Source organism: Melanaphis sacchari, unplaced genomic scaffold, assembly GCF_002803265.2.
Source record: "Melanaphis sacchari strain LSU unplaced genomic scaffold, SCAv2.0 Contig20_pilon_pilon, whole genome shotgun sequence".
NCBI lineage: Eukaryota > Metazoa > Arthropoda > Insecta > Hemiptera > Aphididae > Melanaphis > Melanaphis sacchari.
The window spans coordinates 6226320-6436347 of NW_020271042.1; the positions used below are offsets into that span (position 1 = coordinate 6226320).

Below are 210028 nucleotides of genomic sequence, written 5' to 3' on the forward strand. Positions count from 1 at the left end.
TTGTGTGAGACCAAGTCTCTACAAGTTTGTGTTCAACAATTTTGTACTCAAAACGCAGTTTTTAAATCGTTACCTATGTTGAGTATATTTTTTCCTGTGGGGCTACCTTAAATCGTTGGTATATACTGATCATCCAAAGACCCTTTTTCATCTCAAAAACAATATTCGTGCTGCTATCGCCGACATAAGCACAGATATGCTGGAAAAAGTGGACAACAATTTCAAATTCCGACTATCTCAGTGCATTGATGAGAACGGTGGCCACCTTCGAGATGTCGTTTTTAAAACCAAATAAAATAAAACTTTAAATGTACTTCTATACACAGAAAAAATAATTAAATCAATATTGCCAATACTTTTTGTGTTATGATTTTTTAAAATAAGGAAGTAACCACACCCCACCCTGTACTTATTTTTTCCCAACTCGAGCATTGCGTAGAATCCCTACACGGTAGGCAGTATTGCAGTAACCAAGGTTTGTAGATATTATAATCACTATCCTTGGGTTGCGACAAAATGTATAAATAGTATTTAAATAATTTATAAACGTTGAGGCATTAACTATACCTGTCATACTTAACTCACAAGATCTACCTGAAAAGAATGCACTTATTAGGTAGAAATTGAACTCGAGATCCAAAAGAGTTGGTAACTAGCATGGGCCGTGGAGAGTAACTACTGGTCATACTTTAATTTGCAAGATCACTAGACATTCATTAAGTTAAGACATTACCTGTCGTTTACAGTACACCCAAGTATAATCACAAAAATAATTATTAAAGTTTATCAAGATATTTAAAAAAAAAAATTTAAGGCACGTTAAATTAGAACCTTGTGTTCAGGTATAAAACACGGAAAATCGCAAACCTTTTGAGGCTATATTCGTAATTTCAAAACTAACGATTTCTTCGAATTAATTTTTCATTCTCATTGAATATAAATACTTGAAAAAAAATACAAATGATAACTAAACTAAATTGGTTTCTCTATTTATTATGTCTCAAACGATTTCTTATATACTGGCCTTCAAATATCCATAATAAAAGAAGTATCAAAAATACAATACCATACATACTAGTATGCTACCATTTAAATATATATATAAAAAAAAAATCAAAAATCTATTCAATCACATTTACAGAAAATCTTGCAAGAAGATTTAAGCGCTTGTGGCCAAAAGCTGATATTCTCAATTAACATAGTAAAAGTATATAGTCACTGACGTTACTGTATATAATCTATATTTACATATTATATTCATAAAATACACACTAGCCAGAAGTGTTTTCAATGGATGATTTCTACTTTTTTCAACAATGTACCAATAATATATGTCAAAGTATTATTCGTATAGCACAATAGCACTCATGAGTCATACTTATTTATTTATTAAACCAAAAATGTCTAGATTATACGATTTAAGAATAAAAATATTATTTTATTTTCTAAGTTGAATAATTATTTTTTTTTTCTAACTATTAATGCAATCATGTAAAAAGTTTGTATAATAAATACGTAAACACTAATAATATATTAAAAAAATATAAATAGTTTTACAAATTGCCAATAAAATAATAGCACATTATTTTGCATAGTCTACGAACATTGTAGATTTCATTGTTTTAAGACAGACCTGACTAAATTACACGATAAATTACCTACTTATTTATAACAATTATAACAAAATATTGAAATAGGATATTATTATAACAATAGTACAATAGAATCTATTACCTGATATTGTTGTAATTTTGAACATTAAGGTGTTTAATATACATTATCTATTTATAGATAAAAAGGAGTTAATTTGTTAGGTAATTGTTGAGATTTTATTATTTGGGTCTTAAATGATTAGTTTATAATTTTTACGTAGTTATTCGGAAATTCGAAGTAGACTTGACATGCTGTCATGGAGTAAAAACGTATGTACTATGTACCTGTACGATCTCCATGACGTCGTTGTATGACTAAAATTAAATCAATACTTTGGATGTGCGCCGCGGCCCACAGTTTTTAGTACGTATCATACTATTTTATGATGTTTTTGTTTTTACCGCCCCCCGACTTCTGAACTCGTAATATTATGGTACGCCATTAATAATGACTGAGTCGTGTAAATGGCTACTAACGGTGGCGAGGAAGGAAGTCTTTTTGATTTGGACACTGTGCGGTCATTACATAAGACAGTAATTGCTCTGAGAACGGCTCTTGAACGATCGAAAGCGGAACTCGAATTAGTAAGAAAATCTTGTAGCGCCATGGATGATAAAAAGGTACCCATAGATATTTCGATAGTTTTATTGATTATCCAGTTAAATGCAATTTAATCCAATTTATTTTATGAGTTATATTGTATACATAAATATATCTATTATATATCTCCATAAAATACTCATGTGTCTAGTTAATTATTTGAATAGATATGACATTGAACATTTGAACATTTCTGTGTTTTACAATGTTAGGTACCTATTTTTTTATAGTGTTTTATTTATCTATATTATGTATTGAAACTTATTAATTTATTAATTAGTATTTTAATATTTTTTTTTTTTTAAACCCAATAGCCAGAGTTCAACTAATTGTTCTTATAAGTCTTACTTATTATGGTGATGCAATAAAAAAAAATATTAAAAATGTAATCATATTTTCTTAATATATTTAGATTGCATGTCAAAACTCAGAAGAAACCGATGAAATTGAGTTAATATTTACAACAGATGACACAATGAATGTGTCACCTAATGAAGATCTTGTGTCTATAGATAATGTTTTGGAAACTGATATATCAAAATGTGGAGCAAATTCCAAAGAAATGACAAATTCTAAATATCTTAGTCCCTTACGGCCTATTTTAAAGGACATTACTCTAAAAACACAGGAAGTTGAAGCACAAACAGATATCACTGCTTTGCCTCTACAATGGCGTTCCGAAGGATTTCTTATTAATCAAGCCAAGACTACATCACCCAACACAACATTACCATCTAAATTTATTGTACCAGTTGACAAGAATACACGCAAACAATGTTTGCGTGTATCTAAGAAAACTACTGAATCAAGAAGGGTCATGTTGTCAGACATTAATTTTACAAGTATGGTGCCAGAGTTGTCAAGGAGTGTTGATCATTTGTGTCGGCAACCAGGACCTCTCACTCGTGAACCATCAAGATCAAAGTACCATGTATATTATTAGCTCAATTTTAAGATTAATAATTATTTATTTTTGTATAGATTTCCACGGAGTCCTGGTTATTTTTCTGTTGGTTCATCATCTTCACGATATGATTTTGGTTCAGTATTTTCAGTGCATTCATCATGTTACCGATGTCAAGTAAGACCATCAGTTATGTCATTGGAAGCACGGCATAATGCATCATGGTCATCAGTACCATCTTCACCTACTAAATGCCGTCGATCAGCAAGTGTTCCATGTGAACCATGTGCATCATTACAAGATATGAAGTACTCATCTACTGCTACATTAAAAGCAGAAGATGAAGTGCCAAAGAAAATCAAAAACAAAGTATCATTTAAAGGTTAGATTATTTTTCACCAAATTATATGAAAAAACTAATAACAAAAATAATTTAGAATCAGGGAAATTGCGTTTATCAATGCCAGATTTAAGAAAATCAGAAGGAGAGTCAACTGATTCACTTATAGAAGAATCTGAATGTGTTGTTCGTAATGCTATAGATTGTCTTATCACTGGATGCCCCACAAATATCAAGGAATGCAAAAAGCATAGACGTTATTCTGAACCATATCATAATAACCTAGGTTAGAAATAAATTTATTATTTATTTATTTTTTAGAATTCAAGCAAATATAATTATACAATTATTTTTATTTAATATTAATAATATTATAAAAAAAAGAAGGAATTATTTTCAATTTTAAAAACTATTCTATATTAATTTATTAATATAACGAAAATTTGAATAAAATGAAAAATTCATTTAATTATGTGATCAAGATAAGATCTATATGTACTTACACATTTTTATAATTAATTTGTTAAACAGTCATTTTTTACTTACAAATGCTTTCATTCTATCACATTCCACATTTGCTAATAATATCACAAACTATATGAAAATAATACAACTTAAAAAGTATATTAAGTAAGCAAATCTTCAAAATAAACTGTAAAATAAAATATTTTTATACATACATGATCTTAAATAATTAATGTAAATAACTATATAAATATTAAAACTTAAGAGAATTTTCTGTCATAGATTCCAATGAACAATGCTAAGTATGTTACCGCATGTTTCATTTAATTAAAATGAAAGTGTATTTTCAAATGGTCTGTGATAAATATTAATTTACTTATTATTGATAATTATCAGTACGTGTTTAGTCATTCATTCATTGTGTGTATGACAATAATATTGTAATATTAATAATCAAATGGAATTATTATAATTATTTAATCCAAAAAAGTCAGTTTTAGAATTATTATTAAAACATAACCATAAAATATTGAAACTAATGCTATAAATGGCATGGTGATCCACAGATCTATTTAAAAAATAAACAATTGGCCACTCGTGAATACTTCTTGGTACATTGAATGATGACTAAAAACAGTACTTAATATGTAAAATAAATAAATGGAAAAGTAAATATGTATAATTTTAGATTGTTCAATGAAAGTGTATGGAAAGCCATATTTACCAAAGTCCATTTATGATCTTCAATTGAACACCTATGTTAAAGTTATTACAAACTTTGGTAAAGTAGTTGGTGGACGACTACGATATATAGGTCATGTAGCATCGATGAAAGAGCCATTAATTGGAGTACAATTTGATCATAAGATTGGTGACTGTGATGGATCTTTAAATGGGATCAGATATTTTGAATGGTAAGTTAAATAAATACAGTTTTATTGTAATAAGTTGATATATTTTAATGTTTTCAGTGGAATCAATAATGGACAATTTGTTCCATTTCAAAAGATTGTTATGGCTTGGAGAGATATTTAAACATATAACTTATACAGAATATTCATAGTAAAATGTTATTTTTATGTATAACAGTATTATTCAGATAAATCTTGTTGTGAATTTACTATAATCAAAACATATTTATATTATTATTAGATAAATTTATTGTAAACATTAATTAATTACTATTATAACATTTTGTTTGAAATTTAAAATACTTTATTAACACAAATACAAATAAAGTTCAGATGATAAAGACAAATAATATTTGCTAAAATTGTTTTTATCCGTATAATATATTTTGCATTGCTAAAAAATCAAAATGTATTACATTCTATATTCTAACATTATTACCTTAATTTGCTTGCATAAAGGATTTGGAATACATTAATGCAAGCCTAATATAATTTTTCACTTAAGCTCGGCTTTCATAATATTTTGATTCTTTTTGTTTTCTAACAGCTTGTATGCATTTAGCCATAGTGGGTGAAGATCTACTAATAGAATTGGTCATATAGAAATCTTCTAAAGCTATCTGTTTAACCTTTAATGGGGTACTAGCAGTCTGGGAAGATAAATCCTATGATAACAAAAAATATTAGATTAATAAAACAATTACAATGAACTATTCACTAACTTACTTTAGATAAATCTGAAGCTTGACCCAAAAAATTTGCTTCTTCTAAGTCTCCATATCTAGTCATGCTTGGACAAACATCAGTTAAACGGTCACGTACTTCATTTAAAGTGTCATAGGGAAGTTTTACACCCACAAACTAATGATCAAATTCAATATATAAATAAATAAACAATTAAATATTATAAGATCTTACTTCAGAAATTGCTCTGATAATTTTCCAATCTGAGCGTGCCATTCCTGGTGGCTGTACAGCCATTAATGTTTGTTGTGCACGACCTTCAGTGTTTACATAGGTTGCCTGTTTTTCTGTATACGCAGCACCTGGAAGTACAATATCGGCAATAGCTGCACCAGCATCTCCGTGATGTCCTAAATGAAAGTTAAATTTTTCAAAAAAATATTAATAAAACTATTATCTTGAAATAAATAGTATATTTCTATAAAAATAATAAAATACAATTCTACATCACAAGATTACCAAATTTATTGAGCAAGAACTATTCAATATTATTCCTTTTTAGTAGAATTTACAAAAAAATTTTTAAAATATATTGTCATGAGACTATATTAATTAAAATTAAAAAAATAATAAGTGATAATCTATTTTAAAAACAATTACATCATTACAAAAATATAAAGAGGTTAACTTAAAGCCATCCAATTTCCTAGATCAAAATATACATAATAATTAGTTGTTTTGCTACCCCAGTAATATAAATTACACACACAGCCATATAAATATATATATATATGTAATTTGAATTAATAACTTCACCACTTAATTACATATTACTTAGCAATAGATAATATCCTATACGTATATTTTTTTTTGATTTAGTTTTATGTTAATCACACTAATCACAGACATTATACTAAAAGACGGAGCATCCTAACAAGGCATTGGTGGGTGTTGCAGTTTTTGTAGTCATTTAGTCATTGAATTTGAATTAAAAATATATTTTACGATAGTACTTTAAATATAGAGGAGCCATTGAAATTATAATGTCTATGTACACTGCATAGTATAATTCAAATTATAAAATTGAAAAATTCTAGTGCGTAAACTGTTTAAATTGTATAACAAGAGTAGCACACTCACATTAGACAGATAGAACTAGTTGTGCTCCATTTAGTAATATAATTTCTATGTTCTTTCATATATATGGGATGGCTATTTATAATTTTATCACAAGTAATTATGTTACTAAATTAAAAATATATTTACCTTGATATATAACAGTGGTTCCGGAAGGCTTGCACTTTGTTATTGATTCATTATCAGCTCCTAATAAATAAAGTACTTTGGCAGCAGGTAAATTATGATTAGGCTTAAAACCCAAATCTAATGCAGCTACTTGTCCAGCAACTTGTTGCAATACATTAAGAATTTTCCATCCCTTTTCAGCCTAATTTTTTTTTTCTATTAGTAATAATCATAAAATATTGAATATATAAATTACATTTTTCGTTAGTTCTTGAGACAGTTGCTGTGCTTGGGCCAAAAGTATAGCACCATCTTTCTGTTCAAATTGCTGAGCTCCTAAAATTATGACTGGTCGCTTAGCTTTAGATAGCTTAGCAAAGAATGCGTGCCTTTTTTCAGCTAAATCCTTGAGTATTGCAGGAGATTCACCTAAATACTAATTAAAAAATTAATTAATTATAAAATATAAAATAATAATAAAAACAAACTAACTTCATAATCATAGGATAGGTCAACTTTAGGTCCTAATAATGCTATTTCCAGGTCATTATGTACATAAGATTTACGAATACGTGTATTTAACAAAGGAGCTTCATATCGTGGGTTGGTTCCAATTAATAACACTAGATCAGCTTGTTCTAATCCTATAAATAAATTTAAAAGTAGTTTTTTAATCAGCTTACACAAAAATAGTACATACCAGAAATGCTGCTATTTAATATATATGAAGTTCGAAGGTCTATACCAGAACCAGTTGTTGGGAATGGTTCTTCCGTGTATAATTCTTCACTTCCTAATCTGTTGAGCAAATCTTTTAATGCTATCATAGATTCAGCATCTGATAAACCACCACTTACACCCACAATCTAAAATAACAAGAATAAATCAAAATAAATAATAAATATAGAATAAATCAAGTCTTCAGTATTACATTTCCATTAGCATTAATTAATGCTCTTGATGTTGCTACTAATGCATCTTCCCATTCAACTGGCACTAAATTTCCTTTATTGTCTTTAACCAGCGGGGTGATCAATCGTTGGCGTTTAAGTCCATCATACGAGAAACGTGATTTATCTGATAACCATTCTTCATTGATATCCTAAAATGAAATAATTATATTAGTTAATGGAAATAATACTGGAGTCCTATTAAATTACTTCATTTAGACGTGGTAAAATTCTCATAACATCACCAGCTCTAGTGGAAACAACAATATTGCTTCCTAGTGCATCCAAAACATCGATACTATCAGTTTTTCTAGTCTCCCAAGGACGTGCAGAAAATGAATATGGTTTACTAGTTAATGCTCCAACTGGGCATAAATCTATTACATTACCACTAAGTTCGGACAAAAACATTTTCTCTATATAAGTTCCAACCTAAAAAATAAAAATTAAGTAAAACAAATAAATAAATGATTTAATATGATGGATATTAAATCTAATCCATACAGCATACAAGTAATGTAATAAAATATCTGAAGACAGTATACCTGCATATCTGAACCTCGCCCTGTTGTTCCTAGATCATCCACACCAGCTACTTCTGAAGCAAAGCGTATACATCTTGTACAGTGTATACAACGTGTCATTATAGTTTTAACAAGTGGTCCAATATCTTTATCTTCAACAGCCCTATATATTATAAGTAATTAATATTTATTTAGACACATACTAGTTGCGGACAAATTATTCAGGTCAATATTATAACATAACAATTGCGGACACGAGTTTAGTTGTCATAATACTAATTACATACAGAAATTTTTTTAATAAAAATCACATGAGTTGCTTTTCACCACTTTTTTTAGGACTCAGGGGAAATTTTTTTTGAAACAGCTTGTATAAATGATACTCTACTGATTTCACCACTTAAATAATGCAATATTTGTTTGCTGATAAATGCCTCCTTTTTGACAGTTTTATTTTGTTCGTTTTAAATTTCGTACAGTAGTAAGGTGCAATTAGTTTTCGTATAGCAGAAAATAGCAAATATCAATATTAAACGGTAATTTCCCAACGTCCACGATCATTATAACAAAAATAATAATTGGACATTTATCTGCAATTAGTATCTTATAATTGCTACCTTTTTAGATTTTGTCCGCAACTCACACGGTTTTTGTAACTTAATATGCAATTCGGAAATACCAATTTATTTGTTATAATCTTAAAAATAATAAAATACCTTTTGCCACTAAAATCTATATCAACAAAACGGGATCTATCACTACCGAATGCCATACTCTGATCTTGTAAATCACATTCACCTCCCTGATCACAAATAGGACAATCTAGGGGATGATTCATTAACAAAAATTCCATAACACCTTCACGAGCTTTGCGAGTTAATTCAGAGTTTGTTTTAATTTTCCATCCATTCATCACTGGCATGGCACATGCAGCAACTGGCTAAATTAAATAATAACAAGATTAGTTATTATTTATCTAAACATATAATATAATAGTTGTGAACATACGAACATACCTTAGGCGACCTTTCAACTTCAACTAAACACATTCTACAGTTACCAGCAACAGCTAAACGTTCATGATAACAGAAGCGTGGGATTTCTACACCGGCAAGTGCAGCAGCCTAAATATTCAAATTCGTTAAATATTTCTTAATAATAGCAATAATGTATTAGATTATATTACTTGTAATACTGTTGTTCCAGGATCTACAAGAACTTTTTTATCATCTATGAATACTTCAAGTTTAGATGGCGCAGCCGGAGTATTAGAATTTGGTCGAAATTGACCTGATGTAACCGCCAAACGAATACAAGGTACAGTACGCTGAAGCGTTGACCGAAACATGTTAATAATTTTTATCTAATTATTAGTTTTTTTTTTTTTTTTTATTTAATTAGTTTTCAATTTTACTTTACATAAATGAAATACACTTTTGCACTAATAATATGTGTATTAACTATTAACTATATCAGTGAACCGATGAAGAAATAAAATAGCTTGATGGAAATCAAACCAAGTTCAAATGATAATAATCATATGATATTTTGATACCATAAATATAATACCAGGCTGTAGGCAGAACCACAGAATTATCATTGATAATATAGGCGTAATATGTGTGTGTGTACTGCATTGACATAATATTATGTCAATGGTGTACTGTGTAACATAGCGATAAACAATAAACCTTTAACCTTTATTCCTATGGTCAATGGCTTATGCTTAAAAATTTATAATACAACCTATATTCTAAATCTACAGCAAAAGCCTCCAACCTTTTTTTACAGAGTGCTAGTGCCCAGTGGTGTATTGGTAAATAAATTTATGGGTATACGCATTTAAAAGTAGTTGAATAGGTATAACTTAAAAATTGTTTTCGCTTCGCTCGAAATATCTTAACACTTATAATAAGTGTTTGAATAGTATTTAATAAGCTTTATCTTTTACTACAAACGCTTACTCTTTACGTCATATATACGTATAAAAACGCAGGCAATTGGGTACCGCTCTGCTGTACATTAGGGGATGGGGTGTACCTCTGACTAGGGTACCTAGGTTAAATTTGAATGCAATGATAGGTATTATTGTATACGAAAAACGATTCTAAACGGAGATGATTTTTCAGTCTAGGATATATTATATTTAAATATTGTCATACATTCTATTTTGAAACAAATATTTTATTTTTCAATTAGGACGCATTTGCAAGTCATGGTTAATCAATTAATTATTAATTTTTATGAATTATACCTACAAAATAGTTTGCAAATATTCATGGTTTTGACGAATTTTTGTCAATATTTGAACTTCAAATGCTAATAAAAAAAAATTGTGCCTATGTATTCTTAAAATTTTTTGATCAATATAAGAATAACTTATGAGGAACTTTGTATTAAATGTTCAAGTATTTTGATTGGGCCAAAAAAAATTTATCGACACTTCAAAAAAAAAATTTCAGATGTCTATAAATAGCTCAAAAAAGTCAAAATATTTTGAAAATTAAATCAAGTAAAGAAAATGTCAATCTAAATAATTGGTAAAATTTTCAAGTATCTGCAACTTATACTTTTTGAATATTAACAAATATTTAAAATCGTTGAGGATAAATTGTTATCGTTACACTATTTCGTAAACATTTAAAATTCAAACGCACTTAACATTTTTTCTATAATGATGCTTCGAGTTTTTACTATAGCTACTTGAAGGAAAACTTAGGGAAAACATATTGTAGTATTTTTAATCCTTAGTTATAAACACAAACATTTTATGATTTTTCAACTTCAAAATTACTTACAAATTTTCGCGTTTTCGATAGATTTCGTAAATATTTGAACAATAAACGTTTAAACAAAAAAATTGTGACTTACGATTTTTAATTTTTAATAGCTGCAATAAGAACAACTCATAAGGAACCTTGTATTAAATTTTCAATATTTTTTAGTCATCCAACATTTTTTTATCGACACTTCAAAAAAAAATTCTCATAAAAATCGATAATTTCAGTGGTATATAAATAATTCAAAAAAAGTCAATATTTTTTGAAAATTAAACTGTATATAGATAACACTAACATAAACATTTGGTGAAAATTTCAAGTATTTACAGTGATTAGTTTTTGAATTACAATTATATAAAAAAATTGATTTGGTCGAAAACTGGTTTTGCGTAAAAATTCTCGTTTTTCCGTCATTTTTTTGTTTTTCTCAATTTTTTTGAAAACTGTTGGAAAATGTTTACTTTTTACCTCTATAATGCACCAAGGATATTCACTTTGCCATCGGAAACCTACTCCGAAGTTTGAAATTAAAGCATTATTTCGACTACTTATGCTGTACAGAAAAAAAAAAAAAAAACACACATCATTGTAAAATCAATACATTCATCACTCCGTTCAGAATCTAAAATTCAAAGGCTATAAAAATGTGTATTTTTGTATCTTTATGTCATAACAACCAACTAAAAAACAGAATTCAAGTTGTCAGGTTCTATGCAGAAATATTGAGTGTTCTCAATTAATGTTTATGTACTGTATAGTATATTATATTATTATACATTTATATTTATACTATAGAATAGAGTAAAAAAAGGTAATGGTTTCTGTTCTGCTGTATATTAAGTATTGATTGGGGTCACTTTAATAGATAATACCATGCATATTATGTTTAACTTGAATACAATCATAAACATATATCATTATATATGAATAACAATTCTGAGTGAGAATAGTCTGTCAAGAACCAAACTATTTTTCACAATATTTTTTTTGATGTATAATTAAAGCCATTTAAGTTATTTATATTATTATTAGTATTATAGTAAGAATGGTAGGATTATTTAATTTAATAATTTTATTTGAAAATAAGTAATTATTATATTATTAGTTGGTACACTAGAGAGCTAGAGACTATGCCGACTATGGTCTGTGTTAACCGAATAAATGATATTACATACTTACACCTGATTCAAACTTAGTTCAATTTTTATATTTATTACCTGGTGTAGTAATGTTTAAAACTTAAAAAGAAAAAAAGATTTAAGTTGAATTTTACTTTTAAATTTTAACACAATAACTATTATCTAAGTACAATACTATTAATTGTGTATTAGTGTAATGATCGTAAACCAACCACTAGATGACAAAATAACATAATGTAAAGAACAAATTTCATCTCTTTAAAATTCTCTTAGTGTTGAATATATTTATTTTTGTAAAGATTTATGCCTTGTCTATTACATTAACTTAAAGATTATTTCATAATTTTTTTATTTTTTTTTTTTCTAAACATATATAACATTGCTATGGTTTTGATAAATAAAGTTCAGTATATATCAAGCTGCTGACCTATTTTCAAATCTATTAACAACTGATATTTTTGTAGTACATTGTTTTTAAATATCGACAACCTTTAGTAAGATTATGCCAATAAAATAATGAAACACCACTTTTTTCAAATAAAGAAAATGTTACCATATATAAAAAGTAATAATATAAATATTTTGTGATAATTTTAAGTTTTGAATTATAACAAAATAATTAAACAAATTAGTTGAAAACTGGTTTTGTGTAAAATTTTCTGTTACATTGCTTATAATATTTTCATTTAAAAAAGTTACAACTGTTCATACAATTTTCTTTATCTTGAACTAATACCAATATTTTTTAATTACTCAGATGAAGATATCTATATAGTATATAACATAAAAAAAAAAATCAATATATGATTAAGTAGATTATTAATATGGAAATAATTAGACAGTAAATAATAGCTTAATTTAATTTATAATTTGTAGCAAAATTATAACAATAATGAATACAACTTGTATTTCTATAAATTATAGGTAGCTTAAAATAATAAATAAGTAATTCATTAATAATAAATATAATAATAATATAATAATATAGAAACAAATAATTTATAGATATAAATACAGTTCTTAGTAAAAGATAAAAAACTTATAACTAAATTTAATTTGAAATGAGATTTTCTATAAAAAAGTTATGACTTATGACAATCTGAAATATTAAAAGGTTAAGTTTATTATAGGTAATGATAAATAATTTAACTTTGAATGTCTCTATTAAAAACACAAAATCCCAATTTATGACCACTTAATTAATGTAAAATGTCTGCATTAAGTATTTATAAAGTAAGTATCTATATTATACACCTTATGAATGGTTATTATTTTTATAATTTTTATGAGAACATAGAATTATGAAGTTGGGCAATGTTATTTTCTCTTGTTTGTCGATTTTTTAACTCTTGCTTATACAATTCGTACATTTCGTTATCAGTCTTTAATTCAAACTTACATAATGGACAAAAATTACTCTAAAAAATAAATTAAATATTTTAAAAATGTATAATTACTAAAAAATAAAACAATTATTTTTTTACTTTTTCCAGCCATGTTTTGAGACAGTTTTCGTGAAAATTATGATTGCATGGCATATTTAATGCTTTTTCATTCAGTTGATACTGACATAAACAGATTCGACATTGTTCATCTAATAGATAACACAATTATTTTCAGTAAATTATATTTTTCTAAAAAAAAAAAATTTTACCTATTAGTTCCTCAAATGAAGGAGCACTAAGTTTTACTATTTCTGATTTAGATGCAGGAGGTGTGTTTTGAAAAGTGATTATGTCACCGTATCGTGCTGGATCGTGATCGAAAAGCATTCTAAACGTTTCTCTTGTTAACCGCTCTGAACGAGCAGCAGGCATTTCATCTTCATCAACGTGAAGTTCGTCAAAATAGCTAGCCATAACTAAATTTTTAAAATATTAATAATACTAATATTATCTATGAATAAATACCTATCAATTAAACTCAATGACTTACCTTGAATTATGGAAGAAATTTCTTACTTATATGATACACTATAATTATATTAAAATGACAAAGATGAATAAAACTATTATATAAATAGGTTGTAGTAAAAAGAGATACGCAGTAAGGAATTATTATTTCAGTTAAAATAAATCATAAGTCATGATTTGCTAATTAATAATTTATTAACTTCTTGGTTATTTGAGTTATTTCCCGAATAATTTATGGAAATTATTATTTCTTATCAATATGAAAACATATGTTTATTTATCAGTTTCAAGTTTGTTCTTGTCATCTGAAACGTGATGTTCTGAAATCTGAATATTTTTTAAGTATTAAGGTCAGTATTCTATAAATTTATAAGGTTTAGCATTCTTTAGATAATTATTTAAACCAGTTTATACAAATGAAAATGTGGATTATTTAGACTTAAGATTGAGAATAATTGATTATAATCATAATTATTCTAGGTATTTAAAATTATATAAGTCATTTTTTTTTTTTAATTGTTTCTTAATTTATTAAAAAATGTCTGAAAATCAGCCAAAAGAAGAAAATACACAAAATGCATTATCCGAATTGTTAGATGATGCTCTCAAAGATTTTGAAAATACTAATGAATCAAAAGCATTAGACGATGCATCAAAAATACCTGAAGTTACTAATTTTAGTGCAAGTGATAACTTTTTAAAAGAGAGTCTTGAAGAAACAATGAAATCATTTATGAATAGTGATCAAGCAGAATTAGCGGCTGGCCTACAAGAACTAATCTTAGGAGATGAAGGATCTGAATTACAAACAGTTATTCAAGAATCATTAAAAAGCTTAGCAGAAGCAAAACAAAATCTACCTGAGGGAAGTGATATGACTTCGATATTTGCAAATATGGGTATTCAAGAAGATATCAGTTTAGATGAAGATATGCTTCCAATGTTAATGCAATTTATGCAGCCATTGTTGAGCAAAGATGTGCTTTATCCATCTATTAAAGATCTGTGTGATAAATATCCAAAATGGCTTGAGGATCATGAATCAACATCTGATAAAGAAGAATTCGAAAGGCAAGTTATTAAAATTGATTATACTTAAATACATACTTATTAATAAGATTATAATATGTTATATAAATCTTATTTAACATTTTAGGTATACACAAATGTTTAATTGTATTAAAGAAGTCCGAGATCATTTAGAAAATCAACAAGATACAGATGATGATATCACAAAGACTAGGAAGTTTAAAGAACTCATGGAGTTGTTAAAAAAAATGCAAGAATGTGGTCAGCCACCAGAGGAATTAATGAGAGATGTAGCTGATGGCAATCCAATTCCTGATAATGTTGGCCAATGCACTCTTATGTAGCAAATGTTTATTTTGAAATATTATTTTTATTGAGTCTTGTTTATTTATTTATTATCAGTTTGATAAATGAAGACTGAATAAATATAGGGTATAGGTGAAAGGGTAGCAGATTTCACCAATGTGAAAGGTAAACTTCCAAAGATACATACATCATATTGACATTTTCTAAATTTGTTAACCTCTCAAATTCATAGATATTTTTATTAATTATTTAAATTTTCAACTTATTAAATATTATTGCAAAAAAATTATTTCATTTTTGGTATTCAAAACAAAAATTTTTGTTTTTTGTTTTTTACTCATATTAATAAAAGTATAAAATAATATCTAAAATTTTAAAAGTATAACATAGTCCCAGTTTAATAATTAGGTATGTCATATTTTAATTTAAGTTACTGTTTAAGATGAACATAATGGCCAATAAATTTTAAGGAAATAATCTATTATATCTAACAATATTTCTTAAAATATTTTTTTTTTTTTAATTTGGACTGGGAAAAATTAATTTAATTAAATAAATAGTATTTGAATGGAATAAATCAAAATGTTTTGATTAGATTTTACGTCGTAATCTTTATGACAAAATATATTACTTTCAATTCTATAATATAATGATCATTGATGTTATATGTATGTTTAAAATTAATTTTCTGACAGGGTTTTTTTTACTTTGTTAAAATGTATACCTATTTCATTAAATAATATTGTATCATTATTTAGATTTGCAAACATTGTATACTTTGATATTTTTAAAAATAAAATATGGAGCATACTGCTTAAATTATTGCATAGACATTGTGATTATTTATTATATTCGTGTAATAAAATCAAAATTTTAATTAGTAATAAATAATTAAGTTTTATTATTGTGTTATTACCTACCTATAATGTATTCATGTACAGTGGCTTCAATTAAAAAGTAATAAGTAATATTTTAGCTAGTTGATCTTAAATTGGAAAAGGAATTTTCCAGGAAAATATAGGATATTATAATTTACACAATTTTGGGCAATTTTCAAAATTAATTTCTTTTTGATGTGTAAAATGTACAATTAAAGTAACTGTATTTTTATTTTATTTTTTTAAAGTAAATACTATAAATAATGATTTTAAATAAATTTATGCAAATAAAACATACTTATACTATCTATATTTTACAACTTCTCTCAATAGGTTAAATAAAGTATTTATTATTTTCATAATATCATACAGTAAATTAATGAACTATAAATAAAATGATTACAATCTAACAACGAGCTTGTTTAATAAGTCATTGCGATCTGTAGTAAATAGGCATATAAAATAAATAGAAATTTATTTTCTTGTATCCTGAATTCCTGACATTGAACATTAAATGCCTCAAGTCTAGTACTCTGGCTATGATAAATTTAAAAAGTTTACTTTATCATGCGTAAATCTAAAATAGTCACAAATATAGATAATAATTTATTTACCATATCTTATATTTTATTATCCATGTCCGTGAAAATAGTTTTCGAATTTTTATGATATCTTATCTCTGCAGCTCCACCCCCGTGTATGATAGCAATTAAAACTGAAATGTAAACAAAATCAAAACAATTGATTTTGTAAAAAATTAATAAAATGACTAGTCATAGACTTATTTTTCTGTTCGTCTGAAAAAACAACATTTAATCTGTTGATCTGGTTAAAAATTTAAAATATGAGCGGAAGAAGAATCCAATTCTGTCCTATTACACCAATACAATAACAGATATGTGGACTCCAACCAAAACAAACAAATATGGAGTTGGTGAGTTTTATTTTGGATTTGAAATTATTTAAAATGTATAAGTACTAGCTTACATTTAATTTTAGTGATATACAACTGGCATGGAGATAATCCATATGGTTTACATCTTGAAATTGGGGATACTGTTCAGATCCTTGAACAATGCTGTGGTAAGTATAATCATAATTGTGTACAATTAATATATTTTAAAGCCATTTTGTGTGTTATACAGGTTGGTACAGGGGATTTGTTACTAAAAATCGATCTGTTAAGGTAAGACATTTATGATGATATATCAAGTCTTATTAATATCATATAAGTACTCTTTTTAATACTTGTCATATTTTTATTTCATTAGGGTATATTTCCATCTACATACATCCATTTAAAACCCTGCCGTATTGAAAATGAGGGGTATGACAAATTTCTACATTAGTTATATTTTTATAAATATTTATTTCAATTTGAAATTTCAGAAGTTTTGAAACAGCTATCCCATTGGAAGATATGGTTGTTCGAGAAGTATCATTGGTTTTACGTGATTGGAGTTGTATTTGGAAGTCATTATATGTGGTATGTCAAAAATTTATTTGCATTTTCATGAATTAAAAACAAGATGTACTAAAATATATTTAATAGTAAAATCTACCTTTTACATATAGATAGTAATTAGGAATAGGAAAAATAGATCCTAACATAATCACATATACATAATAATAATTAAACAGTTTATTATGTGATTATGTTTAACTAGTTCTTTTTCTGTAATTTATCAATTTTAAACAAATATTTTTAATTTACTATGATAGTGCAATTATGTAATCTAATTATAGCCAGTCTATATTCTTAAACTTTTGATATTAAAATACAACAATAATATTATGATTTAAGGTAATTTGTTTTCAATTAATACATAATATATAGTAGTTAATTTAAATTAATTACATGTAAAAATATTTATTTGTAGGAACGGGAAACATATAAATTTATTACATTACGAAAAGTAATGCGAGAGTTACTTGAATGGAGAAAACAATTATTAACAGGAACATTAACTCAAGATCAAACAAGAGAATTGAAATTAAAGACTACTGCAAAAATTGATTGGGGAAACAGGTAAATAGGAAAATATTGCATGTAAATTGCTTTCTTCTATTATTCTTAAAAACAGGGGTCAGAGAAACCAAGCTAAAGTTACTGACATTGTTACTAAAATGAAAAAAAATTATTGTTTGAAAAAAACGAAGTAAATTTGTTTAGAAAATTAAGTATTTGTACTAATTTATATGTTTTTTCATTGCATTATGAAATGTTTATGCTGGGTTTCATAATTCATTAAACATTTAATTCAAATTATAATGACCTAACAATCGCTTAAAAATTATTTTGTGGCCTAGCCATCAATTGGTTCATTGAATTAATTACTTTTTGCCAACATGGCATAAAATAATTAATTAGTAACAATATCAGTTATTTTCTTCACTTGAATAGTTCAATTCAAAGCAATTGTCTATAATTTTCTAATCATGAGGTAATAATGATTCCATCAACATTACTAAAAATTTGCATAAATAGTAGATTTTATATATTGTTATTTATTTATTGATTGAGTAAGTTATCTTTTTCTTTAATAATATGTTTTAGCATTGCTAAATACCATGATATACCATGTAAAAAGTATTATGAAGTGGTTTAAACTTAATTTTTTTAAATGAGAACCATTCTTTTCTTTGTAAATTGTTAAGCTTTTTATAAATGTTGATGTATAAGTCAACAATTGAATAAATAGTTTCTGATTTATTAATGATAGATAGATGTAATATTCAATCTAGCAATTAACACGTTACATCTCAAATTTACATTCAGAATTTAAAATTGGAGTGAATTGACTTATTGTAAAATTTAAATAAAACAACAATATCTATATCTGGCTATATATATTTTTAATTTAATTTTTTAAAAATATGTTTAAGCTTAAAATTTCTTTTAAGTAACAAAATCATATTTATCAGCAAACAAACTTCAGTAAAAATACAGATAATGTTGTTATATTCATATTTTATTAGGTTTGAAAACTTAAACATTAAAAGTAAATGTAAGCTATTGGATATAAATTTGTTATGCTTATATGGTGTTAGATGAAGATAACATATATATGTGCAGACTCTTCCTAATGATATAAAAGAAAGTTTATTTAAAATAATAAGTGTTTTTTTTTATATTGATTAAAAGTTATAATTTCTATAGAAATTACAAATTTATCTTTTTAATATCAGTTAATCATGAAGTAATCAGGCCAACTAACTAGGTCTATACTAACTAAAGAATTTAATACTTCAAGGTAATATAATTAATTATTGTGTTATAATTTACATATCATTTCTAAAATATTCTAAAAGTATATTTTTTTTATTATTATTTGAAAATAGCTACTGTTGGAAAATTTAGTTTTCCAATGAAATTAAATCTTAGATACACTACTGGTTGCTTTAGTTATAAATAGCCTTGTTTCTATTGATTATGTTTACATTTGAATGGCTTTTGAAATTTGCAATTTTATTTACTTTAGTTTTCGATGGTTTGTTTAGTAATGATCGTTTAATGATTTAAAACAATTTAATAGACAAGGGTCTTTTAAATATTTAAACTAAAGATTTTTTTTAGGATCTATATCACTTAATATGTCACATAAATAAATAAATAAATACAATATTATTTAATTTTATTTATTTATTATTTAATTTTATTTATTTATTAATAAATAAATCTGTATTACTTCTTGATTCATAAGTAGCTATGTATGAATAATATTTCTTATTGAAATAACAATAATTATTACTTTAATAATTCAATAATTAAATAAGTAAGGTTCAAAACAAGTGTCTCGCCCACCTTCACCTTCCTTTATAATAATAATCATCAAAGATTTTAAAAGTACTTATGTAGCATCTATGATTTATCAAAATATAATTTATTTTAAATACAATACTAATTTTAATAATAATATTAAATTATGAACTAAAATGTATTATTTTAGTTTATTATACCTATTTAAAATATAATACATATTTAATTGATTTATAATCATATCGCGTTCATTAAATTATTTAAATATTATGAGGACATCATTATTTCTGATAGTTAAACATGTACAAATTATAGAAAACCCAGCTTTTTAAATTTCTCATTTTACACTTAAGCTATTCAAATTAGTAAACATCAATAACAATATTTTACAAAGTTTATTAAGAAAGTATTGTCTTGTGTCTATTCTCTTGGTATAAATGTGTACAAGTATTAAATCATTGATTATAAATCTCTAATTTCTCAATTCAGTATTTATAATAAATTATTGTAATTTAAAACTATTTATAACTAAACATATGATTACAATTCATAAACACTAACTTTTTATTAGTACTTACAAATTTATACTTCTTCAGTAATTTGTGTAAAATATATTATGCTTATTTAATTTGAACAGTTTGATAACAAAATGAGACATAACTTGAAGACCTATATTTGATTGAAGTTTATTGAACAAAATAAATACATTGCATGTTTACTACAAAAAATGAACATACTCGCATTCATATATTATTTTAATTAAACACAGTACCATTCAAATTAAAAAAAGTAAATGTATTCATTGTAATTATTTAAAAACATTTGTCATTTATAACTATCATAACACATTACATATTCCTAGAAGCTAATTGATATATGAGCTTAAGGCTTAGTTGGACAGTATTTCAGTATCTAGTTAAAAATTTATAAGATATTTTTATCAATAACTTTACTAGTTAAAAATAACCAAGTTATTGACTTAATTACAAATAATTTTAACTTAACTTAATTTTAATCAAAGTTAATTTATAAAGGTTTTTTAAGAATTTTCATAACATTTATAAATAATCATTTTAATATGAAAATCGAGAACTATTACATAATTGCCTTAAATATATATTATCGCTGTACCATAAATTGTTCATGTAGTGGTTTAATATAATTGGTTAACTGTTAAGCTAGAGAAGAGTGTCTATTGAGAAAAACAAAAACTTTATTAGTAAAATCAATTAAATAGATAGTGTAATTTATTAATTGTAGATTATTTATTTAATAAATAACATTTTATTATAAAAATAAAATGCCTAGGTGTGTGCTGATTGTTAGTTTTACTAAAACTGTTTTCCAGTTAGTACATAATATAAGGGTTTAAATTTTATTTAAAAAAAATAACTGTAAAATTTAACTGGACTTATTTAATGTTTTCCTAAATAATGTGTAACCTAATTTAGTTTCTCAAAATCATTTACATTTTAAATAAACTTTAGTTTTACTCAATTTATTTTAAGATGGTTTAACTTAAATAAGTTTAAAAAAATATGATTAACTTACCCTGCTTTGAAAATTATAGTTTAATAGATTTTACAAAAACGTATATTACATAGTTTATTTATTTAGGCTCATCCCATCAGTTAACTTTTGTAATAATTTTTGTATATTTTAATTATTTGTTTATTAACTGTTCAGCAGTATAGTAGGTTAGTATTGGAGAAAATTAAGAGTTTCTAATTTTATCTATTCTACCCTCGTATTTATCATATTCAAAGGAATTTTAAAAATATTCTTACAAATTTAATTAAAATTAAAATGTATTAGAACTATGATTGTCATAACATTTTATAATAACAAAAATGTATTCAAAAATCACTAAAACACTTCATTTTTTTTTTTTTTTTGTTCTATACTTCTAATTGATAAAAATAATTATAATTAACAATTCATTGATTAACACAAAAGATTTTTTCTTAGTACTCAATTTTCTATAAATTATATAATATTTAAAATGTATAATAGTTAATAGACTTCTTATGTTATGCTAATCTGCTTTTATTTTTTGTTAATATATGAACATTTTAAAATTAATATCCTTTTCTTATATTTAAAATAAAATTTAGAACTATAATATAATAGAAAATAGTGATTGGATATGTAATCTTGAAATATAACTAATCTAACAGTAGTTTTTAATGTTTCTTTATTTACAAAAGTCAGTGGTTGTTTAGTCATCGAGTGCTCACCAATTCTATTAGTCCAGGATAATATATTTTTAAACTATAAATGGTCATGTGCTGGTCTTATAAATAATTGTTAGTAGTTATTATTATTATTTTAACTTTATATTAGAAAATAATAGGTTTACAAGTATTTTTTGTTATTATATTATTTATTACAATGGATGTACTTTCATAATACTTCATCAAGCAGCAAAAATCTATTATTAATATACTCAAATAATATAATGTATTTTTTTTAAAAGTATTATTTTAAGACTCGGTTAACATTATTAAAATTGTTTGCGTATATAAACACATATCTTGTGTGTACCACCTATGTTAATAACTTTATATTGTCTTGACAAACTTACTATTTAATATTAAAAAAAAAGGTTAAATTTATAATTATTAATTTTTTGTGATTCAAGTTTAGTTAAAGTAGTATAAAATACTAAATAATTTAACTTACAAAAAGGATTTAATATAAATGAAAATATAATAGTATTATATTAAAATAATAATACATATTTAATTCTTAGTGTAATATTATAACATTATAAATAAAATTGATTAATGCATACAATTATTAAATAATACAGTTTATATATAATTTATAGTTGTCAAAATCATTTATTTAATATTTAAAATTATTATTGAATACATTATTAATCCTTTAAACTTAATAATTAAAATCAAATCATCAATACCAATATAAGGAGACTTTTTATACAGTATTTTGTTAAATAAATCAACTAAATTAATTTCAAAATTTACAGTTCACACAATATCTTATCACAATTAATTACAATTTTAATAGAAGTTTAACTTCAAATTTAAAATCAAAATAACTTATTAAATATAATTAAAATAATTGTTTACACTAATTAGCGCCAAGATGCATAATATGACTGCTAGTCAATCATTTTAATATAAAAGAACATGAAACATTTATTTATAGGTAGGAATAGTTTGGTTACCAATTGTTTAACATAGAAGATGTAAAAAACTGTATCAAAATAAAATATGTAGTTGAAAAAATTTAGTCTTAGAATTAATTATTGATTGCTAACCTATAATTTGAGTAACACATCAATTTATTTAATGTTCAAAAAGGTGTAAATGGAATGCTTTCTAAGTAATGAACACAGAATGAGATTAAAAATGTTCGACTTCAAGTGTTTTTCTCATTAGATAAAAAACTATAGACAATGATTTATTTTTTGTTATTTATCAAGTCTAAGCTTCAGTTTCTTTGTGAAGTCTCAATTTATCCAAAGGATACATCGGTGATAGTTCTAGGGTTGAAGGAGCAGTTGGTAAATTATTTCCCAAATGTAATCGTGAACTGAGATCATCTAATACTTCGGTAAACTGTCCCATATTCATATTTTGGCCCAAAAGATGTAATAACAAGAAATCTCCAACCTGAAATATGATTAGTTTTAATACTTTGTAAAATATGAAATGTTAAAATTAATAAAAAAATCCCACTATTTTAATAATTAAAAAGCTTACCTGTGTTTTTCTAATAAGTGCTGATACTGATTGTGGTGTACCAAATTTAAAACGACGTAGTAAAATTGTTTCTCTAATTGAGGGTAATGTTACAACAGCAATACTGTAAGCTAACGCCATTCCAGATATGACTGCTAATATAATGAACCAAAACCACAAAAATATGTAGATTTTTTCATTCAAGATATTTAATGCCAATACACAGAGTGCATCATGTGTTTGCATTGATCCGGATGGACCATATTTGTGAAATGTGCATTTTGTTACTCTTGGGAAAACAGCTACCATTGGGTCCATTCGGTTTTCTTGATCCATTTGACTGAGTTCTAAAACTTTAGTACCGTATGAGAAAAATTCTCCTCCTAAGAAACTGTCTATAAGGAACATGTTTCCAATTACATTCAAAAAATTGAATACCTAAAATGTACATCAAACATTAAATTAAATATCAAATCAAGACTTTAATCAAATATTTACTTCACATAAGAAATATCCTGAAGCATAAACATTATGCATATGTAAAGTATCAATAAGGTATTGAACTAATTGTTTTTGACGACTTAGTCTGTCATCATTTTGTCCAATGGAAGCACCACGGACACCATCAGTGATCATGCGAATTTTGCCTTCTTCCCAATTTTTCCATAACCAGTGGGGCACATAGAACAGAATGCCTTGGAAAAACAGCATGAATGGCACCCATTGATAATAAGCATGATAGCGTACTTGATCTTGGCCATCAATATAATCTGATACACCAGGGTGAGCAACATGTGTACCAAGACCTTTACCAATTTTATCTGGCAATGTAAACGTATGAGTAATCCAACAAAATGTGTTAATGACATGTTCTGGGATAGCACCATCAGTTATACAAGATATAGGATCACCTAAAAATTAAAATTTCGATATGAATCATCAGATTAGTTCTAAAATTTGGTTGTTTTGACCTTGATAATAAATGTAACAGTTGTAGTTCAGAATTAGAAGCAACACGTGAAGTTTACAAAACAAAAAAAAATATTTCCTAGATGCATACTAATCTATTATGCTACTTAACAACAGCATTTTTTTTGAAGGAGACAAAGAGAATTTAAATCTTGGTCCTACCAGGGTCCCCTACACAATTGTGTCACTTTGTAATGTTAATTTGTTTTTATGATTAATAATATACTCTTCGAATAGCCTATTCACTTGCTTATTATTTATATAGGTCCAGGGTCAATTGAAAGGAATTGCCTCCTTTATTACAAACAATAATAAAGCAACGTTCACTGTTGTGAGTTGCTGTTCTACAAATAAGTTTTCATTTTATTATTCGCATTGGGGAAAAAAAAAAATAATAATAGTAAAATCACACACTCACCGATAAGATTATTAGCTGTAACCAATATACAGCATCCAAAGAGTATTGCCGTGGTGAGCCTGTAATGCGCTCTGAACACTGCGTTATCGATGTTGGCCTTGTCCACCACATAACGCACCTTAATGAAGCCGGCCACAGCCGACAGCATTGGGAATATGGCCATATCGTCGTCCTTTATGCGCTATTACTCAACGATCGGATCTAAATCGAGGGACATGCACAACAATTAGTTTTTACTCAACGATGATTTCTGGAGTATTAAGATGGTTGTTCAACGTCTGAACGTCGTATAAATCGCGCAAAAAACTAAAAACAAAACCGGGGTCAGCTTAAACAGGGGGCAGGGGGTGTGTACAAAAATAACAACGAAAATCTACACAGTCTTCAGGCATGCCACCGGACATCGGCGGAGGTATGCCGTGTGCCTGTATAGATATATTACAGACACGCAGTAACAGGTATCTGTTGTCTGATGTCAACAGCCTCCCGTGCTGTGCTGTGCCACTTGCCACGGTCTCCCCCCACCTCACACTCAATCACGTAGTGCTGCTCCTCGAATGCACTGGAGTTCTTAGACGGTTGCCCGTTGTCTATTATTATGCTCAAAACTGGTTTTTCGACCCGATCGCACGCACACATAATAATATCACATAGGTACGCGCACGCATACCCGTAATAATAATTCCGACGTGTTCATAAAATATATTATTGTTGTGTTAATATAATGTATATAAAAATATATATATATATATATATATATGTATGTCTTCGGGTGAAATAAATCGTATGCTGTATGACCGTAAAGGTACGCCGCCGAGTGACTCATGTAGTTATGTAGTATGTACCCATTACAATATATGCATCGACCATTCTTTGAATTTTCTCGTTCACCTATTGGGTATGCACTGCGCACATCATACCAACAATTACGCGTGACTCGAACAGCAATATTTTGTTGCACAATGTTTTATTAGTTGTAATAATGATTCATTTTAGTAGCGCGTCCCCCGACGATTTCGTTTCAGAGGCGGCAGATGTTTGAGATATCGCCAGTCGTGTATTATATCAAGTCTACAATATCGAAATATATGATGTAGGAATTATACATCTTATTGGTATAATATTCTAATAAAACCAAATTCTTTTTCGCTTTAAAACGATCCTCCAAAATTCTAACATAACTCCTACTCTATTCGTTTGTTTTATGTAAGAGCGTGAGAACAACGACGATGATGCGTACGCATATCTAATTATTTACCTATCGCTGAAATACACGCGTGTTACCTACATAATAATAGTAATAATAATATGTACACATAAAACATGATTATCATTAAGTAGGTACTTGTATAATAATGTGAAAACAAAAAGCACGTTTACACACTGTGATAGCAAACAATGGGGGAAGCGGAGACGCGCCAGACGTCATTCACTACACGTCAGGTGTTCGCGGTGATGGCGTAGGTCGAAACAATTACGAAGCAGCAACAAGTTGTAGCGCAAAAGTTTGTCGTACGAGATTAATACAATATCAATTATTTAAGTAATAACGTTGGATCAAGTGGTGAATAAAATCTCAAAACTGCTCAAGAACGCCGTAATAGTAATTGTTATAAAAATATGTTATTATACAATATTGAACATTAAACGTATAGACGACGATAATAATATTGTTATTAAAGCGCTATACGACGGGGAAAAAAAATTAAATTAAAATCGTGTGAAACTAACCAGTTTGTCAGCAATGTTTGGGCGAAATATCGTATGTCACCGCCGATCTGGAATCGTGATAATATTTTTATTGTCGTCGTCGTTGTCGTTAGTTCGCGTGTATCACGTATCGGATGGCGATAGTCCGCACCCAATCGATGCAGTCGCCGTAACTAGCGGTTCGTCGTTCGTCGACTGTATCAAACCGGTGAACAAACGCGCGCCGCGGCGCACGGGTTGGTCGCCGCCGCTGGAACGCAGAGCGCTCGGAACCGGTATCCGCTGCGCGCCGCCTGATGATGTGTGTTCACCACCGCGTTACACGACAAGCTGTTGTTTGGCGGTACCATAGAGTGCAGGGACGCGTGTGTGGAGGGGATTCACGAGACGGATTTCCAATCGCGAGACTGCGCTTCGATGATTAAAATATTAAATGAGTGATTATAGTTATTACCATAGATTTACAGCCGAAATCCGTCCCGAGATTTCTGGTAATAATATCGCCGCGTTCGAATTCTCAGTACGGAAACGCGCCGTCTGTCAAGCCCGGTAGGTGGCGGACGTAACGCGTACCCGCGCCGGTTTCTGATGAACGAGTTGCGTTTTACACTCTTTTTTTCGTTTTATCTGGTTACCAATAACATAAGGATTTGCAAGCACGCCGTTGCATTTCCTCGCGGTGACTATCAGGCAAATCGAAAATCTACACTAATTTTAAATTATTTCTAATGTTGCTCAAATTTGTCATATCATGGTCTTTGAACATACACAGCAGCAAGATTGGTAGGCGCGTGCGATGTACCTACTGCCGTTATAAAAAATAGAAAGTTTTGACGCGGTGAGAATTCGTTTAGGAATAATATACATAATGTTATATAAAGAAAACAACGGATTTCCGTGCACAATAATAAATTGTATTGTTCTCACTGTGGGAACTGAGAATAAAGAATATTTTGTTTTATTATGATACAGCGGAGAGTAATAAAATGTTTATACATCGTCGCTATTCTTTTATGGGTTTACTTAAAAATAGTCGAAGTTTAGTAGAAATAGGGCTTGCTAAATGCTTATTATTCTAGATCGTTATTTTGCTGTGTATCCTTGAGATATTGATGTAAGACAATTACAAAAGTATTTTCATCGTTTAGCTACAGGAATTGTTATTATTTAAAAAACTGGTTTCAACAATGCCTCCGTTGCTCTGTTCAAAATTTAAAATGTCTACACAAGCTGATACTTAATTATGTAATACGCAAACATAAATCGAATATTGAAAAATGTGTTTTATAATATTATTCCTAGGTTTTTAAGAATATTTTAATTTCATAAATTACATTTAAGTACATAGTTTTTCATTTTTATTTGTGATTACCACTCAGGCGCAAATTAAGTTTTAATCTATTGGGAAGCCTACGAATTTGTTTTGCAAACCCGCGGGGGCTAATCCACTTTACTCTTTCACATTTAAATTATATTCTAAAAAACAAGCATATTTTATTATTTTCACCATGTAATGTATTATTGAATGATTAATACAAATCAATTTTTTTCAATCTATAATCATAATAATACCAGTATTATTAAAAATAATATAAAACGTCTAACTTTGATACGGAGTATTAATTATTGGTGCTATTATTCACTTATTTTTAAAATTTCGGCGATAAATTATATTTTATAAAAATCAACAATGTAATATGGACGTACAAATTTTGTCTGAAAATTTTTTATATAAATGGTTAATAATAAGAGGCTAAGACTCTAAATTTATTGTATTAACAATAATTAAAATATCTAAAATGCACTACCTATATGTACATTACATTTTCAAAAAAAATATCTACTAAATATTAACAGTAAAAAGAAGGGTTCTCATTTGAAATAGAAAAGTTTTTATCACCACAGGACTCTCCTTATAAAACATAAAATAATTCAAGAATTTAAAAATATGGCTTTTGAGTTTTGAGTACATACATTTAAAAATTTCAAAAATCAGAATCTGGATAAATGTATTATTAAATTAAAAAAACGGAAGTGAATATGCTTGTTCAGTCCCTCTATTCATGTAAATGTTAAAAAAAATATTATGATATTTATTAGGTTAAATTAAAAAAATCTATTAAAAAAAATATTACCATACATATTATTGACATTTTATCTATATAATTGACTGTTGGGCCCCAATCTCTCTAGTTTTCATCTATGAATTATCATACAGAAAATACTGTAGTTATCAATTAATATATTTTTATGCCATAAATATTATTTTCCAATACATCAATCATCTTGGTTGGCGGTTGCAGCCCTTTGCCCCCTTGAATAATAATTTAATCAAGTCCAAGAAATGTTAAGATAAATATCATATATGGCAGTGTTTCCCAATATTTTTGTAATGGCGACCCATAAATTTACTGCTTATTGATTACGCAATGCACCTACATCAATACTAAAAAAAAAAATTTTGTATTGTTCTGAACTGCCTGATGGAACTGGTTGACTGGTATCATGATCGGATGTGGTTTTACAAACAATACATGGCAACTGGCGACCTATAACTAAAATATTTCGCGACCCATAGATTGAGAGACACTGATATAGTGTTGTATAGTGTTAAAATTTTTATGAAATTAGAACAATCAATATAGGTACCTCTAGGTTTATGGCTTATCAATGTTTTTAATTTTTTATGATATGCAATACCTATAATATTTTTATTTTAAGCATCATTCAATAGGCATAGTTTAAAAAAACAAATCACCAAAATCTTCTTCTACAATTATAAAAATATACAATATACAAATAATATCTTATTGTTAATAATTAATCACTTCATCAGCAATACGCATCTTTTATTCATTGAAGTTAGACTTTACATGGTAATTGGTAAAGTATGTTCTTTGTAAATTTTATTGTTTTTGTCAAATTTATCGAGTATCTTAGGTCGACTTTTGTTGTTTTAAATAATATTTAATAATATCTGATAAGTGCCAAATATTTACCTGTCTGCAACGTGGACTTTATTATCAAATATCTCTATAGATATTTAATAAACAACCGTGAATTCTTTAATTTTACGTGCGTTTTGACGGAAACTGAATATTTTTATTTTATATTACACATCTTAACAACGAACTTTTTTATTTAGACATTTTACACCAGTATCGGTAGTATTATAACATTTATAACTATATATAGTTGGTTTAAGAGACGGAGTGACTCGATAATTCTTACCGAGCAAACAGATATTTACTGGCCATTTTTTTCAAATTTAATTTGAAATTGAATGAATAAATGAAATAAAATTACATTTATTAATGTTTAACGAATCTGAAAATGAATTGACTTTATAGAATAACTTATTGCATTATCTGCAAAAGGTAATAATTTTACAGAAATATTGAATAACTGAAGTAAATCATTAATAAAAGGTTTTAAGCAAAGGTCCTAAGTAGAAACCTTGTGGATTTTTTTTATATTACTTGAAAATCCTTAAAAATATGAAACGAAAGTTTAACTGCCTTAATATTGTAAGATGACATAATTACGTAAGAATTCGAGTAATTGCATATTTACTATTTGTAGTTTAGACCATAAACTAAAATATTTTAATTCGTGATTCACATCATAAATTTGTTTTCATTATTTCTATAGTCAACTAAAAATTAACAAAATATAATTATTTTCATCACACCAGGACCGGGTAACTTCTTATATAAGCAGGCCTGGCCACCGGACATTGTCCCATTTGCCCGGCGGGGCAATCCGACCCTAGTTGCTCGTGAATTTTTTCATAAGTACCAATTTAAATTTTGATACATTGAAAATTATTAGGTCATTACCCATTTATTTAGAGTTAATTTTGACTTGTAGAGCTCTTTAAAATTGTTGTGATTTACTTCAACAGTACAAAATAACTTTCAAATTAATTAGTCTTAGAGGTGTCAACTATACACTCCTACATGAATGTGAAGTTCATATTGTTTATAACGATAATTAACGATATTTTGATTTGGACATTTGCTCAATAACGTTAATATCTTATTTATAACAATAATTACCTATGTATATTGATTAATAACGTTAATGACCGATGAAATACGTTATTTTTCGTCCAATGTCATTTATCGTAATATACACAATGTATATAATATATTTTATTTATTATACTATAAACCAGGGGTGTCCAACCTTTTGTGAAGTCTGGGCCACATCATATGGGTAGAAGTTGTTGTGGGCCGCATAGTTTTTAATAATAATAGTTTATACATACAGTGTTTAATTTTTATTTGTTGATAAATGATATGAGATCTATGCCGTGGACATATCTCCAATAATAAAATATTTTATCAAAATCGGCTCGAGTTGATCCACTAATCACTCGTATAATTAATGTGTGCCAGTGCTATTATGCTAAGATAAAAGTATTAAACACTATTAAAGTTTATTTGATGTTTAATATTATGTAGTTTTATATTCTTATGATACATTTGTTCTTGTAATATTAATATATTATATACAATGTGAGGGCCGCATCAATATCGACCATGGGCCGCATGTGGCCCGCAGGCCGCGGGTTGGACACCCTTGCTATAAACACTAAACAGCTTAAACTATTATAATTAGTTCTTATTATCTAAACCTATTACTTATATTTTAAACAATTCTTTTCTTAAAAGAATTTTTAAATTTGTACATACATTTTATGTAAAAAAAAAGTAATGTGTTAAATTCTCAATGGAATAATTAATTACCAGGAGCAGATTAATGCATAACTGATCAACGATAGTTACAAGTATCAAGAACCTTATTAAAAAAAATTATATTTTTATCTTTTTAAATTTGAATCAATGACCAACCAAATTTAAAAATCTATAACTTGGATAATTACTAATTTTTCATTTTTACCCATAACTATAATAATATAAATAAATGTATAATTATTGTTTATTAGGTACCTTACAAATAATAATTTATTATAGCATCAATTAATTAAAATTGGTATAGTAAATTTAATAAATAATAATAATTTAAATACAGTTTATAATACTGTTTTAGTCATTTTAGATATGTTTGATAAAAATGTGCAGTCCTTTTAGATTCTGAGCAGAGCTATGAATATATTAATTTTACAATAATGTGGGTTTTTTATTTATTTATTTATTGTGTCTATCATCATTTTTTAGCCTTTGGGGTAGTAAAAATACTACGTTTTTCAACTTAGTGGATAGTTTTGAATCTAAATAATATTTGGGGTATGGGTAGGAGAAGTTAAAAGTAAAGTACGATTACTTTTCATAATATACCGGGAAAAAATAGAAAAAAAAAAATTAAGCAAAAACGGGAATTTTTACGCTAAGCCAGTTTTTGCCAAAATTAATTTCTATACTTAGTAATAACTCAAAAACAAAAAATATTAGAAGTATTCGTATTATCATTTTCTATACATAATATAATTTTCAAAATATGTTGACTTTTTGAGCTATTTATTAACGATTGAAATTTCCGATATTTTTTTAGTTTTGTTTTTTAATTGTCATTACAAAATTGTACATTCTGTCAACAAGTTTTAAGCTAATTTAATACAAGATTCTTCATAAGTTTTTATTAACAGAAAAAAAAAATTTGAACGTAAATCCTCAAAAAAATTTATAAGTGTTTAAAATTATAATTTTAACGATTGATGACATTATTGCAAAAATTATTTGGTATTAAAATTCCATAAAGTATTAAAAACACAATAATATTTTCAAAATGTTTAGATTAATTTTTGGATATTATTTATTTATTTTTATGGTGTAGTTTTAATCAACTTACTGTAATATTAATAATAAAATAAATTATTTTAATATCAAAAAACATAATATCATGAAATGTACCTATTTACTATTTAGTGATATATGAACCATCTATATACCATCTCTGCTAAGAATAATTGTTTATATGTAATGATATGTCATTGAATTTAAATTTAGTAATTTTATTCGTAACATATCCATTATAGTGACTCATTAAACATCTACTAAATAGTAGAGCGGTACCTAATTGTCCACCTTTTTTAAATTTAAATTATCCTAAGGTATAGAATGTAGATATATATTTTTGTTAAAGATTTCAAGATGATATATATATATATGTGTGTGTGTTAAGGTATAATAGGTATCTTAAATTATCTTTCAAATTGTTTTATACTCAATAATTTTTATTTAGAAAAATTATATTAAAAATCATCAGTATTTTAGACTTACTTGTTTTAATTTGTACTAAAGAAAAATGATCAATTATTTAAATTTGAAATTTGAAAGTATCTATTTTGAGAACGACTCTGATTATAAAATAACTTTTTATTTTGTTAGTATTAAATAATATTATATTAGTGTGTTGCTTTCATTAATATATATCAAGGGCAAATTCAATTACATATATTGTACTTCTATTTTAAATATATACACATACAAGTATATACTATTTACTAATGGTGTCTACTGTATAATATTAAAATATTAAATAGGCCATATAAGATAATGACTATTGATAATTGTTGCACTAAAAAATTGTGATTTTACTGTTTGTATACCTAATATTATAAAAACTAATATATTTATTATATTATACTTAATAATTATGTTAACTTTTTATTCCTATATAGCCGTTGGGCATTATATTATTAAAATATGTTGTATTTCGTATTAATTTTAACGATTCAATTTACATAATATACTGGCTGTTGGTATTTCGTGTGTGTTCTAATTAAACAGTCGTTGAACTTGTTTTAAATCTTTCGTATTGGCTACTAGGATCGTTAATAATGCTGTAGTAAACTGATCTTATATTCATTATTGGTAGCTCCTGTGGTTTCAATATATTAATATGTTCGTTTATCATTATTCATTATTAATATGTCAACTTACTACATCGATGTCATTGAACATTATCATTTTATTTAAAACCTATTTAATGCATATTTTGTGGTCAAAATATTATAAATCTTCTTTTTTTTGTTTTTTAATTTTAGTTATTTGTTAATCTAAAAAAAAAACAATATTGTATGATCACAATTAACAGCATTAGAAGCTAACAATAATAGTAACAAATCATCAAATTTTAAAATGGTTATTTTAATTAGGTATTTAATTAGTTATTATTTTTTTCATTTTTTCTTATTTATTTTTATTGTTATTTAAAACATGCTATTATTTTAATTATTATTATTCATATTATACATGAAGATTAACTAAATAGTATATAATAGGTACAATGAATGTATTAATATTTAATAAATTTGTAAAATTGTTCTTTAGAAATATTTCTTATGATATAAAATTCTTTTATTTTTTTAAATTAATTTATTGTCTTTTAAGGCATTTTTTGTATGACAGAAATTTTTGATATTACAATGTTTATTAGCATTATAATTGATTGAATAATTTATCCTTTTTACATGTAACTATGTTGGCAAGTTGACTAGGCTTGTGCACCAGTTAAAAAAAAAATTTTAATGAACGCAAATTATTAACAGTCTTATTTATTACTTCATTAGGTATAAGTGTTAAAGTGTATAACAATTAACAATGGGAACATTTTATATTGTTATATTGTTTATTTTGGTAATCGGTTGCTTAATAATGTTTGATAATGTGTTAATATTTGATACACATGCTAGGTATAATATAGGTTGTTAAATGCATTTTAAGTCATGATATATATTAAATTAATGACTATAAACAATTGAGATTGTTTTCTATACTATAAATTTTATCTTTTTTTATTAATTGTTAAATTCAGTTAAGCGTACCTATATAATTTGAAAAAATCTAGGAAATTATATATATTGTAATAATAACCAAAGGTAAATCTATATTATTTATTTTAACTATAAATAAATACTCGTATTAGTATTAGATATATATTTAATTTTGATAAATTTGTGATATATTCATTAGATTAATTTAGCTTATTAATGTGGTAATATGTATTTAGTTATTAACTTTAAAAGTATATCACTTATTATTTTATTTCTTTAAATGAGTATATTATACTATACCTACATATCTAGTTGAAAATCCTTGTCAGCGAGACACGAGTGCACACCTATTATGGAAATATAAAATATTTTAGAATAAATTTTTTTATATGTCTATGATATTTACCAATATAATATCTAGACATATAGTTTATTACTTAATAAGACTTATACGATTACTATAATATATTATGTATATCTCAGTAACCGTATGACTGTACTTTATACCATAGATGGCCAACTTGCGGCTCGCGAGCCACATGTGACTCTCGTCATTGTCAGATGCGTCTTATTTACAAAATCAAAATTTACTTGATGTTATTATGAATTTTAATTTTTTAGGTTATAGCTTATATAAAATTATATAAAATTTGTCAATAAACATTTTGGGTCTTGGTATCATTGTATTTATCTATGTGACCCGCGAACCTATTCATTTTGGCCACCCCTGGTATATATAATAATTAGGGTCCGGAATTATATGCACTAAAAATTTATTAAATAAATGTATGCATTTATGTGTACTAATTATTATCATTCAATTATGCACTTTAAGTATGCAAAAATATACGAAAATATGCAAAAAAAAATGCATTAAAAAAATTTTTAAATGTCTTTTATTTTCATTAAGTATAAATAAATAAAATCGAATGAAAGTTATGCACACACAGATTACGACGAATATATGATTCACTATAATTTACTCAATAACAGATTACTACTTGTCCCGATAGGTGTCAAATAAGATAAGAAAACGATTTTGTCAAATTATACAGACTATGAATGTAACTACAAATACGTTATTTTAATTAAAATAAGCAAAATATTATATATTTGCATTTAAAACCCGTATATATGCAATGAAAAAATCGTAAAATATAGAAATATACGGTACATATTAAAAAATAATAAAACATGCAAAAATATGCAAAATAAAACTTTATATTTAGGATCTATTGACTTCAAATCAAACTTGTAGCTTACCTAGCAATTTTTTTGACTATTCGGAAAAAAAAAAGCAAATTCATATAAATCCCTAATAATAATTAATAAGTATTATTGATTTTACTGTTAATTTTCTATCTTTTTTTTATTTCCGAACATTTATATTTTTAAGTTTAGCAAAATAAAAATCTCATATTTTGTTCTAAAAACGAATTTTAATAACTAAACTTGAGTCTTGAATGTTTATACAATTACAGTGAAACCTCTATTAATGGACACCTTTCAATAGTGGACCTTTTCTAATTATGGTTTTATTATTCGAAATATTATGACAAATTGTTCGATTATGTATTCGGTCATCATTTGTGTGTTGCACATCGTGTAAATACATACCTACATTAAAGTTTTTATACCCACTTTTTTACTACATACATACATACATACATATATATATATATAATATTTTAATATATACCAATTTTAATGTATATATATGTATGACAAATTCTCTATAGTTTATAGCAGGGGTGTCCAACCCGCGACCCATGGTAGATATTGATGCGGTCCTCACTTCATTTTAAAAACTATATATTAGACATATAAAACAACATATAAAACTAATAAAAAACAAAATAACAAAACAATAATTAACAACATAATAAATTGTTATGTTTTTTATAACTAACAACATATAAAACTTATATTAAACATCAAATAAACTTTAATAGTGTTTAATACTTTTATCTTAGCATAATAGCACGGGCACACATTAATTATACGAGTGATTAGTGGATCAACTCGAGCCGATTTTGATAAAATATTTTATTATTGGAGATATGTCCACGGTATAGATCTCATGTCATTTATTAACAAATAAAAATAAAACACTGTATGTATAAACTATTATTATTAAAAACTATGCGGCCCACAACAACTTCTACCCATATGATGTGACCCAGACTTCACAAAAAGTCTCCTTATATAGTGGACATTTAGTAATTTCTCACAAATGTTCACTATGTTGATGTTTTCTCAATAGTAGACAAAAACTTCCTATAGTGAACATTTTTTAATTTTCCATGGCTGTCCACTATATAGAGGTTTCACCGTATATTAATTTCAACAGATAACTCTAGTATGATAAATTCAAATCGATTTTATCAATTATTACTTTGGTTTCATTTAACCATATAGCGACACTACAATACCACTACAGTAGTGATCAGATTAGGCTATCACACTAAATATGCTAGAATAAGTTTTACAAAAATTTGAATATCATTTTGTGTGGTGGTAAAGTGATACCTAGTTATCTTCCAATCTTCGGTGTCGGTTGGAGCCGCCCTAACATTAAAATAATAATTGTTTTTTGTTATAATTAAGTTTGTTTTTGTGTATATGAAGATTTTAAACTTCCTCTCACTATTTAAAATTCAGTTAAATTTTCTCATTTGGCACGTAAAACATAATTATAGTCATTTTTATAATATATCTTAATATCATAAAAAAAAAATGTTCAAATATTTAAGATCAGTTCATTTTTTGTATAACACTGTATTATATTATGAAATTGGTTCTGTACTTCTGTGTATTTTATAATAGGTACAAGTGTACAACTATTTCACATCATATACGTAACAATAAATATTAATAAGTATTATTTAAACTTATTCAATGTAATGGAGAATGATGATATACAAATACTAGCGTTCAAATTTATTTTTATGATATTTCTTATTTTATACTTATACTACCTATTCATACAGTTCTACATAAATAAGTTGGCATTGGTTCAAAAGTAAATAATAATAATATATGATATACATATAATTTTTTTTTTATTATAATAGCATTAATAATTAAATATAAATAATATAACAAATGCAACTTTTTCGCTAAAAGTTAATTCAATTTACCATAATATTAATAAATAATAATAAAATTAATTACTTTAACATAAATATACTTATCATAAAATACACTTATAAAATATACGCTCAGAATCCTTTTACGTATGCTGCGATTTATCATTAAATTCAAATTTAACACGTATAGGTACATTATGATAACTTAATTAATAACAAGATTTACTTTATACTTATTGTATAGAATAGTGGTGACACAAAGTGACGATTTTCGAGGTTTACCAATTTCTTCTAAAGTCCTACATAGGATATAGTTTTCAAATTTTTTACATTATAAAATTATAAATAGGGTCCAAAACTTAATGGTATAAAAATGTATAAAATGACATAAAAACATTTAACTTTACTGTAAAAATATTAAAATAAATTGATAATGATTAAAGCATGAATTTTTATGCACTAAAAAGTATCAAAATATGCAAGAAAATTTTTTTTTATTTATTTAAAATTCACTAGTTAAACAATTTATAATAATTAATTATACTTAAATGCTTAATAAAAAATGTTCGCTTTAATATGTGCAATACATTTCGAATTTTGTAAAAATGTGCAAAAATATGCAAACAAAATTTCACTGTTAGATTGAAATTATTATGAATTGTGAAGATAACTAAAATCTAAAAAATTGAAAAAGAAAAAATATGCAATTGCATAAAAATTCGTGCTCTAATAATGATAAACATCTCATAAATTATCAAATAAAATTATATATTAAATACTTCAATTGATTTTTTTTATGTTTGAAAAAAATTATAATAGGTATATACCTAATTTTTAGTAAATGTATTCTTTTGTTGTAAATATAAATATAAATATATATTGATAAAAATTTGTTGAAGCCTATTCGACATATCATGTTACTTTTTTCGAAAATTTAATTTAATAATTTAATAATATGTTACAATACAGTTTAACTTTTAATAAGAAAAAAATACAAATAGGTATATGTAAGAAATATAAAAATGAATAAAATAAACTAAAAATGTAAAATAAAAATTGTTCCATTAGATTTTATATTTATTTAATAAAATTTCTGTAAAATGAGAAGTACATCAGAGTAAAAGAAAAAAATGAAAAAATGATCAAGTCCCAGCTAGGCCTTATAGTTATAAATAATAACTACAAATAACATAATTTTCTAATTACTTGCGAATTAATACAATATATTTTATTTTTATTACAAAAGTGGGTTTGTGTCTAAGTAAATATGGTGCATATCATATATTATTTACATATGATTATATATTAAAAATATTACTCAATTAGAAGTGATTGTTTTTTTTATTTTTTTAACTATTTAATCTTAAATCATTTATTTTCTTCGAGTTTATTCAATAACTAGTATCTAATATTTAATTTAGCTGTTAACTATAATTATTCATCAATTATAGAAGAAATATTATAAGATGAGAAAAAAGAACAATTATTTGCGTAATCTTAATAATTAATGTGATTTTCACATATACTCTTTAGTATTTTAGTATACACATTGATTGTCAACATAAACGGATGACGATGCTGTATAGAATATGTGTGATTAGTAATAAGTATAAATAACGTATATAATATATTAATAGTTAAGTTAAAATACATTTATAGGTACCTACCGTACCTTGTGTTAAGTTTTGAGTGAATAATTGAAATAACTGTCATACAGCAAATGGTACAATAAGTACGGGTTAAAATTAAATCACAGTGGTATGTAACTTAATTACGAAGTGTAAGAAACACATAGTTATGACTTATGAGTATGTAATCCCAAATCTCATACTTATATTTATTAATATAATATAGAATAATAATAATAATATAATTTTAGATTTACGCCAATATAAATGAATTTATTCGAAATGTGATAAAAATATTTCAAATTTATTTACTTTAAAAATTTAGAAGTTAAATAATGTATGTTAGTATTACGAGTATAAAGCTTCGAAATATTAAATAAAATAACCAAATAATTTACTATTACTATTATTATTATTATTATATCTTTTAAACTTTAGTAGTAACTGTCAATTAACAAATATTTTATTACTTATACATTAAAAAAACAAAACAATTTAATATTAACAAATATCATATTGTGGAATATGCAGACCTCTGCTTTTATAAAAACAATTAAACAATTACTTTTACTTAGTATCTTAATAGTACAAACGTATAGTTTTAAAATCAATTTTTTTTTCTTTTTTAGAAAACTGGGATTGGATCTAGTTCCTAGGTGTGGTGCCGAAATGGTTGATCCAGCAACAATGAGTGCCGTCGAGCTTTACAAAGTTGTATGTATATTTAATAATTCAATAATTAGGTGTCTCAATGTCTGTATTTAATTATTTGTAGACTTTAATTTTATTTTTATGAATTTTAGCATGTTCAAAGTTCGGAAAACATCCAAGGTGTATCGGTTAGTATTTCATTATACTTTCAAGTATTATTATAGAATTATATTAAATCAATAAAAAATGCATTTTTTACAATTTTAGGCTCGAGGGACGTTAAGAAGACCTAAAGATACATCTAAAATCCAAACACGTCATATGTTTATGTGTATGAGAGACTTTGGTTACCATATTGGGGAAGAAACCGAAGTCTACTTTTCACTTTATGATGCCAAAAACTTTAAATTTATCAGGCAAGTTTTATAATTGTTATTTATAACTTATTAATATAACAATATGATAATTTATTGGTACGTGTTTTATAATCGTTTTATATTGATCATATTATTTTTAAAAATTTCCAGTGAACGATTTTTAGTAAAAATTTCCAAAGAAGGCTTTTCTAATTACATTGAAAAATTACACAATAATTGTACGATTTTTACGGTAAGTTATGAATGTAAATGCAATCGATAAATTATTTATTGATTTATTTGTTATAATAATATATTAAATATGTATACCATCCGATTATATTTCATTTGTATATAGGAACTTGGGTTGCAAGATTTATCGCGTGATCTTTACATCGTAGCTCATGTAATGCGTATCGGAAAAATGGTGTACTCAGAGTCGTCCAAAAAAGTGTCTCTGTCATCGTCATCGTCGTCATCGTCTGCGCAGACACCGGTATCCTATTTCAAACGTCCGCTGGGAGTTGCTGTCCTGAACATTGGCGAAATGCTGATCTCGAACAACAGCGGCAGCAGTGAGGAGCGAGAGTTTACGTTTCGCGTATTCCAGACGGATGAAAAAGACTTCTGTCAGCTGCACGACACACTGATCCGGAAACAGAACAACAAGTACAGCCCGCTATCCAGCCACCCCAACTACGGTATCGTCATATCACTGCGGATATTGGATGGCGATCTGCGGCAGGTACGAGAGGAAAATCCGCTGGCGTTCAAAAACGTGTCGACCACAAAGAAAATGGGTTTTCCGGACGTGATAATGCCAGGGCACGTAAGGAACGACTTGTACTTGACCTTAGAGAGAGGCGAGTTCGAAAAGGGCGGAAAGTCGACTGGCAAAAACATCGAAGTATCTGTTGTCGTCCTCGACTTCGAGGGCAATGTGGTCCCGGATTGCATATGGGGGGCATCGGGAACGGATTCGTCCACCGAATACCGTTCGATGATCGTTTATCATCATAACGCTCCGTGCTGGATGGAGACCATTCGGTTGGCCGTGCCCATTGAAAAGTACAACATCGCGCACATACGTTTCGAGTATAGGCACTGTTCTAGTGAGTCATGCTCGTTTTAATTATTCATATATCGTTTGAATATAACCATTTTATGGTCACGATTTATACGTACTGATCTATTATTGCTCATGCACAAAAAAATTATTATCCCGCCAACAAGCGGAAACCGCTGATAACGTGATCAATAAATAAATATTTTAGTAGGTTATTACTTATTACTATACTTGTAATACTTTGTATTGAATTAAAATTTAAAAATAAAATATAATGTAGGTATTGTAGATCTATATATTATACTAGGAAATATCTAATAAAATGTTATGTATATATTATAATAAATATTAGGAAAACAATTTCAAATATATATATTATAATATAAATTTTAACAGATATATCCAAGTATATAGACCTCCAATATAAAGTTATTATATTTTTTAATATTATTAAGTATAATATTATATTATATTTTATTTTTATTTAAAAATAAATGTATAATTACTTTAACTAGTATGTACTATAATAAGTAAGTAGGTAATTGATTATAGTGATTGATGATGAATCAGTTTAAGCATTACACATCAATGATTTAAAATTAATTAATTTTATTAGATTCACTTTTAAAACATTATTATTAATCACTATTCAAGTATTCAAGTTAATAATGCATCGAAAAGTAATAAGAATTATAGTTCTACTTTGAAAAAAAAATAATTGTAATGCTAATTTTATTGTACGATAATAATATATTTTATTATCGTACTAATCGTAGGTAGATGCTTCATAATTATACATAAGTGCAATCATTGTCCTTTATTAATTTTGACTAGCTTTGCTTTTATTAATATTCTTAATTTATTATTATTAAACATTACTGACCAGTATAATATTAAATAGGTATTGCAAAATTCAATGAATGTTTATTTATTAAAATTATAGATAGATATAATGTTTACAAACTTAGAAAGTTTTTTCCCCAACGTACCTATGTATTAAAGCTTTACAGAGTATTAAGGTATCAATAAACAAAGTCGATTTGGCATTTGCGTTTCTAGCTCGCGATAAAGCGGATAACAAGAAATTGTTCGGCATATCGTTCGCGCGGCTGATGGAACCCGAAGAAGCTACGCTGCAAGATGGCGTACACGAACTGTTCGTCTACCGCTGCGACGAGCGCACTAAACTTCATCCCGTCGACTACTTAGGCTTGGCTGCTAGCGTACACGAATCGTCTACTTGGACCAATTCGCCGGAACCGGGTTCTGTGTTCTCGTGCAGCCATAAAGAAATAGTGACGATTCGCACGATGCTGTGTTCTACAAAATTGACGCAAAACGGTACCTAACCATTTGAATTATTATAACACGGACGTCAAACCTTATATTATTGATGACAGCTTATTATTTCGTCTCGTCTCGTTAAAACTATGTTAGATAAATTCGAGACTGCACGTTTCAAATTCATGTTGGCTGTTGCTTGCTCAATTATATAGAGGCTGGTTTTGTTGTAGTCTAAACGTTTTAACATTTTGTTCAAATAAATCTGTTTAAAAGACAACGTGGTATTTTATTGGATATTATTTTTTTTTATAAATAAAATTTAGGTACCTACTACAATTTTTATGTTTTCAGTTGATTTGTTGTCATTATTGCAATGGAAAGAACACCCTCATCGAATTCAAGAAGCATTGACGCGAGCTTTACGCCTAGACGGAGAAGAACTTGTAAAGTTCTTGCAAGATATATTGGACGCTCTCTTCTCAATGTTTTCAACAGATGATGGCAATTCAACCATCCACTCTGGACTTGTATTCCATGTCCTAGTTAGCATTTTTAGTTTACTCTATGACAGCAAGTTTGAACATTTTAAACCAGTGATGAACGCTTACATCAAAGAACATTTTGCTGCAGCTTTAGTATACAAGTAATCGCCTTATTATATATACAATAAATACCACAGATAAAATATTATAATATGTCTGTAACTAATACAGTTTTTTGACAAAAATTATTTCATTGATAAAAATATAAAATTGAAAATAAAATTATATTATATATCTAATAAATGTTTGTCTATTTTATGTTAGAGGATTATTAAGCAGTGTCCAACATTGTGCTGAGTTAGTTATGTCAACAGACCGTCAAGAGCCGATACAAAAATGTTTCCGCTCATTAGAATATATTTTCAAATTTGTTATTCAGTCTCGTCTATTATTTTCTCGTGCAACTGGTGGTCAGTTTGAAGATAGTTTCCGTTATGATGTACATCGTGTGTTTGCTTCTTTGGATAAAATGTTGTGTTCGTCTTTTGAAATGATTTTACCTACGCAGGTAAAAAAAAAAATAACATTATTTATATTATTCAAATTAGTTTATAGTGTGTTTAAAATTATTATGTTCTTCTTAGATTGCATTATTACAAAGTGCAAGTGCTGTGTTTGACCAATTAGTTCAAGTGTTACCAGTCATTGAGGTAGCCAAACTTGGAGTATCCATGTTAGATTGCTTGCCATCTCGTGATTTACCTTCACCATTAACCCAAGCTAAATTAGGCGCTATTAAAGATTTAGTAGCTGGAAAGGTGTTTAAAGATGATGGTAATACATGAAATACTTAAAATATCTTTTAAATTAATATTAATTAAATACATATTTTTGTTTTGTGTCTTTAAGCATATAAATAAGATATTTTACTTATTTAAGATATTTGAATCAATAAACTTTTGGTATATTATATTTTTGTTTTTGTGTTTATATAGAAGCAAGAAATTTGTTATTGATAACAATATGTAAACATCTAAGACACCATATTAGTACTAGAGAAGAAATTCAACTTTGTACAGATATCTTAGGAGAAATTTTAACATTTCTATTCCATTTAAATCGTTTACATGACAGTAGCAAGGTTAACATATGTTTTCGTCGTGATTTAGAAATATTAAGTCTTAGTACATTAGATATGTTAATTGAAACATGTCTTATTGTAATTGATAGAATGGTCTCCGTTTTGGTAAGTTACATTTAGTTTTTATTACAAATAAATATTAAATACTAAAAAAAATATTTAATACTATGAAATTCTATATTTTCAGGCCAATATGGTTGCATGCTTAATTTCTTTGTTACAACTTCTTGACGATTATCATTATAAACGTCTTTGGGAAGAATTGGGCGATCGTAAACCATTAAAAGATTTTCTATTAAGAGCGTTTTTATTATTTAGACATTTAATTAAACACGATGTATTTCCAACTGATTGGATGGTTATGAAAATGACTACTAACAATGTAATTCTAGCAGCACTACAACAATTAGCAAAACCACTAGTATTTTGCTTCTTAGAGACATGGCCACATTTTGATTATCAAGTTTGGTCCACTTATTTTAAATTAGCTGTTGCATTTCTTACTCAACCAGCTCTTCAATTGGAAACATTTACTATTGTAAAACGAACAAAGATTATTGAGAAGTATGGTGATATGAGAGTACTAATGGGATATCAAATATTGTCTGTATGGTCTAAACTTGGTAAAAAAAAAAAATGTTTGTTTTTAAAAAAAACTTCATTAAACTAAATTATAATTTAATAGGCGATCACAAGATAAACTTTATACCATCCATGGTGGGACCATTTCTAAAAGTAACTTTGGTACCAGAAGCTGAATTGCGTAAGGCAACACTTCATATATTTTTTGATATGATGGAATGTGAACAAAGAGCTCGGGGAAATTTTAAAGAAGTTGAATCAGAACTAATTGACAAACTGGATTATTTGATTAGTGAAAACAAAGGCGATGATGAGTATCGACAACTATTCAATACTATGTAAGTTTTTTATGGTTTTAAAAATGTAATTCAAGTCAATTAATTGATATTGATAATTGTTTTGTATACGCTGCACATAGGGAAAACTTAAGTATAGTGTAAGTCCAATAAAATTTGAGAAAAATAAAAAATTGACCTGAATTTTTGGTATGATTTTATAGATTATTAGAGAGAGTACATCAAGAAGAACAGGATGGTAGTTGGCAAGAAACGGGTTCAGTATTCATTCATTCTGTTACACGTTTATTAGAACGACTATTAGATTATAGGAGTGTAATGCGTGGTGATGATAATCGTGACAAACGCATGTCATGCACAGTGAATTTGTTGAATTTCTACAAAAATGAATTTGATAGAAAAGAAATGTATCTAAGATATATTTACAAACTTCATGATTTGCACGTTTCTGCTGATAATTTTACTGAGGCTGGATTTACACTAAAACTTTATGCTGATCAACTAACTTGGACAGATGGACCAGTACTACAAGGTGATCCAGCAACTTCGATTTGTCAATGGCAAAGAAAAGAACAGCTATATCATGAAATCATACAATATTTCGATAAAGGAAAAGTAAGTATAGAAACTTCAAAAGTTAAACTATTTTATTTTATGTAATTATTGTTACAGTGTTGGGAAAAAGGATTACCTTTATTAAAAGAGTTATCAGATTTCTATGAAAAACGACTATTTGATTATACTAGATTAAGTGCAGTATTGAAAACACAGGCCAAATTCTGTGACAATATTTTGACTCAATTACGACCTGAACCAGAATATTTTAAAGTTGGATTTTATGGACAAGGATTTCCACTTTTTGTTCGGGTACATTATTAGTTTATTTATTAATACTTAAGTATCTTGAACAGTGCAACACACACCTTCACCTTCTCTGCCTAATTTTGAAATCCAAACTTAGTTTAAAAAACAAAATCCTTATATATAAAGCCATATTAGCCCCTGTTTGGACGTATGGTATCCAAATATGGAGACAAGCCAAACCGTTTTAACATCTGCCCACTAGAAGCTTTTCAGTCAATAAGTCTACAAGTAATTACTGGATGTCCATGGTATGTCACAAATCTAAACCTACACAACGATCTATATATTCTAACACCAAAAAAATTAGCCCATCAATACTATAAAACTTTTCACAACAAACTAATAAACAATAAAAATCCTCTTATTTCCCAAATTTCCTCTCTAACTATATCAGGAAATCATATCAGACAATTAAAAAGAAAATGACCTAGAGACTCCTTAAACCAATAAATAAATATATACAAATATAAAAATGTATGTAAATATTCAAATTCAGAGGTGCTACTAATGAGTATTTTCCTCAAAAATGTCCTCATGTTATGTAAATATTCTTCTAATTAAAAAATTTATTTATTGTACTTAATTAAGTATAGATTGTAAATAAGCTTTTCAATAAAAAAAAAAAAAAAAAGTATCTTGAATATTTTAATAATAGTTATAAATTATTTTTTTTTGCAGAATAAAGTTTTTGTTTATCGAGGTTTAGAATATGAACGGATGGAAGCTTTTACCCAACGACTGCAAACTGAATTTCCAACTGCTCAACTTTTAACAAAAAATAGTCCACCATCACAGACAATTTTACTGTCTGATACTCAATGTATATTATATTTATTATTAATTATTTATGAAGTTCTAACTTTAAAATCACATTTCAGATATCCAGATTTGTAATGTAAAACCATTTCCAGACATTGGTCCACCTTCTTCTGACAAACCTTTAGCTATGATTCCTGAAAAAGTTGGACGTTTTTATGAAGTAAATGATGTGTGCACTTTTCAATTGGATAGACCTATGCACAAAGGTCTGGTAGATCGAGATAATGAATTCAAAAGTCTTTGGCTGGAACGTACTATTTTGATTATTAGTGAACGTCTGCCTGGTATACTTAGATGGTTTGAAGTTATAAGTACAACAACCGAGGAAGTACCCCCAATTAAATTTGCTTGTGAAACTATAGATTCTGTTAACAAAAATTTAAAACTTATAATTAATCAGTATACAAATGAGCCTAAAAGAAACATTAATCCATTAAGTATGAGACTTCAAGGAACAATTGATGCAAATGTTATGGGTGGTATATCAAAATACCAGTCAGCATTCTTTTCTCAAGACTTTGTTCAAAATAATCCTCAATATTACTCACACGTTTTACATTTAAGCTCATCTATAAATCATCAAGTAGGATAAGAGATTTTATCAAAAATTGAATGTATAATATTATGCTTTATATATTATTATTTTTAGATTGAAATAGTAGAAAATGGACTGTTAATTCATGGTCAACTGGCACCACCTGAAGTACAGCCTCTTCATCATCGTTTGGTTGAGCGTATGGTACAATTAAAACAGAATTTGAGAGCCCCGCCTCCACCAGAAAGTATAATCAAGTATGAATAACAGATTACTTTATATAAAAATAATTAAATAAGGATATAACAAATTAATTTTATAATTATTTTAGCACCCCATTACCACCAATACCATGTGTTCCAATTGATAATAGTTTTCATTTTCGTTCTACTGAAGAATATACAAATACCGTTACTTATTTTGATGAGCGACGCGATGAATATGAAGATATATATAGCAAGACATTTGATCTACCAGATGCATGTGCTCCAATAGTTCCACATCGAGAAAATCGGATTAAATCTGAGGGATCCTTACCAAATAATAAGATTTTGTAAATAACTCAAAATATTATCATATTTTTATTCATAAAATGATTGTTAATTGTTATAATAATTTAGAGCTGATCCAAAATCAAATACTTCTTGGAAACCAGGAAGTCCTAATTTGCAAAGACATTCTGTAGATAGCAATATGAGAAATTCATGGTCACTTGAAGATAGTTCTCCACCACCATTACCTCCAAGAGGTATTATTCATATAAAATGTTTAATTATTTATTTATTCATTTATTCATTTTTAGCGCCAGAAAGAAGAACCAGTGATGCTCCTCCATTACCACGAAGATTACCTTTGCGCCGTGTAAGTAACATTTCTAATGCAATTGTTGTTCAAAATATTTACCATTTTACTTTTTGATATTATTTTCTTAGGATTCTGAAATTACCGATTTGGATACACCAGTATTACGTGATTCAGGCTATTCAGAATCTTTACATTCGGCATCATATGAAGAATTTGTGTTACCTTCAATTGATAAAGATAAACCGCCACCTCCATTGCCACCTAAGAATATACAATCTCAATCAAATTCTGAGCCAAATGGTATAAGCCAAATGTAGTAGACTCTTGAGACTTGATCATTGATGACTCAAAATTCTTGATATTTCGAATTCTTAAAATTCCTCTTTAAATAACAATAATACTTAATGTTTAAATGATCTTTTTAATTTAAAAATTACTAAAATAAGTTTCCAACAACTCAAATTTTCTTATTCAAATTTAGTACATACACATTTCAAGTATTTTAAGCAATGAGAAAACTAATTCATATTACTTACTAAAAAAAAATACTTTATCATTACAAATATTTTTTGGTTATGTCTTGATTTATAAAATCCATCATAACATATAAATGTATAAATGTAAATTTGAATTTTTTATATAACTATTTATGTATTTAAAAATAAATATATACTCATATACTTTTTTAAGATTTAAATAACCCAAATTTTTAATAATTAGAATTTTTTTATTGCCCTGTAAATTTTTTGAGTTTTTGATGATCGACTATAACTAAACACTTTAAACAATATATTTTGTTTAATACATTTTTCTTTTAGAACTTCCAATTTTGGAAAATTACTCTGTGCCTGGAACAATGAGACGCTTGGAATCCAGCCCCTAGTCAAATATAAGACTCATAATATAGAACTGGTGCCATTATATGCATAAATTTAACTATTAGATAATATGAATTAAGTTATTCTTAAATTATTTTTATACTACATTATTGTATTATAGAGTGTGTTTGTGATGTTTTAATTTTATCATATATTTTTTAACAATACTCTTTATGACTTAAGTTAAAATTTAGAATGTAATTTTATCAGTGTTTTTTGTGTGTGTATGAGCATCACTACTTATTCCTATTGATCCTATCCAATTAGCTATTTTCATACATTTAATGATTACATTTATGGTATTCTATATAGCAGTGTTTTTCAACCTAGGGGTCGCGACCAGCTTAGCAGTTGCCAACTTATTAATTAAGGTCACTAATGTACAATTTAAAATTTAAATACAAAAATTTTAAAGTTCAAATAATAAAATAAAGTAATGAAAAAATAAAATCAATAAATATAAAACACTATATCGTGTACAGTACTATTACAGTAATTAATAATAATCTATGTGAGTATATAAAAAAATATAATATATGTAGGGGGTCGCCACACTAAAAAGGTTGAGAAACGCTGCTATATAGTATATATCAGATAACAATCTGAAGAAAACAAAATTTTTCATCTGTTTCGACAGTATTCCACATATGTATGTTTTTCTTCATTTTTGAATATTAATTTTCATTTCTCTTGTTTAATTTTACTATATACAGTAGTTTTATTAACTATAAACAATTTAAAGTTTAAGTTCTTCTAATGTAATTGGCAAAAATATTTTTATATTATACAAAAGATTAAGAAAAATTTGTGCCAACATGTGTTTTCAGTGTCAAACTTAACATATTAAAATGTATATTCAGTAGTTCTAATTTTATGTTGTTAGCATAAATATTAGTATGAACTGGCCATATGTCAAACTTTAAGGTTAAAAATTAAGAGCATTATTTATGGCCTCTTGTTAGTTTTCATTATATATTAATTTTTAAGTAAATTATGAATAAACTATATTTATAAAAAAGGCTCAAAAGTTGCTTAAAAATCTTAAAAAAAAACTAACAACACAAAATTAGATCTGCTCTTATCAAATTTGGTTTATTGTATAATTTGTAAGACGAAGACAACACATGTAAGGGCGGTGTCCTCTTAATACGATATTTTTTAAAATAATATTTGTGTAAAAAGTGTTAATTTATAATATTTTTGTTTTTTCATCTCATTATAGTATTGTACATTTGTACTATTTGTCTTTTAGCCCATATTAACATATTATTATAAAGAACAATATAGTTTAATAATTACTCTTATCGTATGACTGACGTTACCAAATGTGTATACTATGTGTGGGACTGGCTTTTAATTCAAACATTAATGTTTTAGTTCTCCTGCTCAATATTTTATTTTGTGTGTTAATTTTATATTATTATTATTATTATTATACATTCCAGTCTTCCATGACTATATTAATTATATTATAATTTATTTGTATTAACTACATTATTATAATTTATATCCTCATAATCCAATTTTATGATGCTCATTATTTATTTACCATGAAAAAATAGATTAGAAATTATTATATAAAAATAAATAATCAATGTACCTTATAAACGAGTTTTATTTTATTTTTTATTATGAAAAAAATATTTACAATCTACCTATGCCACAAAGCATAATAAGCAAATTTGAAGATGAGGAGTAAGACCATCCGATGATAAAACCCAATGTTAATTTTTTTTTAAAATTAAATTATAATAGTTAGTTAACCATCTGTCATTTAGTAAATCTCAACACCATTTTCTTTTAGTACGGCTTGGGAGGTTTCTAGGAAGCGAATTGGATGCAAGTTCAGCAATTAAAGGATTAGAATGAAATTGTAGTTTAGAGTGAAATTTTTTTATATTTTATGGCTATTTGATTTACTGTTTCTATTTTAAAGTAATTTTGAAGTATGAAGTTTGATACTTATCATGCTGCAGAATAGATAATTTGGAGAGTGATGAATTAGAAGGCTTGGAGGATAGGTAGTAAGGATGGTTTTGCACATCCCCAGATTTGGATTTCTTAAGCCCTAATAAGGCCTTAATAGGGATTTGTAGATGGTAATTTTTGTATGGAGAGCTATATAGTTTTGATTTTGAAATTGATTGAAGTAAGTGAAGTCGACTATTAAGAATTTTCTTTTAAGATTTATTATGATGACTCCTAGTCAATCTTTTGTCAAGTATGATACAATGAGATATTTTACTCCTAAGGATATTGGGATTGGAATTCCTTAAAAACGATGTAGAAGAGGTATATAAATTGATTTATTTAGATTAATCTTAATTGTCTAATTGGATGACCACTCAGACTATTGAATCTTCTAAATGTGTTTCTAGAAAATGTACTGTTTCTACAGGATCATTGCCAGGTGAATGAATTCAATGTCATCTGCAAAGGTGGCCATAATAGTATCTGAAGTTTTAGAAATGTCAGTCGTATATACATTAAATAAATCGAGGATAAAGGTCGTTATCTTGGAGAACTCCAGCTTTGATTGGATAGTTAGACTATAGAGTTACCATACCAGCTTATATAAGTACGGTTTTCTAAATATGAACGAGTTCAAGTTATTAATTTGTATAGTGCAGGTAAAAGAATTTAAATTTAAACAGTAGACCCTCATGAGTTTTATTTTAATAACTTAAAAATTTTTTAAAAAAAAATGTGGTCATGTGCTGTGTGCAAAACAGCAGTGCCCATGACCGTATGTGTGTGTAATTCCATCCTTGTCTAGGGGAGTGCTAACCGTCTCTCCTTTTATACAACACAAATCTCATATGTAGTTTTCTGTTATATATACTAACAATTATGTTAGGAGCATAACACGTGAGAGCTAGTCAAGAATAAGCTTTTCAGATCACTCTATGTAATAAATGTGTTCCTGATGCAATGTTTCATTTAACGTCTAGATAGCGTTGTATGTATCAAAAACGTATAAAAGTTTTAGCTAAGACGAGCGCAATCATTTTGCTAATACCAAAATTGGCTAAACTATAATTTTATTAGTAATAAATAACGAATTTATTTACTTTTTATTTGATTATTATTTCCGTTCGATTCGTAAAGTGGAACATACCTAACCTATGTTTTATTCAATACGTAAAGGAGACATTTCGGTTGAAGGCGTGTTACGACGTATGAGTAGGAGGTAGGTATTATTTTATAGTATTAGTATAATCATAGACTAAATAATCAATATTATAATAAACGTATAAAGGCATACAATGACTGAAATTTGTCACACGATTAAATCAATATACTATTATACCAATTATAAAATAATAAGAATTAGAATATTGAATACCTATTTATACTTCAATAAGTGTTCAAAAATTAAATTAGTCTACAGACATGCAATTTACATATAAGTTTGAATAAGATGTAATTTATAATAAATATAAATTAGAGATTTATTTTAAATGTATAGATAATTTTTTAATTTTATTTGAAAACTTAAAAAAGTTTATTATAAATTTAATCTATTTAACTTGTTCATTTATAGTAAATTATTTGTTTTGAGTGGTTTTATTTCAAAAGATATATAAACTCGTGTAACATATTAGGTAGGCAATTATGTGCTAAAACGCATTTTCTATTTAAAATTATTTTACAATCTATGTAGTGTATCTACATAATTTGTATACTAATTTTTATCTTTTTCTTGCAAATTAATTTACTTTTTATTTTGTTGTACTTTTTCTCAGAATAGATTATTCAATGTGTGGTCAGCATTTCGTGCATAGAAATTATAATTATATTTATGGACTATGAGCACATATCATTGGATATTTTATTTAGATTGATTTAAAACATAGTAGCTTGGTCAAGTGTATACAGAATACATACTTGATTACCAAAGTTTTATTTAGATTATTTAGAATGAGCGTACCACACAGCCTACAATAAGTAATAAGCATAGATTTATTTTTTAACATCATTATGGCATTATATAATATATTTTTACAACTGATATTGGTATCAATTATTAGAAATAAATAATAACGAATGCATACCTAACATTTTATAATAAAGGATGATAAATATATGTTAACATGAAAGATGAAACAATAACATTATGAATACTTACTTTTGATACTAAAATGTAGTTGTTAACCAAATAAAAATAAATCACATTATTTAGTATTTTACTTTATCATCCTTATCCCTATTAAGATTTTCAATTTTTTTTTTCAAAAAGTATTTTTTCACTTGCATTGCTTTTCTACTATTGCATGTTGATGATTTTGCTCGCATTTTTAAGATAATAATTATTATTACATATAAATCATTAATAAAAAAAAAATAATTCTTTAAATTAACTCTAGAAATAAATACTACAAAAATAAAATTGGATTTATCATTAATTATTTGTAAAATATTAGTAATTATTACTCATTAGGGCCTTAAAGTTCATCATGCATTTGCATGTTTTTACTGAACACACCAAAACATTTCTAGATCACTGATCAACTAAAAATTTGAATTATATCTTTACAAATCCAAGTACAAAATTTTATTCAATGTATAATTGCATATTTCGAGTTTTTTTTTTTATTAGTTTGCATATTTTTAAATATTTAATTGTTAACTGTATATTAGAGTCAAACATTATATTATAGTTATCAAAATAAATTACTTCTTAAAGATCTATCAATAGATAAAATTTGAAATTTATTTATTATTGTGTTTGACAATGTGGCCTCATCAAACTGTAAAGTATTTAATTTTAAATTGTAATGTTTAAAAAAAGAATAGATATTTTTTTGAAAATGTAAATCGTTTTATAATTTTTTATTTCAATATTTAGATTTAATTTTAAATGTATAATAAAATAATATTTTTAATTACAAATTAACGAAATTTTTGTATTAAAAGGTAGATTTTTTTACTTATAATTATAAATTTAAAAAACAATTTATGGGTATAATATGACAGTGCATATATTAGTAAAAAAGTCACCACTGCCCAGTAAAATATACCATATAAATACATAAACGTGTAACATGTTTATAATTTAAATAATATGCTATAATACGCATTTTATTCAAAATATTATGCAAAATAAAATAATCATTATTTACTTCAACATAACATGATTTATATCCCAACATGATATAATCTATAGTTTTATTAATTTTAATATACAATAGACTACTGGACTTCTAACTAAAAACAATTGAATGTAATGGAGTTGTAATGCTGAGTAAAACCCATAAAATAAATTATGTATATTAATTAGTTAAATCAATTCTATACATTGATCATCATTCATCAGTCAAGACAATATAGTAAACTTTTTTTCATTTTAAATTTTTACATAACTTTATTCGTGGTTAAAATAAATAACAAATTGGATAATATTTAATTATTTTTAATTAGTCGAGATATTAGTTTGAAATTAACATCAAGTTATAGTTGTAAACTTTTTTTAAACAATGTTCCATGTACCCTAGAATAATTTTTTCCAAATTTAAAAATTGACTAACTTGCTGGCAATGTACAATGTTGGGTTAATACATTTGCCAGAAAAAATAAGTAAATAAATATACTCATAAATTGGTCTAAAAAAAAAAAAATATACAATAATATATAGTAATAATAATAATAATAATAATCAAAATATTTTATAGTTTTATACATATAAATGTTTCTATACACTTCTATAATGACAATTAATCGTAATAATTATAAATCAATAGTCCTACATAATTGTACACATACACTTATACAAATGATAAAATTTTCAATATAATATACTCAAAAAAATAGAATGTACAAATCAATGAACACTTAATTTAATAATAATCTATTATTCCCGTATCATTGGGAAACATATATTTTCGCAGTGATTAGCATCAGTCTGTTTTGGCCATTTTGGCTCGCAGTTTAGCATGAACTTGTAAAAATTCTGGTTTATCTTCATCTTTTTCTTTTGTATCAGTTTTTTCCATTTGCTACAAATCAAAATGAAACATAATATTAGTGTCACCAAATATTTCCAGCTTAAAATACTTATTTAAAATGTTTGAATATTGAATTCTTGTTTTGAAAGTAATTCATATAACTTATATGATTAATATTGCTTAATGCTTTACATTTTACTGACTTATCTTCATTTAATAAATGCTCATAAACAAATATTAAATATAATTTGTTTTGGAGGCTGGAATATATTTACATGGTAGACGATGTACATATAGTATCATTAAAGAGGAGGTTAAAGTATTGAACTTTCTAGATGGAAAAACCCTGAAATACCTCAAGAAAAGATTATATATTTATATCCGCTATGATCAACACTATTAGCTAATATTTCAACTTTCAGGTTATATTAAATTAAATCCACTGAATTTTTTTTATGGCAAGTTATTCGTTATAAACAAAAAAAATAGTTTTAATAGTTTTAAAGGGATAAAAGAGACTTACTGAATACGATCCAAAATTACGAAATTTTAGGATACCTTTTAATAACATTTTCACGAGAGAAAATCTTAATCAATACAAACTGCCGGTAAATCATAGTACGATTTGCGGTTAAGCCTCGATGTTTAGTGGTGTATATCGAATTTCTAAAGCAGTGTGACCCGGGTCAAATCATTATTATTATTTTTAAGAGTCTCGTGGTTTGGTGTATCTAATAGCTTAAAAAGTATGTCTATGCATCCATTTATGTATATTATTTACTCCTCCCTCCCAAGAAATTTTTCTACGGGTCCATTTATTTGTTCAATAATATTCATGTAATATAAAATAACAGAGCTATTCGGCTGTGTAACCGATGATTTTTCTATATCAAAAATTCTGAAAAATCTTTACATCAATAATAAGAAATAAGAATGCATCTTTTATTTTCACTATTTTTTATGCGGTTCGGCACCGATGAACGCAAAAATGACACCATCAATTTTCTATTGCCAACCTAAAATACTAACGAAAAGTTTTATGTTTATACTTAAAATATTTGTTTATCGAACATCGAAACATATATTTTATAATTGGGTTCAGGTATGTAACTGGTAATAAATATTTCATATGTATATATAATATATATTATACATAGATAATAGATCCTAAATATAATATACATAATCAGACCTACTTGTAGTCGGTATGTTGGTTCTAAATTTTAATACTCAAATACCGATATGTTTCAACTTATCATCAATGTATTAAAACGTACTTAAATTAAAATTATAACGTATTATATAGGTACACATTAATGTACGTGTTTTTGAAGTGTTGAATGGTACTTAAAAGTGAAGTGATTAAGCTTATGAGTTTTTTTATAGTTTGTGTATACAAATTAAGTAATAGCACACCCATAGAGACGTAATTAGAAAGGAATTTAGAATACTAAAATAAGCTCAAACTTCTAATAAAATTCAGTCATTGTTATTATAATTATATATTTGAAATATAAGTGATAAGTTTATTTGCTATTATTGAACAGTTAAGGTTTTAAATGTTACATATTGAATTATTGCATTCGTCGTGTGAAGAATTATATGAAGTATTTTTATATTTTTATGTCGTTTTAAAAATCACTATATATATAGTTTATATTGGTTATATTATATTTTTACACATTATATTATATTAAGTTATGTAAAAGGTTTCGTTTGTTGAAAATAAAATAAAATATTAAAATACCGTTTCAATTTTTTTTGCCCGTTCTTCTATCATTCGTTCGAATGGTGTGCGGCAAGAGTTTTTTTGTTGTTCAATCTCCTTTTGACTTTGTGTTCGCTTGTGTTTTTCTAGTGCCTTTTGCAGTTCTGATTTTTGTCCCAGAACATTTTTTCCGCTAAAATGTCAACAAATCTTATAAAAAAAATCAAAATATTTTAAACACCTAAAATATATACATTTTTTGGTTGAATAGGAGTTCTCGATGAAGGTTTTGATGGTCAGCGGAGGTCAGGCATGGGTTGGCCGGCTTCCGTGGTAGGATTAGTCCATCCTGGTGCATGTCTCTTGTGCAATCAGTCGCCATTGTCATATCTGAATAAAACAACACACAGTTATGGTTATAATTAATAACAGATAAAACACAGCAAAATGTGTTTTTATATTATTATATAATATAACTGTCACAATAGTTATTAATTATAAAAAAATACACACACTTTTAGTATGAAAAATAAATTCTACCGAACGTATGCAGAACAAATTTATAGTATTTACTATTTAGATAAATAAAACCGTTAAAGCTCTACGTTATTATAAAGTATCAAGTAAATATTGATTTATGACAAATAAAAACATTATTCGTTAGGTAACCTCATTATAAAAAATTTAGCTTTTAATATATTCACTGTATAAATGTATAAATCATACTTAATAGATCATCTTATACTATCTTTGAGGATACATTTTAAAAATTGAATATATTTGTATATTTTATACTGCAAATTACAATTTTGAGATGATAATATGGGTACTTAATATGATGTGATATAAAAAATTATAAAAATTATTGTTGTAATTTATTAGTATAAGTACGTCTATTTGATATACTTATCACTCATTTTTTTTTCAAATGTACAGAAATTAATTTTTTATCTTTTGTTAAGTTTTAGAAAATGAGATGAATAATGTGTTTTGTAAACAACGATATTCTAGTTATTATTTTTTTCAGAACATATGGACAGTAAAAAAATACTTTACTCTTGAAAATTATGAAATCAACAATAGGCTTATTAAATATATATTATGTTAAACAGTTAAATGGTAATTATCATAATTTCATTTAAAATTTTTAATAATACATAATTTTTACATAAGTATTTTAATAATATACGCAATTAGTCTACAATGAACTCACAATAACTTAAATGGATTTAATAAATCATTAAAACTAACACATTTTGTAAAATATGTTGGTTTATTTAACAATTAATCTACGTGTCAAAGATGTGATTTATGATATTTCTATAGCACATTAACCTAGTTTCTTTTGTCCTAAAATATATACTCATAAAATCAATAATTTTTCTGTGTCTGCTCAGAAGATAAAAGGTAGATTCTAACCAAAGTATATTTTAAATATTTAATCTTACATCAAAGACCATATGGAGTTAAATAATTTCCCTAACGCAAACCAGGTATCTAAACAATTTTTATAAACATAAAACTTATTGATATAGAACGATAATTTAAAATATAGCGTTATTATAATAAAATCCAGTATTGTGTCGATTAATGATTTGATTAGAGTATATTGCGGTTGTAGGAGTAAAAAAAACACTCCGTGCTTAACATTTGCTAACGCTTGCTACTTCATATTCTCGTGTCCTTCGTTCTTATTTTTTGAATTTATTATTTTGAGATCTGCTATAGTTCACGAATGATAAGAACTCTATTTTAAGTTGGCTCTTGTATAAAAGCTAACAATAGCAGTACGCGACCTTTTATGTAAAATGATTATTTGCCAGATTCATAACAGGCAAAATCGACACGTTTCTTGGTTTATAAAGGAGTTCGAAATCATAAAAAGGGCAAGAACAATAACTTAAATAATAAAAATAAAAATAAATTTAAAACGAACACATGTAAATTTTTTGTATGAGAATTAACTGACATAGGGACGAATTGAAAATAGAATTTATCAGTAATATACGTTTATATTTTCAATTAGTTATATTTAAAAACAAACTTAAATAATTATTTAGTAACTGTAGTTAATAAATTCAATTAAACTCAAATTATTATTTTTATAGCTAAATATAATTTATCAACCCTAAAATGTAACGATTTATAGAGTTTAGACGTTATTATGTCATAATTCATAAATTAAGAATATTTTGTAGTTATATATATATAGGAACTCATTACTCATCAATCATTAGTAATTATTAAAAAATAAGTGAGACGTAATTTATATAATTGTAATATAATATTATATATAAGACCATTAAACAATATGAGATTTATCAAAATATGACGCTGGTTATGTTAATATATTTCAGTGTCATAGCCACAAAGTAATAAGGAGGTAGCAATCCTCCTAAAAATGTCACTAAAATTTAAAAATGCTTTCAGTGTTCTGTGAACATATTACGTTAGACTAACTATATGTATTAAAATTGTAATTTGTATGGACATTTCTGAAAAAATTGAAAATATGGTTATAACATCAGCATATCAAACTTATGAGGGATTCTAGTAAGCCTTTTTTATACAAGAAATAATCAGCCTCCCTTAAAAAAAGCAAAATCGATAATTACGGTCACTGATATATTTGATATGCATTAAACATTATATATATATATATTTAATGTATCTATTAATATTATTTATTTAATTTATACACTTGAATACTTCTTAGATAGACCTTAGAGATATCTTTTTATCAATTATAATAGGTAATACGTAGTTTTTAATTAATGATAAAGTTTAGAAGGCATAAAATAAATTATTAAACGTAAATGATAAGTCTATACTTTTTTGTGTGAACAATTAAAATCAAACTTGACCAAACTTAACAAGTTACATGTGAACAAAAGTTTAACATTGGTTGAATGTATACGGTATAGTAAATACTATAGTCATTATAGTATAGTGTATAATATTACCCACTTGTTGCTCATTTAAAAATAACACATTTCCAAGTGTTGTGAGTTGTTAATTTTAATAATTTGTAAAAATTATTTATATATACAAGATATAAAGTATAATGATCCATACAAGTTTCAATTGTTTTTTATAATGGAATAGTTAATAAAATACATTCTACATTATGCTATGTTGAAGGGAGACATATTTTTTTTATATTCAAAAGGCTTATATTGAAGTAAAGAGAGAGGCTTGAAAGGAAAAAGATAAATAAAATTTCACAGAGAACCCTAGATCTACAGAAATAAAAATAATAAAATCGATTTAATTAAATTAAATGCAATCTATTTTATTAAAACAAAAATGTCAATCTGTATTCAATATTATAAAATAATTATAGCGAATGTGTAGTACACGAATAATACAGGATCAGAACACAGTGTAAATGAGGGAATCGACCAGTAACACAACTTTAAATACACGAGGATAAGTCCGCGGAATTGAGATTTTTTATGAAGTACTTAATATTGAGATTTTAATTGAAACGAATTGAAATTGACTAAAGTTTAGTATATTAATCAATTGTTTTAGTGCAAATAACAATACGGCTTAATTGAAAATTATATTAGGTATAATTTTTATTTCTTATAAAATATAAAATCTTTTAACTTTAATTTTCGATTTAAAAATGTTTTGCTACATCCTAATCATTAATTAGTAATCAAAATCACAATACGCACCAAATATTACAAGTATCTCTATTTATCAAAAGAATAGATATTTTACCAAATATGTACCATATTATATTAATTAACAAAGAACGTTTTTAAATGGTATTTAAGTCGTTTGTTGATAAAATAATTAAATATGTGACGGTATGACACATTTTTTCTTTCTGTAGTCACTAAAAGATTTAAGACTTAAGTGGCACAAACATATTTATGTTGTTCTGAAAATTTATTGTTAGAAAAATAATAATATAGGTTGATACCGTCATCGGCTTCAACGTGCACTACTTGTTGCTGTTTGATCGATCTATACATGTACTTAAGACTGTCACTTTAGGAAATGATGAAAATATTTTGCAGCATTTTTATCAGGATAGCATATAATGTACAAAATACGTACTATTATTTCATATAATCATATAAACTTCTGAGTGTATAAGAATTACCTATATGTTTATTATGTATTTATGTGTATATATCTATATTCTATACTAATGTTATTATGCGTGTGTGTGTGTGTGTGTGTATAAATAAAATAGGATACAAATACTAAACAACATTCAAGATTTTCGGTTTTCTAGGCTAAGATGTAAGGTTTGAAATTTATATAGACAGTCGCGACACGAAAAAATAATAACGGTTTAAACTATGCGGCCACTCCTCTTTCAAGAATAAAAATATAAAATAAGCACTTCTGCAATACGAGTGGAAATTATAATAGGGTATTACAGTTAACAGTTATTTAAGTCATTAAAGTAATTATTAAAAGATGTTATATACATAATATAATCAATAATAATTATTGATTATTTCTTTTTAAAATTCGGTAATTTTAATTTTTACCTCATATTAAGCGTAGATATATATTAGTATAATGCTAATAACATACATTTTATATTGTTAGTATTAATTAACCCTATGCCCCAATTATAATTTTTTTTCAGTCTAACATTTACACTTCTTAAATGTAAGTATATTTTAATTATTAATTATTAATTTCAAATATGTTTAAATTTGATATCTCAAATAAAATTCTAACCTTTGTATTTATAAAATACGACAGCCGTATCAGCATCTATTATTATCTTTTCAAATCTAACCTTTATAATAAAAGTGTATAAATACATTCATAATATGAATGAGTATATAAATAACGATGAAATAAATTGTATAAACATACAAAATATAATATGTAATCAAAGAATAAATCATAACATATCATTCCTTATAATTAAAAAATAATAATAATACTGTAATCACTTAGATGAATTGTACCTGTACAAGTAAATAAGTTTTACTGTACTCGATCTGTTCGAAGAAAATTGAACTTTAAAGGGTATTTTTCCGGATCATAATATGTCCGATGAAATATTGATAAGGTGGTACATGAATACAAGGTAGCTGTAAAACTGTGCATATAGTACGAAAAGTTGGAAAAAATAGCAATTTTATTGTTATTATGTTATTAATTATTGTTATTATTTTTAATATTATTATTTGATAGTGGATAATAAAACTATACCTATAAATGGAATTGTCGACAACAATTTATCGGAATTCATTCTACCAGACTCAAAAGTCAAGATACACGAAAAAATTATCAATTCCGTTATGCATATTTACAATTAATATACTTTTTGAATATACATAAATTTCACTCATGTGTTTCTGGCCAAAAAAAAAAAAAACTTTTACGCCGATATGAGAGAGTAGTGAACACACCACACAAAATAATACAATATTGCAGATTTAATATAAAATATATTATCGTAAAAAACTAGTCTTCTGCAAAAGGGAATACGCGTAATAACCGCCACTATAAGTTGACATCCCCTGGCCTTGGAACGACCTATGACGATGGGTCAAAACGCGCGAGGTCAAGAAACTCGTTCTTCTGAAATCCAATTAATACATGGGTAACTACTAACTACGTGTTAGTATATACCTTTCGAACGCAAAATACCATACAGGAAGTTTTCTCACGAATACACTGTACGCTCGTCAACCCAATCGATCGGATCATTCGTCTCGGTTATTGTTTTAAACGCGTACGTGCGATTCTCACGTGTTGATATTCTATTTGCAATGGCACTACACATTAATAATACGCCACAATCGCTACTTACTGCGATACGCAACGCAACACTACACCACACCGGGCGGCGCGGCGGAATCTTTTATTTTTTTATGAAATAAACGTTTGTTCGATTGCGTACGCTGTCGGGTACAATATGATTATAGTGGCACGGGCACAAGTCGGTCACGATCGTCCGAGTGACCTACAATCGCCGTCCTAGTGTCAAAGATAACGTGTTTACATTATTGTATATATTGTAGATTTTTCATTGTTCGGCACGTCCATTCTATATGTATATGGTATAACGTGCCTATAATGTAAATTATATATATATATGCATATCGAAATAAATCGGCGCAACAAATAGATTCCGTTTATGATTTACCGATGAATTACACAGAGAACCGGAAACTAAATCGATTGGCACACTGTATAACATATTATAATATTATAACGATCCCATTCATCTATTAAATTGTATTAATGAACAAAAAGAAACTACTCATTGTATATCAGCAAAAAAAAATGTACTAGAAACTGAAACGCATTCATTCACCCCGGCGAGCAAACGGAGTAGACTTTATGCATAACTCACGTTTCAACGTTTGTATATAAAAAAGTCGATTGGAAAGTCTTTCACTTAGATCACGATTATTTTATATAACGAACTATTAACATTTAAACAAATAAACATGATTGAGATTTTTTGTGAAGGTTTTTATTGTTTTAGTCTTTTATATTAACATTTAAGAAATGACATGTGTCATTAAATATATTTTAGACATTATTTGTAAACCAAGAAGGAAAAATAAATTATTATCAAATGAATCATAGAACAACAATAATTATTATACTTTAATTTTAATGTATTTTTAAAATAACCCTCGACTTTAGTTGCTAATTAATTTAGACTTACATACTCGTTTTATAGGTATTATTTATATTTATTTATACAATTATAAATTTAAAAAAAAATGTTAAAAAGTTTGTTAAATACGACAATAAAAGCGGTGTTAAAAGTTATTATTTTAGTATTATATTATTACTATATTATATCACTATAAATTAGAAGTATATAATATTATATTATGAAAAAATAATTTATAACGAAATCGACGCGACTTATCGTAATACGTACTACTTGTAAAAACAAAACTATAAACATACTCCGAGATAAAATTGTAACTATATAAAAAATAAGTAATTATGTCATATTATTAGCGCTAGTTTAATATGATGGTGTCATAAATCATAATTTATTTATTAAAAAATATCAAAGTTGGCTACTGTCATGAATTAAAGTTTATACAAAAGTTCAGTAATTAAACTATATTGTTAAATTTAAATTTGTGTTTACAATAAGTGTGTGAACACTTAAATATAAATATAATTTACTTTGAGATTAATCAGATTACATTTTTAACTACTACACACTGTATATGTAGATAACTATCAATAATTATTATTCTAAATTCCAGACATTTTTTTAAATATTATAACTAAAATAAATAGGGTATGATAATATAAACATTATTCATAGCTATAACGAAAATGAATTGAATAGTTTTAATAAATATATACTATAAAGTATAAAATATAGACGTAGGACGTTTATGAAAATATATATATAATCTTTATGCGAATGTAACCAAATACACTATACGTATACAGTGTAGTATAAAGTAATTAGGCGGTTAATAACAAAACATTGCAGGAGTTAGCAAGTAATACCTATAATGAATTATTTCGATAGGTTATAAGTTTATAACACAGTAGAATAATAAAATATTTTTTATTTATTGATTCAATAACCTGTTGCGGTTCTTGTATTCAATATACAAAAAGAAATATATTTTATTTGTACTATTTATTTATTTTTCAATCACTTATAATTATAAAATAAATTTGTAATTAATTGTCGCAATTTTATATTCGTCAAAATAGTATATGAATTAGAGGAGTGTAATACAATTTCATAATCTATTTATCCTACCGCAATATTTTACATGCTTATTTATCACAATTTTCTTTTGAAAATAAATTCATATTAAGTGATATTAGACAAAACATAAATAAAAAATAAAAGATAGTAATTATATGACAGTCAGATTCCGAACGAAAATGTTCGATATAAGTATATAACCAAATCAAATGAATCCATTTTTCCATCTCCCTCTCAAAATTATTTAGACATTATAAATTATACTATATAACACTGTATTTAAGCCAATAATTTACATTAAGATTTCTTTAGTTAGGATTTAAAAAAATTTAAATTGCAATTTTGGATTTTGAACGAAGTGATAAATGTATTTAAGTTTTGAATATTTTAAGTCAGATAGCTTGAACAATTGTTATCATAAGTTATTCTCACAGCAAGAAAAAAAAACCAAAAATACATAATCACAATATTTATTGTTTTATAAGCGTTTGAAAAAAAAAAAATAATTCATCAAAAGTAAAAAAATTGACAAATAATTTTGTTCTTAAAAAATAATAAAATTTTTGAACAAACTTTATTAATCTCGTTCGATCAGGATCGATTTTTGTATAAATAAATCTTCATTGAATTTAAATTCATCACATTCATTAGTAACTAATCATTGAGTAATAAAGCGAAATCGAAAACTACTTAACAGCAAACCGATTTTTCAAATTTTTTTCTATTGAGCTATAATAATTTTACTTAGACAATTTATTTATAACAATAGTCGTTGTTTACTTACTATTTAATTGATTGAGTTGATGTTTTTGCCCATCGAGACTCTTGTTATCTGTCTGAAAAAAAAATATCCATTAAAAACTCACTTAGTTTAGATTAAAACATACCCAATATGGATTAATTGAATTCATAAAATTTTAAGCGTTTCTAAAATTTTTTTATATATTTAATTTTATAAGTTAACTAAAATTAATTAATAAAAGTTTTGATTTAATATAATAATTTAGTTTGATATTTCAGTAGCAACCATCTATATAATACAAGATATTATGAAAATAAACATAACCTATTTTTATTTTTAAATGAGATATTTGTTGATCTCTGTGGTTTTGGATAGGTAATAAATGATAAAGTTATTTATTATCTATAAAATGTTAATACTCATTAATTAATAGGGTAATAAGTTTACCATACAGTAAATATAATATGTTAAATTCAAGCTACACCTCTATTAGCTTATTTCGGTGTTTCACATTATAAATATTTAATATATTTTACGTAAACAGTTTTTATTTTTATGAAAATAGTGAATATAAATTTTATACTTTTACAAGCTATAAATTATAAATAATATTTAACAATAACGTAACCATAGTGTAGATATGTGGTGACCGTTCTACAACACCTTCTGTATTTTAATATTTTCCTTAGTTTTAGTAATTATAACTTGAAATGAAAATTTTTTAATTTTTTTTATCATCATTATAAAACATATATTTTAAAGTTGTCAAGATAAATTATTTGGAATAATTTTTTTATGACAAATCTAAGAATTTTCGAAAGAATATGACGTTTATATCCTTTTTAGATATTAGTTAACTATAATGGTTATTGTTTTACTAATTACTAATTAGTAACTGCCACGAATGTATTGATAATAGTTGATTTTTGAAATCATAAAAAGAATATAACCAAGAAACGTGGTGTATAATTTTATTTAGATAAATACAAATTTTAAAGTAATAACTAATAAGTATTTTTTTTTTTATTTTATCAAATAATATAGTCTGTAAGTTACTTTAAACGATAGCATTTAAATTTAAGTTTATAAGCATCATGGTAAAAATAAATATGTATGGTTAAATTGTCTACTGAATAAAATCAGGGGATTAATTATTATTTATTTTTTCGTGGAGATGGGATTTATTTCAAGGAATATAATCAAGAATCAGGATTCAAGAAAGGTGTCGTTTACGAATGGTTGGAAATATTTTAGTGTGCGTTTTAATGATATTTTAAAGAACAGAAATGGAAAGTTCCAGTCAAGGGGTATTATATTTATTAATATAGTTTAGTCATAAACTCTCATAATTTTTAACTTATAAAACGTAGTGTTCAATACCTTTGCAACTCAAGTCCTTTAAAATATAATAGAATACATTTTATGTATTTAAATATTTCTACTGTTACTGAAATCTGTTAGATTTCAAGTGTGACCAATGTCATAACATTGGCAATCAGTATTACTTCATACAAATGTATATAATTATATTAATTATATAAACGATATCGACGTCTGTACATGTTTATATATTTGTATTATAATCTCTTAAATGTACCTACTGCAGATAATTGCTTTCCAAGAAAAAAAGCAATTATTATGATATTTAATTTTTTATTGGTATTTGACTAATTATTCATAACAATAAAAAACCGTAAATTAAATAACATAAATCTATAAATTGTGTATTAATTTGGAATTTTATCATTATAATGTTTTTAATGAGATAATTTTGTTATCTTGTCAGTTCTTATGAGAATATAACTCATAAATTAATAAAATAAATGTACATTATTTTATATGGAATCGTCATTTATTTACTTACAGGCTTGTCTATAAAATAAAGTAATAAATAAATAATAAAATATTCAATTTAGCCGTTTTAAATAATTTTATAGCTCATAATAAAAAGGTTTTGTAAAAATTGTTTAATTAGAAGAGTATAATAATTAATATTATCAATTTAGTAAACAAATAGCAAATATTAATCATGAAAATAAGTTTATATTTTTTGAAGATGATTTTTATTTTGTTAATAAATGGCTAATTTTTTTTCATAAATATAAAAAATAAATTCTGAAAAGCCATTGCTTCCTAATAAATTGTCATCTCTAAGTATTAATTATATGCTTACATTATTCATAAACATATGTATACGATTTTCCAAATGTTATAAGCAATAATAATAAACAGAAAATTCTTAATAGATACATTTGGTAAGATTATTGTAACAGGTGATTAAAACACGTATCTAAATGAGTATATGATGTGTTATTAAAATAAGACTTGTGCGTTAATACACATTATAGCTATTTAGGTAATAAAATAATAATACATATTATAATTCTATACTGGCAAATGGCTTTATTAAATTTAATGTTTTATTGTAGATATTAAATTGTGTGATACCTAGTGATTAAGTAATTTTAAAGATATAAAATAATAGTTGAATTTAAAAATAAAAATTTGAAAGTTGTCAGTTAAACATTATTTGATAGTACCTACCGGTCCATCTGGGTTTTAACGCGGAACCATTCAGGCAGGGCAAATGATTAAATTATAAATAATGAATAAAAAAAAAGAAAAAATAGAAGAGGGGCAAACTCCATGTATGCAAGACTTAACATTTTTTATTGTCTAAAACCCGTTTCATTACAGATCACAGTTTTTTATACGTATCTAGTTCTAAACAAAATCACACGTGATGAAGGGGGAAAAAACCATAACATCCGTTGCCTGTAGTGATAAGTTTAATAACAAAAGTAAAAGTAATGCAGTAGGGGAGAAAAACCGGATATTAAAATTGTAATAATAATATAATAGATATATTCGTGCATATGCAGCGAAATATTTACTACTCACGAAGATTAGATAACAATCGTTTATACATAATATAATCACTTACAATCTCACAATGTTCTTCTAAACATGTAACTATATTATTTATCCTTAAAAAAATAGTTAGATGACACTAATTTTTTTCTTGTCCGTTAAACAATATTATATAATACAGCTGATATACCAAGTATACAACCACAATTATTATTTGGTGTAGAATACGATTGCGGTACGGTAACTATAAGCAATACCTTTTCCATAACACAATTCTATACGTTTAATTAACTATATTTTTTTTGCGATGTTTCATGTAGCCAAATTTTACAAATTATATAATATTGTAATGTACAAAATTAATTTATACAATAAAAAAATACTTAACAGCACAGAAAGCTTCCATTAAATACTTAATAGTCAATTTATAATAATGTTCACACATCAACTCATAGTATTAGGTAGTATAAAATTTATTAATGGAGGAGATCCATATGTTGAAAGAATAGTAAAAATGTGTTCAATTTCATTATGTATAAAAATTAGTTCTATCCGATTGATAACACAATCAAAAATGTTTATGATGAAGTTAAACAGTTTTGCTTACCATTCATTATAGATACATAATATTTAACTTAGGTATTTGAAAAAAAATAATAAATAATTTTGAAGGTGATATTAAATATTATGTATACTTCAATACTTGTCAAAATAATATTAATAAAAATAATTTCGAATTTTTAGATACAATATACATTTATAGATTCAACGAAGTGACAAATATAATAAACTAATAACATTAAATCTTTAATGAATACAAATTAAAGTTTATATTTTTTATAGTTAATAATTGAGATTTCTAAAATCAAAATTATAAAGTATCTACTATACAGTTTAGACTATAGAGTGTAGACACCTACTTAATTAAATTTTAAAAACACGTTTTATCAGATACTTTTTCTCGTATACTTATGTATTTATTTATTTTTTTTTTGTGTCAATATCTAAAATTAAATTAAAATGATTACAGCAAAAATAGAAACTAATATTTTTAACATCGGTATTTAAAATATATGCATACCTATAATATTAATATTTTACATTAAAAATACCTAAATAAAAACAAAATACTCCAACACAAAAATCATTATTAATGGTTTTACAGAATATGAACAATATAGCTTTATAGAATGACAAATTCACCATAAAAATGCAAAAAACTTACCTTTACTGTAAACCTAATACGTTGTAATTATAAATAAAATATTAATTTATAATGCTTAATGAAAGAAAATTAATTTAATAATAAAATAAATAAATTTAAATTGAATTTTTAGTGTTTACAAGAATGATAATTTAGTTCGTACGTGGGATACCGCGTGAGCTACTCTCCTAGGCAAATACGTTTTAAAATGTGTTTCCTATAATTATTATTACGATGCAATTTTAAGTTTTCCAAGGTTGCTCTGCATTATCGAAGTCACACCCACATGTTTTCAACATAAGTAAACATCACTTGAACAGTATAAAGCCAACAAGCTATTGCAATATAATATATTATGATACATAATTATTGTTCTAGAGACAAGCAGATAAAATGCATTAATATCCGAAAGATTAAAAAACTTATCCAACAATCACTGCGACATAATACCATTCTCCCTAAATATTATACAACAAATAACATTAATAATTTGAATCATACACGTGCTGAAACGATAAAATATTTTCATACACTTTACTTCTAGGGTGATAATAATGATTATCGTCGGTCAATTAAAAAAAGGTTAATATGGTGTAAGAAGTCTATATTATTATACATCGTATAGAGTAAAGGGCACATAATTGTCTGCAATAATTTAGTGTAGGTAGTAGGTACTGTCGTAGGAACGTAAAAAATACTTAAGGAACAAATAATTTTCTAAAAGGTCGAAAATGAAAAGGTTGATACCTGTTTTTACATATTGTAATATTTAAAAATGTGTTATTAAAATTTTTAACAACAAGAAATGGGTAGGCACACTTGTTATTTTTTATAAAGCAGTAAAGAAAGACCCATTTAGAGATACCTATTTTATTTCCACTAACCTTGTCACCATGAACCGCCAACGTTGTAAAAACAATTAACACCCATTAGTCGTTTTGATTATAAACAATTAAATAATATACATTTTAAAATATTCTAATAAACAATAATATACGTGTGGGTAGAGGTACACGACATCATGACAAACAATAATACTCACGTTTGAGATAAAAAAAAATCTTTGAAATAATTACTCTACAACAGAACTATGGATGTATAGAATTCAAGGAATTTAGATTATAAATAAATGTATTTTAAGACACTACAGAATGATTATTTTCATGGCATAACACCACTACATAAGGACATGGGGTTTTTCTAATCACTCGTTTCTGCGCGGTATAGGTTTGAAGATCTAACAGACGGATAAGGTATTGTATTAACTATTTATTCGTCTATGTGCTATATCATAATCTACAAGACATTAAATCGGTTGTCGTAACAGTTTTTGAAATATTTTTAACGTCTCATAGTAACAATATTAGGTGCTAGATAACATATTTGATGCATGATAAGTCTTAAAAATATATCATGAAATCAATTTAGTATATAGACGTATTATATATTTTATAATGTTTACTCACGAATAGTTGTGATTTACACCTGCTCCCCAAACTGTAGCGAGCGGTGTATGTCGTGGAATTCTGTTATTAAACGAGTGTAAACCGGTTTGTGCACACTGGTCCGTGGATAATAACAACAATAACAACAATAATATTACGTCGGTGGTTGGTTCGGGTGGTTGGTTATATTCGCCGCAGTTTTCTCCTGGCCTAAGGGGTAGGTGAGTACCGGCGGCGTTAGGATATTATTAAACGACCAGAACGTCGATACAGCAAAGGTCTTGGGTGACTAAATAGCTCAATGCGTACCGTCAACGGATGCAACACACTTAGAAGGAAGTGTACGAGAATATCGACGACTGAGACGCTGAATGGAGAACGGGAGAGCAAGCAGGACGGCGGTACACGACCGAACGATTCGAAACTTGAACGATCACTGTGCCATCTGCCGACCGTTTGCGGGAAACTGCGACGATATCCGTGCGTTGTTGTTGAGCGTTCGGCACCGGCGGGAGACCATCCGGTGGGGGCGACCTTGAAAGGGACTGCGAGTGGTGTGCCCAGTAAACGCGGTACCGCCCGCCCACGCTTTCGTTTGTATACGAAATTATATTAATATATGTGTCAGTCATCCCTTTTCGCCAAATTCTCACACCGTTCGGCACTCACCGACGGCTTTAACCTTGACAGTACCGAGCGTGCATTCGATCAAGCTGTGCGGACGACAGCGGCGGCGAGTCAAGATTACGTTAATTTGAGACGAAAATAATACCTACTGTGCATGCGAACTTTATAATTGAAACACTAAGTGCTATATCACTACTCACTTCTACCCACAGGGTAAAATTACTGTTGGATTATTATTATTAAAATTTAAAGATGAATGATGGAGATGATAAACCGTTTATTTAATATAGGTATTCCATAACGTCACATTGTCACTAAGGATAATATACATTTTATTTTTTTTCCATAATTTTTATATTATACTCTTTTACTGTAATTACTATTTTAGAACAGACTTTAAAGTCATTTTCGTTCCTCAACAAAAATGCAAACTTATTTGAATCCGTTTCGTTTGTACCTAAAGGGACGGTTTTTGAATCATAAAAGAATTTTATACAAATTCAATGAATTTCAAACCCATATTTTTACATATACATTATGATTAATCTTCACACAAGTGAAGTATTAATGACTGGTATATCTAACGTATACCTGTAACAAGTCGTGAAGACAATTTTTAACCGATTTATTGATATTGATAATTGTAATAATTCGAAATATATGTAAATTGATAGATGTTATTTAGTAATATGTTAATAGACATTGACATATTAGAAGTGTTACATTTAAATTCAATAATAATTATTTATACCTATCTTAAAACAAATTGCAATTTCTACTCAGTAATTTTTTGAATGAATGAATACGTAGAAACATTATTTGAAAATAAATCGTAACGATTTAATATTAATAGGACGCCCACACTATAGTTGCATATCTTATAAACTACAATATAGCAAATTTGTTTTAAACAATTCTGATTTTGTACAATAACCTTTAATAATTATGTTAAAATTTACCTATATAAATATAATAAAACTGAAGGGTAAAAATATTATCTGTGATTTTACAATGTATTAATTTGTAAGCAAGTAATGCATACGTGAAATATTACAATTAAAAAATTAAAATATCGTATGAACCCAATTAAAACACAAATAATGTTAGAAATTTTAAGTTTTACTATAGGTTAATTTTCACACTATTATTAAAAGTTACTACACAAAATTAGAATTTCTGAAAACAAATTTGTTATAATGTACCTTTATTAGACGGAATCAAAATAATATATTTGGCCTATTTGGGTGTGGCATTTTTTGAAACATTTATGTTCAACCATAAAACAATCAGAAAATTAACGTGATTATGATGAATTGTTTAAAAAATTGAACTTCGAACTTATAAACAATAAATGCATATGATATTTATTTAATGCTTTATGAACTTTTAATTGTATTACATTTCCTAAAGCTTTTTACTTAAGAAATTAAATTTCATCAATATAAATCAAATTATAAAATAAAAAAATTCGAATGACATAATAATTATCTTAATAAATAAACAATTTAAAAAATTTAAATGTGTAATGATAATATTAAGTCTACAGTTATTTTCAAAAAAAAAGTAGGTGAGTGAGTAACACTTTATATGGTATCTACATAAGGTGTCAGGTGTACGAAAAACAATTCTGAGTGAAAGTGTCAATCAGTCTGTATCATCAAGTAATAATGTTTTTTTGATTATTTTACTTTAAACACTATAATAGTAGGTTAACATAATTTTGTCCAAAAATATTGTAATTACTATATTATCAATATTAAATTATTCTGAAAATCTAAAAATAGATTCATATAGAATACCTATTAATATAAAATATTTTAAAATAAACCAAAAATGTTATTTCGTATAGTGAAATTCATAATAATATAAAATATATAAAAGTTTAAGTTCTCGTATTAAATTACAAAAAAATAATTGACATTACGTAATACGTTATTTATTTTTTAAATAAGTAAGTTGTAATTTAAAAATAATTGACATAATATATTTTTTAGATTTTATGCGGTTCCAATTTGAAATACTTATGAGAAATGTTATATTAAATTTTTAAAAATTAGATACAACATGAAAAGTTGTCATGCATTTTAATGGACTTTGTCAAAACTCTAACTACAAATTTATATATAAAAAAAAATTATGCCTTTGTATTTTTAATATTTTTGTACAGATTTAAGAATATATTTTGTGAATCTTGTATTTAATTTTCAAGCAATTCTACTTAAGAAATCTTACTTGACATTAAAAAAAAAAAAAACTAAAAAATGTTTTTTACACATCATACATTTTAAAAATCGTCAAAACATTTCGATAATTTTAAAGAAATTAGAAAATAATAATATAAATATTTGATGATCATTTCAAATTTCTACGGTTATTTGTTTTCGAGTTACATCAAAATATGAAAATTTAATTTACGTAAAAATTTCTTTTCCCTTTAATTTTTTGTCTGTTTATCCCTACTATAAAAAACAAGTACTAGACTGTCTAGACTAACCTTTTTAAAGAAACTACTATCATTTTTGAAAATCGAAGCATTTTATATCGACAACTTATAGTATATTCAATTACAAAAAAAAAAAACACCCCATAATAAAATCAATACATTCATTGATCTGCTATCATAGTTATTACATACACATTTTGTATAATTTCATAAAAAATTTTTTAGTTTTTAAAATTACTGAAAATATTATACTTTTTCTCCAATTAAAATAAGAGATAAAATTTGCTATTAGATGCTATTCTTTGAAAGTTAAAAATAAATTAATTTTTACTTTGAAATTAGACTCATAAGAAAAACACACATAATTGTATAACAATTAATAATTATAGGAGTGTTTTTATTTAGAATTTTTAAATATAATTTATGGATACATTAGTTTAAGGCAAAACGTTTATGATTAGTACTTAGTATACTTAATAGACATAATTGCACTAATTTTTACATAACACATAGTTTATAAAATATAATTAATAAAGATAATAAAAAAGAAGTTTTATAGAATATACATTATAAACGATATAAATCATAATATTTAAATTCAAATTCAAATATTGATAGAAGTTATCAAACATTGATATTAATAAATATTTAATTGAGACTATACGAATGTAATTTATTAATAATTATTTTAAAGTTTAACTTAAATTTGATTTAAAATTTATGAGTTATTCTGATTATGATCATTGTACATTTTAAATTTAAAAAAATATTTTGTACTATATAAATAATAAAAAATATATGTATAACCCTTCAGTGACAAAGTGTCAAATATGCTAAATAATGCTAAATACATACTTAACTGAAAAATTTATATTATTTTGATAATCACTTTAAAAACACCTTATTAAAAATGAAACATTACACTAAAAACTAAGTTTATAGCAATAAACTTATTAATTGTAAATAGTATTAGTATATTTGCAGTTGCAATAGAGATCCCAATGAATAATAACAATAGTAAAAAGGCAATTATTAATCGAAGTGAAGTCATCAAGAAAATTATATTCATTTTCTTTTAATATTAAAATAGTTTGATTATCATTTCCGCCAAAACTATTTTCTTTATAAATTAATGTTTGATATAGCTTTTAAATTAAAAGTTTTAATTATACATAAATAGAGTAAAACATAATTGTGAATCATTACAATCTCATTTTAATAAATAATTTTATAAATCACATACAAAAAAGAATTCATATTTATATAAAAAAATGTATTTCAAGCCATTTTAAAAATAATATTCTTTACATAATATCATACAAAGCTTGATTTTAATATTATATTATTGAATTTTTCAATTAAATGCTGCATAAAAATAATTATGCCACTACATAATTAAACCTAAGTCCAAGATTATATTATTTGACAAAGGAAATACAAGATAACTAATACTTTTTAAATATAAAACCAATTATACAAACATTATACTTGAAAGCATTAAAATTATTTTAAACAAGATCATTTTGGTATGACATTTATAATGTATTTGGTGTTTGTCATGTTTTTTATGCCTTTGTCTGAACTAAACCACCAGTACACGACTATAAAAATAATCTAATAATAAAATACCTGTAATTCAAGTCGTTCAAGGGTTTCGTTTTAGCTTATACATTTTACATTTAGTTAATTTATAATTTAATTTAAATTTTACTCAGTATATTTTAGATTCTGAGTGGAACGACGAATGTATTGATTTTACAATGATGTGTGTCATTCGTTTATGTGTTTGCATTAAATACTTTTTATACAACAGAAAAATATTTAGATTTTCAACTGAGAGTGGTTTCTACTTTCTAGTAGAAAACTGAATTTAGTTTGTACTTAAAAAGTAAAAAATTCCCATTAATATTTAAAATAATAGGTACGCAAGTAAGTACCATGCTGCTTTATATTAGGTGTCGATTGTGTTACTACTGTCACTATTATGAGTGTGTTAAATTTGAATTCAATAATATATCATTGTATATAAAAAACATTTTGAGCGAAGATGGCCCTATCAGCCTTATCACTAAGTATATTTTATGATATGTTTTTAATATAGATATTAAAGTCAATAATTATTATAGTATTAGTATATAGAAAATTGATATCATTTTTCCTAAAAATATTGCATTTACTGTATTATTGGTATTTAATTAGTATAATAATGCTATATATAAATGCATACTTAATTATATTAAATTAATATAATTCAAAATATAATAAGATCTTTCAACAAATATTATAATTGAAATTGAGCAATGTAAAAGTTGTAAATTTAAAACTCAAAATTTCCCATACTGGAATAGTAAGAAAATACTCGAGCAATATACATTCTGTACAAAACACTTTGGTCAGTATAATTTGAATCTAATTAATATCAACAAAGAAACATACAAATTGTTAATAATACATATCACAGTATTAAATTGAAATAATTTTACTAATTGAAAAATATTGAGGTATGGACTATCGGACTATCTATTCTATATTTTAGTACTAACAAAATTAAGAGTTTTTCAATAGTAATTTACCTTCTTAAAATTAATATTTCACTAAGAAATCTAAAAACTATAATATTTTCGATACATAAAAGTAGTTTGGGATTTCCCGTATTTTAAAAATAATCAATAAAACGAACAAAAATGTTAAGAAATTTTTGATAAAAAAAATTTTGTTTTTTTATGTAATTCCATTACAAATAATCATAGATTGGTATTTGAAACTTTCATCAAATATTTATGTAAACATATTCTGCACATCATAGTATAATTCAGTGGTTCTTAACCTTTTTATTATGGCGATGATACAATAAAAAAAAATTAAATTGTTCAATATAATAAAATAAACCATAAAACCATTAACTTTTCCTGTCCTGTTTATCAATTATACTAGAACGTTACATTTTGTTAAAAATGATTCGTTCTACCAAAATTATAATCAATTTTGAATGCCTGTAAAGAGAATGTTCGAGTTATTGCTGAATGCCAATATCATAAATATGTCTATAATTTAAAAAAAATATTTAGTTTAAATAAATATAACTAAAACTATGTCAATATACCATACGATAACCAACAATAACCAATAACCATGAAATATTTAAAATATTTGTAGTTATTGGGTAATTACTTAACTAAATTAATAACGAATAATAATAATTTTAAGTCGGCACCTATACGGTATTCGCGTGTATAGTTTGCATACAACATAGGTATAAGAATAAAGTTTAATATATTTATATTCTATATAATATGTACTGTAAATTGGGTATACGTGTGTCCGAGACATTAGTTGTTAGAGTATATTCTAAATATACAGTACCTATATATAGTATATACATATACTAACTGTTAATATAATAATATACAGTTTTAAAAAAGTGCGCAGGTACATTATACATATGTATAAATAATTTTATACTATATTCGTATCATTATAATAATTCATTGTATACAATATGGTTATGAAATTTCAACCATGTTACAGACCTCAGTACTATATATTACGTTCAGACGTAAAGCCTATACAGAGCAGGGTTTGGGGCCATTACCTCCTTCGAAATATCGTATAAAATCATTGTTTACTTATATAATAACGATACTATAACTTTAGTAGGTAGTCTTAAATAGATTTTATTTATAAGCTCAATTGATACATGCGAACGATATTTTGACCGTGTACTATATAATATACTATAGGTACTATATTATAGTCTATAGCAGTAAACAAGAATGGTAGTACATTCCTAGACCCTAGTTTATTACTGTTGATAGTTGTATTATTTGTATTACAATTGTAAATTACCCTAAATAATTATAAATAAACACTATTTATTATTTGAGAAAATGAGGGATAAGTTAAAATATATTCACCCTTCGCCTCTTTAATTGCCATAATTAAACTTAAAATAATTATAATTGGACATTTTTAAATATAAAATAAATCTACAAATATCAAATACTTATACAGACGTTTTAAATTTATTCATATGATTTAAATGTTTGAATGAATTTTAAAAATTGTAGATTGTAGTCATTCATAGTTCATTAGTATACTCCATATAATTTGTACGATTATTATAGGTTTTTGGTTCTCGGTATAAACTACATCGATAATACTCATCGATATTATTAGATAAGTTACAACTGAATTACAGAATTGATCTTCTGATGGGTTACTAAGTAATGTAACTGCATATACTCTTAAAAGAGGTGGGTGTAAATAGTTAATGTCACATCAAAATTTTAAATAAATACTAAAATAATTAATTTTTGTTGACTTATTTATATGAATGGAAATTTTGTTGAGAGTAGCAAGAACATTTTTTTACTTATAAAAAATAAATGGATGGGTGGTAATACTTTTGTTAATTGCATATGTTCTTAAAATAGGTACTACGTACAATACTTTATTGTGTATTTATATATAAATATAATTATGTAAATACAAACAATTATTAATAGTTATAGATACATAATTTAAAAAAAAATAGAATGTATGTATAGAATTTTTAGAAACAATATTGACTTGTACAATATGTATAAATAAACAAGTTAAAGAATATCTTTGTTGTATATCTAAATACCTAGTAAGTATAAGATTTATTCTATGAAAAAATGGGTAATACCATTGAGTATATTATATAGTACTATATATACTCAATGGTAATACCTATAATGTTCAAACTTAAGTGATTGTAACGCGTAACGCGGTATATCAAAAAAAATTCTAAGCATCTAACAACTGTACCTACTTATATTTCACATAAACATTTTCCTTGTTTTACATACGCACACATTCATTATGTTTATGAAATATGTACAGTTATCAGTTAAATATTATAATTAGTTATCAATTAGATATAACATAATATCTTTCCAGATAATATTTATCGAATTTTACGAAAAAAAAATTAAAAGTTTTAAAAAGTTTGAAATGTTTGAACATCGAAAAACCAGCGTATTTATTATATACGCCTGAAAATCAAACTACAAGATTACAATAGTCAATAGTACATTATAATAAATATAATGTATTATAATATATATATATAACATATTATATTACATTATAATATATATAACCATAATAATATATCTGCTTTCGTTTAAATATGATTAAAATTAATAGCGTATAACTGCATGTGAAACATTAAATAATCTACGGATATTGTTGAGGGGGATATTATTATTATATAATATCATTATATCAAACTGGAGTGATCTATACAAGAGTGAGAGGGTAAGAATGATGGCACCCCGGGACTTTGCAAGGATGATTATGACACTTCCCTTATACGATATACAGTACTTTATATTATTATTATTACAGTATGTATTATTAGAATATTCCAAATTTCACAGAAATTAAAATTTTTCTATAGGTACATACATTTAAATTAAAAAAAAAAAAAAAATTAATCAATTTTTATTATACTCTTTATGTAAAGCATAATATTGTATTAATTGTAGACAGACTGTAAGTCATAGATGTATAAAAAAAAATTATTAATATATTATATTATTATGATGGCATCCTTAAGAAATTCTAGTCGTGCCACTGCAGTCGCCAAAAATATATTATTATGAAATGAAGGCGCGGCTTACCTTGCAGGGAGGCGTGAGAAAAGTGCCGCTCAAGCTGGTAACTGGCGCTCGTTGTCCGGTCTCGGTCAGACAGCCGTCTGATTTGGAGTCTGGACACGAGGACGCCGGGGCTGCTTGGCGATCGGTCGCGGGTCCATCACCGCGATGACACCTCTTCTGTTGCAGGTCAGGCACGGATGCGGTCTTCTCCAATTGCTGTAGTTGAACAACGGCCCGATATGCATTCGGGGACGACGGCGTTGACCTGCAGGCCATCGCAGCGGGCGGTACGAGCCCGTCTAGAGCGGCCAACCGGTCACACATCGCGCGCGCAACCGGCAGCCGCAGCAATGAGTCACGAGCGAACGAGTAAGTCAGTAAGCGACAAGCGGGGGACAGGCACACAGCCACGGAGCACAGCGGCGATCCCTGCGCGCCACCGACAACTTTGACAGTGTGACCACGATCGTTACACGATATAGGTATACATGTTTAATCGCATCGTTACAATATAATAACGCACGAGTAAACACGATAATTTACCCTATCCCCCGCCACGACGGCACATTTTCGACGTTTTTCCGACTGAAATTGGTAGTACGCGAGTACTAAAACTGTTTTTAGATAGGTACTCAGCAAACTGAAATCGTATTAAACACGAATCACTGCCCATCCGGTTAGTTGGGTGGTTCTGTCGATCTATTGGTAGTAGGTCACACTGCGGTCCACGGCTCCTCCCTCGATTCGATCCCGCGCCTGTTTGACGACGACCAGACGTAACGACTAACGAGTCGTTTTCAACCCCCTTATTGCGTGAGGTCGACCCTTATATTGTACAGCTGGTTATGCATGCGAGGTTTCGCAATATACACGTGATTTATTCTCTGTAGAGAGCAACTTTATGATGATGTGCTAATATATAAGGTTCACTGTAGGCTGTATCGCCAAAATAACTTACTATACCCAACTAAATTATTATAGGGAAATGTTATTTACATGCTAGCCGATATGCTGGTATTAAATATTTACATACCGGGGTCAAACCAATTTTATTTAGAGACCTGTTTTAAGATATTATATTCTATGTTTAGTAATATGTTTTTTATTATAAAATAGAATTTGATTTTTATGGGTAAGTTATTTCTGGTCTTAAGTATTTATGCGTCTATAATGACCTCATATAAATATATAATATCCTATGTGTGATTAGTTATTATAATAATATTTTATTAAACAAACTTTCTGGCGAATGTATATATTATGATATTATAATGCATGCAATATGTATTATGTAACACTACATAAAATATATCTGCGGTACATGAATATTATTATAATATAATATGTAGAATGAAAATATGTCGAGAGTAATGAGTAATGACTAATGTTATAATAAATATTTAAAAATATAAGAATACATAATGACAGTTACTGTACTAAGTGTACTAAAATGAAGATGTTTGTTTAGATTATTTTTTTTTTCCGTTTCGTTTCTATAGTTGTGATGGCAATAGGTATATAATATATCATATACCGAGTACTCCAGAAGATCACTGCGGTAATGTTGATAATAATAGCCTACGCGCACGTAATAAATTATGAATTTCGTAATTAAAAATTAAACAGAGCGGTCGCTTGTTGCGTGCACATTGCCTATTAAAATATTGAGGGTAAACAATGGTGACTGTCCAGCAAACACAGTCTTTCCGCACCGGTGCACTTAGTCATAATTCATAATTGTTTGAACGAACGTTACAGTATTAACACAATAACACGCAAAATATAGCTACTTTGAAAAAGTAATACAATCTTAAAAAGCGTATGTATATAAATTGGAAATTTGGAAATATATAATTACGTTCATCTATTAGTGGGAAAAAAAAATGTTCATGTTTGATTGTAATTTTTAAGTAAATAGACAGGTGAACTATTGCATATTAAAATTTAAAATTCAAAAAATACTTTTTTTGTGTTCGGAATCTATTAAATCATAGTATCATACTAATATAACGATGGATGAGGAACAAACATATAGGTATAGCTGGTTATGGATTATTATAATTTAAAACCATATCGATATTTCTCACTTTAAATAATATTACTATTATCTACATATAATACATAACATATTTTAAAATAAATACCACCAATATTATATATACAGTGAAACCTCTATTAATGGACACCTCTCAATAGTGGACTTTTTCTAATTATGGAAACTATTAAAGTCCCCGGCAAAAATGTATGCACATAACAGAAGTTATACTTAATCTCTTAATAGTGGACGTGTACACTAAAACCTTTTACCAAAATTACAAATTACCTCTTATAAATGGACACAAATACACAATATATGTACACATCGAAAATGTGTAAGTAATAAAAATACTATATTTATCTTTTATACATTTCGGTCATATTTTATATTATCTTAAAGGTTTTCCTATTCGAAATATGACAAATGGTTCGGTTATATGTTCGGTCATCAGTTGTGTGCTACACATTGTATGAATGCATACCTCCGTTAAAAATTTTATAAACATTTTTATACCCACTTTTTATTACATACATATTATATATAAACAATAAATTAATGTTTTAATACATACCAATTTCAATATGTATATACTTTATGTGTGTGTGTGTGTAACCAATTCTCTATAGTCTATATCGTCTCCCTATAGTGGACATTTAGTAATTTCTCGCAGATGTCACTATTTAGTTGTTTTCTAAATAGTAGACAATAACTCCCTATAGTGAACTTTCCCATGGCTGTCCACTATGTAGAGGTATAACTGTATATATATTACTATTACAACACACACAATAAAACTTAATACAAGATCCCGCATAAGTTGATTTTATAGTTTTACATAAAACATTAAAAATTTATAGACATAATTTTTTTTAAATTTAAAAGTATACGTATATCAAATAATTATATGATATTTAAACGAAGAATAATAATTTTTAGCAATGGAAAAATTATCTGGTAGAAAAATATAGTATATGCAAACATTTAACAAATGAAATTATTGTTAAAGAATTTCTAAAATAATCATTCTTAATGTTAAAAAACTTAGAAAGTTCTGACTTTAAAATAACTAATATTTAATAAAAGTATTTTTTTTTTTTTTTTACTTAACTAACATATACAATTTTAATAACATGTATTAGCATACATTTAAATTATTTATTTAGTAATATTTTATTTTTTTTAAATTTTTTTATTGATCTTATTTAAGCCCGGCAACTAAGGCCATCAGCTATGCATAGGAAAATATTTTATTATTTATTTTTATACGAGTATTGCAATTAAAATTAGGTAATATTATTAAAACTTACCAAATTTTTAAAGTGGTACAATCGATGTCAAATTTTTCCTGTTTACCTTTATAATTATTATTTTAAAAACATTTATAAGTCTGCATGATTATTTTACAAATTATTGCATAGGTATATGAAAAAGTGAAAACTATTCTTAAAATATAGGAAGTTACATACCACACATGCACATTTATTGTCTTTGTATATCCAATACAAACGATAATTAAAAATACTCTCGTCAGTGATGCCAAAGAAATTTTTTTAGACGAAAAATAGGAACCAGTTAATGAAATAAAAAATATACAGTACAATAGCAGAGCTTGGTTTAATAAGTATAATTTCAGGAATGAGGAAAGTACAATCAAAGTTCCTTTTTTAATACTAAATAAAACATCCAAAACTCTACTGTTTGAGGGATATGGTATATAATTATTTACAAGTAACCGTGGTATGATAATGATAACATCTAGAAATTCCATACTTTACCAGGTTATCAGAATAGTTGACAAAATTCTAATATTGTAATTATTTTTTAAAGAGGGTTATGTAAAAAAAAAATTTCCCTCCACCTCCGTTAATCAATTGTTTTAGAGAACGTCAACGTAAAATTTGTTTTCTCTCTAAAACCCATGCACAATATAAATAAAACGAACTCATACAAAATAGCTATTAATGATTTTTAAGGAATCTTATAGTAAAATCATATATTACAAAAATTATAGATGATAATTTTATTTTTTTGTGGGTTTGACATAATATCAGTTTCATCTTCTATTATTATTTTGTTTTATATTCAACTATAAAATTTTTTTTAAGAAATTTAAATGATTATTAAATTGTCAAAAATCAATATATTATTATATCTTTAAAAATATAATTTTTGTAATGTATTATTTTAGTCTTAGAATATTGAAGAAGAAAAAATAATGATTTTGTACCTTTTAATAACAATAATTATTAAACATGCTCTTAAAAACAATGTTGAGCCATTTAGAAAGATATTCTCATAACTAAACTTCTCTTGCATTTTTCCAAATAATAAAAGCTTATATGTTTTAAACTTAGAAAACTCATTTTATCACAAACTCATTTAAATTATTAAGCTTAAGAGAAAAAAATAAAATCCATTTGAAAATCAAAATTAATTTTTAACTTTCACTTTCTACTTCAGTGGGTTACAGGTCATGTTAATATGTTAGAACAAGGGTCAATACAACATTCAAACAACTTCCATTCACTCTCTCCAAATTTTAATGTAGTTAAAATGCAAATCTGGGCAACAACTAGTTAAAAAGTTAAAATTTATTGTTTTTATAGCTTTTAATTTAACTAGTTAAAAAAAAAAAATCTAACTTAATTATATTGTTAAAATTAAGTTATTTGTAAAATGTAATTTACAATTTTTTTAATTTATTAACTGTATATTTTTTGCATTCATTAATGGTAATTTTTTTTATCACGTTTTAAAATTGTATAATATTGTAATTGTAAATACTATAGTTCAAATACAGCAATGCAAATATTATTGTTGAAGTCACCTTGACCATTTAGACAAATCCCATCAGTTAATTAATATAGTAGTAATAAAATTGAACATTATTATAATTTACCAAAACCAGTCATTTTTCTTTTGATGAGATAAAAATGTATGTGAGTACATTTGAAAATATTAAAAAAAAAAGTAACTTAAATTTTAACAGAATAAAATTAATTTTCTGAAAATTTGTAACTCATTTACTAATATTAATTTAGCTTAATATTATTCTATTTTTTTAGAATAACTTATTTTAAACTAATTAAACAAAAATAGATATCTTGCCTAGCTTGGATAAAATATTGCATCAATAGCATACCAATAATATCAGTGTATTTTAAAATTAAATGAAATAAACAAAACAAATTTCATGTATTTATATAATATTTTATAAAATCCTTAAAACAAATCTTTAAGTATTTTTAACATAAAATTCTACTTAATTTTATATTTTGTATTCTTACCAATTAATCAACTATTTTTAATAGAATTTTACCACTGCTTTTGTCAGTTGAAAAATGTTCTAATGCTTCATTTACTTGATCAAGTTTTAATGTTTCTGATATATTTGGAGTAATCACGCCCATTTTACACATGGTTAATACATCTTTGATAGATTGCCTGGCAAATAAATCATTTTAATGGTTAAATTAACATTTTTAGTCATACATGCTATAAATTTATATAATTAAGTATACATTTTACCTATATATATGTATCTATGTATTTATACATTATATATATAGATGTAATTAGTATTTATAAAGTATAAGATTAAAACTAAGAAATATTTTAGTGTTGGTTTATAATAATTATTTGATATATTTGTATATAATGTTAAAGCATTTCAGTTGAGAGGATGTCATACCCAGGTGTGTTGTCACGTGTGTTTTACAAAAATACAACATACCAAATTTTTATTCAGTCAAACCAATTTTCTATTGTTAGCTTTAAAAGTAGAGTGTATTGACCTCAAGTAAAACTTTTAGATAAAAACGTTACATGTGTTCTTTTATTGTTTTTTTTTTATTATTATATTTTAATTTTTAAGAAAATTATAAAAATTCTTATATCTTAATATTTTACATACTCACTAAACTAAAAAAAATAATAAAATATTGTAAAAAAGCAATGTATAAACACAGATAATATTCTTTCCTTTAGGTTTGTTAATAGATCAATTCACTCTAATATTTTGTTAATTTTAAGGAATAGTGACGTATAACTCAGTTATTATATATTATTGTTAAAATATCTGTTATTATTTAAATTTTTTAATTAAATTATACTATTAAGGATTTCAGTCCATTTGTTTTTTGATCCCCCACAACACAGTTCTAAATATAAATGTACAGTCTATTTAACTAATATAGTATCAATTTTTGTTTAAAAATATTTATTTAAAATATTAAATAACATTATCTACCTGTATATCCTCACTGAATGTGTACGATAATTATTCAATGATACACCGATTAAACTAAATGAAGGCCGGCGTAAAAGTTCATTAATATTTAACTGTGGTAGTTGTAATGATGCAAACCCTGCTACTATTACTTTACCTTCATGGCCGACACTAAATAAAAACCAGGTAATTACTATTTAATTGATATATATATTTCATTAAAAATTTATTAATACAATGATTACTGTACCAATCTAATGCTGATGGAAAAATTTCACCACCAACAGCATCGAATACCACATCCACTCCTTTGCCGTCAGTTTCTTTTAATACTCTTTTACACAAAGACTCGGGGCTTTTAATTTCAAATGAAATAAAAGCTCCTTTATCTCTCACAATAGATGTATTTTTCTCCAAACGACAAGCTCCAATAACCTTAAATTATTACATAGGGTAATTTGTTTTGTTATTTTACAAATTAATAAATTATTATACCTTAGCTTTACACATATTTGCAGCTATATCGACTGCAGCTAAACCTAAACCACCAGCAGCTGCTGTTACTAAAATAGTATTATCTTTTTTTAGGTTTGCGCGGCGAGCCAATCCTATTAATGCTGTAGCATAACTGTCTCCAATTGACACAGCAGTTTCATAAGATAATTCTGATGGTATACCAAAAACATCCTAAACATTAGAGAAATTACAACTTTATACTTATAATGAATAATAATTACATACTTTTTCATCAACAATACATTCTTCAGCAAATCCACCCATGATTTCTTTGTTTAAAACCAACACTCGATCACCTACTGATATATCTTCTTCTTCATCATCAACATTTGTAGCTTTGGATTCAATTACTTCCCCAACAATTTCAAAACCAGGAACATATGGCAATAGTGGTTTGATTTCAGATAACCCAGAGCAAATTAAAGCATCAGACATGTTCACAGCACAATACTTTACAGCAATGCGGAGCTAGAAATATAATTAATTATTTAATGAGAAAATCTAAAAATTTAAAAACTTTGTTATAATATTTACTTGGCCTTCTTTGAGTTTATCTGCAATTTTAAAATCTTCAAGAACCAATGGTTCTTTAACAGTTTTTAGAACAGCCGCTTTTGTGAATTTTGAACGAACATTTCGCATTTTGTTATTCACATAAATGTTATGAATAATACGAGTAATATATTTCATTGTATAATTCAATGTAATTGGCAACTGATTTATTATATCAATCAAATAACGGAAGTTCTTTAGTTTTATTATTAAAATGCAATGTACATAGTTAATACAGACAATATTACAATAAATAAATAATAAATATTTACATTTATACAATTTATACAATTATTATCAATTATTACTCCTTATCAATGGTAATTTATCACGAAGCCGGGGGCCCATATCACGATTCATAATCTTTAAATATACATCCTAAAAAAAAAATAAAAATTTAAGTAACCATAGATAAGTAATATGAAAATAATAACAACTATTGTGCAATAATAATTCTGTAAATTCTAATTTGTATTATTTAATAAAAATATTTTTACTTCTTAAATTTTGAAATGGGCTTAAGTTTGTTAAGTATTGTTTCGAAATCAAATTTTCGAATATTTAAACCAAAATTACTTGGTAATTATATTAGAACAAATAAGGAATTGGGATGTCCAAGATATATGAGTAATTATTTGCGTAAAATACCAATTGCTACTTCTAAAAAGGTACCTAAATCATTTATTTTACATAATTAAATTTAAATATTTTAAATGCAGCTATTGTAATATTTCTAGTAAATTTCTTTGAATAGTAATTATAACTTATTACTTATTAATATATTCATTGCATTAAATTTAGTATAATATAGCACTACAAAAGGAATTATCTGCTATAAATAAACTTATATTAAGATATACACATTCTCAAAAGAATGGAAATGGTGGTAAAAACACTGATGATCCAAGAAATGCAATGATGATTAAAATCATGATGGCGATATTTACTGTATATATAACAGTATATGTTATAAGTATGTTATTACCTAATGCATCAAATCCTGAAGTAAGTATAAATAATCTACTTAATGGATGCAATATAAACATTTTTATTATATAATGGTTATAGGATATGCGCTATGTATCTTGGAATGAGTTTGTGCATTTAATGTTGGCTAAAGGTGAAGTTGAAGAAATAATTGCTCGTCCTGATTTAGATATTGTTACAGTAAGATTACACGAAGGTGCTATTATTAAAGGACGAAAAGTAAGTATAAATACATAACTAATTTTATTTCTCTATCAAAAATGTGTTTATTTTTAGTTTTTATACTTTGTAGTTAAATTTTATTTTAAATAAGAAATAATTTAAATATTTTTATAGATTGATCAAAGAACTTATCATATGAATATAGCAGATTTAGAAAGATTTGAACAAAAATTAAGAGAAGCAGAAACAAAATTGGGTATTAAACCTGGTCATGGAGTACCTGTAGTGTATGATCGTTCTCTTAATGCACCAGAATTGATATTATTTTTATTTTTCACTGGTCTTCTTGCTTTGGCATATTTTGGCCGTTCAAAAGGGGGATCAAAGTCTCCAATCAGCTTAGATATGTTTGTAAGTATTAAAATCAGTAGCTTATATATTGTGGTGATGTTTGATGGGGGAATATGAAACTTTCCTCTGACCATGCTTTATTATTAAAAATATTATTTCACTAGATTAGGATTTAATAAAATATTATTAATCATTATAAATTATTTTTTGTTAATATAAATTGTGCATAAAATCTCACAACAAGTAATATGATAGAAATGTGGAATAATTATTATACAATAATATATTATATACAATTTTTAAAGTAGTACTATGAACACGATTTCTTTGTACAATACACACTCATATAAAATGATAACAAATATGTATAGGCTGTATATTAGGATAATCTGATATTTTACACTAAAATTACATTTGAACTTATCAAATATTTGTTCTACACCCTATTTACAATATCCTTCTTAAAAAATTCTGTTTAAACCTATTATAATAAATACATTATATATTTAATATTAGAATTTTAACTGTAATTAATATTTGCTATTTAAATTATTTTAGTCTCAAATAAAACGAGCAAAATATACATTAATTGACCCATTAATTGGCCAAGGCAAAGGAGTTCGCTTTAAAGATGTTGCTGGTCTAAAAGAAGCAAAACAAGAAGTCATGGAATTTGTTGATTATTTAAAGAGGCCAGAACATTATAAAAATTTAGGTGCAAAAGTTCCCAAAGGTGCATTACTTTTAGGGCCACCTGGTTGTGGTAAAACAATGTTGGCTAAAGCTGTTGCTACAGAATCAAATGTACCTTTTTTATCTATGAATGGTTCTGAGTTTATTGAAATGATTGGTGGTCTTGGAGCTGCCAGAGTACGGTAAGTTAAATTTAAATTAATTATATTTTAGTTTGTTTTGATTATTTACAAAGAATTATAAATTTTGATTAAAAATTATAGAGATTTATTTAAAGAAGGAAGAAAAAGATCTCCATGTATAATTTATATTGATGAAATTGATGCTATTGGTCGTAAAAGATCTTCAAGCGGTCCAGAAGGTGGTGGTGATGAAGGAGAACAAACATTAAATCAATTATTGGTTGAAATGGATGGTATTGGATCCAAAGAAGGAGTTTTAATGTTAGCTTCGACAAATAGAGCAGATATATTAGATAAGGTTTACAATATTTTTGTTATAAATGTGATGAATTATTATTTCCATGTTTATAAATTCATAAATAATGCAAAAATGTAAAATGTATGGATATTTTAGGCTCTTTTGAGACCAGGACGTTTTGATCGACATATTCTTATTGATCTTCCTACATTAGAAGAACGTAAAGAAATTTTTGAACAACACTTAAAAATAAAACTTGATAAAGAACCAAAACATTATTCACAAAAAATGGCTCATTTAACTCCTGGATTTAGCGGTAAATTAACTGAAAATGCCTATTTTATTCAAGTATATTTTATATATTATTTATAAAAATGAATTAGGAGCTGATATAGCTAATGTTTGTAATGAAGCAGCATTACATGCTGCTAGAAATAGTCAAAAAGTTGTATTAGAAGCTGATTTAGACTATGCAGTTGAACGAGTGGTTGGAGGTACAGAAAAACGATCTCATGCAATTTCTCCAGATGAAAAAAAAATTGTTGCCTACCATGAAGCTGGCCATGCATTAATTGGTTGGTTATTGCCTACTACAGATGCTCTCCTTAAAGTTACAATTGTGCCTAGAACTAATGCAGCTTTGGGATTTGCCCAGTATACACCCACAGAGCGTTATTTACTTACTAAGCAAGCTGTAAGTTTTAATTATACAATTAAATAGATCATGAAATAAATTATAGAGGCATAAAGTACCAATCAAAACTATGATTTATGATTTGGTTTATTGTTTTATCATAATATGTATAATTTATTTTTATTTTGATTTAGTTATTTGAAAAAATGTGTTTGGGACTTGGTGGTAGAGTAGCTGAATCAATAGTATTTAATAGCATAACAACTGGAGCTCAAAACGATTTGGACAAAGTTACAAAAATCGCAAATTCTCTAGTATTATTTAAACATTTTATTAGTTTCATTGATGTGAAAATTAATTATTGAATTTGCACATTTAAGGTACGTCAGTATGGTATGAATGATAAAGTTGGATTGTTGTCATTTCCTGAAGATACAAAAAATAGCATAAGGCCATATAGTAATAAACTTGCAGCACTCATGGAAACTGAAGTTTCCCGATTAGTTTCTGATGCTTATTTTAACACAGAAAAACTACTAAAAAAAAATTATAACAAACTAGAATTGGTATTGCTTTCATTCATGCATTTTTAATATTACATAAATAATATATTAATATATGTTTTATAAATTATGATATTGTATATAATTATTATTATTCAATAATTGGCCAAATGAAACTGTAAATTTTATAGTTATCACAATTTTAATATTAAAAAGGATATTCTAAAAAGTTTTTACCAGTGGCTTACTTAGGAAAGAGACTTAAAAAGCGTTATCTCCTTCCCATTGGCCATATATTATGATTAAAATCTTATGTTATAAAAAACATGTTTCTTTTATAGTAAAAGCTAACATGAAAATGGTTTAGAACATTGTATGTATTGTCAATAGTAAAGGTTATGATGACTTTATAAAAATTTTGATGTAAATTGTTTAGCCTCTCATTGAAAAATCCAAGGTAAGCCACTGGTTTCTATACTAGTAGATCTATTTTCTTATGTATATTCATATTAAATGTATTGTTTATTACAAACTTACTATATTTTATTCATTCTTAAAAAAGATTACAAATTTTAAGTATTCTCCATTTTATAAAATAAAAAAGGACATCAAACATAAGGTTGATCAAATTTTTAATATTGAATTTTATTTTTAAAAATTATGTTCAAAAAATAAATCATTTAAATGTTATTTCTATCAAAATCATAAACTTTAAATTTTTAAGTGTTATATTTTTAGTATAATATTATTCATTAATTAAATTTTTTCAACATTATTTTTTTTTTATTTTTTAGATTGCTGAAGAATTATTGCGGAAGGAATCATTAAATTACGAAGAAATGGTAAAATTAATAGGTCTACCACCAAATGGTGAAAAACGTACTGTAAAGGTGTACGAGTTTAACACACCCGTGGATACAAAAAATACCGATTCTTCAAAAAATTAATAATTGTTTACTATTAACTGTGTTTTGTTAACTGATATTAGTTTAAATGTAACTATGTAAAATAATAATAACTAATTTAAATGACCATGACTTTAATTTTGAAATATTCATCTTTGCGCAGTTGTACAGTAAGGTTGTGTTTTATGTACCTTTTCTATCCATTATTTTGTTCATCATAAATATTTAATGCCTATTACACAACAATACCATTTATATCTACTAGTTCAGTAACTTATATCTTATATAATAATGTCTGTTTCAAATATTAATAATTGTACTGAATGTGATATAATGTTTACTGAACTTGGTGCTCTAGTTAAATGTGACGGTTGTAATAAGTGTTCGGGACTTCGACTAGTGAGCTCAAATGATTAGCACTCAAAAATCGAAACTTGAAATATTTACTTATCTACTGATCCGACTAACTAAGGTCATAGTTCGGGAAGTATAATATTTAATTATTGTATACATTTTTTAAAATTTAAAACAAAAAACCTCGTAAAAAACCAAAATGGCAGAACTCTTGATTATATTATGACAAACGACAATGTTGAAATTATTTCTTTAAATCACTCTTCAAAGTCCCTTGTTCCTAAAATTGATTATCATCACCCACCTTTAAACAATTTTCTAAAGTTTATGAATTCAAAATTTAAGCCTAGGTACCTCTGAATGTCCTATTATAAACAACTTTAAAAGATGTGATTTTAATAAAATCTTTAATTTTCTCTCTAATATTTATTTTGATTCTAATCTAAACAATAACATCTTTTTTTTTGAAGAGGTTGTAAAAAAATGTTTTGAAATTATTCATCATACTTTTAGTTTATTTGTCCCTAAAAACATAGATGTGTTGTGTTTGAATTCAATGTGGTATCATTGTAGGTATACAAAAACAATTCTGAGCAGAAATAGTTTGTCAACTTATAACAAATATTTATGAAAAAAATCACTAAAAAATATTAAATCCATTTTGGGAGCCTCTAAAATGTCAGAAAATAGTTTGTCTAAACAGTATATTTGCTAGAAAAATTTAATTTGAAAATTATTTTATATGAAATGCGTTTTTGTTTAAAAAACCTAACCTTGTACCTAATTTACAAAAAACGCTTTTTTGGTTAAAAAAAAATGTATTGTTTTTTTTCTCTAGTTAAACTTTTAATAATTACATGTCTAATAACAATTCTATGATTCAAAATATATAGAAGTACATTAAAGTACTTATTTATTTTAAATCCAGAGAAGAGCAATGAATGAATTGATTTTACAATGGTGTGTGTTTTTTTTTTTGCTTGTCTGTTATCAATTTATCATCTTTTGGAGCAGTAAAAATACTTCGATTTTCAACTTTAGGAATGGTTTCTGAAAAATTGGATCTATTGTTAAGAATGGAGAAGCCAAATGTAAAAAATTTCATGTACTTTTCAAAACAACCGAAAAAAGTAAAAAAAAAAAAAATGAAAAAATGATCATTTATACATAATCGCATTATTTAAATTTATACACAAGCGGTATTTAACAAAATTGATAATGTTATTTTGATATAGGTAACTCAAAACAATACTAATTGTAGATATTTACAATTTTTAATTATTATTTATAGTAGTATATTTTTGTAGGTAGTCAGAAATATATAAACATTTACCTTTTTATTTATTTATTATAAAAATCTTCATTCGTTTTTTCATCTATGAAAAAAAGTTTACCACTAATCATATTATTTTTTTGAGTGTGTGAAGCTTACATTTTTACAACATTGATAGCATTTTCTGTACATAATAACATTTTCAAAATATTTTCATTTTTCGGTAGGTATGAATAGGTACCTATATTTTATTATTATAATTAAATATCAGTAAAAAAAAATTACTAAATATATAAAAAGTTTACAATCATGAATAGGGACGGGATTTATATGCAAATGTATCTATGTATTGGCAGTGGCATATTTAGGGTAGGGTAGGGGTGGTGTTGCGGATTTCCTTCTCACCAAAAAAAAGTGTGTATAATACAGGGACGATCTGTGAAAAAAGTCTTGGGGGGGGGGGGGGTATATTCTTCAAAATTGCTGACTAAAATTATTTTAACTTTTTTTTTTTGCTCTTCGGTTTTTCTATACCTACTTTTTTTATCTGATGAGAATTGTCCCCGTATTGGATCAATGATCAGTATTATTAAAATAACACTAATTATATTTTGCAATTTTGCATATTTCAACGATTTTACTTGTTAAATGCGTATTGTAGTTTTTTAGTGTATATTATTATGTACAGTACATAAATTTATTCTTCGTCATATATTCACGTTCACAGCCTCATAATATTGATAAAATTACGATCGGTCGTTATTAGTACTAATTACTAAAGCCGAGATGATATACACATATGCAATATACCTATAATATATTAATAAAGATCAATTTTTATTTTTTATTAATATGGGCTAACATTTTATAGATAACCTTTTTATACCTAATTTAATAATAAATTATTATAAATATTTATTTTTTTACATAATTTTAAATAAAATTCTTTTGATTCAATTTTTAGTGCAAATTTTGTAGCATATTAAAGCATTTCAAGAAGCTTTTGAGGATGTTTTGTGCATATAACTCCGGTCCCTAATCATGAAGTATGGTTAGTTAAACTTAAGGCAGACAAAAAGCTTCTGCTCAAAGTCATTTTTTGTCACTCGATATTTATATTACGTCAGCAAAGCGGTACCCTCTAATCAATTTTTTTTAAATTAATTTTTTGTTAATTGATTAAAATTTTCAAAAATTGTATAATTTTTGAAGTTGAATTGTATGTGTTATGAAACAAATTTTCGTTAATTTAGATTTTAAATTTATTATACAGTTTTCTAAGAATTTCCTTGATTAAGTCCTAAATAAACAATACAATATAGAAAACCACTGATAAAAGGTCGTTTTTTCCATGGTTTTTATATGAACCTCAAATACCAGTTTTCCGGTATAGTACGGTTGTGGTTTTTAGTATTTCCTGTCGTATGTTCTGTACTTATATTTCTAATTTCAATAACTTCATTAACATTTTGTTTTTGTATAACACAAACACTACGAACTCGTTTGCTATATATTGTGTTATTTGTTCTGTGTACATAGTGTTACGTTCTCGATAAACAGATTTTTTTAAATATTTTAGTTTGATAGTATATTGCGACTTAATAAATTTATTATCTCTGTGCATTTTTATGCAATCCGAAATGTGTTGTTTCCCGACTAGTTTTTAAACCATGTGTCTTTATCGGATTAGAAGAAAATGTAGTCAATGTAGGTACTTACTCTTGTAGTCCATCATCTCATCATAAGTTGAAAACTACCAAAAAAAAAAAAAAAACGGCGAAGAATTCAATATTTCGATATTCAATGTCTTCCAAAAGGACTTGTGTACTGTTGGCTGTGGGCTTTCTGTTTATATTTGGTCCCTGTGTAAATGGTATAATCATTTTTTTTAATCGTCATCGATCTTGCCACTTAATAGATGATATAAATAGTAATTAATTTATTAATTATGATTATTTGTTGTTATAGGGTTATCATGTTATTGTGACATATGCTCTGATTCAAACTATACTTGTGTTACCGATGGATATTGTTTCACAAGTATATCTAAAGATACAAGTGTTATTCGCCATTCATCTCGGTAAAGTTGATTTTTAATTATCTTTTCTTAGTTAATATTATATGTTTGTTATAAAATATTTATTATTATTCTATATGAGAATTAGTACATTTAATTATTAATTAGTACAATAGATAAAGATAATATAATCATTAAAAATGTTATTATTCTTCAGTATCAATTTTTCTTATATTAGCTTTTCAAATCATTTATAACATGTATATTTACTATAACTACTCATATTTTATAATAAATAAGTGCAAAAATTAAATATAATTTTTAGTAGGTATATTATTAATAATATATTATTGGTCAAACCTTAAAAATATTGTTCATGATTTTAAGCAAAACTTAATCCTTAGCCCAATTGTAATAGTACATTAAGTCATGAAGTTAAGGATATTAAATTTCTTATATTCTATTATATTAGTAAATACTAATTAGTTTTGATTAAAATAGTTAATTCTTCCACTGACAGTATAATTTATTAATTTTATTGTAATGATGATACATTTTCAAGAATTTTAAGAGGTTTTGTGGTAGGGTGTATAGGGTGTATGTGGAAAAAATAGAAGGCATGTATGAAAGAGCAATAACATGAGTTTTTATAAGGAAATGGAAGAATTTACTCTAAGAAAAGATGTTCAGTGTGTACCAGAATCTAGTGATAAGTCCTTATCTATCGTCCTTAGTATTGGAAAAAATTATGGAAGATATTTATTATTAATTGTCATGGTGCTTATTGTCTACAGATGATTTTGTGTTAATGGGAAATAACCCAGAAAAAGTAAGCAAAAAATTAAAAAAATCATTGAAAGGATAGAAAGAAAGATACTAATTATAAATAAGAATAAAGCAGACAAGTATGTATGATTTTAGAGAAATTAACTAAGAAATCGACGAAATAAAACATACGATGAAGATGAGGATTGATATAGCTTGTAAGATGATTAGTACATAATTCATCTCAATATAATTAGGACTAGTAGATATAATAAAATATTGATTAAGAGGAAAGTGTTAAAGAAAGGATTATCTATAGATGGATAAAATTAAGAAAAATATGAGATAATTAGTATGGCAAAGGGATGCTGTTGTGATTAAAATGTAGATTGTATACAACAGTAGAAGGCTAGTCATTTTGTATGGATCAAAATGTTGGGTAGAGGTGGTCAATAATGTAGAATAGAATTGGAAGTAAGAAATTAATTAATTTGGGGTAGGTACCAATCGTTGAAAAAATAAGAGAAAATAGGTTGAGATGGTTCAATTATATTATGAGGATAGGCAACTTGGAGACAAAGAGAGTAAATGTGACAATGAATGTAGAAGAAAAGAAAGCTAAAGGAAGTCTAAAGAAGAGATAGGTAAAAATAGAGCCCTATAGAGATGTAGGGAAAAGGTGGACAACCTCGTATAATTGTATGTGAAAGATGAAAAAAGAAGATTATAATAATATGTGAATAAAATTTATCCTGATTTGTAATTTTACATTTTATTTCTACCAATGTATTTTAGGCTAATATATTTATTTTTTTGGTCATTTTATCTATTATCTATATTTTTCATATAGAATAAATTATGTTAATATCTATTGTTCAATTTGTTGCTATTGTTACCTTTATTGTTGTTTACTACATTGAATTAAGTTGATTATTTTGTTAATTTTATATCATGTTTCTATCATGTTTTATTTATCACACATTATTAGAAGATATATCTTTTAAAGAAAGTACTGAAATCCAATGATGTTGAAAAGATTTTAGCATAATATTTAATCATAACAGTTCATTTTTAAAATGCAATAATTTATCATTGCTTTAGAAATTTATAAAAATAATACTCCAAACCTTGGGCCATCATGAGCTTGATGAGACAATAGTCCAATAAACGGTCACTTTATCTTGTGCTGCATTTTTTATCTGCATGCTTTTCTATTTCATTAAAAATAATTATTATGTATAAATATTCCATTGTATTATTTAATAAATAAGCATTTCCTTAACTGTGATCTGCATATATACCAGATGGGGTCTGTGAAGGTAAAGTGAAAATATTATATTCAAAAATAAATATGTATACCAATGTAATATTTGTGTCATACTAGAAAATATTCTGTTAAATATAAGTACACCATAGAGTTGAAGACAAAGAATATCCAAAAATATTAGAAGTAGCAATAAGACCATTAATGTAATTTTTAAACAATGTATTTTAGTGAAAAAATGTTTTCTATTCATGTGTATACTAATAATAAATATAAAATCAATTACAAGTAGAATTAGATTTATGAATCCAACTATCTAATATATATATATCCTAATATACCCAATTTAATATCAAAGAAATAACTCCAATCATCAGCCATCACATCAAATATTTTTTTTTACTCATTATCAGGGCTCATGAGTTCATGCATTTGCATATAAATATTGCTAATTCTTATTTCGAGGTACTCTGGTTAAGTATGTGAAGTTTTATTTTGCATTTTTAGAGATTTTTTCCTATTCAGCATATTTATAAGTTTTTGTGCTGTATAAAATTTATGGGAATTATTGCAACTGTAAAATTAGGAAAAATAAAACCCAATAGACATTATTTTATTTGGTTAATCAGTGTTAAACAACTAGTGAAAAACATATGTTTTATGAAATAGTTTTATCTTAAACTTTAAAAATGGTTTATTTTAAACTATTTCAGCCTTTCTCTTTTTAATTTGCTTAGTTTTAGAGTTTTAGCTTATATCAATATATATTTCGAAATCTTTCAATGCTTATTGTGCCAGTTTTTAGTGCATAAGTACATGTTTATTTATGCATCTTTAGGGCATGACTTACAAGCCTTGCTAATTATATAAATTATTTGTTAATCCATTAATTTTAAATCATACAAATACATAAATTTAGTTAAGAAAATTAAGCAATAAAATTATTAATATCATTATTTAATAATGTTTTTATTTTTATCAAGAGGTTTTTAACATTTTTACAATTCTTAAGGTCCTGCAAAAGATAAGTTTGGAAAACGCTGTAATAAATAATAATGAAATAAATAAAAATCACTAACTTGTAACTGAATTATATTTTAAATATTTTTGAACATGAAGTTTGTTTATATAACTTAGATTAATTTTATCAATCATTTTTTATTATAAATTAGTGTAAGTATTGATTTCATAGTAAAAATGCCATAAGTTATCAAACAACATTTTTGAAAAAAAAACATGTTTTTATTTAACCTTTTTTTTAAAAAAAAAATCATTATATCATGTTTATTTTAATTATGATACATTTGTCCTTTATAAATTTTCCTGAAAAATCCGATGAAATGATAATAATTATAGTTAAATCGATTAAAAATATCTCACATTTTATTATGTTGATCATAAGCAAGAATGCTATCAATAAAAATTTTTGATAAAATATTATATTTAAAAGCATTTTATTATTCTTATTATTGATAGTTATTTGGAAGTCAGTTTAAAAAACAAATTTATAAATTCTTTCAAAAAATATTGATCATATTGGAGGCAAAGCCAATCCAGACTATTGAAATAAAAATGCCATAAATTATGTTTTGTACTAAACGAAATGTCATGTCTTCAAGAATACTTAGATTGTTTTTGCTTAGCCTATTGATTTTACTGCATTTTAGCTGTTTAAATTTTATCTATGTTTTTTTTTGCCATATTTTAGATTGACAGTGTATGTGCTTACACAAATTAAATTTTATTATTATTATTAATTTTTGTATTTTGAATTTTAAATCCAAGAGACTATTATATTAAAGTTTAATTCCCTAGATAAGATTTTGATACCATTCCTATATCGATATCAAAAACAAAAAAATAGCCATCACTAAATATATTATAGTATTATTATTTGTGTCAATTATACTGAAATTTTAGATTCTGACCTCTATTAACTGTTTAAAAGTTTGCCTAGTATCAATAATAATAGATAGAAAATTAAAAACACTTTTTTTATGACGGGTAATTTTTCAAATAGCTCATTCATTTTTTCCTTATGATTTAACACTATTGTTACATTTAAAAACATTCTAATGAGCGAATTTAATTTGAATAACTGATAGCGTTTATTTTAACTTTAAAGAAAACCTAAAACCTTATTTATATGTTTTAAATCTATCCGTCTAATAAATTTATTTCTATATTATTCTGTATATATATATAAATTTTTACATTCAATTTAAATAGTTCTTAAAGCATTATTTGATTTTTATGTATATACAACTCAAGTATATATAAAAAACATGAGAGTATAATAAATAAATAATCTCTTTATTTATTAGTTATTATAATAACCTGTACGCTTTGATCACAATTTTAAGTTCCATTAAATATCTCTCGTGGATAATCTTGTATTGATTCGGGATTTTTGAGGATTGAAAGGAGGGAGTAATCAAATACATATTTTTAGACAAATTTTAAATTTAATACTATTCAGATATATCATACAAGTAATAATATACTAATGGATTTAGTTAAAAAATAAAAATAAAATTATCTTTTTTATCAAATTAAATACCTTAATAACTACATTATTTGATTAACTTATTGTTACAAAAATTATTGAAGAATACAATAAAATTTCACTATAGAAATAGTTCTAAACATAATAATATATTACTTAAGTCAATTAAACACAAATTATTGCCTACTCAAAATATTTGTCGGGTTGACCTACAATATTATTATATTATTATAACACTTATTTTCTTATATATTGTAGTTATTAACTAAAATTTTAACTTATTCTAATTTGGTCAATTTTGCAATCAATAAAAAACTGATAAAAAATTGTTTTAAAAAAATACTCTACCTGAATCTGAATCTATTGAAAAAAATGACGTAATTTAAAATAAAGTATGTTGTATTACATATTTACCAAAAGGGTTAAAAATTTGAAATTTGTTTGAAAATGTGTATTTTGGTACTTTCTTTCAATCCCTACAAACCTCATTTCAATATAAGATAATTTAGATAAAATATTTAGAAAGACCTGAAATCATGATCACACCGTACATGATATATTTAAAATTAGGTATATTTTAAATAATTTGTATTGGGAATTGGCTTTAAGTTGTTTGCACAAGTACCAGTTTTTCCCACCAGAAAAGCCAAATATTTGTTTTCGAAGAAGGTTTCTGGATGAAATTTCAGTGTCATGTTGCCAAGATCGAGATTATTGCAATCGTTGGCTATACCCAAAACTTGTTGAAGTTAAACCTACAGGTCTATATATAATTTATGTGTGCCCTTTGTAACTGTTGTTGAGCTTATTTGGTTTTCTCGACTAATATTAATAATATTTAAGGGTAGAAATTTATTTTTAAATCAAATTTAACATTATGTTTTTTTTATGTTTGTTTGATCAGTTTTATTATTGTTATTCTAAAATAATTTTTGTCAATTAAACAGTAAACTAATAATAACTATGGGCTAACATTTAGGCATTGTGTGTTAATTAACGTGTTTGAACTTTGATAACTGTGCTCGTTTTAGGTGTTTGGAGAATAACATAGTGATCCCACGAGAAAAACCTTTGATATGTCATTACCCTAAAAAACATAATGATTCATTTGTAACCGAATGTTGTAAAGACTATGACTTTTGTAACAGAGATCTTAAGCCGACACTACATATTAAGCTTCCAGGTAGAATTTGTTATTTTATTCTCTAAAATAATATATTTTTCTAATTGTTGCATGAATTTTAATTAATATATTTATATAGTGTATTTTTCAAAATTAATTTTATGCTTAAAAAACCCAACTGGTAAGAATAAGTTTGTCGATTGTTTTTTTTTTATTTATATATTTTAAAGAAAATAAATTATTAATATTATATATACAATACACTTAACTATATAATGCTTATTTACAATTAATATTCCTTGGCTTAAGATTTTATCTGTTGTACATTATTTTATTGTATTATATTCGTATTATTCATACATTAATGTGGTGTAAATACAGATGATTCGTTGAATGACCCTAAGAAGGAGAGATTGGGTACATGGGAACTAGCAATTATAATAGCTGGTCCAATAGGTGTCGTATGCCTTGTAGTCATGCTCATTATGAATTTTTGGGCTGGATCGACAAAACGTCACAATATTAGATATCTACGAACTCCTCGAATTATTGCTGCTGATCAACAGCCTATTTTAACTGCAGCTGTTTCTTTAAGAGACATGATAGAAATGACTACTAGTGGATCAGGATCAGGTATATTCTCAAAATAATAATTTCATGTATTTTAAATTGCTTAATTTATATCCAATTTTATAGGATTACCACTTTTGGTTCAAAGAAGTATTGCTCGCCAAATCCAACTTGGTGTACCTATTGGTAAAGGTCGTTTTGGTGAAGTATGGCAAGGAAAATGGCGAGGAGAACAAGTAGCTGTAAAAATATTTTCATCTAGAGAGGAACGATCATGGTTTAGGGAAGCTGAGATTTACCAAACAGTTATGCTGAGACATGATAATATTTTAGGATTTATTGCTGCTGATAATAAAGGTAAACATTGATCATCTTAATCATACAATTTGTTTGTATTGTAACCAATAACAATTTTAGATAATGGCACTTGGACTCAATTATGGTTAATAACTGATTATCATGAAAATGGATCATTATTTGATTTTTTGAATCGAAGTACTGTGGATACAAATGGAATGATTCGTATAGCTCTATCTATAGCAACTGGTCTTGCTCATTTACATATGGAAATTGTTGGAACTCAAGGTAATAATACATTAATAATTAAATGTTTACATTTCACATTTTGGTTATGAATTTTAGGTAAGCCAGCTATTGCACATCGAGATCTCAAATCGAAAAACATTTTAGTCAAATCCAATGGAACTTGTGCTATTGGTGATTTAGGACTTGCTGTACGTTATGATACTTCTATGGATACAGTTGATATACCATTAAACCACAGAGTAGGCACTAAACGATACATGGCCCCAGAGGTAATATTTAAAATAATTGACTTGCATAATTTATAATTGAATATTATAATGCAATATTATATTTTAAAAAGGTTTTGGAAGAAACAATCAATATGAATCATTTTGATTCATTTAAAAGGGGTGATATTTATGCTTTGGGTTTAATTCTATGGGAAGTAACACGGAGATGTTATGTTGATAATATACATGAAGAATATCAATTACCATATTATGATAGTGTACCGTCTGATCCCACTATTGATGAAATGCGTAAAGTTGTTTGTTTAGAAATGAAACGACCACCTATTCCACAGAGATGGAATGCATACCCGGTAATACAAACAAGTTATTATAAAATTTTCTTTGTTAAAATGTGATGTCTGATGTTTTATTATTATTTTTTTAGTGTTTACAAACAATGAGTAAATTAATGCAAGAATGTTGGTACCATACTGCGTCCGCTCGTCTTACAGCATTACGTATTAAAAAAACTCTAGCCACTTTGGGTGCCATGCAAAGTCATAATATTAATATTAATATTTAAGGACTTAATGACCTCATAAAAAGTAAACTTCTAGCTGCCAATAGATTATCTACAAGCATAATGTTTATAATTTCTGGATATGTAATTTAAGTTTCATAGTTTTTGAAGTCTCCTAAAACACTGTATGTGCCATTTTATTCTTCGAAAATGTCATGGTAAAGGAACTATTTTATATTTATTAACTAATACGTACTTATTAACCGTGTGTTTTTGTAATCATCATACTTGGTTACCATAACAAAACTTTTGAGTGTTGAAAATTGTTTTATTTTATTAATAATTTATTTAAACTCAAAATAATTTTAAATAACTAAAAAAAATTTATTGGAATTGTTGCGAATTTGAAATTTCTATAAAAAAAAATAAAATATATTCTGGACAATAGATATTTTATATTTGCACGTAAACAACTATATAAAATTAATATTTTTTGCATGGTTGTTAACCATATTTTTATATTATTCCCATATTTCTTTTTTTAAATAAAAATTTTCAAGAATTTTTGGAAAAAAAACCTATGTTCACCATTAGGATCTCATTAATGTAGCTTTCCATAATACATAACTATTAATTAACACTTTGATTCCCTCCTTTTTTAGTCTAAGAATCTTGTTTCTTTGTGTAAAACACTAAAATATTATATGTATAAATAAAAAATGGTTTATTGTCATACATTTACTTCCAATTTAATCTTATTTAAAAATAATTTTATAAATTATAACTATTTTATACATTGAAAATCAGTTTGAATAAACAAACAAAATAATTTTGTATTGATTGTGAAGTATAATATGCACTAAATTTATTTTTAATTATAACCTTGTAATACGACTGTAAACTAAATATTTATTTGTGCTCCAGTTTTAATTAATTAAATTCAACTCGAGTCTGAACACAACTCTAGTTTATATAATTATATAATATGTCATAATTATTTGCTCATAATTAGAGTTTATGTTAAATGTTGAAATGTTTTATATTTTCATTTTTTGTGTTTACCTACATACAGTTTATAATAACATTCAAGATAATTTTATATATATTATTAAGTTAAATTTACATATAAATTGTGTACATAAGTATACCGAGTGTCTCAATTTCTTACAATTAAAGATTTTAATTATTTTTAAAATTTTGTCAGTAAAATATTGAATTAAATTTCCATGTGACAACTGATTTTATACATTTTTGTAACAACACAATAATATAATATCTGAATATTTTTGAGACGCGATGTATATAGTATGTATATTTACCTATTTAATGTTAAGTTGGGCTTAATGTTGTTAGATATGAGATCATGTGTACAATACTTACATACTTAAGGGCAGAAATAATATTATTAGTGCTCAAATTAAAAAGAAAAAACAGAGTAGCCTAGATGATAAATAACAGTACAATTTACTATTAAATATTTTATACTACTTATTGTACATAGTTTATATGTTATGTATATAATGATACTTTTAAAAAGGCTATTCTTGGAGGCATTATATTTGAAATGAATTTTAACTGTTTTATTTATAAACTCAAAAGAAGCTTTTTTTTTTTTTACAGAGTATTTTTCAATTAATAATATGAAATTATTTATTATTTTGTATTAAGTAGTTTTTTTTTCACAATAATAATTTTTATTCAATCAACTTATTTCTTTGTGTCTGTCATATTCAAGATTTTATAATCCTTATAATTTGTAAATTTAAATTTGTTGTATACTTTTTAAAGTCAAGTCAGCATTACAATACTGTATATTTGAAATATTTTTTAATTATTTTAAATTGTATAATTATAGAAACCAATAAACAATATGTTATTATGTACAGATGCATGATGATAGTTTACAAAACGGAATTTATTTATTATTACGTTTTTATTTTCTTTGATGTGTGTAAATATGATATTGCTTAATTTTTTTCTCACTAAGCTATTTTATTTTATTTTTAGTTTTTGTAAATTAATATATCTATTATAATAAGTATTTGTTATAACTGTACTCCCACTATAATAACCATACTGCTCTCTACCAATCCATATATATATTTTTTATTTTTTTTTAGCCTGAAAGCTTATAAAAGTTAAAATGTTTTGTTTTAATTTATACATTTTTTCATTAAATGATATATATGTATACTATGATTTAAATATATTTATATAATGTATTATAAGTTTTAAAAGAAATCATTTTCATCTATACTTTATTTTATGAATTCTGATATATTGGAATATACTATATTTAATATGTTCTAAATTCTTTTTTTAAGAATAAGAGTGGAAATTTTTGGTGTCTTTAGAAACCTAACTTTCATTTAAGGTTTTCAGAAAAAATGAAGTACCTACAGGCTATAATTTAATATTAAATAGACATATAATAGGTCTACTTTTTAGTACCATAACTATTACAACCATCTTAAAACAAAACAAAAAAAAAACATCTATTAGATATGAGACCTGAAGAACATTGATTTAAGTTAAAAAATATCACAGAAACAGAAAGTAGAAAATTTAAAAAAGACCATATTTCAAAAACATGTTATAATATTATAGCTATGTTTGATACAACTGGTCAAAAACCAATCAACTAAATCAAGACTTTTAATATTAAGACAATTTTTTGCATGTTTATATGCTTAATTATTCACATTTTTAATGACAAAATAGTTTGATAGTATTCTGTCAGCTTATATTTTATGTGTACAATACTAAAATACTATTAAACCAATTACTAATACTAATAGGTATTGGTACCTAGGTTAAAATAATTTTTTCCAAAAACATTTCATACAATGTCATGTATATAAAGTAAAGTAAGATAAGTGAAAAGTTAGTTGAAATTTATAACTTAACTTTATGTAATAAAACTGCTTATATATTTTTTTCTTATAATATAAATTACTAATAAGCAAACTCGTATTTAATGTTTAAGTCTTTCCTATAAAAGTTCAAGATAATATAATAATTAATTATAAAATAATTTACAAATCCTTACAAAAGAAAAATTGAGGCCATTTATCTCAATTATACTAAAATTTAAAATATTTATGAAAACAATTTATGACGAAGAAAAATATGTGGTAATAGCTCAGTCAAAATATTTTGAAAACATTATGTATGTTTTCTTTTTGAGTTATAACAAAATCAGAAAATAATTAATTTTCATGTTAAAAGTATTTTGTCAAAGTTTTCAATTTTAAATGTGCATAATATTTATAGAATTATACTAAATTATTTAGTAACAACTGATGTAACTAATAACAACCTCATTACATTTTCAAATCTTTTGTAAGTTAGGTGATAGCATAGCAATCTGAAACACCTATACAAGTTGATAAATAAAGCATTTTTTATTATTTATTGTTAAATCAATCGATTCATGTTCAACTTTGAATTTAAAATAGATTTAAGCACATTTATTTTTAACAAAAATGTTAGGATTTCAAATAAATAAAAAATTTAATAACATTAAGGAGTAAGATGTCTTATTTAGGAATTATCAAATATCTTAAGTTTTCACTTGATACATTAGTCAACAATTTAATTTAGTAAAAATTAAGAATTTTATTAAACATAATTGTGTATAAAAAAAAAGATAATACTTTTTTATTTATAAATGTATCTGAAAGTGAATGTTATTATTATTATTATTATGTAAGCTTACAAGGCATGAAAATAGTTTAAATAATAACAAAATAAAATATTTTTTTGTTTTTCACATAGCATACAAAATGTATTAAAAATATTAGTAACCTAGTGTTAATTTTTTCACAAATAATGTTAATTAGTTAAAGTTCTCCAGCATCATAAGCTTGTTGATATCCTCGGCCAGCTTTTTGTTCGGGATCTAATTTAATCATATCATCTATTCTGAGAATAGTTATTGCAGCCTCTGTTGCAAATTTCAATGACTTAATTTTAGATATAGCCGGTTCTAATACACCAGCTTTTAAATTGTCACGTATTTCGCCTTCTTCTAAATCTAATCCGTACCATTTATAAACATCGTTTTCACTACTTGTTTGACTTTCATTATGGTAAGATCTGAGTTTAGCCACTAACTCTGTAGCATCCTGGGCAGCATTAATTGCTAAGGTTTTAGGGATAACTAATAAAGAGCGTGCAAATTCTGCAATAGCCAGTTGTTCCCTGGAACTCAAAGATGTAGCAAAATTTTCTAAGTAAATAGATAAAGCTGCTTCAACTGCTCCACCACCAGCTACAGCAGATTTGGATTCAAGTACACGCTGAACAGCACACAGGGCATCATGAATAGAACGCTCCATCTCATCACAATAGAAATCATTTGGTCCACGTAGTATAATTGATGCAGCACTTTGAGCTTTCGGTCCTTTAACAATTATTAATTCATCGTCAGATATTTGGTCTTGTACAACTTCAGCAGCTTCACCAAGACTAGAACTTTCAAAAGTCTCTTCTCCTTCCATATTTGTTAAAGAAGTCAAAAAAACTGCACCTGTAGCCTTTGCAATTCTTTTCAAATCAACCTTCTTAACACGACGTACAGCTAAAGCTTTGGCTTCAATGAAATATTTCAAGCAAATGTCATCAATACCACCCGTACATAATATAACATTAGCTCCAGTTGCTAAAATTTTTTGAACTCGCTCTTTAGTTATATCAGATTCACGTTGACGTATTGCTTCAAGCTGATCAACATCATTAACCAAAACCTGTACACCTAATTTCATTTTAGTTTTTTGTAGAGAAAAATCTAAACATGCAATTTTGGCATTTAAGATTTTTTTTGGCATTGCTTCAGAAGCAACAGTACAATTCAAAGCATATCCTTGAATGAGTAAACTTTCTCGTGCACTTTTACCATGTGCTTTAAGTACATTAATGGTCTTAATAGGTACAGACACTCCACCACGTTTATCAGATGGTCGTTTTACAAGCATGCATGCATCTACTACCATTTTTGAAAAGAATTCTGAATCAGCCATGATTAATTTGCTAGACATAGATGTAGTAGCAGCATTTTCCAACCAATCACGGCGTAAATCATCAACATTGACAGTTAAATTGTTCTGTATATATTTACAAGACTCTTTGCATGCCAATCGATATCCGCTTATGATAGATGTTGGATGTATTTTCTGTTTAACCAACTCATCTGCATTTTTCAGTAATTCCGCAGCTATTATAACCTGAAAAATAAATTAAACATATGACACATGTATGTATATTAGAAAAATCAGAAAATTCAAGAGCACTGAGATAGCAGATTTTTATTAGTTTATAAGAAATTACAGGTATAGACCAATAAGAATAATGTAATTTACGAGAGCCTTTTGAATCTTTATTACTAAGTACTATTACCATACTTAATTTTAAAAGCTTTGGTAACCATTATATTTTCCCTTCCAGTAAGGTTTAAAGCTTTTAAATCAAAGCCTTTAACTAGCTGTTTTAAGAAACTGATTGTTTAGCAAATGGAATTGTCAGTTGGTGAAAATAATTAAATAATAACATTAGTTTTTATTAAAATTAGGAAAATTAATACTCGTATACTTAAAATTGTTATAAGTATTAAGCACATTATTTAAATAAAATAAAAAATAAAAAAAATAAAATTCCAGAAAAATGATTTTTTTGGTTGTGTAAGTTGTGTTAAATCGTATAATATTCAAATAACTATAAAAAATTTAAAAAAAATGAATTAACAAAAATAAGTATTTAAGTTGCTATTATCAGTACTTAGACTAGAATTAAGTTATAAAATAAAAACTTCAACGTGTAAGATAGTATACTTACAACTGATGTAGTACCATCACCAACTTCTTCATCTTGTAACTGAGCCAATTCAACAAGAACTCGAGCAGCTGGATGTTCGACATCCAACAATTTCAAAATAGTAGCACCGTCATTGGTTACAGTGACATCCTAAAACCATAAACTTAAGTTTTTCACACAATATTTCTTAATAGTTAAACAATTATTTTAACTTACTCCTATGTCATCGACCAACATTTTATCCAGACCAACTGGTCCTAATGAGCTTTTAACAATATTTGCAATAGCATTTGCTGCCATCACATTTTGTGTACGGATGGGTGTTCCAGAAGTCCTAGAACCGGCCACCGTCAACGCACTCACAGACATGACTTGTTTTTAATTTTCACACGATAAATTTAAATAATTAGCAAAAATACTTGCTAACGTTTATGCCTGTTTCTGATTATTCTCGATTACACCTCTTCAGAATGCAATTACAATTGAAATGTATACTGACTATACTGTATAGTCTATAGACATTCTGTGCATCGGTGCACCGTATTAGGATTTGAGGTTATGTTTTTAAAGTATATATTATTACTATTATTCATTATGCTTATCTTTTTTTTTTCTTCTAAGACCTTAACCATATAACCAAGAGTTTGGAAACGGATTTTGAGGATAAGGTCCAAACACTCCAAACATATATAAACATTATGTATTATGTAGTATGTACGAACTGTTCTATTTACTGCCCTAATTATTGTCCTATATGACATGGAATTATAAAAAAAAAACAAGTAAAACATCAGCTGAATCCCCACATAATATATTATGTAGGAATTGCCAATCCCAAACTCGGTAAAAAGTGCTAAAGCACTGACATTATAGTAATTGTTTTTTATTTAAACAGAAATCTATATTTTATTGTTATTTATTGAAAACTATTATTTGTATTAATTTTTTTTCAATTCTTTAAATATTTTAATACAGTCAATTTTTGTATAATCAATATTTAATTTATGTAACATATTTAAATATTTTATGATATTTAAATACAATTAACAATTTTTAATACTTGATAGTTGATATTATAACACACATAAATACACATGTATAATTTTGCTGTTTGTAATAATTTAAAACATGTAAGTACAGTAGTATACAGATTTATTTATTTTTTTAATATTTATTGTGCTCAAAATCTAGTACAACTATTTTCAACAAAATTAACAAGTGTCAAGTGGTTTCCAATAAAATAATATTTTTTCCAGTTATAACTTGACTTCCAGAAACAATATCAATAAGATCTGATGATTCTGATGTAATTTTAAATTCTTTTTTGCGGTTATACTCCAAGGATAATTTTTCATTCAGCGATTTAACATTTTTAGATGCAGAATCCGTAGCCATCATACGAGCAGATTGATCCACAAGGTATTTTCTACCATGGCAAAGAACAAAAGTGAAACAGTAGAAAATTCAATGTAACTTCTCATATTTTCTTCTACTTCTTCTAAACTAGTAATATGAACCACCTTGAGAAAGAAATCTGGGTTATAAATGGAAATTCAATCAACTTGTGATGTACCTTTAGTAACAATCCGGTTGTAAAATATTTGACAAGCAATAAATTTGGCGTAATTACATTCATTGAATATTTTTGAAGCTTCTAGAAACGTGGGATAATCTTTTCCTATCTTGAAAACTGTATATAAAATGTTAGATTTATACGATTTATCTAAAACTTCTTCTGATTTTTGGCCTACACACAAGACTTTTGTCAATTTCTGATCAGGCCTGTCTAGTTCTTGTTTAACTTTTTTCACAGTAGCCACCACACAGATCTCGATCTGACGTAATGGCAAACATAAAATAATTTTCAATATGATCGAGCATGTTAATATGTATATAATGTTTGTAAAATCATAGCGCACCACGATCGAATGGATCTACGTCTTTCAGCAAACGCTCGGTCTTTGCCAGTTGGCAGCTGACTCAAGTTTCATGGACAAGGTGATTTTATTAATGTTGCCATATGACTGTATGCTTTTATCTGAATGGCTCTCAGAGACATTTGACAAGAAGTTTTTATCGAACTGCAACAAATGACGTGAGTACGTAACACAAGACGATGAATGCGACGATCTAAGGTCTCAAGATTTAAAGGCACGAAAGATAAACTGAATATAGAAATCGTGGTTTTATCAGAAATAGAAAATTAGGCGTGACAACGAATAGATGCGTCGGAAACGGGAAAATAAACATACACGCTTCAGGGTGAGTGACTTCTACAGGGGATGGGTCGGAAGCACTTATTTATCGATAGAGTAGCGATGACTGAGTGTGTGACACGATGTCAGTGACAGCGCCAGGATATTTTTCTAAGTAGGGCCAATGTGAGACCAACAATTATAAAGTAGGGCCACAAAAATGAGATTTAAACAAAAAATTATAAAATATATATAAAAATTATGTAATTAGAAAAATAATATTATATAATTTTTAAAAATTATACAATATAATATAGAAGTATATTAATCTAAATTACATATAAACCGTACAGTGAAAATACAAATACCATTATTTTCTACTTATGAAAAGTGAGAATATTATTATGTCTATGGTTAAGCCAATGGTATGGCTATGGCTCTACCTGATACGTCCCCTGATGCGCCGCTACTGTATGATGTACAAGAATTGTTATCATTGATTTAAAATTATTCTTGTTTTTCAAAATAAAATAAAAAATGGTTTATGCTCACTTTTAAAGAGATAACGGCGAACACGAGACAATGGACTTTGCTGTTAATAAAACATATATATGTAACGTATGTATAATTGAAAACTACCATTGACGAAAATACAGAAAACGAATTATGAATAACTATGATTGAAAATTGAAATCGGAATTAAAAACAGAAAAAACAATCACATGCATTTTGATGATTATTTCTATAACGAAGTGCAGGACGACGGAATAGAATGTAAACAAACATAAAAAAAATAAATAATATATGTATAATTTTAACTATTGTAATTAGTTATTGTCAGGGCTATGTATTATGTATTTATTGCACTAAAAAAGTGTTAAATATGCTTGCATTTATATACCTACTAAAAATAGACAAAATATGCTCTGAAAAATTTAAAAATATACACTACAAAATTTGAAAAATGTAAAAGTATGCTGTTAAAATTCAAAAAAAAAAAAAAATGCTCAATAAAAATAATGAATAAATAATAAATAAATATAGTTAATAAAAAAGTACATATTTATTTATATACCTAATCTTAAAATTGTTCTTAACAGTTTGAAAAAAAAATACATATTTGATATATTATAGTATAGATTTTTTGGGTTATAACACTTATAACCGGTGAGTAAAATTCTGATTACGGATGACTCAGTTTATTAAAATGTACATTGGCATTCTACTTTGCCTTTTTCTTATGTTTTGACATTTTAAAATTATTTTAATTGACAACGTAATAGAAAACTAAAACAGACAAAAACAAATACCTACACAATACACTACAATGAACATACGTGTCACATTAGCAATAAAAATAACGTGACAAAATTGTTATACTATAGTAGGTACTTATTTATTTTTTAATTTATAAAATATTGAGGATATATAATATGTAGGGACCGGATTTATATGCAAATGCATATTTGTATTGGGATAAGCTTTTTGAAATCTGATGAAAATTGTGCCCCATTTAGATCACTCTTATTAAAATAACACTAATTTTATTTTGCATATTTTGCATATTTCAACGTTTTTACCTATTAAATGCATATTGAATGCATATTTGTAGTTTTAAAGTGTATATTATTATTTATAACACATATATTCGTTTTTCGTCGTATTTTCACGTTCACAGCCACATAATATCAATAAAATTGACACCGGTCGTTATTTCCAAAGAGTCTATGTGAAAACCGCGAAAATAAAACAGTGAAAACACTAATAGCGAAAAGTAAGAAAACCTATACGTATATACTTACAGATAATCGGAGGAATTTAACGTTTGAACACATTAAGGAACTTCTGATCATCCAATGCAATAAGGTAAAATATGACGACAAAATACTTTATAAGCTTTTTTTATACTTTTTTAATACCATATTAATTAATAAATATTGTTACATAATTTTACATAATACATATCTTTACATAGGTTTAAACAAAACTTTAAATGCATATTTAAGTACATATTTAAAAATAAATACATATTTCATAACATATTACAGCATTATTAGAAGCATATTTTGAGGATTTTTTTGTGCATATAAATCCGGTCCCTAATAATATGTATGAAAAACGGATTTGTAGATATCAGAACAAACATTATTTTACCATCGGTTTTATGAGATTTTAATATTAGACCTTATAGACTGAAAAAATAAAATATATTTTAAGAAAAAAAACATTAATACGAAGAAATTTTGAAAACATGTGGGCATGTAGCAATCAATATATTAATTTTATAGCCTTAATTATAACACTGTATATTAATATATATGAATATATATATTACATAAATACCATGTTAATTTAAAACAATTTTTTAAATATTTACTTATGTTTAATGGTTCAAATAAAAAATTAGATTTAAAATATTTTTATACTCGTAATGTAAATTTACAAATTTAAAATATCAAGGAATTTAAAGTAGGTAGGATTGTAAGAAAATATAATTTTACCATTAGATACCTACTAAGTATTTATTCTAGAGCATTAGACTCACTTGATAATCATTTTTTCTAGTTTGAAATGTTTTTCACACATCCTTGATTAAAGTTGTACGAGTATTCCCAACCTGTATATCATCTTAATCGTGATCATAGCAAAGTAAAAATCTAATATTATGATTGACACCTTGTTAGGTTTACAGCTTATTTTTTAAAGAATACTTATAACAGACGTGTGTGCGAATAACACGATTACAACTTATTGTATCTCCCTTAAAAAAATATGGTTTTTAATGTTTTTATAGATTTTTGGTGTTCATCATAAATTCATAATTGATAATAAATAACAATAAAATTGTGGTATGAACTATGAATATATGATTATAATTATAATTTTTAATTTACGTTTTTTTTTAATTATTTTGATTTATATTTCATGGAGTAAAAAGTATGAACATTAATTTATTCTGTGATATGAATTTCTTCGTGCATTATCTTTTATCAACAATTTGCGGCTCACGCACGTGATTTTCAAAATGTGTAAATGTGTAATGAACTTATGAATAGTCAGTGACCAGTGTATGATGTATAACTATTAATATTAACTGTTAACCGGCCAGTGGCCACTGACTTACCAATTGATCACATCGTGCAGTTTACTAGCGTACAGAATTATAGCTTTACAACACTAGTCAGTAGTCACTAAACCAAAAATCTTTGCCGTTTATTTATAGTTAATATTCAACAGTTGATTCGCGATTTTTACTTACTGGTCATATAGTTGTTCGAAATGTTTTACCATGATTTTTACAATGTGGATCCGTTCAAACCCATCAGTTTGGAATTTAACATGTTTTCATCGGAAGAAATAAAAAAATTGTCAGTGGCGCGTATAGATTCCCTCATATCATTTACTCCTTTGGGCGAACCCGTACCCGGAGGATTGTATGATGCGCGTCTCGGGTCGATTCATATAAACAGTGGCAAGTGTTCAACTTGTAACCAAAATTCGGTTTTATGTTCTGGCCATTTTGGTCATATTGAGTTGCCATGTCCAGTGATCAATCCAATATTTACCGCAGCAGTCATTCACATACTCAAGATAAGCTGTTTATCTTGCTACAAAGTGTTGTTACCACGAAAAACTACTATGTTGTTGGCAGCGCAGTTAAAGCTTCTTGATAATGGTCAATTGACGGATGCCCATGACTTGGCTACTGAAATAAATGGTCTGTGTGAAGATGACAATAGAGACTTGTCTGTTGAAGAACTAGAAACATTTATCAGCTTATATTTAAAAGAACGTCTACAAGAAAATGGTGGGTCTTATGTGAAGAGTGCTGATGAAATACGACAGACTTTCATTGCTGAAGCCTTAAATCAAGTGAGTAAATTAGAATAAAAATTATTTAAATGTATTGTATCATAAAAATACTGCACTATTGATTGATCGATCTATTTTTCATTATATTGTATTTTCTGAATAGGTTACTGCTCGACGAATTGGATGTATGCATTGTAAAAAACCACTTTCAATGATTTCTAAATCGTTTTCAACAATTACTATTTCTCATGCAGTTAAATCAAAAAAAGATAAAAAAACTAAAGAATATTTGTTCCCAACAGATATAAGAGAACATCTGAGACAATTGTGGATCAAAGAAAAACATTTTATAAGTGCTTTATTACCAGTCTTGGCTCATTTGAAAGTTGAATATCCTACAGATATTTGTTTTATGTCAGAAATACTTGTTACTCCTTCTAATATTCGTCCTAACTTGATGGTTAAAGGAAAACTAGTCGAGAGTCCTAGAAATTCAACTTATAAGTCTATTTTACGAGAAGCCAAGGTTATACAATATATATGGTTATTACGAGATCAAAAAGAAGGTCAAGAAATTTCACCAGAAATTACTGAACTCGTCAATGATAGTCAAGGAAAAGATAGTGTAGAAAAAGTCCAAATTGCTATGCATAATTTACAAATGTGTGTTGATGCTCTTCTGGATGGAAATTTGTTTAAATCTTATAATAATAAAGATCAAACAATTAGAATTGGGTTGAAACAATTATTGGAAAAAAAATCTGGTATTATTCGTCAAAATATGATGGGTAAACGTGTTGATTATTTTGCACGTTCTGTGATTACACCTGATCCTTATTTAGATACTGATGAAATTGGTATACCAGTTGAATTTGCTAAAAAATTAACTTATCCTGTAGCTGTTACGGACTGGAATAATAAAGGATTACATGGAGTTGTATTAAATGGCCCAAATCATTATCCAGGTGCAAATATGATTGAAACAGATGCAGGAATTGTAAAATGGTTATCTGCTACAAACAAATCGCGTAGAGAAGCTTTATCAAAAACCCTTTTTTACAAAGGTCCAAATTCTAGAGGTCCACAAATCGTTCATAGACATGTTATTGATGGGGATATGATGCTTGTTAATCGACAGCCATCTTTACACAAACCTAGTATTATGGCACATAGGGTTAAGGTTTTAAAAGGAGAAAAAACATTAAGATTACATTATGCTAATTGTAAAGCATATAATGCTGATTTTGACGGTGATGAAATGAATGCTCATTTACCTCAAAGTGAATTAGCGAAGTGTGAAGCTAAAGAATTAGCGAGTGCTGTTTACCAATATTTAGTACCTCGTGATGGTACTCCATTAAGTGGACTTATACAAGATCATATAATATCAAGTGTAAGAATGACCATCAGAGGACGTTTTTTTACTCGAAGAGAGTATATGCATTTTGTATATCAAGCATTAAGTTCATTTGATCGTGAAATTAAGACTGTACCTCCAGCTATCATCAAACCTGTAATGTTATGGTCTGGTAAACAAATTATTTCAACATTAATTATTAACTTGACTCCTCTTAATCAAAAAACATTCATAAACTTAATGTCCAAATCTAAACTTGAACAAAAATGTTGGAGAAATTTAAATAATTATCAATATCCAGATTTTTTATCAGAATTCAATTTTATTGTACGAAATGGTAATTTATTATCAGGAATTCTAGATAAAAATCATATAGGAGCTTCTACTTACAGTTTGGTGCATTGTTTTTTTGAACTATATGGTGGAAAATATTCAGCACAGTTACTTAGTGCATTCAGTAAATTATTTACTGTTTATTTACAATGCGATGCCTTTACTTTAGGTGTAGAAGACATATTAGTGACTGAAAAAGCTGATCATCTACGCCAAACTGCTATTGATGAATCAAAAACTGCTGGAACATTAGCTGCTCAGGAATCTCTTGGTATTGAGTATATAGGCGAAGAAGCAATGAATATTAAATTAGCCGAGTCATATAGTAAAAGTAGCCACTTTGCTGTACTAGTTGATAGAAATTACAAAAAACATTTACAGCCATTTACCAATAAAATAACTAGAGCTTGTATCCCCAAAGGATTACTTCAACCTTTCCCTAATAATAACTTACAGCTTATGGTTCAATCAGGAGCAAAAGGATCTACTGTAAACACTATACAGATATCTTGTTGTCTGGGGCAAATTGAGTTGGAAGGTAAAAGACCACCTATGATGATATCTGGTCGAACTTTACCAAGTTTTCCACCATTTGATACACTACCTAAAGCTGGAGGATTTATAGGTAGTAGATTTATGACTGGCATTCAACCCCAAGAATTTTTCTTCCATTGTATGGCTGGGCGTGAAGGTCTTATAGATACTGCTGTTAAAACAAGTAGAAGTGGTTATTTACAACGTTGCTTAGTTAAACATCTTGAAAGCCTCATTGTTAATTATGACATGACTGTTAGAGACAGCAATGGAAGTATTGTGCAGTATTTATATGGTGAGGATGGTTTAGAAGTTACCAAAAGCAGTTTTTTCAATGAAAAGCAATTTGGTTTCCTAGCTGGCAATGTAAATTCTTTCAGTGCTCTTAAAAAAATCAGAAATGATGAATGTTACAAAGAACTTGATAAAAAGTTAGAAGAAATCAAGTCTGCTATGAAAATAAAGAAAACTATTAATAGAAAAAGTGAATTTTTAAGTTGGTGTAAACAACAAACTTCTAAAGTTAAAAATAGAAAGCACTTAAAAATTAAAAATGGTCGTTGTGTACAAGACATAAAAATGTGTAAAAAATGGTATGAAATAGATGAAGATGTTAAAAAATCGTAAGTATTAACATTTGGTTTTATATAAAAAAAAAAAATATATTCAAATTAGTGAGACTACTTATATAAAATAAATCAAAATATATTAACAAATAATTCTTAAGTTTTCTATTTCATAACATTAAATTACAGTTTTTAACTTAATTATTCATTGATAGTTATACTGAAAACATCCAAAGAATACCCGATCCTGTAGGAGCAACTTTTCATCGTGGAGGACACTATGGTTTATTATCAGAAAAAATGGATTCATCAATTAATAAATATATTGATACTGAGTAAAAAGTTTAAATATTTTTTTTTAAATAATTATTTAAATTTTAATATTTTATTTTTAAGTAATGGATTGAATGACAATGATAAACTAATTGCAAAAGAATCAATTCGTCTCAAAGCTATGGCAGCCACTGCTGCAGCTGGTGAACCAGTTGGTTGTATTGCTGCCCAATCTGTAGGTGAACCATCAACACAGATGACATTGAATACTTTTCATTTTGCTGGTCGTGGTGAGATGAATGTCACCCTAGGTATTCCTAGATTACGTGAGATATTAATGATGGCTACAAAAACTATTAAAACTCCATCAATGGAAATACCATTCTTCCACTCTAAAAAGTAAATTTAAATAAATTTTGTAAAATTTTATTATTACTTAAAGTGTTGAAAATATTTGTGTTTAGTGTTCAAAATGAAGCAGAATATTTAAGGAAATTAATGACTAAAATAACATTAAAAGATGTTTTATCAAAAGTACAAGTACGAGAAAAAGTAATGTTAAATCCAGTTAGACATATGCGCTATGATTTAACATTACATTTATTACCACATCGTTGTTACGAATCTATAACCCATGTAACACCAAAAGATGTCATGAAATTCATTAAAAATACATTTTCAGAAAACCTTAAAAAAATGTTCATTAAAAATTTGTCAAAAAATTTTAGTGGAGAACTAATTTCTGAACAAACTAAAAATGCAATTAAAATAAATAGAGAAACAAATAATGACAATGATGAAGATGCGTTATTAGTAAGTATAATTATTCATTTAAACTGTCTGAACATAATTGAAAGTTAATTATTGATATTTTTTTATAACAAACAAATAATTGAATAATAATAATCTAGGACGAAAGTGAACCCCAAGAAACTAAAACTAAAAATCAAGTTGATTCTGATAGTGAATCTGAAGCTGGCGAATTTGATTCTGCAGCCATGAAAAGAAAGTAATTATTTAAAATTTTATATCCTTTAAACAATTAATTATAAAAATTATGAAAAAAATGAATAACTTAAATACAGTTATCAAGTACATTTTATCGTAAAATGTTTTAGTTATAATGTATATATTGTTAATTAAATAATTAAATCAAACTGTTTCTTATCAAAATTTTGTCAATTTTGGTTTTTGGCCATTGACTTATAACTAGGGCTCGGAAGTTGATGACCTTAAAAACAATAAAAAATTACCTAAAAAAATTACAAATATTAGTTTTATATTAATAAAAATACATTTTTTTTTTTAATATTTTACTCTATTTTACTATAAATTTCAAAATATGACATAAAAATGACAAAAATGTCCTTAAAATAGGAAAATTAAAAAATTAAAAATATTTGTTTTATAAGTGTCTGTGGTTTAAGTTATCGGCATAATGGTTAACAAGGAACGATAAGAAATGAACTAGTGTGAAATCAGTAAAAATAACTAAAAATGTGGGAAAATGACCTAAAAATCTCAAAAAATGACTTAAAACTTAGTTATTTAGATTCACATGCTTATGAAACAGATTTGTGGCCAGAAGAGCATCGTCTAAAAAGTTCCAAAAAAAAATGCAAAATGCGTCAACTTCCGAACCCTACTTATAACTTATAAGTAAGGTTCAAATATTTATGATATAGTAAACAATTTTTTAGCATATTCTTAGTCATCGAAATCTGATTTAAATTTGATTCATTAAATCTTGATTGATTTCAAATCTGTTTAAATCTTATTTTGTATAAACTTGTATGTTTGATATTTTTAAGCATATATTTGAATGTAGTGATTATTTTTAAGTTTAGTAGTATATGTACATAATATTTTAATCAAAAATTATTAAAAAATGTTCCATTTTATTATTATTTTTTTGAACATTTATGAGAATCATTAAAGATAATATTAGCATTAATCATTTACAAGTATGTATATATGAAAAATTATTCATGTAAAACATTTTTCCAAATTTATATTCAAAACATACTTATAGCCTAGTAAGTTTTATCTAAAAGTATGTAGGTGTGATGATTAAAGATTTTTTAGTTACACAACACATTTTTCATATTTTAAATAATTGATTATATGAAATAGTATAAACAAAGTGATTCTTTTATCAAATGACACTAATTATTTGAAAGTTTATCAACTTTTTAAAAAAAATTTTTTTTATAGTTAATTTTCTTAAGTTTTTTACTTTATTTAATGACAACATACGTTTTAAATTTCATATTTTAAAGCAGAATATTTTTTGAAATATTTTGATTTATTCGAACAAGTAGTTTATGATTTATAGAAATTATAAGCTTTGATGAGCGAAATAGTAGACTAATATTTTTTAGGGTATCCTTATGTACTGTACCTACCTAAAGTTCTTTAAATACTTATCAGTTATAACTTATAAACTATTCATCCAAGTTTTGATTTTTATCGAAGTACTCCAAAAAATATTTTGCTTTAAAATATTAAAACTATTTTTAACTTATAAATTATTTTAGAGCTCAGACTGAAGAATATGATTATGAAAAAGATGAAGATGATCCAATGAGTGAAGAAGAAGCCGAGATAAATGATAAACAAAGTGAATGTAATAACTCAATTGTTATAGAAAATAAGTCTATTAAAGCAAACAATAATACATCAGATAGTGAAAATAACATGGAAGATGAAAATAATGAAGATTTCGTTAATTATAAAGATTATTCTCAAATTGTAATCGATGTCAAGTAAGACTGCACTTAAAAAAAAAAAAAAATTAAATTAAATAAAAAATAAATAATATAAAAAATGTTAAACTTTTATAGATGTGATAAGAAGCCATATACATTTGCTTATATTCAAGTATCTATACCTTTGGAATTTAAAAGAATGGACTTAACAGCTTTAATTAAAGATTTAATGGGTCGAGTAATCATTCACGAAATACCTGGTATTAATAGAGCTATTTTAACTGAAGAAGATGGTAAAATAATATTAAAAACTGAGGGTTCACGTGGTGTAGCAGAGCTTTTTAGGTTTGCTAAGATTTTAAACTTAAATTCATTATACTGTAATGATATACAAATGATTTTGAACACGTATGGCATAGAAGCAGCTAACAGGGTTATTATTAAGGAAGTGAAAAATGTATTTAAGGTTTGTATTATACTTATCATTATTGAAATAAATCATGCAAGGTATATACTCATTGTATAATATTTTTGATTTAGGTTTACGGTATTAATGTAGATACCCGACATTTATCATTAATAGCTGATTATATGACTTATGATGGCAAATATAAGGCATTGAATAGAGTTGGTATGAATGGCTGTCCGTCACCATTGCAACAAATGTCATTTGAATCTACTCTTAATTATTTGAAAAAATCTACAGTTCAAGGATTAAAAGATAATTTGGTTTCACCTTCGAGTACTCTTATTATTGGTCAACAAGCACAAATTGGAAGTGGACTTGTTAAATTGTTATGGCAATAATTTCAATGAATTGTAATAATTGATCTTTTAATTTTGTTATTTTAAATAAAACATGTATATTAATTTTTGTTTGTATTTCTTCCTAATTATACTAAGATAAGAAATTTCTTACGGAGTTACAAAATACTGGTAATGTCTATTTATTAGGATTTAATTGAAACTATCTAAGATCTAAGTAGTTTAAAAAAAAAAATGCTTGACTAAGAAATTTTTATATCTTTCCCCCTATCCATTTATTATTTTGATCTGAGGAATTTATTAATATAACAATATTTTTACTGTTATCTCGTTTTGGAATAGACAATGTTCTTCAATCTTCAATTTTGAAGATGATTTCTAATAGCAAATATTATCTAGATTTTAGTAGATACTTGAGCTATAGACTACTAAAAAAATTACCCACAATAACTAACCTAATTAAATATGAAATTTAATGTGGGTATAACATTATGATCATAAAAATCGATTGCTCCAATTACTGTAATAGTACTACTCCGAATAATTTACTACAAATATCGGTTACTTCAATTATGACAATAATAGGAAAACGTTAATGTTACGAAAAATCTTCATTTCAATAATATTACTTCAAATAGATTGTTATGATTACAAATATCAGTTGCTCTGGAAATATAATTGTATTGAATATTTCAGTTTTCAAATCTATAACTACAAATTAATAAAGAAAAATTAGATTATTTTAGATTTACACAATGCATTTTTTAAGAATATTTTCTTCTAAAGAGACTATATAACATTACTTTATCGTTTATCAATTTCTTTAATGAATTTGATTAATAAGTATTTTATCTTTAAATTTGGGCTGATTGGGATACCGATCAATAGATTTTTAATAATTCATATTATAGATGGATGTTACATGGGTTTTTTAATTTAATTATTTAAGCATTTTCAATAATAAAATATTTATGAAGTGTATGTGTATGCATATATATTTTAGTATTCATGCCAAATTTTTTGTACTAAACAATTTATAATGACTCATGGCAAAATATATTCTACATATTTATAAATATGTTCTCCAAAAGTGCAATATATAACATGAGTAATTTTTTATCATATATAGTGTTACCTATACAAGTTGAAGTGGCAACTGATGTGACAGCTGTGTGATTTTTATCATTGTACGCTTCTAAAAACATTCAGAAAGAAGTACTTTTTTAAAAGCAGAGTTTATATCTTCATTTTAAACTTATTATTATTCTAATAAATCTAACAGTGAGCCTTAATAACAACCAATTAGCAGTACATATTATTGATGTTTATTACGATATTATAAATTATAATCAAAAAGATAAAAATATATATAATTTTAAAATATTTAATACCTATCATCAACGTTATAAACTCCGTTAAAAATCAACGTAAATACTGATAAAATTAATTGTATACAAAATATAAACATTAATAATATATTATTTAATAAATATATCGTGCAAACATAAAGTTTACTCGGCGTAAAGTATAGGCAAAATAAGTACTGTAGTTATCTATAATTTCAATAGTTATGAAATATGTTATAATACACTTTTTAGCTAATCACAATAATTCTACCTATTGATAGGATGTGGTACTGTGGTAGATTTTTGTTTCTATCAATCTATTTCTACCAATCTAAATGTATAGTTTTAAAACCATTTAGAGTTACCCACGAACGAGCACAAGAATACAGTTCTCAGTGATCCTCAAGATGTATATGAATATAAAATAATCGAGCCATATATAAACAAAAGTGTCATCGAAGTCTACACAATTTCGGCGAATAAAACCGAGAATTGTCTTTGATTTGTTCACAATGTACTATGTAGCTGATATGACAATCAAATTTCAGTTTAAGATCAAACAATATTCCAAGGTTTTTAATAGGTCTCGTAGTACGATGTAGCGATACACCTTTTAGGTTATAATCAAAAGTAGAGAGAACTCGAACTCTTGAAAAGGTCATTACCTAATTGGCATTTCCTAATATTCAAAGTGAAATTATTGTTTATAAAAACATTTACCACTTGAAATTAAAATATACAACACTTGGATAGCAGATTAAGAATATGATAAATAATTCATAAAAAACCGATTTAAGAATAACATAATATTTTTTATGTTTATTTATTATATATTTGTATTTACACTGGTACATCCGATATTGGTAATATTATATTACCTAAATATTAGTTAATAATAAATTATTATAGGTACGCCTTTTAAACAGTTATTAGTTATTACCTAATCTAATAGCAAAATAAACAGGTAAATAATTAAAATCAGTATTGATTAACTGCTATTTGGTATTTAAATATTTTTAAAATAATAAATGTGCCGATGAGTATTGATAGATAACAAGTCATAAAATATGTAGGTTATAACTTATAACTTTATACGTAGGTCAATGATGTAGATTTTACTTTTCTATGATAAAAAATACTAAAAATAGAATTGATTAAAATCTCAATACCACAGTGTTGTACAAGACCATGCTTAATACTTAACGGACAAAGTTTAATAGTTATAAAGTTTTGTTATCCATTGACCAACATGTCCAACATGACCGATTATTATGTCATTGTGATTACTGATAAAGTGATAACTATTAACTTCAGATTTCTGAGTATTATAGGTAGGTATTATTAAGTCGATTGGCCATTTAGATTTATTAGAACTTGATAGTTGGATATTTAATAATGATGATTAATTATGAAAAAATATAGACGTATGTCGTATTGCCGTGTATATCACATCTTTGCCAAAAATGAAAGAAAATAATATTAAAATTTAAAAAAAAATTAAATGTTATCATGAACATTTATGTAAATTATTTAATGAAATGTAAAGAACAAAATATTTTTAGAAGGTAATAGGAATCATCAGTCTCTACTCCTTTTATCCGTGTAAATCATTTGTCTGTGTTGGATGAAAGTGAGATGTTAGAATAGGTTAAGTTTTAATAGTTTTATGTACAATTGAGTTGGGTAAATGAAAAAATTAAACCAATAATTAGCAATATGCCTGGATTCGTATTGATAAAAATAAAATCACTTATACTTTTGATTGTGGATGAAATCGAAAAAATATTAGGTAGTGACTAGTGGATATAACTATTACGTATGTACACGATACCTTTTTGTTAATTATTAGATACAAAATCACGACAGTTTAATAATATCGTGATTTTCGTATTATTAATATAATTTATATCAATTATCCATCGATCGGGATAAAATTTGGACCTACTGAATGGGACACTGGACTAGAGTTTATTTTGTCTAGTTATTAAGTATATGGTGATACTTCACTTTTACATATTTTGAATTATTGTAATTGTAAATACGTAAAATTAATAATACTCTCGAAAGTTATAAATTAGGTCTCATCTTTACATCTTATCGTATATTATACATAGAAATAAACAATTATGAATTGTAAAGTCTTACATGCTATCCAGTCATCGAACCATCCATAAAGACCCAATAAGCACTGCAAAAGTATACCCAGGGGGGGGGGGGGGTTCAGGGGTCATGGCCCCCTCATTGATTGTATTTGCTATTTTCTTAAACTTAATGACTGACTAAAAATATAATAAATTATTTGCATTTTAAACATTAAATGGAAGATTAATTTTTCTTTTTTTGGTAGTATATTTGGTAAAATTTTAGAAAGTGTGTGCCTCTCTCCCCCCTAAAAACATTTCTAAATACATCATTGAAGTACTACTCACATTTTACTACCTAATTTAATTAATTATATTTTTAGGTAGGTAAATAGTGAAATAGCACTCAAGGTTATGTCATTTCAAAATCTTGTTAAATTTTCTCATTCTATATGGATCCTCTGGAGTATAGATATTTATTCATAAGTAGACTGAAGATTTTAATAAATAACTATCTACTTGTATTATATTCTTTAGTAACAAATATATAACATACATGTTCATTATTAGAATTTTGTTGACTAATATAAAATCATAATTTATAATTAAGTTAGATAACTTAATTAAGTATAGATACCAAATACCATGAAAAATAACACTTTGTATCTAGATAATAGATTGGTAGGTAGTATTTCCATTTATTAATGTACCTTCACAATTAACATTTGTTTTTTATCACTGAATTTAAAATATAATAGTTTTATAAAATAAAACTAGATTAAAATACAAAAATAATCTTAAATAATAGGTTATTCTACAGACATATAGCTTATGATTTTATCATAAAATATACCAAATAGTTAAAAATAAATGGTAGTCAGAGGAAGAAGACACTCACTTATTATTAAAGTTATAATTTTGAGTCCTCTTTAATTTCAAAAATCTGGGGAGGAGTGGTTAAAATATGTATAAATACAAATAATAGAAATAAACAAAAACAAAAAAATAATAAAATGTATACATTTATTTTTATTATAAATTATTGAAATTTATAAAAACATTCTAAATCGAGTGTATGGAACTACAGCAAAACCTATCTTATACGGCCATTGTTTAGCGGAATCCTCTTCTGTGCGGAAATTTATTATGGTACCGGCAGATTTCTATAATTTAACTTAGGATTAAACCTTTGATAAAACGAAACCTATCTAATGTAAAACGGAGAGCTTTTTTTAGTCCCGTAAATTATATATGGGATTTATAATATACTACAACTATTTCTAATATAATAATACCTTTAACAAACGGAAAAATATATCATAAAATAAACAAAAATATTTTTGATACCCACATTTATTTTGTTATTAAACAATTATTAAGGTCAGCAATATTAATACGTATTGATAGATAAAGATAACTACATTTTATTTTGAATCTATGTCATCAGTTAGGTTCAACTATAAAATGTTTAACCTAACCTCGCATCACAACATTCACAACTACACTAGTGCTTCATATAAGTTGCATCCCACATGTGATCACAAAGACACCAAAACCTACCATTGTATATTAATAAAGCCTAAACGGGATATCTCTCTATTCTATAATCAATTGCATTAGTGTATTACCTAAAGTTAGGTTCCTTTTATTAGTGATTAATGGTGTTTATACTTAATAAGATTTTAACAGTTATCTGCGTGGACAACTTGACCGTTATTTATTTTATTGAATGGTTAAGCATACCTACACAATCATAACATGTAAGCATATCATTATATGACTAAAGCTCATTTGCACACAATTTACGAACAATGAAAACTTAAAAAAAAAAAATTAACCACATATTATAGGGTGACATAACCTGTGGTCTGTAGAGTTTCAAATTTTCGAATTAATAATTATACCAATACTGAAAATTTTTATAAATTAGGTACTTATAACTTTTTGATATTGCTATTGTAGTAGTTTAAGTTATTATTGAATTTTAATAATACACTAATACAATAGGATGAATTCATTTTTTCCAAAAATATTGGCATCATTGTAATATAATCGACAAGTAATTAGTAGGATACCATGACGGTCGACGGTATTTCAGTAGTGATGTCAATTTCGTATTTTCTCCCATTGCCGTTATTTCAAAAATTCCAAAGTGAAACTCCTGACATATTGTATAATCATCAATCTATTCAGTGGTTTACCTAGATCTTTCTTACAGGAGGGGGGAGGAGCGAAATATATTTTCACCAACTCTTGAAATAGAAAATTACTTAAAAAAGTAAAGCCACAAGTACAATAATTGTATTAATAGACACAGGAATTGGGCTATTTTATACTTGTAAAATATAACATTGTAATACATAATATAAGAATTTTTTATTTATTTAAATATAGTACCTATAGCATGCATGTTTATAATTCAAAGTCTAACTCCTTGGTTTTACACGAGAGAATTTTTGAATGATATCAATTAATATACTGATTTCCTTGTAAATATGTAACAACAATTTATAGCAATGAACATATGTTATACAGCACGTGGGGGGGGGGCGAATCTCCCCCTCCAGTTCCTCCATAGAAACGCCATTGTATCTATTATCTTTATGTACCAATAAAAGGTATAAAGTGCCTACTGCAGTTGTCTACTTGAATAATATTGCGCCACTCTATAATTCTGCTGTGATTCATTCCATAGCCAAACTCATAAGTATACCATCAGTTTATACTGCATTGCTTTAATAAAGATTAATTTAATCAAATTAATAAACATATATAAATATGGCAAATTCACAAATTAAAGTTCAATATAATCAGGTATGTACAAGGTATCTTTTTTTATAATCCATTTTTTTATCAGAGCCGGTACGAATGAATAACAAGTGGGGGAAGGGTGTGTTATGTTAAGTTTTCTGTTTTAAAAAATAAAAAAATAATTAAAACTTGTTTTAAAATTGTCATCTGTTCATGCAACTATTTATTGCTTTCAAAATATAAAATATGTTACATATAGATTAAAATATTCTTATTGGGTATTTAATTTTTACATAATTATTCTTTTTTTTTTTAATTAGGCTTCAAATACAATGTTTATTAGCCTACAATGACTTACTACGTGTCTAGTGGTCTAGTGATTACATTAAGTTTCGTATAATATCTTCTTTTTTTCAAAAGTGACCATTTATCATCTTGCTTTGTTATGTTATTAACATTATTTAAAATAGTTTTTTTTTTAATATTCTAAATTTCTACTAAAACTTACTAAATAATAAATAAAACTAAATAAAACAACCCTTTGGTAATTATTAATTAAACAATATGACTTATAATAATCAAACACGTAATATATCGGTATTTTCACTATAATGACAACTTTATTTCTCTATTGTTATAGATATTCATCAATAACAGTTTCGTAAACTCATTAAGTGGAAAAACGTTTTCTACTATCAATCCAGCTAATAAAAAGATAATTATCAATGTTGCGGAAGGAGATAAAGTAAGATCATGGAACATTTAAACATTAATTATAAATTTTATTTTATTCATTACAATCAATATCTATTATTATATTGAATTAGGTTGACCAATATGTGTCATAAAAAATTTAATAATATACAAGTAAATACAATGTATTATTAATTTATAAACATAAATAGATTAGTGTATTAGTTAAATTATGTCTAAATGGTTGACATTTGACAGATCTTATGGATTTTTGAAGATAAATAGATTAGTTATATTAAAGTACCTAGTACCTAACTACCTATATATCTCTTGCTATGTTTTACCACTTACAAAAGCGTGTGCACAGCCACACAGGGTAGGTATGCACTTGCATACCGTGCTAAATGCGAGCATACGCTTTATAATATGGCATAAGTGGCTAAATCTCAAATAACACTTTTTAGAAGAACAAGAATGTGTAGGTATGTTTATTTTAATTAAAAAAAAAATAATTGTTTTCACACATTTTTCAGATTTTATGCTTCCAGTATAAACTATTTATGAAGAATCTTATTTTAAATTTTTAAAACTTAGAAAATAAAAAGTTTTAATTAATTTCTAACTACAAAATTATTTTTATAACTAGATATTTTGGCAAATGTTGTCAAAATTTTAACTTTAAAGTTTAAACACTAATAAAAATGTATTGCAATTAGATTTTCAATATTTTTTTAATTGAGAAATTAACAACTCAGGAGGAGCTTTGTATTAAATTTTCAAACATTTATATTCAGTGAATAATTTTTATTTGCCATTCATAGAAGAAAATTAAAAAAAAAATCAAAAATTATTCATATTTGTAAATAGCTCAAAAAAAATTGAAATATTTTAAAAAAATTTTTCGTAAATAGAAAATTATAATATAAATATTCAACTAAAATTTCAAGTATCTACAGCTATTTTTTCTCAAATCACACACAAAAAAAAAAAACAAAATTAATTTTTTCAAAAATTGGATTTGCAAAAAATTCCGGTTTTTTCTTGATGTTTTGTTTGTTTCTGCCGATTATTAAAAAAGGGCTAGGAATTTTTTATTTAACTACATAAAAATATAGACTTCTTAATTGTATTTAATTTTCTATCTAAAATCTCTTTCGAAAGTTAAAGTTGAACCATTTTATAATCTACTTATGGTTTACATATACACAAAAATCATGCATCATTGTAAAATTGTAATACGTTCATTGTTCCGATCAGAATCTAAAATATATAATTTTTATGTATAGAAAAAAAATACTGAAAATCTTCAATATTTACAAATAAGAAGTAGCAATAAAAAAAAATGATATCATTAATATTTTATTAATATTTCTTAGTCATTGATATGAGAATTTATATTTTAGGAGAGCAGATTTATGCTTATGCAACTTTATAATTTTATTATTGTATAATCTATGACTGTTTTGGGGAACATATTTTATCAGCTCAACTCTACTACCAAAGTCCATACGCCTGTATGATACTAATAAGTGATACAAACACAAATTTTTAAAATAATATAGACATTATTGAATGGGACTAAATTTTAAGTCCTAACCTTATAGCCTGGCTGTTAACAAGTTGAATTATAATTTATAAAATAACTTGATTATATTTTTGGTTTATAATAAATATATATAATATGTTATTCACTTATATGTAGTTATTTAGGCTAATATAGATACTATTTTAATAAGTCTTAAACTCTTAACCAGAGTCGACCTGTCTATTGCAAAATAATGAACACAAAAAAATCTTTTATTTTTTTTTTTATTTGAATTAATTTGATTTTTAAGTATAGATACTTAAATTTAGAACTATCGTCTAGAATTATCGTCTATGAATGAATAAAATAAAATAAAAAATGATAAACTAGTTTGTTTTATTGTAGGAGGATGTAGATTTGGCGGTTAATGCAGCAAAGACTGCATTTCAACCAAATTCTGAATGGCGTACAATGAACGCATCTGATCGAGGGCAATTAATCTACAAATTAGCAGAATTGTTAGAAAAAAACAAAATTAATTTGGCAAATTTAGAATCTTTAGACAATGGTAAACCATATAATAATTCTGTGTTAGAAGTAGAGTTTGCTGTTTCAATTCTTCGATATTATGCGGGATTTGCTGACAAAATTCACGGAAAAACTATACCATCAGGTAGGTGTATATGAATATGATTTATCTTTAGTTATTAACTTATTTTTATTTCCTTGATCTAAATTATTGCAAGTACAAATTAGTTTTTTTGTATTTAAAATTTGAATATCTAAAAATTTAATTTTGATTTTAACCATAAAGTTACCACCTAGTTTTAAGAATTTATGATTATGTATACGTACTATACTTACATAGGTTTTTTCGATCTAAAAGATAAAATATTCCTGTGTAAATCAGCACACTATTTTTTACCTTCCTCTTTAATTCGTACTAAATAGTTATAACACATTCACTAAACATTTTTTTCTTATGGTTTTTGGATAATCATAAAATAAATTAATCCACAATATAAATTATATAAAATAATATTTTTAAGGGTTTGATGTATCATTATTTTTAGTAATGTCTTTAACATCATCCATTTTAAAGTACATAATTTTTTCAAAGTTAAATATAAAGTTAAATACAGTCGAATTCACGTATAACGATGCCATTTACAACGATATTCCGGGTAAAACGATTCCAAGCAATGTATTTGGTTGGTTTTATATCTTATGTGTTGTTACATTTTATAATCTGGATATAACAAAGTTCGGTTATAATGATCAGATTCTCTTAGTCTCTTGATCATAATAAGCAAATTTGACTGTAATAAATAAAAGCAATATGCCTATTAACTTTCAAAAATATTAATAAAAATAAGTGAATTTAATCTAAGATTGCTCAAAAAAACAAAAATTATTTTGCCCAAAACTATTTTCTATTTTTAGGGATTTTTATAAAAAGTTTTCAAACATTATACTATATATGGATAAAGTTTAAGACATAAAGTCTAAATGTCTAATGCTATTGTACCTATGTATCTGTAATACTTAAAGATTGAAAATGCATTACTTAAATATCCCACAGTATGTGAAGAAGTTTTGTATTTAATTAACTTGCACTCAAATAATTATTTATTAAAATATTTAAATACATATCATTTTTATAGATGGACCATATTTTACATTCACTAAACGTCAACCTGTTGGAGTAGTCGGAATAATTGTACCATGGAACTATCCAATTATTATTACCATACATAAATTGGCACCAGCACTTACTACTGGATGTACTGTTGTATTAAAACCAGCTGAACAAACTCCTCTCACTGCTTTGTATATAGCTGCACTATCAAAAGAGGTAAAATAGAAATTACATAACATAAATATATAATCACTATAGTTCATTTAGGTACCTAACATAAAATATTTTTACCTCTTAGGCTGGATTTCCAAATGGAGTCATTAACGTTATACCCGGTTATGGTCCAACTGCAGGTAAAGCTATAGCTAGTCATCCAGATATACATAAAGTGACTTTTACTGGATCAACAGAAGTAAATATCAATCAATTAAATAAGTTACTGTTTTCATAACTTGAATTCAATATATATATTTTTTTAAAAGGTTGGAAAATTAGTCATGGAAGAAGCAGCCAAGTCTAATTTAAAACGTGTGTCATTGGAGTTGGGTGGTAAAAGTCCTTTGGTAATATTCGATGATTTTGATGGTAAAAATTTAAAAATATTTTTGATGAATTTTTAATTTAATTATTATAGATAATAATATTATACTAAATATTATTATTATACACAGTTGACGAGGCTGTTAAAATTGCTCATGATGCGGTATTTGTTAACATGGGTCAAAATTGTTGTGCTGCTTCTAGAACATTTGTTCATGAAAATATTTATGATACATTTGTAAAAAAAGCTGCAAAATTGGCATCTGGTAAGAAAGTTGGAGACCAATTTGATGCCAATACACAAATATGGCCTTTAGTAAGTTTTTAAATTATAAATATTTATTATGTATACTTTTTTCCAAATTTAAATTACCTATCTACCTACTTTATTAAATCAAAAATTCTTTAACTAAATTACATTTTTTAGGTAAGCGAAGAACAATACAACAAAGTTTTGAGTCTGATTGAATCTGGTAAAAAAGAAGGTGCCAAATTAGAAACTGGTGGGTCTAAAGTTGGTGACACAGGTTATTATGTGTATCCTACTGTATTCTCAAATGTTACTGACAATATGACAATTGCTAGAGAAGAAGTAAATATACACATTTATATATTAAATTTAATTATTTTTTAGAACAGATAATATAAATTGATGTACTTTGTACTTATATTAAATTTTATACTACTAAGTACATTGTGTAAAAAGTATATTGTGTTAGTAACATGTTAATTTTTTAGATATTTGGACCGGTTCAACAAATCATTAAATTCAAAACTTTGGATGAAGTAATAAACCGGGCAAATAACACTAAATATGGATTAGCTGCTGGAATATTAACTAAAAATATGGATATTGCGATGAAGTATATGGACAATGTTAATGCTGGTTCAGTTTGGTAATTATAACAGTATTTATAAACAAGATGATTTTGATTTTGATTGTCTTGTAACCTCGAAACTACATCAAAATTTTTAGAAAATTATAATATTAATATATGGTGAACATTTTAAATAGCTGCAGTGACTCATTTTTGAATTACTACAAAATATTTATATTGAGTTGAAAATATATCTAGGGAGTTACTTCATAGATGAATATCTTTAATGTAAAAATTTATACTGCGAGTACTAATAGAAAATTAATGTGATTTTCCAGTAAATATTTTTACAATCTTTTATTATAGGTAAAAAAAATTTTAGATTTTCAAATTTCAGATATATAAATAAAATTTTGTACACAATTTTAATTATAAAATTCACCAGCAACACCTGCTGAGCCAGGTTTAGAAGAAATAGAGCTTATCATTAAAGACTTAAATACTTTAAAGCCTGGTTAAGACTGGTTTTATATAAAAATGTTGTTTTTCTCGGTTATTTTCAGAATATTTGGGAGCTTATAACCCCACAATGTAAAAAACCAAAGCTTTTTAAATGTAATACATCAATAAATAAAATTAATACATTTATCACTTCGCTTAATTTAAAAAATAATTTTTCAAATGTTCATAATTTATTACAGGATTAACAGTTACCTTGTCTTCTCAGCACAAATTCCATTTGGTGGATTTAATCAATCTGGATTTGGTAGAGAATTGTAAGAATTTTAAGTTCAAATTATTTTTTTTTTAAATTATTAATATTAAATCATTATTGTGTTCACAGAGGAGAAGACGGTTTAAATGACTACTTGGAAGTTAAATCTATCTCAATCAAGCAATAAATTTCATACAATGAAATAAATAAAAATGTATGTTCATCAATGTATAATTTAAGTATTCCTTTTTATATTAATTAAAGTTAACAATAATATTGAATTTCTTTTAAATTTTGTTTCATTCTTTATAAGTTTGATTGTTTAATTACTGATATTTATATTACCTATATTATGAAATACTGAAATATAAATCTATTGTGTTAATTATTAAAATTTAGCAGATATCTATTTACTAGGATACAGTTGGTTCCATGACTTAAATCAATAGTGATCTTATTTCTAATTCTTATTGTATCATAAATATACCTATGTAATTAACATTGGATACTTGGATGTAAGGGTTTCATATAGTCATACAAATCACTATGTCAATTTAATATATAATCACCAGGTATATTAGCATCAATCGTAATCGTAGCCTGTTACATTGAAACTTTAATATGAAGTATGATAACTGATAAGTGTTGAGTTTGGGTGATTGCTAAGTTTAGAATCAGGACTTATAAATTTATATTTCTGATGAAATAACTTATAAGCCTAATGTGTAAATTGTAAATTTTTGATTTTAAGTTAATATTTAGTTATTTTAAACTTAAGTGGATAATAATAGTTGAAAATGATGTATATCTGTATTTAAATAAAATATCCTTGCGAGTCAAAATCAAGATTTATTTGATTTAATCATGGATTGTTATTAAGTTGATAATGGCTAAATATTTATGATAAATTTCCAAATGGTAATTTAAATTTTGAAAAGACTAAATGCAATACACACTTTACTTAACAGCCTTTGTTGGTATTTTAATTAGGTTAAATTTTATGATTAATAAGTATGAATATATTTTATATTCAATTTGAATAAGGAACAAGTATTCCATACAAAAATCGGTATTTTATTTTTGTCATTTGTAGTTATCCCTAAGACTAGAATACTAAAATATATTTAATCAACTAATATAATAGTTCTGTCTATAAATACCTATAACAATAATAATAAACTTTTAAAATAATTTAAATATACATGAATATAAATAATAATTTGAATTTAACATAAATATAAAAATTCAAGTTAAATATGAACATTTTATATATAATATTTATATTATTTACGTGTACCATATTTCATTTCATCAATTATTTATATATTAAATATACTAAAGCATATGTCTTAAACATTTATAATGGTTTTTGGATATATTTCTAGACCACAGTATAGTATTTTTTAAATTTTAGCAGTACTAGATTAAGTTATAAGCTGAGTAGGCTACAACCTAGAAGGAGAGGGGGAAAGAGCAAATTTTATTCACTAAATAAAAATTTTTCCTACACAGAAAAACAATAATTCTTATTGGAATGCTATTTTTTTTATTTCCTGTAACAACTTGATTTTATTTTTTATTTTAAAATGCCATTTATGTTATCGACTTTTATGATATTAAAATGTAAACAGATGAATCCAATGCCTTGCTCAATTCATTATGTTGTTTTTTCAAGTAAATTATAATGAATATTGAGGCTAATTTACTGGTATTTCTGGATTTTGATGGACGATAATATAACTAAATATGTATGCAGAGAAAAACACGACGCGTAATTAAATAAATGCCAAGTAACAATTTAATAATTAAAACCTAATAAGATATATATAATATACCTTATTGATGTAATGTATGATTTTATGCAATATTTTGGTGCCAAATTATAAAAATTGAATTTTTTATAAAAAAATAAAAATATTTTAATGATAATTTCTTTATAATAGAAACTTTATTTTTTATTTTTTTAATAAAAAAAAAATTTGAAGCCGGCTTTTTTTCACAACTTAGGGGCACCATTAGTCTAGATCCGTCACTAAATTTGAGTACTCAATAATAGTTTATAGACAATTTTTAAGATATAATTATATAATAATAACATAAAAACATTTAATAACAAGCAATGTAATATTTATTTTTGAATAATTCTCAATACATTTTTTTTCTGGATTATATGTATTTCACTACATGTAATTAATTAAATAATGATACATAATTATTCAATTGGTGGTACTCCTAATTCTTCATCACTCCATTCTGAAGAATCAGGATATGGAAAATCTCCCTATAATGATATAAATCACATAAAAAATAAATTTATTACATAATAACACCATGCAATGTTAGAAATACATACAAGTAAATGTTCAGGTTCAGAGTAACATTTGTATAGAACAAATGCTAAAACTACTCCCATAGAAACGTCGGCTATAGTATTATTCCTCTTATCCTTTTCTGTAAATGGTATTTGATCACGATAATGGAAATCATAATGTAAATCCAACACATAGCTAAAAAAATCAACAAATATATTATTTATGTTACACTAAATAGGATTTAGAAAAAACAATGAAACATTAAAATTTATAATATATTTAACGACTTATTAGGTAACTTAAAACATTTTTTTAAATAAAAATATATAACATTATGTCATTATATTTATAGTTTGTATGTTTTTAATTAGTTATTGTTATTTTACTTGTCTCAACGGTATTGAATGTAAAATACATTTTTAACTTCTAAATTTATCAAAACAAAATAACAGTTTTACAAAAAAATTGGCTACAAGACTACCTACCTAAGATGTCTCAAAGCTTGATGGATCGTTTTTACAAAGTGTACGTGTTATAATAGTTAGTATAGTTAAGAATATACATACTCGGAATTTAACGATTCTCGTGGGGCTACCGACTTGGTCCGCGCATATGACACATGTAGAGGTCGAATCTGGTTTAATAAGTACACATTCCTGGGAACAGTTTTTTTTAACAAACTTAAACCGTTCATGTTTTCGAGTGACGAATGGTAGAATGATTAGACAGATATATAAATTTCAGACAACTAGTAATGAATTCACAACGGTGTCTTATTTAATCTCAATTCTAAGGTCTGTACTTGAATTAGTATCAACTATCAAAAAAACAAACTAAACTTGTTACTAAAATAATAAAATATAGTTTATTATTAAGCTTATCTATTCCGTAATCTGTGGTCAGTACTCAGAAAAATTGGTCTCTAAACGTTATCATTTTATCAATGTTAGTCATTCGATTAAATACATTTTTAACAGCTGAAAGTTGAACAAGAAAAACACGAAAAAGTAGGTTTGTGTATAAAATATAAAAACGTTAACTTGTAATCCGGGGTCCCGATGATCAGTATTCAGTGATCACTGATTGACGGTTCAGTTACTGTCTTGATTCGTGATCACGAGTTCACGATTGACTGCTATTTAGTATTTATCATTGAGTAATTCATTTGTCAGTAGTGTAAAACGTGGTATAACTTTATGCAACTAAGTACTAACCTAGCTATCACCAGATACTAATGAATAATGATAAAATAGTAAATAGTAAATTCTAAAACCAAAAACTTGAAAAATAATTTTCCATGTCCTCGTTATCGGCATCAGATTCGGTTTTGGTGAAAGAACTATTTGTTTCATCAAAAACACCTATACAGGTAATTATAACTTCTAATTTAAAATATTTACTAAGTACTTATGTTGTTATGTTAAGATGATTACAAATACCAGTTCTAGACAATCGACACATAACCATTATATATAAGAACATCTTATGTTTTTTGAATGATTTAAATATGTATATGATTGGATTATTTTAAACTGTAAATTAAGAAATGCACTTTTTGGTATTTTATTATTTGATACTATGATTTAACTAAATCTTTTATATTATGCTTTTTCAATAATTTCTGTATTGTTTAAGGATTTTTTATTTAATAATGTGTTAAAGTAATATCTATATTTATTAGATTTTTGTTTTTGTTAAATATTAAGTTTAATGTATAAATACAACTTATAATCATACAAAATAATTTTTCACTTAAATAAAATTATCATTTTATACTTTGCATAAGTTTTAAATCTCTTTTAGTTACAATATTACTAATGTTATTTAATCTTGTGCAACTCATAACTATACATACTAGTTGTATAACTGATGTTCTTACTTAGCATAGTAATTTTTATAGTAAAGTTTATTACTATTTACTTGTTAAAATTGTGTGAACCTTATATATGTTAATTTAGTGTAAATTTAAAATAACTAAACAGAATAAAAAAGTCATTTTTATCATTATTTTTAAATTACATTTCTTTATAAATTTTTACTTATTTGGTTTTAGTTATTAAATTTAAAATTTTTTAGTGTCATTTAACACGAGCTGCCAAACATCTAGAATTAGATAATTCAGTTTTAATATTAAATGGTCTTGGAAAAGCCATAAATACAACAATTGATGTAGCATTGAAGCTTCAGGAAAAATTTCACAACACAATTAAATTGGATATACAAACATCTACAGCAGATATAAAAGGTATGTTGTATGGAAAAATTATAATTAAATTATGTATGATAATCACATTTATTTATTTATTTATTTATTTATTCTATTTTTGTTTTAAATTTATAAATATTTTTTAGATATTTTAGAGCCACTGAATGAAGATGATGATTATGAAGCGAGACCACGTTCATTATCTTCCATACATATAAAAATAACCAAGTAAAATGTTATTTGCATTGCAAGAGTTGGTAAGATGGCTGGGGCTGACAGTCTTCGAAATGTTAGTGCATCTCATTGCCCTGTTGATTTTTACTGTTTTTTTGGCACTGCGTTTGGATGATGTTGCTTTTGCATCGACTTTACCTGGTTCTTATGATATATGGATAGTGTTTTCGCCTTTATTTGTAGCAGATGCACTATGTACATATTTCAACATTATTGTTTTGATACGTCTTTACATTGAAGGTCATATCAAAGAAGCTATTGCAAGAACTATCTGGTCATCAGCATTGTTGTTTGTGTGGGCTTTATTTAAAGTATTACTTTGTAGAAGATTAGCAGGACTTTCAAACCTGGATTATTCAGAAATTATGTCTCCCATATTTCTTGTGTTACAACTTATTGCCATACGTGCATGTCAGTTACATTAATAACATAAAATATATTTTCTTGTAAATTTAAATTATAAATAAAATATTTTTTTTACACGACTCTTGTTGTTTTTTGATAAGTCTTACCATTTTTTATATTTATTAAATTTTTGAAAATAATTTTAAATAACATGCACAATATTATTTTAGGAACTTGAAAAAATGTTGGCAGTTTTCGACTTTGATCATACAATAGTTGATGGCAATTCTGATGTAGTTGCTATTGATTTAATAAATCCTACCAATCTTATTCCAGACAGAAAAGATTTTCCAAATAATTGGACTCAGTATATGCAACAAGTATTTGATGTAATAAAAACTATTGAAATTTCAGCTGAAAAAATAATAGATATTGTATCCTTAATGAGACCCAATGATGGTATACCTAAGTTAATGAGAGCACTTTATGAAAATAATTTTGAAATCATAGTGGCATCCGATTCAAATTCAGTATTTATCTATCACTGGTTGAAACATAATGAATTGTCAGATGTAGTTTCAAGTATTTATACAAATCCAGCAACAGTTGTAAATAATGCCATTAAAATAGAAGCTTATACTGTTCAAACTAAATGCGACTTGTGTACTACAAACATGTGCAAAGGAGCTATTGTGGAGGAACATGCATTAAATACAAATAAAATATACAATAAAATATTATATTTTGGTGATGGTCGTAATGACTTGTGTCCAATTTTAAAATTGACTGAACATGATATTGCATTTCCAAGAAAGGGTTACGTTTTGGAAAATTTGCTGAAGTCTCGCATAACACCAGCTAAAGTAATACCATGGTGTACAGGTGAATATATTTATGAGTTCTTAACATCTTCCAAGCTAATTTCAACTTGATTAATATATCAGACTGTTTTCTAATAGTTATTAGCTTAATTAACTTTTATAAATGCTTATTTTGATATATGAATTATATTTATTGTATTTATAACTTTTTATAAAGTATTTCAATCAATAATGTTAAAATACTGATTTTTCATATGTATTGTACATATAAAAAGTTTTCTTCTTTCAATATTATTGGTTCAGTCACCTTATTTCTACACCTGCTTGGCTCCATAGAGACTTTATCCTTTATTTCTTTAATCTTTACACATACTTGTATTTTCGTGTCATTTTATCAATCCACTTTTTTTTTGGTCTTTCACTTCCTTTCTTTCATTTAATATTTATTTGAATAGCTTTTCACACTGTCTTTAACACCTATATGCTATTTTTAAAATAAGTATATTGCAATTTTAAATTTTTTTATTTTTAATTATTAAAAATATGATTGGACCATAATACATACAAAAGCCATAAAAATATATATATATTTAAAAATCTATGATTCAGAACTATGAATGGCATTTAGTAAACCTTATTTTAACTTGATTTTTTTATCTATTTATTTATGATTTAATGTTACATGGAAAATAAATAATTTTAATGATTTCATCAAGTTGTATTTAAAATGTTTATGTTCAAAGATTGAACTAGCTTTATAAGATTTGTGATAGAATTTTACTATTCAGTAAATTAAGATAACTTATCAATTATTTTTTCAATTTTTAAACACAAGTTGAATGTACCTAACTGCTTGATAGACCTCTTTCTGTAACAATACATGTTAAAATTGTAATCAAGTTTTTTTAGTGTGTGAAGTATTCATTAGTAAGGTTTATTAATTTAAAATAGACTAAATAACTATTTAACAAAACATAATCTATTGATTGATAAACAAGTATATATATAAAAAAGAAAATTGTAAATTGAACAATTTTTTTTATTATTATCTATCTATTAACGCATCAAATTTTAACAATTAATTCAACACAAAGAGTGAATAATAATAATGATTTATTAAACTATTTTTAAAATATATTACTTGATTCTTCAATCAAGATGGCGGTGTAGAAGTTCTAATCAATTGAGCTAAAAATAAAATAAAAAACATATTACTATTTAAATTATTTTGAGTTAAATATGATATAGTTTACAGTTATTAAAACCATCTCTCTATTTTATAAGATAATATACTTATTATAATCATTTAATTATTATTATTTTATTAATTGATAAATTGAAAAAGCAATTGAAAATAATTTTTATTATATTAAACTTCCATATATACAGATTAATATATATATATTTTTTTTTAACAAATTGAATTTGTATTTAAATTAATTGTGTGCATAAAATTGGGAAAATACCCAAAGATTTATACAGATATTTGAAAAAAGTATTTCTAGGATATAAGAATTTAACTTTTAAGGTATTTTTAAATACATTTATTAAATAGATTTTTTAGTTATAAATTATATTAAAATATTTCATATAATAAAAATTTCTTAACATAAAATCTTATTAAAAAAAAATATTTAGTAACTTTTTAGAGTTAACCTATTATAGTACAGTTTATTTACAACTACATTTATATTGTAAGTGTAATATTATATGAATATGTATCATACTGTTGCTATCAAAAAATGTCATAACAAAAATTGTATTTATTTAATAGAAAATACTTTATTTTATAATTTATCGGATGTGGATGACTGAATATTTCTATTGGATGTAGTTTAGATATTTTAAATAACTTTAAAGAATAATTTTAAATACATTTAAAGTTATTCATGAAATATCAGTGTTTATTATTATTAAATACAAAGTTTTACTGATTATGCTGTTATCTTGATTTATTGATGAGTAATGTAGATTTGGAGCATTATTTAATCGTTAGATATATTATTGTTAACATGTATAGACATGTTTCAAATTACTTAAAGAAAATTAACTTTTACTTACAATGTGGTCTTGGTATTCGCAGAGCTTCATTATCATTAATTTTTACTTCATAATTTTGATCTCTGTGAGTGTATTCAACAATTAAAACTTTATCTTCTCCAATACATGGATCATAAAATCCAGGTAACTGACACTAAAAAAATATTTACAGAATTGTATTTAACATAGGTTAATATAAATTATAATTAAACATCTGATCAGTTTGATTTTATTTTTGATTTACATGATTATAGTATATATGTATGTGTATTTATAATGGTATTATACTTGGAAATATAAAAATTGTAAGAAATTAATAACATATAACATATATTATTTCTATACCTAAATCAGTTAATTATAGTATTTGTGGCTCCATGGTTTGAATTATCAATATAATAATATAAACTATTACTGTTTTTGTTTTTTTTTTTTTATTTAAAGTCTATATTAAATAATAGAATAAGTAAAATTGATCAAAAGAGAAAAAAATAACATGCATAAAATATGAATAGAGAAAATATCTATTAAAATAACTTATAAATGTATATACATAAGTGATCATGACATAAACAAAGTATATGAAAATTGTTATTTTTTTTTCATAAATTTGAGTATGAATAATAATTAATAATAAATAAGTTAAAAGAACTCTGGGCCATTTTTTTTTTAGTCAATGAAATGTATCAAGTAAGTTTAGAAAGGGTTTTAATGATTATGTAGTTTATTATTGAATGATTTGTAGAATCTCTTGATTGAGAAATTCTTGATTGGAAAAATTTTATCAACAATTTATTAAGTTCATAAGTTAATGTATAAAAAATAAAAATAAATTGTTATTTTAATGGTTCAATATTATTTTTAATAAATATTTGAATAATTACTTTTGTAGTTGAGTGGAGTATTAATTGTGAATCCTTAACTAAACACTGTAATGGGACTGTTACATCAATAATGTTTGGTTGCAATGTATCAGTATTATCAAATGACTGCTCGGATTGATTTAGAAGTTCAGCATTGCCATATTTTGCAAAAGTAATAATTAAACCACGTTTTTCAGTCTCTTCCCTCACTATTCTTTCCATTGTAGCCATCATTAAATTGATAGCTGACAGTGCTTCTTGACGCAGTTCTGCCATTCTAAAAACATAAAAAAAAAAATTTAAAAAAATGAAAAAAAATATAATAATTTAAATTTAACCTTTTTTTATTAATTTCACGCTGTTTGTTAATTTCTCTATTTTTATAATCTTTCATGATTGGATCCAAAATAACATTTTTTGCTACAAACCATGAAAATAAAGGTACAAAGGTCGCATAAAATATTGGAGGCGTAATTATATCATGACTTAGAAGAATTGGAAAAATATATGTTTGACTAGCTCTTACAAATCTGAAATCAAATTACGTTGAAAAATTTACTTAGTATAATAAATAATCACTCATAAATTAATTAACTAAAAGTATACTTTATTTTAAGTGTAACTCCATTTATTACATCAATTTGGACAGTAGCTGCAAATGTATTTAATTTAGATACTTTTTTTTCAACTCCGTATTCAAGTTTTGAATTCAAGACACCAGCTCTAAATATAAAAGAAATAACAAAATTAAATTTTTGTTGTATAAGACTTATTGAGATATATATATATATATATATATATATACCTTGCATAAATTCTTAATAATAAATCTTGTTCAATAAATTTCCATGTATATAACACACTTATAGCTGGAGCAAGTCCAATTTCTAGTTTACACATACAGTAACTTCTTTCAGTATTATGTTCTACTTCAGTTGACAAACTGGTATGTTTAATCGATGTTAAACGACCACCAAGAGATATATAACCAGTGGTTCGGGCACCTAAACTTGTACCTAACAATACTCGGCCAATAGGTTTTAATGTGCCACTTGATAAATCATTTAAACTTCCTTCAACCGTTCCAAATATTGTTTTTGTTATCATTCTAAAATAAATATTTTGTATAAAAAACAGCATTAGAATAATTGTAAATAAAATATAGTTACTTGAATATTTTAGCACCCACATGTAGGCCATTTCCAGCAGTAACATCATATTTAACCCATCCATTGGTACTCAAAAGTCTTTTATAGCTACTAGATACTAAATTTATTTTAAATAAATAATTTTCCTGTCTAGTTTTTAAATATTATATAGATTATATTTTAAATATAATGTAATATATTTCATTGTATACCTGAACCTGAACGCGATGATAAATTTCCACTAAGCACAATTGTATCACGTAAAGTAATTGGTGCTTCAGTAGACATTGACATAGACATTGACGATACTTCAATGGAAGGTATATAAATATAACTATCATCTCTAAATTAATAAATTAGTTAGTTAATACATTTATTCGGAGAGGAGGCAAGACATTACTCATTATCAAAATCTAAGTATTGGTTGGGTTCAAAAATATCAGTAGCATCAATTTTAGCAGTAAATACACCTCTAGCATTTGTTCGAAGCCGTAACATTCTCTCTTCACGATCCCTGACAAAAAATTATTAAAATGATAATATTATAAATTATATTCATTGTTATATTTAACTTTATAATTTTTACCTTGCTAATGCTTCGTATTCTTCTCGAATTTCTTGTGGGGTTTTTGTTCGATGAACAATTTCCCATCCTTCAGTCTTTAAACCTTTTACCCCGACACAGTCATAGATTGCCCTTTGGTGAGGATCTTTCAAAACTAGAAAAAATGCACATTTAAAAAATAAAATAAAACTAAAAATCAACACAATATAGCTATACCTTCATAAGCCTTTTGAGTTTTATTGAATAATATTTCAGCCTCTTTTTTCTTGTTTTCATCCACATGTTTATCAGGATGATAGATCTTACTTAATCGTCGATAAGCATACGTAATCTCTTCTGGTGTCGCCTAAAATATTCAGTATTACGGTTAACCAGAAAACATTAGTAAAAATATTAGAAATATATTGGAATTTTTTAACTGACTAACAGATTTGGGCAGGTTCAATACTGAGTAATAGTCTTCCTCTAGAAAATCGTTTTCCGAATTGGAATCCATGATTGGGACGATTGAAAACTGGAATACAAACAATATTAACGTTGACCAATAATATTGTGGTTCATATTTTTAAAACTATTAAAGACTAAACGTGTTCTACATGCGTTATAGTTTACTCTAGAAACAAAATTATCTTAAAAAATAATAAATATTAAACAATAATAAACTTAAACATCGTATTAATAATTATTAAAAAATGTCTTTTTTAAAATGATAACAGTTTTCTACTCGTTTCTATTCGGTCTTGTCGTATTTAAGGTTATCATGGAAAAATCAAATTACAAATTTAGGCGACGGCGGCATACCTATAGAATTGTGCAATCACAGAAATGATATGTAGGCATCTGTGGGCGCAATCCTTTGGTTGGTGTTGCGGCAGAGACCTTCAGTTTGCTGCAGTTCCGCAGCGGGTTGTTATCAATGTTATCTCGTTACGAAACTTTGTTAAGTTATTTTGCGAGTCGATAGTCAATTGTCAATACCACCACCACTACAACTTACAATACAATAATAATAATAATAATAATAATAATAATATACGTTTTATTATTATGGTGTTTTTAATATTTCGTACATTTTGTCGTAAACTCTCAACAGTTTTTTCTCTTTTCGCACACGTTTGAATAACGTTAATGTCATTTATTATAACAATACTATACATACCGTTTAGATAATTGACATTAAACACACAGTTCGGCGGGGTACTTATAGATACTTTTTTTTCGCATCTTGCAATCGTTTCCTAGTTAATTATGCGTATTATGCGAGACGATTGTTTCGTCGTTGTTGTTGCGATGGTCATCTCCAATGAAGGACACACGGCGCATTAATATTCTGAATGTGTAGGAAATCGTTTCTGGTTCACGCATTATTCCGATCAATTTGACAAAACCACCAAAGCGCCTTCCGTAGGCTATGAGATTATGTGAGTATAATAAACATTAAAAAAAAAACATAAACCGATTTAAAAAAAATTCCTTAATTCATGCAATGTTATCGCGTCAGGTATGTGTGCAATTGTAATAATTTTTTTTTTTTAAATTTATTATTGCAGTACGTAAAGTAAAAAGCAGAATTCTTTGCACATTGTGCATCTATTGTAATTCTTCACAATGTCCAGAAGGTTAGACATATTTTTTAATTCAATCATTATTATAAATTTATTTTTTGTTCTATTACTACCTTTGATATTAATTTGAATCAGATGGTTTCACTCTCATTTAAATGGCATGGACACTCAACGTATACTTTTAGATGAAGGTGTGGAAGGATCATTTTTGGTTAGGAAATCGTATAGCAGAAAAGGACAATTTGTCTTATCTGTTAGGTAAATTCAAATTAAAAATATTTTTATTCTTGTTATATATGTGCAATCATTTAGTATTTAATAATATTTCTTAGGCATGGCAATAAGGTTAATCATATAAAAATTCATAATGATGGTGAACTTTTTGATCTCAATGGTGGTGAAAAATTTACAACTCTAACAAACCTTGTTGAACATTATATGACACATCCACGAGTACTCAAAGAACAAGGTGGTATACCTCTACCTTTATTAATACCAATTGGTTCACCTGAGCCAACCAATGAAAGATGGTTCCATGGACAAATGTCAAGAAAAGAAGCAGAGTATTTAATTTTAGAAAAAGGACGTCCTGGTAGCTACTTAGTACGAGAATCGCAATCTGACCCTGGAAATTATGTATTGACTGTAAATGTTGATGATAAAGTAGCTGAAATTAAAATCAGATTTAATGTAAGTATTATAATATAATAATACTTTAGTTATGAGTATTATCATTGATTATAGAATAAACTAAAAATAAATAAATAAGTAAATTAATTAATTAATTATATTCTATAATTAATGGTATTATTAATAATGTTAAGGAAAACACAAGGTATATTTATTATATTTAGCACAGATACTAACTGAAAAATAAAAGTAATAATTTTGTTAGTTATATATTAAAGATAAAGATATAAAGATTCAGCTGATATTATTTATAAATTTTTATTATAGCAATATTTAATCTATAAATTATTATTTTAATCATTAATAAAAAATTAATAATTATAATTTAAGTTTTTTTATTTTATTTTTAAATTAATTTTATAACTGTACTTTTATGTTAAGGGAGAAAAGTATGATATTGGTGGTGGAGAAGAATTTTTGTCGCTTAATGATTTAATGAAATACTACAGCTTCAATCCGATGGTTGATCATAATGGATCTGTAATGCACTTAATGAATCCAGTAAATGTAACAAGAATAAGTATTGCTGGAATAGTTGATCGTGTTTTCAAACTTAAGGTGAGTTATTTCATGATTTTTATTTTCTTTTTTTTGAGTATTGTACTCATTATACTTGGTGAACAAACTTTTAATTTCTTTCATTTTTCTTTGCTTTTTTAATTATTATTTTATTTGAAGAAAACTATCATATAAAAATATAAAATCAGTAATTATAATTTAGTATTTTTATTTTATTTTATTTCATTTTTCTCCGAAGATCCTTTTTTTTATCAGTAAAACTGTTCCTATTATCAAATTTGAGAAAGATTTTTGTAGTAAATTGGATTTAGTTTGGTGGCTTACAAAAATAAATTTTTGCATACTTTTTAAAATAATAGCAAAAAAATTCAAATTTTTATTAAAATTTTCTAATTATTAATAAAATAATTGTTTTTGGTAAAATTTAAGTTTTAAAACTGTTGATTAATCGTAATAGAATGATAAGATTTTTTTCTTGAAATTTGTTCAAACAATATTTATCTTAGTTTAACTAAAATAAAATGTAGATATCCTAGTTTAATGACAAAATTTTCTGTACCTTATTATACATGAAAATGGTTTCTTAGTTGACAGCTTTTTTTTTTTTTTTTACCACGATATATTAAGTATTTGCTTATTTTATACTTTAGCATCAGAAATATCAACATTATTCTTTTGGAACTGGGGGATTTTGGGAAGAATTTGATGTGTTACAACAATGGGAAACAAAACGAGATTCAACAAAAGATATTGGTTTTTTAGATGAAAATAAATCCAAGAATCGATATCGTAACATTTTACCATGTATGTTTGTGTTATCAATAAGTCATAATAATAATTTTCTTACTATTGTTTATATCTTTTTTAGATGACCATTCAAGAATTATATTAAAATGTTGTGATAAGAGTATACCAGGTGCAGACTATATCAATGCAAATATGATCAAAGTAATTATTTTACCTTTTTTCAAATAAGTTAAAAATAATAATACGTTAATAATTTTCAAGCTTGAGCCATTTGCTTTGGCTGATAACTACGAAACACGTAATTACATTGTCACTCAAGGTTGTCTACAAAATACAGTTGATGACTTTTGGAAAATGATATGGCAGGAAGATTCTCGTATAATTGTTATGATTACAAAACTTTTTGAAAAGTCTAAAGTATGTTCCCATTAAATATTTTAAGTATTTTAAAATTGTAAAAATAATTTTTAATTTCTAGGAAAAATGTATAAAGTATTGGCCAGATCTAGGTCAGAAAAATGAGTACAGCAAAATTACTGTTGTAAATCTTGGAGAATATGCTCATCAACAAGATATGGTTGTGAGAATGTTTGAAATGACTTATTCAAATTACAGACATAGAAGAATATTTCAATATCATTATATGGTAATAAATATTACGTGTTACTATACTTTGTGCCACGAGAGACTGCAATCTAGCAATAACCAAAACATTTAGTTTGTGCATTCCACCACTATTTTCATGGCTATGACCACTTGGGGGACTTCTGTTATTTAGATGTGTCTAAAGTTGCATTCTCTTATTGAACAAATTATACTCTAAACTAATGCTTATTACCTAGTACCAATATGTTCTTTAACTTATGTGCGTTAGAGACTTTTAGATATGAAGAGTTTAACTTTTTTTTTTTTTACATAAAAAATAAATCTGATTGATTAATGATTCTCAATTTGACTATTTGATAAAATTAACTCATTAGTGATCGCCAATTGATTACTTAGTTTCTATAAAGTCATAATATATGTTATGTATAAGAAAAATATTTTTAGGTGCCAAAAACTAAATTAAGTTTCTAATTGGGGGTTGTCATTTCAAAAATGAGAACCATTATTATGGATGTCATCTATATCATTCCACACTTGTCTCTTGAATATAACATTATTACCTAAATTATTTCTTTTCACAAAACCATAACTTTTACTAGGGTTGGCCGGATCATGGAGTTCCTTCTGATGCGGGATCACTTCTTGATCTACAGTTTGTAGTTAATGCTCGTCAGTTCAGCATAGAAGCTCGCTCGGATGTTTCACACCCTCTAACTGTACATTGCAGTGCTGGAATTGGGAGAACCGGTACATTTGTTGTTCTTGACCTTCTCATTGGTTTAATAAACCGTAAAGGTATGTTTTACAACTTAAAAATAGTGGTGAAGTACTAAAGTATAATATGATTTTATATTATTTAGGTCTTGACTGTGAACTGGATATTCAGCGCACCACACATTTGGTAAGATCATTTCGTCCTGGACTAGTACAATCTGAAGCCCAATATCAGTTCATTTATACTGCTATCAATCACTATGTACAATCAATATGTTCAAGAATATCAGCTGAAAAGGTTAGTAATTAAATAAATTACAGTGTTTTGCAGTTGAATAAAATTATTTGATTTTTTAATTTTGTTTAGAAAATTGAGATGTTTGGCCGTGAATATTTAAACATAAAGTATACAGATGAACTAGCAACAGTTGTAGGTGAAGAAAATGTGCCAACTTTAAACCCTTGTACAGCTCAGAGAGTCTTAAAAAATGCTATTACATGCAACACATATCCTACAACTGATTCACCTTTAGTGTCTCCAACTCTAGACAAATCAAATGTTGTTGAACTCCTTGGTTATGATCCCGGAAAACCAATTACACCAACACCAGCTATACCAACTACTGCAGATTCATGTCCTAATTCGCCTACTTCTAACGTGTAAGTATGTCTACATTAATTTGATATTAGTAGTTGAAACTTGAAATGTGTTACCTCTAGTTTGGTGTTAAAATTTCACTTTTTACTCGACAGAAAATAGTATAAACCTATCTAATATTAAACTTTCAATCATTTAAGAAAATTGATTGTCCACTTGAGGATACTCGTAGTATGTAGATATACATATATTTCAAATTATAAATGCTTCATAAATCAAGTATTATAAATTTAGTTTTATTTTAAATGCAAGTAGATTTAAAAATAAATAAAATAAAAAATTGTGGTTTTTATTTTATTTAATCAAAAAAAATTTTAAGTTATTTTATAATATATATTCAAATTGATTTGTATTTTTTTTAAATTTTTTACAATTTTATAAGTGTATACTTCTCTAGAGTTTTAGTTAATTAATTTTTTTTTTATCTTTATTAACTTTCAAAAAAAATATTAATTAACTGTTAAAATACAAAATTATTATAAATAAAAACAGATTATTATTATATTTGATTAAAAATATTGGGATTTATTTATAGTTATACATAAAATTAATAAATACTAAATATTATACTTATTTTATGTTTTAATATCAAGTTATATTTTTCTGTAATAGATTTGAATTACATTCCTACGAAAACATTACATCACCTTTACCATCTAGTGAATGTGATATTGGACCTCCACCAATAGAAGCTCCTCCGCCACCCCCACAGTCACCTATTATAATATTATAATTTTAACTATATTTAATTATGTTAAGACAATTTTTTTAATTTCATTACATTTTCATCAACCATTGTATCTCATATTTTTTTTATTTAATAATATTTGTTTTTTAAATAACACATTATTTTTAAATGTTAATTTAATTTTGAATATTGATATCTTAATTAACAAAAACGTAGTGTACTAAACATTCCTGGTTTTGGGCCAATTTAGATAAATAACCGCTAAATATGACTGTTAAATTTGATATAATTAAGATTTGGCTACCAGTTTTATGCCAATTCAGTTTGTTAAATTAAATAACTATTGTTACTCATATTCTTGTATTATTTATTTTTATTGTTAATAAATATAGAAACATTATTGTAAAATGTTATTACTTATATCATTATTAAGTTTTTAAATAATAAATGAATATAATTTAAATTTTTATTAATTTTACATAGTTTATTTTTTTACGTTTGGAATGTTATATAATTAAACACGTTGACTGCCATGCCGTCGTCCATATAAAAATAATTAGGTATTGATAATTTTCAGACCACTGGATGCCACACCATATCATTTGTAGGATGCCATACAGCCGCAGGTTGCCGAAAATTAATTTAAATTTATATTATTAACTTTTCCATGGTGCTACAATAATGATCTAGAAAATGTGCAGTGCTATTTCGGAAATAATTGCAATATTTTTGATATAATAACCATAATTTTAACATTTTTTTTTTTTTTCAAATTCAATAGTATAAACTATAAATACAAATTTATAACTACACTGAAAAATGTCCTTAGTGTACTCATGATAAATATTCTTGTGGCCACCAACTTAGTTGCTTATTCCTCAGTTCTCAATGAACACAAAATTAAAAAATAATAGAATCATATTTAATAATAATTTTCAACAAGTAATCCATTTACAGTTTAGCTATATTTATGAATATATTATATGACTTAAACTATGACGTTTTATGAGTAACCATAAAATTTAAAATTTATAAATGTAATATGAAATGAAAAAATAATAAAATAATAAAATAATATACCATTATATACCATTTACTGTAAACTTATTACTATTGATGCTTTACTTGTATGTATTGTCTTTGTCTCACAAATATACAATGTAGCAAATTTGTTTTAGTAGAACCAATTAATAAACTTAAAAGTTAATAAATAGAAAAGTATTTGTTTTTTTTTTTTTTTTTTTTTTATATAATTTTGATATAAATCAATTTCATTTAATATTAAAGTTAATAACACAATTGGTTCTACAAAAAGCAATTTACTAAGTTGTCCAATCATTAGAAATTCCGTGCTCCAGTACAACAGCCATTCATAAAATAGATGTAAGAAAATAATGGTTATTCTTATAAATTGCTAATATTTAAAGAAAATAAAATTTTTTATTGGAATTAACTGCATAATTTGTTTGTTTTAACATAATATGCAATAGTGGTGGATTGACTATGTTTTATATCTTCAAAACTTTCGTTTATAGCTTAAACTATTTTGATTCTTACTAACTAATATTTACCAACACAATCTAAAGAATTAACCAATGTATTTATATTTATCAGTCGTTAATAAAAAAAATATATATACGTATTACATCAACCAAAAGATAGAAATTCTATCACAGAACACATACAATTCTCCTAAATAGTAAAGTATTAATAAAATTGCTTTAAAATACATTAGTTTTTAACAAGAATTTAAAGTTATGATTGATTATATCATAAAAATTAAAAAATATTATATATAAATACCCTGTATACATTATTAAACTGTGAACAAATTTTATATTAGAGAATTAGTTAAAAATATGTTTTAATAAATATTCTCATTATTATGGGATTAATTGTAACCTCTGTTTAACTTTAAACTTAAAAATCAACAAATATTAAATTAATTAAACACAATTTCATTGTTCCTTCTCACAATGATTGGTTTTATTTTATTACGATCGAAGTTCCAATGATTCTTCAGCTACTGATGAAGAATTATCTAAAATATATAACATACATTTTAACAAATAATTTAAAAGAATTTATTACTTAAGAAACCTAGATTTAAGAGGATATTGTACCCACATGCAGTGGATTTATTTTAGTGGCAGCAAAAATAATTTAATCTTTTAAGGAATAGTACTTTTTCCAGACATTCATCTCATGACCAGACTAAAAAATACTAAGATAAATTGTTAATAATGAAGATTTTACTAACTTACATTTCTAGGCATTTATACATCAACCGATATACACTACAGAGTTTTGAGTCATGCTACTCAAAATATTATATTCATGCTGTCACTGTTTTATTTTACTAATATATACATCATACCAACATTAACATTGAGCAATTTCAATTTTGTTTTCTTAGCTAAAAATGTAACAAAAATTGACTCAATTATCAAATTACTGTTGTGCACATAGGTATGACATCCTCTTAAATTAACTAAGTTCTTTTTAACATTAATTTACCCTTTGATTCTTCTTCATCTTCAGTTTTAGAATTTGAATCATGTGATGGATCTACCACTTCTTCAATTGTGGGACCTGAATCATCTGAAATAGAAAAATATATTTCATGTTTTAAAAAACATAACAGAGCATATTATTGTTAGTCTTACTAATTATTAAATCTTTATGTTCAGAATGTTCACTGTCATTTGTGTCTGAATCAGTTTTTGATATTTCATCAGTTATTTCCTCAATAGTTTCAGTAGATGTAACACAGCCGTTTTGTGTTAATGCATTGTTGTCATAACTAATTGCTAACTGAGGTCTAGGCTTAAGAGATGGATTCCATTGAGAACAATATGCACATCTATATGCTACAATTAAATATTACTTAAAATAAAATTAACAATATTATTATTTCCTTAAAAAAATTTAACTTCAATTACTAACTAATAAGTAGACATAAATGCATTCAAATGTATATTGAATAAAGTAGAATTAGATAGAACTTAACACCACAATGAGTGCAAACATGATAGTACAGTGAAACCTGACACCTGTATTTCATTCACTATTATAATACCATTAAAGATGTCCAGAATTTGATACATATATTTATTTTTTTATTAAATCCAGATACATATCTAATTAATGAAAAATTGTACTTTAAAAAGAATACTGATATAAATAATATATTTTACATAGAGTTACATACATAAATAATTATAAATAAATGTAATTAACATTTTTATTGGTGTTATAAAAATATATAATACAGTGGTCGCCGCTTATTATAAGCACAGTTAATGTTATCAATCGTTTATTGTATATGTGTAAATTAGTCGGTTTTTTGTAATCAATATGCTGCATAATATTATCAGTTTGAGTTCATAAAATCATAATTTTGTAACATACAATCAAATTTTTCGTCAAATATCTCATAATAAAGATAAAAATTGTAATAAATATATAAATGTTAGTGGTGTATATACATATTATACATATTTATTTATTTACATTTAATTTTTTTTTTTTTTTAATTTTAAATTTCCAATTTATAGCTACATATGTACTTTATTTATAAATAAATAATAATAAATAAAAAAATTATACTTTTATTAACTATGTATTTAACGTAGATTTTATTATTTTTTTATAACTTTTTTAACTTTCATTTAATGTTATCAATTGGATTATGTTATCAGTTATGTCCTGTACCAAAGTGATTACATTAAACGCGACCACTGTAGATTGTAATTACTAATTCATGCTTTATGTAAAACTGTACAGCAATGTCACAACATTGTTGCATAGTATGTAATTATATTTTATTTTGAACTAAAATTGCTGTCCATTATCAAGGTATTGAAGAGAAATATTACTGTTTGTATTTGTAACAAAAAGAATATGTTATGGACAGGTAGACATTTTTAAGATATTATTATTTTTTTATTGATAGAAATGTCTATTAAGCGAGGTGTCATTGTAATTATTATTACATTATATTGAGGAATAATAAAATGTTTGCAACAAAATCAACATGTAAAATTCTTTTCAATAATTTAAAATAACATCTAGAGCTAGTAATAAATATAATTTATGAGATGTAATATTCATACCTAAGAAATCAAATTCTTCTTTACGAGCCATACCGTTATGAGAACCACATGTTCTACAAATTAATGCATATCGATTTTGAGGTCCATCACCTAAAACTTTATCAGCTAAACGATCAAATATTGTACGATCCCTTGAGAGTATTGGTCTTGGAAGAGCTAACCCTGAATAAAAGTTTTAATTTAATATTTTAAAAATTATATATAGTACAGTATAATAAGAATAATGCTAACTTGGCTTAACTGCTGATGACATTATTGCTGGTGGATGACCCACATTTGATGTCCTATTCAATGGTCTACCAGAAGAAGCATAGGGTGGCCTATTATTTGTAGACGTAAGTGCTCTTTGGTTAATCTAAATTCAAAATACTATCTAACATAATGAATATGAATAAAATAAAAAATTTAGATTTACTTACGTTTTGAGAAGTCATGGATTGAAGTTGATGAGGAGCATATTTTTCTAAAATTTCTTTTGCAACTTTAAATGTTTCTTTTTCCATTACCTCATCAAGTATTTTTTTTTTTACAGATTTTAATTCTATTAATTTTTTTTTATACGTTACTATTTTTCGATTATAATACCAAACATCAAATTTATAATAGTAAAGAGCTCTGAAACAATAACTGATATTAGAACCTACCAAATATTTAAATTATTTAAATCTTACATGATTGGATATGCTGCAAAAACAGCCATGATATAATTATTTTTAAATAGTTCATAAGGTAGTATACCAAAATAATAAAGTATATAAATAAATCCATACATAAGAGCTGAATGGAAAACTATTTTGTAATAATTAATCGGTGAAGTATTTGAAGTCATGTTTTCAATATACATAATTTCCTAAAATATTTTAACAGTATTAATATTAAATAAACAGATTGATATTTGCTTATTTTAAGTATTAAAATGCATAAATATATTATATTTAACTTACATCTTCTAAGGATTCCAAAACCGCTTTTGTATCTTTTTTTTTCTATAAAAAAATATTTTGTAAAACATAAACATATTGCTATAAATCTTATAAATTAATATAAATTTTAATTGTTGGAATTAATTAATTAGTTACTTTATTATTTATAAAACAATAAAAAAAAAAATACAATAAAACATAGATAATACAATTCACTATCCAGCATATTAAAAATAATCCCATTAATTCATATTAAATAATTTTTGTTTTTCTATAAATGTAAATAATTTTTTTAAATAATGAGTATCAAGTTATTGGTAATACATAATATTTTTTATTTCCATAACCATTCATCATCATTGAAATGGTAACAAATCATCATATATCAATCAGTTTATTAGATCAATCAATTTACCAGATTAAACTATATTGCTTATGTAAATATTACTATCGATTTTATTAAGAAAGATTATTGTATAAATGTGTTGTATAATTTTATACTAATAAAACATTTTTAAGACTTACTTTAAATCGTGCGAGTATGTTTCCCATTGTTGGCGTTTTAAATATTACACTTTCTTGGCATTGAATGTAAGTCAAACTTACGCTAGGCGTAAGTTAAGCTGTAAGAACTGAGAACGTCCAGACACTACAACTGTTGTCAGTCTATTGCTATAAATATATTCATATCGCAACCGCCAATTGTAATGTTTTAACAATTGACGAAAAGCTGAACGACCAACAGTAGCAAAACTCAATACAGCTACAGATGAGCGAACAATGAAAAAACTTTATGAGTACTGAGTACTGACTAGTGACTACTAAGTAATAAACTAATAATGAATAATGACGTTTTTAGTTGATTTGGAAGCAAAAAGTAAAAATATGAAACCGTAAAATGCTTAGATCTAAGGTAAAATGATAAGGAGAAAAATATGATAACGATACGTCATAAATATAAATCAAAGATATTCGAGATCATCGGCCGGAGGTTATCTATAATTTTATTTTGGTCTACGTGTCTGCATAGTCTGCATAATAAAAATACATTAAATATAAAATATATTTTAACGATGTTGAAGTTTGTTCAGCGCGCATTATAAATTATAATATATTCTGTTTTGTGGTGGCACATTATTATTCACAAATTTTGATACAACTATTTGTTTTACATAATATAAAGTAAATGAGTATTAGGTGTTAGTATCATTGACATTTAACTTAAAATTAATCATTAATTCATTAATATTAATTAGGTACTCTAATGCTGATGCATATATATTATCACGGATGTAGATGGATAATAAAAATAATTATTATTCCATCTCAGTGTATTTATAAATGCATTTTTTTGTTACACTACACCGAAACACTGAATACATTTGTATGTTTCACATGAAGATGGAAGACGTCAAATATGGGAGGTCGTTGGATGACATTTTTTATACAGTATACACACAGTAATTTCAGTGCACCTGTCATCTAATAACGAGTAACGTGTATTGAATAGTGATTACTGATTCGTGATAACTGATAACTGAGTAGTAGGAATGATAAGCACATGTCCAAACAAATGATAATGGTCCAAAATCGAAAAAATGATACCAACTGTTAATTTCGAAGTTACCATGTAAATAAATTGTCAAAAGAGTCCCAGCAGCTGCTGCATCACCATTCATCATTGGTACTCTGATAAGCGGTAGTTACTTGTTGACATAGAAAATAGATTATGATTATTATGATAAAAATAATAAAAAGATTCCCTATTCTCGGGCTGCGGCCGCCGTAATCTCGGATACTGGTTAAACTATGAAAGTTCTTATTGAGTTCGTGCAATTTCGTCTGAAAATTCACATCACTCCCGAATTCGAATAATAATTCATATTCAAAGTAATGTACGCGATAGTTTGGATATCGACTTTTACAAATGTCGATAAATGAACCAATAAAATACCGTCTGTTATATTACCTAACTTATTAGAAATTTGATATTTCGCCGTTGTGCCAGCGTTATTCATCATCCTAAATATATGGCAAGATCTCCGTGAATCGCTGATGGATCGTGTAGACGAAGGAAGGTCGTTGACTATGATCCATTATTATTGGTTCTTTATATTGACTGCGCTATGCGTGACGACTTTCGGTTTGTGGTTGACCACCATCTTCGTTTCTGTGCTCTTGGTGTTTTTCTTGAGGTAATTCCGAAGACACATTTGTCAGCATAGAGTATTTTAATTGATTTTTTTGTTTAGTGTGATATGGTTTGCTTACATAACTGTCGAAAAAGAAGCTGCTCTGTACGTAGAATCATTGAAAAGAGACTCGGAATACACTGTCTACAGTTTCTTTGATCCCAAATCTGTAAATTCACGCATAGTTAATTACTCGTTTTCAATTTTTTAATATAATGTTTGATTATTTTTAAGATTTTTACAAAAGAAACAAACGAAGATGATGTGAGCTTGAGTGGTTCTGAGTATATAGATCACCAACTGTCCGACATTATGGACTATATTCTAAGGGATTATGTATATCCATGGTAAAAACCAATAATTTATTTATTTATTATTAGATATACTTCCTCAGGCTTTAAGTTTTAACATTATTATTGACCAAGGTATGACAAATTAAGCGACAATGAAGATTTTCCTAATCAAATACATAAATCAACTAGTTATTTGATTAGTTGCATGGCCAAACAATTACAACAGATAGATTTTTTGCAATTTGTATGTACAAACTTGACAGAAGAGGTGGCCAAACATATTCGTATTTATAGAAAAACGTTGAAAGCTACATCTACAAAAAATTCTGAAGAAGTTGATTTTGAAACTTTATTTTTTCAACATGAACAAGATGTTGACCGATTAGGTACATCTCATGCAAATGTGTGCTTGGATGAAAATTATGAAAGAAGTAATACAATTGTATGAATGTCTTATTAAATGTTACTAAATTAATTTTATTATTTTTACAGAATGGCTTAGGGATATATCAGAAGCATTGATATACCACATTATTCCTGAATATGATTTTAAATGTCGACCTATACGCATTTTGATACGTGAAATAATATCAAATAAATTATTTTTAACAACTATAAATATGCTCAGTAATCCAGATTATGTTAATCAGTTAATTATATGGCTGGTAAATGACTGATAAGTAATTTTATTTAATTTTTATTAAAAATTTAATGTTATATATTTTTGTTATATTACTAGTGCAGTGACTATCCAGTAACTAATGAGACATTTCTTACAGTATTGAGATCAACTAAATCAAATCAACAATTAAATGCTGTGCACAGTTTAGTCAAAAAAGAAATTATGAATCTGGTATGTTATAATAATAGTGTTATAATTACCTCATTATTAAACTTCACAAATGCTTTAGCGTTCAAGAGATTCTGGTGAATCAGATAGTAGAGCAAAACAACAATTGAGCAGTCTTATATTTTTATCTAATTTAATTAAGTCAATTGTTAATTCTATCCCTCAACAATCAGACAGATCTTTAGGTAAATTATATAGTTATAATAATTTATAACATTATAATTTATTTATATACATATAGAATAAGACCATAAATTGGCTTTATTATTTTTTTTAGACTTTTTATTATCATTTGAACATTCCATGTCCTCTCCGAAAAATGATTCTTTATCTTTAAAGTGGATCCTAGAAAGTAAAACTGCTTTGCCATACTTTATTGATTATTTAACTACAATAAATTGTGATAGTTTTATATCATTCTACATTAATATTGATGGTAAGTTTTCAGTACATATTACGTAATGTTATTAAATTGGAGTAAAATGTTTCACTATATTAGGTTGGAAACAATTTGTACACGAGCAAATGCAAAATGTAAATGGAGATCCTAGTCAGTATTCATCGTCTGATTTAGCAACAGTGGATCATATTAGAGACGAAGCAAAAAAGTTGTATTCTTTATATATTGGTCAAAAAGTAAAACTTAAATAAAATTATAATTTCATAATTTTATCAGTAGTAAAATAAATTTTTTAATTAGCCTGATATTCAAAATGAACTTGGAGATGATCTTGTAAAATCATTAGCAAAAAAAATTCAAATTGATCCAGTAGATGAAACATGGTTTGATGAGGTTCAAAATACATTATATAAAACACTATTAAAGGTATTTGCATTTAAAAATATTCAGTTGTATTAAAAAAATGTATATCAAGATTTAAACTTAAATTCATATAAATAATAATATCATTACTCTTGGTAGTTATTTTTTTAAATTATTGATTATAAAATCACCTAAGTAATTCTAATTAAAATATGTTTAATTAGCCTGAAAAAGGAATTATATCTGGTTTTGGTAAGCACGAATGTTGTTCAAGATTGATAACCGATTTGGAAATGAAATCATTAGGTTCAGAAGATATTTTTGAACCAGAATTAGCTATGCCTGCTACTGATTTTTTAATACCTATGGATGCGGTACAGCAACTTTTTAAAGGAACTGGTGGTAAGTTAAGTTATGTTTTATTTTACTCTATAATATTATTTATGTTATTTTTTTAGATAAAGTAAGCGATTTCCTCTCAGGAAGTAAACCCATAAGTCCTGGTCAATCAGAAGATGACAAGTCAATATTGTCAGCTGACATTATTGAAACTGGTTATTATTAAAATAATAAATTCATAGACTTAAAATTATAATTACCAACGCATTTATTTTTTAGGACTTGTGCATGAGGGTGGCAAGACATTTGGTGTTTATGCAGTTTCAATTACTAGAGTTTATATGTCTGGGAAAGAAGAGAATTGGCATGTTTATAAACGATATTCTGATTTTTATGATCTTTACCAAAGAGTAAAAGACAAGGTAAAGTTATAAATAAATTATTATTAGAAATTCATAATTATTTTAGTTATTTTTATAGTATTCAGAATTAGGCAAACTATCATTTCCAGCCAAAAAAACATTTCATAATGCTGATAGACGAGTTTTAGAAAAGCGTATGATGATGTTAAATCAGTTTATACATAATCTATTGAAATCGTCAACTGTAGCTAATTATCCTGGGATACAAACAATGGTTGAACAATTCCTTGAACAAAGACCTGAAGACAAAAAAGCACTGCTATCTGGTCATCTTGTCAAGACTGTTGATAATCTCTTGTTTAACCCATTGAAGGTTGTTGGAAACGTTGTGAAAACTGTACCTGATAATATATTTAATACTGTTGATGGTGTAATGGACAATATAAGCAAAGTGCTCGGACCATCCAAACCAATTAATAGAATGTTGGTTGAAGAAGTAAGTAAAAAATAAAACTGTAGGCAAGTGGATATCATTCTGCTGTACAGTTGTAGGTGTCAAGTATTTCACTGTAATGAATGTGTTAAATTTAAATGATTTATATATCATGATATAAGAAAAATAATTGAGTTCTGTCATTCTGTTTTCCTATATTACTAAGTACACTTCATAATACATTTTTAGACTTTGAGCAAAGCAAATGTTGTATATTTTTATTTATAAATGTAGTTTTTATCTTATGTATGTCAAACCATTTTTTAGAGCATTAAAAAAGTTTCTATTTTAAACTGGGGTGATTTATAGAAGTAAATTAGATTTAATTGGTACTTAAATTTGAAAAAGGAGTAGTACTCAAAAACAACAATTTTAGTATTGATTTAGTGTACTAATTTACACTAAATCTTTATATTACTATTTTCCATTCGTGACTTAATTTTCAAATTTTTTTTTTACTTTTAATAAATGTTTGACTTGATTAAAAAACTAGAAATTTTTATAGAAAGTTTTACCAAAGTTTTAAACCAATTAAAAAATATCAAAAAATACAGTTACACTATTATTTTTTAAGCATTTTAAATTCAAATTTAAACATATCAATAACAATTTTAGTTTTGAAATTCAATAATAGTATTTGTGCGTACTTTTACATTTATTATTATATTTTAGACTTTAACATTTAAAAATGCAATGTATTTGGCAATAATTAATTCAACATACTGTATTACTCATAAAAAAATAAAAAACTATTAGCAATATTTATAAATACATTCTATTTGAGAATTTGAAGTTGAGAGACTTAATATTAATATTTATACATTTTGTGTTTAATTTTCTATAGGATGATGACAATATGCCAATGCGTGCAGTGTTACTATTATTAACAGAAGTGTTTGAAGTAGACGAACAACAACAATGGCTTCGAAGACGATTTGTCATGTTGTTACAACATATTATTAGAGCTTCATTTGGTCACGTAGTTAACAGGAGGTTCAAAGAGTATGTGGCGACTGTCACTGATCCATATAGGGTGTCATTGTTGATTGCTGCAATCAAGTATTATTATAACAACTTATATCTTTGTATGATTAGTTTTTTAATGACTATTTCAATATCTCATGTAGAAACTCATTATGGCCAGATGGTGTACGTGCTACAGAAGTACAATTTCGAGATGCTGAAGTACAGCTTAGAACACTTGTAGCAGCTAAATGTGCACTTATGTCATCTGTTTCTGGTAAATCATCTGATCCAAACAATATTGACCAACTATATTAATACTTTATACATATATTTATTTTAGACGAGTTGAAGCATTTAATGGGAAGTGATGTCACAAGACGTGGTATTTATTTAGCCGTCGTAATGCTCCAGCATAAAACCCTAAACAAACGTTTAGCATATGTTCTGATAAGTTCGTGTTTCTTATTAATTTTCCCCAATTTTAGTAGCCTTATTGATAAACTACACAAAAACCCTCCTATATTAAGCCGAAATTAGTTATAATTTTAGTATTATATTTGTGTACAGTTAAATAAACTATATATTTATACTTTTTTTTTTGCATGCAATTATGTAAATGATTATTAATTAGACAAAAATCAGCTTATTCGCAGCGACAAATTTACATGGAATAAAGTGTATAAATATGCACACAACGGCTGTGATCTATTTATTATTTTTTGTTAACTCCACTCATAACAATTTGTGATGGGAAAAAAAAAAAATTGTTTAACAGTTTTTACATAATATATTTCAAATCTAGTACAAACTTGTTTTTTTTATTTTTATAATTATTAATGAATAATGATATTTGTCTAGACAATAACAATTTTTTTATTTTTAGTATTAACTAATCATTATTAATAAAATAATAATTACACATAACAAAGTTACCCAATTTACATCATAATTATTATGCTAAAATACAAAAGCCATAAGTGGAAGGTTGACAGATGAAAATCTTGTTCTATCCTTGACAAGTTTAAGTGACTTTGTAAAATGATATGTTACAACAAAATGTGTAAATAAAAATATTAATAATATAATACAAAGGCACATCAGTTACACAATTTGTAGTTATAGATTAAGTATAATACATAATTAATTATCACTAGTGAAATAATAAATTAATTAGAAGTTAAATAAAGAAAAAAAAATTATTCATGGAGTTAAAATAGTTTTTTTAAGCTCATTAGATATAATAATTTCTTGTTTTGTTAAAATCATGATAAAAAAGAACAACACTATTCAGTCTAAAATTGCCTAAAAAAAATGATAAGCATTTAGGTAAAAATAAAAAAAAACCTTAAAATAAAAACAACAAATCAAAAAAAAAAAAAAATGTCTTTATAAGGAATATTTTAATGAACATAATATACAAGTAGTAATGTACCTGTATCAATTATTTACAAAAAAAATTAAAACATAATACCTATATATATATATATATATCATATAATAGTAATATTTGATAAGAAATAAAATAAACGAGTTATGGGTGAATTGAACACAGTTTGGCAATCCGTTAACATGGAATCATTATCATACTAGGTGACCAGAAGGGCAGTGACAAATAGTCAAATCAATTGGGTGAGGGTTGATGGTCACCAGAAAATGTGTAATGTTTCAATCTAGACTTAATTTCTAGGTCACGCAATGCTTGTTTTGCACGCGCTCGCACTTCTTCACTGCAAGTGCTATTGAACTTTTTTAGTCCTCTACGGTTCATTGTACCCAATGCAAACATTGGCTGCACATTGTCAGAAGGTTCGGGTGTTTCTTCCAGTACAGTTGTCTGCAATGACTGTAGAGTTGAATCGACTGTAAAAATAAATATTATTTTATTTTTTAGTTAAAATAGTTTTATAAAGAAAATAGTATTATAATAATAAAATTATAAAATTATGAAATACTAGTACAGAATACGATTACAAATAAGCGAATAAATAAAAAATGTCAATTGTCTTAAAGGAATAAAAATATATCAAAAACAATGTGCGTATATGTAGTGAAATTGCCTATACAACGTGCCTGCTAATAAAATAATAATTTTTGGACTTATAACTTACGTTGAACAGTAGTCTCCACATGGTTTGATTTCTGTGGGCTATTATGTGCTCGACTGATGTGCTTATTTCTAGTACTTGTAGTTTCAAACCTAAGATTATAGACAAATTAAATACAATTGCAATAAATGTATTTAACTATTTCTAAGCTTACCCAATATCACAAATAGGACATTTGTAAATGTTGGACGAACAATCAGCGCGAACCAAAGGGGTTAGTCGTTTGGCAGCCACTGACAATGCAGCCAAACGCGCATTTAGTTGGAGAGCGTGAGCTGTATTTGATCTTTTAGACTGAGCTCTGGCACTAGATCCATTGTTGTTACGTCCTATTACTTTGCGTAAGTCTTTGGCAAGAGCAGAATTGGCCACACTACTTGATACAGTTGTGCCTTTTTCATTGTTGCGTAGTGCACACAGTTTGCCCAACAAAGTTATTGCACCACCACTCCAGGTTTTGCCAGCACAACTAAAATTAATTATTTAAAATTAAATATTAAGCAAATAAATTTACAAATATTTATATAATTACGGTTTTTGTGTAGAAGAAATCAGATTTTTCAAGGCCTGGTCCAATATTTCACCCAACTTGTTAACCATTTTATTTTTCAACTCCTTTCCGTTTTCACTAATTTAAACACATTTTTAATTGAAGGTTTTTTTTATATATATATATTTTTTCATAAGCTTGTAATGAATATACATACCTATTTGGAGCATCATCAAATTCATGGTCTTTTGCCATGTGCTCGTCGAGTTCTTCTGCTCCTCCTTCTATTATGAGCTTGCAAACCCAACAAACGAGTAGGTAATCAGATTTTATAACATTAACTAAAAAATAAAAATACATGTTAAAAGTATTATTCATGGCTTATATATTATTAATTTTAAATATACTAAATTCTTCATTTTTCCAATAATTATAGTAATTTAATATACAAATTAGAATTTTTTAAATAAAAATTATTAATAACTATTGGAAATTTTTAAAGAATACTTTTTTTAGATTAACTTACATTTTTATTCTCATCCAAATCAAGACATGATTAAAAAACAATATTTTGTAAAAACAAGTATATACAAATGTTTTAACATTTTCTTAAGTCCATTAATACATATTATAACTAATAGTTATAATAGTTAAGATTAATATTAGTCTTTTATAATGGTTAGCATAGTAAAGAATTTCTTATGTGCATAAAAAATAATTACTTTATTATATTAGCCAGTTATAAAATAATTATTATATTTTAATGTTGGGTTCAAGTTAATTTTTTTTAATATTAATCAATCACTATTTAACTTAAAATATCTGACACTTACCCAATTCTGGATCTTCGATACTATGAACATCAAGTGAATGAATACGAAATGCTGCAACACCTTTATAACATTGATCACATACTTTGCATTTGAAATTTAATTCACTATTAATTTGAGTATCTGTTTGTTCCTACAATAATAAATATTTGTAATAGTTACTTTATTGACTAGTATATAATAAATGAAAATAATTTATTTACTTGATTTCTATTAGTTTCTCCTCTACTGTCCATGTCTAATAGATCCAAGCAGTTTTCACTAGTTACATTTTGGCCTTCTTCAGATGAGTTTGAACCAAAATTTTGTAATATAGCCATTTCTTCATCAGTAGCCCCCATTGCACGTTGTAACTCTGTCCACGAATAATCATTTACTTCTGTATTTGCAACGTTACAGTCAGGACCTTCCAATATCTATTTAAATGATAAAATTAGCATAAATATATATAATACTTATATTTTAATTAAAATTAACTAGCCTGATTGACAGAGCTTAATATTGATCCCAAACTAATAGCAGAAGGTAAATCAAAAAAACCATCAGACTGTGAATGCCAACGTGGTTCTGCTACTTCTTCTGGTTCTTTTAACTCAGTTGTATCAGTACTGATTGGAGCTGTGGCTTTATTTTCTTCTTTAACAGTCACTATTGTGGATTCATTTTCAACAGATTTTTTCAATTCCTGAGATAACTTTTGTGTGGTATTATTAGTTTTTATGATTTCTGGTTGTACAACTTTATCAATCGAGTCCGAAACTAATATATTTGAATCAGTACATTCTAATTTTGGTAATAATAAAGGTGTATCGTCAACTTTACTTGAAGTAGGCTGTTGTTTTTTATTATCAGTCTTTAAATTACGCTTTCGTTTTCTTGACCCAAAAAAAACTCCTGGTTTTCTTCTGTTTCTAGCTTTTGGTTTAAAAGGATTCACTTTAACTGTTTTTTGTTTTGCAGGAACCTCAGATGAAGAGACTTCTTGACTAGACTCTAAATCAACAAAACTATTAGATGATTCATTATTGTTTCCTAAAGAATCATCTTTACCTGAAAGTAATATCTCATTGGACATTGATTCCTCAATAAAATTTTTCTTCCTATTACGGGTTTGTATTTTAGAAACAAAATTTTCATCAATTGTCTTTTTTTTCAGGACTTTAGGTGTTTTCTTTGTTGTAACCTGTTTTTTGGCTTTAATAACTGGAATGGATTCTACTACATTCTTTGTGCTATTTTCTACATTTTCAATTTTCAATTTTTTTGATGGAACTGGGACTACCTTTTCAGGTACAGATGGAATTTCTCTCTTCCTCCGTAACCTATTTTGCTTTATCAATCCAACCTCTATTTCATTCATCAATTTTTTGCCTTTATTTTTTACTGCCACAGGAATAGGAATAGATTTTTCTGTATTATCATGATCTTCATCAACTTTTGGGTCAAGAATTTTATTGTGGTCATGCTTGGCAATTTTCTCAGCTAATTGTTTTAAATCATAAATTGGTCTTTTACGTTTCTTTGGTAATATAACAGGGATGGGTGCTGGAGAAGCCATCAAAGTTTCTTTCATGGCAGCAATTATTTCTTCAGTTTCAGTTTTATTGCTAGAGTGTCCATGTTCAGCTGACTTCACTGGAGCACGCATGATGTTAAGGCTACGTAAGAAATCTGGCGCTTCAGAAATAAGCATAGCAGTTTCAGTTATAACTGGCAATGGCTTTTTAACTTTCTTACTAAATAATGTAGTTGAACTTGAAACAGTTGGATTACAGCTGCTCATATCAATAGGAACCTAAAAAATTTAAAAACTCAAGATAATGATTCAAGTTTTAACTACCAAAATGTTTGTGTCTAAATATACCTTTGAGCATACAGACTTCTTTGTGTTTCATAGCAGCGTGTAAATTTTTAAGTTTATATTATAAATCATTGTAACTAACCATTATCAAATATGTAATAATACATAAAGAAAAACTAACAAAAATCTCTGTATCATATAATGATAGCATGATCTAAAATTTTTTATTTTATTAATAATATTTTACTTACGCTATTTATTGTTGCTTGATTATTCCCATTAGGAGCCTCAAATACTAAACGTCTTGTAACTCTTTTAGGAGGTAAATCTGCAATCATACGACTAACACTTTCAGCTGTAAAAAAAAAAATAAAGATAAAATAATTACACAATAATAAAAGAAGAATATGGAGTATTTACCATCTCCAGGTTTAGTTTTTACAACTGGTAAAGGTGGAGTAGGTGGAGTTCGTTTAAGACCATGTCTAGCTCTACCATTTTTACGTCTTCGGAAATTAAAAGGCCGCCAATTTTTTCTAGTAAATAAAATATCAAAATTAAATTTTATTAACAATGTAAAATAAATGTAATCTTACCTAGATTTTTTACTATTAGGGGACTTAGTTGTATGAATCATTGTTTTGAGCCACTCAGTATCACCACCACAATCTAACAAATGTCTATGAAGCTGAGCAATATCGTTTTCCATTTTACCACACTTTGTACACTGTGGTAAACTGGTTTGTTGTTCCTCACATTCAGACAACAATCCTATTCTGCTCAAATTTCTTTCAGGTCGCTTCAAATTCAACAATTATAATTATTGACTATGTTTTATAAAGAAAAATGATAAAATTACCCATTTCTGAGATGGAAGTTGATCTATTGGTATGTCATAATGATGGCAAAGTACATTAGGATGTACATTCCACTTATGATAAAAAATATCCCAAATATTAGAACATGTAGCTGGACAAGCAGAACAAATATAACTACGTGGATATAACCATTCTCCGCTGAATCCTTCAATTTTTTTCCTTTCATCATCTACATAAAAAAAATAAATAAAAGAATGATTTAATAATTATTTGAAATAACATTTACAAAATTATTTTCAATTACCATGGGAACTTGGAAAACCATACGAAGAAGCTGCATCGACCTCTAATGAACTCATATCATCTTCTATTGGCGATGAACTAGGATGCAATGATGGTACCATACGTCTGATCCTGCTTTGAATCTCAAGATTCATATAAGAGACATCAAACGGTACACCTTGTTTAGTAACTAGTTCATTTTTATTATTCAAAAAAACATATTGAGTTCCTTTAGCTGATAAATCTTGAATCTCGTCTTTTAATTCTTTTTCTTGAGTTTTCACAAGTTTTTTGGACAACATTATTTTATTTGAAGGCTGTAATAACTTTTTAGATTTTTTATACTCTAACTTTTTGCCATGACCTAAACTCATGTGTCGTGCTAAGTTTGGTTGTTGAGTAAATCCTTTTTTACAGTCTGGACAGTAAAATGGATAGCTTTTGGTGGATTCTTCTTTCTTTTTTACATCTTCTCTAATTGGGTCTTCATTTTTTTTTGATTCTTCTAGTTTTGGTTCTTCATTTTTCTTGAGTTCCTCTTTTTTTGGTTCTTCAATTTTTTTAAATTCTTCTTTATTTAGTTTTTCGTCTGATAATTCGTTTTTAATATTAACATTTATTGGTTCATCTTTTTTCAATTCTAGTATTTCAATTTTTGCAGGTTCTTCTTTCAAATGCTCTTTTTTTACATTATCAGATTCTAATTTTATACATAAATTATTCAAACAAATAGATTTATGGTTTTTAGCTAATTCTCTAGAAATAAATCGTTCTTTACATTCTGCACAGCCATAATACATATCTTCATGAGTGGTACACATATGCTTGTGTAATGTATATAAATCAAAAAAGTTAAGTTGACAGTATGTACATATATGACATCTTCTTTTGGGTGGGTGCATCTTGGACAAATGGCTTTTTCGATCTTCTTCATTTTCAATTTTTTTATCACAATATAAACATAGTTCACAAACTTTAGTAACAATATCAGGTAGTTTTTTCAAAGCATTAGATTGTAAAGTAGGAGGATGATTCATCACATGATGTCGTAAATCAATGGCTGTACTAAATGATATAAAACATTTATGACAATGGTAGTAGCCTACATGACCTTTTGTATTCTTCCACTTTTCTATCATTTTTTCAAGTCTTTCGCCTTTAAAACCAGCTATTTGCAAGTCACGAGATGTCAAAAAATGATAGTTAATATGTGCCTTTAAATAGTGTTTCTTTAGAGCACCTCTTCGTTGATAAATGCCTGAACATACATTACATGAGTATAATTTTTGACCATTATTTGTTATACTTATTTGTGACTGGTCAATCGAAAAAACATAATTTTTTAGGTCTGTTTTTCCATTACAACATATATTTTGAGCTTTTGGTTTTGGAGTTAATTTCATTTCAAGAACAACAGAAGGTTCTGGTATTTTTCTATTATTGAACACATTGGTTTTTGGCAGAACTATGAGACTGGTAGCAGGAGAGTTAGTTTTGAAATTATTTGTTGGAATGCATGAAACAGAAGCATTTTGAGATGATGAAACTGGTATAAGACTTAGTGTTGTTTCATTTCCGATTTCTTCCATTTCAATGTCTGTTCCAAGACGTTTAAGTCTTTGGAAAACATCCAATGGTCTATCATGTATTGGATGAACAACAGGGTAACGTTGGATTGTCACTTCAGAAGTGAGTGGAAACAACGCTGGAGGAGCACGTAAGTTTTTCTTTTCCGAATTTGATGATGGTGCAGGATTCAATAAATTTTGTAATATAGATAAACGGCTTTCTTCAGAAGTCATGTCTGGAAAGGTATTATCAGTTGAACATTGTTTTGCTAAATGGAGTTTGTTCACCACGGCATTCAGTCGACCACCACTCATTTTTTTACCAACGGTAGGAGGCATATTATTATGTATCACAGAACCTGAAATATTTACAAAATATATAATAAAATATTTTGGTTTATAATAAGACATTTCTTTTTTCTGAACATATTATAACTATTGTTAATCAAAGACATAAAAATGTAATTTAACAATACTTATAAATTATATATATATTAGATAGGTACATTATAAAAAATTTAAATATTTAATAAAAATTTAATAAGAAATTCAATTATGTTGTGATAAATTAAACAAAATTAAGTATTAATTTAAAATCTTATCAAAATATTTAAATAGAAACATCAAATTAATAAATCAATAGAAATGTATATTTAATTGAAAGATATTTTGAAAATTTAATATTGTTAGCATAACTGATCATTAAATTCAAAATTCTACTAATATATTTTTTTTTCATTGGATGATATTATTGTTAAAAATCTAAACAATTTATCTTTAAAAATATAATATAATATTACATTTTTTTATTAAATTATAAAAATGATTTATGAACTAAACAACATGTTGTAAATTGTAACATACATGAATTAAAAACTGTTACCTAGGTAATCAATATTCAATGCCATGAAAAAGATTAGATTCAAATTAAAATCTAGTTCAAATAAATTTTAAGTTTAATATTGTTTATGTATTTTACTGATTAATTAAAATTACCAATGATAAGATACTAATAATACTATAATAAGAAAGATCAATAATTAACTTATTTTATGTTCCATAAACTTTTATTCATATTCATAAAATAATAACAAATAATGATATTTTTCAAGTAAATATGAAAAAAAAAAAACTGTGGATATAAAGAAACATGTTAGTTATAAAATAAAAATTAATTGTAAAAAAATAAAATCAAATAATTAATTAATATTATTCTTATTAATTATTAATTTATTATAACAATATTTTAATTATTATTTATTGGGACTTAGCTAATTGTATTTTAAAATAAAGTTATACATTGTTTAAACATTATTTGTTTTCATTTTTCATTAATTGTTCAGCAAAAATTTTAAATTTAGAAAACATCAAATGTACATGATAATTTTGTTCATATTTTTTTTAATATAAAAATTGTGTTTTATTTAATTTAAAAATAAGACCAAATACTGCTGTAAATATCACGAGGGCTGTACGCAATAACTATTTATAGTTAACCAAAGGTTGTTCAACTTTGAACAGTTGGACAATAACTTTTAAACAACCCCAGTAAGTACCAAGTAGAAAATAATAAATTTAAGAATTTTATTTATTATTAAAAAAATTTTAAAACAACTTTTAGAGCGTATTATTAGTTATTAATTATTGCTATGATTGTTACTCAAATTATATAAAATGTAGGATATGATTGAAGGATTGATAACATTATAATTTATAAGTAATAATAATTCTAATAATAATATGTGCAAGTACTTACCACCATGAGGGAATGACATATTCCTATGATGGTGCAAACTGCTTCCCAACATATTATATCCTTATTAAGTCGTTCGAAATCTACGCAAATCTAGAACATAAAATAAACATATGTATAAGTAAATTTTTAATGATTATAAATTTTTATATAAATACGATGCAAATAAAAATATTAAAAATTATTTAATGAATAAGTTAGATAATCACAAACAGGCATAAGGAAATAATAATAATTAAAAAAAATATTTTTTCGTTAAATATTAAAAATAAATAAATTGTTCAAAAATGCTCAATGCCTTTGTACAATGTTATAACTTATTGTCTTAGAATGATAAAACATATCATATGATTAAGGAAAACAATTATTATATTTTAAAAATATTTTAACATTGATAGTTGTCAATTTACACGTTTCATTCGCGTCATTAACAGAAAGTACTTATGTTTCGAGAAGGGAGGAAATCGAAGAACGTCAATGATATGCATCGAGGTCATAAGTATTTTGAGCTTTTGTACTTTTTTGTAACAAAATGAAATTTATTGTGTTCATATTATCAAATTTACATAAAACTGAAAACTGTAATCTCGGAAAGCAGATTCATAATTTTCTAAAAGCCAATCAATGAATCGATACATTATGCATTTAAAAAATAACTTCCCCATTCGATTTTTTTCACCGTCTTCGAATCAGAATATAATTATTACATAAATGATACTCAATTTATTATAATCCAATCTTATAATATTAATTTTAATATAAACTTTATTGTTTGGTGCGCCGACAAACGTGTATATATATATATATATATGGTATGCAGACATGAACATGAATCACGTGTTTCTAGGCGTGACCTAGATTTTTACATGTAGGAAACATAGCATCATTGTATTGGTTCTTGGGAATTGGAAATGTTCATCCCGTGACGTATAATATTATTCAACCCTTGCATATACAAAATACAAAAACGTGCATTAAAATTTCTGAATATTAAATGATTACGTCACACGTTAATATATAGCCTAAAATAATAAAAAATGTACATTATCATCTTCTCGTAAAATCAAAATAGTTACAATTATAAATTATTAAACTATTTTTGTAAAGTTTATTGAATCAAGTCAAATTAAAATATCTTATACTTTGTCACCTATATGGATTTATTGTTATTGCATTAAAAATATTACAAAATGTTTTAAAATAATTTAATGAGTCAAAAAAGAATATAAATAGTTTTCGAAATATTTTAATAATTCGTAAAAATAATAAGAAAATGTTCTCTTTAGTAAATATTTATAATATATCTAATAATAAATTAATACATTAAGATGTGTATTAAATTTTGGAATTTTTGAGGGAATTTTGTTATGTCAGTTTAAACTTTAAAGCAAGATAACGAGTTTTAACGTGGGCACGTGCGTATAATTCTCGAATTTGCTACTGATATGATAACATTATTTTTGAAGTTAAAAATAAATTAAATTAAATAATTAATTTATAACTTTATAAATAATTGTAATAAGTAACTAAATGATTATTAACAAAAAAAAAAAAAAATTGTATTCGTATAAAGTTTAGTAGCTTACATAATAAATACAATTATATTAAAAATATCTGGTATTACAATTAATGACAGAATGCATATTACAAAAACATTATTTTCTGTGTAGAAGAATTCTTTATCACAAGTTGTAAGTTGTTTTTAAATCACAGTTTCTTGCTGGCCAATTATTAGGTAAGTTTATTAATGAGCTTCAAAACAGTCAACTTTCGAGTTCAATATAAATCAACGAAAGCAACAAAACTAACTCAACAGCATATTTGCCAAAAGTAATATAAAATAAATGTGACTATAAAACAAACCAATACAAAATTATAGATAAATAATGATACAGATGTCTTCATATAAAAATAAGTATCTTATTTTTATTTTTGAATTCAAAAATAATTGTTTTAATAACAATGAGATATTTTACTTTAAAATAACTTATTTCCTCACTTGAAAGAAAATATAATAATAATAAATTATTTTTCTTAATAAATATTTTTGAGGATGGTAAAATTAAATTTTTGTTAAGTATGAAATAAACTTATGTTTATTATAAACTAATCGAGATAATATAAATAAATTGATGATAGATTTGTTTATCATACAAAATACTACGTATTAAATGTTTTATAAATTTTTATAACAAAATATAGTATATGTAATATAATAAATAATTCAATGGTTTGTTCTCAACACAAGACCTTTTTCCTAGCAGAGATTAACACAAATAGTGTACCTGTCCGGCTGTTTACGATCATGAAGGTCATTGTTACGTAATCATACTAGTTTTCTGTATATTATCCTATATAATATTAATAGAAACATTTTATTTTTCAAATATGTATATCGAGTCACATCGAAAATAATAACATCGGTACTTTTTTATTAATTAAGGATATTTTTCTGAACTACAAGTTGAATAAAATACATATATTAATTTCCATGGCCATTTTCAACGAAACATAAATAAATACCTAGGTACAATAATTTATTTATTATTTACGCACTCAATTTTTTAAAAATAAATTATCTTTAGAATTTTAATATTTTAATAGTTTATACCTAGAACTCAATTATTTTGGGGGACAAAATGGGTCTCTTCATACAACAAAATTCAAACACAAATGGGCATTTATAAATTGCAAATATAAAAATTCAATCGAAGTATTTTTTCTTAGTTCTGCCTTATTAATAGTTATTATTATAATCATGAACTAATAAAATAGAAATCATAATAATTTTAAAATGTTTAACAAATATAAAAATCCATATATGTAAGTATAAAAAAATAAATAATTTTACGCATCTATTTTAATAAATAAAATAAACATTACTATACATTTACAATACATAACATTAAGTTTAATTCTTTAAACAATTTTGAGGTAAGAAGATTACTAAAACAATAATTATAATTGATTTATCTCTGGCAGGGTGTATCATAATGTTTAATTTTTTAACATTATAAATACATGGATAATAATAAAAAAAAAAAAAACAAATAAATGATTGAAAATGTACGAAAATAGTTTTTAAGTTTAAGTAATAGTTTTTCAATTCAAGTTTATTAGTTATTAAATAATTTGTTTAAGTAGATAGTAATTTAAAAAAAAAAATGTCTACGCAAGTTGATATATAGATTTTCAGGGATTATACTCATATTAGAAATTTCCAGTTCCAAGATTGTCATTATTTGTTTGAAATGAAAAATACTTGTTAAAAAAATTTTAGAAAACAATATTTCGAAGGAGTATTTACGTATCAAACTGAGTAAGTAAAATAGAAAATTTTTTACCTTTGAAAATGGAAAAAAATCATTCAAGAAAATTTCTAAAAGATATTAATATTGTATAAACTACCCTATTTTAGCTATATACATATTTATATAAAATTTCGATATATTATAACAATATTTTATAATGAACATTTTTTTTTTTTTTTGTGTGTAAAATAATAATAAGTAGAATCTTTCTTGAAAATGCGTATTTAGGTGAGATTTAAGTAAACATTTTAATTTATATCTATAAAATCTTTAAAAATCAATAATATCAATTAATATGTTACAATATTTGTTGTTCTTTGATAAAAAAAAATAAATATAATTAGGTTAGACTACCCTTCTTCCACCTAAGATATTTGATCGGTCTACGGCTACGATTATGAATCTAGGCGTATAGAATATATATTATGCATCATATATGAAAAAAAAACAATAATATTATTCTTTAATAATAACCAGAATGAGTAATAATACTAATAACTAATAATCAATATAATAAATACAAAATACTATCATCATAACTATGAAAAATAATCCTAGTCTATTTACATAGCTATACATGGTGACGTAACTAATATTTTCAAGAGGGGGTGAAGCGGGAGGGTCTTTTATTTCATGTTCTGAGCGTTACAAAACGTTCGTCATAATCGAGTTATAATTTTTGATATCTAAGTGTTTACATAAAATAGTTTGAGTTGATAATTTAAGTTCATCATATTTTAGATTAAGTAAATTATTAACTATATTTTATACAAACCAAAATGGAGAGGAAGGGTAGGTAGGTCGGGATTGGGGGTTAAAATCATAATAAACTATTACTATATATTTACAATATCTAAGAATTTATAAATAAGCATTGTTCATCATTAAAAAATGCTGTTAATTTATTTTTAATAAAATGAATGTTGATGAAATAGATAGGCCTAATAGAAAAATATAATATAATAATATGTAGTAGGTTGTAAGTACCTTTACTTATAGCAGCAATATAAATTAAATTAATTTTTATGTTCTAAACAAATAATCTAATACATGTGTAATAAAAATAAACAATATAATTTGTATCAATTATATATAACCAAAACCACTTATAAAAAAATAAAATATTATATTCAAATTAATCATAATCATGATAATCCTTGTGATAATCAATATTTCTATACCTAATAAATATTTACCATAAATAAATATAATATAGGTAACATTAAATACTTTATGGTAATACTAATAAAACTTATCTAAATTAATTGAAAAAATATTTTAAATAATTTTTATTATTTCCTGAATCTGGCATTATTTCTTTTGCAAGATATCTAAAAACTATTGCTATTATAAAGATACCAGACAAATTTTTATTTATTATATTTAAATTATTTATATTAATAATTTATTTAACAATCAAGATAAGTACATCAGAATAATATTTTATCTAATTTTAATTTAATTATACCTACACTAATATAACTTAAGTACCATTGAATGAATCTAGTGACGATAATGAAGAGTGTGAATAGTGATCACTCCCTGAGACTTGAATTAATAATTTTTATACAAATATATATATGTATATATAAAATGTATAGCAATTTTTTACAGAAAATATTATAAAGCTTTAGAATTATGACAATAGTAAAACTTAAGTAGGTATCAAACTTAGTCTACTGCAAAAGAATGTAAAATATTTTGTTTACATATTTTAAGTTCCAAAATACTCTTGCCCTTTCCTTATTAAAGTTTTGTCAAAACTGCTACTGAATCAATTTACAAGTTGTTGACATATAAACATTAAATAAATATATGATGTATATGTATTAATATGAATATTTTTTTGTATTAATATTGTTAATATTAAATTATTTTTAGTACTTAGATGTATTATGTATAGTATACATCATTTAGGTATTAAATATCAGACAAATATTAAAATTTTGGATTTGGTTTAAGATAGTTCTTAATCTTTTATGAAATGTACATACATGTAAAAATACTCTTTAAAGCCATAAACCCACTGATTGTATGAGCAAAAAGTAAGTATAAATACTTAATAACAACACAAGTGTTTATTTATTTTAATAGGTGATTTAATTATCTCATATTTTATTAATATTTTCAAATTAATTTGTACAAAAATGAGTAAGTAATAAATGATGGTATAAATTGTATTTAATGGTAAAAATTAAGTTGAATTTTTGCTACAAGTTTTGATATTTCAGACTCAACTTGAAATAGCTTTAAGTATTAATTACAGTTTCTCATTCACAACTAAAAATACTATAGTATAGTGAATCACTGATAGGAGTGTTGTAGATTCTCAGAACTGCAAGTTAAGAACCATTAATTTAAGAGATTTAATTAATAATTTTTATTTTTTTAAAACTAAAATCAATAGTTATTGTAAGAAGTCATAATTAAGTAAGTCGGTTAATAAGGATACTTACCGAGAACCTACTTCTTACACAATGAAAACATTTTAATTTACCAACTATGTTATGTGTAATATTACAGTATAATAGGATAATAATACTTAATAAATATAGCAATAATAATGATAAATTGAATGTAAGAAAAGTGTATTTAACATTTACTCGTATTAAAATGTTTTAAGAATTATAATTGAAATTAACTAAAATAAAAATGTATTTAGTATATTAAATTATCATATAATATTTTAATAAATATAAATATACATAATATTATGAAATTCAAATAAGAGTAAAATAAAACCAAATCATAGTAACAAAAAATCATGTAATCAAATTTAAAGATTTAGAATTAAAGATTACAGGTATTTAATGAAAAATAAATAAATATTAGTTTACATTCCTCGGTACAACCTAACATTATTCACTTGGTCACCTATTTTCATTTTTGTAAGTTTAAATAATATAAAAAAAAGTTTTATTTGTATTTATTATATGCGGGTGTCTAGTGTATTATCTTACCACTTTAATTGGTAATTTTTCATGAGACACATCTTTAAGAGAACATAATTCAATCTGTTGAAAATAATATCATCAATATTTACCAAATATAAATTAATTAGGCACAGATAAAATAGAAGTTCATTATCTAGTTAAGTAGAACATGTTCTAATATAATTAAAAAATGTAAATGTATAAGTCATTACTTTATAAACTTCAATAACTTAGTAAAATTGAATATATGAAGAAACTATAAACATTATTGTATTATATACCTATTTAAACAGAATGCATATTTTTATATAGCTGACTTTTCTTTCGAGCAATAATTTATAATTTAACCACTATCTTTAGCTAATATGAATTACACAATGTAATTGGTACTTTAAATTTTATAACAAACACATATAGACTATAAAAAAATAATAACATCCATCCATAACACAATTCACAATGTTTTAAAAGTGATGTGTATTGACTATAAAAGTATAAAGTACCTATTCAACTAGAATGATACAAAGAAATTATAAACCTAATTAATGTAATTCAAGAGTGAAGAACACCTAAAATCATAAGTTTATATTTGTATTAAGTTTTTGCCTATTTATCTAAATACAAGCCAAAACCTTATTTAGGTTGGTTACATATAAACAAATGCCTCAGTCAAGGCAAAAACATTAATGGCTGTAATGTTTAACGATAACCAAACAGCTATAGAAAAATTGACTGCTCCTCACAAAAGTTTTGACAACATCACTTGTTAGTGTCCTATTCTTTCCTCTACCCCTGCACAGCCTAACAAATATGAGCAGATATAGATAATTAATAGTCATAACTTGGCGACACAAGATTTCTTATTTCATTGTCCATCAAAATATAATTTGCAGTCACACAACAATGTTAATACATGGGTAAACAAGTCAGTAAGTACGAGTTTATATCACACGAGTGCGCAAGTTAGAGATTCTCTAGAAGACTACCACGAGAGAGCACACGAGGGGGCGACACGCGAGTGCGCACAAATAAAGTGGCGACGACGTTAACGCAAATAGAGAAAAATAAAATTCTACCGTTTTGTTGGATGCGGCAAACAAATACACGGCCGTCAGAAATCGAGTGAAAAATAATTAAGTCACTTATTAAAGAGTTAGACTTGAGAGTATTACCTGAGAACCCTCAACGGGCTATTTGCGGGGCGCGGAGTGTTGTGTGTCAGCTTTGGACCGCGCGACCGCCACACCAACAGCAGCAATGAAAAAACAGCGATGACGACGTTATCATCATTTTTCGCGCACCGTTGCCACCGTTATCATTACCGTCGACCCGAAACCATGACTAAGTCACAGCAAACGACGATACGACTTACACGATTGTCGAAGTCAAATTCCAACTTTCAACGCGGGGAGGTTACTGATTGCGGTTGACGGGAGGGGCACCGGAAAAACCTACGTCCTAAGGTGGTCGAGTGCCTGAGGGGGTTGAGGGGATGACGGCACACGGTCCTGTTCTCCGATATGGGACGACGCGGTCGGGGCGTTGAAATCATACGCGGAGTCTGGCGCTGTTACAGCCGTCGCGCGGACGTTAGCGGGGTAGGCACTACGGCGGCGAGGGACGGTTTTATGCGGTGCGGACGATAGAGGCGGCGGTGGCGGACGACAAAACGCCTCGCGGACGGCCGCCGTGGATGTCGGCGTACGTGGACATAACACACACGTTCACTCTCTAACGCACACGCACACGATACACAGCGTCGTTTGGGCTCTCCTTGGCCGTCCGTTGTAACAAAATCACCACGTCGGGAGAATACAACGAAAAAATGTTGTAAAAAAAAATTAAAAAAAAAAAAAAATAAAAAATAAAATTAAGCTTCGCGCACACGCACAAAAACGCACACGCGAACACACATACACATACACACGATACACGAACGGGCGCCGCGCGCGCGCAGGGGGAGAGTACGATGTGCAGTATATTATGTGCGGTGCGGAACGGCCATGCGAACGGGAAACGCGTATATATGAAATAATATATATAATGATACGATGTCGTGCATGCAAGCACGGGCGGAGGAGCCGGGGCCGCGATACGTGGTGGAGTGCGGCGGCGGCGGCGGTGGCAGCAGCGACGACCACGACGACGACGTCGACGGCGGCGGCGGTAACGGTACGTGCGTGCGAGCAGTGCAAAGGGGGTGCGGGCGCGGTGTGCGCGCGCGTGTGTGTGTGTGCGCGCGGCCCGAGGTAGGGGAAAGGACCCGCCTTGACGCGTTGGAACACCGACAAACCGACGACGGAGTACGGACGGTACGCCGTACAATAATAATATAATATAATTAATATTATATTTTATTATGGTATATATTATTACAATAATAGTTTTATATAAAAAAAAAAAAAGTTTCTGTTATTTCCCCTCGCTCCGTGGTGGACATCCCCTGACTGCGTTTCGTGTGGTAAGACTTACACGCGGGATGTGGCTCACGAGTATTATTTTATTTTTCACGATTGTTCGGGCGCACTGGCTATGCAACAAATTCGTCGCGTTTCGAACCCGACGGGCGGCAGCACACGGATCCCACACGTCCGGTCGGCGGGTGCTTGCAAAAACGATACGTCGTGTGGGTTTTTGGATTGCTCAACGTGTCAAAGTACGAGTCGTGCGACGGTGGTGATGGTATCGGGAGGGTGGTAGAGAACTGAGTAGGTTGGTTGGCAAAATAGTCGTTGAGGAGTCCACGTTTATCGTAGATATTTTCTATTAAACGTGGTTCGCGTACGCCCCACGGTCTGGTTAACCTTATTTCGATAATTCCGATTTCCTTCTTCCGATCTCGCTGTGGTAGTGTGGTGACTATATGCATGATGCGCGACACGGCGGATACGTTTTCCGGCCAACCGTATCACTCACACAGTCGGGTAACGCCGCGCGCACGGTTTGGCAACGTTGCCAGCTGCCGAACTCGCGTAGGGGCCGCGGAGGAGAAGTAGGAAGAGGTTGAGAAAAACGATGATAACATCCCAATCGCGCACATTTTAACGCGTACGAAATAAAAAATCTGGTTGAAAAAAATGTGTGCGTGTCTGTAAACATTCGTTACCCCGGCCCGATAATGTATTGACCATCATGATCTTTAATATTATCATCGTGCACAATGTGCATGATATTAGGTTTATGCCAACTGTGAAACGGGTAGGGGGGAAGGATAGGTAATAATTCTTCAATTTATTTCCGTCGTTATTGTTATGGGTGTGAATGGTTATAATGTAGATCGTTTCTGTGAAAAATCGTGTTGCGCAAGTTTTTTAGGGCTATACGAGTAATGACGCTCTTACGATTTTTCATGTATACACAGAAGAGTTTAAAAATTATAAAGATCACAGATTGGTCGGCGAAAGGAAACTTCTATAGTTTTGTTGTAAGGCGTGCGTCGGCATATAACTACTACTTATATCTACTTACACATTCGAGCAGCGGGCACACTGGCGTACATTGGAAAGCGGCGTCCTACATTTGTCCCCCTTCCCGCCACAGCAACAAGACAACCTACCCTTTATTCTTAAGGGAAACGTGTTTCTAGACGCAGCACGAATCACGAACCGACCTGGAATAGAAAAGAAAATGTATGCGAACGTATTTACTGCACGCAGCGTGTGATTTGAGTACAGAGGACCAACAATAATTATAATTGTATAAGCAGTAAGACATTATATTTACGATGGCCTCGGAATTGGAGATTAGATAAGCAAACGGCTGTGTATAGGGTAACAAAATTAAGGCTAGTAATAATATCGATTGTATATTTATTCCATCAATATACTACTAGTCACTAACTTATTTAATAATTTAATGTATTTGTATATTGTTATTAAATAATGTACTTCCATTAAAATATTGGTAATATTTAAACAGTTTCTCGTTAGTATAACTAGTAAAAACTCGTGGTAAGATATATAGATAAAAATAAATTAAATATTGTTTAATATAACCTTAATTATGTATCTAAATATTTATTAAAAATTCATACAAAAATTATCTATAGATAATGAGAGTAGATATGAGTAAATATTTTTATCATGTATAAATCGTATTTGTAATGACGATAGAAAATATTACATACCTACGTACATGACTGAGAATACATCATAGTGAACTCAAAAACGTCATAGTATTTATATAAATTACGCATGTATACGATATTAAATAAGATATTTAATTTTAATATTATGATTTATCAGTTCCTAAGAAGTTGGGTCAACATTAGATTTTAAGATATTACATTATATTTTAATTATATACTTTTACGATTCACAATTTGTAAAAAGAAATTTAAGTCAAATCTATATTATCTTGCGTAGTTTGCGTAGTTTATACCTCATTATTATTCATTTTATTAACGTAAAATACTTAAACTAATTTTACCCATATATATATATATAAATATTTACATTTTCTATTTGTAACAGATAAACTTATCTTTACAATATTACTTTTTTAATAAAATTATAATATTACAATTATTACATATTGTTCAATATTTGCTAATATAAATGGGATTAAATTTCAACTTTAAAAATTTTCAAGTTTTAATCCAAGATTTAATTTTCTTAAACCCTGTACATATGTAATGTGACGAATACAACATTAACATACTAGATACCCAAAACTATACTAATCAGTGTTTAATGATTAATAATATAATTAAAATAATTAACGGAAATAAAAAAAAAAAAAATTATTTTCATATACCATTAAATATTATATAGGACTAAAGTTAATACTAAAAATGTCAATTAAAGTTTCAACAACTATATTAACATGGTCCTTCTTAAATAATTTACTGTATTTAAAAAAGTAATAGTACATTAACAAATTTGTTTACCTATGAAAATCCGAAAAAAATGTGTCAAATATTAATATAAATAAATACGTAATTTTTAATTACTCAAACTATTTTTAATAAAACTATCCTTTTTACATATTTATAATTTGTTATTTTTATATTTACAGTTTAATTTGATTTACTTCTCAATATACCCTTTATAAATATTTTAAGATTGGTATTATATGAACATTACCAGATACATACCATGCATATACTACTAGAGTATTATAATATATCCTAAACACAAATATGCTTAATAAGGTAAATAAAAGGTCATGTGTAAGCAATTTATCAGCATTTTATCTTTGAATATACAAATCCATTTAATTTAATAAGAATTATACTGTTATATGTATATAAATAATGATCATATAATATCAACACAAAAAGAAAATATAAAGAAAACTATGGTACTAACTTACTGAGATTTATGAAGAAACTAGTCTACAACAGTGTGCGGTACATTTAAATATTTAGTCTTTTAAAAATATTATCTTCATTTAACGAATTTTAAACATTCATGAATGACTGACACAAAATAATAGATTATTAAGGTGTATTATTCAATTGAAATGTATACCACATGAGCTAAAAATATTGTTGACTATTAGGTCATAAAATAATATGACTAAAATGTTGATACATAATGTGTAGTATTATGACAATGAACGATAAACGATTTTCAACTTTTCTGTTTATACTTTATGAGAACACCTTGAATTTCAAAGATAATTATTTGCATACTTACTAGTTTGCAAAGTATTGGCAAAATTACTGTCTTACAATAAATGTATAATGTTATTGTAATAATAATTATAATTTAAAATATCATTAGTTTAATGTTTTAATTACTTAACCTTTATACAATTATACATATAAACATAACATAATATGTGTCATCTATAATCGCATATATATGTATTAAAGACATGAACGTATGATCGTATAATGATTGTGTAAGAAAGTAAGCATATATCGTAAATTAAACTTAGCTTATTTCTACCTATCTTTTTATTTAACCACTAAATTTAAATATTGTGATATTATCCCTTTTCACAGTTTGGCGTATACACTATACATGTTATAGTAGAAATCTGCTTAAATACGAAATAAATGATTTTTAAGTGGGTTACATTTTTATTACTCAAGGATACCCTGTGTGGTTAAGTGATAAAGCAAGTACATATAGAAACCTACTTATTAATTTAAAATTAATTTTGATCCAATTGATAAAAGTCTTTAATACTTAAATTTAACTGTTGAATTGTTTAATCATTTTTAGTATTCCTGAAATGTTTTAAAGTTTATCAACAAGAAATTTAAACACCTAGTTATTAAAAAAATTATACATTAAATACTATTCATCCAGAAAGCTCTTATATATAATTAATGTCACTAATTAAGATAAGTCAGCAAAACTTAGTTGTAAAAAAAAAACTACCGATTAAAATTTTTTTATATAATCGCAAACTATGATGATGACTTGGATTGGTCTGTAATTTTTCATAATAATAAAATTACAAGTATCTATTTCCATTTAAAATTAATAACGTTAAATATTTTTTTTGTTTTTTAATTTTATAAGAAATTTACAATCTGTTCTTAACTAGAACAATAAGCAAATGTGTATAGAGTAATTTACAAATGAATTTTTTGAGGGAAGAAGCCACCCATTAGTGACACTACAGTTTTAAGTTGAGCTAATTTTAAATTTGAGATAGAAGGTCGCGACACCATCTTCGCTTAAGCCGTCTAGGGGGATTACCTGAAATGGACAAGGTAGATAGTTTATTAATAAGAGGATTAGAATGAAGAGGTAGTTTGGTGTGAAATCTTTTGTAGTAGCATTTTGCTTCACCAAGTACTGTTGCTATTTTTAGATCATTATGGAGTGTAATGTTAAATATACAATTGCAACGTGCAATAAATTAATATATTAGATATATAATTTTTCTAAAAATAAGCTTGCTTCAATTACAACAGAGAATATATTGTCAATATATTACTATATTGTTGTATAATTATATTATGAACTAATCTATACTGTACAATTTTACTGAAGTTTACGGATATATATGATAATATAATATTTAAAAAATTACCATTATTCGATTTTGATTAATTCAACGGTTACTAAATAATATATATTGTGTATAAATGGTAATTTATAAGGGTCAACATTTAAAAGTAAAAATAACTGGTAGTTTATAAAATAATCAGGAAAACTATGAGAAAAAAAATGGAAAAATGAATTAATAAATAGTTAATTTTTAATAAATTTATACTCATTTTAAATTAAAATTAATACCAAACATATTTTGTATATAGTATACATACTGATCTATTGCAGTAAGTCTATATAATGTATGATATCTTTGTATATGAAAATTATAGTGTGTTTTTAATAACTGGTAATCTTAGAAACTATAACTGAATCAATTTGCACTAAATTTTACGCACAATTCCTTGAGACTTGAAGAGTGCTTATAACTACGGTTTTATGTTTACATATACATAGTTCCCATTGGTTATAGAAATTAAAAAGACTCTTATAATATATATATATTATAAAGATATAAATTAATGTTTGTTTGTAGTTTATTTATTTAAAATTAACTTGACCGATATTGACGAAAATTTTAGATTCTTTCTATAAATTATCAGAAAAATGTAAGAAATAATCTCAACCACGTTAAAAAATTTACCAAGTGCCATATCGCATCTTTATTTAATTAGTTCAATGAACACTCCAATTTTCTCGTGAACTGAAGCAGGTACATTAAATCGGGGCTACATCTATATAGAACTGTATTTTATTCTTGTTCATATTTTCCCTAGTAAAATTGAGTTATACAACTAGTAGTATTATATAATAGGAATATGCAATATTTTTGAAAAATTAGTTCAACCTACTTATTGCATTACTAAGAGTAATATTATAAGTATATTTTAAAATATTTTTAGAAGCAAAGGTTTAAGCACAGTATCTATTAAAAGTTATGTATACTTCGTATGCAATAATTTATTATTGAGATCTAATTTAACACCTACATTAAAAAGTACAACGACAACCTATAACTCATCTTTGATGAGAACCTATACTTGTTATTTGTTAAACAAATACTAATTTTAAGAAACGGTTTAAAGATATATATTGCGTATATTAGCATTATTGAATACAAATTATATTTCGAATAGTTTAATCAGGTTTAATAAGTTAAATATTAAACAGACGATATTTATTATTTTTTTAATTTAGTATCTTTAGATAGTCGAGTTAAATATTTTTTTCTAATTGATATAATAAATTATTTTCCATTTATATACTTATATACAATATACATTATACAAGCTATACATAATATAGATTTTTAAATCTAATACAGTGGGTGCATTGATTTATTTTTTGAGGGGAGGGATAAATTGTTATAGAGGGGAATTTTGATTAGGATTCCTCTTAATAGTTTGGAAAAATTATGATATATAAAGTTGTTAAATTTGAGCAGCAATCGAATTGCAATTTTTAAATGTACCAGAAATATTAGTAAAGAAGGCAGAAATATTTGTATCTTGGCATTCTCTGGCTAACGGCTATATAATAATATATACCTACATATTAATGTATTATACTTTAACTAAAATTTATGTTTTTTTTAATAAATATTTTAATTTATTAATTTGTAATAGCTATATATTATTGTTTGATGGATTTCTTAAAATAGTTCAATAACATTATACAGACATTAATGTTGACGTTGTAATATATATATATAAAATATATTTAATATTTGTTTTATACCCGTAGAAAGAAACAGGCAAATATATAAAATAAATACTATACTATAATATTAATCAATAATACTACTATTAAAGTATTACCAGGTAACAAATATAAATTATAACAAGTATCCAACGGTCAGTGGTGTCAGTCCTAAATAAATAATAATAGTATATACAAATAAAATATAATATTGTATAATAAACAATATTAATATAAATTCTAAATTATTAAAAATTTTATATTTGAGATTATTTTCGTTAATATTCATAATGTTAAAATAAATAACAATATATTAAAATACCAGAAGAAAAACATTTATTTATTTAGTGAAGTGTCTAATTGTTTATATTTCTATTAAAATTTATAATAATAGTGTTTAACTAAAATAATAAAATTGTTTTAGTTTGACTATAATGTGTACAACTCAAAGGTTGATCTCCACATAATTCTTTAATTTCTTGTCGTATATGATTAACTGTCGATATAGAAAAACATTTTATACGTTGGTAAAACTACCATATAATCATAGGGCCGGATTAAGAGGACGCTAATTACACATTCTTTGTATTGTTTTAAATACACTTATACACATTTTAAATTATTATATACATGACTAAAAATATTAAACATACGTATAAATTGTTTAAAAAATTAAATATAAATAAAAAAAGTTTATAGAACTGATATTACTTAATTAAGATAATAAATAAAATATTAAAATAGTATTGAAGATTTTGAAATCGGAATGTATATTTTGTAAGTTATACTGCTATAAATTGTATTATTATACGTATGTGTAAACTAAAGGTCCTAATGAAGGCAATTTATATTTAGGGATAAAATAAAAATATTTTCAGCGTTTTTTATACTAATCACTAGTAGAAAATTAGTATTTTCAAAGTTTACGATTATCTAAAAAATATTTTATAAAATTATTTGATTTTGGTTTTATTTAGTTATTATAATTTTTATTTTTAAGTTAGTTTTAACTTTTTTAAATTATAGCTATCTTTTTTTAAATTTATTTAACTAAGAAATATTTTTTTCTCAAAATGTTGTCGTATCTATGCATAAAAAATTGAACTAGTAATCAATTACTAATAAACATTTATAAAGTTTATATGAGTGCAATGGAGTAATGTATGGTTTAATCTTTTGATGCACTACAACCAATGGCGTCCTAATCTAATTTTTAGGGGAGGTGTGTTTTTAAGTATAAAACTTACAAAAACCTAAGAATACGTGAAAATTAACTCAATATATGCAATTATAAATTACTAAGTATTAAAATTAAAAATAATATGCTGATATTGCTCCAACGTTCGCTTCCCCTCACAAAAATATATCACTTGACTATAACTACTTCACTCTGCTAATTTAAACTTAAAATATGTGTTTATAAATGATTAACTGTTGGTTCCAAATTTAATATTTATAAATTCGTAAATATTTTAAAATAAGTATGTATGGATGTAGTTAGTCATTTAAATAAAAGTAAGTAATTGAAATCTGATAACGTGACATAATGGAATTTCCCTGTACATTTTCATATTCAATTAATATTTATTGAATTTATTGTATTATATACTGGAGGTTTAGTTTACTCACACTGTTGAAGAATGATAAAAATCATGTACAAACAAGTCATGGAAAAAAGACGAAATATAATATCAATTATCATAGTAATATATAGTTGTCAGGTCGTTTTGAAATATTTTCAATATTCAGTTTATTGCGTTTATTGTTGTGTACGATTTTTAAAGAATAGTAAACATATTTTTAAGAATCAAATTACATCTTTACATCCTTACGACCTACTATTTAGTATAAATTAATATCCACATTTCAAAAATTTCTATCAATTTATTATTATTTACCATAATATTAAATGTTATGTAATCATGGTTGCATATAACATGAAAAATGTCTGTATAAAAGGATTGTACTTGTGATCACACTTGAGTAGAAGTAGCCATTTTATAAGAATTGATGGCAAACATCAAAATATTTGATTAAGTATTAATTTTAAGAACAAGATAGGAAAGTTTTCAAATTATTGGGTTACTGCACACAAAATTAAATTAGCTCAGCAAAGTTAGGGTATTTTGAATATAAAAAAAAATTAAATAAATATTAAATTAGTTATTAAAAATAAGTGGATAAAGAACATCGAAATAAATAATAATCCAGCGTGGTTTTAAAATCTGGTGTCATCGACAAGTGCAGACATTTTCTCATCGGACTGGTTAGGGAAACTTGTTTTAAAAATCTACATATGTACATACGTGAGGGATAGTGAGGAATATCAAAAATAATAATAATGTATAATTTTATAAAATTAATATGCAGGACAAACAAATTAGAATAACACGTTAGTCTTATACTCTTATATTAATTTATCAACGGAAACATGCGAAGAAGTAGACGCGGTGTACCTCCGACGCAGTAATACAGTAATAATGACCTAAATCGTTTGTCCAACATTAAATAGTAGCTGACAATAATAACGCGTATCGGTCGATCAACTACCGCCATGCAAAGCGAACTCTAAGGTGAACGTTGACGGTGATGAATGGTGGGTAAAGCGTCAACAGACACACGAAACCTGTATGGTGGTTACGCCAAAAAGACAGATCATAATCATGTGGGACCATCGACGTCCTATTAAGTGTTGCTAATAATTATGAAATACCCGGGTTTAAGTGTTGTCCAAGTATTTAAAATAAATGATCACGTCTTCAAAGTACCGAAAAATAGCGGAAAAGTGCGACAAACGTTCATCGCTCGTGGGCGCCTCCATTGTCGGATGGGAAAACAAATTATTTCGACGGTCCAGCGATACAAAGGACACGACCGAATTTAGCCGATCCAGTTAAATTCAATCGCGCGGTACATAACACACGTTATATTAAACCAGACGAGTGAATTACGACAACGGTGTTGATGATGATAATAATAATAATAATATTAATAGTGTAACATTATTAGCAAGATTGACGACCGCGACCTTGTCGTCGTGTGTAGTCTTTCTCCTTGACATAGTACCTATGGTACACCCAGCTATGGTAGCGGACATGATATCGCTCTGCTCGTCGGGCGAACCCAAACGCGAGAAGTGGCAACGACGTTACAACAATCATTGTCGCTCGCGGGAATATGTTATGATTAAAATATTATTAATAGTGGAAAACGTTAATTATTTGTTGTTTTTTTTTTTTATTTGTTACAAACCGTACGTTTTGTTTAATCACAGAGACGGTGGTGGCGGCGGCAATGAACGACGATGGCGACGACGACGACCAAGAGCAAGATCTAAACTATACGTATAACCTTGAAAATCACACTCAGTTATTAAACGTATATACTTTACGATATGCGCACACTCACACATATACACACACCAATAGTCGCGCATTCCACCAAAAGTCTTCGAACGGCGGTCGGTAAGTTATTCATTTGCAACATGGGCAGCGCGAAATGTAGGCGGCACACAACGGTTCGCAGTGCATTGTGTTATTGGCGGTACATTTCACTATCATCGATCTTGCGTGGCAGTAAATAATTGTATGCCGTGGACGATAATTGTTATATAAATATGTAAATACTAATATATGCATATATTACATTTCACAAATCAGAATACCATTATCGGCGGCGCAATGATAAGCCACCACACACGGTAGTTGTTGTAGAAGTAGTAGTAAAATTTAGCAATATTAGTATAGTAGTATACCGTATTACCGTGTACGTCGATACGTCATTTGTACATTTTAACCGCACACACGCACACATACATTAAAAGTATTTTAACAAAGACTACGTATTTGGCATGACGACGTTGCGACAGCGAAACGATAGAGAGCGCTGGTCATCTACGAATATACTGTTCGTACACCTTGCGTACACGTCGCCACCGCCGATGCCGTCACCACGGTCGGCTAAAAATATTACGTCTAATTGGTTTTTAATCGTCGTAAAAGCGCGAGACTTGTTCGTGTGGTTAAGACTGGTCCGTCAGCGCGCGGTTGTTGAGGTTACCGCGGGCGCGAGAGTCGAACGAGTTGCGGGACGCTGCAATCGATGCCACCCCGCTTGCAATTTTTTAACCTGATACTCTGATGAGTACCTAGTACCTACACGCAATTAACGCGCACGACGAGTCCGAGCGAAACGCGGAAAACGTACCGTATAATAATAATTAAAGTAAAACATATTATCATAGACAAGTAGACAACGACATGGCAAAGTGGGTTATCCGATACGATAACACCGCTGGAACGAGAGAAATATTCTCGTGTGCCAATAAACGGAGTGGGTGGAATAAAGCGGAAAAGGTTCGCGCGTACTGTTATTTGACGTTGTTGTTATTAGTTTTCCCAGATTGCTTTGAACGCGTTATCGTTAAAGAGATGTCGCTAGACGGATTTCTCCGACGATGACGGTGAAATCCAAAAGTAGACTGGCGATCAACCGCTGAGAAAATCATCATCGTCTTGAGCACATCTGCGCGGCAAGGACAACGATTATTATTTATTATATATAATATTACATAATACGCGTGGAATCAGAAACTCCCGTCAGCCAGATGAAGTCGATAAAATGACGGATGACGGTTTATCATAGATTCACGTTATTAATTATTCATTCATTGGTCAGTGTGCGCGATATTTGCCGAATATCGTGTCGAGTAGCGCGGGGCAAACGATGACTTTGCCGTGGCGGTGTGGGTGCATAATATGTACCGTGCGCGGCGGTGGTGGTGACGTAAGCCTCATCCGCGACGCCCCGAAGTAATCTCAGAGCACGCGCATGCACGCACGCACACTTTCGTCATATTTTTAAAATTAATAAATGAATTTTCGTGCGTGCGCACAGAAAAATTAAAAAATTAATATTCGTGGCCGGACAAATAGAACGATCGGCGGCGAGGGGTGCGAGATCGAAATCGAAGAGGGATGGATAAAGCGACGAAAGAGAGTGACAGAGAGAGTGAGAGAAAAGTTTTGAAAAATTTTTGGAAACTCGGGAAATATAATTAGATTTTGCAGATGAATTCGGACAAACGGTTAGATCAAATTCATTCAGTCATAATATATATATTATACACGGCGATTAGGCACCGATGGTCATCGTGGTCACCGTAAACTTGGTGTCAACGACACTGGGAAGTTTCGATACGATTGCCAAAGAGGGACATGCGCGTGTCGACATACCGTACATACACGTAGTTTTTCTAGAAATTTAAAAGAACGACCATTGTGCAGACGTAAATTATAGTACGAAAACTGAACACTGACACACACACACATACAAACGACATATATTATAAATTTATAAATTTAGAGGCATTTAGACGACTTACGAGTATGACGGGTGGGAACGAGCGCGTGTGTAGATACCATACATGGTACACATGTATAGGTATCGACCCCGTCGTTGAACTCGTAACCCATACCCACCGCTTTGTCGTCGTCATAAGACAGGACGTCGCCGACGGTAACCAATAATATATGCACAACAAACGATATCTGTTTATACTATGTTAAAATATCGATAACATTGATATGTGGTAATAGACAATAGACAGTCAGTGGTGTGAACTGTGAAGAGATAAAACTACAAATCCGATAAATCGCGGAGTTGACGACGGATTTATTTGAGTTTAACGGTTAAACCTTCCTACCCAAAGTTTTCCCTACCCCCCGACCAGTTTCGCGAGCGCCATATCCAACTCCACCACCGCGGCGATCTACCCTTTGATTTTATTCGGTGCCTCCTGCACGGGTAAACCACACTTGGACTGTGTATAGTGTGTATTGAATATGCAGTTGTTGTAGGTATTACAATTACGAGCGTTACCTTATACTAACGTTGCATGATGTCGTATGATATCATTGATATCCACATCACAATATAGACACATACAATCGTGTGAACGTTATAATCATTATAATAATATTATCATTACCGGGATACGGTAACCCGTAATGTGTATATACATAATATTATAATATAATATGTTATATATTATTATTAGTGTTATACTTACGACAAGCGCGACGATGATGACGGCGTGTGCGATAGGGGGGAGAGAGTAAAAAAAAAACTGCGTGATGACGACGACCCCCCTGGCGAAATGTGAGCAGCGTACTCAACCACGGCTGTCGGTCGACAATGACGCCGAACTCGTTGCCGCGACGCGCACACAAAAACGTGAGAGCTGGTTGAACAGCAATGGCTTCCCTCGCGCGCTCGGGTCGGTGGCGGTGTCGATGACGACTGGCATTGGCGGCGGCTGAAGTGGTGTTGCAGCAGCGGAGGAGGGCGCGCGCGTGTACCATCCGTGTTGGTTGCCTTCGACAACACTGCAGAGACATCTGCCGGACGGGCTTGGGAGGTCAGTCTGAACGGTAGATAGCGTCAAAGTCATCTTCTATCCGTTGCCCGGCTATACCGAAGTTGACCAATCAAAATGATCTTTCGGGCTACTTTGGAAATGCATTATAATCCCGTGGGTAGCACACAAAATAATACAATATACTATGGGTACCCCCCCCCCCCGGATATTCATGATATGCTCCTATTAGATTTGGAACCAATACAAAAAAATAAAATTAACATATTTAGTAAAAATCTAAATAGATCACGTGGTCTGTGAAATTATCACAAGTCGGGCCGCGAACTACGAATTAAACACCCCTGGGCTGGATCAATAATTGCATCGTGGATTGTTTGTTAACAATTTTATTTTATTATGAATTATAATATTTTATTCCTACGATTTTAACGTGAAGAATGCAACCTTTATCATTTCATATCGATAAAGTAAAGGATGCAACGAATAAATATTTATAAAACCTTTATTTATATTGTATGTTTATTTTTATAAAAATTACAACTAAAATATTGTAGTACAATAAATTAATTTGCATTATTTTGCAATTTTCATGTTTGATATTTAAATTACTTTATTTTTGGAAAATAAGTTAAGCGCTTAAATTTTTATGAAACCAGTTTACAATAATATCATGACATGCCCTTTGGAAAACACTGGACTAAAGATAAAATTTTAACTCTGCAGAGTGTGAAATATTATTCATAATATAAACAGTATGAAACTACGATGAAAATCGTATTTATATAGTTAAAACATAGACTTCATACTTATACATTTTATTATAAATCGAAGAATTAATTTAGTTTACTATGACATTACCAAATGTATACATGTACATAATTATATGATGTAAATTGTAAACTGCAAAACAATGTCTAAATAACAGTAATGGAAGTAGCGTATAAAACTATTGCTACTTGTTCCGAAGAAGAACTTGAAAATAATAATATAACCAAAATGCATCTTACCATTCAGTGCGTAATTCTCAAAAACAACTTACGGACTGAAAACTGTCGATGATTTTTAGAAGCATTCGTGCAAAGTTCGTTTTACTAAAAGCTACGTAGTCATTGCAATACATGATGAAAAAACTGTATAAAGCAGAGGTCGGTAACTTTTTTGGTGTCAAGGGCCAAAAAATAGTAAAAATAATTTTCACAGGTCATATTTTACAGTTTACATTTTAAACAAAATTTAACTTAATTGATTTAAGTTTCATCACTAATTAGTATCTATATTAATTTAACGTGGTATATATTAACAAAGTTAGATTATTAACTAACATAATATGATATTCCATATTTTATATCAATTATAAATTGTAATCGCGGGCCGCATAAAATCGCTACACGGGTTGCATGTGGTCAGCAACCAATTAATAAAAAATCAAGACACTGATCTGAAAATCAGAAATGCATGTTGAAAAGTGTTATCGACAATTAATGTTAAATCATATTATAATACAGTGTAATAAACTGTTTTACAGATTACTGGAATATTATTATTACTTACTAGTTACAAATAATTATTATTTATTTATATTATAATAATATCATACTATATAAATAGGTATTATACATTTATTTTATCTAATTATTGAATAATGACCCTAAATTGCCTATCTAAAGCGCCGTCTTTAAATTTATATATGTCGTAAAAGTTCGAATATTGACGATAAACACTAAGTGATATGTTCCTTATAATGATATTTCAGGCATGATGCCAGCAGCAAAATACATTTATAGCAGGGTCATCTGAATATTTTCTTAACATATTTCTTTTAGTATTGGTGCTTGTACTATCTGGAAAGGTTCATTTGAATGCAGGCTATCTTGAATTAGGTGTACAAAAGAATATATGATTAAAAAATATACCTATGGACAATTTAAACCATTGTGTTTAGTTATGGGGCAATATAATTACTATATAAAAAATTTAAAACGTTATTAACATCAGTAATAAGTAGAACACAGATTAGTCGAATTTTTATGTGATTGTATATTTTTTAATTCTTGTCTATAATTTTGTAAATCGTATTGTAAATTAATTTATAGATTGTATAATTTAAAAAAATTAATATTTCAAATCTTATAAATTTAAAAAGTCTAAAGCCATATTTAAAAAAAATTGTAAGATTTTAGTTTACCAGTCAAGACTAAATTTTATCGTCCTAAGATTATCTATTCTTTATTGCTGTAAATTCGGTTCAAGAAAAATACTGCATATAATAGAAAGATCAGCAGTGAATTTTGATAATTTTCTCCAATACAATTATAATAATTACGCATAATAAAAATTACCTGAATTAGAACTAAGATATGAAAATTCTTTATGAAAAATAATAAATATATCTTAAAGTCAAAAGTAGTAGAAATATCCGGAAAATATTTAAAATTAGAATAAAATAAATTTTAAAATACTTACATAAATAAATATAAATAATTTACTATTGACAAGTGATAACTATTTTATGTAGATTAAATAACTGAAGATTTATCTGTTTAAAATATAAAATTTAAAAAGATATATTAATCAAATAGATTATAGATTCATAATATAATTGTTGATAAATTCAATGAATGTACATTTATAAAAATGAATATTTTTTAAATTACAAATATTACAATATTTTGATAAACCTAAAACATCGGCCGATCATAGATTAGTCCTACATAGTACTTACCAATTAATAAAATGAAGTAAAATAAAACATTTCCGAAACGCAATATTATATTATTAGGGGGTTATATTTTTTTAAATAAAAACGAGTACATTTTATATCAACGATTGGTTGAACATTTGAATTAAGTAAATAATGCGTTAATAGAAAATAATAGTATATTTTCTTAAATAGCCAAAATGCATTCATAATGCTATAAATATTTTAAGTTATAAGTAGTGATATTTGCATGAATCTTAATTTGATTTGTAGAATATATACCTCTATTTGCTATTTAAATCGCACTGATTATATAAATATAACATACCAATTACTAAAATCACTTGTTAGAATTTTTTTTTTTACAATTGCAAAAATTGGTAAAATCAATTAATTTCTGCTTAAAATGATCTAACAGTTCAGATCACGATTAAAAGAAAATTGTTTACAATCATAGTTAGATATTAATATATTATAACAATCTTAATGCTAATAAAAGTTATTATAAATTATTGCATTATTCTGTAGGATTGATCGTGAAGGATTGGAATATAAATATATTATTTAATTTACAATTTTAATTTTATATTTATTATACGAGGCAAAAATTTTACTTACTATAAAATAGTAATACAAAACAGCCAAAATATACATATATTTAGTATATATATTAAATAGGTGCTTAAACATAATAAACTGAACATTTATAAATAATTAAATTCTGTTTAAAAACATAAATAAGTAAAGCTTTTACTATAAAAAAATTGTGGAACATAAAAAAAAAAACAATCGAATTAATAAAAATTGAATTATACAACAAAAACGCTTTTGTAGGGGAGGGGGTGAGTCAGTAAATATTTTGTTTTTTTTTTTTTTTTATATAGAAAGGAACTATAAAATAAATAAAAATCCTAATAATTGAATAATTATGAGAATAAATACCAATCTTACTATTACTACTTAATAAATGAAAATATTCAATATTATTATTAAGAAGATAATTAATAAATAAAAATTCAGATAATTTACGTTTAATTACCCATGGAAGAATTATAAAAATATAGTAGGTATTTGGATTAATGAAAATAAGTCACTGAGAATAGGTAATTTTAAACGTAAATTAATTGACTTTAAGAATTTATACTGATTAATTGTCAACCAGTTTACTAGTTGAATGTTGACCCCGTATTAATGATATAAGCTCTGTATTAGGTCTAACAAGAGAAAAATATAGTATTATTAGTGTATTGACGTTTTTAAATTTCTTAGTATTCCTTAATATAATATTAAGCATTTCAAATGCTTTAATTATAAATATATTAGTATTAATAGTGAAAGATAAATTACTGTGGTAAAGAGAATAATATCCAAATCTTTAAATGATTCAATTCGATTAATAATACTTAATTACTTACGATGTTATTAGTTTTATGATTAAAAATTATAGGATAGTTATTTTTATCGAAATATAAGCCATTGTATTTGTTAATAACTACTGGTAATATAAGTTTTGGTGATACTACAAACTAAATGTACTCGTATCTAGATTTGCTTGAAAATGAATTGCGTCATCTTGATTTTTTATAATTTAATACAATTTAAAATCATTGGCAAAACATTAATATATTAACTGAAGAATTAAAAATAGATGACATCATTTATGTACAAGTTAAACAATAAAAGATCTAGGTATTGAGTCCTGGGGTATATTAGAATTTATTGGAAAAAATGTTGGTGGGGAATATGAAAAATTAACAAATTGACATCTATCCGTTAGACAGGAAGTTAACTAACTAAGAAAATTACCATTTAGACCATATTTTTCTAACTTATATATTATGAGCATTTCATGGTTCACTCTGTCAAAAACTGAATTGATCTAGAGAAGAGGTGAAGTATAAATATAATATGTCTACGTGTCTTTATATTAATCGGTCAGGATGATAATAGCAGCGCACTCTATACATATATTTAACCCTCATGATAAAAAACTATAAAATTATGTATATTATGATACTAAAATAATTATTATTCGTATCATATTGTCATGTTACAACTTAAAATTGTTATACATTAATTAATAATTAGTAAATATTATTATAAAATGTATAAAATCACATTACGGTAATCGTGCTAATCGTAATTTTTTAAATAATAATTTAAAGTATTTAAATAAAAATTAAAAAATATATTTATTAACTTTATTATATTATTTATATTTCAACAATATCAGATTATTACACTATTTTATATTAGAAATATTAGAGGGATATTATGTGCCTTATACTCTTAAGGATCATACTCGTTATAATTATGTTCATCATATAATGTACCTACTGGGTGATTCTTTAGCAGCTCATCTAGCCATCTAGGGCATCTAGGTGCACTAAAAGTAAAAAATCATGGGCAATTGGCCAATTGTTGATCAAAAAATAAGACTATTTTTTTTTTAATTTTAAGAAATATAAAATTGTGAGAATACGAGAAACTATTGTCACAATAATAATTTATATTTATATTTTGAAATACATAGATTCGTGGGTGATAAGTGTGAAATAAAGTAGCATTCCCACGACTAATGTTTAGGTACTTGGCCAATATTTGGCATTGCCATACAGCTTAACGGATATTTATACTTAATACTTGCTAAGTCGTTGAAACGGTTTACTTGTATAATATATTATTGGTCACTATGACATTATAGCGCACTTCCGCCACTTCCCGATGATTATTGGTAAATGTGACACAAGTCAAAAGAATTATACCAATAACAATCATAGCCCATTTATAACTCAACTTATAAATTTTTTGTTAATTTAACTATTAATTACGTAATAATGTATTCTCAAATTACTTGCCTAATTGATTATTAGTGTAGATACTTGGCAAGCTCAACTAATTGTGGATAAAAATATATGTGTATATATAAACGATTAATAGCTAAGTTGTGTGTGCGTAAATGCGTAGTGCGTGTTTGTTGAGTTAAGAAACATTTTTGTTTCACATATTTTACGTATTATTAATGCTATTATTGTTTATTTATGTTTTTCTAACTTTTGACAAACGAAAATAGATGAATATTAATGATATTATTATACGAGTACCCTGGTAGGTACATAGTACTTACAAAGGTTTGTAATAATATTATTTATACCTAGTAAGTACGCACTATGTACTACATTGTATGTATCAACCAACAATAAAAATTCTAAAAATAAAACAACCACTTTTAAAACCATTCTTAACTTGACTATCCTTAAAAAAACCTCTGATATAGTTCGATGGTAGATGAGCGTATTCTATTGAGATAAAAATGTAAGTATAAATTAACTTGTGAGCAATGGGAGATATTTTTTCAGTTACATTGGCTTAGTCAAAACTTCCCCAATTTTATTCTTATTAAACAATGAAATGACACCAGTCATTACCTATTAAAAATAATTTGGAATATTTTCTCTGAATAAAACAAGTAAATATTAAAACTGAAAAAAAAAATACTCATTTTTCTTGAACCGTATTTAAACATATCTATTAATAGGAATTAGGAACGGTAGACAGCACACTATTTGTTTTGTCTCTCTGACTCATGCAAACATAACAAATTTGCGTTCTGCAGATATAATTTTGTATTCAACTATGTAAAATATTACAATTTCAAAATGCTTATTGCTCACTTTAAAATAAAAATATCTATAAAAAGTAATGAATTACCCAGTTAAAATGTTTACGTTTCAGTTTGATAATATGTATATTTATTTTGATATTATAAAACTAACAAATAACAATATAAAATTGGATCTGCTATATCCTAGCCATTCAAGGTCAAAAATAGTAAATTATAACAGTGTGCTGATATACTATAAAACACTCAGTATTTTTATAACATTATCTATCTCTTATAAAATTATAGCAAAAATTGGGCAAAATTAGTTAAACTAAAACAAAAAAACAGTTTTTTATTTATATTTGCTACTAATTAAGAGTTTTTAAATTGCTCCCCTCCCCTTTAAAAGAATATAATGTGCTCTTAAAGAACACATGTTTTATGTATAGTAGGCACTAAATAGTTAGGTACTACGCACATTAATTTCGATCAATGTGTTAACTGTTAAGAAATAGTTTGTCCTACTCGATGGGAAATACTGCATTAATCTTTATCGGCATTAAAATAATGGTGACAAAATATTACGTTCATACGTTTTAGGACTTAACTGCTTAGGGCCCCAAAAATTAATCATGTTCGGGGCCTAAAGAATTTTAGTTGTAGCACTGGATAAATGGTATTTTTTTATCATTATATTTTAAAGTCCCAGAATAAATTAAAATTTATATCTCTATAATAACTAAAATAATTTAATCTATTCAGTATTTCAGTAGTAAGTAGTAACTGGCAACTGGTAAGGGTACGATTAAGAGGCCGTTCTGGTAGCGAAATTTTATCGTAAAAACATGCTTTCGTACTTCCCATTTTTCTCAGCTCTCGTTTGTCGTAGAAACATGATTTATACACCAAAATTACCCTAAGAAGTTCCTCTAGACGACCTCGTGCCAGATTTTCGAATTTTTTTTTTCAAACCGGAGATATTTGCATTTGAAATTTTCAACATTTTCAAAATTTTTAAAAAATCATATAAAATAGAAAAAAATGACACGAGGTAGTCTAGAGGAACTTTTCAAGTTTATTTTGGTGTATAAATCATCTTCCTACGACTAACGAGAGCTGAGGAAAATAGGAAGTAGTAAAGCATGTTTTTAGTAAAAAAAAAATCATAATTTTACAGTTGTCATGTGCTGCTCTGCTAAGTATAGCGGCAGTGTTCGAGAACAATGTTCATACTACCACCCTACGCGACTGGTTAAGTCTAGATAAGTCTAAACTGGTTTTCATATCGCAGTTTATAAATAATTATTGTCAATACGATAATAATAATATTGGTGACCGATTATTATTTGTTTATTTTTCTTTTTATCTTTCTTCGTTATTATAGATAAGGTTATCGTTGTAAGGGGCGCTATCTAGTAATAATTTGTTGGGTTTTGCTTCTGCATATTTGCATCAGGTTAATCAAATTCTTGGTGGAACACCGTTTGGCGTTTGGCAACGTACTGATAAAAAATAAACCATAATACTCTATTTAGTATTCAGTATTCGTTAATCGTTCATCTCGAAAAACAAATATTAATTTGATTCATTTAAATTTCAAATATTTTTTTTATTTGTGAGTAGTGCATACTGCTTTGAATATGGATCACAGATAATAATATTATTGTATACAAAATATTTATTGACGATTTGAATTATAAATTCTTATAATACCTATATAGAAATAAAGTTACTTTGAAGGTAGATAGAGAAACTAGAATGATCAATATTATGATATTAGTGCTGTTTTATTCTCTTAGTTTAAACTGTAATTTTAATTTTCTAGCGACGAATTTGTTTCCAATATGGTGGCCAGAGGAGGCAAAACGAGGTTTATTGGATTCATTTGCATGGTTTTGGTCTTGTCAGCCGTACTGTACATATTTCATGAAACACAAGTAGAATTAATTGATGTTCGTCATTCAGCTTCCTCGTGTACACATCAGTTAGAGTCAATATCATCTCAATTACAAGGTATTATTAGTGGTCATAAATACTGCATCTAACCAATTTATTTATCAGCTATATATATATATATATCATAATTTCACAGTTATCGTTGAACATAAGCTTAAATTGGAGAGGTCATTAGAAGAAGAAAAACATGAACATCTAAAAACCAAAGAGGAACTTAATGCTGCAATTCAAGATGAGAAACAGTTACGTGATAAACAAAATGTTGACTCTATGAATCGATATAATGAGATAGAACGAAATCATGAAGTATTACAGGTAAAATAATATATTTTTGCAATATGTGTAAAAATTATCAAAAATATTGTCAGTACAAAACAATTTAGTTTTGATCATAAATTATAGGTTAATAACTTGTATTATTATTTTATTATCTTATACTTCAATGTTTACACAATTAAAAAATGTATGCATTAACGTTAGGTGCTTACTGTTTATTAGGTATTGTTTACAATGAAAAAAAAAATACTATCTATTAATTATAAAATATCAAATTAGTTGTATTATTTTAACAATGATCAGTTTACTATAACTTACAAAGTGTACTATTTTATATGATTGCATTTCAATTGTATTTTTATGCAAGAGTACTTTATTGCTAATCAATTTTAATTTTTTTTTTTTTTTTAATAACTAATTATAAATTATTGATAAGTTATTATAATGATGTGAATCATCATTATATAATAGCTAACTGGATAAATAGTAATACTTGGATAAAGGAAATTTAAAAATCAGCATAATACTTTTTTGACAAATCAGTCTCTTGAATTATTTAAATAACTTATTTTATTATCTTTCAAATACCTATTTGGAAAAAGTTTATAACTACAGCTAAAAATTTTGCCATATTAATAATTAATGATAAGGTAAATAATTTAGAATATTGAAAAATTTCTCATATGGAAATGAAACATTGGACCTGAATCTATTTTCCCTAAGTTATGACATCTCCTTAAGATTAAATTTAAAAATTGGAGAATTCAATTTGTACTTTTGACTGTTTTTGTTATGCATATTTCATAATTTAGAAATCACTGTAATTGTAACAAAAGTACATATTACATTTTAGATCAAAAAATCATAATTAATGATATACAATTCTAAATAGAAAGGTAGGTTCTATTTCTTAGTATATTTTATAATATATTTAACATGTTTATTAATATTATAAGTAATTTATTTTTCTATTAGTAATAAGGTTGAATTAATTTTTGTCAAAAACACATGTGTTTTAACATGTGCTTAATATTTATTAAATTATTATTTTTTTGTTATCAGTAACTACCCTCAAAGATTAATATTGATACATTCTTTTGCTTTAAAAAGCATCTCCATACATTAAAAAATTTAATGATACTTTACAATTGCAAAAAATTTACCTAACTTTGTTTAAAATGTATTGTAGGTATATGATTTTTTTTTAGTAAGATTTAATTAATGATAAATTACATATAGAAATTAAATTGTTGGTTTAATAAAATGAATTATGTTATGTTATATATTATTTTTAAAGACATGCATATTGCTAATAATTTATAAACAATACTAGTTGATTTTATTTTAGATTATAACTTATAAATCTATTAATATCTAAATCATTTTAATTTCTTGGTAAAGTTCAAGTAGCAATTTTGGAAAATATTGTGTTAAAAACTATGTTGGTCAAAAATAAACATTAAATTAATGTATACTCTTGTTGATCTAGTGATTAGATCTGTAAATAATATCTGTCATTAAATAGTCTATGATCATTATAATTTGGTGCAAAAATATTATGTACAAAAAATATATTGTTCAAAAATGTTTGGTAAAAATAATAATAATCAATTAATAATTTTTATGTTATTATGTTTTAAATATTAATTGATTATTATTATTTTGTTATATATCATTTATTACATCATATGATATTATTTACTGGACCAAATGACATGGACTCTGTACTTACTGTTTTAAACTTGATTAAACTTAGTTTTTAATAATTTAATTTAATTTTTTTAAATATAAATTGTTTTAATGGTATTATATATATATATATATATATATAATATGTATATGCACTTATATCTAATTTATTTGATATAATTTGAAGGAAGAAGAAAAAAATTTAAGAGAAGCATTGGAAAAATTGAAATTAAAATACTTAGAAGAAAAAAATAAAAATAAACAACTTACTCAAAAATTGAATGATGCACAAGACAAAATACTAAATTTGAAGGTTAGTAAATATATTGTATAAACTTTGACAATATAATAAACTATAATTTATTTATTTTTATTTTTTATTTTAAGAATGAAAAAGTTAAATTAAAGAGTGGAAAAGAAAACTTAGAAAATGACCTAAATAATAACTTGCAAAAATCAAATGAATTTTCAAATATAAAATTTATTCAGAAATCAAATGATATTATGAATGTTACCAAAGTATGTTATTTTATCACAATTAATCATTATATTATATCATAATTAAATTATTATTCTTTTTAATTTTTTCTAGTTAAAAAGTGGTTCTGTAACTCCGGCCATTAATCCACAAGCAATTGATGGAGCTACTGCTAAAAGTTCAACACCAATGGTATAATACTAATTATATGTGATTGATATCATTAATTTAACCACTCATTCTTATTTGTTTTAGATAAGTTCAATAGTTATTTCTACAAACAAATCATTATCAATTGAAAACGTAATTTAATCTAAAATTTTATTTTGGTTTTATATTTGATTGTTTTAAATTTAATATTATATATTGTTTAAATATTTCATAGGATGAAGCCAATCCAATTAATCAGCCTATTATTATAGACATCAGTTCTAATAAAGTACCCAATAATGCTTTGACCTCACAAAATGAATCTGTTTCAACTCAAGTAAGTTTACTATACACTAGTGTGTAATTGATTTTAGATGCCTAGTGTTAATGTTAAGATCAAAAAATATACTTTATAAAAATTATTATTCTGCTTATAGATTCATTTAATTTATTGATTTTTTTTTTTATCAAGAAAATATATTAAACAGAATTTTCAATCTATAACCTGTTATTTTCCATACTTTAATATTTAAATTTCAAATTATATTATTAACTTTTTTTTTAATCAATTTGAGGAGATTTTTCAACAATATTTTAAACAAAATCAAAAATCTGATCTTTTTAAAAATATAAATTAATTTATATAAATAATGTTAAAAAAAATATTAAGTTGGTTAGAACTTATCAAAATTCTCTCATTCTATATTATATCAATTACTGATATAATTATGATAAATTGCATTAATGGGTAAGTTAAAAAAAATCAACTTAGTGCAGAAAAGTTATAAATAGTTCTGTGCATGATCGTTTTTGATTGCTCTATATAATAGTAGCAATTTTTAGGCGCGCTTATAAAAGTTGTTTAAACTATACCCATAATATGTAATTGGTCATCTTAAACTGACTCAGATTAGGAATTCAATTTTTATATAATCAGCATGGTAGTTATAAATAAAACAAGTATGTAACTCAAGTTCTATTCTAATAGCTATTCAGAATTCATGCGAAGTCGTGGTATTAACATTATTTTAATCATTATTAATAATTTATTAACCAGTCTTATCATCAATCATAATTCATGGGATGGTGTCAGTTGGAATTCAACTGTCTAAGACAGTAGTTCTCAACCTTTTTTGATTCATGTCACCTTCAGTCACTAGAATCAAATACTGCGTCACCCAAACATCAAAATAATAAACAATCTTAGCTGTGTATTGCACGACAAATTACTAGGTACACGCGTTTATTGGACCAAAAGATTAAATATAAATAATACAAACTATTATAAAGATACGAACTTTGAGGTATGTTATGTACATGACAGTGGTGGTATAGGTGTATAATATATTTATTATAAGAAATAGGTAATATGATTGTTTTCGAAAAAATTAATTTTTATTTTTTTTCTTGTTAAAATTTTGCGTCACCCCTAAGTTAGGTCCGTGTCATCCTAAGGTGACATGTCACCCCGGTTGAGAACTACTGGTCTAAGATGTTTAAAAAAAAATCTTGATATTTAGATATTTATTTTTTTAATAATGTATATGTGCTTTAAGTATGTTAACTACTTAAAATAATCTCATAAAAATAATTTTTATATTTAAAAATGTACAATAATTTGTCAATTTTATAACTTAGAGTATACTGAATGATTCTTTTGTTAAAAAACACCCATTATTTCAAAATCTATTAATATTTTTGACAATATTATTTTTAAAAAATAAATTGTTTTGACTTATTTTCAATAAAAACAAAGTAAAACAAATTTTGAAAATATTGCTTAATTTTAAAATAATGAGTGTTGTTTGAAAAAAAATCATCCAATACTGATAATGGATAATATTTAAGATTTCAAGATATGATAAAATAATAACACCTGAGAATCGTTTAATTGCTATTGTCCTAGTCTAACAGAAAAACTCCCTATTTAAGGTAGGAAAATTTGCTCCCTGATTGTATTAATTTTTACTTCTTAATTAGTAGCTGTCATCACATCTTAAATATTGTCAATAAATATTTCATTATAATTAGTTAATATTTGAGTGTATTTACTATTTTGTTTGTATTAGGAATCTCAAGTTGGTGGAAATGAATCCATGAAAGTTATGCCTGCTCCACCTCAAGAAGAGACTGTTAAAAAAGATCCATTAAATAAGTATAGGAAATTTAAAACAAAATAATTTTTATTTTATTAATTTTTTTAATGAAATTACATTTTAGTAATGAAGAAGAAAAATTATCAAAACAAAAAAATAATTCCTATAAATATGAATACGAACAAGAACATTTCAAAGAAGATGGTGAGATTGACAGTATGCTATGCTTTTTTTTATTAAAAAAGAAATAAGAATGGGAACAATATGTGATTTGTCAACTAAATTTAATTTATATGTCAGTTCGAAGACATATTATATTTTAATCATTCTGTATAATGTGAATATGTGTAGTATATTTTAGTCTGTTTGTAGAGTGAGTTATCATTTTTTTTTTTTTTTTTAATGCAATTTTCATTTCTAATTTTGAACGGCTTTCAAAAATATATTATTTATCAATTAATATTGAATTGAGGACAGTAATTTAATTATACCATATAGTTGACCATATATTGTTCTGATTAATAATTGTAGGTATAATACATTTCTAAATTAATATTTAAATAGGTTTTATCAAAATATTTCATAAAGTATGTAATAAATATAATTAAGTTAGTTGGAATATTTAATATACTTATCTATTTAATGAAGTATAAAAATTATCACATTTATATACATAACATTTTTTTTTTTTTTTGTAGAAGATGATGAAGATTTGAATGATTTTGATGCACGAGAAGATGCACATCAAAATGCAAATAAATAATTTTATTGATATTTATAATTTAAAGTAGGTACCTTTATAACTGGGATGGACAACTTAAAGTTATTAAAAGACTAATTTTAAAAATTTAAAAATTTAAATTAAAGGTCTAGAGAGTATATAAATCAAAAATAAAAATATAAGGTCAATATAATTTAAAATTAACAATCAACATTTACTTTTTATGTTTATTTATATTTAGATACATTTTAATGTTAAAAATGTAATAAAACAAAATACAGATAAATATTAAAATGTTATACTAGTAATTCAATAGTGTAATGTTCAGATAAAAACGGTACCGTTGGCCACCAGTTGCCCATCCCTTTTTTATTGAAAACTTAAATATTAAATTAAAATATTTATTAAGTATTAATTGTATTTTCCTTTTTTAATTTAATAGAATAATTAATGATCTTATTTTTATAAAAGCTATAAATTTATAAGCAGTTTATAAATAATTAATTATTAATTTTTTTTATTATTAAAAGAAGAAAAGAATCTACTATTGTGTCATAATTAAGGTTATTCAACCAGCTCAAACTATTAATTTATGGTTGAAATCTCTAAAATATTAGTATTAATTTATTGAAGTGAATTGTTCTATAATTTTTTTAAAGAGTTCTATACCATTTTATATTTTTTCTAATTTTTATGTAAATAAAAACATTATAAAATGTTTATTATAATATATAGTAAATTGAGTGACGATTTGTATTAATTCATTATATTTAATGTTAATCTAAGTATTACAAAATGTTTGTAGCAGTCTTCAAATATTAATTTTATTATAGTTTTAAGCAGCTAATTATAAGGAAAACAATTGGTCTTACAATAACACTACTTCATATCTTTTATTTGTATTTGTTTGATTTACTTTTTTGAGTAGTATAAGTGTTTTGAAAATAAATATAAATATTTCATAGGAGTACAATGATATTTTATAATTTATAAATTAACATTTGAGTATGCATAATAATTTAATAATATATGATTATAAATTATTGATATAACATAATATTATATTTTAATAATAATATTATTAGTATAAAAACATGATCATAATTTAAATTAATTATTTTTTTTTTTTAAATTAAATTTAAGTTGACGTCGATGCATTGTTTGTATTCACCTTGGCTCATGTGCAATATAGATAAAATACATTTAAACAAAATCATCATTTTCCTAAGTTTTTTGTCAATTGTCACTATTGGGTGGCTTTTTATTACAAACATTCAATTCATTTTTTTTGTTTTGTCACCACATAATATGGTTATTTTGCTAAATAGTAATTTAAATCATCTAAAATGTTTATTAAAATTATCAGCTTGACAAACTTAGTAAAATAGAATGGTTATAATTTATAAAAAACAAGTTAATAATGTAATTGAATGTTAAATAAAAAAGTGGCAATATTATATTTTTAACAAAAAAAAAAAAAAAATCAACAGGTGGCTGTGGGCTGCATAAAAAAAATTGTTTATTTTACTTTTTTTTAGGACTCATAGCTTTCCGGCATCACATCTAATGGTGGATATGAAATTTTTATATTCAAAACTTATTCCTTAATTTAATATCGCATGAAATGTGTGTTTTTTTTTTTAAGAAAACGGTTTTTAAGGATCTTTGGTTGTAAAATTTTCGAAAATTACATTAATGCAGTGATCTCAAACTCAAATTACCTACGGGCCATATATTTTTTCAAAAAAAATTCGCGGGCCAAATTTTAAGTGTCACTTTTATACTTATACACTAGAAACTAAAGACAAAATGAAGGCAAAAATACATGCAAAATCCATTTATTTACTTTTTATTACTACAAAATTATCATTGAAAAGATATAATGATCGTTAACTTAAAAAAAAAATTATAATTAAAATTTAAAAATAGCTTGAATATTTGATAATTTTTATTTTTGAGCTGCACTATTTTCATATTTTTGTTCAAAATGTATTTTTATTGCGGGCCACATAGAAGGGGTTCGCAGGCCGTATGTTTGAGACCACTGCATTAATGATTACATAAAATGGTAGAATGACTGTGTATCAAATTTTCTGCCCTATTTCTAACGACTTTTCAACATCCTTCTACCTAAACGAGTGGTAATACTAGGCTTATAAAAAAGAAAGTCAACAGGTGTCTGTGGGTTGTATAAGAAAAGAAAAATTTGCTTATTTATCCTTTATTTTTTTTGTTGAAATCTGAATGTGAAAAGTGAATACCTATATTAACGTCTTGTGTAGGTACCTGTATGTATCGATCATATTTTGCGAATTGTAATTGTTTCTAAAATTAAATGTCGATTCGCGAGTGCTTTTAGGAAAAATGTGCATTCGCGAATCGTCAACACTCATTTATGAAAAAAATTAAAAATAAATTTATATTTGACATTTCTAAAGTAATAATACGACTGTCGTTTCTCGCATTTGGCGATCACCGCTGCTGAGTATAGATAATTTAACAATGTTGCTATTTTATTATGTTATGGTTGACAAGAAAGACCTTAGGCGAACGTTTTCGTTTTTAATAGTTTTTATGCGTTTTATGTGATATTTATGATAAAATGATAAACCGGTTTTTTTAAATTTGTTCTTAATTTAACAAAAATAATATGCAATTAAAATGACAATATATAAATTGAAAATCAACCACAAAAAAAAATGTTCAATAAATGATAACTCGACTTATTTTAATGTAAAAGTACTCGATATAAGTTTATAAATTGTGATTAATAACCAATTCAGTCAATCATTTATTTCGTAAAATTGGCGGTACACAACGTTATTTTCAAAGTTCTAGTAGTCACTGTTATGTCGTTCATGTCGAAGAGACCGTAATTAATATTCGGTAAGTACTATTTAGTGTAATTAATTCTGTTTTGTATTACTCACGGCAAGATATGGTTAATAGCGCTATCACCATTATAACGTAAATACTTCTTTAAACAAACATGATTAAGAAACCACAATACAAACAAAAACAATCAAGGTAATTTTTAGGAATTAATTAATTTACTATACCTAAAAAATGAGAATGTTGATAAAATTTTATAGTCTTTATTTTAAAATGCAAAATACACGTTTAACGTTGTATAAAATGATGTTTTACTTATGTCTTCAAATATTATTGTACAAACTATTATTAAGAAGTAAATAAAGGTGTTTGGTCTACAGTTTGATTGTTGACGAAACTCGTGGTTATTCAACATTGGAACAAATGTCAATATGTACCTATTAGGTAATAACTAATAGGTATCTGCTATGTACATAAAACAATTATTAAAGAAGGATTTTTAGGATTTGTACAGTTAATAAAATTAGATGTACCTACAAAGTCTTACTGATTCGATTGTCGAATATACTCTGTTGGTTTAGACATAACATAATGTTTAAGTCATTCTTACGACGGCGTGTCAGTGATGTATGGTTGAGTTCTACAAATGAGGAACATGTAAAAGTTACTCTTTAAACAAATGTCCTTATAAAATATATTGTTATTTGTTATGCACATCGACTTAATCTAGTTTTAGCTGATGTTGACAACACTATGGGATTACTAGAGTCTGGAAGTAATTTATGCGTTTTAATCAAGTTCAACTTTACAACATTATGGCATATTTTCTGATGTTCTAAATGGTTGAGAACGTGTATTAAAAGTTCCTTTACATAGCGCAATACAGAATACAAGATGGGTTGCCAAATATAAAGGTACTTATTGTTTTTTAATTCGATATGAAATGTTACAAACGCTTTGGCATTATGTTTAAAAAAGCAAGAAGTCGCAGAAGCCAAAGGTCTATTAAACCAATTTTCTTGTTGTGCTTCGTTCAGTTACGTATTTGCTATATACAATCATAAATGCTTAAAAAGCTTGATTTGGGGTAATCACTATAATAAAACAATATTCTAACACTATTAGTTAAAGGTGTGGAAAAATAAGTAGTAACATAACTCTTGACTCAGATTTTATCTATAAAATAATAGTGAAAAGAGTTTTGTAAAGTATTTATTCATAAACTTCTAAAAATATTTTAAACATTAATTTAATTCTAAATTTTATATAAAGAATTTACTATTATCAATTATAAATAGAATATCAACTAATAGATCCTCATGGGTTTTTATATTTTATTTAAAGTGGTCTATGAACAATTTTAAAATCTAAATTGCTGGTACATTTCAAATACAAACCACATAAAATATAATATTAATAAAACGTAATAGATGTTAGATAACGCTACCTTAAATTTGTTAATAGATAAATGTACACTAATATTAAAGCTAACAACATAAAATGGATTCTACTGAACGAACATTTGCTATATAGCACTAAGGCGGAGATAATTGATAACACATATCAGTGTAGCATGCTCTTATAAAAA

General features: G+C 26.1%; 22 protein-coding genes, 1 non-coding gene and 1 pseudogene across 30 annotated transcripts; 12 read left to right on the forward strand and 12 right to left on the reverse strand.

Annotated features, from left to right (window-relative positions):
• Positions 1-1976: 1976 nt before the first annotated feature.
• Positions 1977-5102, forward strand: LOC112593811. The gene is made up of 6 exons (XM_025338367.1): positions 1977-2273; positions 2666-3177; positions 3235-3539; positions 3595-3783; positions 4651-4876; positions 4934-5102. The coding sequence occupies exons 1-6, from the start codon at positions 2118-2120 to the stop codon at positions 4995-4997; spliced, it is 1452 nt and encodes a 483-aa protein (XP_025194152.1). The 5' UTR covers positions 1977-2117; the 3' UTR covers positions 4998-5102.
• Positions 5103-5225: 123 nt separating this feature from the next.
• LOC112593813 (NADH-ubiquinone oxidoreductase 75 kDa subunit, mitochondrial) lies at positions 5226-9748 on the reverse strand. Its single transcript, XM_025338373.1, has 13 exons — positions 9463-9748; positions 9293-9400; positions 8993-9216; positions 8298-8439; positions 7963-8184; positions 7734-7904; positions 7503-7668; positions 7295-7446; positions 7059-7238; positions 6824-7004; positions 5792-5967; positions 5600-5734; positions 5226-5538 (listed from the first exon to the last, which is right to left on the reverse strand). The coding sequence occupies exons 1-13, from the start codon at positions 9622-9624 to the stop codon at positions 5374-5376; spliced, it is 2184 nt and encodes a 727-aa protein (XP_025194158.1). The 5' UTR covers positions 9625-9748; the 3' UTR covers positions 5226-5373.
• A 3663-nt stretch (positions 9749-13411) lies between these two features.
• LOC112593598 (E3 ubiquitin-protein ligase RNF181-like) lies at positions 13412-14320 on the reverse strand. The gene is made up of 4 exons (XM_025338076.1): positions 14131-14320; positions 13850-14056; positions 13680-13789; positions 13412-13613 (listed from the first exon to the last, which is right to left on the reverse strand). The coding sequence occupies exons 2-4, from the start codon at positions 14052-14054 to the stop codon at positions 13479-13481; spliced, it is 450 nt and encodes a 149-aa protein (XP_025193861.1). The 5' UTR covers positions 14055-14056; positions 14131-14320; the 3' UTR covers positions 13412-13478.
• A 149-nt stretch (positions 14321-14469) lies between these two features.
• On the forward strand, positions 14470-15717 carry LOC112593597 (peroxisomal biogenesis factor 19). The gene is made up of 2 exons (XM_025338075.1): positions 14470-15179; positions 15265-15717. The coding sequence occupies exons 1-2, from the start codon at positions 14647-14649 to the stop codon at positions 15479-15481; spliced, it is 750 nt and encodes a 249-aa protein (XP_025193860.1). The 5' UTR covers positions 14470-14646; the 3' UTR covers positions 15482-15717.
• A 1301-nt stretch (positions 15718-17018) lies between these two features.
• LOC112593606 (dedicator of cytokinesis protein 3) lies at positions 17019-49224 on the forward strand. Of its 2 annotated transcripts, XM_025338089.1 has the most exons (29): positions 17019-17255; positions 17321-17404; positions 17467-17507; positions 17593-17648; positions 17711-17807; positions 18202-18350; positions 39973-40057; positions 40147-40182; positions 40262-40410; positions 40522-40603; positions 40709-41462; positions 42476-42757; positions 43052-43343; positions 43507-43750; positions 43827-44016; positions 44178-44428; positions 44511-44946; positions 45009-45243; positions 45324-45341; positions 45405-45816; positions 45874-46068; positions 46744-46885; positions 46944-47467; positions 47534-47676; positions 47751-47972; positions 48040-48167; positions 48222-48280; positions 48352-48523; positions 49042-49224. In XM_025338089.1, exons 1-29 carry the CDS (start codon positions 17219-17221, stop codon positions 49104-49106), a joined length of 5580 nt encoding a protein of 1859 aa, XP_025193874.1. In that variant the 5' UTR covers positions 17019-17218; the 3' UTR covers positions 49107-49224. The 2 variants fall into 2 exon arrangements, with proteins under 2 accessions (XP_025193874.1, XP_025193875.1); XM_025338090.1 differs by lacking the exon at positions 45324-45341.
• LOC112593608 (innexin inx3) lies at positions 23445-27168 on the reverse strand. Its single transcript, XM_025338091.1, has 5 exons — positions 26907-27168; positions 25176-25376; positions 24287-24699; positions 23810-24226; positions 23445-23719 (listed from the first exon to the last, which is right to left on the reverse strand). Exons 2-5 carry the CDS (start codon positions 25336-25338, stop codon positions 23531-23533), a joined length of 1182 nt encoding a protein of 393 aa, XP_025193876.1. The 5' UTR covers positions 25339-25376; positions 26907-27168; the 3' UTR covers positions 23445-23530.
• Positions 49225-51799: 2575 nt separating the features above from the next.
• On the reverse strand, positions 51800-51911 carry LOC112593835. The gene has a single exon (XR_003114618.1). It is a non-coding gene; the product is annotated as a U6atac minor spliceosomal RNA (small nuclear RNA).
• A 2587-nt stretch (positions 51912-54498) lies between these two features.
• Positions 54499-79860, reverse strand: LOC112593676. The gene is made up of 5 exons (XM_025338182.1): positions 79425-79860; positions 65229-65280; positions 57009-57144; positions 56794-56947; positions 54499-55097 (listed from the first exon to the last, which is right to left on the reverse strand). The coding sequence occupies exons 1-5, from the start codon at positions 79725-79727 to the stop codon at positions 54999-55001; spliced, it is 744 nt and encodes a 247-aa protein (XP_025193967.1). The 5' UTR covers positions 79728-79860; the 3' UTR covers positions 54499-54998.
• Positions 79861-84699: 4839 nt separating this feature from the next.
• Positions 84700-86916, reverse strand: LOC112593708 (quinone oxidoreductase-like protein 2 homolog). The gene is made up of 6 exons (XM_025338225.1): positions 86720-86916; positions 86411-86653; positions 86165-86356; positions 85920-86104; positions 85691-85840; positions 84700-84885 (listed from the first exon to the last, which is right to left on the reverse strand). The coding sequence occupies exons 1-6, from the start codon at positions 86873-86875 to the stop codon at positions 84732-84734; spliced, it is 1080 nt and encodes a 359-aa protein (XP_025194010.1). The 5' UTR covers positions 86876-86916; the 3' UTR covers positions 84700-84731.
• A 333-nt stretch (positions 86917-87249) lies between these two features.
• LOC112593760 (paraplegin) lies at positions 87250-91530 on the forward strand. The gene is made up of 11 exons (XM_025338298.1): positions 87250-87405; positions 87539-87742; positions 87806-87943; positions 88061-88297; positions 88796-89112; positions 89194-89410; positions 89507-89666; positions 89734-90044; positions 90179-90298; positions 90365-90550; positions 91282-91530. Exons 1-11 carry the CDS (start codon positions 87250-87252, stop codon positions 91432-91434), a joined length of 2199 nt encoding a protein of 732 aa, XP_025194083.1. The 3' UTR covers positions 91435-91530.
• Positions 91531-94630: 3100 nt separating this feature from the next.
• Positions 94631-102880, forward strand: LOC112593539 (TGF-beta receptor type-1). The gene is made up of 9 exons (XM_025337973.1): positions 94631-94892; positions 94988-95099; positions 100603-100754; positions 101076-101327; positions 101391-101621; positions 101682-101849; positions 101907-102079; positions 102151-102390; positions 102465-102880. Exons 1-9 carry the CDS (start codon positions 94823-94825, stop codon positions 102600-102602), a joined length of 1536 nt encoding a protein of 511 aa, XP_025193758.1. The 5' UTR covers positions 94631-94822; the 3' UTR covers positions 102603-102880.
• Positions 102881-106304: 3424 nt separating this feature from the next.
• On the reverse strand, positions 106305-108888 carry LOC112593565 (T-complex protein 1 subunit alpha). The gene is made up of 3 exons (XM_025338024.1): positions 108567-108888; positions 108372-108500; positions 106305-107764 (listed from the first exon to the last, which is right to left on the reverse strand). Exons 1-3 carry the CDS (start codon positions 108717-108719, stop codon positions 106382-106384), a joined length of 1665 nt encoding a protein of 554 aa, XP_025193809.1. The 5' UTR covers positions 108720-108888; the 3' UTR covers positions 106305-106381.
• A 683-nt stretch (positions 108889-109571) lies between these two features.
• Positions 109572-110418, reverse strand: LOC112593682 (annotated as a pseudogene).
• Positions 110419-113824: 3406 nt separating this feature from the next.
• On the forward strand, positions 113825-121000 carry LOC112593532 (DNA-directed RNA polymerase I subunit RPA1). The gene is made up of 9 exons (XM_025337954.1): positions 113825-114418; positions 114522-117205; positions 117364-117483; positions 117545-117820; positions 117886-118234; positions 118333-118430; positions 119959-120186; positions 120265-120595; positions 120670-121000. Exons 1-9 carry the CDS (start codon positions 113825-113827, stop codon positions 120934-120936), a joined length of 4947 nt encoding a protein of 1648 aa, XP_025193739.1. The 3' UTR covers positions 120937-121000.
• A 5943-nt stretch (positions 121001-126943) lies between these two features.
• LOC112593558 (aldehyde dehydrogenase-like) lies at positions 126944-133741 on the forward strand. The gene is made up of 11 exons (XM_025338006.1): positions 126944-127135; positions 127713-127817; positions 129696-129963; positions 130955-131145; positions 131228-131341; positions 131412-131514; positions 131601-131785; positions 131897-132061; positions 132208-132365; positions 132989-133063; positions 133132-133741. The coding sequence occupies exons 1-11, from the start codon at positions 127100-127102 to the stop codon at positions 133187-133189; spliced, it is 1458 nt and encodes a 485-aa protein (XP_025193791.1). The 5' UTR covers positions 126944-127099; the 3' UTR covers positions 133190-133741.
• A 1407-nt stretch (positions 133742-135148) lies between these two features.
• Positions 135149-136161, reverse strand: LOC112593754. Its single transcript, XM_025338281.1, has 3 exons — positions 135881-136161; positions 135356-135509; positions 135149-135283 (listed from the first exon to the last, which is right to left on the reverse strand). The coding sequence occupies exons 1-3, from the start codon at positions 136006-136008 to the stop codon at positions 135215-135217; spliced, it is 351 nt and encodes a 116-aa protein (XP_025194066.1). The 5' UTR covers positions 136009-136161; the 3' UTR covers positions 135149-135214.
• Positions 136162-136589: 428 nt separating this feature from the next.
• Positions 136590-139118, forward strand: LOC112593752 (probable phosphatase phospho2). Its single transcript, XM_025338279.1, has 2 exons — positions 136590-136683; positions 138330-139118. Exons 1-2 carry the CDS (start codon positions 136612-136614, stop codon positions 139029-139031), a joined length of 774 nt encoding a protein of 257 aa, XP_025194064.1. The 5' UTR covers positions 136590-136611; the 3' UTR covers positions 139032-139118.
• Positions 137671-138239, forward strand: LOC112593753 (transmembrane protein 203). The gene has a single exon (XM_025338280.1). It carries the CDS (start codon positions 137754-137756, stop codon positions 138177-138179), a length of 426 nt encoding a protein of 141 aa, XP_025194065.1. The 5' UTR covers positions 137671-137753; the 3' UTR covers positions 138180-138239.
• An 898-nt stretch (positions 139119-140016) lies between the features above and the next one.
• LOC112593554 (dnaJ homolog subfamily C member 11) lies at positions 140017-144229 on the reverse strand. The gene is made up of 12 exons (XM_025338001.1): positions 143964-144229; positions 143753-143882; positions 143558-143690; positions 143372-143485; positions 143184-143314; positions 142993-143089; positions 142629-142931; positions 142430-142546; positions 142162-142353; positions 141845-142100; positions 140982-141114; positions 140017-140108 (listed from the first exon to the last, which is right to left on the reverse strand). The coding sequence occupies exons 1-12, from the start codon at positions 144030-144032 to the stop codon at positions 140074-140076; spliced, it is 1710 nt and encodes a 569-aa protein (XP_025193786.1). The 5' UTR covers positions 144033-144229; the 3' UTR covers positions 140017-140073.
• A 253-nt stretch (positions 144230-144482) lies between these two features.
• LOC112593553 (tyrosine-protein phosphatase non-receptor type 11-like) lies at positions 144483-149800 on the forward strand. Its single transcript, XM_025337999.1, has 13 exons — positions 144483-144957; positions 145087-145155; positions 145237-145359; positions 145434-145791; positions 146173-146349; positions 146961-147114; positions 147179-147258; positions 147319-147474; positions 147536-147703; positions 148263-148458; positions 148524-148675; positions 148745-149037; positions 149648-149800. Exons 2-13 carry the CDS (start codon positions 145145-145147, stop codon positions 149766-149768), a joined length of 1989 nt encoding a protein of 662 aa, XP_025193784.1. The 5' UTR covers positions 144483-144957; positions 145087-145144; the 3' UTR covers positions 149769-149800.
• A 1730-nt stretch (positions 149801-151530) lies between these two features.
• Positions 151531-155795, reverse strand: LOC112593628 (endoplasmic reticulum junction formation protein lunapark). The gene is made up of 9 exons (XM_025338117.1): positions 155287-155795; positions 154783-154824; positions 154510-154688; positions 154258-154453; positions 154070-154193; positions 153839-154000; positions 152390-152593; positions 152241-152324; positions 151531-151764 (listed from the first exon to the last, which is right to left on the reverse strand). Exons 1-9 carry the CDS (start codon positions 155311-155313, stop codon positions 151718-151720), a joined length of 1065 nt encoding a protein of 354 aa, XP_025193902.1. The 5' UTR covers positions 155314-155795; the 3' UTR covers positions 151531-151717.
• A 705-nt stretch (positions 155796-156500) lies between these two features.
• On the forward strand, positions 156501-161827 carry LOC112593730 (sorting nexin-13). The gene is made up of 17 exons (XM_025338246.1): positions 156501-156956; positions 157014-157122; positions 157188-157300; positions 157379-157677; positions 157739-157911; positions 157986-158099; positions 158158-158281; positions 158374-158532; positions 158596-158732; positions 158797-158922; positions 159084-159261; positions 159318-159413; positions 159478-159620; positions 159679-160056; positions 160898-161112; positions 161181-161293; positions 161360-161827. Exons 1-17 carry the CDS (start codon positions 156817-156819, stop codon positions 161554-161556), a joined length of 2814 nt encoding a protein of 937 aa, XP_025194031.1. The 5' UTR covers positions 156501-156816; the 3' UTR covers positions 161557-161827.
• A 647-nt stretch (positions 161828-162474) lies between these two features.
• On the reverse strand, positions 162475-191865 carry LOC112593807. 6 transcript variants are annotated; one of them, XM_025338357.1, is made up of 17 exons: positions 191632-191865; positions 180379-180520; positions 170670-170759; positions 167368-169272; positions 167105-167292; positions 166842-167044; positions 166666-166781; positions 166497-166600; positions 166309-166326; positions 164926-166239; positions 164648-164860; positions 164448-164577; positions 163832-163955; positions 163657-163752; positions 163279-163593; positions 163128-163216; positions 162475-162879 (listed from the first exon to the last, which is right to left on the reverse strand). In XM_025338357.1, the coding sequence occupies exons 3-17, from the start codon at positions 170719-170721 to the stop codon at positions 162641-162643; spliced, it is 5106 nt and encodes a 1701-aa protein (XP_025194142.1). In that variant the 5' UTR covers positions 170722-170759; positions 180379-180520; positions 191632-191865; the 3' UTR covers positions 162475-162640. The 6 variants fall into 6 exon arrangements, with proteins under 6 accessions (XP_025194142.1, XP_025194141.1, XP_025194144.1 ...); XM_025338356.1 differs by lacking the exon at positions 180379-180520; XM_025338359.1 differs by lacking the exons at positions 180379-180520; positions 191632-191865 and adding an exon at positions 178083-178995 and having other exon boundaries at positions 166309-166323.
• A 7893-nt stretch (positions 191866-199758) lies between these two features.
• On the forward strand, positions 199759-205779 carry LOC112593642 (Golgi integral membrane protein 4-like). 2 transcript variants are annotated; one of them, XM_025338143.1, is made up of 11 exons: positions 199759-199982; positions 200068-200255; positions 200335-200513; positions 202351-202476; positions 202551-202682; positions 202756-202833; positions 202897-202944; positions 203027-203128; positions 204861-204946; positions 205012-205103; positions 205586-205779. In XM_025338143.1, the coding sequence occupies exons 2-11, from the start codon at positions 200087-200089 to the stop codon at positions 205648-205650; spliced, it is 1077 nt and encodes a 358-aa protein (XP_025193928.1). In that variant the 5' UTR covers positions 199759-199982; positions 200068-200086; the 3' UTR covers positions 205651-205779. The 2 variants fall into 2 exon arrangements, with proteins under 2 accessions (XP_025193928.1, XP_025193929.1); XM_025338144.1 differs by having other exon boundaries at positions 205012-205091.
• The last annotated feature ends 4249 nt before the right edge of the window (positions 205780-210028 follow it).

Coding starts and splice junctions, on each gene's coding strand:
- LOC112593811 (XM_025338367.1), top strand. CDS start 2,118: ATGGCTACTAACGGTGGCGAGGAAGGAAGTCTTTTTGATTTGGACACT. Junction 2,274..2,665: donor GCGCCATGGATGATAAAAAG/GTACCCATAGAT, acceptor TAATATATTTAG/ATTGCATGTCAAAACTCAGA. Junction 4,877..4,933: donor GGGATCAGATATTTTGAATG/GTAAGTTAAATA, acceptor TAATGTTTTCAG/TGGAATCAATAATGGACAAT.
- LOC112593813 (XM_025338373.1), bottom strand. CDS start 9,624: ATGTTTCGGTCAACGCTTCAGCGTACTGTACCTTGTATTCGTTTGGCG. Junction 9,401..9,462: donor CTGGAACAACAGTATTACAA/GTAATATAATCT, acceptor TTGAATATTTAG/GCTGCTGCACTTGCCGGTGT. Junction 7,005..7,058: donor CTCAAGAACTAACGAAAAAT/GTAATTTATATA, acceptor AAAAAAAATTAG/GCTGAAAAGGGATGGAAAAT.
- LOC112593598 (XM_025338076.1), bottom strand. CDS start 14,054: ATGGCTAGCTATTTTGACGAACTTCACGTTGATGAAGATGAAATGCCT. Junction 13,790..13,849: donor TTCATTTGAGGAACTAATAG/GTAAAATTTTTT, acceptor GTTATCTATTAG/ATGAACAATGTCGAATCTGT. Junction 13,614..13,679: donor TCAAAACATGGCTGGAAAAA/GTAAAAAAATAA, acceptor TTTATTTTTTAG/AGTAATTTTTGTCCATTATG.
- LOC112593597 (XM_025338075.1), top strand. CDS start 14,647: ATGTCTGAAAATCAGCCAAAAGAAGAAAATACACAAAATGCATTATCC. Junction 15,180..15,264: donor GATAAAGAAGAATTCGAAAG/GCAAGTTATTAA, acceptor TTAACATTTTAG/GTATACACAAATGTTTAATT.
- LOC112593606 (XM_025338089.1), top strand. CDS start 17,219: ATGTGGACTCCAACCAAAACAAACAAATATGGAGTTG. Junction 17,405..17,466: donor GATCCTTGAACAATGCTGTG/GTAAGTATAATC, acceptor TGTGTTATACAG/GTTGGTACAGGGGATTTGTT. Junction 43,344..43,506: donor GCTGCAGCTTTAGTATACAA/GTAATCGCCTTA, acceptor ATTTTATGTTAG/AGGATTATTAAGCAGTGTCC.
- LOC112593608 (XM_025338091.1), bottom strand. CDS start 25,338: ATGGCCATATTCCCAATGCTGTCGGCTGTGGCCGGCTTCATTAAGGTG. Junction 24,227..24,286: donor CAGGATATTTCTTATGTGAA/GTAAATATTTGA, acceptor TGTACATTTTAG/GTATTCAATTTTTTGAATGT. Junction 23,720..23,809: donor CACTTATTAGAAAAACACAG/GTAAGCTTTTTA, acceptor ATCATATTTCAG/GTTGGAGATTTCTTGTTATT.
- LOC112593676 (XM_025338182.1), bottom strand. CDS start 79,727: ATGTGTGACCGGTTGGCCGCTCTAGACGGGCTCGTACCGCCCGCTGCG. Junction 65,281..79,424: donor TTCTCACGCCTCCCTGCAAG/GTAAGCCGCGCC, acceptor TTTTTTTTTCAG/ACAGATAACAAGAGTCTCGA. Junction 55,098..56,793: donor GGGCAAAAAAAATTGAAACG/GTATTTTAATAT, acceptor TTTGATTTGTAG/CAAATGGAAAAAACTGATAC.
- LOC112593708 (XM_025338225.1), bottom strand. CDS start 86,875: ATGAAATATATTACTCGTATTATTCATAACATTTATGTGAATAACAAA. Junction 86,357..86,410: donor AATGTATTGTTGATGAAAAA/GTATGTAATTAT, acceptor TCTAATGTTTAG/GATGTTTTTGGTATACCATC. Junction 85,841..85,919: donor TTTCCATCAGCATTAGATTG/GTACAGTAATCA, acceptor GTTTTTATTTAG/TGTCGGCCATGAAGGTAAAG.
- LOC112593760 (XM_025338298.1), top strand. CDS start 87,250: ATGGGCTTAAGTTTGTTAAGTATTGTTTCGAAATCAAATTTTCGAATA. Junction 89,113..89,193: donor CTTGGAGCTGCCAGAGTACG/GTAAGTTAAATT, acceptor TAAAAATTATAG/AGATTTATTTAAAGAAGGAA. Junction 90,299..90,364: donor CAAAAATCGCAAATTCTCTA/GTATTATTTAAA, acceptor TGCACATTTAAG/GTACGTCAGTATGGTATGAA.
- LOC112593539 (XM_025337973.1), top strand. CDS start 94,823: ATGTCTTCCAAAAGGACTTGTGTACTGTTGGCTGTGGGCTTTCTGTTT. Junction 94,893..94,987: donor ATTTGGTCCCTGTGTAAATG/GTATAATCATTT, acceptor TTGTTGTTATAG/GGTTATCATGTTATTGTGAC. Junction 102,080..102,150: donor AACGATACATGGCCCCAGAG/GTAATATTTAAA, acceptor TATTTTAAAAAG/GTTTTGGAAGAAACAATCAA.
- LOC112593565 (XM_025338024.1), bottom strand. CDS start 108,719: ATGTCTGTGAGTGCGTTGACGGTGGCCGGTTCTAGGACTTCTGGAACA. Junction 108,501..108,566: donor TGTTGGTCGATGACATAGGA/GTAAGTTAAAAT, acceptor TTATGGTTTTAG/GATGTCACTGTAACCAATGA. Junction 107,765..108,371: donor GTGATGGTACTACATCAGTT/GTAAGTATACTA, acceptor TTTATTTTTCAG/GTTATAATAGCTGCGGAATT.
- LOC112593532 (XM_025337954.1), top strand. CDS start 113,825: ATGTTTTACCATGATTTTTACAATGTGGATCCGTTCAAACCCATCAGT. Junction 114,419..114,521: donor TTGCTGAAGCCTTAAATCAA/GTGAGTAAATTA, acceptor TTTTCTGAATAG/GTTACTGCTCGACGAATTGG. Junction 117,484..117,544: donor AATAAATATATTGATACTGA/GTAAAAAGTTTA, acceptor TTTATTTTTAAG/TAATGGATTGAATGACAATG.
- LOC112593558 (XM_025338006.1), top strand. CDS start 127,100: ATGGCAAATTCACAAATTAAAGTTCAATATAATCAG. Junction 127,136..127,712: donor TTAAAGTTCAATATAATCAG/GTATGTACAAGG, acceptor CTATTGTTATAG/ATATTCATCAATAACAGTTT. Junction 127,818..129,695: donor ATGTTGCGGAAGGAGATAAA/GTAAGATCATGG, acceptor GTTTTATTGTAG/GAGGATGTAGATTTGGCGGT.
- LOC112593754 (XM_025338281.1), bottom strand. CDS start 136,008: ATGAACGGTTTAAGTTTGTTAAAAAAAACTGTTCCCAGGAATGTGTAC. Junction 135,510..135,880: donor CGAGAATCGTTAAATTCCGA/GTATGTATATTC, acceptor TGATTTTTTTAG/CTATGTGTTGGATTTACATT. Junction 135,284..135,355: donor CTGAACCTGAACATTTACTT/GTATGTATTTCT, acceptor ATATCATTATAG/GGAGATTTTCCATATCCTGA.
- LOC112593752 (XM_025338279.1), top strand. CDS start 136,612: ATGTCCTCGTTATCGGCATCAGATTCGGTTTTGGTGAAAGAACTATTT. Junction 136,684..138,329: donor CATCAAAAACACCTATACAG/GTAATTATAACT, acceptor ATATTATTTTAG/GAACTTGAAAAAATGTTGGC.
- LOC112593753 (XM_025338280.1), top strand. CDS start 137,754: ATGTTATTTGCATTGCAAGAGTTGGTAAGATGGCTGGGGCTGACAGTC.
- LOC112593554 (XM_025338001.1), bottom strand. CDS start 144,032: ATGGATTCCAATTCGGAAAACGATTTTCTAGAGGAAGACTATTACTCA. Junction 143,486..143,557: donor GAATACGAAGCATTAGCAAG/GTAAAAATTATA, acceptor ATTTTTTGTCAG/GGATCGTGAAGAGAGAATGT. Junction 142,101..142,161: donor CGTGAAATTAATAAAAAAAG/GTTAAATTTAAA, acceptor TTATGTTTTTAG/AATGGCAGAACTGCGTCAAG.
- LOC112593553 (XM_025337999.1), top strand. Junction 145,792..146,172: donor AAATTAAAATCAGATTTAAT/GTAAGTATTATA, acceptor TTTTATGTTAAG/GGAGAAAAGTATGATATTGG. Junction 149,038..149,647: donor AATTCGCCTACTTCTAACGT/GTAAGTATGTCT, acceptor TTTCTGTAATAG/ATTTGAATTACATTCCTACG.
- LOC112593628 (XM_025338117.1), bottom strand. CDS start 155,313: ATGGGAAACATACTCGCACGATTTAAA. Junction 154,825..155,286: donor ACATACTCGCACGATTTAAA/GTAAGTCTTAAA, acceptor ATTTTTTTATAG/AAAAAAAAAGATACAAAAGC. Junction 154,194..154,257: donor AATCCATGACTTCTCAAAAC/GTAAGTAAATCT, acceptor TTTTGAATTTAG/ATTAACCAAAGAGCACTTAC.
- LOC112593730 (XM_025338246.1), top strand. CDS start 156,817: ATGGATCGTGTAGACGAAGGAAGGTCGTTGACTATGATCCATTATTAT. Junction 157,912..157,985: donor ATCAGTTAATTATATGGCTG/GTAAATGACTGA, acceptor TTATATTACTAG/TGCAGTGACTATCCAGTAAC. Junction 158,733..158,796: donor CTTTATATATTGGTCAAAAA/GTAAAACTTAAA, acceptor TTTTTTAATTAG/CCTGATATTCAAAATGAACT.
- LOC112593807 (XM_025338356.1), bottom strand. CDS start 170,721: ATGTTGGGAAGCAGTTTGCACCATCATAGGAATATGTCATTCCCTCAT. Junction 163,956..164,447: donor TATCGAAGATCCAGAATTGG/GTAAGTGTCAGA, acceptor TTTATTTTTTAG/TTAATGTTATAAAATCTGAT. Junction 163,594..163,656: donor ATTTCTTCTACACAAAAACC/GTAATTATATAA, acceptor AATTAATTTTAG/TTGTGCTGGCAAAACCTGGA.
- LOC112593642 (XM_025338143.1), top strand. CDS start 200,087: ATGGTGGCCAGAGGAGGCAAAACGAGGTTTATTGGATTCATTTGCATG. Junction 204,947..205,011: donor AAAAAAGATCCATTAAATAA/GTATAGGAAATT, acceptor ATTACATTTTAG/TAATGAAGAAGAAAAATTAT. Junction 205,104..205,585: donor AGAAGATGGTGAGATTGACA/GTATGCTATGCT, acceptor TTTTTTTTGTAG/AAGATGATGAAGATTTGAAT.